This window comes from Equus asinus, chromosome 18 (assembly GCF_041296235.1).
Source record: "Equus asinus isolate D_3611 breed Donkey chromosome 18, EquAss-T2T_v2, whole genome shotgun sequence".
Taxonomy (NCBI): domain Eukaryota; kingdom Metazoa; phylum Chordata; class Mammalia; order Perissodactyla; family Equidae; genus Equus; species Equus asinus.
The window spans coordinates 1,998,530-2,286,887 of record NC_091807.1 but is presented as its reverse complement, the minus strand read 5'-3'; the positions used below and the strand labels follow the sequence as shown (position 1 = coordinate 2,286,887).

The following is a 288,358-nucleotide window of genomic DNA, read 5'->3' as shown; positions in this document are numbered from 1 at the left end:
TGCCCAAGTTAAAGCTGCATGGGGGGAAACTGCTAACATCCCGCTCTTTCCTCCAGTTCCCCTCATCTCAGACGACCTTGTGAAATCTCCACTAAAACAAACGTCCTTTCAGGACTTCGTATTACGTCCTCCTCTCCCTACACAAGAGTTGGACACCAAGAGAAGCATTGGAACAGCTGTGTAATTAACTTCTGAATCATTCTTTCTGCCACTTTCGTGAGTTTTTTCATCCAAAGGAGAAAATTAATTGGTAAATATGGTGTTTCTTTTCTACTGCATGTTAAACTTCAGCTTTGGTAGAAAAATAACAGTCTGTCACATGGACATCTTTCACATTGTAATTTCTTTTCATCATTTTATAACAATTGACATCTGACAGAAAATGGTAAATAAGTTAAATTTTAAGTTGATGATTCAATCCAAATTACAAAAAAAAACAAACTTTATGAGTGATGTAAGAATTAAAATAAATGTTTGTGGAATGATAGGATTATTTTATATGCTTTTAAAACTCGTAAAATACAACTCTGCTTTGACAGTGCTTAGAAAAATCTTTCCAGTACATTAACTCATATACTCTAATTAATTATTCTGCTTGCTGAACCTGGAAATGGGGTTTGCTTCCAGAATAATTTACATGCTGCATTGACTTTGAAAACTCCTGTTACAACCATTAAAATGTTAACCTAAGTCTATCCTAGTAATAATAAAATTTAAATAGAAATGTGTTAAATGGCATTTATTTGTTTATAGTACACATATTGGTTGTTTTTAAAACCTTTTTGAGCAAAAAGATCAATACTTTAATAATCAAGTGTGCTGGAAACAAACGTCTAGGAAATAAACAAATTTTAGACTATTAGTTTCCTGAGCATTACAGACGTTCTATCACAGAAGAATTTCGTCACACACAAGTAAATTTCGTCTTAGGCTGTTGTAGTTTAGATGTGTAGAAATATGGATATATGCAAAATAGGCAGTGACAGAAGTGAACAGAGTATGGAAGACAAGGTTACCTGGGGTCCCATATCAACACCAGGCCCTTCAGACAGGGTAGAGGCACCAGAAATGAGAGAAAAGGCCACCTTCTCCTCCACCCAACTACCTCCTTTCCTCTGCTCCCGGCGCTTTTCATCCTTCATTCAGCTCTACTTGAGACATCAGGAAACGGTCTCTGTACACTGAAACCCTTCCCCACATCCTCTGACCCCCAGGTCCCCACTGCCAGATTGGATCTGCTCTCTACTCTGGTAGAACCCCCTACACTTTGCTCTTATATGACACCTATCAGACCACATGAAAATCTGTCTCTTTTCTTGTCTTTCTCCCACTCTAACTGGAAGTTTCTTACGGGAAGGGACTGAGTTTTTTTGTGTCAAAATCATGTTACCAGCTTAAAGCCTGGCATCTATCTAGGGGGCATGCATTAACATGTTTGTCAAAGTATTTGTTGAAAGCTTACATACTCGATGTTGTTCCTGGAACTGAAGTTTCATCATTGAACCAAAAAGTCTAGAGCCATGCTTTCATGAATCTTACGTTTTAGTCGGGGAATAAGAAAATACACAAGTAAAAATCTCTCAGAATTTCAGAGAGTGATAAGTACTATAAAAAAAATAAGATAATATGGTAGTGTCTGAAAATTTAATGAGGAAAAGAGCCAGTTCTCTAGGAGAGAAACTTCCAAGCGGAGGAAAGAGTAAATCCGAAGGCTATAATTTAAGGGGCAGTTTGATTTTATCAAGTAGCAAAACTAAGAAGGCCTGTGTGGCTGAAGGACAGTGAGAGTGCGGAGGCTGACGCCGCAGAAGGCTGACAGGTGGACAAGGAGCGACTCCCGCAGGGCCCGGAGGGCGTGGTTAGGGACCAAGACTGTACTCTAAGTGCAGTGGGAAGTCATTGAGAATTCTGAAGGGCACAGCAAAATCATCTAGTCATGTTTGTAAAGGCTCACTTTGTCCAGAATAAGAAGAACGAACTACAAAAGCCAAGCAAGAAGACCATGCAACACATAATAAAAATTAAACATTCTGGTTTGGGCTGACGCCCTAAGCAAATAGATGCCAACGCCCCCACATTCTAGTACGAGACGCTATGCTGAACCCTGCCCCCGTCGGGACCGAGACAGCAGGGGGAAGCCATGTTATGTCTCCTGGCCTTCCCCACCTCTAGTTTGCTACAGTGGGGAAGTCGCAGAGGGAGGAACGGGAAGAGGGTGAGGATGATCTTTGGAGAAAGCTGCAGGTGTGCTGAGAGCTCACACCCTTTTCTGTATAGCAGTGTGTTTAGAGGGGAAGATGGTTAGTGCTTTCCCCTCACCTCACACTGAGAGAGAGGAGCTTCAAGGAAATTACTCAAAGAGCACAATTTATGAATCCTAGAGTCTGGAGAATGGGGGTGGTGAGGGACCTACACCTGGAAAGGCCTAAGACTAAGAGCCTGTTGCTGGCCAGGTGCTTCATCACAATCCAGCAAAGGTGACAGACTGCTTTGGAAATGGCTCTTTGTTGAGATAATGGACAAATATTCATTCAACAAACATTTATTGATCTCCTTCTATCCATCAGGCCCCGTTCTGGGAACTTGGAATATGTCAATGAGCAAAACAAAGATCCCTGCCCTCGAGTCAATTACAAGCCTAGTGCGTAGAGACAGACGAAACATTCATATGAAATAAGTATATAGCATAGGAGATTATACAAAATAAGGAAAAAAGAAAATTTAAGCTGATTAGGAAGATGGGAGAAGTGGTACTGTAAGGAGGAAGAGAGGTAAATATGGGTTGAAATATTAAGTAGAGTGGTGGGAATTCAAGCAAAGACGTGAAGGAGGTGATGGAGTTAATTAACCAAGTGGTTGTCTCAGGTAAGCCTATTTCAGGCAGAGGGAACAGCCCCAGCAGTTGGGTCTAACTTGAGCGTACCATCCCGGACTGTGGGCTGAGCAACAGAAAACCATGGGCTCGGGAGAATTTTCAGGACTAACTGGGCAAGATAAGAGCTCTGCCTTGAAATTTTCACTTAATTAAACTCACCCCTTCTTTCAAGACACTACTTCCTCCACCTGTAACCTAAACTTATTTCCCAGTTGGGGTCTTGATCATTTGACTCTAGCTACTTTTCTCCTAATATCCTCAACCCTCTTTCTACCCTGTGCTTCTCCCACTACAAGATATATGATCCAACAGTTCGTTTTCCACTCTTCTACCAAGGCTCCTGAGCATTTCCAATGAAAAATTGCACTGCAGTCAAGACTGATGCTGTAAACAGTACACAGAATTCTTTTTCTTCCTTTGATCACCTCCCTCCTACTCTCTATAGCAACCGTGCCAAATGTTGATCTTACCCTTCAGGATCCCTGCCTCCTCCTCCTCAACAGATGACATGGTCTCCTAGTCAAAGAGAAAACAGTCTGCGACACATGAAAACCTCCAAGTTCTTGCCATTTTCCACCCCCACCCCCCATGCACATGTGCTCACATGTTCACTGGCTACAAACACATTTCCTTCCTTTATCTCCTTTCCCTTGTCTAAAATAAGACCATACAGACAAAGTATTTAGGTAAGTGTTTGACACAAACTGATGTACTCAATAAGTTTTGTTTATTTTGTTAGTTTTAATTTTATTCCTTTTAAAAGCAGATAACAAATTCATAATGAGTGTAAAATTTTCGAGCCTCTTCCCAAACCCCATCTCCCTATTTCTATTCCCCAGAGACAACCACAGTTACTGTTTCTTCTGTATCCTTCCAGAGACAGTCTATGTGGAAATCAGCAAGTGTATTCATAAATATCCTTTATGTTACAAGAGCAGTAATACTATATATACGTTTCTGCACTCTGACTTTTTATTTTAAAATATGCTTTGGAAGTTTTTCATATCAAAATATAAAGAGCTTCCTTGTTCATTATAAGCATATACAATAATTTATTTGTATCTGATGATGTACATATTCATTTCTCACATATAGAACTACATGCATAGGATAAACTCTTAGAAATAAAATGATTGTATCAAAGATCATGGTCATATGGTCTCCATGGGGTTGTACCAACTTACGTCAGCAATGTGTAAGACTCCATGCTCCCTCATCCTCAATTAACATAGAGTGTTTGTTATTTGTTCGTTCGTCAAATATTTTCTGAGTGACTATTGTGAGCCAAATTTTCTCCTAGGCCCTGGTATTAAAGTTTCTGCTTCTATATAGCTTACACTCTAATGAGGAGACGCGTCATAAATAAATAAATGTCAGTTAAGTTTATAATTTAACTTTTTACTCTGCTTGGGAGCTTTAGCTTCCATGCTGCATACATACCAAATTATCTTTGTGTTTTAAAAAAGTCAAATTTCTCAACTAGAGTTTTCATCTACGTTTTGTCTTTTAAAAGTTTCTAAATTTTCAAGTTTTGCATTAGTGATCAAACCTCTTAAATGAATACTTCACACTGACTTTCTCCAATTCTTCATCTTCCATTCATTCTTCAATGCATTGTCTTTACCAATCTCTGGTGACTTTATAGATCTACAGGGTGTCAACTATAACGCATGAATTATAAATTAAATTTTAAATCCAGATGTGCCTTCTAGACAACTAAATATGGGCTGTCTGATATGTTAGTCTCAATGTGTTAGAAACTCTCTAGTACTTTCACCATCTCCTTATCCTTTTCAGTCCCTACAAACCTCCTTTTCCTGTGTTCCCTGTCACATATGTGATGTCATCTTCCAACTGCTTGCCCATCACAAAACACAGGAGTCACCCTAGACTCCTCCTCCTCCCTCCAGCTTCACCTTCTCCAAAATCAAATTAACTGTCAAATCCTGTCATACACTAAAAAAGGGTTGAAAATTGCTTTCTCTCCTCAGCCCTTTGTCTCATTCCTCGGCTGGAGACTCATTATCTCTAGACTGCTTAATCCTCTCCTCTCGTGGCCTCTAATCTTTACGGATTCTGCTTGGCATTCCCCAGCAGCTCTCCGTAGCCTCCAGGATGTGGTATATAAACCTCTTACTTCCTGTCCAGCTTTTCAGCCTCAACTGTCATACCCATTCAAATTATTCTCCTACCGAATTCTTCCTGCTATTGTACCTTTGCAAATTCTGTTTCCTCCCTCAAAAGGCCTTCTCTGCAGCCTACTCTCCCCAAATGTCTGTCAGCCCAGTAAACTCATTCTTCAAGTCTTAGTTGAAATTTCAACTTGAGTGTGAGGTCTTTTCTGATCTTCCCAGGCAGAACTGCTGCAACCTCCCATGAATAATCATGGCTTCGTTCTTACACATTTACAAATCACGTATCACAGTGCTTTTCAGGTTATAAGTACTGGCTTTATTCTCAGGCTTCATGTGGTGGCAAAAGCATTTCAAGTAATCCAAGCTTAAATAATCACAGCTATATATCCAGTGGAAAAATAAAAATTCCCCTTCCCAGGGGCTCCCACAGAATTACTAAAATTCACTTGTCTTTGGATATATGCCCACTGCCAGACTAATCACTGTTAGATACAATCATTGCCAGGGAGTTACAATGTTTATTAGCAGTCAGGTTCCCAACAGGAAATAGATGCACAATCAAATTAGGAGAATTCAAATAGAATTCATTTACAAAGGGACTGGGTACAAGGGGAAGCATGATCAGTGCTCTAGGCATCCTGTCTGTGCACCGTGGCCGGGGATGAACCTAGATGCTAGATTCTCACGTGACCTGGACCCAGAGACGGGTCTCAACGACAACAATGCCACCAGTGCCACCTTGGCATGCTGAACAGCTGTAGAGCAGCAGGAAGCAACTGCTCCTGTCCCTGCTGCCACCTCGGTCTGCTCAGCAGCCAACCAGGGGAACCAGCGGCCTGTAGAAACCACCTCAGTGGTGCCAATGGGCAACATCTTTGCCAAACTTGTGGTCTCAAGAAGTAGAAGAGATTTCCTAACAGCAACAATATTGTTCATCATGCCGAATCCTCCCTCAACTTCTGCTGAACTAACAGCAATTATATTCAAAATCCTGCCTGAGATTTTTCCATATTTATTACCTGTGTTATCAATTCTCGGTAAAACAAGAGGACAATTTTCGATAGCTGAGTTGATTGCTTTGAACTAATGAGCTTATGTTAGAATGTATGTTTTAGATATTCTGCTTATCATAGTTTTTGATATTTTATTTGCCAACTGGTATAGAAGCATTTCCATATTATCAATTTTGAATATCCAACAAATATGGCTGTTGACATCACTCTTATTATAAGAAAGAAAAGGTTAGGATGCCTGAAAAAATTTTTTAGATAGCTGCCATAATGTACTTATTTCCCATAGTGCAATGGTTTGTGTAACCTGATAGTAAGCTCTTTGAGAAAATGTTTATGACATATTCGTTTCTATATCCAGAGTGCCAATTGCAATGCTGAAAACAAATAAATGTTTGTTGAATAGGTCTCTTATTGTATGTCTCTTCTCCCTAACTTCTGATAAACAATGTACTCCTTTGTGGTATGGGCTGCATCTTTTATGCATATGTATCACATGTAGGATCTAGCACACACTGCGTTGCTTAATAAATATTTATTGATTGACGTTTAAAACTTCGGAAACAAATCAGGAGGTTCAGGCATTATATTCTCCAATATTTTGTCATTCTGTTCAAATGACAGCTCAGATTTGTTTTATGCTAAGTAACCACTAGGTAACATATAAATCATCATCAGGTAACCATGTCATCTCTGAAATACCCAACACACTCTTTACAAGTTTTTTATAATTTTCTTTAAAATAAATGTCTTGACTAATATCAGTTCCAAGCACATTTATTAAAGTGAGATAATAATAGCCACTACTATAGTAGTCACCATAGCGAAAGAAGGATAGGAGTAATTGAAGTTACTGAATGAGAACTTGTTTTTTAAGTTATAAAAAGCTGGCCCAAAAATCTTGGAGAATATAAAAACTATTTGGTAGTAATTTCGACATTCTCAGATGGAAAAAAATGTTAAGTCAAAGTGCGTTAAGAAGAGTTCTCCTTCCTTGTCATTCAAATATGGACAAGTTTCTCATAATTATCTTGGGATTAAATCACAAAATGTCACTATCTTAACCATACTCTGTGCTTCAATTTGTATCTTGGCATTCTAGGATAAATTACTGTGTAAAACAGACACAAACAAGATATGATATTCCACAGCATTAAGTAGAGCCAACTAAATAAAATAAAAATAGAAAGATACACATCTTATTTAAAATTGTGGATACTTTACACCTTATATTTATATAAAGCCAGTATATTTAGGCTAAATATGTCTCAGTCGATCACTGCCTGTCTTATCCAAATTTAAAAGTTAAGTTTTTCTTCATATTTTAGTTACTAGCCTTGGTTAACCAGTAGCCTGGAAGACAGATTGCACTTGAGCAGAGCTCCAAATCATGGCTATATAACATCTGCCCTGTGTTTCAGTGCTGAACATTCCATAATGTCGTTAATTTAAGGCGACAAATCAACTACCCAATTTCAACTGGCAGCCATTCAGCACTCACACGATGCTGCTAGACTTCTGCTTTGTATACCAGGCCTACCAAGCCAATGGTGCCCAGTAAATATCAGTATTAATCATTTGTTTTATTTATGATACTCAGTTAATCAGTTAGTACTTACTAAACCTATTAGATGTAAAGATGTACTTTATAGAGCTTAAGGGGGTCAAAAGAGAGAAAGTGAATTAAAGATGAAAGAAAAGGAAGAGAAATACGTTCAATATAACATATTTACAAAAGAAAAATAGAAAAAAATGGAGGAGCATGTATCACAATTAAGTGAAATACCTTTCATTCCATTAGCTACATTTGCATAAAATATAAGTAATAGTCTAATGCCTTTCAAGTGCTGGTAGGAAAATAAAAGGTAAAGAGAGAAAAAAGGAGATTGCTGTACTTGACACTGCTTGACCCTGGTGACCTTGGCTTGGTTAACTAGTTATTACACATAAAAAAAATAAAGTTGCTAAGTGAGATATCATCACTAAAATTAGATCTCTTTTAACCTCACAACAACAGCTTTTATTGAGTTTTAACACAGCCTAAGCACACTATTTTTTTTCCAACTAATTTACCATGACACTTTTATTCATGTTTAGGCGAACTTAGATACTGTCTCCCCAAATTTTAAGATAGACTTTGTCCAATCCAATATTTTATTCTAGATTAAGAATTAAAAAATAAGCATCTAGATAAGATATTTACCATATTGTTAATAATTAACTAACTTGAAAAAGAAATTTATCTAGTTCCTGGCAATAACCACTTAACAGGACATTATTATAGCCAGCGTCACTATGGAGTGAACTATCTGCCTTACTGAATACTCAAGGAGAGGGAATGTTCAACAAGGAGGAGAGAAAGATCATGAACGTGTTCTTTCAAAATTTCCATCTCTGGCTTGCTAACATATTACTCATTTTCCATTTTAACTCAAATATTGGGAGAGTACCTCATTTCTCATTGATGATAATTGTACATGTCTCCTCCCACCACCACCTTCTTATAGTGGAATTAGAAAACTTGGTATTAGACAATGGTGGTCCTATAGCTACTATAAAATGAAGACTGAGGTAAAAATAAACTTTTTACCCTGTTAGACCCATTTCATGATTTCTCCAATGCTTACAATGATCCTAAAGGTAGAGGTTGCTAGCCCCATGCTACAGATGACAGATAGACATACCGAGTTTACTAGCTGCTGGGCACCTACAGGATTTATACTTATCCTTCAACAATGCTTTCTAAGGTTTGACTCTTACCATCTTCACTTCATGGAAGAAGTTGAGTCTTTGAAAGTTGAAATGACTTTCCCAAGCTCATGCTAGTACGTGGGCAAGATAGGCTTCACGTGAAGTTCTGTTTAACTCCACTACTTGTGGCTTTTATACACAATACCTGATAGTCTCTTAACAAACCGAAGTCCCAGTCTCAAGCCTAAGCATCAGTTCTTACTGCGCTCACAACCCCACTCCTCCCACATCCCACATCCCTCCTCCCTTCACACACACTCAGCTTCCTCCCTCTTTAGATTTCAGCCTCAAAGGAAGTGGTGCAGCATACCGTTTGCACATGTGTGTTTGCTTCCTTTTCCATAGCAGGTGCTTCTATAGCTCATTTCACAGTGTTCATTGAATGTAGTGCAGTTTTCCCTAAGATTTTCATTGTTGCAATTTAATTATTTTCCTGACTTTAGCAGACTACCAAGCAGATGTCTCTTGAAAACAATAACCAGGATTGTTGGAGCAATGAAATGTGTGAATACATAAATTTCACTTAAAATCAGAATTTCTTTCTTCTTTCTAAATATTTTTAAGATTTGGTTAAAGTTGGTAAATGCTTTAATCTTTAAAGCTGCTTTCATCAATGGTTTTAAGGAAAATATTGCTTAATATTTTTAAGATTTGGTTAAAGCTGCCTTGGTTATTAATTTCCAATAGTCACTTAGCAATGCATCTGCTTGTGACAGTCTGGGACTGGTCAGGGAAACAGAGACTCTCAAAATTTTCCTGGAATAAAGAGATTTAATGAAGATATTGGATTTTACATTGTTTGAAAAACTAGGGGGAAAAAGTCAAGAAAGTCTAAATTCAATTCAATTCAATTGTTGCCCCAAATCAAAGAAGCAGACTCTAGAGAACCTCAGCCTATAGCCCCAAAGTAGATAGTGCTCAAAGACTTACTTGGAAATTGTTGTGGTTATCAAACATACCTGAGAAAATTCCAAGCAACTATTTCCAAGAGCACACAGAAGCTGCTGTCAATGTCTGCCCACACATCTGGCTGCAACCACCTTGAAAGAGTTATCAACTCTCCCCCTCTTCTGCCTTGTGGGAATTCCTCTCATTATCAAACTCTAAAGCAGACTCTTTAGAGAAGGGGATTCTGGGAGATGTAGTTCCCTACTTCTCCTTTATGTTGCAGGGATTGGGAGCTCACAGTGATGCTGAATTGACAACAAAGAATACAGCACAGTCCATCCTTGTCAATTTAGCATCAATAGATATGATATTGGCTTTGGGACCAGGTGGCATGCAGAGACTGAAAAAACAATGAGGAGACTATAGTGAGCAAACTTAGTGGAGCCTGGACAGGAGGTGATGAAACTATCTTGAAGACTAGAAATAGGGCAGCCCATATTTCCTAGTAGCAAAACAATCTGTAAAAGTGTGGCCTCCAGTAACTTGAAAGATAAAATGAGTTTGATGAACTCGTGGATCTGACCAAGAGGATTTCCAGGCAGAATGTTTAAAATGTCAATTAACAGTTTTTTAGTTGTGTATAATAAGGTGTGGAAAGAAAAAAAGGAATTAAAGTTTGCAAGCAAAATTTAGAAGAAATATATAAGAGCTAGGACTTCCTAGATAGGAAAACAAAGCTATTTCACGTCACCCATCTGTCCAGATAGCAAAAGATTCTCAAAGTAAAAATGGCCTAGGGGGAAAGAATAGATAAAGGATATGGCTGTAAAATCCTTTATTAAGACTCCGCCAAAGATCTTATCCTCTCACTTAACCTCGTTAAACATTTTGAAGACTTCTGATTGCCTGTAAAATAAAACCCTGTGCCCTTATCATGGTACGACAGCCCCTTCATTATCTTCCCTAGGTAACTTTCATGCCCTCACCTCCAACCCTGGGCCGAATGCACCTTTGCAATATCCACATCCGACTACTTACTTCACATGTCTGAATGCATCCTGCATTTTTACGCCTCTGCTTTTGTTCATATTTTTCCCCCCACCTGGAAAGGCTTTCACTGTTTCACCATGGTGGGATACTTCTCCTCTACCAGTATTTCTGGGACACTTTATACATACCTCTATAGTGCCCTTATTGCATCCTATTACTGTATCATAATTACTTGTTTAGCTGTCTCATGACCATGCTGGTTTCTTAAAGACAAGAACAATGTGTTGCTTTGCTGTTTGATTTTGTTCAGAGGTGGGTTGGTTTGTTTGTTTGGCATCTTTTACATTTAGCAAATTAATCAGAACATAAATAACACACAGTAAATAGTTCTTAAAGGAATAAATGGGAACAAAGAAATATAATAAGAGCTGAAGGGAAGACTCAGAGTTGGAAACGTAGTGAAAAAAATTTTGGAAACATGTTGAACATGTTCCTACCCTTACAATTTACATATTTAGACCTGTTCACCATCTTAAACATTTCCAGCAAGAAATAAGCAATTCATTCTATTGGATATTTGCCTCAGTTTGAACATATTTCTTACTCTATAATATAATCTTTTTTACAGAAAAAGTAGTTTTTTTATAGATCTCGTGAAATGGGAGACAATAACTGTACCCACCTTGTAGATTAGCAGTGACGATTCAATGGGTTTAGATGTGTAAAGCGCTTAGCACAGTCCGTACAGAAGTAAACACTCAGAAAAGATAAATATTATTACTCTAATTGAAACAGGCAATTTGTAGGTTCTCATGAGGTCTCAACAGAATTGAATTTTACTTTCTTGCCTCTCTACAATGTTATTATTAAAACTATTTGGGTATGACCCCCCCCCAGGTTATTTACAATATATAGTAAATTAAACTACGCCCCTATGAGCTTATAGTTTAATCTGAATGGGAACAATTTAATTGGACATCAAAATCAAACAGACACCTGAATATAAATTAACGTTAGATTAAGAACACTGTGTATAAGCAGAGGAGTAAAATGCATTGTGTGGCTAGTCAATAAATTGGTAAATATTCATGCTGAGTAAAGCCTGGGGAAGTTTTTTTCCCTCTGTTATTATCAAGAAGGCTACATTTAATTGATGGGGCTACAGGCCCTGCTTAAAGAGGAAGCCTGGCTATTTCCCAGTGAAGACATTCAAACTACAGGAGGCAATCTGGATTCTAAGAGGAGGAGAACCATGTGTGACATGGCCTGTGTCCAGTAACCCAGAGGTGGTCCCCAGCACCATGAGAACTCGCAGTGGGAAACGTAAAGGATATGAAAGAATATGATTAGATGCTATGTCTGAATTAATGAAGGTAGATGTTTTATTGAAATCCTAATTATAAGTGGCAAGGAAAATAAGACAAAAAGAAAAAGAAACCCAATTGTGATTGACTGTATTTGTTCTCCAATTTCTTTGTTTTCTAGAAACACAACTATCAGCAAATTAATTAGTTTTCTAAATTTAATAATGAGAGATTTCTTGTAAACTGCAATAGAATTATATGATACATTTAGACTTTTCCTTAGCATTAGGTACCATTTTACTGAGGCTAATTTAAATGCTAAAGTCTAATGTTTAGAGAAATCAGATGAATTATCAAATAATTTACCTTCTAATTTTAAGCTGGTCTATTTTCCTACAGAATTTATTTTTATTATAAAAACCCACATAACTATTTCCAAACAGTTTCTCTTGTTTAATAGTCTATTCAAAATGTAATTTCAGGATTATCTCTTGAAGAGGCTCTTATGCCAAACCTGTTTACGGGCAAATTAAAGTGGAAAGTTATTTTTTCTTATAATATGGAAAGTGTCAGCACTTTTAAATCAATTCCCATAAAGATAAATAAACATTGCTGCAAAGGAATTAACCAATTAAGACAAAAATGCTAAATTTATGATGAGAGAATGAGGAAAAATTGGAAGGTATAAATTACTTAACCTGCCACGTTTCTAATATGTCTAATTGGCTTTGCAGTATTTCACCCGTGACCACTGATGCCCTAAAGGATGTTTCCAGGGAAAATAGCTAAAGAGCGCAAGGTTCACTAATGTTGACAGCACATATCGAGGATCTTTCTGACAGTCCTGACGGTGCTGACGAGCACACCCCTGCGTCACAGGCCCTGTGATCCAACATTGATTTAGGAAATACGGTCATAATGCATAACTCCCATAATAGGCTGAAAGAGTGGAAACAGTGTAGGAGAAGGATGTTAATAGACCTAAGCCAGAGGTCCAAGAGCTGCATGAAGACGACAGTAAACATAGGGAAACATCAGAAGCAAAGCTAGAGTAAGATCATTTATTTGAGAAACTCCAAGACACAAGTTAAGAATGTGAGAAGAGGAGATGCTAAGAAAGTTGTACAGCAGAAACGTTTGAGCTGCTCTCAATAGAGAGGAACTGATAAAGCCATAGCAGTGACAGGAATAGACAGACAGCTGAGGGACAACCATGTTGATTTCTCCCGAAACCTGTGTCCTGGGACCAATGGCATCAGCATCACCTGGGGTCTTGTTACAAATGCAGATTTGAGGGTACCACCCTAGACCTACCAAATCTCACACTCCGTTGGGTGGGACTGAGTACTCTGTGTTTCCACAAACCCTCCAGGTGATACTGAGGCAAACTAAGGTTCAGAACCACTGGTTTAGAATTTCTAAGGAGATTTTAGCCTCCATTCCTTATCTGGAGTTGTCTTAGTTGCCCTTTACAAATGGGCAAGTGTCAATATAAATAACATAGATATACAACTCCTTTTCAAGTACACACAGGACAGCTACTTATTTTCTGGGTAGCAGGTATTCAAATTTCTCCTGCCACTCAATTTATTTAGGAGTAAGTCATCAGCACGTGCCTTCAATGAATATGAGAAAATAAAAATTAAATTTAGTACTGGTAACCCAAACACAAGTAGAATATTAAATATGCTGCACTCCAAGGTTTTATAATACACACACACACACATACACTTCATAGAAAGCACTTGACATAAAAACATCAAGTATTTAAAATTGTTGTTCTATCAGTTCCAACAAATGAAACATAACCACTTTAAAGTAAAAATAATTTAAAGATTGTGGAGGTATAATAGTAGTTATAAATAAGAATGAATTTTCAGTTTTCCATCTTCTCTCTGTCTTTTTCCAAGATATTGGTATCTGCTAAAAATTATTAAAGAAACAAAGAGCTGATGCAAAACAAAAGCTATCACATAAAAATGATTGATCTTATTTCATTACACTCCAATTGCTCTTATTTGACTTGTAATTAAGTAATAACACGGACTGAAATAAAAATTATAAGCCATGCTCATAGGGTCCTCTTTCAGAAGTAAGGTAACATGGTCATCACAATGATGACTTGTAAAGAAGAATAATTTCTACTTCAGTGTGAGGCCATTGCGAGCTCTCCTCGCTGGCAAGCTCACCTTGTTAAGTGGGTTATTTGGTCATATATGTCATTGTAATAAAGGGCAGTGTTTTACAGTTATTTGACTCCAACTAATTTTATTTCATCTTTTTAAACCAAATGAACTGCTTATATCCACAAAGACTGCTAAACACTCTGACATTTTCCTAATTTCATAAAATGATCATGGAATGCTATGATATACTAAAAATATTTTATTTTTGTTTATTTCCTTTTTTACAACCTTTATATCCTGACATAAAATACATTGAAAGTTCCTTTAGTATCCACAAGCCCAATGATAATGTTCTCAATGTAACTTTGAAGCAAGTACAAAATTGTTTATGATTTTAAATACTGCCTTAAGTATGATACTTTCTTGTATTAGATTATATAATGCACAAATACACATTAACGACATGCTTTTAAACTTTTTCTGCTGTAGATAAAGAGAAAACATAGCTAGGGTTAATATAGTTTTTAAACATAATTCTATAATGGTAGAGAGTTTACTGAGTAAAAGGTAGTTTACTCATAAAAATTGTTTCATTTGAGCCATATTTTTTAAAGTTGCTATTCTCATTGGATTTATTAAATTAAATGAAAAGAAAAAGAAAATCTGCAATCTGAACTCCATTTTTTCAATCCATAGAATCTCCTTGGAAAACACACACACACATATATATACTTTTTAAAAAATTATTCCGAAAGGAAAGTAAAATCTTTGAACACTTCTCTGAATTGTTTTTTCCCTCCTTTATTATAGGTATCCATGTTTTCAGCTAAATTAATCTTTCAAAACAAAAAAGATGGATTTCTTAAACTCATCTGATCAAAACTTGACCACAGAAGAAATGTTATACAGAATGCCATCCAAAATCCTGGTGTCCCTCACTCTCTCTGGGCTGGCACTGATGACAACGACCATCAACTCTCTTGTGATAGCTGCAATTATTGTGACCCGGAAGCTGCACCACCCAGCCAACTATTTAATCTGTTCCCTTGCAGTCACAGATTTTCTTGTAGCTGTCCTGGTGATGCCTTTCAGCATTGTGTACATTGTGAGAGAGAGCTGGATTATGGGGCAAGTGGTCTGTGACATTTGGCTGAGTGTTGACATTACGTGCTGCACATGCTCCATCTTGCATCTCTCTGCTATAGCTCTGGATCGGTACCGGGCAATCACAGATGCTGTTGAGTATGCCAGGAAAAGGACTCCCAAGCATGCTGGCATTATGATTACCGTTGTTTGGATTATATCTATTTTTATCTCTATGCCTCCTCTATTCTGGAGGCACCAAGGAACTAGCCGAGAAGATGAATGCATCATCAAACACGACCACATTGTTTCCACTATTTACTCAACATTTGGAGCTTTCTACATTCCATTAACATTGATTTTGATCCTCTACTACAAAATATATAAAGCAGCAAAGATGTTATACCACAAGAGACAAGCAAGTAGGATTGCCAAGGAGGAGCTGAATGGCCAGGTCCTTTTGGAGAGTGGTGAGAAAAGCACAAGGCTGGTCTCCACACCATATACACTAGAAAAGTCTCTATCTGATCCATCAACAGACCTTGATAAAATTCACAGCGCAGTGAAGAGTCCCAAGTCTGAATTCAAGCATGACAAATCTTGGAGAAGGCAAAAGATCTCAGGCACAAGAGAGCGCAAAGCAGCCACTACCCTGGGGTTGATCTTGGGTGCATTTGTAATATGTTGGCTCCCTTTTTTTGTAAAAGAATTGGTTGTTAATGTCTGTGAAAAGTGTAAAATTTCTGAAGAAATGTCCAATTTTTTGACATGGCTTGGATATCTCAATTCCCTTATAAATCCACTGATTTATACAGCCTTTAATGAAGACTTCAAGAAAGCATTCCAAAAACTTGCGCGATGTCGATGTTAAAGAAAGTTCATTATTAAAAGGTTGGGAGCTTTTTGAGGTGAAGTAATTCAATGAATGCTGAATAATAAAACATTTAATCTTTTGGAAGAAGAAATAAAACTGCTAAAGTGATAGAAATATGATTTATATTTTAATAGCAACATGAATATAAAATTTACTGATTTAAAGATGTTTCTTTTAACCATCATTGTAGACGACTCCAAATTTGAATAATTTATTGTTTATAAACAATATTTTGCCTATGCAAATTTCCTAAAAGGCTATCTAGAAATGTATATATTATTAAGAACAGTAATTTTCCAAGCTTATGTCTTACAACCATGACAGAAGAGTGTTCAATTAACAACATACCTCCATCCATAATTTCTATATAATCCTATTGTTTTATTAGGTAATTCTGTTATTTTATAGAAAGGATATAATTCACCACAGAACACACATTTCTGCTACTAACCACTCTTGTCCCTTCTCCATCTTCCCCTGTGCAAAAGGGGCGGAGGAAGGAGCTCCTTAGTTTGTTACAAAAGATTGTAACTTAGTATGACAGGAGGAGACATAAAAGTCAGAAGTTGATACTGTTTTTGTATTTAGCTAGGAAAGAGTACTCATAAAGTAAGTTAGGTACTGCAAAATAATTTTGGATGCTGTACTTGTGCGTATTTAACATATTCTTTTTGTTTAATATGAATTCCTAGAAGGATATTTTCTTAACCATATGTTATCAACATTTGAAATCAAGGCCTTACCCTAGTAGCAATAACTCAGGGAGTGGGGTGGGGGGCATGTTATAACTGCCCCATGTCTATTTAGGAATCAAATTTAAGGCACCAAGTTCCCTGAGTTACTCACCATAGTTATTATGCTCCTAACATCTTTTTAAGAGCGTAAAATACACTTCCTCCTTTGTAACGTAAATAAGCTCAGCTGCTAACTAAAATGTCCGTGGTGCTTTGTACTTCAGCAGCTCCATAGCTTCAGTTTACACATAATTTCCTTTTTATTAGACAGAATGTGATAGAAAGTCTTAGAACTTTCCTCTGACTTCAAAAATATCTCTACTTTTCCAACTGGTAGAAATGAATAGGCAGATTCATATTATGCTAATTACATGTGTATTATATATAGTATAACTTTAATATATATAATTATATGTATATATCCCAATCACACCACTAGTTCAGTGAGCCAAAGCAATTCCATAAGTTTCTCTTCCATCTTTGTATAGGGATTTGAAAATGGAAGAATCGTGCTTCTGAGATTTCATTTTCTTTAAACCAACAAGGTCATAGACCACATTTTGGAAGGCATACCATTGACCAAGATAATTTGAAAAATAATACATTCCTTTTTGTTTTTAAGCTGCACTTTTACGTGTATTCGAAACATTCTTTCCTAGTGGGGTGCTTAAGAGTCCATTACATCAATTTTTTATGTATCTATGACACATTACTCTCAATCTAACAAATATTTACAGTTCTCATTTTATATAAGGCATTGAGACGTACTACACAGAAGATACGGGAAATAATAAAATACAGTTTCTCCCCTTAACATGTTTACAATCTAAAAAGTGAAACAAAAAAATGAAAACTTTAATAGAAAAAACCCACAAAGATCTGGCATGGAAGTTGTTTACACAGCTATGATGGTTCAAAGGAAAAATTGATCACACCTGGTTGTGAAAAAATCCGCAAAATTTCATAAAGAATGTACATAAAATAGATATTAAACAGCATTTGGGAAAGAAGTGGTGGTAACATCAAGAGTTAAGATTGAATTCTGCAAGATTTGGTGGAGCATGTTCATGAAATAGCAATGAGTTTGGCAGCCATTTAGAACAATAGAAAAAGAGATTAAAAGAGAAATTGGCCATTATTGTGGCTGACTTTGAATATCAGAAAAAGAATTCTATAGTCAATTTGGTTGTTACATGTCAACGGATTATCATTGATGCTTTTTAGCAGAAATATTACAAGTTTAGGGTAATTCTAAATATATATATATATATATATATATATATATATGAATGGATTTGAATAGGGAGTGCTAGAGATAATGACTTCTTGTTAGAGAGCAAATCAATAATCCAGGCAAGAGGTGATGAAGTCTTGAACTTGATTCTGGCAATGGGAATGTAAAGGAAGAAATGAGTGAGAGATAGTATGGAGGCCAAATCTACAGGATAGAGCAAATACATTAATAAACAGACAGGGAAACATGAGATGGAGAGACACTGAGATAACTAGTCCTCAAATGAAATGAGGAACTCGAGAGAAGTGACCTGTTGGTGAGCTGGTGACTTCTGTTTTGGGTATGTTACACACATAAAGACATCAGAGGTCACAGACACTACTGAGCAGTCTGGTCCAGGCAAAACCAACCAGTAGATGAGATTTATCTAAGGCTCCTGCCACCTCTTTTGTCCTCTTCTCCTCTCTTTATCTCCCAGGGCCTTTATGCTGTGTTGACAGTCCAAAGGCTGCTCATCATTCTCTGCTGACTTCTCTTTCCCCTCCTCATGAAAATTTGATTCTTTGATTTATTCATCCAAAGGCCTTGCTAAAATGAAAATAATCTGTTCAATTAATTAATTTACACCCACCTCAGAAGTATATATACTTATATTGTAGAACTCTAAGCAACAGCCCACCAACCCAAAGGAACGAATCTCAAGCAGGGTGAGGCTTGCACAATGCGCATTCTACCCTCTACTCTGAGTCAGGCAGAAGCTCCAATCCAGGAAAATAATACTGCTAGTGACAGGGAAGTCAACTCTCCCTTCATAGCTCCGGGGAGAATGAGGTCTATTGTTTCTGAGTGTACGAAGCATGTTTTAATCCAAAGGGGCACAGCACAGCACAGCAATTATTACTGCATCCACGCGTCTCCCTCACGTGCTGAAGGCACTGGTCCCGCCAGCCCTCAGGAGCAAATATGAGTGATTTCCCTCTAATTTCTTTAAACGGTATGTAATATGGGGCTAATAACCTACAATTTGCACTTTCTTGGAAATTTATGAAGAACAGATTATGCGTAACGTGAGACAATTCCCTGAATACATAGGATTTATTCTCTCACTGAAAATTGTCGGAGTAACTAAAAGCTGAAAACCTGTACAGAAAAAAATACAGTTTCACATTTATTGTTACCTTCATTTATAACAAATGTAACAATATAATGATGATAACTGATAAGGTAGAGGGAGAAAACATAAATATCACAGAGAGTGGGTAAATGTTATATAATGAAGGTTAACTTCCTGCTACAATTTTAAATATGCCAGCACCAGCAACGTAAGTAGGGGTTCATTTTTGCTCTGATTCTTCTAAATATTTTCAAGTGAAGGATGTGTGAAAGGTGAGGACAAAATACCAGAGAAAGAAAGTCAAAGTACTGGATACTAAATCTAGTCCAATACCCCACTATTCAGCATAGCTATGTACACATCATATTTGAAAACCCACTTCTGCTATGAAACATGGTCTTTGTTACAGGACTGCTGTAAGAATGTGGATTGCCTAACCTAAGAGTTTTGTTTGTTTGTTTCGTCTCCCAATAGGCCCACAGGGTCAAATCCATAGCATGCGCAGGTCATCTAGGTACTGGCAGTGGATGGGGCAATCCTTATGTAGGACCAATTTCCATACTGACACTCCAAACCCACTTTTTCTCTCCCTTTTCTGGTGAACTTGAGCCCCTCCTCCGTGCTCAAGGGCGCCCACGTTCCCTGCTTGCAAGTGAAGAAAAGCTTCTTGAGGCCTCTTTTGAATTCTTGCTTATATCAGCTATGTCAGCTCTAAATGTTAAAAGTCCCTTAGCAGAGTATAATCCCCATATCACAGGCTCAGTCGTAAGCTTGCCCCTCTGTATCCAAGAGTTTTGTGTCAAAAAGAAATGAAGAATTAATTGGAAGCCAATTACTAGGAAATGTGTTGACTTGCTCCATCAAATTTCCTTAATACATTCTAAAGTCTTTCAAAAATAATCTGCTCAATTCTAAATGTGTCCACAGTAAAGTAATTTGTTTAAGAAAATGTGTTTCTAACATTCTCCTAATAACTAAATGATTATATTCAGACCTTTATTTTGCTGGAACATATCTCTGTCTTGAATAAAGTAAATATTTTCTTACGACATTGTGATAATTTTTCATGGTCTTATGAATCAATATGTTTTCTCCCATTATTTAAAATGAGGAACTTATTGCTAAGAGAAATATTTTCCAACATTATAATAAATATCTGGTTATTGATATGGAAGATCTGTGTACAAAACATTAGTATTTGAAATCCACCTGAGAAGGATAAAAATTTTTCAGAGAAGTTACACTCTCTGGTTAGGCCACAAATCATAAATATTCTGAGAAAAAATGTTTAATATTATCTTTATCAACAGCAGCAACAATAAATCTTGTCAAAGCAGCCTTCCAATAAAGCTTGTGTCTAGTCACAGTTCCAGTTCCCACATGGAACGTTTCCACTTCTGCAAGGGCAATAAAATGACCTTGTTCGTTTATGCAGACAAAGCAAAGCTTGCTGGGTCTACCTTCCTATGCCTTCCAATATCCTCTTCATTATATTCAATTAATATTTCTAAACTATATGTAACTAATATTCATTCCTAAAATTTATACTTATTATATCATTATATTATATTGTATATATTGTGTCATCATTATTATTATATTATACTGCAATCCAAATAATAAGGGAAAATTTTACTCATGCCCACCCCATCCTCCCAGACACACACACATTTCCTCTTTGTGTTAGTTGGCCTGGCTAGGATTCTAGTGGATCTGTGACCCTAAGAGAGAGAGTGTGTCTGTGAGAGAGAGAGAGAGTGTGTGTCTGTGAGAGAGAGAGTGCGTGTGTACCTATGAGAGAGAAAGAGAGTGTGTGTGTGCCTGTGAGAGAGAGAGAGAGTGTGTGTGTGCCTGTGTGAGAGAGAGAGTCTGTGAGAGAGAGAGATTTTGCAGATATTAGGAAGCACTGAACTGGAAAAAGAAACGATCTTCTTAGCACAGCACTCTGTGGAGCTTGAAGATGAAGGAGGAAGAGGAGGAGGAGGGGCTTTTTCAACAGGAAGGAAGAGGAGTAATATCAGATTTTAAAACCAGCGTGCAGAAGAACCCCCTGAGATGCTGGTGACAAAGGCAGATGCCCGAGATTCTGAGTCTGCGAGTCCAGAGCGGAGCTCCGGAATCAGAGTCTTCAGCAAGGTTCTCCCGTTCCTTAACAAAGGTGGAGTTTGGAGCCTTTCTACGGAGCATGGCTTGAATGCTCCCAGCTAGCTAGTTAAATGTTTTGTGGGACATAGTTATAACAACTGAAAATGAAATTTCACCACCATTTTACTAGCAGAGTCCCAGTCAGAAACCAGAAAATTATTTTGCTACTAAATGAAAAGTGCTTAGGGCTGGCCCCGTGGCCGAGTGGTTAAGTTCGCGCGCCCGGTGTTTCGTTGGTTCGAATCCTGGGCGCGGACATGGCACTGCTCGTCAAGCCACGCTGAGGCAGCGTCCCACATGCCACAACTAGAAGGACCCACAACAAAGAATATACAACTATGTACCGGGGGGCTTTGGGGAGAAAAAGGAAAAAAATAAAATCTTAAAAAAAAAAAGTGCTTAATGCAAAACTGAACAGAAGTAAAAATCACATCAACATTGCTGAGTGGATTACAAAGCATTTATTAAAAAAAAAACCTACTAAAATCCGTTTTCAATCCGTATATTCTTTAAGTTTTGTGAGGGCAAAGAATAAAAGCTTTTCATCACATCTGAGGCAGCCATTTGGAGTAGAGTTCTCCAGATTTGAGATCAGAAAGGCTAACTAGGAGTCCTGACTCTGCTAAACATTAACTTGACGCTGAGCAAGTCTCAGGGACCTTGCTTGCCTCAGATTAGAGCTGAAAGACTAAGGAGATAAAGTGAGATAAGGCAAACGCTCTTGACAAATGCTAAAGGACTACAAAATGCAGGGGAGCACTGTTATTATTCTCTACGGTAGGTCTGGAATGAGTCAGAGTGCACCTGACACCGAAGCTGGTGCTCTGCATCATGCGCTGTCTTTTTCTGAGCCTGGAGAGAAGCCAAGCTGTTGATGGCCTCCCGGGCTGCCTCTCTCCTTGGTGAGCAGTAACTCCCAAGACCCCTAGCGGCAGCTACAGTCATGGGGCTGGGCGCTCGCCAGTCTCTGCCCCGCTCTGTCCTGCCTCCCCTGTTAGTAAAAGCCTGGCTTCTTCCAAGGTTGTTTAGCTTTCTGGAAGGATGCAGTGCAATCCTCCTACTCTATTAAAATCATAACTGCAATTAAGTCCAGCATTAATGTCTTCCATCGATATATTCAGAGGTGATTTCCCATATGTTTCAGGATTAGGGTTTTATTTTAATTCTTTAAATATTAAAGGGGAAACTTCCATTTGAAATGAGAATTCGAAGCTGATGAAAACAAGACTGGAGGCTTACTTTTAGGCTGTATTGAGTGTAAGAACAAAACAGTACTAATTTATACAAGAAAATTAATATTCAAGGAAACTACTCAATGATGGCTCCCTATTGCTTATTCTTTGCATCCAAACTCTCTGGCTTGGCTTTTAGGGTCTAAATGTTAATAACAAAAGACATCCATCTGGAAAGTCCTATTTCCCACTATCCTCCCTCGCTCCAACAAATGCTTTCTCCAGTCTGGCCCCTCTCTTCATTGTCCTCACAATATGCCTTGCTCATTCATGTCTCCATTGCTCTTTTCACTTTGTTTTCCCCTCCTACCTGAAGTGCCCTTGATGTTTAAGCAACTTATCCTCCAAAACACAGATTAAATTCTACTTCCTTGAAACTGAATCTGCATTCAGCTTCACTATTGCAAAGACACAATATTGTCTTCAATATTCCCTACTTATTTTTAATATCTCTAATTTCTTCATGAGCGTTTGGTTTTTATGCCAACTAAAAATAATAGTGTAAGTTACTTAAAGGATATATGTTCTCTCTATTCCTTCCATACCTATCTCTAATATTTTTTAATACTGATCTCCTTGTCTAAGTGAGCCTGGTCCATTTCACTGTGTCCTAGTAACTGAAGTATAGTTACAGTTGATTTATCTTTATTCCTAAAGTCAATATAAAGAAATACAAGTGTATTATTATCAAAAAGGAAACTAAGAGGTAATGTGTGTTTTGCTAAAAGTAGAAAACCAGTCCTTATTTTTCAATGATTGGGGACTATTTTACTGACAATGAAGTACATGAGATTCATAGAACATTAATTTTTCAGAAATGTTCTTGCATAATGATAAATTTCAGTAAGCTGTTTGGTAATTATATATCATATATGCACTATATAAAAATGCTTTAAATTGCCTGTTTCTAAAGATAGCATTTTGATTGCTATTCTAAAACAGAAATAAATAAATACAGTTGGTCATATTAAAATATTGGCTATTGGCTGTTGGCCTCCTGCTGTGAAATCACTCCTCCTTGCACCCGCTCGCTGGCCCCAGTCTCCGTCTGCTCCACAATTTGTATGTGGATGAAAAGAGGACAGCACTTTATAGCAGGAAGTCTCTCTGCCATGAACTAGAAAACGCAAGATGTTCTTCAACTCAAAAGGAACAGTCCTTGCATCCTGGGGAATTCTAGAAATCATTCTAAGTATATTGAAAAGCTGGAGAAAGAACATTTCTTATCAGTTTCATTCAGCTCAAGCATCTTAAAAGAGGTAATGAGGAATCCGGGCCCACACCCAGCTCACTATCCCAGGTGACTGTGGTACAAGCACTCTTCGGCTGACCACAGATGGAAATGCCAACTCTTTAAAATTGCCTGACTCTGCAGCAAGTACTTGAGACTCTCTCCAGCGTGGGAGACACAGGGTGTCAGCTCTGGGAACCAAATGAACTCCCTTTGTTCTCCAAAGGACCTGTCTGTTATGATTGTCCTCTAATCCACAAACTCGGGTTCTAATTACACACTCCTAATAAGAGGGAATAAAAGGTGAATTGCAAGTTCATATTTTTATCTCTTGTGTTTTCATTTATGTTGATGCTTCAGAATATAAAACCTGAACTCAGCAATGACTTTTTGTGTTAAGCCTGATTTTCTTTTCTATTATATCTTCCTACCAATCTAAAAGTTTAAATGCTATTTGTTCTACTTGCCATACTTATACAAAAATAACTCAGATTATAAATGCACACATCCTTTAGGAAGCTTCTGTCCTTTTCCCTGTTCTCACGGTATGTCATAAGCCAACATGTGGAGGTTCAGGTTAGATAACCAACTTCGTATGTTTGTATTTTCCATTGACAAGGGCTGACCTAGAGTTGTATGTGAACCTGAGCCAAAACTTTAAATGTGTTTTCTTTCTCAAAATCTTCCCATTAATGAAAAATAACATATAGCAATCATCTTTAGTAAAAGAAAAACAAAAAGACATGAAAAACTACTTAACAGTTTTAATAGCAATTGCCCAAACTATAGAAAACATTCAAGCATGAATTTTCATAGTCTGTGAAATATGAGAATCTACTCAGTTTGTTGCTGTTAAGAGCGTAATAAAAATAAATGTATGTTAGAATTTGATATTGCTTAGCCCAAAAACATAGTAAAATGTGAAATAAACCATATTCTTCAAATAATGAATGTTGGCTTTAATTTTATCATTTCAAAATATCTATAGCATTCTATTAAAAAAACTATAAAAGAAGAATAAAAATAGGCAGCAGACATGGATTTTAAGTGTCCATGTGTTTTCCCACAGTGTTTGTGGAAGCCTGAGCTGTAAAATGAGTCTCTCTTATTTGACTGTATGACCTAGAATCAGTTCACTTCTGGTCCTTCACCTCACTTCACTGAAAGAGTTTACATTCTCAGTTTTAAAAGTCCATTTAGAACAAAGACAATTCCTTTTACTTTCCTGAATGAGAAAGAAAATCAGTAAAAAATAGTTATTGAAATACTGTTACTAAATAACATTCAAGTGCACATGGAAAAGAACGATGGGAGTTTTCTTCATCCTGCATTGTTTTATTCTGAGGTCCAATCTTTCAAGAACAGTTTTGAGTGCAATCACATAGAATTATGTACTAGATTTTGAGAAACAGCTTCTTTGAACTTTTCCCTCTCAAAATAAATCCTGACAGAGACGAAATGAAAGAAGTGTGGGCACCTGAAGAGGAAGAGAAGAAAGGGTTATAGATGGAGTTAAACAAAATGTTTGCACATATTCTACAGAGAAAGATAGATCTTCATTAATTAAGGAAACTATTCGAAGGAAACAGGAAAACAAACATTTGCATCTATTCCCAAATGTCTGTGAATGGATACTGTATTACCTGGAGAGACGTGAGTTTGTTTGGTTTTATCGGGTTCTTCGTCTCTCCTTCTCCTCCTCCCCTCTCTCTATGCTCCTCCTTCTTTTGATTATAGTATCAGTTTAGTATATACAACTGCGATTTAGACAGTGGAGCTCTAGAGAGTTTCTGCCACTTGATTGCTGAGGCTTAAATGGAAGCCGGAGCCAAAGATCCGTCTTACCTGGGCAGACAGAAAGCCTGCAGCCGCTTCTGCCCTCAGCGTTCGCTTTGGGGGTTGGCCCCATTCAAGAAGAATGCCCATTTGGAGTTGGAGCATGGGCAATCACAGAGGATGCTGACCTGTGCTGGGCATCAGCAACAGGGTTCATGCAGAACTAACTTAACTGTCCAAAGAGTGGGGTGTTTATCTCCTACTACTCAGCTTGAGGTAACGATCTTGCCACACAGTGGACCTTTTTGTTGAATCTTCAGAGCAAATTGTATCTTGTACTTTGTAAGCTTAACTCAGCTGAATTAGATTTTGTGATACCAGCACACTGGGAATACCATGTTTGCCTTTTGAAGATATAGATGCTAACATCATGTCTTGACACTGGTCTTAAAGGATCTTACAGCTGTCAACTAAAATAGAACCTTTCCAAAAAGAAAGAAAGAGAGAGAGAGAAAGAAAAAGCCTCACTCAGGAATAGGATTTACAGCATGGGTTTCTCTAAGCTCTTTTCCAAGTATTTGGGGGAAGAATAAGACAAAGTATTTCTTAGAGACATGGCAGGAAATGAGACTTGGATAAATTTCTTCCTCTGAAAAAACTGCTATAGAACTTTTAAGAATTTCCTTTTTTTCTTCTTCTTTAAATGATCTGCAATTTAACTAGGGTGGATCTTAAATTTGGATTTATTTTGTTACCTTCCTTGGTGTTCATGGAAGTTCCTCGATCTAATGCCTGCTTGCTTTCCCAAGTTCTGAAAACTTGTCAGTGTCTTCAAATACAACCCCTACACTCCATTCATCCCCCCCTCTCTCTCTCCCTCTGTCTCTTTCCTCCTTCTAGAATTCCAATGAGATATATGTTAGACCATCTTATTCTGTCCTTCATGTCTCTTTCATATTTTCTACTTCTTTCTGTGTCTGGACTTCAGTTATAGCCAATTTGATGTAAACCATCCATTGAGTTTTAAATTTCTATTAATTGTTCATTCCTAGAAGTGCCGGGTTTTTCACACATCTATTTATTTATGCTTTACTCATGATTTTATACCTTTTTATATTTTGAAGCATTCTGAACCAACTTATTTTCACTCTTTCTGTCTGACGATACCCATACCTGAAGACTGAGCCTTCATGTTGTTTACGCTCGCCCTTATTCATGGCGACTTATTTCCCCAGGTGTTCATCGATTTTGTTTTTTCCCCTTACTTTGAGCTTTCACTTTCATTTGAACTTCGTGGAAATTCCTTGACGCATGGGTTGAAGTTGGATTCCTTTGTAGAAGAATTAACATTTGCTTCTGTTAAGTACCTGTGGGTGTTATCAATGCTGTACAACTTAAACTAAATTATTGCCTTGAGGTTGTTTGCTTTTGTGTGTGTGTGTGTGTGTGTGTGTGTGTGTTTCATAATACCAGGGGATGTGAATTCAGGACACAAACTAAATGGAAGCGAGACTGTGACTATGAATTTTCAGGAGAAATCATTTTTCCACCTTCAATCAGAATCAAGATTCAATGTCCAAGTTTCAAGATAGGCAATTTTCTGTTTTTCTCAGTTTCAAATTGGTGTCAGGGTGTATTTCTAGTTCATTTTTAAACTGGACAGTTTGGGGTCTACTGTTATTTAAAGGCATCTCCTAATATAATCCGTAACTCAAGTGGGGTGTAGGCTTTGTGTCCCATCCCTGAAACCTTAAAAATTAATTCATGAGATCATCTGAGCTCAGGAAGTGCCATTAAGGCAGAAAGCCAACCTCAGGGCTTTACTTACCTCTCAGAGTCCCTGACTTTATTTTTGGCCTAAGTAGCATTTACTCTCTTTTTTTGCAGCATTTGCATGCATTTAAGATGTTTAAAATATTTTTATCAGCCATTTTAGTTGTTTTCAGCAATAGGATCAGTTCAGGTACTTAGTTCACCATGTTACCAGGAACGGAAGTAAAATTGCTGTAAGTTTGCTTTTTCTTCTGCATTCACTACAATTATCTCAAGCCTTTTCTCCATTTTATGATAATTTATATTTTCCCCTTGCTGCTTCTGATGCAGGTTTCCTCCGCTATCCAGAAGCAGAGTAGTCCTTTGAAACCTTTCCTAAGCCGAAATGGCAAAGCAAAAGCAATTACCATTTATTTATATGGGAAAATTCTTTGAGCGTTTTAAGACCCAAAAAATAATCTACCAAAGAAATCGAGATAAAGCACAGGTGCTGTCAGACACAGTTCAAAGCCGCGGCCGCTGGACGCGGAGATGCTGAGCATAGCCCCGTGCGGGCCGCTGTGCTGACTCGCCGCCAGACACGCGGGGCGCGGCTTCTGCTTCGCGAAAAAGCCAAAATCTCTTCCAATTTCTTACAGTTAGCGAAAACAGGTACCAATATAGGTCCTTCGTAAAAGCAAAGTGGCATAAAGCGAACTTTCAGATAGCAGGGGAGCCTGTATTATGATTTAGTTTTTAGATCTCAATTGAGTCAGTTCTCAGATTTTCTTATCCTAAAATCTCCTTTTAACCTTTTAATTTTAATCGTTTTGGTTTTTAGCTCTGTTTTTCTTGGATTATCTATTTTGTTATGTTATTGCATAGCCTAAAACACTCCTGGGGACTCTCCCTCTGAAGTCTGTTACACTTTCTTCCAGGCTTGCATCTTATGAACCATAATTCTATCCGTCTTCCTTCCTTCCTGTTTCTTCTTTTTCCTCTACTATAGTCTCATAATCACCATGTGATTTATTTTTACTTGGATCACATTCATCATTAGGCATTACCGCCCAGTTCAAAATACAACAGATGGTTGCTTGCCTCGCTGCCGTCCTGGCCGTAAGCGCTGGTCTCCCCGCGAGCCCGTGGGTGCGGGCCCGGGGCGCGGCGGCGGGACCCAGGCTCCGGGCCGACCCCGTGTCTTCTGAGATCCCGTCGCGGGCGGGCTCTTAGACGGGCTGTCGGTCCAGCGTTGCGGAGTTCCATTTAGGACAGCAAGCCTATCGGTGCTTCTCATCTCGGATGAAGGAAGCCTCAAGTCAGGGTTGTGTTTTGGTGGGTCTCTCCTTTATTTTTCTCAGAGCTACCTACTTAAATCCTCAGTCTACATATTTCCAAATTATATGACGTTAGTGAGAATTTTCAAGATAGTCTAGACTCATTTTTCCCAATAATTCTTCGGGGAAGTGAAGGTCAGGTTAGAAAGTGTGATTACAGTATGACGGTGTTTTCTGCATCTTGCTTCAACCCCATTCCTCTAAGGTATTAGGTTGTGACCCTTTATTTGTTTTGTCGGTGCTGATAAATTTTAACCTCTCCCCCTTTTGTAGGTTTTTGTAGTGATTTATTTGATCATTGGCTTAGGTATTGAGGAATCTTGCTTCATTCCCCTGTCCTCAGCCAAGTAAAACTTACCTTAAAAATACCATCCTGCAATAAAAATTATTTTTTATGAATAGCTCCATTTTAGATATTTAGGTTTCAATAATATATATCTGTGAAGAATAGTATACATGTAAAAAGAGTATTTATTCTGTATAAATTAGCACTACCCATAGAAGAAAACACAAGTAGGAATGAAATACAAGATGATTATTTATGTGGGAGGGGGTGTCATTCTGGGTGCTGGACTTATGTGACAGCCCACTGGGACAGCCAGGGTTTCCAGCACCTGGAGCCAGTGAGCGGGTCTCAGTTGTCTGGAAGAAAGATCTAGAAGTACCAGAGGAATAGACTACCAAAAACAAATTTGACTACTTCTTTTTCACTAACAATCAGCCCAACACTTATTTTTATCAAAAAGAAAAAAAAGTAGCTACAAAAATCTTCCTATATCAAGAAAATTTTTCAGTGTTGACTTTAAATAATGTGAACTAAGTAACATTCATGCTTATTTGTAATCATCTGCTACTGCGAGCCTGAGGTTTAAAACCCAGGGATTTGCACTACTATTTGCTGCCCTCTGCAGGCTAATTTAAAACTCACAGATCATATTGGAATTCTGGAAAAAACAAAACCCCTTATATTCCAATGTGGATGTACATTAGTGAACTTAAAACATGAATGCTCATGAAATCTCAAACTATTTCTGTTTCTTTTGCAGAGATGCCTTATGACTTGGAACTATTACTCATTAGATGATTGAGAAATGGAGACCTCTTTTGAGGAGTTTAGCATTAAAAGGAAAAGAGAAATACGCTTGAGGTAGGAGTAAGGTGTCGGCTTGATTTTGATTCTTAAATAACAGCAGAGTTGAACATAGGGGTCAACATGTGAAACATGACACGTTTTTCCCTGCATTTTCTTTCATTAGTTGACCCTCCCTCATGCAAGGAAACTTCTCTGGAATAAATGTTAAATATTGGCCTTCAGATTTGGAAGCCTTGATGCAATTATAACATAGAAGAAATTTAAAAATATATATTTGTCTCATTCAGTCCCTCCAATGATTAAGTTGCAAAGTATGGGAGTGGATAGTAAAAAACCCAGACAGTATTGAGGGAACTCTGAAAGTGAAGGGTTTCTGAGCTTGCTTTCCTCTGGGTCCTGAGCAGCTAAGAGTTCCCACAGAATTTTCTATTCTAGAAGGGTACAGTAGCAATATTGTAAATATAGTTGCATAAGATACGGGGACAGAAATGGGACTGATGGAGGCCCAGTGAACATCCTGTGGCCTGTGGTGGCATGAGAGTTTTCCCCAGAGACCCCAGATAGGAGGCAGAAGTTAGAGAGAGAACTAACTGCCCTGCAGGGCCCTTCAGGGCACAAGAAGACACGACAGCAGATGGCATCTTGGTTGCAATCATATCTTGATGATGATAGCAGCATGGAAAGAGAACATGTGAGTTCTGTATGAAATAAGTTACATTTCAAAGATTGCAACACAGCATTGAGATGGCTCAGACAAGAGAAGTAGATGTGCTTTCCCAAACCTGGGAAGAAAGGGTGTGCAGAGGGCAGATTCTGAATTTGAATAAAGCATGAAATACTCAGAAATCCCTGGAGCAATAAAGCGTATTAGAAATAATTAAGCTTTACCTTTCAGACAGAATAGGATCTTAAGATAGAGATTTCATCCAGACATAAGAAAAACAAAATTACATTGTTCACACCAGCATTTGCGCTTGGAAAAAACCAGTGAAAGATTCCAAAGAAGCTTCTGAAGAGATCTCCCCAGGGCTGAGACTCGGCGTTCATCCCCTCACAGCATCTCGCTTGCTGTTCACGCCCAGAGTTCAGAATTTCTCCTCTTCTCATCTACCTCGAGCCCTTTCTCCATGTGGCAACTTCCCAACTAAAAGGACAGCAGCGGGAGGATGGGGAGCGTCAGTTTTGTCGTTTGTCCTCAGTATGCAGAAGGGCTCCTAGCTATGGTGCATGCTCCATAAATACTCATTCAAATGAAATGACCTTTTTAAAACACTAGATGACTAAAGCTCAGATGAGAAACTTGTCTTTTGTGAGAAACGCAGAATTAATACAAGATATTATTTTCACCCTTTCCTTCTTGGTAATGCCGTAGGAATAATTTTTGTGGCTACTTACCTTGGTATATGCAGTTACTAGGACCCAACTCAGAAATTATAAGAGACTCACCACTTGTCAGCACAAAGGGCTGGCAGATGGTATCCTTGTTCTGGAATTGTAATTTAAACTTTAGCATTTACTCTTTTCCCTTTTGAGTGTTGCTTTCATCCTCAGTCTCTCTAACTTAGCATCACTAGGGGGAGTGGGAAAGGGGTCAGAGATGTATGCATTGAACAAAAGAACTGGAGGACAAATTCCAAATTAACTTCAGGTAATAGCTTAGTATTTCGAACAAACATTGTTGTTTGCTGCCCCTTACTGGTTAAATAATAAAATTGCTAAGTCACATCTTAAAAGTGTACTTCCTGGCACTGAAATACGATTTTACAGGAAATAGTCCCTTTACTACAACAAGAATTATAAAAGTGAACCATCGCAAATATTGAACACCATATGAGAAGAGTCACTGAATGGAAGGCAGGTTTTGGGGTTTCAATTTGGATAATTGTAGAGAAAAGTTAAGTAGGAAAAATGCTAAAACAACTCCCATATGTATAAGGTGCTCTGCCTTGCTTGAAAACTTAGAAGTTATCATTGGCAACAAATACTGTCAGTCGCTTTCCTTGAAGTGGCAAGCTCATTTCATTCATTACTGAGAAGAGATCTGCCGAATGCCCACATCTGAATAACCATGGTTTGTCTGCCAGTCACTCTTGCCTCTAAAAATGGCATTCCATGAAAAGCAGCAGCTATAATGGTTAATGAGTTCAAGGAGTCCAATTATCAATGTCTACCTCTAGTGCCAGGTTGGCTTGCCATGGAGGACTTTCCTCTAGGCATGAAATGGCCATGGCTTTACCAAGGAGGTGATCCAGAACCGCAGGGTAACAACCTCACGTGTGGCTTCCTCTGCTACAGCTTCAATAAGCACCATGGGTCCTGTGGCTGGGTTGAGATAAGCAGCCCAAGGCAGTGTACAGAAGGGACCTAGTTCTTGATAAACAAGTAGACAAGATTATAGATAAGAAAACAATGCTGAAAGTCTAGTCTAAAAGGCAAGGCAAGGTTGAAAGTGGAAAGTGAACCAGGAAGTCAGAAGTCAGGAAAGGGGCGAACAGACAGAAGGAGGAAGCAATTGAAGAACGAATCTGTGCAAAAGCTGAAGAAATAAAAGCCTCCAACAGCACAAAAGTCCAGCAATCCCCTCTATGTGGTATCTGGTATGTGACATGGAGTTCAAGGCAGCTCCCTAGAGATCTGTGCAGGGCCAAAGAGGACCGCTAGGCAGGAAAAAATCCACTTGAAGCCAAAAGGAAATAGGATCAGAAAAAGCAGCCCCAGAAAGGGAACTAAGGGCAAGACGGTAGCTCCAGCAGGGACAGAGCGGGTCCTGTGCTGGCTCCGATATGCCTCGTGTCCTCCTGCTCAGGGAAGGGAGCTGCCGCCGGCTCTCCTCTTCCTTTTCAGCAAGCTGCTGGGAAGAATAGCGCTGTCTCCTCTTGCTCATTGTCAGCCAGGACATTCAAACTTCATCCCCCACACTCCACCAAAAATAGTAAAGGCCACCAATGGCTTCTTAACTGAAACATCCTATGGACTTACTTGTTTTAGTCCTCATTTTGCTGCTTCATTCCTATGGAGCCTCTTCTCAAGAGTCCCTAAGCGAGGCCTTCCCTGATATGCCTAAGAAAATTGTGCTCATTGTCTCACACACACTCTCCCTGATGTTATCCTCTTTTTACTTTTATTACAGAAAATTTCAAACCTAGGAAAGTAGACAGAATAGCTTCAAAAATTACCAACCTAGGCAAAGTGGTTTTATCTCGATCGACACCGCTTTCCCGTCCCACACTATTTTGAAGTAATTCCCAGACATCATAGCCTGTCATCCATAAATATTTCATATGTATCTCTACAAGAGAAGGACTCTTTTTGTTGAATAATCACAATACCATTGTCACAACTGAGAACAAAATAATAATTCTTTCATATAGCAAATATCCAGTCAGTATTCAAATTACGAGTTTACTCATGAATGTCATTTTCTTCCTAGTTCAAATCAGTATTTAAATGAGGTATATAACTGACTGGTTGATAAGTTTCTTAATTCCCTTTTAATCTATAGGCTCCCTCTCTAGCGCTCTCCCCTCTTTTTTCCCCTGCAATCTATTTATCAAAAAAACTTATCTATCCCATAGAGTTCCCCACAGTCTGCATCTTGTGGATGAGTTTCATGACTGTGTTCCCATTTTCCGTATTTCCTGTGTGGTGTTGGTTGGATCATCTGAGGTCTTCATGGTGAAACTGCTTATAGGGGGTGGACCATTCTTCCAACAGAAAGTATACTATCAGCTTTTGTGATGTAGGCAGACATTGGCGGGCATTGCCTGGATGCATTAATGCATTAGGAGTTGAAGGTGATATATTCCAATTCTGTTGTTCCATCTTAACTTATTAACTAGAGTATTTCTATAAACAGAAACTTCCCCCATCAACCGTTTGGTTACCCAGTAATAGAGTTCATATAGGAAAGAAAAGATAAATGCTTAATTGGCTCCCCTTTTTTAAATTAAGTTTCAAAATAATAAGTTAACTAGCACCCTGCAACATTGGCCAGATAGTGTTGTTATTGGTCTCAGTTAGTTATTGTTAGGTAAAAAACTCCTCATCTGCTACCCGTACAAACTAATAGCTTAAAACAATAAAGCACTTCTGTTTCCTGTCAAGATGGAGCAATGAGGCCCAGATTACCCTCCTGCCTAAAATAATTTTTTAAAATATACAAAATATATGAAATAACAGTTTGCAAGAGACTGGACATTAGGCAACAAGGGACAGCTATGCCTGAGAGATGGGAAGCAAGCAAGGCAGGCCCAATGCCTGCCCCACCACACTGACGTGAAGGAATTTATAGCCCTGGCCCAGGGAGGGGGCCCTGAGGCAGATCCCAGAGCACTGCCTGAGTTGAAGACATGTAGTGGAGATTCTAGGGAGTCCCAAGAATCTAGAGTTCACAGGACACAGTACCAGAGAGGAGAGAACTGCTCATAGAGAGAACCCTAGAGATATGCAGAAGTACCTCCTCGAGTATCAGCTGAGTACTGATTAGCAAGTGCACGTGAGGAAGCTACCTGAGGCTGGATTAGAGGCAACAGTGCCGGCCACTCACATAGAGCCAGGCATAGTGCTTGTCCCCACTAGCCAGGCGAGAAAATCCCATGATTCTTAAAGCATTGGGAATAGTACATGGAAGGGTCTTATCTCCACAGTAGGGATTCATTAGTACTGGACTAAGCACTGAGCTGGTCCCACCTAAGAATCTTAAATTCAAGAGTCAAAAGGTCAAACTGGGAGAGTTCTCATCAAGATGGCATTGTGAGCAGACATTGAACTCGCCTCCTCCCACAAACACAACCAGGTTACAACAATTTTAGGAAGAATCACTCTGGATTGAAAACTGAAAACTGGATAAAAAGAACCCCCACAACAAGGGACAGTCCTGACGAAAGCAGAAGAGGCAGTAACTCCGGCCAGAGAGAAAAAAAGCCACCTTTGGGAGCAGCAGAGCTTCTCAGCCAGCCAGGCGGGAGCCAACCTAAGGATATCCAGATTGCATCTCAAGACGCCTAAGAGTCTCCTGCTGCTATACTTCGGAAGGTGGACGGACTTCCCCCCACCCAGGAGGAGGTGGAAATAGGTGAAAACTCTCCAACCCCCGACCCCCGACCCCCAGACAGCCTAGTTCGTGCAGGAGGCTCTCTTCCAGCAGAATCCCCCATAGCATCGCCACACACCAAAGGTGGGAGTGTGCACTCACCAGCGGAGCGACGGTGGAAACAGGTGACAACAGCCCTACTCAAGCCCCCTGTGATTACACCTAAGCCCAGGGGGAATCCCCAGCAGGGAAGGCCTCCGCTCGCCATTAGCAGGGAGACTCCGCCCAGAATCCAGTACAAAGGGAAGCTCCTGGCAGGCGGATTCCCTGGCACGGCACCAGACCACAAGCTGCTGCTGGGCCCACAGTCTCCGGTGCACGGGTCAGTGCAGGGGGCGCCCGGACTTCCCGTGGACGTGCTTGGGGACATGGTTGGAGGTCCAGCTCCCAGCTCTGCCGCCCAGGGGGATGCTCCAGGGTCCCACACCCCTCTAGCAGGGAGGGCCTCTGCTCGCCATTGGCAGGGAGGCCCCGCCCAGCATTGAGAACACCAGGAAGCTCCCTAGAGCAGAATTCCCCACAAGGCAGCAGCTGACAAGCCACCGCCAGGCCCACGGACTCTGGCTGTGTCCCAGACGAGGTAAGGGGCTCCCAGAGATCCCGTGAGAGTTGAATGGGGCAGAGTGGAGCTCCGGTGAAACAGCTACGTAGCCCAGGGGGAACTCCAGGTTCCTACAGCAGCCTCAGCGAAAGCCTCTGCACAGCACTAGTGGAGAGGTTCCGACTGGCAATCGCAAGGCGGGAAGGCCCTGGGGCAAAAGTAGCATAGCTAGGTGAGCTAACAACAGACTGCAGAAGATACCCATAGCTCTGCTTGGACCTATAGTGGACAAGTGTGATCTTGTGGGCTCTGTTAGGGACAAAGCGGCAATTATAGGTGATCCTGCTCCTGGCTGCTGGGAAAGCCCACAACACCGCTGCAGACCACAAGGAGGGAGCGCGTCTAAGTGGGCTGCAACAGTAGGCACCAGCAGCCTGAGGTCCCCTTGCAATTGCCCCCACAACTGACGAGGGACCCCACAGGACCACTGTGACTACGAGGAGGGGTCCAGGTCCAGTCAGTAACAGCTGACAGGGTTCCTGGTTGGTGCAGTCTAAACAGCTGCCCACCCCCCTACACCAGTCACAACAAGTGGAAGCGGCAGCTAAACTCTATCTCTATGCAGAGGCACAAATCCACGCCATCACGCAGTATGAAAAAATGTATTAAATCTCCAGAACAGAAGGAAAATGATAAGCAACCAGAAAACAACCCCAAAGACAAAGAAATCTATAACCTAAATGACGATGATTTCAAAACTGCCATTATTAAAAAAAACTCAACGAGTTAAAAGAGAATTCAGATAGACAACTCAATGAGTTCAGGAGCTATGTCACAAAAGAGCTTCACGCTATAAAGAAGAACCAATTAGAAATACTGGAGATGAAGAACACAATGGAGGAGATTAAGAAAAATCTGGACTCTCTGAACAGTAGGGTCGATAATATGGAGGACAGAATTAGCAATTTGGAGGATAGGAATATAGAAATGCTGCAGATAGAGGAGGAGAGAGAACTAAGACTAAAAAGAAAGGAAGAAACTCTCTGAGAATTATCCGACTCATTTAGGAGATGCAACATGAGGATTATAGGTATACCAGTGGGAGAAGAGAAGGAGAAGGGGGCAGAAGGTCGGTTCAAAGAAATAATAGCTGAGAACTTTCCAAATTTGGGAACAGAGATGGAACTTCATGTGACAGAAGCCAATAGATCTCCAAACTTTATTAACGCAAGAAGACCAACCCCAAGGCATATAGTAGTGAGACTAGCAAAAGTCAACGACAAAGAGAAAATACTAAGGGCAGCCAGGCAGAAGAAAATAACTTACAAAGGAAACCCCCATAAGGCTATCAGCAGATTTCTCAGGAGACCTTACAGGCTAGAAGAGATTGGAATGAAATATTCAAAACTCTGAAGGACAAAAACCTGCAGCCAAGAATACTCCACCCAGCAAAAATATCCTTCAAATACGATGGAGAAATAAAAACTTTCCCAGATAAACAAAAGTTAAGGGAGTTCATCGCCACAAAACCTCCTCTTCAAGAAATGCTCAGGAAGAACCTCATTCCTGAAAAATCAAAAAAAGGAAAGGGGTTACAAAATCCAGCACAAAGGAGATAAGCAGAAGGACAATAACACAAAGTAACAGCTCTCCATCAGGACAAAATGCAAAAGAACTGGAAAACAAGTGATAAAATGGCAACAGTAGGCCCCCATGTTCCCATACTCACTCTAAAGGTGAATGGATTGAACTCTCCAATCAAAAGTCACAGAGTGGCAGGATGGATCAAAGAACAGGGCCTAACAATATGCTGCCTCCAGGAAACACACCTCAGCCCCAAAGACAAGCACAGACTCAAAGTGAAGGGATGGAAGACAATACTCCAAGCTAATAATGAACAAAAGAAAGCAGGTGTTGCCATACTTATATCAGACAAAGTAGACTTCAAAGCAAAACAGATAAAGAAAGACAAAGAGGGGCAGTATATAATGATAAAAGGGATGCTCCACCAAGATGACATAACACTTATAAATATATATGCACCCAACACAGGAGCACCAAAATTCGTAAAGAAACTATTAACAAAACTAAAATGAGACATCAACAGCAATACAATAATAGTAGGGGACCTCAACACCCCATTAACACCAATGGACAGATCATCCAGACAGAAAATCAACAAGGAAATTATAGAATTAAATGAAAAATTAGATCAGATGGACCTAATAGATATATATAGGACACTTCATCCAAAAACAGCAGGTTACACATTCTTCTCAAGTATGCATGGAACATTCTCAAGGATAGACCATATCTTGGGAAACAAAGCAAGCATCAATAAGTTCAAGAGGGTTGAAATAATATCAAGCATCTTTTCTGATCATAATGCTATGAAACTAGAAATCAACTACAAGAATAAAGCTGGGAAAGGGCCAAAAATGTGGAGACTAAACAACATGCTACTGAACAAACAATGGATTATTGAATAAATTAAAGAAGAAATCAAACATTATCTGGAGACAAATGAAAATGAAAACACACCATATCAAATGATTTGGGATGCAGCAAAGGCAGCCCTAAGAGGGAAATTCATTGCAATACAGGCTCACCTCAATAAGCAAGAAAAATCTTACATAAACAACCTCAAACGACACCTAATGGAATTAGAAAAGAAGAACAAACAAAGCCCAAAGTCAGTAGAAGGAGGGAAATAATAAAAATTAAAGCAGAAATAAATGATATTGAAACAAAAAAGACAGTAGAAAGGATCAATGAAACAAAGAGTTGGTTCTTCGAAAAAATTAACCAAATCGACAAACCCTTAGCCAGACTCACTAAAAAAAAAAGAGAGAAGTCTCAAATAAATAAAATTAGAAACGAGAGAGGAGAAATCACAACAGATACCGAAGAAATACAAAGGATCATAAGAGAATACCATGAAAAACTATATGCCAACAAATTGAACAACTTAGAAGAAATGGATAAATTCCTAGACTCATACAACCTACCCAAACTGAATCAGGAAGAAATAGAGAATCTGAATAGACCAATCACAAGTAAAGAAATAGAAACAGTAATCAAAAATCTCCCCAAAAATAAGAGTCCAGGACCAGACGGCGTCTCTGGAGAATTCTACCAAACATTCAAAGAAGACTTAATACCTATCCTTCTCAAACTATTCCAGAAAATAGAGGAAGATGGAGCACTCCCTAACACATTCTATGAAGCCAACATCACCCTGATCCCCAAACCTGACAAGGACAACACAAAGAAGGAAAACTACAGGCCAATATCACTGATGAACATAGATGCAAAAATCCTCAACAAAATTCTGGCAAACCGAATACAGCAATACATCAAAAAGATTATACACCATGATCAAGTGGGATTTATACCAGGGACACAGGGATGGTTCAATATCTGCAAGTCAATCAACATGATTCACTACATTAACAAACTGAGAAACAAAAACCACATGATCATCTCAATAGATGCAGAGAAAGCATTCGACAAGATCCAACATCCATTTATGATAAAAACCCTCAATAAAATAGGTGTAGAAGGAAAGTACCTCAACATAATAAAGGCCATATATGACAAACCCACAGCCAACATCATACTCAACGGACAAAAACTGAAACCCATCCCTCTGAGGACAGGAACAAGACAAGAGTGCCCACTTTCACCACTCCTATTCAACATAGTACTGGAGGTGTTGGCCAGAGCAATTCGGCAGGAAAAAGAAATAAAAGGAATCCAAATAGGCAATGAAGAAGTAAAACTCTCGCTGTTTGCAGACAACATGATCTTATATATAGAAAACCCCAAAGAATCCATAGGAAAACTATTAGAAACAATCAACAGCTACAGCAAAGTTGCAGGGTATAAAATTAACATACATAAATCAGTAGCATTTCTATATGCTAACAATGAACTAACAGAAAAAGATCTCAAGAACTCAATCCCATTTGCGATCGCAACAAAAAGAATAAAATACCTTGGGATAAATTTAACCAAGGAAGTGAAAGATCTATACAACAAAAACTACAAGACCTTCTTGAAAGAAATTGACAACGACATAAAGAGATGGAAAGACATTCCATGCACATGGATTGGAAGAATAAACATAGTTAAAATGTCCATACTACCTAAAGCAATCTACAGATTCAACGCTATCCCAATCAGAATTCCAATGTCATTCTTTACAGAAATTGAACAAAGAATCCTAAAATTCATATGGGGCAACAAAAGACCCCGAATTGCTAAAGCAATCCTGAGAAAAAAGAACAAAGCTGGAGGCATCACAATCCCTGACTTCAAAACATACTACAAAGCTACAGTAATCAAAACAGCATGGTACTGGTACAAAAACAGATGCACAGATCAATGGAACAGAATTGAAAGCCCAGAAATAAAACCACCCACCTATGGACAGCTAATCTTTGACAAAAGAGCTGAGGGCCTACAATGGAGGAAAGAAAGTCTCTTCAACAAATGGTGCTGGGAAAACTGGACAGCCACATGTAAAAGAATGAAAATCAACCATTCTTTTTCACCATTTACTAAAATAAACTCAAAATGGATCAAAGACCTAAAGATTAGGCCTGAAACAATAAGTCTTCTAGAAGAGAATATCGGCAGTACACTCTTTGACATCAGCTTCAAAAGAATCTTTTTGGACACCATAACCCCTCACATGAGGGAAACAATAGAAAGTATAAACAAATGGGACTTCATCAGACTAAAGAGCTTCTTCAAGGCAAGGGAAAACAGGATTGAAACAAAGAAACAGCCCACTAATTGGGAAAAAATATTCGCAAGTTATTTATCAGACAAAGGGTTAATCTCCATAATATACAAAGAACTCACACAACTCAACAATAAAAAATCAAACAACCCAATTACAAAATGGGCAGGGGACATGAACAGACATTTCTCCAAAGAAGACATATGGATGGCCAATAGACACATGAAAAGATGCTCATCATCACTAATCATCAGGGAAATGCAAATCAAAACTACACTAAGATATCACCTTACACCTGTTAGATTGGCAAAAATATCCAAAACCAAGAGTGACAAATGTTGGAGAGGTTGTGGAGAAAAGGGAACCCTCATACACGGTTGGTGGGAATGCAAACTGGTGCAGCCACTATGGAAAACAGTATGGAGATTCCTCAAAAAACTAAAAATAGAAATACCCTATGACCCAGCCATCCCATTACTGGATATCTATCTTAAGAACCTGAAATCAGCAATTCCAAAAATTCCATGTACCCCTATGTTCATCGCAGCATTATTCACAATAGCCAAGTCACGGAACCAACCTAAGTGCCCAGCAACTGATGATTGGATAAAGAAGATGTGGTATATATACACAATGGAATACTACTCAGCCGTAAAAAAGGACAAAGTCGTCACATTCACAACAACATGGATAGACCTTGAGGGTATTATGTTGAGTGAAATAAGCCAGACAAAGATGAACTCTGTATGACTCCACTCATAGGTGGTAGTTAACATATGGACAAAGAGAACTGATTGGTGGTTGCCAGGGGAAAGGGGGGTCGGGGGAGGGCACTAGGGGTGAAGTGGTGTACCTACAACATGACTAATAATGATGTACAACTGTAATTTCACAAGGATGTTAACTTTCATAACCTTAATAAAAAAAAGGTCAAACTGTTTTCACGTAATATATTATAACTCAAAACAAAGCTCAAAAATCCTTATAAGAATGTAAAAATATCCAACAACCAACCAGGTGAAATTTACATAGTCTAAGATCCAATAAAAAATTACTGAGCATGGAAAGAAGCTGGCGAATAAGAGACATTATGAAGAATGAGCTGCTCAATCAAAACCCATCCAGATGGACACGTGTTAGAATTAGCAAACAAGAACATTAAAAACGTTATTATAACTGTAGTTCATTCATTTCAAAAAGTTAAGTAGAGACATGAAAGATATTTAAAAAGACCAAAGGCAAACTTTTAGAGATTAAAACTACAATGTGTGAAATGAAAATGTTGAATGGGATTAATGGCAGATTAGACATTTCAGAAGAAAAGATTAGAAGATTAGTAAACTTGAAGACACAGCAATGGAACTACCCAAATTAAAACATACAGGGAACAGGGAATTTTTAAAAAATGAACAAAGCTGTGAGCTGTGGCACATTCAAGCAGACTAATCTACACACACTTGTAGCTCCTGAACGAGAGGAGGGAGAGGAGAGGACAGAAAAATTGTCTGAAGAAATACAGCTGAAATTTTTCGAAATTTGATGAAAACAATAAAGCCACAGATCCAGAAAGCTCAACAAACCCCAAGCACCAAAATTGTGAAGAAAACTACACCAAGGCTCACCATAATCAAATTGCTCCAAACCAGGGTAATCTTAAAAGCAACCAGACAAAACAGACACAATATATGCAGAGGGAGAAAAATTCAGATGACAGCAGATTCCCTGTCAGAAACAACGCAAGCAAGACCGTGAAGCAACAATTTTCAAGTGCTGAAAGAAAAACACTTGTCAAGTCTACACCCAGTGAAAAAGTTTCAGAAAGGAAGGTGAAATAAAGACATCTTCAGACATACAAATGCTGAAAGATCTCCAACATACCCACACCATGAGAGACATGAAAGGAAATCCTTCAGTTAGAAGAACGATGATGGAAATATAATCCATACCAAGGAATAAAGAGCTCTGGAAATCGTAAATTCGTGGGTAAATATAGGATTCTCTCCTGATTATTTAAATCTTTTTGAAGATAATTCAGTTTTCAAACAAAAATAGTATCAATATAACACGGAGTTTATGGCATATATATAAGTAACGTCCTATGGCAACAATAGCGCGAAGGTCAGGAGGGGAGGAAGGCGAGTATTCTATTTAGAGTTCCGTGACCTATTTGAAGGTAGAGGGTGATAGAGAAAGGTGTATGCCACAGAACCTAAAACAACAACTAAAATAACACAACAATGTTACAGCTAAGAAGGAAACAATGGAAATAAAATGAAATCATAAAAAAATATTTAATTAAACCAAATAAAAGAAGAAAAAGATGGAAAAGGGAGCAAGGACTACATGAATCAAATACAAAACAACAAGATGATAAATTTAACCTACCCACACTAATAATCACATTAAATGTAAATTGTCTAAATATCCAAATTAAAAGGAGGAAATTGTCAGATTGGATTAATAAACCAAGACCCAACTTTATACTGCCTACAGAAAACACACTTCAAATATAAAGGTACAAATAGGCTAAGAGTAAAAGAATGGAACGAGATATATCATGCTATTACTAATCAAAGAAAGTTATAACAGCCATATTAGTATCATACTAAGCAGATTTCAGAGCAAAGAAGTTTACCAGGGTGAAGAATGTCATTTCACCATGGCAAAGTTGTCAATTTATCAAGAGGACAAAACATTCCTAAATGTTTATTCACCTAATAATAGAGCTTCAAAATACATGAAGCAGAAATTTATAGAACTGTAAGGAGAAATAGGCAAATCCACGAGGATATTCAGAGAGGTCAATCCCATTCTCTCAATGATTGATGGAACAGGTAGATGGAAAATCAGTAATGCCTTCTGTTCTCAGAGGTCAGCAATGGAGGGCCTGAGAGCTCAATCCACCCCTTCCCCCTGTGCCACCTGTCCTTGTAAATAACATGTGACTGGGCGAGAGACAAGCTCATTCACTTATGTATTGTCAGTGGCTGCTTTCACATTGTAACAGAAAAGTAGTGTTTAGGGAGAAATTTATAGCACCAGGTGCTGATATTTTGTGCAGAATGAAAATAAAAACTGACACATCAAACTTTGTGAAATATCACTAAAGCACTACTTAGAGGTAAATTTATAGCACTAAGTGCCAATATAAAAAAGAAAAAATATCTCAAATAAATGACTTCAACTTCCACCTTAAGAGAGCATAATTGTGACCGAGATTCTATGGCCTCCAAAGCCTAAAATGTTCCTATCTTTCTCTTTAAAGAAAAGTTTACTGTTGTCTAACATAGAAGATTGACAGAGTACAACCACTTTGACCTAACAGACATTTATCAAACACTCCATTCAGCAGTAGCAGAACACACATTCTTTTCAAGTGCGCATGGAACTTACCAAGAAAGACCATATTCTGATCCAAAAAGCAAGTCTCAATTAATTCAAAAGAATTAAAGTCATACAACTATGTTCTCTGATCACAGTGGAATTAAATGGGGCAGATGCGCACATCTGTCAAATCCTCATAGTGATGGTATCACGTGTGCACACATATGTCAAAACTTACCAAGTTATCCATGTTAGATATGTGCAGTTTATCATATATCTGTTGTACTTCAATAAAACTTTTTTTTTAAAAAAAGGCATTAAAAATAAGCGAGGCAGTTTAACTTCTCTGAGCTGAGCTTTGTTGGTCCGCAGGTGGCTGGCTGGTCTCGAATGCCTTTAGCTGAGATGACTTCCTTCTGTTCCATGTAATCTCTCATTGGCCAGAGGGCTGGCCTGGACTTTTTTACAGTGTGGTAGCAGGGTTGCAAAAACGAGAAAGCACAACTGTGTAAGGAGCAAGCAGAAGCACGTAAGGCTGCTGCTGGGCTAGGCTCTGCACGGGCATGCTGACGCCTCTGCTGCATTCTGTGGGTCAAAGCAAGGTACGGGCGAGTCCAGATTCAAGGGATGGGTGAAACACTCTGCCTCTCGACGAGAGGAGCTGCAGTCATGTTGTAAAGGGGGAGAGATACAGAGAAGGGACTAACTGAGGCTATTTTTGCAATTAATCTAACTTAGAATGATTATTAAACCATAGATTTAACCATTTTGATGTATTGTAGTCAATTGCAGTTATGCTTACTGATATTCAAATTGCCCGTATTAGGACAGTGGGAGCCAGTGTTTACGTGGAAACACTTTGGAGCCATCGTAGGCAGATTGACAGCATCTCAAACTCTTCTAGAATTCTTGCCTTTCAAACCACTCCAAGCTTCAAGCTGCAGACATTAGCGATGTGATCCTCTAGCTTCTGTCCCAGCTTTTCCACACTCAACGTAAATTCAAATTCTTATAATAAACCCTTTTATCTCTACAATAGTTGTTGTGGCTCTTCTCTTGTTTGAATCCAGGCTGATAAAGAGTTTCTTCAAGTAGGCTCCTGAGTCCTTTTGGCACAGCATGTGCAGTCTTTGATAACTCACTTACTTCCTGGTGTAAAAAGATATTCTAAAGTCATCTTTTACTCTTACTGCCGAAGATCTTGTTCAGTCGTTTCTTCAGGGACCTCTTGTTTTTCTTAAGTCACTTGGAATGGTTTCTCTCTGTCTGAGTATATGGTTTATTAATAATAGCTCCTATCACTATTTGACCTTAATCATCTATTTTTTTGCTCATAGTCTGTCTCCTCCATGAGAATACAAGTCCAATGAGAGCAAAGACTTTGCTTCACGGACCACTGCATCCCTAGCACGTTTCCAGTGACTAAAAAATTTTTTCTTACTCTTATCAAGGGATTTCTTACAATTTCTGTTTTATTACCAATAGCTTGAGCCCCTTTAAGGCAGGATTAACTCCTCCACCAGAAATTTAAAAGCTTACTTTCTTACTTTATTTATAAAATGTATCCCACAGATTTCTGATGTCATTTTTTAAGTCTATACGCAATGAAGAAAATGTTGGCAAAATAAATAAGTTTAAACCTTTTAGGTTAAAAATTACTTTGCAAGGTGACAAGCTAGTTGCTAGTTTTTTGTTTTTATTATACTGAAATTAAATTCAACATTTACAATTTCAAAAAAAGTGCCTAGAAAAGTGCCTGTGATGCGCCAGGCATTCTTCTTGCCAGGACAAGGCTTCAGATACATAGAGGAAGAATCCGCTACCCCAGGACAAAAGTAAGTGTGGCTTCCAGCAAAAATTTCCTGCAATGCAGCTGTTACGCAACACCTGGTAGCTCTGTGGTTTTCATGGACACAAAAAATAAACAGTGAACTGAGAAAATCACTAGCCCAGTAGTCTGTTCTGTATAAGTACACTGATACCAAACGTTTGATGCTAACTACAAAGCCAGATAGTCAGTATGCAGATCAATATATGGTACAAATTGAAATGTGAATAATCATAATCACACCACTACAAACAACGTTTTTCATAAAATGTCTCCAATTTTCATATTGACAGGCTGAGTACCTGTAATTGGAGAAAGGCTTCAGACTAAAGAAATATAATCTTTCTACCATAAACTTCAGTAATTTGAATTGATTGAAGTAAAAGAGTAGCTATAAATTTTTTGGTGTTTTAACAAATTCAAATTACCACAGCTAAACTAAAATAGTATAGCTGGAAAGGTTCTTTACATTTTACCAAAGCAATATGCTTTAATATAAAATTTAACATTTGTATTTGTAAGAAGTGTTTCCAAAACCAATAGGTTTTTAAAAACAACTCTCATCTTCTTATTTTATTATTTTAAACATGCATTCTTCTGTGTTCCTTATAAACTTGTTTGTACAACCTACAAAGACATTCTAAATTATTGATATCTGAATTCTTAAGTTTTAGTGTTTGGTAAAGTAGTAACACACTAAAGATGGAAAATGTTCACTCTAAATGAGTTAGAAACCACTCACAGATTTCTTAAAGCCAGAAAAGTAAACAGGAACGACCTCATCAGTACTGTGAAACCAACATCCAAGTTGTGGTCTACTGTGGCAAATTGCATCTGTTTGGTAAACTATGAATGGGTTAATGAGATCATAGTAAGAATTTGTATTCTTTTTATACTATAAACGTAAAATATGTTGTCTCAAGCCAGGGAAGGCTATACAAAAAAATCTATTAATCTATAATAGAAACATATCTATTTCTGAGAGCCCAAAATTCATTTTACTGTAAGTTTTGATGAGGCAGGAATAGGAAAAGCAGAGCATGCTGGGTAACAGTAGTACACTCCCACAGCAGCACGAAGAGAATGATCAGATTGCAAGTCTTCCAGGCTTGCAATGGTTTTCTACTTGACTAAATAGCACACACACACTCATTCTTTCCTCTCAGCCTGGGTCATCCTGGAAGCAGACACCAAGATAGAATTAGAAATACAAGAGTTCCAGTAGAGGTAACACCTGCACAAGATCAAGAGCAGAGGGAGCGAAAGTGGGCCGAGAAAGCCTACAGCCCACAATGCAAGTCTGACACCTGTGACAGTGAAAGGGGAAGGATGAAAGACTGAGGAGGAAGAGCCTCAGACTATGCTGCAGCTCTGAGGAAGTCTCAGTCAGCCCCAGAGCACGGGTGCAGACTGCCCACAGTGGAGTTTCAAGTTGGGAGGAAATTGCCGTGCTTAGAACCCTTGCTGTGCTCCATCTCTCCAGGGAGCTGCTTGGAGAGAGCTTGACCTTGATTTGAACTCTGGGGCAGATCCTGAAGGCACTGCTGTTGGAGACTGTCAGCTCACTGCCCTCCTTGTGCCTGCTTGTCTCTTGAGGGGAGATCTAAGCAGCACACTGTCATGGCTGCCACACTTCCCATTCAAGTTATAGTGATCCGTAAATCTCTCTTTCTCTTTAATGATAAGATAGATCATTTTTAAATGCCAAATATAATAAATGCTATCTTAATAATATGTCATATGGACTATTCGACCTCTCAGTTATTGTGAAAATAAAATGTTTGCAAGGAAAAAAATACTCTAAAAGGTTTCAGAGAGATGGACCAAGACATCTACAATGGAGCAAGAATAAAAATGACATCTGGCTTCTCAACAGCAGCAGCAGAAGCAAGGGAACAAAAGAGTACTTATTTGAAAGTGCTGAAGGACCTGTGAGTTAGAATTTTATATCTAGGAATCATTTAAATGTGAGGATAAGATGAAGATGTTCTCCAGCATACAACGTCTCAGAAGTTTTACCACACATAGCCATTATCAAAACTACTTTTGGAAGAAGCATTCCAGAAAGAAGAGGAAGGAACAATTAATAATATTTACTGTTTTTTAAATATAATCATTATCCCAAAAAAGAGAGATCAAACAATAAAAAGAGAGAAAAAGATGCATCGATAAGGATTCTGAGATAAATTAATAACAATGTCAACATGGTTGGCGAGTGATAGACTGGTGGGAGCTGAGAGAGGGCTAAGATGCTAATCTTCTTTGAAGGGAACATATCAATATTGTTTTAGATTGGATTTTCCAAAAATCAGAACCCGAGCCAAGGATTTGAGTGAAATATTTTATTTTGGTGGTGACCCAAGAAGCATCAATAGGGAAACACAGCAGTGAAACAGGGAAGAGAATAAAGTCAGTATAGGATATGTATGTTAAGGAATAGTTGTCACTTTGGGCAATGAGACTTAACCACACTGGGGTCCTCTGAGCCTCAGATTTGTCCCATTCAAAGAGCAAAAACGCTGGAGTGTTTACCTACCAACACCTACCCCTTACTAGTTAACTGTTGCCATAGGCATTAGCTCCCTGAAGATTCTAATCTGCCCCACATATGGCCAGGCACCCTCTTGCGAGCCAGGAAACCCTATAGCTAAGGGTCACAGTGCGTGGAATAAGAAGCTATTGGCATGTATGGAAAACATAATTGCACCAACAGCAACTGCTGCAGTCTACCACTTGCACTACATGGATCTACTTATGCCTAACATTAAATTCCCTCTGTCTAATCACAATTCTTCAAATTAGTGACCAGTCACAATTTTAAAATAAAATAAAACGAAATACTAACAATAGTGAGCTAATGGGACAAACGCAATCTCTGTTGCTGCAGTTGGTCCTGAGGCCATGACTGCTGGTCATCACCTTCCTTCTTTAGCAGCTGTTTACATGCCACAGATCCTTGGCTAGCATTTCTGGTAGTCTAGGTTGCTTCACTTTGATGAAACTCAGACCCTTATCCCTGAGGGATCTGATTCCCTTTTTACTGTTTTCTAACCCATCCACAGTTGCTGCAATTTCCTTTTCACTTTATCATTAGAAATAGAAGCACCAAGGGGAATCCAGTGAATCTTCTAAGTTCCAGTCATATGTCTCCTTGTCCTCATTAGGTGGTAGTAGTTCTATCTCCTCATGATAATAAGTCAATTACACCTTCCTTTGTAATAAATCCTTCTTTGCTTGCTAGCCTATTGGCCCAAGTTGTCAAAAATGACCAGGCAGCTGCCACAGCTTCAGATTTAGTAGAACTTTGCTGGTCCCCTGGAGTCTAGCATAACCCAAGTTTTACAGATAAAAGTACAAACATCCAAAGTGGCTCATTGTGAGTAACGATAAGAGCCATCCTTCTTCTATCCTTTGATTCCTGGCCCCTCATGTTCTAGCTGTCAGTCACAGCACATATAATGACCCTTGGTTCAAAGTATACATCACATTCTGAAGGATAGCACTCCAATGCCACAGTGTCATCCACAAGCTGAAGCCTTAGATTATACCTGTAAAGATGCCATTTCAACATTCTATCACAGTGGCAGATTCAGATAATGTGGTGTATGGTAGGACTGGCAGTTCCTGGTCATCTGCATATTGTTATGCTTCCTTTGCTGTAAAGGGGTCTGATGCGACCAACTTGCCACCAAGTTGTTGATTGATCTCCTTGAGTGACAGTACTATTTTAGGGCTCTGCATCAGTCTCTGCGGCTGGCAGATCTGGTATTCAACAGCAGTAGCAGTTGGGTTAGCATTGGTAGGAAGAAGCTATGCTGTTGAGCAATATACAACCTCCAACTCTACCACTATGATTACTATTTATGAGTCCATTGTGAGCACTGGCATGGCCAAGGACAGAGGCTAGCTAACCTCCCTGGATGAGTTTTCCCATATACTTGGTTGTTCAGTTCCTCCTCTTCATTTTATGCTCATTCCAAAGATCTATCCACATGTCTCTTTCTGAGTCTTCCTTGATTCTGTTCTTTCAATCTTGTTCCTTCTAGACTCCTGACCCACCAGCCAAGCCATGTGGCATTTCTCAAGATCTTATGTCTAGTCTTCTTTCAGACTATTCTTCTGTCCACACAAAGGTGGTGACCTAGTGGGCTGCTTAAAGCTCTGTCCTCTGGGAGGATTTCCCCTCACCACCGTAGTAAAGTAGTTAGAAATAATGAACTAACTGTAACCAAAGCCACACAGACAGGTCTTGCAAATATGATAAGTGAAAAAAAATACATAGTGTGATATCATTTGTGTAAATTAAAAACCATGAATACAAAAGAAACATTGTGCGTTTCGGGGATGCAAAAGTTTTCTAGGAGATAAAACACATTAGTATATACTGTGGGGGAAGGGGAGCCGATATGAATTGGAATAGGATCTGAAGAGGAAATATAATAAAATTAAATTAGGCGAAATCAAACAAGAGAAGTGCTATGCTAATAATAGTAATGTATCATGAACCAAAAAGTGAGACTGGCAACTATTTTCACGTGAAGCTGAGAAAAATTGTATGTCACTATTAACTACTAATTGTATGACATGGAAGCTGTCTTTTGTATAATGTAGAGATCACATTCTTTCATAGAGCCAAGTAGACACCTCTCTGAAAAATTTGGAGATTTAATTTCTGATTCACGTTTTATCTTGCAAGTTTGGCTGTAATATTCTCAGTCCCTAAGGAATTCAAATATTTATCCAACTTAAAACTTCATAGAATATTGGCATTCTGGATGAGTTAATTAAAATAATAACGTTCAGAGAAAAAAGGTCAATAGTATGATTCATAAATAGAAAATTTCAAAAATGTCTTGTACTTAAAGGTACCTAAACAAAATATATTTCTTCCTATGTATCAAATGTTCTAGGCAGAAATTTCTAGATTTTTGAATTCTCAGCATTTATTCATGTAATCAGAGAGGAAATATGTTTTTAGTAAACATCAAAATAAAAATCTAAAAATAAGTACTCAGCAGAATAAAACATTCCCTAAATAGGATCAGAATCAATTTTATCATTACACATTTTTTAAAAATTTTGTATCTAAATATGAAAGTTGGAAATCATGGAAAAGTATACAGTTAAATATCAAAATATCCTAAAAATAATGTATTGCATTACCTGATCCTAAAATCCTAGTTTTAGATTGACATTTTTAATGTTTTGATTACTTTTTTTAACCTTAAAATATTTTAATGATTTTTTTAAAGTTGATGTACCTTAAAAGAGTTTTAGGTCAGATCTAAATATTAATTTACTTATGTTATAAAGAATACATTTTAAAGAATACATTTTATAACTATAAAGATCTTTAACAGAGATATTAATTTATCTCTGTTTTGGATACTTTGAGAACATAGTAACCAAATTCATGCATTTTCCATTGTTTTGAATACTGATAATAGCTTTGTCCTAAGCCGAACAGATTTGTACAAAAACAGACATTTTAAGTTTGGTAGTCAATTTTGGAGTGGAGGTAAAATAAAAGGATCTTCTATGCGAAAATAATTGTCCCAAAGAAATCTTGGCTCCAGAACCACAGGGTGTTAAGGCTGGAAGAGGCCTTAAGATAGTTCATGAAAATCATTTGCTAAAAGAATCATTTGTGTTAAAAATAAAATTTACATGATTTAGTATACTGGAAATACAGCTGGTACTCAGTTAATACTTTTGAATGAATGAAGTGCTAGCATATATTACCACAGCATGTCTTTTCCTTTGAAATACGCTTCATTGAACTCCTTTGTCTGGAGAAGAAACAGGAAGGTTCAGGAGGCAGGAGAGGGGCCTGCAGGGTGGTGCAGATGGGCCAGTGAAAGTTTGCCTGCTCGTTCATTTTCCCTAGTAATGCTCCTCGTGTTGCCTATAACAGGCCTCTGAATATGTATCAGGAAGTGTGGTATCTCCTTGAGAGGACAGACCCACTGCCTTTTAGCGCTGTTGTAGACAAGATGTAAATATACATATGCATGCGCTCCTGATACTAGGTGGGCCACTGGGAGTTTATTCAGATTAGTTTCATTTGCAGTTTCTCACATGTAATGGTCTGCTTTGGCAATGTGTGTTCTACCACCTGAACTAACTGTTCAAATTTACCTTTCTTTAAACCTCTCTAACAAAAAGCAGCATCCTGTACCAAGCCTTTTACACAATCCCATTCAGAGGCTTATGCTAACTCTGCATATTTAATTCACTTGGGGTTTTGTTGTTCAGATTTTATTTACCAATATTTCACTTGTTCTCAACTTTGATTGTGATTTTGAGAACATGATTTGTCTCCTGCTTCACTCAGTGCTTGTAGAGAATCTTTCCTGCTGAGTTTCACATTACTTCTGGATCTTAACAGCTTCCCTGGATTCTGCATTCTGTTCTTTTAGCTGTCACAATGTATAAATGAGCCCTTAGAATTCCTCAGGTGTGAGCTATATGGTTTTACATAACTGACAATGTCCAAATTCCTCCTTGATCTCTGAGCTCCTCAAGGCCAGAAGCTGTGACTTACCCATCTTTGTATCTCCAGTATCTAGATCAGGGCCTGAAATAAGGCAGACGCCCACTAATTGTTGAAGTGAGTAGAAAGAGAAGCAATCTCCCAGAGTTGAATCTGGGAGAAATTTATTCTAATCATCAAATTTATTCCATGCTATACTGTATGTCATATTTTATGGCTGAGTTATTTTATAGGAGATGCTTTTTGTATATATACTTGCTACCAATCTTACAACAAAATAGGAATTATTATCCTCATTTTATTTAAATACAAACAGCAAATCTAGTGCTTAGAGAGTTTAACTTGCCTGAAGTGAAACAGGGTTAAGATAAGTAGTAAAAAATTCTCTTTCAAAAAGTCAGAGCTTTTCCGTCCAAATCCAGCTATGGAGTTTCTCCCAATCCCAACATGGCATCAAACATGGAAGGCAGAAATATTTGAGGGTAAATTGCTTGTTTAAAACAAGAAGTTGTTGGATCTTACCTATTAGAGCTTGGATTACCATTCAACAGTCCTAAAGGAATTCTGGTGCTTTAACTGGCATGCAGCCACCCACAAATAGAACGGAGAAGGAGCAAGCAGTGTAGGAGTAATGCAGTCCTCTCTAGGTGTGACATTCAAGAAGTCATCGAAAAGATCCAAGATTAGAAGTTCTGATTTTAGGGCCGGCCCAGTGGCGCGGTGGTTAAGTTCGCACCTTCCGCTTCTCCGTGGCCCAGCGTTCGCCGGTTCGGATCCCGGGTGCGGACATGGCACCCCTTGGCAAGCCATGCTGTGGCAGGTGTCCCACATATAAAGTAGAGGAAGATGGGCATGGATGTTAGCTCAGGGCCAGTCTTCCTCAGCCCAAAGAGGAAGATTGGCAGCGGTTAGCTCAGGGCTAATCTTCCTCAAAAATTTTTTCTAAAAGTTCTGATTTCATAAACTGTCTCCCCAGTATATCACAAACCAAGTAAAACTTCAGGGAAGAAAGACCTACTTCTAAGAATCTTTTACCATATTGTTTCAGTTACCTGTTGGTGCATAACAAATTACCCCAAGATTCAGCAGCATCAAACAACAATTTTAACGTGTCTCACAATTTTGTGGGTAAGGAAGTAGGGCAGGTCTCAGCTGAGAGACTCATCTGTCCCAGGTTGGATTGGCTGAGATCATCATTGTATAAACAGGTGGGTGGGATGGTCTGGAAAGCCCAAGACCTTTCACTCACATGGCTGGTACCTTGGTGGGAAAGTCTAGAAAGCTGAGTTCAGCTGGAACTGTTGACCAAAGCACCAGCTTGTAAAGTTTCTAGCATGACAGTTGCAAGGTAGTCAGATTTCTTACAAGAAAGCCCAGGGCTCCCAGAAAGAGTTTTTCAAGAAATGGGAAATAGAAGCTGGCAGTTTCTCAAGATCCGGTCCTGGAAACTGGCACAATGTTGTTTCTGCCATATTCTATTGGTCAAAGCAGGCGCAGAGTCCGCTGTGGTTTTAAGGTGAGGGGACATAGACACTCACTTCTGGATGGGAGGAATGTCAAAGAATTTGAGGCCATTTTTAACCCACTACACAGCACAATTCTGTTTGTAAATGACATATTTCAATATATTTTTTTCAAAATCCAAAAGGAAGAAACCTCTTTGTTCCTGTCTTCTCAGATTACTATTCCTCACCATCTCACATGCTACCTTATATCATGGCTACTGGAAATGTTTTATCACCACGTCCAAAGTTTACACTAAGATATTTTTACATTTATGCCCAGTTTGTCTATACAACAATATGAATGAATAGTTCAGGCGGAAATTTCACAATGCTTCTTGTTGCGCCCCCCACTCTTCCCTTCTTGACCTCTAACTGTTGAAGTATTTCTAGACTGCGCTCTTCCAAGAGCAAGCTGAGTGCACTGCTATTACCAGCATCTCAGTGTGCACGGAATTTTTCTCATTATCATTAAATAATAGAATGTAAAGCCAAAAAGTATTTGGGGGACCAAATATAGACCAAACTTCACATTTCACAGAAGTGAAAACCAAGGTTCAAAGAAGTTTATATAGTAAAAAACATGCAAATAGTTCTTAAGTTGGCCAGAACTAACACCCAGGGCTCATTGATCCTCTTCAGTTGTACTGATGGCATATGTATTTGTGTTGGTATTTTTTCAAGAGGAATTTTATTAGGAAACTAAAAAGGAGACATTATTTTTAAAATGCCAAATTAACCAAATGCAAAATACCAAACCATAGAAACTATTGAATTTCCCAAAGGCAGGTTTTTAAAAAAACTTAACCAAAACTATTAATCATTGGTTAATAAGAGTCTTATGGCTCATTCTAAATGCTGTTCATATCTCTTGTTTTTTGTTTTTGTTTTTGTTTTTGGTGAGGAAGATTGGTCCTGAGCTAACATCTGTTGCCAATCTTCCTCTTTCTTTCTTTTTTCTCCCCAAAGCCTCAGCACATAGTTGTATATTCTAGTTGTAAGTCATTCTAGTTCTTCTATGTGGGACACCACCACAGCACGGCTTGATGAGCGGTGCATAGGTCCATGCCCAGGATCCCAACCAGCGAACCCCAGGCTGCCCAAACAGAGGGCAAGAACTGGCCACAGGCCAGCACGCTCTTTCTTTTTAAAAACTAACTTTCTTTTCCTCAGCTCCATCTCCTTCCCCTTCTTCAAAGGCATCTTCCTAGTCCTTTGTCCTTTCTCTGGTTGCTGTTCTCGGTTCTTTCTCTCTCCAAGATAATTCTGGGCACTTTAGCTTAATGGGACCACTGGCTCTTAATTGTTTACAAGATAATTTCTTGTAAAAAACAGAATGCATTCCCTTGTGCTGGAATGTGCTAACATTTTAGTCCCTATCTCCAATATCTGGTAGAGAACCTATAAAAGGCAAATCAACTTCAGATTCCGTCTTAACTCATTGGCAAACACAGCTTTCCCGAACTTCCTCAAACTGCTTATGTGATACTGAGGATATAGGAGATAAATAGCACTTAACTAAATAAAATTACAACGCCAAGGTTGGTAATTAATACATATATTTATTTAATTAATTTTATAAATAACTAAAAGAAATTCAGTCCTTGTGGCATATCACACTCCAAGGAAACTATAAATCCCATTCAGTCAAGTTGACAGCCAACCCTCTCAAACCACACAAGGAAGTTGAACAATTTTTTATAGTGCTTTTCCTGTAGTCTATTCTCCTGACTGAGGAACTAACACCTGCCTTAATGTGATCACTGTAAATAAGCTCTAGCTGTTGTACTACTGAAAATGCAGACAAAATTCATTAAATAAATCAGTGAACACACCACTCCACTTGCCAAAGCTGTTAAGCACCAGACACATGCTGGTGTGTCTTTGTGGCAGTTAGGTAAAGAGGGAGGACGCCAAAAGGTTATCAGGGACTCCTTAAGGATCAGAGTATCTGGCACACAATGAAACAATTGACACTTTTCACACACATCCTAAAGATTTTAACTCTAAATTAATATGACCAACATAACCTGGACATCCTCACACTCAGAAAGTAGCACATACAGAACAGAATCTCTTTGTGATGGGTTTGATGGGCTCTCATTTCCCTCTGGTCAACTGCTTGCTCCAGGGACATTAACTGCCTCACATTTCCAGGTTAGAAAGGATGAATATGCATATATTGGAAAATAACAATCCCTGAGATTCTGTTCCCTAGACACAAACATGAAGACCTAAGGATGGATGATTTTGTAATTTATTTTTTCATTTATTATAAGAATAATGTGAACATTGTTCAAGTCTAGGTCCTCTTCTTCAGCGTCTTTTTCTAAGAGCTGTGTAGCATTCTGCCCTATGGCTGGTACATAAAAATGTACCAATTGTTGAGCATTTAAATTAATCCCAATTTTTTGCTAATTAGAAAATGCTGTCCTGAATATCCTAGAAGCATATGCATTGCAGACGTTCCTGACCATGTCTTCATGGCAGAATCAAAGAAGTGGAATCTCTGAGCCAAAAGGTTTACACATTTTAAGTTTTTTTGCTGCATATTCCCAAATTGTATCCAAAATCTAGCAATTTTTATTCTCTTAGCATTGTCTGAGATATCCATTTTTCTCAAACACTGACTACATTAAAATATAATGGCCATATTTACTAGCCAAAAATAAGTTATCTCACTGATATTTCAATTTTCATTTATTGGACTAGAGTGAAGTTATTATACTATACGAAGATTTTTATTTTTTCCCTATTAGCACCTCTTGAGAACAGAAACCTAGTCTTGTGTCTCTCAGGTCTAGAGCAAAGAGTGTCTCTCACGAATCCAAACCAGAGTTTGTACCCAATAATGTTTGTTGAATAAATGAAGGTGACATGAGAACAAATTAGACGGCAAACGTAATAGGTAGTGAGAATGTGTCACCCATGATTAGGAATTGGTTACACACACATACCCACACAAATACTCAATGGAACAATTCACACATAAATAAATAATACTAATAAGAAATTCATTCTCTCATAAGCGTAGTACTTTATTTGGAACTAATTAGTAAAAGATAAGTCTAAAGTAGTGAAAATCCTTAACTTAGGAATTTTTAATATGGTTTTACTAGTTTATGAATATACCCTCACAGCGTGAACTAGGAGCTTCCAAATCCTTTCAAGGCCTATTTATGGGCTTGCTGCAATGAACAGATGAGAAGATATTCTTAGAGCTTTGCCTTGCCCATGTAAAATTCATTACCAAAGCCTCAAAAAAAAACGTATATTCTCTTAAGTAATATGAATTCTGTTGATCACCCAAAAGCTGATAAAAGAAAAAATCTAGTTATCATACATAATATAACAAAAACCTTATTTAGATCAAGGAAGATAATTCAAACCAGCAAAATGCAATGTATATGTATGTGGAACCAGTGGGTGTGTATCTGTATGTGTGTCTCTTCACGATACCACGACTGATGGAAGGAAAGAAAAAGTTCATTGCTCTGAAGACCTTCTAGAGGGAATTCTACCTTGATGACAAAACAGAATCTAGAGTTTTTATCATAAATGGATGCTGGATCTTGTCAAATGCTTTCTCTGTGTCTTTTGAGATGACAATGTGGTTTTTATTCCTCATTTTACTAATGTGGTGTATCACATTGATTGGTTTGTGGACCATGAACCACCCCTGCATCCTTAGTATAAATCCCACTTGATCATGGGTGTATGATCTTTTCAATGTATTGCTATATTCCATTCGCCAATATTTTGTTGAAGATTTTTGCATCCATGTTCATCAGTGATATCGGCCTATAATTTTCCTTCTTTGTGATGTCATTGTCTAGCTTTGGGATCAGAGTGATGTTGGCCTCATAAAACATGTCAGGAAATGTTCTGTCTCCTTCAACTTTTTGGAATAGTTTGAAGATAGGTATTAAATCTTTGAATGTTTGCTACAATGCTCCAGAGAAGTCATCCGGTCATGGACTTTTATTTTTTGGGTGGTTTTTGATTACTCTTTCAATCTCTTTACTTGTGATTGCTCTATTCAGATTCTCTATTTCTTCTTGATTCAGTTGTGGTAGATTGTATGAGTCTAAGAATTTATCCATGTCTTCTAGGTTATCCAATTTGTTGACAAATAGTTTTTCATAGTATTCTCTTATAATCCTTTGTATTTCTGTGGTATGTGTTGTAATTGCTCCTCTTTCATTTCTAATTTTATTTATTTTATTTTATTTTTTTTGAGGAAGATTAGCCCTGAGCTAACATCTGCTGCCAATCCTCCTCTTTTTGCTGAGGAAGGCTGGCCCTGAACTAATATGTGTGCCCGTCTTCCTCTACTTTATATGTGGGACACCTACCACAGCATGGCTTGCCAAGTGGTGCCATCTGGGATCCGAACCGGTAAACCCCAGGCTGCCAAAATGGAACGTGTGCACTTAACCGCTGCGTCACTGAGCCAGCCCCTCTAATTTTATTTATTTGAGCCTTCTCTCTTTTTTCCTTAGTGAGTCTGGCTAAGGGTTTGTCAATTTTGTTTATCTTCTCAAAGAACCACCTCTTTGTTTCATTGATCCTTTCTACTGTTGTTTTTCTTTTTTGGTTTCAATTTCATTTATTTCTGCTCTACTTTTTTATTATTTCCCTCCTTATGCTGACTTTGTTTGTTCTTCTTTTTCTAATTCTCTTAGGTGTAGTTTAAGATTGCTTATTTGAGATTTTTCTTGTTTATTAATGTGGGCCTGTATTGCTATAAATTTCCCGCTTAGGACTGCTTTTGCTGCATCCCATATGAGTTGGTATGGTGTATTTTCATTTTCATTTTTGTCTCCAGATATTTTTTTGATTTCTCCTTTAATTTCTTCAATGATCCATTTGTTGTTCAGTAGGACATTGTTTAGTCTCCACATATTTGTGACTTTCCCAGCTTTTTTCTTGTAATTGATTTCTAGTTTAATAGCATTATGGTCAGAAAAGATGCTTGATATGATTTCAATCTTCTTAAATTTATTGTGGTTTGCCTTGTTTCCCAACATATGGTCTATCCTTGAGACTGTTCCATGTGCACTTGAGAAGAATCTGTTTTCTGCTGTTTGTTGCATTGAGTGTTCTATATATATCTATTAAGTCCATCTGGTGATAAACTCTCTTAGTTTTTGTTCATCTGGAAAAGTTTTTATTTCTCCATTACATCTGAAGGATATTTTCACTGGATAGAGTATTCTTGGCTGAAGGTTTTGGTATTTCAGAATTTTGAGTACAGCCTTCCACTCTCTCCTAGCCTGTAAGGTTTCTGCTTAGAAATCTGCTGAGAGCCTGAAAGGGCTTCCTTTGTAAGTTATTTTCCTCTACCTTCTTGCCTTTAATATTTTTTCTTTGTCATTGACTTTTGCCAGCTTTACATGCTTTGGAGAAGGTCTTTTTACATTGATATAACTAGGAGTTCTGTTAGCTTCTTTTACTTGTATTTAAATCTCCTTCCCCAGGTTTGGGAAGTTCTCAGCCATTATTTCTTTGAACAAGCTTTCTGCTCCTTTCTCCTTCTCTTGTCCCTCTGGAATACATACAATCCTTATGTTGCATTTCCTAATTGAGTTGGATATTTCTCAGAGAATTTCTTCATTTCTTTTCAGTCTTAGTTCTATCTCCTCCTCCATCTGAAGCATATTTCTGTCCTCTAAACTGCTAATTCTGTCCTCCATATTATCAGCTCTGTTATTCAGGAAGCCCAGATTTTTCTTTATCTCATGCAAGGTGTTTTTCAGCTTCAACATTTCTGATTGGTATTTCTATATAGTTTCAATCTCTTTTGTGAAAATTTCCCTTTATTCATTAATTTTGTCCCTGATTTCATTGAACTGTCTATCTGTATTTTGTTGTAACTCATTGAGTTTTATTTACTATAGCTATTTTGAATTCTCTGTTATTTAGATTATAAATTTCTGTGACTTCGGGATTGCTTTCTAAGTACTTGTCATTTTCCTTCTGGTCTGGAGTGTTAATATATTTCTTTATACTGTTTGATGGTTTGGATTTGTGGCTTCACATAGTGAGAGTATTTGGTCCAGCTTCCACCAGCCACCACTTGGCAGGGGGTGGGGGTGGGGTTTTAAGAGCTGTATATTCTGAGCCTACCATGATCCCTAGTGTCTGTGCCTGTCCTTTGGAATATATGCTGACATGTCCCATCTGTGATTGCTGGTTCGCTTGCTCACAGCTGTTGCTTTTCTAAACTGCATGCAGTCACTCTGGCTGACTGGCTGAGCTGGAGCGCCGGGCTGGGGAGGGGTGCTTTCTTTCCTCTGTGTGATCCCAGGGGCATTCTCGCTCTACCTTCACTACCTGCTCTCCTGGGGTGCTAGATTGATGAAGACACACTTGAAATAGCTTAGCCACCTCTGTGTGGGGCTTTCTCACGGGCTGTGAGGGAACTTGGAGAGCACAAGTGTTCCTGTGGAGAGCCACCCCTCCCCCATCTTTTCTCAGAGCCACACGCAGTCCTGCACCCTGGGCCACCACTGTTCAGGAGGGAGAGGAGATCTCCTTACTTCCTTCCACTTCCTCCAAGGGTTCCAGCACCTCCACCTTCAGATGTATGGCTGTGTGGGTCTCTCAGATATCTTTTGTGTTGTGTGAATATCCTCTGTTGGTTTATGAATGTCCTTTTCATTGTATCTTAGTGGGGAGAGTCTAAGGGAAGAGCTCACTCCACTATGATGCTGATGTCACTCTCCAAAACAGTATCAATGTTTGCTGTTACCCCTGTGTGAGCACAGTTCAACCAAAAGCTCCTTTTGTTTTGTCAGTCTTCCTTTCACTAGAGCCTAGGGTTCAGCCGGCAGAGAATGGAGGATTGCATGGAAGAGGTTAACATTTCACTTCCACTCCCACTCCATTGGCCAGCACTCTATCACCTGGAAAAGGAGGCTGGGAAATGCATTCTAGCTCTGTGCAGGTTTGGTGAGCAGCTAGCCATGCTGTGCCACATCACCTTTTGGATTTCATCATGTCTATTTTGCTTCACGTGAAGCCTTTAAGTAGTTGACTCTACCCAAGTCTCATATATGCTATTATTTACTTGGTATATTTTACATTCACTTGCTTTTTTTCCTGCTTTTTCTCACCAAAACCCCCCAGTACATAGTTGCACATTTTAGTTGTGGGTCTTTCTAGTTGTGGCAGGTGCGATGCCACCTCAGCATGGCCTGATGAGTGGTGCTATGTCTGCACCCAGGATCTGAAGTGGCAAAACCCTGGGCCACCAAAGTGGAGCACGTGAACTTAATCACTTGGCCAGAGGGCCGGCCCCTCACTTGCTTTTTATACTTCAAAAGATTTATTTAAAAAGAAAGGTGTCAAAACTATAATTAGAAAACCAAAGTGAAATATCTATGAATAGAACTGAACTATAAAAATAAATGTACTAAAAAACAAAACAGTTATAAATTCTAAGGCAATATCATTGCCTGCAGAAGCTTTTAAGCTGAGGCTGGCTCTTTGTTGAAAAGGGAGATTAGCAAGGGATAGAAAGAGGCAAAGTATATATTTTATCAATATCAAAAAAGTATTCTTCCCATTTTATAACTGTGAATTTTATCTGTTCTTGATTGTAATATTGTCAAATTGTCCTTATTTTCTTAGTATTTGATTAATATATTATTTTCAAACGTTTGGTGCAATTTTGTTGTAAGTACTGTTCTTTTCAATCATACATAGAGTTATTTTTTTAATCCAGTATTCTTTTAATAGAATTTTATCTGTGACAAAGACGGATACATTCGGACTTATTCCTGCCATCTCATGTTTTGTCTTTTGAACTACTTTTTCTTCTTTTATTCCTTTCTTGATTTGTTGATTGATAGAATTTCTTTTTCTAAGCTTGTTTTCCACTGATGGGATTGGAAGTTACATATCCAATTTATGTTCTTTTTTTATTTATATAAAAATATATTTTTAGCAATATCTATAGTTAATTCCAGCAACCTTTAAAAGTTATAATTTTAGCAATATCTAGAGTTAATCTTAGCACAGTTTTAGGTTTGATTTACTTGGGTTTTTGTCCCATTCCTTCATTCCAATCACTAAGTATTGTCATCATCAGGAATTTTATGGCCACACTTTTCACTGTGTTTAAGCATTATACATCAACAATACTAAGACGACTGTATATTTGTGTTATGCTCTTTCTTGTGTATCACATCTTCTGCTTTCATGTATTCATTTAAAGTTTTTCTTTAGTGTATTCTCATGTAATTATTTCAGAGACGTTCTGTGGGTGACAACTTTTGGAGCCTTTGCAGGGCAGAGCATCAGTTTATTTTGATCTCACATTTAAATTCTAGTTTGGATAAGTATATTGACTTTAAGTAAATAGATAATCAGTTATTTCTCCAAAAAAAATAGGTTTATTTGGGATCAGCAAAGAATTGCAATTCAGGGTCTGCAACCATGGCAAGCCATGTCCAAGTCCTGAGCAGCAAGGGGAGGAGAAACTGTTTTATAGAGGGGGAGAGGAAGTTGAGAGGGCTATTGTAAACAAAGAGTCCACTGGAGGAATTGAAAGTTTGAAGTGCAGTGGCATTTCACTGACTGAGTTGTGACAGTCTCTCATGGGCCGAGCTTCTTGCCTGTCAAGAAGAGGAAGTCTTTCTTCTTCCTGTTGGGCTCTGCTTTAGAGGCAGAGTATGAGAGCTCCCCTTTCTGGCCTCTGTTTATTAATATTCTCGAGTATATACTTATGTTTTCAAAACAATTCATACTTAGCATTTGGAAGTTATTTCTGGAGTATTTTCTAGCACTCTCAAGCAATTCTCTGATTCTCAGTGGACACTGACTGGGTGTCCTACAAAGTTAACTCAATTCTGACACTATCTGCCTGGAGATAGTATTAGATCCGACCAGTTAAGGACTCAGTCCCATGAGACTGATGCTATATCAGACGCCAATCACAAGTCCAGCTTGTCAATTGTGCTTCTGACCCACTGGCTATAAATTGGAGGTTCCCACAATCCCCTCCTCGGTTCTGTTAATTTGCTAGAGCAGCTCACAGAACTCAGAGAAACACTTCCTTATGTTTACTAGCTTATTATAAAGGATATAGATGAATAGCCAGATGAAGAGATACACATGCAAGCCAAAAGGGTCCCAGGGGCAGGAACCTATGTCCCTGTGAAATGGGGTGCACCACCCTCCTGGCATGTGGCTGCATTCACCAACCTGGAAGCTCATCAAATCTTGTTGTTTAAGAGTGTTTATAGAGCTTAGTCTGCAGCACCTTTCTTCCCTTTCCCAGAGGTTGGTGGGTAGGGCTGAAAGTTCCAAACTTGTAATCACTTGGTCCCTCTGGTGATCAGCCCCATGCTAAAGCTATCTAGGGACCCCACTCTCAGTCACCTCATTAGCACAAACTTGAGTGTGTTCAAAAGGGCTTGTCAGGAATAACAAAAGACACTTCTACCACTTAGGAAGTTACAGGGGTTTTAAGGGTCTGAGCTATGACCCAGGGATAAAGACCAAATATACTACTTATTATACCACAGTATTGATTGACTGACTTCTAATACCCATCCAATACTAAAGCACTGCTCAGGTCCAGGAGGCATTTTCTGAATTTGGAACACAATGCCAGGGAATGTCATGTGCATGGTGCCTCCTGGAGTTTGCAATGTATCAGTTCCTGTGTGAATAGTATTTTTCCTTTTTGGAAGTTTTTGGTAATTTCTCTGAGTCCCAAGTGTTCTGAAATTTCACAGATAATTGTCTAAGGCAAAGATTTTTGTTGTCTTATCATTTGGAGCACTCTTGTGGTTTGGGCATTATACAAAATTTTCTTCAGTTACATACTTGATTTTGTCCCCTTCATTTTCTCTTTTTCTGTTTTTCCAGAACTTATATTTGATAGACAGTATATGATATGCTAAATTACTCCTTCATGTTTCTTAGCTTTATTTTCTCACAGTAACTATCTCTTTGCCTTTAGCTCAACAATTGGGGACAGTTCTGTGACCTTATCTTCCAAATCAATCATTTGGTATCAATTGTCCATTTATTAAATTTTATTATATTTAATTTGTAGGAACTATGTTTCCCTCTGAGTGCAATCTTTTGTTGCAGCCTGCTCTTCTTTTGTGGCTACAGTATTCTCTTGAATGATATCCTCCCTGATGATAGTCAACTCATTTTTAAAATGTTCTCTTTTGGTTCCTTGGATTACCTGATTGGTCATCTTAGTCACTCTTGTTAATGCCTTTTATTTTGTCAAATACTTGGTAAACTTTTTGATTGATGCACTAAATAGATGAGGTAAGGTGGTATTATGGGTTGAACCGTGTCCTCCAAAAAGACATGTTGAAGTGCTAACCCCAGTACCTGTGAATGTGAGTTTATTTTGGAATAGGATTTCTTCAGATGTAATCAAGTTAAGATAAGATGATTAGGGTGTCCTTATAAGAGGGAAATTTGGCTACAGGCACACAGGGAGAATGCCATGTGACAACAGAGGCTGAGATTGAAGTGCAGCTACAGGTCAAAAGATTGCCACAACCCCCAGAAGCTAGGACAAATCAGGGAAGGATTCTCCCTATAGGTTTCAGAAGGAGCACGGCCCAGCTGACAAGCTTGGTTTCAAACATGTAGCCTCCAGAACTGTGAGAGAATACGTTTTACTTGTTCTGTTCTACTGATTCAAATGTTAATCTCCAGAAACACCCTCACAGACACATCCAGAATAATGTTGAACTAAATATCTGGGCACACCATGGCCCAGTTAAGTTGACACATAAAATTGACCATCACAAATCCACCCCATATAAATTTGGCACCAATACACATCTCATTAAGCCATACTTAATCTTCAAATAAAGACAATAATAAGATCATAATTCCAACTAACGTGATACAATCACTCTGCATACAACTGAAAATGTACTAACCCCTTCCCTAGAAAAGGAGATAAAGTCCTTGACTCATGTTTTCTCCTTGGTATCTTGTAATTTGAATACTATGATGTAAAATTAATAATACTTAAATACTGTGATATAAAGTCAATACACATGTTATATAAGGGAATAGGAGAGAAAAGAAGGCAAAAGTATAGATACAGGTATAGATATAGATATATACACTCACAAATGTATTCATAGCAAAGTAAGGAGGAAATACTCAATGACAATTACCATTCTCATTTCCAAAATTGGTTGTGTGGTCATAGCTGGTATTTATGACAACTTTCTTCCACTACTCACTCTGTATTCCTTTTGCCTTCAGCAAGCAAAGCTGGTCGTGTTTCTTTACCTGGTGGAGCAATCCAAACCTTCACTCCTGAAGGGGATGGGCCATCAGTAGTCCTGCCTGGATTGAGTTGTTGTAGATTTCCATTGATTTCAATCACAGGGCATGGTAATACCGAGAGAGTAAATGGGTTTCTAGAGTTTCTGGACCCAATTTCAATGTGTGTGTGTGTGTGTGTGTGTGTGTGTGGGTAGGGGGTTCCCTACACCAACAATAAACAATTCTCGGACATGAGTAGGGTGTCTGAGAATTTAACTCAATTCTGACACCATCTACCCAGAGATAGCATCAGATTCTACAGGTTAAGGGTACAGTTCTATAAGATAGCTGCCCCCCTCCCCCCACTTCAGATGCCAGTCAGAAACCCAGGCTGTTATCTGTCCTTCTGACCAACTGGCTATAAATCACAGATTCCCATGACATCCTTCTCAGCTTTGATTAATTTGCTAGAGTGGCTCACAGAACTCAGAGAAACATTTTACTTACTAGATCACTGGTTTATTATAAAAGGATATAACTCAGGAATAGCCAAATGGAAGAGATGCATAGGGCAAGGTATGTGGCAAGGGGCACAGGACTTCCATGCCCTCAAGGAGCATGCCATTCTCCCCAAATCTCCATGTGTTCACCAACTTGGAAGCTCTCTGATCCCGACCCTTTTGAGGTTTTATGGAGGCTTCATTACATAGGCATGATTGATTAAATCATTGGCCATTGGCAATTGAACTTAATCTCCAGCACTTCTCCCCTCCCTGCAGGTCAGGAAGTAGGACTGAAAGTTCCAAACCTCTAATCACATGATTGGCTCCACTGGCAACCAGCCTTAATAGTGCTTTCCAAAAGTCACCTCACTAACAAAACTTTATCACTCTCAAAACTTAGGAAATTCCAAGGTTTTTGGAGCTGTGAGCCAGGAACCATGGACGAAGACCAAATGTATATGAGAAATATATTTTGGTTATCTGAATGACCAAATATATATTTTTCTTATAAATCAAAATATCACAGACATTCTAAAGGATCTCCATATTCCACACAAACTCTTTCTTACCTCCATTGTGGAGTAGGAGTCCAATTTCCCTTTGGTTGTCTGGATCAATCACCCCAGCCACCACAGTAGTTCCCTTAGAGGCATGAGGAGTCCAAAACGGCTGGGTGGCAGTCTCTCTTTTTTTTTTTTTTTCAATCAGGAGGTTTTTTTAAAGATTGGTACCTGAGCTAACATCTGTTGCCAATCTTCTTCTTTTTTTTCCTTATTCTTCTCCCCAAAGTCCCCCAGTACATAGTTGTATATTCTAGTTGTGAGTGCCTCTGGTCGTGCTATGTGGGACACTGCCTCAGCATGGCTTGATGAGCGGTGCCATGTCCACCCCCAGGATCTGAACTGTGAAACCCTGGGCTGCAGAAGCAGAGCGCACGAACTTAACCACTAGGCCACAGGGCCGGCCCCTGGGTGGCAGTCTTAACTTCCAGTTCAATAGAAAATCATTGTTGTGTCTAATGGTGGAAGCATTCCTCCCTTTGGAACTAAGGCTTCTAGGCCAGCACAGCATGAAGTCACAGGAAAAAGAGGCACAAATTTTGCTAGTGGGTCACTAGGGGTCATAGTGAGGGGTGCCAGTCCCACATCCGCCCCTTGATTCCTGCACTGGCTATGAGAGAAACAGCACCATAAATTGGATGTTGTTTCCCTCCAAGTATATACAGCCTTCTGGAGAACCTTGCCTGAGGCCTGCAAGTCACTGCCACGTAGCTGGCCTCATTAGCCCTTTACCCTGATGATTACTCAGAGAGTGTCCCTTACTCTTCATATTTGCTCACTTTGTGATTGCCGTTTTTCTGGATCTGCTCTGAATTTGGAAGTGGTCTTCTTCAGGATGTGGTTTTCTTCGAAGCCTTTGGGCTTTGGTCTTTCTCATGCTTTCACTTCTCCATCAATCTAATACAACCTACTTTTCATCATCCATACAATGAACTCTCCCATACAATCAATATTTCCGTCATCCAGAAATTCCTCAAGGCATCTTATCCATTCATGGAACCCTTTCTTATTTCATAATGCTATTATGCATCTCTTCTCAAATTTTAAGGGATTTGGGGCATAAAGGGAAGTAAACATGTGTTTAGCCTGCACTCTCTGGCTTTGATGTTCAAATGTAACATATTGAGACCAGAAGCAAAGGACTTCTGGTTAAAAATGGTGAATTAGCATGTATTTATCTCTTTTCTCTCATAAAACTTTACCAAAATAAAAATACATGAGTTAAAAACATGTGTGTGCATATAAAACTCAAGGACAAATGAAATGGAAAAGGACACACATAATGTATGAGAAATTTCCTCAACTTTCAAAATATAGTTTAAAGTATATGTAGTTGACTGAAAATAAGTGACTGACTGGGGTGGAGAAGATACACAGAGTGAGTCAAGTCACCCTAGGGAACACCTCAGAAGCTCAGCACTTGCCAGCTGCAAGGATGCTCTTGACATGCTCCAGGCCCATTCCCTAGACCACACAAGTAGGCAACTATTTCCCACTCACACATCACACCTCTCACCAAGAAAAGGACCGGAAGATTATTCTCTGGATAATTTGAACCAGAAATGCTCCAGACTCAGGAAAGCCAGTTGAACAGAGGGTTGTAATGAGGGAGGGGCTAACAACATGGAATTAAAAGAATTATTACATATTGAACCATACATTCCTCACACTGCTGTAACAAATTACCACTAACCACAAACTTGGTGGCTTAAGCAACAGAAATGTATTGCCTCACAGTTCTGCAGGCTAAAAGTCCAAGATCAAGGTGTAGGCGGGATTGGTTCCTTCTGAGGCTGTGAAGGAGAATCCATTTCATGTGTCTCTCTCACCTGCTGGGGGTTTGCTGGCAGTTTTTGATGTTCCTTGGCTTCTGCTGCCTCACCTCAATTTCTGCCTTCGTCTTCACAGGATACTCTCCCTGTGTGTGCGTGTCTATGTTCAAATCTCCTTCTCCACATGGCACCAGTCCTGCTGGATTAGGGGTCCATCCTATTCCAGCATGACCTGATCCTAACTAAATACACCTGCGATGCTCCTATGTCCAAATAAGGTCACATCCTGAGGTGCTAGGGATCAGGCCTTGAACATATGAATTTTGAGGGAACACAGTTCCACCTATAATAGCTTTCTTACCCATCCTTTTTTAAGAATTCTAGTAACTCCGCATCCTTGTCATCCCTTTCCTCGTGAATTGGAAGAAACTGAAAGCACTTAGATAAATGATTTTCAAAAACTAGCTTTTGGGGTTCTTCATCGATTCTGTTTTGCTTCTTTTTTTTTCTTTCCCCACGAGCGGCATGAGGCAGCGCTCCTTAGACATTCCACGAGGCTGAACAGTGTACCAACTGATAAGACTTCAGCAAAAGAACTTTCTTACTGATTAAGATACTTTAGAGTTGATGGCTTCTATATATTTCACTTAAATGGTTCTTAGTCAGCTATACCTACTCCCATTGTATTTCTTACCAAATCACTTGTATCATTGCTTCCTCTTATCTTAGGGACAAAAGACGTCTCTTTAGGGTCAAATATTCCTTCATCTGTCCCCTTCATCTCTATTAAGCCCAGGGTTTTCCATCAGGGTTTAGAGCTGCCTTTGGGTGGGGATTAAATTCTACCTCATAAAGTACATTAAAAGAAGTTTCTAAAATAATCAAAACCCTGTTTTCATTTTACCTAACGGTGTTCTCTTTCCTGGATTTTCATAATGACCTTTCACAGGCTGTCGATACTGGGACTGTCATAATGAACTTTGATTTATTCCTTTCTTTGGCACACCATTTTGCAAACACGAAAAGGTTTTCTTGGTATTTTGCTTCTTATTGCTCTCCCTGTTGCCAAGTCCCACCCAAGCACACAGGGACTCTTACCAGCTACTTAGTTCTTAAATATGAATGAGCATCCAAAAAGCACTAGACAAATAACGAGAAAGAGACAGACTGAAACAGTCAGAAACAGAGAGGCCTGGAGGAAATAGACACAATGCAGGAGCAGAAGAAAGCTTTTACAAAATTATAATTAATAGTCACAGAGAGATAAAAGAAAATACTGCAATCATAAACCTAAAACGGGATGAAAAGGAAATGTTCAGAAAACAAGAAAGAGTTCTTAGAAATCAAAAGCAGGATAGAATAAATGGAGACGATTATCAAAGCAATAATATAAATATAATACAAACTAATATAATTCCAGCTATTTTCCTGGAGCCTACCTTCCCAGCCCTCTTTTCTTGTGCTCCAGTCTGAGCCTGCAGTTCTCTAGGTCCAACAGAGTGGTCATCCTGGGATATCTTTTTACTTTGCTGCTTTTCTGGAGGTAAATAATTATGCTATAAATATCTAAACATAAAACCATCTTATAAGCTAAAGAACAAGACTGAGAAAAGCTCTAGACTTCTTAACACAACACTAGATACTAAAAGACAATGGAACAATGTAATGCCTTCAAATTATCAAAGAAAATTATTTTCAACCTTCTTAGCCAAAGTTTCAATTAATTGTGAGGGAATGATGAAGTTATTTTTAGTCATGCATGATATCAAGAAATAAACTTTCCACATTCCTTAGGAAGCTTTTGGAGGATGTGCTTAAGTCAAGCAGTGGACTAGGCAAGGCACGGGATCTCGAATACGGGAAAGGAAGGATCTAAGCAGAAAAGCAAAAGACAACCCAGAATGACCACTGCTTTGGACCTACAGAAAAACAAGTTCAGATTGGAGCACGAGGAAAGAAGGCTGGAAAGGTAGTCTCCAGGAAAATAAATGGAATTGATAGTTTATTTGACATCTTTAACTATTTGAAAGTTACCTGCAATATATAGGTATTTGCCATATCTTGGTGCATTTGGAAAGAAAGAGAAGTCAAGCACATGAAAAAATGATAAAATTATTAACTTTAAGAAAAATTTAAAAATTGTATGAAAAAGGAAAGAATCTCAGTACACTATTTGGTTTAGTGGCAAACAATCATTTACATGGTCATAAAAATGAGAAAATTTTCTATTGATTTTAACTACATAAAAATCCTATGGTGAGGCCAAGTGTAGGATGATGATAGTGGAAAGAACAACTCTTCATTGTTAAGCATCATGTCTAAAGTTGATCAATCAAAATTCTAGTATAAGCATGCTATTCAGAAATATGAAAGTACGTATAAAAGAAACAGTTTAAAGAATTTAAAGGTGATGGGGAATTGAAGACCAGAGAGGGTGAGAGAGAGGGGCAGGGATTAATGCCTATCAATCATTTAGCATTATCTGATATTTTAAACCAGGAGCATGTATTACTTTGACAAAAATAAATTAACAAAAGAATACAGAAGCAAATAAAATGACAACAAAATACGCTGAATTTGAAAATATATCTATAAATGTTATTTCTTTCCTAAATGTAGTATGATGATTGATACTCTATATAGCCTTAAGAAAACAATTAAGTTGATCAGATATTTATAGTATTAGCTCCATCATCAATATTGGTTAACAAACACAAAAGTCAATGTGACAGACACTTTAATATATACCTACTGAGTTTAATTGCAGTGGCAGAGAATTTTATTGTAAAACCTACTTCTACAGAAATGTAGACTCCAGAGTCACGTGCACGTTTGACTCAGTGAAGGTACTAGATGCAGCATTCTGGCAGTATTTGCAGCTTGAATTACAAAAATCTGCTTCATTTTGTGGGCACGTGAAAAACGTGGATTAATGACTATGGGATTATAGAATTTTCTACTTGCAACTCTTGCGATCCCATGGTGAGTTGATAATATTTTATATTAGCCAAAGGTGTAGCATTAAGAGTCTACAAGGGGAAGAGATGAGGAGGCATTATAGGAGAAAGTAGAAAAATCAGACAGGAAAGAAAGATTAAGAATAGATGGCCATTGGTACAGGGAAAGATTGCGCTCTGATTGTTCAATGTTACTACTATACCGAGTAGTAAAGAAATTACTGTTGTGTCAGTAAGAAAGGAGATGCCAGGGCATCCCCCAGTAGAAAAAGAGTATCCAAAAGACAAAGTTCTGGAATAGCAACCTTCTCGGAGAGGAATAGAATTAGGTGACAAATGATTACCAGACATGGAGTTGCAGTCCTGATCTAATGCTGGTTTTCTGAAAGAGGAAATTAAGGTGTTATATAGAAGCCATAAGTGATATAGAATTACCTGAAGATATTTAAGGACCTTCCTCTTATTCCAATTAACTGACAGATTTTGAAACATGTCTACAGAGTCTTAGCAGTGGTTAAATTTATGTTTCTTATAGGCATTACCAATGCACAGTATATAGTATACATTACACAGAGTAATGTATACAACTACTGTAAACAACTAGAAAGTTCAGGCTATTTATAGAAGTACAGGGATACTAAAGTCATAGCTTTGAAATTAACTCCCCATTACATTCTTAGCAATGAATAACTTGGGAAAAAGAAAGATGATTTAACTTTCTGAATGTGCAACTAAATTTTATAAAAATAAATTAAAAAACAAATAATAATCAGGGCTGACCCTGTGGCACAGTGGTTAAGTGCGCACGTTCTGCTTCGGCGGCCCAGGGTTCGCTGGTTCAGATCCCGGGCGTGGACATGGCACTGCTTGGCAAGCCATTCTGTGGTAGGCATCCCATGTATAAAGTAGAGGAAGATGGGCACGGATGTTAGCTCAGGGCCAGTCTTCCTCTGCAAAAAGAGGAGGATTGGCAGCAGATGTTAGCTCAGGGCTAATCTTCCTCTTTACATACAAAGTACATAAAAAAAAGGCAAATATTCTCCCCTGCCCCATTCAATATCACCACTTGTCAGTAATCTTAACATTTGGTGTGTATTATCGTCTCATACAAACGTAGTACACTTATATAGCATTGTTCTTTTTTTCTCAAAAATAAGAAAAACACTGTGTAATTATCTTTTAACTTAGCAATATTGTAGACATCTCTTCTGGTCCATACTTTTAGATCACTTGAATGGCTCCATAATATGGATGTGTCATAATTTTTGGACCATTCCTTTATTGTTGGACACTCATAGTATTCGCAGTTGTTTACTATTATAATTTTAAAATGAACTTCCTTTTACATATATCTTTACATATTGGCTATTGCTTCTGCAGAATATACTCACAAAAGTGGAATTTTCCAGGGACAGCCCTGTGGCCTAGTGGTTAAGTTTGATGCGCTCTGCTTTGGAGGCCAGAATTCAGTTCCCAGGCGTGGACCTACACCACTTTTGGGGGCCATGCTGTGGTGGCATCCCATATACAAAATAGAGGAAGACTGGCATGGACGTTAGCTCAGGGACAATCTTCCTCAACAACAACAACAAAGTGAAATTTGCTAAATTAAAAAGAATACATAAAATTATTATTATTGAATATGTACTACATAAGCATGGGAAGAAAAAATTGAAAGAGGAAAAGCCATATAAAAAACAACGTCTTCCATTACACATTGATTCCTTTTATGCTTAAACAGAAAAGTTTGGAGAGTCTGTCATCTAACGCATGCACCAGCCCTGGGGGAGGATTATGAAGATCATTAGTTAGCATGATTAGGTACACCAGTGACTATCTGGACATTCAATATTCAGTGAGGCTCTTGATTTACCATGGGCATTGCATTAGATCATGGGGCAGGTTCTTATCTTTCAGGCATTTAAATCGGTCAATCCCACTGCTTAATAGATTTTAATCTGGAAACATATTTTATGGATTATGTAGAATACTAGGTTTTCAAAGGATATGTTTAATCTGCAAATTTTCAAGTTTTATTACTCTTCTTGTATAACATAAGACTTTTAGAATCAAGATGAAACCTGTGACAACTATTCAGCTGGTAACTAACTAGTCTCATGAGGAATGCTTAAGGGAGTTGCCTAGAAAAATCGCTATGTGGCACCCCCCCGCATCCCATCACTGTATTATGACAATGAGTCATCACTAGAATGTATGTTTCTTAAAGGCATGGATTTCAAATTTTCTCTGATGTGTCCCCAGTGGCCAGAGTAGTATCAGGCAGATGATAGGAACTCAATAATACTAATTGATTGCATATTATTCAAACTTAACCAAGAACTTGAGGACATGAATTTTTAAATTATGATTCCAACATTTTAACGAGAGCTAAGTAGCATTCACTGTAAATAGCATGCATTTATTGGGGCTGGCCCAATGACATAGTGGTTAAGTTTGTGTACTCTGCTTCAGTCACCCAGGGTTCAGGGGTTCAGATCCTAGGCATGGACCTACACACCACTCATCAAGCCATGCTGTGGCAGCAGCCCACATTCAAAAAATAGAGGAAGACTGGCATAGATGTTAGGTCAGCAACAACCTTCCTCAAGCAAAATGAAGAAGATTGGCAACAGATGTTAGCTCAGGGCCCATTTTCCTCACCAAAAAAATTAAAAAGAAAAAGAAAATGTTTGCATATAAAACAATTGAAATCAAGTAACATATTAGGGGCCTAATCAGATAGAAGTCATGCCTTACATCAAAAGTCACTCCTATTCTACTTCCTAGTTTTAGGTTTCACAGGGCAAGGTTAGCTAGTCTGACCCCAGGAGCATCTCTGCATCATGACATACAAATTACAGGTACATTATACAACTCAATTTACACACACAGTCAGAAAAAAGAACTGTTATGAGACCCAGAGGCACATACGTTCAATTGGTTTACGTTTAATCAAGGTAATGATGAGAGTAGAGTCTTTAGGAAAAATGAAGACAGAGCTCTGAGGATTTGGAGATATTAAACTGAAAGTGGAAGTACTGCCCGATTTCTTAGGGGCTTTTCTATCATTTTGATTCCAGGAAGAAAAAAGTTAATTACTTTATAAATTCATTAATTTTTTGCCAATACAAGGAAATAGGAGGAGGAACACTTGCCCTCAGAACTACATAAAACTACTAAAATGAAAGACAATTTTCAACTTCTATGCATTTTTCCTTTCTGCCCCCAGTGGCAAATAATATAGTAAAGCTTTCCGAAACCAGTTAAACGTATGAGACGCAAATTAGGCCTTTGTCTTTCATAATACTTCTAAAAGTAGAAAATTAAAATGCTTCCAATTAAAAGCACTGATGAAGCTTGTTTATATAATACCTATATAATTTTTTGGGAAAAGTGCTATCTGCAGCTATGATGTGAATCTGACTTGACAATATATCCTTTTACATTGGTCATTAAGGATTAATAATCCTACAGAGAGATAACTAGTAGGAAAAAATTATTAATAAAATTCTGTTCATCTTTTGGAATTATGAAATGTTATTGACTCATAAAACAAAATGTGCTTTCCGAAAGTTATGAAACAATTTTTAAAAAAATTTATTTCTAAAAGTCACAGAGACAAAACTTTAAAAGTGACACATTTATACTAGGGATACACGCGTGCGCAAAAAAAAAGCACAGGAATACAAAAATGAACATAGTCCAATTTTAATGAATACAGTATTCTGGCTACAAGTAGATTACCACTGGGTAAGAACTGTGTTACCTCAGAAATCTGATAGCGTGAACTGAGATAAACCAAGGTTTAGGATAGCCACTCCACTATTCACACTTCAATCAGTGCTAAAGCAATTCATTTCAGGCTAAGATTGCCAATGAAATTGTAGAACGAGTCTTGTATTTGATGAACATGCTTTAAGTGGACGTGTCCTCATTGAAAGGCAGTTGGAGCAAGTCAAACCATGGAGAGCCCTTACAAAGACTAAGCACCAAATGACCACTCATTTGTGGCTTTCGTTCTGGGCCACCTTAAATTTTATTCTGTTTAAATGTGTTTTCCATTAACATTCACACACAAATTCTTTCAAGCCAAAGTTTTAACATGGAATTTTCTGCTTGGAGATCTTGCCAACTGTTACTTACAATAGTTTTTAAGCAATGAATACTACAGAACAATCCCAAGCCGATATTTAATTGCTTACAAGTGTAAGATGCAGAACTTTTTCTTTAAAGTTTTCTGGTCCCTGAAAATTCCGTAGGGCTAAATGCATTAACTGGAAGTAGCATTTGTTTAAAGAAAAAAAAAAGTCTTACTCAAAGATGACAATGAATAAAATAACTGTTTAGGCTCTCATACACGATCTTTCTAAATTTTCACCCTGTAAGAAATGATCACAATGTCCTTCACGCTTGCTATATGCCCCACAGAATCAAAAGAAACCAACAGGGAATTTAACATTTCAACAAGCTAGGAACTACTTACTGTGAGCATATAGTGAAATTCTGGAAGACATACTACTATACCTCAAGAAAACACTATTAACAGGTAAGCATGTGTTGAAGAAGGCAGTTTATAAATGAAACATTACAAATCTTAAGTTTCTGCATACAACTTATAAAATAGAAAAAACTGCTATTTTTCCAATAGTATAGCATTACACTAACACTATAAAGATTGAAAGCTTCTGTACACACGTCCACTACACCTCCACAGCAGCATATGCCTCTTAGACATTCTCATCTGTTATCTAACATATGCCAACCGTGGTTTCACCGATTTGTACCAGTTTGAGCAGGCTATAACAATCATTCTGCTTTATCTATTTCACCATGAGACAAAGTTAACCAGTTTCAGGGAATGAACAGTTTCATAATCAGTAAAGAAACACACTAAACCTCCACAACAGGCTGGAAAACGCTTCTAAGGACATGATACAATCCCAACGGGAGGATGGATTATGCCCCTAGATAGTGTACATGGCAATAGTTAGGAGCCTGGAGAAACACATCAAGATACATGGGACCTAAACGATCATCAAATCAGTAATAACAATAGAAACTCAAATGTGAACTATTGCTGTTTTCCCAGCGCAACATCGTCCAATTTACTGCTCAGGACTACTCAAAGCTGTTCTGCTACTGTGTGTTTGCTGTTAGCGCAAATTCATATTCAAACAGGGAGCAGTCTGAATCACATGGAACTTCAAAAAATTAAAGTGATTGTATATCTAACCTTGTTTTTGTATTCTGAAAATAGTGCTATAAAACTCAATTATTTTCCTAGCTTCTTAGATCTTCTATCTTTAGATAATTCAAACATGGTTGCCTACAAATTCTTTACTAAAGGAAGTAAAAGCAAAGAATATTTGACTGTTTTACTGCTGGCGTCCTCACGGATGTGCCTTATCAACGAGAGCACTGCTCTGGGCATTTATTGTGCTACTTTAACATAACTGGACATGAGAAACACTGGTCGTTCAAAATAAAAACAAAAAACCCCACATAAAATCTAAAATCAGATGAGCAGTTTGACAACCTGAACTAGGGACTTCAAGTCTGTAAGGGAGACTGAGACACGGAGAGCTGTTTCTGAAAAATATAAAATCCACCTTTTTCCTTATTCACTTCAGTTTTTTAAAAAATGATTTGTGGTAAAATGACCTCAAAGATAACTCCAAGTCACATAGGGCATCATTTGTCAGTGCTTTGTAACAGAAATATATTTTATATTTTTAACTTGAATGTTTTCAAAGAAATTGACTTTTTTTTAAAGCTCCAGTCCAAGTTTTCAGCTGTTTAGTTTTTTAAAAATCTAATTCCGGTCTCTGATATACAGGACACAACTGGGCTGAGCTACTGACAGGACAGTGAGGTTCAGATGGAGATCATTTCCTGAACGTGGCTGACCTTTAACAGAACTATTTCCTCACCCAAACAGTTATGCAGGATACTGCCGGATCTCTACTACAAAAACCTTGTATTTCTAGACAATTGTTTACCATCCATGTTTAAAAACTCTGCACCACCAGAGGCAAAGCACATGAAAGTGAAAGTAAGTATACTTTCTTTCTAGTCTATTTACCTAAATAAACTCTTATAAAACCCTATGGAAAAATTAATGTATAGAAGGTAATTTCCTTATTATCTGATCTGTCAGCCAGAAAGTAATTAATACTTCTCTGCAAAAACAGGAAACTCAATCATAAAAGGTCTGTTTAAATTAAAATGCCAATCCTGAAGTCTTTTAACATCAAGACACACACAAAAAAAGCTTGCAAATTCAAGATGATGCTTGAAATGAAAGCTGTTGATCAAGAATGCGTTTACAATAAGAGACTAAAATCATGTCACTGCAAAATTCCCCATGGTTTTTGGCACTGACATTAAAATAAAGATTTTAGTCTTTTGGTCACTTGAAGCTGCTACTAAATACAATAAACCTTTACAAAAGAGGAAAAAGACAGTGAGGAACTGAGGGACAGTCAAGGTAACTACATCATATACAAGTAAAGCATAGCCTGAAATGAACACATTTTCTGCTAGGGATCTGAAGATACAAGTTTCCCACCAGCCCTTCCTTTTTGAAGAGGATCCTCTGATCAGAAATAATTCCTTTAAGTTATTGTGAGTGGTGTTGCCTGGCAGCAGCTTCAATTTCCTAGGCTAGTCTTCAATCCAAGTAATTAAGTAATCTCACAAGGAATAATCATACATGGCAACAGGGTAAAAAAGCAGGGCAGTTCTTCCATGCACAAACATTTCAGGAGAAAAACCATCAATTTGAAAGATAACCATCAGGTTTCAGGTATCCTAGCACACTCTAAACCCTAAGTTTTGCTTTACACCACTGGTGACTAAAATTAACAAGAAGTTTGCAGTGAGGTTTTTGTTTTGTTTTGCCTGCAACTATATACACATTGCAAAACTATTCTGCATCACATGATTTTAAATGAAATAAATATAAAAATGAACCACACAATCAACACATAACTTTAATACTCCACATTATTTATCTTGATCACAATGGTGGTAGCCTCCTTGTCAACAATCTTGTGAGTTGAGGAGCTGATTCTCATTCTCGTATCCATCAGGCAGATATGCTCTCCTCAGCTGGTCTGACTTAGGTATGGAGCCTCCATTCTTCACGTGGCGAGACAGGAAAGCACGGACGGCTGGGTGATCAGCCTTCTCAAGTGGGATGTTGGCCTCCAGGCACATTTTCACAAAGTCCTGGATAACACTGACTTTCTCGGTTTGCGCAGTACTGTTGCACTGAAGCGATGCAGTTAGGGGCCTCTGCTTCTTTCTCACATTCTGCTCTTCAAATTCTGCCTTCCTCTTGGTATGAGTCTTTGACTTGAGGTGGTCACTAATGGCAGACTTGCGAACATGATTCAGAACCACATTGCAAGAAGTGCAGAAGAGTTTTCCTCCATCTTCGTGCAGCTCGCCTCCAAACTCCGTGACTCGATCCAGGGGAGTCACATACAAAGCAGTCTTAGAACGGTTTCGAGCAGGTGGTGCTGTTACTACAAATCTCTCCATTCTGACTTTGAATAAGATTCTTTCAAGACAAGAGAAACAAGTGTTATCACAACAGTTCACTCGAGAAGTAATTAACAATAAAAGGCAAGTATAAACATTTTAAGATTAAAGACTTGAGAAAACTTAATTCAAATTAATAGACTATGTGTCCATGAAGTCTTAACTTACCTGAAATATGTAAAGGCAGGCAAAACCAGAGCAAGTTACTAGTAACAATTAGGTCCATTCCTTGATTTTTATAAAATTCAAAGGAATTAGAGCTATAAAAAAGAACTCCAATTATCCTCCATGTCAATATCTTTTAGAAAAACCTAATCACAGGTCAATATTTCGAGTATTAATTATATTAGTTTCATCCCATTTAGATGTGTATTTAAGTTTAAAAGAGCTTCTTTCCCTTCACAGTTCTGGGCCAATTGATTTTAGGAACACAATTATAGGGAATTGTGTACAAAGTTTGTTCAAACAGGTGGGCCACTAAACTGGCATAATTCTGTTACGAAGATGGACATAATTTCCTAAATTGTTTTTAGAAGAAAAAAAGTAAAAACCAAGAAAGAACAAGACCAAATGCAATTAACAGCAGCAACAATGACATTAAAATTCAGAGCCAAAATATAGAGCTCAAAGTGAGTCAAATTTTTTTTAAGATTTTATTTTTCCTTTTTCTCCCCAAAGTCCCCCAGTACACAGCTGTAGATTCTAGTTGTGAATGCCTCTGGTTGTGCCATGTGGGACGCCACCTAAGCATGGCCTGATGAACAGTGCCATGTCCGCGCCCAGGATCCGAACCTGCGAAACCCTGGGCCTCGGAAGCAGAGCGAGTGGACTTAACCACTCTGCCACGGGGCTGGCCCCAAGTGACTCATTTTTTAATGCCTCTCTCTCTCTCTCTCTATACCTCTACTAAGTTTTCCAAAAGATGATAATCAAGATATGCAGAGCGCTTTTTCTAATAGTTTTTGTTTTTTCCACTAAAGACTAATACTTACATTTGTCAATATTTACTTCACTTAACAATTAAGTTAGAACAAAACCAAGAATCTTACATAGTGCCTAGTATATGATAGATGCTCAATCACAATTTGTTAAGTAAACGATTATCCTCACTATTTCTCCACATATTTGACTCAGACACAGCTTATTAATATCTTAATTTATCCTAATAACAAATTTTTATGATCATTGCCAAAATCACGAAAACTTGAGATATGAACAAACGCTATTGGTGATGACCACTTGTTCCCTGGGCCACGCCTTTGGGCTGAGCTCTTACATTAACCTAGACATAAGAAATTAAAATGAATTTGATGGAATTCTCTTCTGTATAAATACATTAGAGAGAAATTCCTAAGTGTGCTCTGAAGAACTATGCTTTATAAGTGTAACAGAAACAATGGAGTATTCCATTAATCCATACTAGAGAATTCACAGTTGGGAGACATGAAATCTCTCTCAAAAGAACTTTAAATTGCTGATGTGTTAGACACCTGTGGACATAAACTCAGAGACGGACTTATTCTGGAACAAATGGTAAAGGTTAGGTTTAATTCTATTTTTTTCCATTAAAAATTTGTTTAACGCATGACTCTCATGTGCTAAAGACTGTGTTAGGCTGTAGGTTTTCGACAGCAGACAAGACATAGGAATCCTGCCTAGTAAGCAGTTAGCGAATTACCATTACACGTTTGTACTTTAAAGTTAGTAGTGTCTTCTACTCCTATAGCAAATCAGATCCATTTAGGATTAATGGCTCTAAACCAGTTATGAAAAACATTAAATATTTGTGTCCAATAATGCCTAAATCTGTGTGAAAAGTCTTTTGTCTATAAATTTGGATTTCAAACTTTAAAACAATAAACACGTTCGTTATTCTTTGAAGCATAAAATGCTCAATTACTTGTGCTAACGTGAAAGGCCTATACATTCCAACGTCTTGCAACTTTCAAAAGTCTGTTTGTGTAGCTGCAGAGGCAAGTATCCACCCAGTAGAGGATGCTCGAGTTTACAGACCCGAAGAACAAGTTTTTTTCAACAGAAGGTGAAGATACTTTAAACGAAGAAGTTAAAAAGTTAAGAACAGGAATTAGCCAACAAAGGAGAAGCAGCAAATCATTTACTAGATCAAAATAAAACTCATCAGAAGTTTTCAAGTTTAAATGTTTACCGGATTAGTTTCCAGTTTTTATCGTCTTGATACCTAACAGCGAAGCGTCTCCAGCGCAAATCCAGAGACGCAGGAAACCCCGGCACTTTTCGTTTGTTCGAGCCCGGAGATGCCCTCCAATCAGTTTTTCAACAAGTGGTGGTGGGGAAATAGTTTCTGGGCTTGCACCCTATTTTCCCTGCGATGCCAGGAAGTCATGCCTTTACTGTAAAACACGGAAAACAAACAGAAAGAAACATGGGGGAGGGGGCGGCACAGGGGCGGACGGAGAGGAACGTAGCGCCGCCGCACACCGCCGTCTGCAGACCGCGCCCTCGGGGGGACCGCGCCGCGCCCGGGCCTCCAGGCGGCCGCCGGGCTGCCTCCGCGCCGAAGGCCCGCCCGGGCGGGGACGGGGCACGGACGGGCCGGGGCTGGCTCTCTGCGCGCGCCGGCCCGGCCCCGGCGCCGGCCGCGGGCCCCGCGCTCGACGACCGAGGGGGGCAGGCGGCAGGCGCGGCCGACGCGGCCGCTGTCAGCTTCCCGTCTCCTCCCTCTTCCTCCCGCGGCCCCGCGCCCCGGCCCCGCCCCCGCCCCGCTCCGGGACAGCAGGCCCCGGGCCCAGCCCGCACCAACGGCCGGGCCCACCCTCGGCCTCCCTCGCCGCTCGGTACCGTGGGGTCGGGGCCGCCGCTAGGGGAAGTGGACCAGGCCCGGCCGGAGAGGAGAGCAGGAGGAAGAAAGGGAGGAGCGAGGGGTGAGGGAGGAGGACGCGTCGCCGCCGCCGCCGCCGCCGCCGTCGCCCGAGCGAGCCCCGCGGCGGCCGCCGTGTCCCCCGCCGCGCCCCGTCCTCCTGCGCCGCCTCTGGCGAAGCTCGTAGGCGGTCCCCAGCAGCCGCCGAGCGGCAGTGACCAACGGGCCGCGGGTCTCGCAAACAGACGGCTGATTTGGCCAATAGTAGTGCAAGGGCGGGCATGGGCATGATTGGCAGCGAGAGCTATCCAATGAAGGCTGGGGGCGTGGGTGGGCGGAGCCGGAAGTAGAGCCCGCCGAGAGGCCCCCGTCCGGCTGGGGCGGGGGCAGGGGAGGAACTGGAGGAGGAGGAGGAGGTTCGCCGAGGCAGCTACGGCGGCGGCGGCGCAGCGGCTGGTACGCGCTGGGCGGCGAGAGCCTCATGGCGGAGGAAGAGAGCGACCAGGAGGCCGAACGCCTCGGGGAAGAGCTCGTGGCCATCGTGGAGGCCCCGCCAGGCCCCGCGGGGCCGCGGGCGGCGGGCGGCGGCCGGGGCGGCGGTGGCGGCGGCGGCATCAGCAGTCGGGATTACTGCCGACGCTTCTGTCAGGTGAGCGCCGCGGCCGCGCCGCCTGTCACCGCGCCGGGCCGCCCGGCCCGGCCCCGACCTGGCCGCCGGGGGGGCAGCGCCGCAAGGCTGTCGGGCCTGGGCGCGGGGTGCGGGAGAGTCTGTCGGGGCCGCGGGCGGACAGGCAGGGTCGCCGGCGGGAGGGCGTCCGCTGACACGCGCCGGCCCCGCCGCCCGTCTGCCGGGCCGCCGCTCTGTGCTGCAGTTCTCTCCGCCCGCCCCCCGGGCCCCGCTGCCCGGTTCCGAGAGGGGAGGGGCAGGCCGTCCCCGCCGCCGCGCGCCTCCCGTCCCCGTCGGGGTGGCCTGTCGTCTTGTCGAGGCCGGCCCGCTCCTCCGCAGGCCGTGGTGGCCTGTCGTCCCCTCGAGCCTGGCCCCACTACCCCGCCTGGCGCCGTGGCAGCGCGTTGCTCTTTTGGGAGGTGCGGCCGGGCAGTGTGGTGGTTGTTTCTTTGCGAGGTGGGCCGGGTAGTGTGGTGGTTGCTCCCTTGCGAGGTGGGGTGGGCAGTGTGGTGGTCGTTCCTTCGGGAAGTGGGGTGGGCAGTGTGGTGGTGGTTCCTTTGGGAAGTGGGGTGGGCAGTGTGGTGGTGGTTCCTTTGGAAAGTGGGGTGGGCAGTGTGGTGGTCGTTCCTTTGGGAGATGGGGTGGGCAGTGTGGTGGTGGTTCCTTTGGGAAGTGGGGTGGGCAGTGTGGTGGTGGTTCCTTTGGGAAGTGGGGTGGGCAGTGTGGTGGTGGTTCCTTTGGGAAGTGGGGTGGGCAGTGTGGTGGTAGTTCCTTTGGGAAGTGGGGTGGGCAGTGTGGTGCTGGTTCCTTTGGGAAGTGGGGTGGGCAGTGTGGTGGTGGTTCCTTTGGGAAGTGGGGTGGGCAGTGTGGTGGTGGTTCCTTTGGGAAGTGGGGTGGGCAGTGTGGTGGTTGTTCCTTTGAGAGGTGGGGCCGGGTAGTTGGTGGTTGTTCCTTTGGGAGGTGTGGTGGGCAGTGTGGTGGTGGTTCCTTTGGGAGGTGGGGCCGGGTAGTTGGTGGTTGTTCCTTTGGGAGGTGGGGTGGGCAGTGTGGTGGTGGTTCCTTTGGGAAGTGGGGTGGGCAGTGTGGTGGTGGTTCCTTTGGGAAGTGGGGTGGGCAGTGTGGTGGTTGTTCCTTTGAGAGGTGGGGCCGGGTAGTTGGTGGTTGTTCCTTTGGGAGGTGTGGTGGGCAGTGTGGTGGTGGTTCCTTTGGGAGGTGGGGCCGGGTAGTTGGTGGTTGTTCCTTTGGGAGGTGGGGTGGGCAGTGTGGTGGTGGCTCCTTTGGGAGGTAGGGTGGGCAGTGTGGTGGTGGCTCCTTTGGGAGGTGGGGTGGGCAGTGTGGTGGTTGCTCCTTTGGGAGTTTGGGTGGGCAGTGTGGTGGTTGCTCGTTTGGGAGTTTGGGTGGGCAGTGTGGTGGTTGCTCGTTTGGGAGATGGGGTGGGCAGTGTGGTGGTTGCTCGTTTGGGAGATGGGGTGGGCAGTGTGGTGGTTGCTCCTTTGGGAAGTGGGGTGGGCAGTGTGGTGGTTGTTCTTTTGGGAGTTTGGGTGGGCAGTGTGGTGGGCGCTCCTTTGGGAGTTTGGGTGGGCAGTGTGGTGGTTGCTCCTTTGGGAGTTTGGGTGGGCAGTGTGGTAGTTGCTCATTTGGGAGTTTCGGTTGGCAGTGTGGTGGTTGCTCCTTTGGGAGGTGGGGCCGGGTAGTTGGTGGTTGTTTCTTTGGGAAGTGGGGTGGGCAGTGTGGTGGTTGTTCTTTTGGGAGGTGGGGTGGGCAGTGTGGTGGGCTCTCCCTTGCGAGGGCGATTGGGCAGTGTGGCGGTTGTTCCTTTGGGAGGGGGGGCCAGGGAGTGGCCCCCAGCAGTGCATGCCAGGTCTGAGGACCCACTAAGGGAGAGAGCAGCTTCCTTCAACTCCTGCTGGGGCTACCCCCCGCTGCCCTGCCCCTTTACATTAAGGCCTGTTTTATTTAGCTCGTAAAATGCAGCGTTTGGACAGTGACAGTAAATTATCTACTTGTTCTACTGCTGCTACGATTTGATGTAGTTTAAAGTCTGTGACCATAATCAAATATTATAGTGCCACAGTACTTGTCTGGGGGTGAGATATGTGTAATTTACATTTATATCTACATATATTTATAGTTTTCATGTTTTTGTTCTCTCTTACCACACTCTTATTTTGCAAACTGTTTTGGAATAAATTTTAATTACACCTTTTCTACCTCATTCCTGTTTTTAAATTTATCTTGGATGTATAGGATTCAAATCATGGCTCCACCACTTCTTAGCTGTGTTACCTTGGACAAGTTACTTCTCTGTGCCTTAGTTTCCTCTTCTGTCAAATAAGGATAGTAATTAAATGAGTGAATATGTAAAGAGTTTGGATCCTTTAAATATTTAGTTAAAGTTAGCTATTAATTTCATTCTGGTAACAAGTAGAAAATAAAGTTAACAAGAAATGGTCATCATGTTTGCTGAAATTTGATTTTATGCCTTTCCAAGCATTGAAAGAAAAAGGATGGAGTTGACATTTTCAGGTAAGTTTTTAGTGCTTTAGTTTGAGTTGTCTTGATTTCAAACTCCCCTCTCAATAGATAAGTTGGTTTGAAGGTGGAAATTGTCTTGGTATAAAGGGTATGTCAGTTTTCTTTAGCATCGCTCTCTCTTTAGTGACTTTCTTGACCACGTGTTTGCTTTCTTTTTGGTGTTGGCATTCACTGGATTTAGAGGTTCGGGGTCTTTACAGTGCTTGTTTTCTGACGACATTTTACACCTAGAAACCATATTATGGGCAGACTTTGTATCTATCGGAAACTTAAGTTTTTGAAAATTAGGTTTCAGTTGATCTTTTAAATATATTCACAGGCAGAAAGGCTTTTTATTTCTTTCTATGTTTTGCTTTTTATATCATTAATATAAATGATAGGCTTGTTAATTTACTTTATCAGATAACCCTTAATTGCTACAGAATTTGAAATTTTATTTGAGGACCAGGATATTTTTGGAGGACTTTTAAGTATTCTTATTCTGTTTCTTGAAATCAATTTTAAGAACAAATGAGTAAATTTAGCCTATGAAGTACAGTATCTGAAGAGTGACAGTAAATTGAGAACAAATGAAGTTGACTATTTTGTAAAACTCCACTACCTCCTAAATATTCAAGGAAATAAGACTAAACTGGAAGAACTTAGTGAACTTTTATTTTATCTTGGTAAATGATGAGTGTTATGCTGACGTACTTTCACGTTACCAGCTTTTACCTGAAGCCTCATTACATACTTTGTAATACTCTAGCTTACCAGTAGATCTGGTCTTAGAGATCGTGTCCTCGTTCCACCTTGTGGGTGAGCTTTGTGAAGTCCTATTTTGTGTTAAAACTTTAAGCTGGAATAAAATATTACTTGTATTAAGTTGAATTTTATCCATTGATTAATAGAATTCTAGGGTAATAGTTCTGTTTTATTTGCCTTTAAGGGAAGCAGTGGATTATATAATCTAATTCCCAGTGATTGTTTCTTTTTGAACATTTGGTTTCCTAATATTTACCAAGGGTAAAATTAAGTAACTTTCATTCATTAGTAAATGACTTAATTGTGAGTAATCCATAAAATGTGTAATATGCACTTGGATGGCTGACAGTTAACTAAATACATGAATTATACGCACAGCCTTGTGGCATTGAGAAGAAAGGCTCCAATTTATCTTCCTCCTTTTAGAGAGAAATATGAATCAAAATTTCTTGGCAGTTGGTTGTGTGGGTGAAGGGAGAGAGGAAGGAACACTTCTTTGCAAGAGAAGTTCTTGTGTCTTACCACAAAGAAAAGTAAAACAGAAGACAATAGATAAATATGTGCTAAATTATGCATGCACTCAGTGCATTTGATGGTATGCTTTTCTATTTGAGAAACAGTACCAGTAATGATAAAATCTTCAACTTAGGGAGTACAGGATTGTCCCTAGGCTTCAGCTGATGTGTGAGACGATGGATTTGGGAGATTGAAAGTGTTGTTGATTTCCAAGTGGTTCCATGTGTAATGTTGGACAGACTGCCCGATCACATCCTTCCTTGGCTGTCGCTAGTGGACTCGAAACAAATGCTGAAATGGAATTGGCCCTTAACTGATACTTAATTTGCTTTGAGGATGAAAGGAAGGGGAAAGTAGTTTTTGTTGAGGGCCTACTAACTCTTAAGGCCTTCATATATACCTTATTATGCAGGTTGCATAGTTGAAATTGAGGCCTTAATAGGTTAACTTGTCTTCAGTTCCTGCAAATGGACAAGCTGGGGTTGGAACCCAGCTTTCAATTTCTGCTGAAAGGCACATTGAAATGACAATAAATCCTCAAATAATTATAAAGTGAATTTTTTTGGCAAGTTGGGCAAAGGGGAAAAAAAAGTTACTGGAAGTACTCAGGGAATCATGGATGAAAAATTTAGAAAGTACTCTTTCATTACGCCACAGTGTAAAAAATGTTTCAGGAAACAATCAAATAATAGTTCTTTCTCTGACTTGTTAGGTGCTGTGAACATTTCCCTAGTTCCTGAAGGTTTTAGTAATTCAATTATTTTGTTGCTAGATATATTGAAATGTTTTGATCATAAATTAATTGTAAGCTAAGCAAGTTAAGGTATTTTCTTCTTGTTTAGTGCCAGAATGAATATAGTGAATGATAAATAAGTATTTCTGGAAACACTTTGATGTGTTGATTAAAAGAGACTTTAAAATTATTTCTTACTACAATGGGGTTAATAGCCGTCCCATGAGGACGTCGTGAGTATAAAATGAGAGAATGAACATGAAGTGCTCAGTACTCTACCTAGCACATGGAAGGGCTTAAATTGAAAGAGGCTATTAATGTTTACCTCATTAGAAGTCCTCTGAAGGCTTAAGAGGGACATTAGTGATAATCTAATCTGTAGGTCACTTACAGTTTGTATCCCACAATAAACTTCAGAGAAAATTTAGAAATGTTACAGTTCTGAAATTCTCTTGTTTAACTAGAAAAGCCGAATGCTCCTGATGAAACATTAAATTATTTGCAAAAACAATTACATTTTCTCAGAGAGTTTGTTTCCCGCAGGGGACATTTGGCAATGTCTGGAGATATTTTGATTGACTTAATTGGGGGTTGCTACTGGCATCTTCTGGGCAGAGGCCAGGGATGCTGTTGAACATCATACAATGCACAGCACACCACCAACAACAAAGAATTATCTGATCTACAATATCAGTACATAGTGCTGAGGTTGAGAAACTTTATTTTGGAATTCTTAGTGGATACTTTATGTCTGTAATGTTATAAATGGAAACAAGTATTTAATGATCCTGAAATAATTTTAAGCAACTTCTATGTACCAGACACTTTAATAGGTGCCTAAGAGACAGTCTGACAGAAAAAAGGGTTTCCCTCATGGTTTTATAGAATACATGCTAATGTCTCTTATTTAGAGAAACTAAACTTTGTTTTCAGAAAATACGATGTTTATCTCTTAGTCTTGGCGTAGAGTTTACATAACATTTATAGTTCTTTGAGTAGTTTCTTAGAGTATAATAATACATTTTTACCAATTCTTGCTATTATTTGGAATTATTTTTTAATTTACTTTTTTTTTTTTTTTTGGTGAGGAAGATTGCCCCTGAGCTAACATCTGTGCCAATCTTCCTCTATTTTATGTGGGATGCCGCCACAGTGTGGCTTGATGAGTGGTGTGTAGGTCTGTGCTTCGGATCTGAACCTGCGAACCCTGGGCTGCCGAAGCATAGCACGCAAACTTAACCACTACGCCACTGGGCCAGTCCCTGATTTACTTTTGATTTTTATAAATGTTTTATATGTACTTAGTTTAAAAAGTCATAGAAGACTTAAATATCAGGGATTTAGTTTTGCTGTTAATAATGAGACCTGACTTAAATAGCTTAAACAGTAGTACATATTTATTTTTCATGTGAGAACTGTTGAATGGACAGTGTAGGGATGATATGGTGGCTTTATCATTATTGTACCATCATTTGCTCTTTCTTATCAGTCATCCTTGTTTTCTCATCTCAAGTTTGCCTCATAATCCAAGATAGTTGCTAGAGTTCCAGGCATCACATCTGAGTTCTAAGTAGCAGGAACAGTGTGTCTCTGGGGTAAGCCAAAAACATCTTGCCCTAAATCCTACTCAGTAACTTCTACTTCCATCTTGTTAGCTATCCCCATCTGAAAAGTATGTTAGGAAATTTTTTTTGTATTTTTTTTTTCCTTAGTAAACACGTGTGTGATTCTGTTAGTAAGGAGGGAAGACAACAAGAATGGATATTGTAGAGGCAACCAGTTTTGGGTCTTTTTCCCCAACAGCTTGTAATAAAAAACAGTGGTCATGCTCTGTCCCTTTCCTTCCCCATGTATTCCCAGAGGCAGGCACTTGCAGCTCTGTTAGCTCTTGTGATGTTTCCCTCCATGTTTATCAGTAGTTTTTTCCCCTAACTGTAGGCATGCTCAGTTAGCCTGGTTGACAGAGGAGATTGGGACCACCTTCCTGTCTCACCATACACTTTGATCTTACCTGTGTTCTCTCTCAGCCCCTCCCTTCCCTCTGACCCCTTGCTCTCCTGCCCCTTTACTTCTGAGTCCCTCCAGAGGGTTAGGAGTTCCCATCTTTCTGTTTTTGACCATACTTCTCTCTCCTCTTTTAGAGGTGTGTGGCCTTTCAGATTCCTGAGGTTTTCTGGGGTTCTTCAGCACAAATCAGCTTGTTCTCTCCTTTCTAAATAATAGCTGTCCAAATGTTGTCATCTCTCTGTTTTCATTGTTTTCTTCCTTGTCGGTTTAGGTCTTTTAGAATAAAAATATTTTTACTGGTTTTTTTTAGGCAAGTTTTCAAGTGGGAGCAGAAGTAAATGTGTGTTCAATCTGCGGTATTTAACTAGAAGTCTCAAATTAGTTGCTCACCTCCATAAAGAATAATAGGTACGAAAGATGATGAAAAGGAAGGTGTTGAAGATAATTCAAGTGATTTATTGACTTTTGAAAAAGAGCAGCCTGCTTCCTGATCTGCTCTGTGGCACATAGTCAGAACTAGAAGTAATTTCATCCCCTGAAGTCATGTCTTCCTTTTGGCAAAATTATTTTTATCACTAAATTGCAAATTGAGATGTTACCTTTTTTAAGATGGTTTTCAAACTTTGACACATTTGGGACATTTCCAGTGTTCATAAAAGGTGAATTCCATGGAAAGACATTTTATTTATTATAGTTAGGAAAAACAAAACAAAATGAACCCTGGATTTTGATAGCTGTATTTGAGGAGCTAAATGCTTTGTTGTTGTTGTTGTTTGATACTTTTTTAGGTTGACTTTCAGAATTGAATTGTAGTGATTGTTCATAATGACATTATTTGTAATAGCAAATCATTAAAAATAACCTGAATGACTAGAGTTAGGGGAGTAGTTACATATAATGGAATCCTCTGTTGTTTTTAAAGATTTATTCACATGGGAAACTGTTCATGGTATAATAACTACTGAAAAGACACAGGAGACAGGTGGTTTCACTTTTGTGATGAAAAAGACTGAAAAGAAATATACCAAATTGTTAACAGTGGTTTACTTCTTAGTGATATGTTTGTAGCTGAATTTTATTTTTTTCTTTACATTTATTTATTTTTTTATATTTTCTTGATTAAACCTACTACCTTTATAATCAGAAGAAAAATAAAGTATAAGAAATACATTTTATTTTTTTCTCTTCCTTCCTCACAGATTGCTTTTCTGTGAGAAAATCCAAGATTATTTTGAGTATGATGAAATTTAACTCCTTCCTTCTCAAAAGTATGTGAAATGGTTTTTTTGGGGGGAAAAAAGAATTTGTTAAGTGAGCTTATGAAGGTCATTTTAGGTTAACCAGTGAGATCCTAAACTTACATAACTTGTTTGTACACAGTCTTACATTAGATATATGTCTGTTATTGCTTTCTAATAACCACCCATCACATTGGTTTAAAAAATATCTATCTCAGTTTTAATTATGTAGATAAATTGATGGGAGAAACTATTTTTAAATGAAGTTCATTGCTTTTAAGTTTTTTAATGATACCATAATTTTGTAGGTCTGCCAAACAGAAGTAAGGCACCAGTTGTACTGTTGTTGTTGGCACGGGGTCTTTTCAATTTTCCTGCAAAAGTGTGCTAAACTACACCTTAACAACTACAAACAAAAGCAAAAAAGAGAACTTCAAATTAAATTTAAGAAAGTTATGGTAAAATATGTGTCTGGTGAGGTATTTGAAAAAGTGAAATATGATCAGTAAAATATGATCAATTGATATGCCTTTTTAAATGTACATTAATATGTAATGGTAAGGATATTAGGCCATTTAAAATCTAAAGTAACTTATCTAGTCAAATATTAGTTCTAGTTATGTTGTAAATCAATTACAGTAGTACCTAATCTAAATTGGAGAGTATTTTTAAGTTTTGTAATTTCTAGTCAATCTAATACTAGGTGTAACCTTCAGTTTTCGTGTTATTGTTACCACATTGATTTCTTAGCTCCCTCTTTCTCTGGCAGGTCAGTTTGTGGTTTGAGCAGCCACTATTCAATGTGGATCTTCTCTCTGGGATGACACCCAGTCAGTTCCACCTGGTGAGAGCCATAGTGGAACACTGGTGGCACACTGAATAGGAGAGGAGGCCGAGCTGCATGGTATTACATAAGACCTTACAGTCCAGTGCATTGACACTGTACCAACACTCAGTACCCTCAGCTCTTTAAAGCAGCAGTGAATGTGAAGATAGCTGGCTGACTCCATCTTACCAGGAGAAAAGAGTCGTTGCTGTCAGGGTTGAAGCTTGTTGTCCTGTAAAGCGCTTGGCAGACAGTGGCAAGCAGACAGGGACTGTCCCTGTTTTGTGTATAGTCAGAACCTTGATAAGTTCTGTGAAGAAAAGGTGAATAACACTATAAAATGGGGCTGATATGAGGTCCCCCTGTTTTTGGATTCTTGGGCACGTTGAGCTCTGCTGAGATTCTTTGGTTTAGTTTGAACATGTTGAATTTAAGGTGCCTTTGCTCACCCAAGGAGAGATCTTAAAGATAGCTGGAGGTGAGCCAGAGCTCAGAGGTGAGGTCTGGTCGTCATGGCTGTGTCGATGGTATGTGAAGCCGTGTGTGAAGGAGCTCACATAGGAGATAATATAGAGTGGGAAAAGAAGAGGACTTAGAAGTGAAGCTTCAGGAACTCCACAGTTAAATGACCTGGGAGGTAAGGTTGAGTCTTTAAATGAAGTCTGAGAAGGATTAACTAAAGAGGTTGGAGAAAATCAAGGATCTGAGTGTCACAGAAGACAAGGGAAGACTGTTTCCGGATGGAGTGGATGGTTCCTGGCATCAAAAGCTGTTGAGATTCAACCACTGAATTAACATGCAGGGCTGTTTTGGCGTAGTGATGGGAGCAGGAGTCACACTGGAGAACTTTGAGGAGTGGGAGCCAGAGAAATAGAGACAGTAAGTATAGATGACTTATAAAGGAGGAGGAAAGATGGGTGGAAGCTGGGGAGGTTGTGGATTGAAGGCGAGGATTTTGTTTTAAATAGGTGAGAATTTGGCATGTTAAAATCTAATGAGAATGATTCATTTGAAAGGAAGCGGTAAATCTATGAAAGAAAGAAAGAATAATTTATAAATAAGATTCCGAAAAGCGAAGGAAGGGCAAGATTCAAAGCACGGATGGAGGGACTGCTTTCTGTAGGAGCTTTGGGGTGGGAGGGGAGTTCATCTGTTGAGAGTGCAGGGGAGTAGGTGGAGATCTGAGGGGCATGGAGGTCTAAGATGGAGCTGCTTAGAGGGGCAGATGGAAGTGGCCTGCAGAAACGTTTGAGTGTGCTGATTCTGAAGGTGGAGTGACTCCTGGACTGTGCTTTGGTCCAGCAGCGTGACTGTGTGGGTGAAGGTGTGGGGAACATGATTAGTTATATGCATTCAGGGTCAAGTGACACACTGTAATTGATCGATCAGTTAGCTGACTTTGAGAAAGAAGGGGACAGGCTGATTTTCTGACTCCATTTGTGGTAAAACATACTACAGAGAAGTGAAAGGAGAACAGATAGAGAAGGAAGAGAAGTGGTTTATTAATAGGTAGGTGCACAGCATTGTTCTGTGTACCATGAAAATGTATACGTATATTTGTGGGTATGTATAATGTCCCAATAAAATATGTACCTAGTTTATCAATATACGTTTCTATAACTAGAGCTTACTAAAGTTAACCAGTGTCTTTTTTGGTTACCTTAAAGTTGAAATGTTCTAAATACTCACTAATCACTGTTGCCAATGAATGATTTCATATGTGTATGTTAGATTTTTAATATTTGGAAGGTTTACTTATTTTATTGGAATGCTCTGTATATAACTAATTTTGAGTGTTTTTCATGTATCCGGTACTGTGATAAATCCTTTACCTATTTTATCTCATTTAATCCACTACCCTACAGGGTATGTACCATTATTCTTCTTTTACAGATCAGAAAACTAAGACCGAGAGAGATTAAATGGCTTGGTTAAGTCAGTGTGGCTACTATGTGATAGTTGGATTGGACTGTCTGGCCAGTCTGACTGATGGTAGCATGTGTACTTAGCCATTCCGATATATACATATATTTTATTGTATCTAAGAATATGCATTGGGTATCTATTATAGCATCTGTGCATATGTATTTGATATATACTGTAGTATACTAAAGAAGTTATTGACTGAGTAGAAGTAGTGATTAAAAAAGACTTAAGGCAGCAGAAGTTAAAGATGTTCATAGATGTAAAAGAAAAAAATAGAATTTAAGCTATCAGAAGTTCCCTGAAGGAAGTGGTCCTCAACCCTTTTATTTTTTCCTCCAACCCACCTGGATGGGATATACTTCTTTCACAAGCAGTGGCTCAGTGTCGTGGTTATTCTTAAGATGCAAGAGTTATGATGATTACAAACCAGTAGACATTAGGTTATTGTGTTTTGAAGGCAAGAAGGTGTAGAATATGTTTTAGATGTTTATCTTAAATGATTAAATTTTAAAGATGTCTCTCCATATTTTTTAAATTTAACCTTGAATATCCAGAAATCTTACTAATCCAGAGTACAGTAGATGTGCATTTTTAGACTTTGTTATCTATCCTTTTACCATGCTTTGAAAATTCTTGCCAGAGATTTCTCAGGTTAACAGATTAGTGGTTACCAGAGGAGAAGCGAGTGGGAGGAGCGAAAGGGATAAAGGGCCACAGATGTATGATGACAGATAAAACCTAGACTATGGACAGTGAACATAATGTGGTCTGTACAGAACCTGAAATATAGTAATGTACACCTGAAATTTACAAAGTGTTATAAGCCAGTGTGACCTCAATAAAAAAAAATCAAATATCTCTTGGGTTATAGAACTCATTAGTAAAGTCTAAAATTTATATTCTGTGTTCATGAAGGTGCAGTGAAATGGATATCTCATTTTCAGCTGGGGGGAGTAAAAATCACCGCAACCTTTCTGGACCGTAATTCATCAAACCATACTAGAAATGTTAAAAACAATTTGTACCTCTTTTGACTTAGTGATTTTCCTTATAGCATTAACTTCTGAGGAAATATAAATTTGGACATAAAGGTATTCATCATAGCATTAATTATAATTAATGAAAGGAATGAATTGAAAATGGAAAAGCAAGCAGAACATCTAAAATAGTTGAAAACTTTTCAACCCTCGTAAGCTGAAGTATTATTTAGCCTTAGAAAATGATGTTTTCACTGACTATGCAGTGACCTAGGAAAATACAATATTATGATAAAAAAATTACGTAGAAAAGTTTGTTTGTAGCAGGATGACGCAATTGAAGAGAGACTGGTCCGTTCCCACTGTATTCACATGTGGATTTTAGAGGGGGAAGTGCTGTAAAGAAAAATCAAATGAGCTGCTTCACTAGAAACAGGATTTCTTGACGATAATCTGTAGGGTCCATTCATGTTCTTCAGGAAGTCTGTTAACTCTCTGAAATTATTTGCAAAAAGTTGTATTTGCATTTTCTTGGTGAGCAGGTTTAAGGTTTTTTTGTTTTTTGTTCTTATCAGCTTCTCTTAAGAATTTCAAAACTTGCTAAACACACATAACCCAACAACAATCCAGACACTCCCGAACCTTATGAACCTTTGCTGTAATTCATTGTGACACAAGCAGCACTGCCTGTTCTTACAAATAAAACTTTATTGGAGTATGTCCATTCATTTCTACATTTTCTATGGCTGCTTTCATGATCCAGCAGCAGGGTTGAGTAGTTGGGGTGGGGAATATATGGCCCATAAGCTGCTTATTGGCTCTTTAAGAAAAAGTGTGTCAGCCCATGTCCTACATTCTCGTTTATTTTTTGCAGCTACCATGTAAGATAGGTACTATTTTTATCGCCATTTTATGAATGATGCAGCTGAGACTCAGAGAGGCTAAGCAACTACCCTCAAGTCACACAGCTAGAAAAGGGAAATATACTGAGATGTTAATAGTGGTTGTATGTGGGCAGTACAACGATGGATGATTTTTTTAATATATTACTCAAATTTACTACAGTGGGTATACATAACTTATAATCAAGAGGGGAGGAAGTTTTTTAAAAATTAGGTAGAACTGAGTTGCGAGAATCTTGAAACTCATTCATCCTTTCTTATTGATTTCCTACCCGTCATCCTGTGTTGATAAAGTTAAGAGTGGTATGCAATTTTTAGTTGCCGCCTTGGCACTTAATTCTTATCATGAGCCCCTTCTTAACTCTTGATTTTATGAAAAAGATAAGAAATTATTCTACTTATAGTTTCCTAAAAACTTTATATGTTAACTGAAGCCATTTTGTCCTTTAACTCTTAAGATTCTTTGTCCTCTGTTTTATGTTTTGAAATTAACTTCAGCAACTATTGAGTACTCATAATTTTATAGGTGCTCATAAAATGCTGCATATGTGTCTGATAGTATATAACTTGCTTTTTTTAAATCTCAGTCAATTGAATTATTTCAGTCGTAGATCTAGACACATAAAGTATCTAGAACGTACTCCTGAAAGAAAGACTTGTACTATGTGAAAAACTTCATCCTAGTGATTATAGGGCATTTAAGGAGGAAAAAGTCACAACTCCTGCCCTCAGGGAGCTGAATCTTCTAGTAGGGGAGAAAAGGCATATCTGACTACTGAGTCGGCTCTTAGGACCTTGATCCAGACCACAGTCATCTTTCCCCTGGATTATTTTATCTCCCTGCTTCCAGTTTTTCTCATTTTATTCTCCACACTCCCGAAGTGATCCTTTTAAAGACATGAGTGAGATCTCTCCTAAATGTTCCATGCTTTCTCCATCTCACAGTCAAAGCCAGAATCCTTACAGTGGACTGCAGGCTTCCTGAACCTGCCCTGTCCAGCTCTTTGACTTGGCTCCTTTACTCTTTGCCTCCACTACTTACCTGCACCTATCCCAGCGTTTCTGCCCTTCCTGCACCTTGAATAAGTACTCTCCTGCCCCTTGGCCTTTGCACTGGGCTTTTGTTTTTGTCTGCCAGAAACAGTTTTCATTTGGATATCTCTGTGGTTCGCTCCAGGACTCTGCTCAAATATCCTTTTATCAGAGAGAGAGGCCTTCCCTGAGCACCTCAGATAAAGTGTAAAGTAGCATCCCGCCTCCAGTGTTCCCTTTTCCCTTTACCTTGTGTTTTATTGTTTTCCAGGGTACTTAACACCATTTAATTTATATTTGTTTACCTGTTTTCCTCCCACTAAAAATAAAAGCAATAGGGTACTTGGTACATAGTAAGCACTCATTAAGATCTGAATAAATGAACGGGTAAATACAAATAAACTCTAAAACAGGGAAATGGTGATCAGTGCCACTAATGTGATGTATTGTAAGTCCTCTGCAAGTTCACCTGAAGAGACTACTCCTAACAGAATTTGGGAAGGTTTTAATGGATGAGATGTTTGAATTGAGTATTAAAAAATTGTTAGTATTAAAATATAGGCATGAAAAAGGAAGTGATATGGGTAGGAGGATATTAGTGGAGCAGATAATTTGTGAAAAGGTAGATGGCAAGGTGTATTTATGAATGGGAGTAGTTAATTACTCGAGCTGTGCTTCTTAAAAGGGATTCCCCCGAACTCACCTGAACGCTATTAGCAATGCATATTTTTGGCCCCACACTAGACCTACAGAATCTGAAACTGGGGCTGGGGCCTAGCAATGTGTATTTTTCACAAGCCTTCCGGGTGATTCTCCTACTAAAGTTTGAGAACCACTGAACTAGAACATATACTCAGAAAAGTATTGGTAGGTATTACGATTGGAAAAATGGATTGGTCCAGAGCCTGACTTAGGAATTTGAATTTCGTAGGAGGATTTGTATGTTTAAGGGCAAAGAAGTGCTGTTATTAATTACTCTTAAAATAATTGCTTTAAGATAGATTAGAGGAGGTAAAGAATGAAAGCCTAGACATAAAAAGGAAACTATTGGAGTATTTCAGAAAAGGAGTAATTGAGGGCCTGGCTGGGTAGTGGCAATGAAAATGTAGAGACAGGAACAGTTTAAAGAAATATGGAAATAAATTATGTAGTATCTGGTTGACAGATCTTGTCTAGAGACAAGGCCCAAAGAATTTTATGAAATGGCGTTGGGGTGTAGTCCAGATGTCTGGGAATATGGTGGTAATATTAACAGTAAAAGGTAGAAGGAACAGTTAGGGGATCTAAATTAACAGTAGAATTTTGTCTATTAAGTATGAAGAGTTAGTGGATTCTAAAAAAAAGAACAGAAATTATTAATCATTAGCCACAGTGGACATTTTTATTAATCTTGAGGATACTCATCCTCATTTAAGAACAATGCATTTTCAAGTAACTGATGATAAAATTTGTTGAAATAGAGAACCCATAATTTCTTTTCCCTTTTTAGCAATTCTTCAGTACTTAAAATATAAGACTTCTTTTTAAGGGAGGATGCTTCTGTGTTTGAGAGTTAATTTACCTATGATGGTTTTAAATTTAAAATTTCCTTTCAGGTTTTAATTTGGGGACAGGGGACCAAATGTCAACAAAAGTAATAATGTGTCCAATTTGATCAAATGAGTTGTCTCTCATTATCAAGTTCACAAAGAGAAATTAGTCTAGAGTTCACAGAGGTTAAGATCCCGAATTCCTCCCTTCCCAGAAAATTGGTTAATCAGAGCCAGTGGGTCTCAGTGTGCCTCTGTCGTTAGAGCTGGGGAATTTTCAGGACTTGTAGCTTGGGTTGTCTTCCTCCAACTGAGAGTGGCTTCCTTCTCACCTCTAAATGAGTTACTTAACCCCAGTCTCTTTTGGGTCTTTTTCAAGAATCCAGAAGAGCAGTAGAGCAAATGTTTGTTACTCCACCAGCCCAACTCCCATTAAATTTAGAAACACCAGCAATTCCTTGAGTGTAGTATATGGTACAGTTGACTCACATTACTTTTGCCAGTAGGATTTAGTGATATCAGAGGAAAGATGGGTCTGCAGAACACAGAGTCGCAGTTAGTTTTGGTTTCAACGTCACCAGGGTATCAGTCAGTTGTGCCCATTGCCAGAGTCTATAACTTGTACTTAAATTTTATTGGGGAATTCATCAGTTGGTTAATTGTGCCACTGTATGTTTAACATATTATTTTGAGGGGTGGGAGCACTTAACCCGAACACTCTGCATAAGACTCCAGCCTTGCACTCTCCACAGCCCCGGAGTTCAGCCCTTGTCTCTGGATTTCTCCGTCTTCAACCTTGTGCCAAAACATTTTTAGTCCTGTGCTACCTTGGCTGTTGCCACTGCCCCTGGAATTCTTGGTCCCACTGAATTAAAATCATAGAAGCATTCCTGTTGGCCCCATGTTTGTATTATTCTGCTAATAACTGTAAACAGGTACCTACAATGACCTGCTTTTGATGATTCTGGCATGTGTGCTCAGAGGAGCCCAGTGAAGACAGTATTTCTTCTGACACTTGCTCCTCTGGACCTTTTCTTTGCTTTTAGCTATTCTAGCCGTGCCTAATTTGCTTGACTTCATTGGCAGTGCAAACGTTCATTTTTGTCACTTTCAGCAGTGTAGGATGTGCTGTTTCAGATAAACATAGCTGGTTTTTATTTTTGTTTACATTGTGGGCTGTTATTAAGTTGGCCCCTCCTGTCTTCCTTCTCCTTTCTCTGCTTTTGGGCACAGACCTTCATGTTCTTCATGATCTCTTGTAAGATTTCCCATGTCAGAGGTAAAAGTCAAGGAATTCTGGGTTCATCAAAAAGCATTCATCAAATCAAACAGATTTTGTCCACTCTCATCTCCCTGACATAAGAAAATCTAACCAGCTCAACATCAAACCTACAACTGACCTCTTATTTTGTTGTTTTTCAGTGTCACTTTTCCTTATTCACTCCTTGAGGCCTAACTTTGAGTTCCTGGGTCACTTTCCTTTGCAGTACCATGCCATACCATACATTGCAATCTGTAATAACTAGTAGTTTGAAATACACCTGAAATGCTTCAGGTGTTTTAAGGTAGTCTCCCAGCTTTTTTAATCTTTTAGATCTGTACAGATTTTATGTTACCTTCTATAGCAGTCTTAGTCTTCAGGGTATGTCTTTTCACTTGCTCTTACTGTGGACTTCATCTGTGTCTCTAAAGGAGCATCTTGTCACAGGTGGATTTCTAGTCTGGTTCACTCTGAGATTTCTACCCTGCGGTTACCCTCTGTCCCTCTGTTAGAGCCCTTTGGAACCAGTAACCCTTCCTTCCTAAGGAAGAACAACTAAAATACTTTTCCTCCTAATTCTGTCTTTAAGAACACATGGTTCTGGTGTATGTATTTCCTTTTCCTTTTTTCATATCCGTCTAGTCTAACTTTTAAGAGTGGACTTATTCTTAAAGAAGTCCCTCTCTTCTTCCATCTTAATCAACATGACCTTTTACTTTTTAAATTTTTTTCAAGTCTGCCCCTGTTATTATGTGTGTCATCTTTTTTTAAACAAATTTAGTTCTTGAGACTGAGCAAACAGGTACTTAAAGCTAGTGTTTGACACAGAGGCCTTTTAAATTTCCCTTTTGGCTTTTGGATTTGTAATAATTCCATTGAGTTTTTCTTCTGCCTCAGCCTAAGAAAGTGATTTATGCCCTATGTAATAAGGAACCTGGCCCTTTAACTGTTCACTGGATAAAATCCATCAGCCATCTTTGTTGAACTCAGATAAAATCTTGACATCTACAGCTTTGATTAGATTTATGTCCTTATCAGTCCCAGAAACTACTTGAGACCACATTATTAAGATAGCGACTCTAGAAGCTTTTGGACAAGTCACATGAATCTAAGAGCTGCTCTTTGAGAGCAAAATTAAGAGAGAGAGGGACAGAATTAGGTCAACTGATCTAGGGCTAATTCTGACAATTTAAAGGCTAGACATTCACATACTAGTCTTCTAAGACCCTTATGAACTTAACCAACTTTTTAGTTTCGTTCTCTGGCTTGTAGTCTTTATTGAGAAACGAGGCTGAAGGGACAAAAAAATTTCTACCTGCTCATGTCTAAAAAGCCTGTATAACTAAAAGCAATTTAAAAAAATTAAATAATATAATCAATGCCTCAGCCATACCTGCAGTACCATCAGTGGCCAGGCCATGCTTAGTTGAAGTCAGATGCACAGTTCTGCTTAGCCCATACCAGTCACGACACTATCATGTGTGCACTCATCTGTGAATATCATCAGCTGCAGACACACGAAGAAGCTTGTTTACCCCACATTTTCATTTGATGTTCATATGAATTTCCTTGTGCATATCTTTTGGGGTTCCCTTGTCTGTGTGCCAATTTTAATGTTTATAAGGGAAGCGTTTAATATATTACTCTCCCTAGTAAGTTTAGAATCAAGTGAAAAGTTGACAGGGATCAAACTTTATCTAAAGCCTTTAAATGAGCCTACTATTTACCTTCTTTAGACCTACTTAAGAAAGTTGGGTCTTTAAGCAGATACTCAGGCAGCCGCGTGGAGGACTCTGTCCTGCCTCACATCATATGCATGCAAAAAACTCAAGAAGCAGATGAGTGGGCTGGCCCGGTAGTGTAGTGGTTAAGTTTGCATGCTGTGCTTTGGCAGCCCAGGGTTCACCAGTTTGGATCTTGGGGCGGACCTATGCACCACCTATCAAGCCATGCTGTGGCAGTGTCTCACGTATAAAATAGAGGGAGATTGGCGCAGATGTTAGCTCAGGGCTGATCTTCCTCAGAAAAAATAAAGGAGATGAGAGCCTTCTGGGGGTGATATTGTAATGGATATTCCTGCTGTGGTTGGTAGCTTCGACTAGATAATCATGAAGATTTCTTTTAATAGTAAGATTGTATAGAATAGTAAGAATTAGAGATGCTTACTCCATTTTTCATTGCATTCACAGCACCTGTTGAAGACCTTAATGTTGCAGAAATACCACCTTAAGGAGTAGTGAGCTAAACAAACAATATGCTTTATTGAGCCCCCAAAAGAAGTGGATTTTAGGTTGCTTGCTACTAAAGATTATGTCCTTTGCAGATTCTAAACAACTTTTAGCTTATTAGAATCTATTTCTAAACCATTCTGGCATTTTTTTATATATGACTTTAATTTTAGATTTTCTTTATATGATTATCCTGATAGAAAAAGTCAAATGACAAGTAACTTTTCTTTTTTTGAACAGAGCTTTTCTTTATCTTCTGCATTCTCAATGGAAAACTAAAAAAAATTGAAAAAATGAATCCTCGTATCTGTTCAGGCACGAAGCATTGTGTTTGCTATATCTAGGGAATGCTTCGTTTGTCAACGAGTATTGAACTAAATAGTTGAAACTCAGCAGTAGCTTTTGAGTAGACTTTATTTGGGAATGGCCTATTTGCCTGCTAACAGTGGTAAAATTTGTAATTAATCACATTTGGAAACAAATAATTAACCAGTTCATACTGATGCAATGAAAGAGTCACCAAAGTAAGATTAACCTCACTGTTTTCTTAAAAAAAAGTGTACTGGTAATAATAGCTCTTATTTCTTATGTGCCAGGAATTATCCTGGATTTTAATATATTATCTTACTTAGTACTTCAATAGCTCTGTGATTGAGGTGATGTTAAATTCGTTTTACAGGAAACTTATACTGAGAAGTGTAATAACTTTGCTAAGGTTACACAGCTAATAAATGACAAAGTTAGGTCTGTCTGATTCCAAAATCTATACTGTTTCCATGGTGCTGCCAGTCTACCTGCTTTATTTTTCCATATGACTCTAAAAAATACCCATAGGCAAGGTAAATCTTGATGTGTAGTTAGGTAACAAAGTAGGGAATGTAAGTGTAGAATTACACCTATAAAGTAGCCTCCGGAAAATAAATGAGAACATTAAAATTTGAGGAAAAGGGTTGGAACAAAATAGTTTTGTTTTTAAACTTTTACAAATTAAGCGAATTTTATACTTAAAGAAAACATAGTACAGTTAACAACAGGAAAGTAACATTGGTATAATCACTAAATTATAGACTTTATTAGAAATTTACCAGTTTTTCCGCTAATAATGCTCTTTTCCTGTCCCAGGATGTTATTTCTAATCTCACATTGTATTTAATTATTTCTTCTTAGTCTCATCCAGTCTGTAACAGTTCTTCAGTTTTTTCTTGTCTTCATGACCTTGACATGTTTGAAGAGTACTGATCAGGTTTTTTGGTAGAGTATCCCTCAGTTTGGGTTTGTCTGATGATTTCTCATCATTGGAATAGGTTTATGTATTTTTGGAAAAAGTACCACAAAAATGCCATTGTGTCTTTCTTGGTGTGTCTTCTCAAGAAATTTATGATAATGATATGTTTCGTTACTTACTAGTGATAGTTACCTTCATGGCTTGGTTAAGTTTATGTCTGTGGGGTTTCTCTTCTCTGAAGTTACTATCTTTCTATTTGTAGTTGATAAATGTCTTGGGGGAGATACTTTGAGATTGTAAATCCTGAATCTCCTCAAATTTTTGCCCACTCATATTAGTGTTGATCTGTGGATCTTATCTGTAACATTTATTATTGTATGTTTGCCTAATGGTGGTTCTCTGTTTCTCTCTTTCCTTCTGTGTTTATTAATTGGGATTCTACTGTGAGGAAGAGCTGACTCATCTCTAGCATTTGTTCATTTGAGTATTTATTTCAATCAGTATGGACTCATGGATATTTATCTGGTTCCATGGATTAAAGTCCACTGCTATCATCATTTATTTTGTCGCTCAGATTGTTTCAGCTTTAGCCATTAGGAGCTCTTTCTGGTTGGCTTCTGTGTTCTTTTATAGCCCATCATTTTTTCCAGCATTTTACTTTCTAGCACCAGAAAGTGTTCCAGTCTTACCTTATATTTTCCCTGCTACAGACCTGCTGGAGGATGGCTTGAAAAGCCCAAGTTCCTTTTATTGGAGAACAGTGTTTAGAAACTGTTTGGGCCTTAAGTGTGTATATTGCTACTCAGGTTCATCCCTCCTAGCCCCTCTCAGTGGACCTGGCTAAGAAATATGTGTATATATGTAGCTACATTACAAATGAATAACATAATCGTACTGAAGGGTATGGGGAAACGACTAACAGTGTTTATTTTAGGTTTTTAGAAAATTAGCAGATTTTAATGCATAGATTGCATTAGTCTGTGTTCAACAGATTAGTACAGGCATGTATTATAGCCATTTTTTGAAGCTCTTAGAATGGAAGATAATTGTGATGTATCTTCTGGTTTGTTAATCAGATTTAAAAAGTGGATGGATTCACTGTAAACAAGTGATGAAATTAACATTAGTGAACAGCTTGCCACCTGTGAACTGTGAGGTGTTTGCAGTAATGAAAGTTGAAGACAGTGGGAGATTTCAGGGAGGAAAATGACAAGGATGTGAACACCAACTAATAGAAATAAAGTCATGCTTGGTACTGTGTTAATGATCTAGTCTAGTATTACCTAGATTTAGAAATCCAGAAATTCAGGAAGAGGATTGTTTGCTCAGTGACAAACTAGTGTTTCCTTCTTATGTTAGAAAAAAGTAGAATGCATTTGAGAAACAGATGACCATATTTTAGTTGATCACTTCATGTGATGTTTTTTGGGTTCCTAAACTGCTACATTTGTATTATTTTTATACATTTGTGTATTAGCTCCAGCTGCCATAACAAAATACCACAGACTTGGCAGCTTAAACAACAGACATTTGTTTTCTCACAGTTCTGGAGGCTGGAAGTCTGAGATCAAGGTGCCAGTATTGCTTGGTTCTGGTGAAGACTCTCTTCCTGGCTTGTAGACAGCTGCTTTCTCTCTGTGGCCTGACCGTGGCCTTTCCTCAGTGTATGTGTATCCTCTTCTTACAAAGCCACCAATCCTATCTGACTAGGACCCCTCCCTTATGATGTCATTTAACCTTAATTACCTCCTAGAAGCCCTATCTCTAAATACAGTCAGTTGGGGTTTAAGACTTCAACACATGAATTTTGGGGGACGCGTTTCAGTCCTTAGTACTTTGGATGATGTCTTTTACTATTCCTAAATCATGAATGTAATTTTACCTTAATAGGTTTACATTAAGTCTATGCTTTAATAGTTTTGACAGAGAATGAATCTGTGCTCATTCTCACAATAATTTGCCTTGGTAAGAGAAATCTTTCTTTGGTAATATCTCTGCCCTTCTCTTCAACTCCCCTTATGTCATCGCACGCTTTTGGCCTTGGTCATAACTTCTTTCAGCAGTATTCGTACAGTTTCTGTAAATTACAGTAAATTGCGTTGCAGTGGTGTCTGTTATTCCCTTCAAAATGAAAAAAAGATTTCTACCAATCCCTAATAAACTGCTAATCTTGATCCCCTGTTTCTTAGACCATTTTCTTGAAAAAATTTAGAACTGTGGTAATAGTTGATTTTAAAGAAACAGGTAAATACTATTCCTTTGTTTGTTTGCAGAAACTTTAGCCTTATTCTGGTCGTTAAGACTGTTACTTAATAGAATACAAAAGAAAAAGAAAAATGGAAGATGTGTTGCTTGCTGTACCCTGGCCTAGCAGAGCACATTCAGATTATGATGTTGTGGTATCAGCTCTCATTAGCTGAGTGCTTATGATAGCACTTACACAGAGGAGAAAAAGTTCAAAATAAAAGGGCAATGTAACATACAGTTTTATATATTTTAAGGAAAATATTTAAAAGAGAAATAGTGTTTTAGTGAATGTTATAGTGTTACGTTAATGTTATAATGAATTAGCAGTGTCTGGCATGACATTAAACAGTGTAAGAAGATACATAAATTTCAACCAGTTTTGTTTATGTCCCTTCAAGGGTATTGTGGCAAACCTATTGGAAATGTTGCCCACAAGGAGTTTTCTTGTATTAGGTTTGGGTTCAGCTAGATCAGGAAGGGTATTAGTAACTGAATCTTGGTGAATGAGGGAAGCTATGAGAATAGAAACTGAGAAAGTAGAAAGCTTCTCTTCTAAGGAGATAAACTCAGCCTATAAATAGGAAATGAATTAGGTTGTAAGTAGATATGGATTAAGGCAAGCTATTTGGGACTGAGGACAGGAAAAATGTGACTGTCAGGTACCTATTTTTTATGTGGCACCAGAATGGTGTTGTGGTGGCCAAAAAAGAGGCAATAGAGCTGGTCAGACAGACTTGTGATGATTTGGAAAAGTCTGTCCTGCTTGGGGTTGTCGTAGTAGTAACTTTTACTTTCCAGTTAGTAAGGACTGTAAGATCTGGAAGGGATACTAGTTCATAGAGATAATACCCTCTAGCTTTCTTTTTTATCCCATGTTGTTAGAAACATTGGAAACGTGTGCTAGCTACCTGGTATTGTAATTTGGAATTGTCAAAGAACTATGAAGTGTCAGATTTTATCTAAGTTAGCCTGTCACAGTTTCATGGATGCTGGCAGAAGACATGAAACTCCTGGGGACTTTATTACTCATGGCACAGTATGCAGCGTAAACTTCATGTTCACGATGGTTCCCCTTGCCCATCAAGTTTCACAAAAGTGATGCAAGTGGCCCAGGTGGATCCTGTCCTCACAGTAGGTTTTCATCACAGAGGAGGAACCCCAAGTTTAGGGAACCCTAATCTTTTATAATGGTCTATGAGTGTATATGTCTGACCATTGCTCCAGAGGGAGACCTTATCATGATTATACTGGACAGTATAGACAGGCTCACTGCTTTGGAGGGAGACACCTTCTCTGTTTTTTGAGGCTGTTTCCTATAAATAACTTTGAAAAGATGAAAGCAGACAAGGCCTCTCTTTGAGACCCTGTAGAAATACAAGAGACTCATGGAAAATTGTCTTCCCAACAGGAAGTGATTAGTGTGAAAAGTACTTGAGCTCTGGGTGTTCTTGGCTTTTGTACTCTGCTCTAGTTTTCCCAGCTTTTAAATCAGGAGTTGGCAAACTTTTCCTGTAAAGGGACAGATATTAAATATTTTAGGCTTTATGAGCCGTATAACTTCTGTCAAAACTACTCTACTCAGCTATTGTAGCAGGAAAGCAGCCATTGATAATACGTAAATGGATGAACCTGGCTATGTTCCAGTTAAACTTTGTGGACATTGAAATTTGAATTTCATATGATTTTCACACATCACATAATATTTTTTCAACCATTTAAAAATGTAACATCCATTCTTAGCTCGTGGGTAGTACAAAAACAGGTGGCAGGCCAAATTTGGCCTGCAGGCTGTAGTTTTCCGACCTGTTTTATGTGATAAATTTTTAAAATATAATTCATTGTTTTAGTACAGCAGTCTTGCATATGAGAGATTGTAATTTATAGTGACTGATAGTTCTAAAAGGTTTTCTCATAAATTATCCCAAGTTAGTTTCAGGGTAAACCTGCAAGATAAGCATTATTATATCCATTTCATGGTGAGGAAGCTAATGCATAGAGAAGGAAGATGACCAAAACTAGTTAAGTGACACAGCCAAGACTGCTTATATTCTGGACTCTTTTCTCCAATATATGGTATAGTTTAAACTTTCATAATCAGAGCATTATGCCACTATATTTTTAATATTCATTTGTTGCCAGAATGCTTAGAGTTCAGTTTAATAAGTAATAATGACAATAATAATGCATGTGCATTTCTAATTTTCTTTATTACTATATTCTAATGTCTAGCTATTTTAATATTTAATAATTGTTTTTTGACAAAAGCTAGATATGGGAGGTGAAGGGTATTTGTTACAAAGTTTGGTAAAGTTTTGGAGGTTGGACAGTACAGTCATTCATATACTCTGTTTATTTTCCACATTTTCAAAGATAATAGTTAATTTTATTTTCACATGTACACCATGAAAATAAACAATATAGAACTTTTTACCCCCTAAATCATTTATGTTCGTGGTGAACTAAGGTTTTAATTTATTTAGTAAGTTTTATCCAAATTTTTAAACTTGAGATGTTGGGAACATTTTCTGTAATAATGTACTTTTTGGATTGCTTCCCTATCAGGTGGTTGAAGATTATGCTGGAAGATGGCAGGTCCCTTTGCCACAGCTTCAGGTTCTTCAGACTGCACTTTGCTGTTTTACATCAGCCAGTGCATCATTCCCAGATGAATGTGAGCACGTACAATACGTTTTGAGTAGCCTTGCTTTGTAAGTACTCTTTCCGTCTTATCGAAGTATTACTTTTCTTGATGTATTTGAGAATTGTTTTTTGATTATTTTCTCTGCGGAAGGAAGCTTTCTTAAAGCCTTCCTTCAAAAAGAAATTTCCATTTCTTCATTTAAGTATTTAAATTTAACTTTGAACATGTAACTACAATTTTAGTGTTAATTGGAATTGTTATAGATTCTTATGGTCACCACCAGCACTTTACTTTCCTTTTTAATTTCCCAGATTGCCTTGGCAAGCTCTAATGCTAACTCCCAGAATACAGTAATTGAGGCCATCATAGTTAGCAGAGGGACCTTAAATCAGGCCAGAAAGAAATTAGGAAACTCCTGGTTTTTAAAAATACTTGTAAAGGGGGCCAGCCTCGTGGCCGAGTGTTTGGGTTCGCGCACTCCGCTTTGGCAGCCTGGGCTTTTGCTGGTTTGGATCCTGGGTGTGGACATGGACTGTTCGTGGGGCTGTGCTGAGGTGGCATCCCACATAGCACAACCAGAGGCACTCACGACTAGAAGACACATTTTTGAACTGGGGGGCTTTGGAGAGGAGAAAGAAAAAAAAAGGGAAAAAAAGAAGATTGGCAACAGATGTTAGCTCAGGTGCCAGTCTTTAAAAAAAAAAAAAATGCTTGCAGAGGACTTTGAATTAAAGCTCAGAAACTGAGCACTTGTGCATATCCTTTTTGCCCTCTTAGATCCTACTAAAATTATAGTAAAGAAGTAAGAGAAGTAGAGTGAAAAGAAAATAGAAAAAGAGTCATCAGTGAATGAAAGATTTCAACAAAGTTTTGGAGGACGGAAAACAGAGGACTGGTTATTGAAACATCATGGCAGAGCACGTCACAACTTGATTTTTTTCTTGTGCCTCAAATTGCACTCACATTACAATAGTGGGTTGTGAAATCATTTACTAACATTACAAAATATGATAGAAAGCATCAGAGTATGTTTCATATGACAAGCATTATTTTGTGAAACTCGTTTTGTATATTTATTTTTATGTATGTGTATACTTGGTTATTTGTAAAACGTTTTTTAAAACTGTGGGTAGCAGTTAAAACAAAATTAATTTCTGCCTTGTAAGATAGGAGGAAGACAGTCTGTCCTGCCTCCCTCCCCACAGAATCCTAGAGAGGTGTAGAATTTGAACATGCAAGGTATGAGATAGAGACTAGGAAATGAGATACTTTGGGAGAATGCAGATAAAGGAGTTAATTGCAGTTTTTCCATTCAGGCCAATCACCAGGCCTTAGGGCCAGGGTAGGGTGGGGAAACAGTATTTGCTGCTTTTTTTCTCTAAAGAAATTAAATAACTTGGGAGGAATGACCTTTGCATTCTGGCAATGAAAGCTTTCTCTTTGATACAGCTAGCTAATCACTTAATTACCCTAAGGAAAAACTCATCAGTCACCAAACTCTAGACATGCTCCTCATAGGGCTCCCAATTAACCTGCTTATGGGCTTGTTCTTAAATATTAATGGGTATTCAAGAGTCATCAGACATTTGAGGAATGCCTTCAACATGAAAAAAATACAAGGAAAACAAACTAAAAATATTCTGGAAGAAATAGTATTAATATTGAAAACAGAAAAAAATTGAGAAATATAAAATTTGTAATTAGCATTTTAGGAGAGAATTAAGATATGTATAACATTAAACCATCAACATACCATCATGTGTGAAAGGAATGATGAGATAACAAAAATGAGTTTGTAGAAATTAAAATTTAAAGTTCTGTATGAAGTTTGGAAGGTAAAGTTGAAGAAGTAATCCATGATGTAGAACAAAACCAAAGAGAAGGAATGTGTCAAAAAAAAATGACATGGTGGCTCCATGTAGGAGGTTTGTTATTTAACTAGTTGGAGTTCTGGAAAAAGAACTTGGAGAAAATACATTGGAGGCAATTTTCAAAGGCATCATAAAAGAATTTCCCAGAACTGAAAGTCATGAACTTCTAGATTGAAAAAGCCCAAGAAGTGCCTAGCACAATGAATATAAAAGATACTCAGCTAAATACATCATTTTGCAATTTCAAAATACCAAGAATGAGAAAACAGATTTGAGCACCTTGTAAAGGGGAAAAACTAGGTAACCTCCAAAGGAACAAATATCAGATTGATATGAGTCTTCATACAGTCAACAGTTAGTGGTAGAATATAATGAATCCATGTTTCTGAAGATTTAAGGGGAAATTGTTTTCATTGTAGAATTTTATACTCGTCCAAACTGTCAGCGAAGTGTGAGTAGAAAGAACGTTCCAGGCATGTAAGGACCTAGAACATTGGCCTGTCAACATGCCCTTTCTTGGGAAGTTGTTAGAGAATGTGCTCCAGGAAAATAAGGGTGTAGTATAAGAGAGCTTATGACAGTGGTAAAGTGCGAAAAGTAGAAAAAGTATGGTAAGTTTTAAGTGGTTTTACTTAAGATAGAAGGAAGAGAAGTCCCAGAATCACTGCCAAGTAGTAGGTCTTACAGATATGTCGCCTCCAAGAGGGAAATATCCAGTAAAAATGGAAACTTGAGACTAATCTTGAGAATTTGGGACTCTTTAAGGTAGTGATGAAGGTAGACAAGCCAAAAGAAATAAAAAGGCAATTAGATACTCCAGAAAAATTGAAAATAATCTGAACAGGAGAGGACACTGAGTGAGCAAATTGACATGTTCACTAAATGTTATTTATATAGTTTCTTAATGTAAATGATGTGTATTGACTTTAAACTTTTAGGTGAAGTATAGTTATAGAACAGAGGGAAATTACTAACCTTTCAATATAAGCGTATTTGATGAAAGTTGTGAGTTGAAAGTTAAGGACAAGGGCACTAATATCCTTCCTTTAATTCTTATTTTAAAAAATGGAGTATCAGTAGTAGATGAAACCATAAATAAAGGTGTTAGAAAGGTAAATAATAGAGCAAATAATAATAATGAGTAACTATTGGGAAGGTGGAATTGGTTGTGTGAGGAGTTAGATTCTCTTCTCTCACAACAGGAAGTCAAGAGATAATGTTTAAAATTGGCAAATCAAGAAATACTAGCAGAACTTATTGTCAACAGCTATTAAAAATATTGAAAGTTGTTAAGTCTGGGGCATTGGGCTAGTGAGAGAGAGGGTTGAAGCCACTGTGTACACTAAGCATTTTTAAATCTTGAAGATGTGTTAATTTCATGTACATAAACTATGTTTTTTGTTTTATGTATATGTATAAAAATTTAAAAGAGTGCATGCACATTGTACTTCTTTTAAAGTTTGTGTGTATATTGTAGGAGGGAACTAGATGAGGTGATGGATGTGTTAACCAGCTTGATTTTGGTGATCTTTTCACTATGTATGTATATATCAAAACATCAAGTTGTACACCTTAAATATATACAATTTCTATTTGTCAATTATACCCCAATAAAGCTGAAAAAAAAGTTGTAAGAGGGAAGGAAAGTTTAGAATATAATATTACTTAGATTTGTAAGAGCCAGGCAGTTTTTAAAAACTATATTATTTTAAAAAATCTATTGTTTTTATATTTATTTTATGATACCTAAATGAATATGGGAAATGTATTAAGACTTTTGGATTATAATTGACAAATCTTATTCAAGCTACTTTAAGCAAAAAAAGGGAGTGGAGGGATTAGACGACTAAACTGTGGAAAAGCAAGGACTAGAACTAGTTTCAGGATTTTCTGAATCTGGAGAATAAAATATCTTCTGCAACTGTTCTCTCTTTCCATCTTTCCTCTTGGTCTCATTCTCTCAGGGCTGCTGACAATTCTGTATCTAGGCTTAGTTTATTAACCAAGGGAGAAGAAACTTCCTCCCTCCACTTCTGATCCCCAACATATTTTGGGAACTCGGGCTCAGCAGAGGTTATGTGCCCGCTGCTTAGACTCATCACTGTGTTGAGGAATGTATGGTAAGCTTTTTGGCTCAGTTTGATGACAACCTCCCCAGTCCTCCACCCTACCCTCCCCCACCCTGCCCATGGGAAATGAGGATACTACATTGGCATCCTCACCAGAACCGTAGAAATATTGGAGGGGCAAACAATTCCCTTAAGAACTGAGTGAGATAGCATGAAACAGAGCTGGCTAGGGGGACAAAAATAATAGATGTCCACTACAAAGAATATTTTTATGTTATTTTGAAAGCCAACATAACAGTTTTATTTATTCTCTACTGATTTCTAAGGAAAGTAAATTAAGTATTAAAAGAAATACGTTATTTGTAAGCAAGAAGTATTATTCTCGTTTCAGTGCCTATTTGGATTTTTTTCCTTTTTCATCTGTATAATCTTTGTTAACTTTAGTGTTGTAATGTGAAAATGCTTTTAAGGCTTTCAAAAGTACTTTTTTAAAAAACTTAAGTTATTTGTTGACTTTTGTTTCATTGCTTGCTAGTTCTTTTACTACTGCTCATGAAAAGAATAATTTATTAAGCAGAAGCAAATCTTATCTGATATGGACAGTGCTAGGTAAAAGTGGTTTGTCAAATAGTAACGTTTCTTATAAGGAAAACTTTCTATATTATTTGAATTTACTTTAACAGAAAAGTTAATTGTATTTTTAATACTAGAAGAAAAATGGGGAAATAGCAGCATGGTGGTACTACAGAAGGAGTAGTAAGTCTGTTAACAGTATTCTATTTTTTTAAATGAATATTTAAGCCAGAAAATTCTTCTAACAATTATTCCATAATTATTCATTTTGTAAATTTTGCTTGGTTCTAGGGATAAAATAGAAAATAAGATAAATAAGTCCTTGTTCTCAAAGACCTTATAGAACTAAAATATATTAAACAAGCATTCACACTATTATGTAATTGTAATTATGAAAGAATTACAGGGTACAATGAGAGAATATAACAGGGGACTTGACATGGTCTAGGAAGGCAGGAAAAATTTGCAGGGTGAGCTGACATTTGAGCTGAGATCTGAAAGAATGATAGGAATAAATTAGATGAGGGAGCAGAGGAGACTCCCAGGGATGGCAAACAGAATGTTCAAGGTGCCTGAGCAGAATGTCAGGATATTAATGGATTTCATTATAATTCATTTCTGTCTATAGAATTCTTGTTATGAGATATATACTGTGTATTTTTAATTTTTCATCACTTGACATACTAAAAATTTATAGGTGAGCTAAAGAATTAGGTACTATCTATAAGATTCTGTCTTATAGTATGTAGTATAAATATATATGGTGTATGTATAGTATATATTCCATATATAATATATGCATATAAAATATATCTTATACTGAATATGAGATTTTTTTAATAAAAGAAGTTAAAGAAGATACATTAAAAGATATTCTATGCTCATGGATTCAAGGAATTAATATTGTTAAAATGTCCATACTACCCAAAGCAATCTACAGATTCATTGCAATGTCTAAGAAATTTCTAATGGAATTTTCCAGTTTCACAGTTCTAAAATGTGTGTGGAACCACAGAATACCCTGACTATCCAAGGCAATGTGGAGAAAGATGGACAAAACTTGAGGCATCATGCTTCCTGATTTCAAACTATATTACAAAGCTATAGTAATCAAAACTTTATGGTATTGGCATAAAAACAGACACACAGGTCATGGAACAGAATAGAGAGCCTGGAAATAAACCCATGAACATATGGTCAATGTATTTATGACAAAGGAGCCAAGAATATACAGTGGAGAATGGACAGTCTTCTCAATAAGTGATATTGGGAAAACTGGACAGCCACATGCAAAAGAATGAAACTGGACCACTGTCTTACACCACACACAAAAATCAACTCAAAATGGATTAAAGACTTGAACTTCAGACCTGAAACCTTGAAACTCCTAGAAGAAAACAGAGGCAGTGAGCTCCTTAACATCAGTCTTGGTGGTGATTCTTTGGATTTGACACCAAAAGCAAAAGCAACAAAAGCAAAAATAAACAAGTGGGACTACATCAAACTAAAAAGCTTCTGCACAGCAAAGGAAGCCATCAACAAAATGAAAAGCAACCTACCTAATGGGAGAAAATATTTGCAAATCATATGTCTGGTGAGTTTAATATCTAAGATATATAAAGAATTCACACAACTCAATAGCAAAAAAATGAACAATCCAATTAAAAAATAGGCAGAGGATCTGAATGAACGTTTTTCCGAAGAAGGCATGGCCAACAGGTACATGAAAAAGTGCTCGACATCAGTAATCATCAGGTAATTGCACATCAAAACCACAATGAGATATCACCTCACACCTGTTAGAATGGCTATTGAAAAGACAAGAGATAACAAGTGTTGTCAAAGCTGTGGAGAGAGGGGAACCCTTGTCCAGTATTGGTAGGAATGTAAATTAGTGCAGTCACTATGGAAAACAGTATGGAGGTTCCTGAAAGAACTAAAAATAGAACTACCTTATGGTCCAGCAATACCACTTCTGGGTATTTATTCAAAGGAAACAAAAATTAACTTGAAAAGATATCTGCACCCCTGTGTTCATTGCAGCATTGTTTACAATAGCCAAGACATGGAAGCAACCTAAGTGTCTTATCAATGGATGAATGAATAAAGAAAATGTGGCATATATATAAAAATAAATAATTGAATATTATCAGCCATAGAAAAGAAGAAAATCTTCCCATTTGTGACAACATAGATGGACCTGAGAGTATTATGCTAAGTGAAATAGGTCAGACAGAGAAAGACAATTACCATATGATCTCACTTGTATGTGCAATATAAAACAAGACAATACCGAACTCATAAATACAGAGAACAGATTGGCAGTTGCTGTAGGTGGGGGTTAAGGGGTGGGTCAAATAAGTGAGGGTGGTCAAAAGGTACAGACTTCCAATTATAAAATAAATAGGTCAGTGGGATATACTATACAGCATGGTGACTATAATTAATAATACTGTATTCTGTATTTGACAGTTGCTAAGAGGGTAGATCTTGAAAGTCCTTATCACAAGAAAAAAAAATTTATGACCGTGTGGTGATAGATTTTAACTAGACTTGTGATAATTTTACAATATATGCAAATATCAAATTATTATATTGTACACTTGAAACTAATGTAATATGTCGATTATATTCAATAAAAAACAATTACCCGAAAATCAAGGCACCAAGACAAACATATTTTTTTAATATTTAATAAAAATAAAAGATGTAACTCGTATTGGCTGTATTAGGTATAGTTTTCTTTAGCCATGATATTTTGAAAACGTTTTCCATTCCAATTTTGGAAATGGGGAATAGAAAATAACTTCCTGCTTGTCTTTTAGAAAATAATCAGTAAGTTTATTTTTGTTTTTGTTTCCTTGTTTATTTTCTTTTTGATGAAGATATATAGGTTATTTCAATTAACATCTAGTTAGGGAAGTGCAAGTCATCCTAGATAATTCAGTAGAGGGAATTTAATTCATAGAGCCACTTTCATAGTTGTTAGACTGAGAGCATAGACAAGAAGATGATGATGAACGCAGATGTAGCAACTTTAGTAAGTTGTTGTTAGCCGTAGAAATGGAAGGAGGAGGTATTGCTAGAGCCCAGAGAGTGGAGATAGTTGCTGGGTGGAAGGGCACTGATATGTGTGAGACAGGAACTTGGAAGAGATATAGTTACTGCTAAAGAGGACCCAGAAGAAGAATGGCAGGGAGAAAAGACCCCACATTGCTCCCTTCCTCCTAACTTTCAATTTTCCAGCTTTGCCTTCTTTGGCCAAACTCAACCAGAAGCCAGTCGACTTCTGTATAATTGACAGAGACCTCTGTTTTTGAAAGATATTTCCACTGATTATTGAATTCTGGGTTGACAGGGTTTTTTTTCCCTTAGTACTTTAAAAATGTTCATCCTCTGGTTCATGACTTGAATTTTTTTTTTTTTTCTGACACAAAGCCTACTGTCATTCTTTTTTAAAATTTTTTTATTGTGGTCATAATAGTTTGTAACATTGTGAAATTTCATTTGTACATTATAATTTGTCAGACACCATATAAATGTGACGCTTTACCCCTTGTGCCCATCCCGCACCCCCCTTTCCCCTGATAACCTAAACTGTTCTCTTTGTCCCTAAATTTGTTTATGTTCCACAAATAGGGTTTGTCCTTCTCTGTCTGGCTTATTTCACTTAACATAGTACCCTCAGGGTCCATCCATGTGGTTGCGAATGGGATGATTTTGTCTTTTTTTTATGGTTGAGTAGTATTCCATTGTATGTATATACCACATCTTTATCCAATCATCAGTTGATGGGCACTTGGGTTGCTTCTACATCTTGGCTATTGTGGATTATGCTGCAGTGAACATAGGGGTGCATAAACCTCTTTGTATCGTTCATTTCAAGTTCTTTGGATAAATACCCAGTGGGATAGCTGGGTCATATGGTATTTCTATTTTTAATTTTTTGAGAAATCTCCATACTGTTTTCCATAGTGGCTGCACCAGTTTGCATTCCCACCAGCAGAGTATGAGGGTTCCCTTTTCTCTACAACCTCTCCAACGTATGTTATTTTTTTGTCTTGGTGATTATAGCCATTCTAACGGGTGTAAGGTGATTTCTAAGTGTAGTTTTGATTTGCATCTCCCTGATAATTAGTGATATTGAGAATCTTTTTGTGTGCCTATTGGCCATTTGTATGTCTTCTTTGGAAAAGTGTTCATATCCTCTGCTCATTTTTTGATTAGGTTGGTTTTTTGTAGTTCAGTTGTATGAGTTCTTTATATATTCTGGAGACTAACACTTTGTCAGATATATGATTTGCAATATTTTCTCCTAGTTGGGGATTGTTTTTTCATTTTGATCCTGGTTTCCTTTACCTTCCAGAAGCTCTTTACTCTGATGAAGTCTCAATTGTTTATTTTTTCTTTTGTTTCCATTGTCTGAGTAGACATTGTATTAGAAAAGATCCTTTTAATGCTGATGTCAAAGAGTGTATGTACTGCCTATATTTTCTTCCAGAAGTTTTATGGTTTTAGGTCTTACCTTCAAGTCTTTGATCCATTTTGAGTCTATTTTTGTGTTTGGCGAAAGATGGTGGTCTACTTTCATTCTTTTGCTTGTGGCTATCCAGTTTTCCCAGCACTATTGAAGAGGCTTTCCTTTCTCTATTGTATGTTCTTGGCTCCTTTGTCGAAGATTAGCTGTCCATAGATGTGTGATTTTATTTCTGGCCTTTTGAGTTCTATTCCACTGATCTGTGTGTCTGTTTTTGTAGCACTACCATGTTGTTTTGGTTACTATGGCTTTGTAATATATTTTGAAGTTCAGGATTGCAATGCTATCAGCTTTCTGCTTGGTTTTCAGGATTGCTTTGGCTATTTGGGGTCTTTTCTTGCCCCAAATGAATTTTAAGATTCTTTGTTTTATTTCTGTGAAGAATGGCAATGGGATTCTTACTGCGATTACACTGAATCTGTAGATTGTTTTTTACGTAGTATGGACATTTTTAACTATTTTTATTTTTCCAATCCATATACATGGAATATCTTTCCATTTGTCTATGTCATTATCGATTTCTTTCAGTAATGTCTTAAGTTCCTTGTATAGGTCTTTCACCTCTTTGGTTAAATTTATTCCTAGATACTTTATTCTTTTTGTTGCAATTGCAAATGGGATTGTATTCTTGAGTTCTTTTGTTAGTTTGTTATTGGAGTATAGAAATGCCACTGATTTTTGTAAGTTAACTTTGTACTCTGCGACTTTGCTGTAGTTGTTAATTGTTTCTAATAGTTTTCTGATGGATTCTTTAGAGTTTTCTATAGATGAGGTCATGTCATCTGCAAACAGTGAGAGTTTCACTTCTTCACTGCCTGTTTGGATTCCTTTTATTTCTTTTTCTTACCTAATTGCTCTGGCCAAAACCTCTAGTACTATGTTGAATGAGAGTGGTGAGATTGGGCACCCTTGTCTTGTTCCTGTTCTCAGAGGGATGGCTTTCAGTTTATCCCCCTTGAGTATGATGTTGGCTGTGGGCTTATCGTACATGGCCTTTATTATGTTGAGGTACTTTCCTCTTATAGCCATTTTATTGAGTTTTTATCATGAATGGATGTTGGATCTTGTCGAATGCTTTCTCTGCATCTATGGAGATTATCATGTGGTTTTTGTTCCTCATTTTTTTACTGTGATCTATCATATTGATTGATTTGTGGATGTTGAAGCATCCCTGTGTCCCAGGCATTGAAACCCACTTGATCATGGTGTATGATCTTTTTAATGTATTGCTGTATTCAGTTTACCAATATTTTGTTGAGAATTTTTGCATTTATGTTCATCAGCAATATTGGCCTGTAATTTTCTTTCTTCGTATTGTCCTTGTCTGGCTTTGGTATCAGAGTGATGTTGGCCTCTTAGAATGTATTAGGAATTTTTCCATCTTCCTCAATTTTTTGGAATAGTTTGAGAGGGACAGATGATAAATCTTCTTTGAATGTTTCATAGAATTCTCCAGAGAGCCATCTGGTCCTGGGCTTTTATTTTTTGGTAGGTTTTTGATTACTGTTTCAATCTCTTTACTTGTGATTGGTCTATTCAGGTTCTCTATTTCTTCTTGATTCAGTTTTGGGAGGTTGTATGACTCTAAGAGTTTATTCATTTCTTGAAGATTGCCCAGTTTGTTGGCATGTAGTTTTTCATAATATTTGATTATAATATTTTGTATTTCTGTGGTATCTGTTGTAATTTCTTCTCTTTCATTTCTAATTTTATACATTTGAGCCTTCTCTCCTTTTTTCTTAGTGAGTCTGGCTAAGAGTTTGTCAATTCTGTTTATCTTCTCCAAGAACCAGTTCCTTGTTTCATTGATTCTTTCTACAGTCTTTTTTGTTTCAATTTCATTTATTTCTGCTCTAATTTTTATTATTTCCCTCTTTCTGCTGAATTTGGGCTTTGTCTGTTCTTTTAATTATGTTAGGCATAGTTTAAGATTGCTTATTGGAGCTTTTTCTTGTTTGTTAACATGGGCCTGTATTGCTATAAATTTCCCTCTTAGGACTGCTTTTGCTGCATCCCAGGTGAGTTGGTATGTTGTGTCGTCATTGTCATTTGTCTCCAGATATTTTTTGATTTCTCCTTTTATTTCTTCGATGATCCATCAATTGTTCAGTAGCATGTTGTTTAGTCTCCACATTTTTGTTCCTTCTCAGCTCTTTTTTTGTAGTTGATTTCCAGTTTCATAGCATTATGGTCGGAAAAGATACTAGATTTCAATCTTCTTAAATTTATTGCGGTTTGCCTTGTTTCCCAATACGGGGTCTATCCTTGAGAATGTTCCATGTGCACTTGAGAAGAATATATATTCTGTTTTTGGATGGAGTGTTCCGTATATATCTACTAAGTCCATTTGGTCTAGTTTTTCATTTAATTCCACTATTCTTTGTTGACTTTTTGTATGGATGACCAATCCATTGATGTAAGTGTATTGAGGTCCCCTACTATTACTGTGTTGTCGTTGATATCTACTTTTAGGTTTGTTAATAGTTGCTTTATGTACTTTGGTACTCCTGTGTTGGGTGCATGTATGTTTATAAGTGTTATGTCTTCTTGGTGGAGTATCCCTGTTATCATTATATACTGCCCCTCTTTGTCTCTTTTGCCTGTTTTATCTTGAAGTCTCCTTTGTCTGCTATAAGATTGGCAATATCTGCTTTCTTTTGTTTGCCATTAGCTTGCAGTATCATCTTTCATCCCTTCACTCTAAGCCTGTGTTTGTCTTTGGAGCTGAGATGTGTTTCTTGGAGGGAGCATATTGTTGGTTCTTGTTCTTGAATCCATCCTGCCTCTCTGTGCCGTTTGATTGGAGAATTCAATCCATTTACATTTAGAGTGATTATGGATGTATGAGGTCTTAATACTGCCGTCTTATTGCTTGTTTTATGGTTCTTCTACATTCCCTTTTTTTTTCTCATCTTGTGTATTTCGTACTCCTAATTTGATTAAGTAGTTTTCTTTGATGGATTTCTTCATTTTCTCCTTCTTTATCATATATGTCTGTGTTCTAATTATTTAGTGATTACCATTAGGTTTGTATAAAAAAATCTCGTAGGTGAGATAGTCCATTTTCTGATAGACTCTTATTTCCTTAGACTATGCCAATTCCATCCCTGTCCTCTTCCCCTCTAAGTTATTTTTGTCATATCTTATTACCTCTTGTGTTGTGAGTTTGTGGTTAAAAGATGAGATTATTTTTATTTTGGCATTTTCCTTCTCTTTATCCTTAATGTCAAAGGTAATTGTTTACTAACCTGATCTGATAGAGAACTGCCATTTTCTGATCATTACCTTCCTATTCATCTCCTTGCTCAGGGCTTTGTACCACTTTACCTATTTTTTTTCAGGTATGAGTGCCTTCTTGAGGATTTCTTATGGGGGTGTCTTGTGGTGAGGAACTCCCTTAGCTTTTGTTTATCTAGGAGAGTTTTTATTTCTTTGTCATATCTCAAGGATATTCTCAGTGGATAGAGTATTCTTTGCTGAAAGTTTTTGTCTTTTAGAATTTTGAATAAGTCATTGTGCTCTCTCCTAGCCTGTAAAGTTTCTGCTGAGAAATCTGCTGAAAGCCTGATGGGAGTTCCTTTGTAGGTTATTTACTTCTGCTTTGCTGTCCTTAGTAGTTTTCTTTGTCATTGACTTTTGCCAGCTTTACTACTATATGCCTTGCAGTAGGTCTTTTTACGTTGATGTAATTAGAACATATACTGGCTTTGTTCACTTGTATTTCTAGCTTCCTCCCCAGGTTTGGAAAGTTCTCAACTATTATTTCTTGCAAGAAGCTTTCTGCTCCATTCTCCTTCTTCCCCCCTCTGGAATACCTATAATCCTTATTTTGCATTTCCTAATTGAGTCATATTTCTCTGAGAATTTCTTCATTTCTTTTAGTCTTAATTCTCTCTTCTTCTCTATCTGAAGCATTTCTATATTACTGTCCTCTAAGTTGCTAATTCTGTCCCCCATATTGTCAGCTCTGTCGTTCAGGGAATCCAGATGTTTTAAATCTCATTCATTGTGTTTTTCATCTCCAACAATTCTGATTGGTTCTTCTTTATATTTTCAATCTCTTTTGTGAAGAAGCTCCTGAATTTGTTGATTTGTCTTTCTGTGTTTTCTTGTAACTTAATGAATTTTTTTATGGTAGCTATTTTGAATTCTTTGTCATTTAGGTTATGAATTTTTGCGTCTTCAGGGTTGGTTTCTGAGTACTTGTCACTTTCCCTTTGGTCTGGAGAGTTAATATACTTTTTCATACTGCTTGATGGTGTGGATTTTTGCCTCCACATAGTTATTATCTGGTTGCAGCTTTCACCTGCTGCTACTGGGTGGGCATCAGGCACTGGGTATTCTGGGCCCAGCATCATCTGGCACTCCCTAGCTCCAGCTGCTGACTCCTTTTCTCTCTGTATGACGCTCTGACCAATGGCAGGTCTGGGGTGCTCGGTCGGGGGAGGGGTGCTTCCTTTCACCTGCGCTTCCCCCAGCCTCTTCTTTTCCCTCTCTGCGGAGCTCTGGGCCGTCGAAGGGCTGGAGTGCTGGGTGGGGGAAGGGGCACCTTCTTAACCTGCACACCTTTCCAAGCCAGTACTTTTGTCTCCCCACGGTGTGCTCTGGGTGACTTCAGGGTTGCAGTGCCAGGCAGGTGGAGGGGAGGGGCACTCCCTTCTGTGCACTCCCAGTGTTTTCCCTGGGCCCCCACCAACTGCTCTTCTGGGGTCCTCGCTTGATGGAGACACCCCTACAACAACTCAGCTTCCTGTATGTGTGGGGCTTTCCTTCAGGCTGTGAGGGAACTCAGAGGGCGTGGTGTTCCCATGGTGGGTGGCCACTCCCACCTTTCCTGTCCTGAGGTCGCTGGCTGTTCTTGGGAAGAGAAAAGTCCCTTTACTGGCTTCCACTTCCTGCAGCGCATCCAGCCCCAACACCTTCAGACTTATGGCTGCTTGGGTCTCTCAGATGTCTTTTGTATTTTGTGAATGTGCTCTGTTAGTGTATGAATGTCCTTTTGTACTTTAGAAGGGGGAGTTCAAGGAGAGAGCTCATTCCACCATGATGCTGATGTGACTCCTACTGTTATTCTTATTTCTGTTTCCCTGTGTATAATGTGCCCTTTTGGGAGACTGCTTTTAAGATTTTCTCTTTTTTACGTTGTCTTTTTTTTTTTTCCTTCTCATGGTTCAGAATTCAAAAAGTATTATGAATATACAATGAGGTATCCTGCAAATTATTTATCCATGACCCTATCTGTAGGCAACCAATGTAATTATTTTCTTGGGTTTCCTTACAGAGATATTTTGTACATATACAAGAAGAAGAAAATCCATATTTCCTTTTCCCCCATTTTATAAAAATGCCAGTGTAGTGTGCGCACTGTTTTGTACTTCCTTTTTTTCACCTAGATATCTTTCCCCATTAACATAGAGAAAGGTTTATCAGTCATTAAAATGACAGAAGAGTATTTCACACTTACGGATATATGGAAACTTAATTAACAAGTATCCTATTGATGGGTATTTAGTTTTTGTTCCAATCTGTTGCTGTTTTTGTTCCAACCTCTTGTTCCAATGTATTACCATTTAGAAAGCTAACGATAAGAAATACAGTAGACATCTCAAACTATGCAAGCCAGAACACAATGAAGTGACATCTTTAAAGTGCTGAAACCAAAAAAAACTTTTAACTCTAAATTTGAGGAGAAATGGAGTTATTTTTTTGGGAGCAAAAACTGAAAGAATGCGTTCCCAGAAGACCTGAATTACCAGAAAATCTAGCACAAATATGATGCCAGACAGAAAATCTACCTAAAGAAATGAAGAGAGCTGGAAATGCTAAAAGCTGAAGACAAATATAAAATTGAATTTTTCGTATTTTTAATCACTGTGAAACGTAACTGTCTAAAGCAGGGGTTGAAAAACATTTTTTTTAAAGGGTCAGATGTTTCAGACTTGCAGACCGTAGAGTGTTTGTTGTACTATTCAGCTTTGCTTTTGTAGCATCAAAGCAGCCGTAGATAATACATAAATGAATGCATGTGGCTTTGTTCCAATAAAGCTTTTACAGAAACTGTCAGCCATCCTGTGTGTCATACTTTCTAAATGCCGAGACTAAAGAAAACTTGTAGTGAAGTATTGTTGGTTTAGAGCATATTCAAAATTAAAATGAATGACCAAAAGTAGCACAAAGATTATTTTACCCAAAGCAGCATATAATATTATTTGAAGGTGGGATAGAACTTATTAAAGATATGTATTGTAAATCCTAGGGTAATCACTAAAAACGTTGGATATAGAAATGAATATATTAAGCCAAAGTGGAGATAAAATGGAGCCATAAAATTACTCAATCCAAAAGAAAGTGGAAGAGTAGGTCAAAAGGAACAATGAACAGATCAAAAAATAGAAAATAACTATTAAGATAGTAGGTTTTAATCCAAACATATCAAAAATTTACATTACACGTAAATAGTCTAAACCTATTAAAAAAGAAATTGGTTAGATAGACAAGGAAGATCCAACTAACAGATGTATATCCATACCCCTATGCCCTTTTTTAGATAAACAGAAACACACTTTGCTCTGCTCTGCTCTTTTCACTTAATAATGTATCTTGGAGGTCACTCCATAGTGATGTAGACATAGTCCAAATTCCTTTTTACAACTCAGTATTCTTTCATGTAGGTGTACGATAGTGATAGTTCAGTGAACATATCTTCTAATGGTAAGTATTTGGATTGTTTCCATTCTTTTCCTATTACAAATAGTGCTATGATTAATACATTTTGCATACATGTTTTTGTATTTTTGCCAGTAGATTTTTAGGGAAGTTTCCTAGAATCTGTGTCAAAAAATGAATAGATATGTAATTTTGCTAAGTAGTCCTAAGTTCCCTCTATACAGCTTGTACCAATTTACATTCTTACACAAAATGAGGCTTTGTTTACCTCGAACCTCACCACAGTTTTGTCCGACTTTTGATTTTTTGTTAATCTAATGGAAGAGAAATAGCATCTCAATGTAGTTTTAGTTTGTATTTTTGTTATTGTGAGTGAAGTTGAACATCTTTTTGCATGTTCTTAAAGACTATCTGTATTTCATTTTTCATGAGCTACCTGTTTATATCTCAAGCTCATTTTCTATAAGTTAGTTGAACTTGTTCTTCTCAATTTTCATAACCTCTTTATGTATTAGGGATATTAACCCCTTCCTGAGAGGTTAGTTGCAAATGAGTATTTTTTCATTTATCTTTTGTTTTTCTTATGGCATTTACTTTTTAGATATTTTTAATGTAACTAAAATTTATCAGTATTTATCTATTGCTTCTGAATTTTGAATCATAGTTAAGAAAGATTTCTCTATAAGCAGGTTATGTGGGATGTTTTTCTGATATTTGTACTGTTTGATCTTTTAAAGTTTTTGATCCATTTTGAATTTTTTCTTACGTTTGGAAGTTGGATGAATCAATTTTGTCTTTTAACATTTGGCTATCCAGTAATGAAGTCAACGTTTTCCCTATTGATCTGAGATGCTGCTTTTCTTATGTATTCATTTTTCACATGCAATTGCTCTGTTTTTGGACTTCATTTGATTTTATTAGGCTATTTTTCCATGTGTCAATACAAGGGTGGTTCAGTTATAAAGTTTTTACAAAATGTTTTAATATTGGTTAGTTCCTTCTCATTGCTCTTTCTGCTACATGGTTTTTCTAGATATTCAATTTTGTAATCAACTATCTACTTCTAGAAAAACTTGAAAGTAACTTTACTATATGTAAATTCATAAATTAGTTAAGGAGAATTTAGTACTTAACATATTGAACTGTATACTTTATATATACTTCGTCTTCCTTTAGTCTAAGGACACTGCAACATTAATGCTGAAACTCCTCCTTCCAACTTAAATGTAATTGATATCATATATTTTTGCTATATTTTTTCAAAGCCCAGATGAGATTATTATTATCGCTTCATGCTATCAAAGTTTTTAGCCCATATTTTTACTAATTTTCATCTTAGACCCTTCTTGGCAATTTAATTTTCCATTTATTTGTGAACAGTCTATATTTTTCTTTGGTTGTTTAGACATTGCTCTTTGTATTTGGTATTTTATAGTTTACTGTGTTTAACTAGGTGTAGATTTATATTTATCATTCCTTACTGGGATTTTCTGGGCTTGTTGGATATGAGGATTGATAGCTTTCATCAAGTATGAAAAATTCTTACCCAGTTTTTGTCTGCCTCATTCTTGATCTGTTTTTTGTAGAAGTGCAATTAGACATGTTAGACTTGTACAGTCCGTTCCCCATGTCTGTAACTCTTGCTTGTATGTATCTTCCATTTCTTTGTCTCTCTATTGCACTCTAGATAATTTTTTCACATCTTTCAGTTCACTAGGTTTTTTCGTCAGCTGTGTCTAATTTGCAATTAAATCTGTCCATTGACTTTTTACTTCAGTGATTTTACTTTTTATTTCTAAAAGTTTTTTGACTACTGTTGATTATCTTGTTCTTTATATTTTCAATATTTCTTTATTCCTTGAACTATATTATACTCATTTTATGTTCTGGGTCTGGTTTTAAATATAAAGTCTTTGTGGATTTTCTGTTGGTTCTTGCTCATGGTGTTTCATTTCCTTGTACGTTGTGGTTTTTCTTGTTATTGTCATTATTTTTATTTACTTTGTGAATTTGTATTTTCTTGAAATAAATTTATTTGTGATAATTGAAGCATGGATCGGAAGTGGGTATTCAGAGAGGATCTGCATTTGTTTCTGCCAGGGGCCTGGGGATGTTACTAGATGAGGACCAATATTAGTTAAATTCTGGGCTTGAAAATGTTTCAACCACATAAGTAATATGAATTCCGTTTACAGCCTACATCAGAAGATTTTAAAAGTAGATTTTCTTTTCTCTTTTTTCTACTTAGCTCCAAGTGCAGACAGGCAGTTTTCCTTGTAATCTAGAAATGTGGTGAAGGGGGTGGGAGGAGTATAATAGTGTAGCTAATTTGAATGTTTAGTCAAGGTAAAAGCCAGCTCTTTTATTGAGCATTTTAATTGTTTTCAGGGGGGAGAATCATTAAGGGTACCTACTCTGTCATACTTAGAAAATGTAATGTATAGTTTCTTTATCAGTATATATTTGAAAAAAACTTTGAACCTTTTTCTTCCTCAGTAAAGACATATTGCTGAAGAAACTATTTTGAAGATAAATGCATTGGAATGCTTGAGTATGTCAAAGTAGATCTCTTTGTTAAGATTAAGTAGCACTGAGTTGAAGTTTCTCTGTGGTATCAAAGATACAATGTTAATAAGTGTAGAAGAAATTGTTACGAATTCATAAAATAAAGTGTGGGTAATAAGATTTTATTCTGTTCTTATTTAATTCATGTAGAGGAGACCTAATCTTCTTTGGCTTAAATTGGTAAATGAATTTCTTATATTTGGATAGTTAGGCATTATAATTTATAAATTCACAAATCCACATTCTTGTTTTTCAGTGTGAAAATTACTTCGATGCTATAGAGACCCCAAAAGAGTAGTAATTCTGATTATAACTACCAAACAGTCTATTTATGTGTGTCTGTGTATTTTAAGGAAGTCTGATACCTTATAATCATTTGTAATATATGGAAAAACATGGTCTGAATTCCAAGCATCCCCAATGATAGAAAGTAGTTTGTTTAATAAATAGGTACTCTAGTGGTACTCTGTTTCTTTAAGCTTGCATAGCTAATAGGAAAATACTGTTTGATGAAAGTCGAATAAGTATGATTATATATGGAATAATTCTTTTAATTGAAAAGGCATACCATCGGGGCTGGCCCCGTGGCCGAGTGGTTAAGTTCGCGCGCTCCGCTGCAGGCGGCCCAGTGTTTCGTTAGTTCGAATCCTGGGCGCGGACATGGCACTGCTCATCAGACCACGCTGAGGCAGCGTCCCACATGCTGCAACTAGAAGAACCCACAACGAAGAATACACAACTATGTACCGGGGGGGCTTTGGGGAGAAAAAGGAAAAAATAAAATCTTTAAAAAAAAAAAAAAAAAAAAAAAAGAAAAGGCATACCATCTATAATGTATTTGTCCCACTACAAATAATTTATGTTTTTATATAAATCATTTTTTTTAGGTAATCCTATTTTGAATAATTATTTCAATTTATGTAATTGAACTGTAGGTAACCCGTAATTTGGACTAAGGTTCATTGATTAATAATAGACTATTACATAGTGAACATTATATGCAACATATTCAACCTTAAAAACCAATATAAACATTATATAATAGTAAATTTTTAGAAAGAAACCTTTCAATGAATTTAGTCAGATGTCCTAAAAATCTTCATAATTTAAGTGAAGAGAAATTGGTATTTTATATTTTAACAAAATTGACACATGCACAGCTGAGAAGAACAAATCTGTGAAGATGTCATGTTTTCTCTTAGTCTTGAAGGAAACTGATGACAGTGTTAATAAAAATAGTAGTGCTGTATTATTATTAGCAACACCACAGCACTACCAGGGATTGTTCTAAGTGCTTTACAAGAGGTGGCTACTATTCTTGTTTCTATTTTATAAATAAGGAAAATGAGGCATAGAGATACTAAGTGATTTGCTCAGGATTACATATCAAGTAAGTGATGCAGCTGAGATTCAAACCTAATGTGGCTCTGGACCATGGGTGAGTAAAGGGCCAGATAGCAAATATTTTATGCTTAGCCTATGAGGTCTCTGTAGCCTCTACTCAGTTCTGTCACTGTAGTGTGAAAGCAGCCATAGTCAGTGTGTAAATAGATGGGTGTGGTTGTATTCCAATAATAACTTATTTATTGACATATTTGAATTTCATATAACTTTTACCTGTTGTGAAATATTATTCTCTTGATTTTTTAACAATTTAACGTGACTAACTATTCTTATCTCAAGCATTATACAATAACAGGCCTTCCGTGGGCCAGATATGGCCCATGGACAGTAGTTTGCCAGACCTACTCTAGACTGCTACATATATTTTGGGGTCCTGCTTTCTTCTATTTTGGGCTCTGTTACCCTGCACCTTGTAGCATTTGCTTCCCTGAGGGCTAAAAAACTTGATCTCTAAACATTTAGTTGATCCCTTAATTAGTCAATAGGAAATGAACAGGTTTCAAACATGAACTTTCTACTTCTACATATAATCTAGGTTTTTCTCCTAGTGATTTCACTACTGTGTAATGACTTGTTGATTTTCCTGAATTTTACCCTAAGGCAGAGCTAACTAGACCATGTTGTTTTATCTTTATTTACTCTTTACTTATTTTGTGTGTGGTTTTTGTCATTTTACTATCATTATCATGGAGTTGGGCCTTGTTGTTGAGGTTACTGATAGTGGGCCTTATACATTTCTCTTTCTGTAATGTTGGCTCCCCTTTCATGTTCACATAATGCAGATACTGTATAATTCTGTATATTTTGTTTGATTCTCTACAAGGTCATGTTGATCGGCATGCTCATTTCTAAATTTACTGCCATTAGCGTATTTTATTTCTACTACTAACCTTTGTATCTCTCCCTCCTTCAATACAATTAATTGCCCTACCAGTCAAATACTATCTACTCAATATAATGATGCAATCCTACTCACTTCTGCCTAATGCAAATTTAATGTCTCCTTGTTTTAACATGTTATAATAAAGATATATACAAAGTACAGTGCCTTGGTAGTACAGAAGACAATGAATGGATAAAGAAGTTGTATACAATGGAATGTTATTCAGTGATAAAAAATGAACAAAATCTTGCCATTTGTGGTAACATAGATGGACCTCTAGGGCTTTAAGCTAAGTGAAATAAGTTAGAGAAAGACAAATACTGTATGATCTCAGTTATATATGGAATCTTAAGAAAAACAAGCTCATAGATACAGAGAATGGGTGGTTGCCAGAGGTGAGCGAAAGGGGTAAAGGGAGTCAAAAGACACAAACTTCCAGATATAAGTTAGTCATGGGGATGTAATTATGGTTAATAATACTGTATTGCATATTTGAAAGTTCCTAAGAGAGTAATCTTAAAAATTCTCATCACAAGAAAAAAAATTCTGTAAATATGTATGGTGATGGATGTTAACTAGACTTAGAGTGATCGTTTTGCAGTAGGTACAAGTGTCAAATCATTATGTTGTATGCCTGAAACTAATATAATGTAGGTCAGTTATACCTCAGTAAGAAAAAAAAGGCAAAAAATGTTTATAAAAAAATACAACTTTAGGTCTTCCTAGTTGAGTATCTTCTAGAAGAATTAAAATTTAAAGATTTTAAGGGATTTGTCCTTTGTGCTACTTCAGGATTGCTAAACAGTGTTAGATAATTTTATAATTTTCCATGTTCATGATTAGGAAATCAATCATGTTTCTTCTTGTGTAAACTTATGAATTGTTAAAGGCATATGAAGTATTTAGTAACAGTATTTTCCAAACGACTTGTTTAAAAAGGAGGAACCACAGAATTTGGGCAGTCTGTCATGGGATGATCAAGATAAACCTAGAGTGTGAGGACCTATGTGTCATTTATTAGATACGTAATTGTTGGTATTGCTGTAATATAAGTGTTGGCTGCGAGTCTCATGATGTCTCTAACTTTCTTATATTTTTGTGTCAATTTTATCCATCCCTTATATCCCTGTGAAAAAAATTGGATTTTGAATTTTCTCTGGGCTCCACTGTGCTAGGGTGAAGCCAGACTATATGCCCATTTTGGATCATCTTGACATCTGTAGTAACATTGTTGCTACCTGGTATGCCATTGCATTGTTTGGCACTGTGAACACTGGTAGGCATAAGTAATGTACTGTTCATTCTACTGTATCTTCTATCAAAATTTTATTGAGAACATTACATGAATGACGAATGATCAATATAATTTTTCAAAACCAACCAGTTTAAATATCTAATATTACATAGCTGTTATCTCTTTAAGAATCTTTTAATTTGGGGCAAAAAACTCAAAGAAGCAATCAAAGTTATTCACTTCTTCTTTCTAGGAGTTTCTTTGAATTGCTGCTGTTCTTTGGAAGAGATGAGTTCTATGAAGAGCCCTTAAAGGATATTCTTGGATCCTTCCAGGTAAAATAGTTTACTACTTCACATTGTGTACATTTAAAACAGGCCTTTATTTCCCCCTAAAAGTAGTATATTGGTTATTTATTGTTTATAAGTTTTTATATTTACTAAGGTGGCAGTGCTTAACATCCTATTATACTGGCAGAAAAAGAAAGTTCTTAAAATTGACTTTCAGCTGTATTTCAGCAGTTCCTAGGATTCCAGTTCCACGTTTGCTAGACCAGACTGGTGCCACCACCCTTGTGGATTCCTAAGCACACCCTAGACATACACATTTTACTGCTACAGCCTTTGATTCCAAAGGCACGTATAGAACTTGGCCCTAGTGAAAAAGGACTCTTCTTGCCTACTCTAGGAGCAGGCTGTCTGTCCCATGCCACTTTGTCCCTTTGCTGTACCCTGATTTTCTCATCTATTTTCTCAAGATAGGAGGCAGATTTTTTGCACTTGCTATATGAGAGAAGAGAGTAAATCCAGAAGGGGATGACAAAAGATCCAAGACCTCTGCTGTAGATGCAAGAACATTTTCTCTTTTTACCATTTACTTAAGCAGCAATACCTAAGACTGTGGCTCACTGGTATATCCTTGCCGTTATCTCCATCAGTACTTCTCTGGGGTGGAATAAAGGAAGATAAACTTTGAGCTCCCCCTAGGGGTAAAGTGTTTAGACAGTGTATCTGACATTTATTCCTGTGGTGGTAACAAGAAAGGCTTATGGTCAACCAGGAGTATTGCTGTCCACCTTGAGAAAGGAGAGCAGCAGAGTAACAGAAAAGTCATACAGTGCTTTCTCTCACCTAGAATTTTTATTTCATATTTATTGAAAAAGCTTTTAGACTGAATTAAAATAGATTTTTATGATCGATCACTCTGGTGCATACATAGAATAGCAAAAATTATAAACAAACTTAATTGGCTAAGTTATATCTAAGACTTCTTCACATTCAGAATCTGACTCTAGAATTGCTTTTCCGCTCAGTCATCAGTGTCTGTTTTTCTACACCATTTTGTCTTTAGTGGTATCAAAAGTGTTGGTGATGCAGCATTTCCTAAAATAATTAATAAACAAACTAAAAGCCATTGGTACTGGGCTTTTAAAAGCTTAAGCTGTCTTCATGCTTCTGTTTAGCCAATTTTTGATTCCTGCTTCAGGGGTGTTTTTAAACTAGATTAATGGCCCTGCACCCTCCCCACACTGTTTAGTTCCCAAGAGTTAAAAGAATGGTCTGCTAGTCTCTTAGATTTTATTCTGAGTCACCACTATACCCTTTTGCAAGTTTTCATGCTGTCTCTTGGAATGTCCATCCATGCAGAATGGCAGCTACATCATCACCATTACCAGGCAACGTGGATTCTAAGATAGTATTGAATATAAAACATATTTTGACTTGAAAGCTGTAAAAATATGAAAAAAAATGTATCTTAGGATCAGTGAAATTAGGTACATTATATTCAACATTCTACTTTATCCATTCTTACATTCAGCAAAAGAGGTAAAAACACCTGTTCTCATGGAGCTCTGTTCTAATTAGAGTCTGTATTCGAGTCTTAATTCCACTCCATTTCTCCTCTGACACCTGTGTTCTTGGCAGTCCATTCTTGAACTTTTACTCAGCACTATTTATTGAGTCTTCACTGTGTGCTGACACTAAGCTCTGGGAAAAACAGCAGAAAGCAAAAGCAGAAAACCCCTGCTGTTGTGGAGTTTAATTCTAGTGTAGAAGCAGAAAGACAGTAAGTCAAACCTTTGTAAATTGAGAGTGTTTTAGAAAGCAACAAATGACTTAGCAAAAATGAAGCAGGCCAGGAGGTCGTGGTGTTGGGGGAGGAGACTGTGGTTTGAAATGGGGTCTTGGGGAATGCCTCATGGAGCTGTCAGCTGAGCACTGACGATGGAACCCTGGAGGCTCATAGAGTAGATGAGAGACTGTGTTTGACTTCTGCTTAAATGTGTGAAATCATAACATTTGTGAAAAGACACGTCCTTCACTTTTTTTCTTGTGAGCAGGGTGTCCATTCAGTTGTTAAAATAATCAGTTCCTCAAGGGAGAGTTCATAGTTTTGCATCCTTTTCTATCCTGCTCAAATTCTAAAGCCCACCTCTTCTTCTCTTTGTTTTGTTTTTAAATCTCTCTGCCATTTCTGCCACTTCTGTTGCTGTGGCTTCTTCCTACTCTGAATTTTCTTGAGCAACTCTTGCCTCCTAGGAGAGATTTTACCTTCTGTTCCCGTTTTAGCTTTGTTTGGAGAATTGTCTTCTGTGTTCTGCACTGAGCTGCTGCTTTTAGTGCTTCCAGGCCTTCTCCCTAGGGACCCAGGAAGGGCCAGTATGTAGTCCATGATGCATACCCCTCTAAAACCTTGCATTTGCTAAGCTTTGTGGATTCTCCAGGCTTTTGACTGACCTTTGATAATCCAGTGACAATCCCAATGTCATCTTTCAAAATTCTAAATATTTTCTACTAGTGTAAACCCTGTTTCTCCAGGTGGTTCATTTCTATCCTCCTTTCATGCAGATTCATACCAGCTTAAGGTCATGCTCTTTCTCTTCTACATAAGTAGGACAAACAGTACTGCTCATACTTTAAAGTATATAAAGCTCACCTGGGGATCTTGTTAAGATGCAGATTATGATTCAGTAGGTCTGGGGTGGGGCCTGAGAGTCTGCATTTGTAACAGGCTCTGCAGTGATGCCTATGGTGCTGGTCCCTGGATCATAGTTGAGTTAGCAAGGGACTAACATTGTTTGCTGGATTTGAGTTAATTTTCCTGTCTTCCTCTTCTTCTCCCCCCGTTTTCCAAATGTGACTATCCTAGCTCAGCCACTCACTTTCTGTCATCTTGGACAAATTACATAATTTCTGTGTCAGTTTCCTCATTTGTAAAATGGGGACAGTAATTGTGCTTGCTGCATAGGGTCATCAGCTTGACATCATTCTTAGTAAAATGACCAGGCTTAAGGCTTAAGGCAGGCCTTATTGCCTGTCTGATGAAGGGTGTGCATCCTGAAGTCACACTACCTGGATTTCTGTTTTCACAGTAAGACCAAAACCCAGCCTATTCTATTCTTCCATGAATTTCTAATCTAAAACCTGAGGTGTTCAAGTAGACCACTGACTATAATTTTTCCTCTGCTTTTTTATTCCAAAAGGAAGCTTCATTTTTAGAGTAGATGTTCCATGTACTGGCTTCTGAAAGCTTGCTTTCTTAGCCCTTGGCTTCTTATCATTGTTCTTGACCTCAACATAAGGAAGTGACACATTTCTTATATGATACAGTTACCTCATTATTATTTTTAGTCTGTTCATTGGTGAGCCTTCCATAGCCTAGTGATTGAATTCATATGATGGGTCTCCAAAACCCATTAATTTTAGTTCGGTCTTCTGGATTCTCAATGAAATGATAAAAATAATATAAAATTCCCTGTGAATACTGGAAACCAGGACGAGAACCTATATCAAAACCAGATTGAGGGATGGGCCAAATAATACATGATAAACTGAATGTGATTAAATAGGGAAATGCAAGAGGGAGAGGGGAGGGAGCGATAAAGAGAGACCTTCTGTTGCAATCCAGTAGTGCCTCCCCACCACCAGGGGCAAGAGGAAATAGCAGGTCACCGGCGGGTGCGTTTGGCCAACCTCATTGTCGTTAGTGCTTTCAAAAGCGCACCAGGTGTGCAGCAGAGTCTACAGAACAGGAATCATGATGTGACCCTTGTACCTACATTAAAAATGGGACGTATCACTCTGCATGAGAGTTTTCCTTCCATTGAGAGAATGAAGGTATGATCCAAACTAAATGCAGCCTGCCTAAATACCCAAAGGTAGGAAAGTTTTGTAAAGAGATGTGGTTGTCTCCCACTGTAGCTTCCTCTTTAAGCCTCATGGGCCGTTGATCTCACAAATTAAACTGAAAAACTTTTCCCTTCTCTCTTTGTTTGGGTTTGAAGGATTCACAGAGACCTATGTACCCATTAGTAAAACAGCTCTGTTTCTAGATATTCTAGGTAAAGATAAATAAAGAGAAGAACACCAGTTACCATCAATTACATGGTAAGATAAGACAGTTAAAAACAAAAAGGATTAATTATGTTGTTGCTGTGGTTGAATTCAGGCAGTCTTCCATGAAACTGGAAGTGAAATTGTAAAGAAGGGACAACCCCAAAGAATGTATGGAGGTGAAATATTGTATGGAGCTGAAACTGCTAAATAAAAAGTGTAGTGAAGGCAATCAACAGCAGATTAGCTCCAGGAAAAAATAAATCAGTGAAGGAAAAAATCTCTAAACCTTAATTTTCAATTCATAGTAACATACAGTCATATCTTGTTATAGCCTTCCATTTTCAGGATAAAGGAAAGTTCCTACAAATGCAGGGCTCGTGTAGAATAAACAGGATTCCCACGAAGGAAAAAATAAAATCAGGCCAGCAACAAACTTCTCCATCGTAACAAATGTCAGAATGAATAAAGTCTAGAGTTTTTCAAGGGAAAAATATTATTTAATAATACAGCTGCCAAGCCCTATAGCTTATGAGAGAAGACAACAGAGATAAATAGTCCCAATACTTGGAAAACAAACAAACTACATGTCTTTTTATCAGGAAAACAAATAAAAGTAGTATGCCAGCTGATTTAGAAATGATCAAAACAAAGAATTTACAAATAGAGTTGTTACAGAATAAAAGAAATAAGACAGACCTGAGGAAACAAGTAAAAATTAGAATATTGTTAATATGGCTATTATGAAAATTCTGTTAATGTCAGAAATGATTCTGTAAAAAGAAAATACAAGTTGTAAGTAAAAGCACACACATAATAATCAGGAACTAAAATTCTCAGATCGTGGTATTGATTGGGTGGGGGTAAGGACAACAGGGAAGAATCAAGTACATTCTTGGGCCTCTGAGCCGAAGTAACCACACAGACTAGTGCTATTCACTAAGTGGGCAGTGATTATAGCAGGAAGAGCAGATATAGAAAGAAGAAAGGTTCCATTCTAGACACGGAGTTTTAAATATCTTTGGAACATCCAAGTACTAATGCCCAACAATGGTTAGATTCATGGGTCTACATTTGTATCTTCCCAGTTTGTTTTTCTTTAAACCAAGAACATGTATTCCTTTTATAACTCAAGAGAAAAATAGGTGTTATATATATACTTTTAATTTAGGGAAAAAAAAAGATCCTGGGGTAGTCAGCAAAATGCCAATGCCTTAAAAGCCCACTGCAGAGCTCTGTGTATGTTTTAATGAGCCTGCCCTGACCTCAGAGAAAGGTCCCTGGGGTCAGTGTATAAGTCACGAAGATCTTTTCTGTTCAGACTAGAAGTAGGCCTTAGTTAAGCTATCTTTCCTAGGATTCCACCCCATTTTTTAATCTGCTTGTCCTTCTTTGGGTGAGTGGGGGAAGGAGGTGGGATGAAGTAGGGAACATAACTTCAGAAACAGGAGGCGGCCCAGAGCTCTCTCAGTGCTATATAGCATTGTAAGAGAAGAGCAAAAAGTCATCAAAAGTAAAAGAACTGGCTACAAGAAAGGAGTTAAATAGATGGTTATGCACACAGGGGCAAGTGTTCATCTCCCCTAAGCAGTTACTGTATATATTCATCATCATCATAAATGAGCACGCCCCCTAGGTTTTATTTTTATCTAATATGAAGAAGTTCAGAGCTATTCACTTTCCAGTAAAACTTTCTCAAATCTTGGACCAGGTCTCCCTAGACTACTTGGAATAAGTTGCCCAAGGACTTAATTTGCCAAAGTCCTAATTATGGTATTCAAAACCACCTTTACAGGGCTAGTTAAAAGGCTTTTAAAGAATACAACCATATGCGCTTAATAGCAAGACATTTTGTGAGGAGCAGTTTCAAAATTGTGTCCCCATGTTTTCTGCTCTAATAGGAGTTCTCTTCTGTCTCTGTTCAACTACATTTTGACTACATATGATTTCCCCCCCTAGTTTTTCCACTGTTACCAAAGCACTAATCCATCTGTGTTCTGTCTGTAGTTGCATAGTCTCTCCAACTATGCTGTTAGATCTGATGGGCAAAGACCGACTTTCATCCTTGTGTTTCCAAGTCTTAGTAGTCTTAGTCTCACAGTACTGATATGTTTGCCAATATAAGTGAAGGATAGATAAGTCCACAGAGATTTCTATATGATGTCTGGCCATTTCTTTCTTTTAAAAAAATCCCTTTTAGGTTGGCCTGGTGGTGTAGTGGTTAAGTTTGCATGTTCCACTTCAGCTGCCTGAGGTTCGCAGATTCAGATCCCAGGCATGGATCTACACACTGCTCATCAAGCCATGCTGTGGTGGCATCCCACATGCAAAATAGAGGAAGATTGACAACAGCTGTTAGCTCAGGGCCACTCTTCCTCACTAAAAAAACAGAAAAGAAAATTCCCTTTTAGAGATGTATCTCCCTTGCTTAACTCTAGAAGATAAGAAACAATGAGGCATCTTGTCTGAAACTGTTTACCTCATGGTCTGTTGGTTACCTCTATATACAGTGAGATGGGGGAGAAGTCAATAAATGTATTCATGGGATGAAACCAACAAATATTTACTGTGGCTTTTACTTTGACAATGTGTAGGAAAAAAGAAACTGAAGTATGCTTCATTGTGAGAAAAGTCTACAGGAAAAGATTTCACTGTCTATGAGAAAAACATACTTGACAAGTGTGCCACGTATTTAGCACTGGGAGTGAAAAGGATTGATGTTAAAATGAAAGTTTCAGATTCTGAAATCATTTGGTAAAGATTGTATTCCTTAGATAAATCTTGTGTTGAAATGGGTAAAGCTTTCATATTTTTCCACTGGCATTTAACTTTTTGAAATTGTTGCTTCTGATTAGTAATTCTTGTATATCACCACCTCAGAAATATTTTCAGTTTCTCTGTGTATTTTTTAAAATAATTAATTAGAGAAGGCTTACTTCAGTTCAGCTGTTGAAGTTCTGTGATCACTTTGAATTGATATAAGAGCTAGAGTTATTTCAAGCATAAAATATGTAATAATAAACTTGAGACAGTTAAACTCAAGGGACCAAGAGCAAGCCTCTAAAAGCTAGGGCTGTCAGCGTCAGTAAGCGGCCTGTGTCAGGAAAGGTCAGTGTACCCTGCCACATGGAACGCCAGTCATCTCGAAAGAGGGTACTAAACATTGTGCATTGATAGTTATTCCCGCCATAGTATCCAACCATAAAGAAAGATCTTATATTCTGAGCATCGTGCAGTCTTAGGTTGTTAGGAGCAGGCATGTAAGTGCCTTCAAAATCAGTGGTAGGATTAACACTTTGAAACCATTTCTGAAAGCACATCAGGATCATTGAGGCGTTCATTGTTCACTGAAAACTGATTCTATAGAGTGTCCTAATACATAATAACTAGAATTATCAGCATATTAGTGCTTGAAGTTTGTATTTTCCTAAAGTATTAGATCATAGAAAATTTAGCTGTAAAGAACTGTAAGAGGACATAAAGTCTAATCTAATTTTTTAATAAATGATGACTAAAGAGATTCATTGATTCATCCATTCAACAGTATTTACTGAAGATTAAGTGACTTGCCCAGTTGGTAGCATAGCCAGTACTGTGACCTGTTCTCTTGACTGACTCCAGTGTTTGTTCTGCTGAATCAGATTTCATATTTATTTCTTTGCATGGGAATCAAATAAGTCTTGCATCCACGTTCATTCTGCTTCAGGATCTGTCTTACAGGTGAGAACTGTAACAACAGCACTTCTCTGTAGGCCATATTATTTCATTACTTATTTAAAAATGTTAATGGTAGGGTTGTGCTTTCATTAGCATGGCAACCACCAGTTAATTTTGGAATTTGATTTTGCTCTTAGTTGATGATTTTACTGTATTTGTGATTGGCTTCCCCTTCAGATAAAACTCTGCAAATTTAAGTAACATACATTTATTACATAAAATTTTTTAAATGTATAAAAATGTAATTGTGTTTATTAAACAAGGAACAATTATTTATAGTTAAATACTCATTTTTTTCAAAGGTCTCAAGAAGGGGTATCTTAAATAGTTCACTAAGTGTGTGATTCTAGTTATTTTTAAAAATCAAAAGTATAATTTATAGGTATTCATGTATTTTTATAATTTTGAGACTGGGAGTCACCTTAGAAATTGCTTAATCTGATAATCCCTTATTTTACAGATCAGAAAATTATGCTCCCATGGAGCTGAGATTTAGAGAAGTAGAACAAGGGCCTGAGTCTTACTCTCAAGCCAGCGTTCTTTTCAGCATTCCCTAATCTATTATATGCATCATGTGTTTGCAATTAACGGATGTGTCAAAGAGATGCTTTATTTATACGACTGTCTTAAATGCTTCGTGGTCTGGCATTTTGAAACCTTCTAAAGACTGCCTTGCTGGAGAGAGAAAGGGAGAAGAACCTTTAGTGTGGTTATCTGAGTGATAGCAGATGAAGACTGAAGTGTAGGCTGTAGAAACACAGGGAAGAGGCACATCAGGACATGACATTAGGATCAGCAGAGGAAGGCGAGTTTTATATTTGATTCCAAACACAAATGTAAAAACCAATAATACCCTAAACCAGCAGTCTCTCGACCTCTGATATCATACCCATCCAGCTTTTTTAAAAAAAGTTTGAGCCCTTATCCCCAATGTAGGTATATTTGTTATTTATGTACATGTACTAGTACTGTATACATTATGAAACAAAAATACACTTAAAAAAGATAAAAGTAAAATAATGTTTTAACAGTGTAAAAACTTTAATGACACCAGTGATTGAATGTGCTTTATTTTTGAAAATTTTTAACACTCGGTCATATAATAATTCGAAGGTGGATTTTAATTTACTTTGATACTTGGTTGTAATAGCTGTCATAGATGAAAAAGATACCTTTAGTAGATCCAAATGGAAAAATTTTATTTTCTAAATTATGATGTCCAGTTTTAAATGTCTTCCACCAAATTTACAAAGATTCTTTTTGAAATTTGACTACTGAATTTCAGTTGTTCCAGAAATCAATCACTGCTTTCTTGAATACTAACCATTTTTAACAAATGAATTGAAAACTTATTCAAATGCTCCCGTTGAAAGATTTTTCAACAGAAAATTCTAGTTTAGTTTTTTAATGGCATAGATACAAGCATTCTAGGTGATGTATTGATTTTTGGCACAACAATCATGTAAGGATGCTAACACTTCCAAACATTCATTTTAATTGATTTTCTACATAAGGACTTTATTGAAAAGCAGTAACATTTTCATTGTTATACTGTCCTCTTTATGTAGGCAAACTCAGAATGTTAATTTTTTCAAAAACTTCAGGTAAATACTCCTTAGGAACTTATCACAGAAAAGAACATCAGATTTGTGATAATTATCTTTTTGTAAAAGAAAACTGCATAACTTCTTTACACTTTACAACTTTTTGAAGTGCTTTGCCATAAGATAACAAAAGAAAGTGTAATAATAAAAGATATCATGGTCATTCTCATTTCATCATCTCATTTCAACATATTGTAAAGATTTTACTATATTTTCAAGGCTTTGTATTTTTTCTTGTATTTATTTTTTTATTGAGGTTGCATTGGTTTACAACATTTTATAAATTTCAGGTGTATGTCATTATATTTCAGCTTCTGTATGTGCTGCATCGTGTTCACCACTAAAAGTCTAGTTGCCATCTGTCACCATACATGTGCCCCTTTATCCCTTTCACCCTCCCCTGTCCCCTTTTACTCAGCCATAGAAAACAGACTTTGTTTTTATAAAATTGACCACATTGAAGACCTTTTATATTTTTGCTTTGATTTGCTGAAATAGCTTGCTTATGGATGAATTTGACATGTGGTATTCTGTAATTTTACTCTGGAATCTACATTTCATTAAAAAAAAGACAGATATTGCATAGTACTTCTACTTACACAGATTTCCATAAAACTCTATTTTGATTTAAAAAGTTATTTATTATTGGGGCTGGTCCAGTGGCGCAGTGGTTAAGTGGTTAAGCACTCTGCTTCTGTGGCCTGGGGTTCACCGGTTTGGATCCCGGGCACAGACCTAGTACTGTTCATCAAGCCATGCTGTGGCAGGCATCCCACATATAAAATATAGAGGAAGATGGGCACAGAACTTAGCTCAGGACCAATCTTCCTCAGCAAAAAGAGGAGGATTGGCAGCGGATCTTAGCTCAGGGCCAATCTTATGTTTTTGCTTTTTTTTTTTTTTAAAGATTGGCACCTGAGCTAACAACTTGCCAATCTCTTTTTTTTTTTGTTTGCTTTTTCTCCCCAAATTCCCCCCAGTAGATAGATGTATACTTTTAGTTGTGGGTCCTTCTAGTTGTGGCATGGGGGATGCTGCCTCAACATGGCCTGATGAGTGGTGCCATGTCCGCACCCAGGATCTGAACCAGTGAAACCCTGGGCTGCCGAAGCGGAGCGTGCAAACTTAACCACTCGGCCACGGGGCCGGCCCCGAGGGCCAATCTTCCTAAAAAAAAGAAGTTATTTATTATTGAGAATATGTCTTCTGATACACCTTTCCTTTCCTGAAAGGAAAAGTGTACCTGTTTGAAGAAACTTTTAACTACCGAGGAAGTAAGATGTCAGCACTTCATAATGCAAGACCCTACTCTTATATGATAAGTACCAGAGAATGGACTGGTACAGATTTTCAATACTGCAGGAGAAGGAATTAAGTTTATTATGGATTGAGGTAGCTAGTGGAGGCTTCTCAAGGAAAAGTGGGACTGTGGGAAGATTGATAGGAAAGGATTTAGATCGTTTTTTGGGAAGGTTTAGATAGGTTTACAGGAAGTTGTAGGAGAAAGACAATAATATGAGAAAAGGCATAGGCAAGAAAGTACAAGAAGAATTTGGGAGATGGAAGTGACCAGGCTGAAGAAAGGGATTCATGAAGTGCAACAGGTGAATGCATAGGTCCTTAGGTGTAGAGGTCCTTAAATAGGAAGTTGGAGTTGTTAAGACTCTCATCCTGTGATAAGCAGCCGAAGGGTTGAGATCAGGTCGGAACACTGAACTGCCCCTTCACATATGTGCTGTAGTAGCCAACTCTAAAGTGGCAGTGAGTCAGAGAGGAAGAACTTCTGTAGCAAGACATGAAGCCCAGGCCACAATGGATTCTGAAAGAAGAGTGAGGGAAGGAGTGGTGTTTTCTCTCTACCTTTGTCAAAGACACAAGTTGAATGGAAGTCTCTGAGGGAATTATATTTAGCTCAGTGCTGTGGGTGTCAATGATAGTAGACAAATGACTTAAATAAAGGATTAGGTTAATATACAGGTCCAAATTTTTTAATTAAGTAAACATTCTTAAAAAAATACAATATGTATATATTCTAGAAAAGATAAGTTGTAAATTTTACAGTGATTTAAGTACCTCCTTTTTCACTTCGGAGGCTTTTAAATTGAATATCATCCGAAAAAGCCACCCTGCTATGTAAGGAAGGAGGAACCAAAAGATACTTACAAACTTATTCTCTTTCATCCTGTGTCTTTTTAAATGGACCAAAATGAAATACTCCTTCTCTCTTTCCTATCCAGAGCTATTTCCCATAGAAGTGGTCTCCAAAATACGGTGTATTTAACTCAAGAAGTGCACGCATACAAAAAACAAAACTCTCATTTATAATTTTTATCTTAGAAAAAAGAACTTAAGCTAATTTACTAATTTTTAATAGAAGGATTGATAATAGTCCATGTATATAATTTACAGTATAAACATTTATGAAAGTGCACTCTAAATGTAGGAGGTACAGTCAAAAAGTATGCTGAAGTTGACCGTGGGGTGGGGCTTGTTAAATATATGGATTATCAGGGCTTTCCCCTAGAAATTTTGATTCAGTAGGTTTGAATTGGGGCCTAGGAATCTGTTTTTAACAAGACCGCCAAGTGTTTTTTGTTTTCAGCCAAGTTTAGGAAATTAGCAGTAGACTGTTTCACGAAATCTTGATTTAGGCCTGAGCCCAGTTCCAGATCCCACAGTGCCAGTGGCTGTATGGTGGGGCCTCACCTACCCTAAGACAGCTAGAAAGCAGGCTTGTCCAAGGGTTAAAGCTCATCAGTGATGCAAGGACTAGCATCCAGCTCATCTTATTTCTTGTGCTTTGCTTGGACCAAAAGCCAGCTTATAGTTGTGGAAATTTAGGGGCAGAAATATGTGTGTCTAGAGTAATTAAATAGTTTGTTTACCTTGAGGTTTGAAATTGATGATTGTTTTTAACCATGAAGCTGTTGCCACATATTGTTACTATGTTCCATGTGTTAAAAAAATCATGGCTGATGAATAACTTTATATGTTATTTTTATGAATGTTATAACATGTTGATACATGGAAATACAGAAATTAATTTTATGCTAAGGCAATTGGTCGTCCTAAAATATTTATTCAAAGTGTTAAAAAATACTAGAAGAAATAATAGCTAACATTATTAAGTGCCTACTATATGCCAGGCACTGTCCCAAGCACTTTTCAAGACACTCTATTATTTAATCCTCGCAATAATCCTATGAAGTAGGTGTTTTTGGTATCCATTTTTCTGAGGAGTTAACTAAAAGAGCACAGAGAGGTTAAATAACTTGCCCTTTGTTTATAGCAGTTTTGTTTGTTTGCTTCTTTTAATTTGGGAATGCCCTAAATAACTTTTAGAAGATACTTATTTTCATATTTTGACTGCTTTGACTGAATGAATCTTTGTCTTGAAACTTGATTTCTTCTATTGTCTTGTTTTCTTATAAAACAAATAAAACCTCTTTTGTGTATTTTAACAAGGAATGAAAAGTGGCATATAGATATCACTTTGGAACGTTCAAATGTTGACAATTAAACACTGCCACTTTGAGTATGTAGCCTGATGAATCATCTGATAAGTAAAAGTTTGTGAATATATATTATTTTATCCTAAAGTTTGCTTTATAACTGTTATTAAGATTTTTATGTCTGAGGGATTTTTTTGAACACAGAAGGAAATTCTGGCAACTGTATTTTGATTGATGTGCAATTTATTCAGATTTTTAATATTGCCAATTTCAATATCTAGTTTTTTCTTAAGGCTTTAAGCTCCATTTATGCTTTTAAAAAATAAATCTATTCATACCTTGACTAGACCTTCAGGTAAACTTTTTAAATTATCAAATTAAATTCCCCAGAAATATTTTTAAAAACACCACCTAACAAAGCATATAACAAATAAAAAAGCATAATCAGACAATTAAATCTTTCAAATCTAAATCTAATAAGTCAAATTTATAAATTCACTAAACCAAGTTCTCCTAAATATTACACTGTTTACAAACTTCTGTTACATAATTCATATTATAATCACAAGTCTAAGATACTAGATTCTCTAAAAACATTTCAAATATCTATTAAAAAATCCCACAAAATGCATGAATTATCAGTTAATGGCCGTCTTATCAATACATCTTTATCTTAAACCTAATTGAAAGTCTTCATTTCTTCAACCTATCATTTCTTCATCCTAAGACTACAGATCTACTTACACAATAAAGTGGAATAGAGTTCCCATCTTCTAGCCGCCTACCACGACTAAAATTACACATTTGGGATCAGGGCAGGGGACCTGGGTCTACCTGCCAACCAGAGTCTGCATTGGAAGGGACCCTTGCCCCTATCCACTTCTTACTGTCAGCCTCTTGCCTACTACTGTTAACAGAAACTTTATGAGCCTTCACATAAATTTAACTGAACATGTAAGTTTTAGATTTTTGCAACCTGGTTCTTTTCCTGGAAGTGATGCATCCTGTAAGTTTTTCCCTTAGGTTTTTGCAACCTGGTTCTTTCCTAGAAATGATGCATCCCTTAAATTTTCCCCTTAGGTTATACTTCATCCCTATTATAATGGGATTTTCTAAGTCAAATTATGTACAAACCATGTAACCTTTGGCATTAAAGCCTGTTTGTATACTAATGGGGTTTTGACACCCTACTTAGGTTACTATACAGTTCTTTCTCTTTCATAATTTAATAGCTGCCTCATTGACCATCAGTCATTTTATTGACAATGATGATCAAGTTTAGTTTTTAACCCCTTTAAATTCACAAAGCCAAAATGATTTTTCTCTCCTAGGAATGCCAGAATCACCTCCGCAGATATGGAAATGTGAATCTGGAACTGGTGACTCGAATCATTAGAGATGGTGGCCCATGGGAAGATCCAGTGTTGCAAGCTGTTCTTAAAGCCCAGCCAGCCTCTCAGGAGATAGGTACTTCAGGAGACTCAAAGCCAAACCAGCATTCGTGGGAAGCAGACTCAGCTTCGTTTCCTAACTAGATTAGTAATAGTGATACTTCTTTATTTTGTAATACTGAATAAGAGTGATGTCTTTTCACATAAAGTATGTTTAATTTGTTATATACTAACCCAGCCCGAGTGATTTTTAATACTAGACTAAATACATTTATTTCTAGTAACTTCCCATTTATTCTAATGAGAATTCAGAGTGTTAACACATTTACTATCCAGTTGTTACTTATTTACAGAGAGTTTATTTGTTTTTATCACTTCAGTCATATTTTTAAAATCTTATTTAAGTAGGATCACCCTTTAAAAAAAACAACAAACCCCCTGCTTAAGCACATGGAATCTCCCTTATATAGGAAACTCTTTGAGGGCTGGAACTCTTTCAGTTTTTGTCACGACTGCTGCATATCCTACACCTAGCCCAGTGCATGGCACAGAGTAGGTGCTCAATTTAAGTATTTGTTGATTAAATGAATGAGTGACTAATTGAATGAATAAGTAAATTTCAATTCCAGATACTCTAGAGCAGTATTTCCCAAACTTCATCCATTAATAGAAGTTACGTTTTTGTCTCATCCCCTTACCACCTGCATACTTCTTTGACATCACCTCCTCTCAAACCTAGATCCACACTGGTTCCTGTCGGCTACAATTTCCTTTTGAGGCAGGAAGCTCGGTCTACTACTTCTAGTTAATTCTTTTAGAAAATATTTGACATAATTATTCCTGAGCCCCAGAACATTTTGGATCACCAAAACTTAGAATGTAAGCTCAGCAGTAGTGAATAAGCACAAAAGTGTGGAAAACAGTTGAAAGCATGGACAGAGCCAATGGAGTGCAATTATAAGATGGCCAAAGGGAAAAGAAAAGACCTCTCAGCTCTGGAACTGTTCAGACCTTGGTCTGGTGAAAAAGAGGCGGCACACCACAGATTGTGCTGAGCAGGTTAGGATCTTTCCACTTGTCCCAGGTTAAGGGGTGGGGGTGGGTTGGGAGTAGAGTTGAGTAGAGAATGGGCTATGATTCTCAGGCTTCAGAGCAAGCCAACCCCAGATACAAGCGTGGAGGACTACAGCAGAGATGTGAGAGAAGATGAAGGAGGTAAGCCCAGGAGAAGTAGTGCAAAGCAATGGGAAGAGATGGGAGGTAAGACACGACTAGGAGGAAAGGGCTAAGGTATATGTGAAGTGGCACAGTGGTATATAGTGAAAGGATGCAAGGAAGACTGGCACTTGATATGATGGTCTCGGAAGGAAATGAAAAGACTAAAGAGGAAGGCAGTGGAAACTGAGGAGGAAGAATTGGATTACTGAAGAAAAGTATGAAGAGTAAAATATAGGGAAGGCAAGGTGACAGACTGAAGCAAATTGAGGAGACTGGGGACTCTGGCCAGAGGGGACAGGAACTAGACAAAAATAGAGCTTCAGAAGGAGTGAGAACAGGGGAGAAGAAAGTTTAGGCTTTTAAGGGGAGGTTTTAGCTTCTCTGACTAGGAGCTAGAACAAACCCGTTGTTGGCCGATGAGTGCTGATGGCCTCTCTCTATGTACACACCCCTTCATACTTAGATTAGCATACCTCATTTTGGGAAAAGCTGCTCTAGAGCCTCGTTAATGTGGATGCCTCTCCTCTAGTTGACCCTCCTAGTCCTCTAGGAGGGTAAAGACCAGTCTGAAGTTTGTCTTTGTATCAACTGTGCACAGTGTCTGCTTACCGTATATCGTAAACAGAAATGCAAGGCAAATGTTGAAGCCCAAATAAAACATTACCCACAGGCATTTTAGAGGCTACTGATTAAACATATATAAGTAATTAAAACACTTTTTGATTTGAAATCATGAAATAGGGGTTCCAGTTCGTGCTCTGCCTCTTACTGATTCTTTGTCCTTGGGCAAGTCATTTGACCTCTCTGAGACTCACTTTTGTGATCTGTAAAACAAGTATTATGACACCTGTCATAAGGTTATTGTTAGGTCTAAATAAACTTATGTAGATAAAGGTGTTTATATATTTTTAAATTGTGTAAATGCAAGTATTAGTAATTATCCTTAGTGATACATAAGCATATGTTAATAAGCAGTCCTTTTTGGCACTACTTTTGACTTAATTTTTTGTTGAAAAGTAATAAAATATATTTCTTTTATGATTTAAGTTTTTCATTAATTCAGATTACATTTCTCCATAATTAATCTGAATTAATGTAGTTTTAATGACATATTAGGATTCAGCCTTTTAATCTTACAGTAATGAAAATATTGAGCAGTAAGAAGATAAAGTACATAATTTTAGACTAGAAAGAAATTCCAGACCCCATGTTATTTGAAACATTTTAACATATTAATGAACTGAAAAAAGAATATTTCATATTTTTTCTATTTTAAATTTTCTTTTTTAATTTTTAGACTGAGAAGAAATCAGCAGATATTTCTTGAGCCCTGTTTTGGTGTCACTCATTTCCATTTTTCCAATCATATAACTGTGAATATTCTTTTCACAAATAAACCCCTACTGCAGAAAGTGCTATTTAATTAAATAAATAGTTAACCAAATTAGATACCACGTTAGTGGTGATGTTTCAAACAACAAATCAAAACTTGAGAGAATCTTTTCTTAAGAGTAATAAGAATCTGTTTTCTTTTTAATATAGTGAACAAATATTTAAGTTCTGAAAATCCACTGTTCTTTGAACTACGTGCCAGATACCTAATTGCTTGTGAACGCATACCTGAAGCAATGGCTCTTATTAAATCTTGCATAAACCATCCAGAAATCAGTAAAGACTTGTACTTCCATCAAGCACTCTTCACATGTCTGTTTATGTCACCTGTAGAAGATCAGCTATTCCGGGAGGTATTGTTTGAGATTTATATTTGCCTATTCTAACCTTACAATAAAAAAAGAAATGTAGCCCATTCTTGTGTTAAATTCCTTTTAGAGTAATACCAAAGGTTTTAAAATTATGTTATCTAGATGTGTTCTCTTTGGCCATTCTTTAAGCTCACTGAATTAGACAGAATCTGATGTTAACAAATGATGAAATTAACAAAACATTCATTAATAAGCATTATTCATGTTGAGCTTCTTGTGAGACAGAGGTCACATAAACTGAGGAGCATTATGATTTTGCCTTTTAAATAAAATATTAAGAAATTAAATGCTCATGTTTGTTATTTTGCTTTTTTAAGATAAAAGAATTAGTCTTTTCCTAATATGGACCCTACTTACCTATAAGTTGTGGACATAAATGAGATTAAAAGCAGTGATTGTAAACTGTAGGTGCTATATAGTGAAACTATGAAATCATGAAAATGTTTCTGTATAATTCATCATTTTTATAGAATAAAACTGGAAATCTAATTTCTTCTGAATGTTTAAACAGTTATTGCAGCTAGCTTTTTAGATGTTTTTAATGGTATGAACTGATTTTTCTTTTCCTCTTATAGCATTTATTGAAAACTGATTGTAAGAGTGGAATTGATATCATCTGTAACACTGAAAAAGAAGGCAAGACTATGTTAGCCTTGCAACTCTGTGAATCCTTTCTTATTCCACAGCTCCAGAATGGGGATATGTATTGTATCTGGTAAGTGTTCCTAATGAAGAAACTGAAATGGTAAGATGAGGAACAGAAGGAGAATTGGTTGGCAGAATTTGGACTTTATATTTTTTAAAAAGTTATGTGAAAATGTTGACACTTTTTTTTTTCATTTACTGTGTAAGAAACAAAGTAGGTTGTAAGACCTAAAGATTACAAAAGAATATGATCATGTACCAGTAATTGATAGGGTAAATGTTTGTGTTTTAATGAAACAGTTATGTTTTAAATTAAATTTGGAATGTTAGGTTTTTTTTACGACTTTATTTTTTAGAGCAGTTTAGGTTTACAACAAAATTGAGGAGGTACAGGGATATCTCATATATCCCCTGCCTCCACACATCATGCATAGTCTCTCCCATTATCAACATCACTCCCCAGAATGGTACATTTTTATGAATTTTAACCTACATTGACACTTAATCACGCAAAGTCCACAGTTTACCTTAGGGTTCACTCTTGGTGTTCCATGTTCTATGGGTTTGGACAATTGTATAATGTCATATATCCATCATTATAATATTATACAGTCTTTTCAGTGCCCTAAAAATCCTCTGTGCTCTGCCTGTTCATCTCCCCCAACCCCCATCGCCACCCCTACCCCTACCCCTGCAAACCACTGATCTTTTTACTGTCTCTGTAGTTTTGCCTTTTCCAGAATGTCATATAGTTGGAACCGTACAGTGTGTTAGATTGGCTTCTTTCATTTAGTAATATACATTTAAGGTTCCTCTGTGTCTTTTCATAGCTTGGTAACTCATTTCTTTTTAGTGCTGAATAATATTCTATTGTCTGGATGAACCACAATTTATTTACCTGTTCACCTACTGAAGGACATCTTGCTTGCTTCCAAGTTTTAGCAATTATGGATAAAGCTGCTATAAGCATCTGTGTGCAGGTTTTTGTGTGGACATGAGTTTTCAGCTCCTTTGGGTCAATATCAAAGAGCATGATTGCTGGAATGTATGGTAAGACTATGTTTAATTTTGTGAGAAACCATCAAACTGTCTTCCAAAGTGAGTGTACCATTTTGCATTCCCACTAGCAATGTATGAGAGTTCCCATTCTCCACATCCTCACCAGCATTTGGTGTTGTCAGTGTTCCAGATTTTGGCCATTCTGTTAGGTGTGTAGTGGTATCCTATTGTTTTAATTTGCATTTTCCTGATCACATATGATGTAGAGCATCTTTTCATATGTTTATTTGCATATGTTTATATGCATATTTCATATGTTTATTTGTATATAGTTATTATCTATATACCTTCTTTGGTGAGGTGTCTGTTAAGGTTTTTGGCCCATTTTTTAATCGAGTTGTTTGTTTTCTTACTGAGTTTTGAGAGTTCTTTGCATACTGTGGATAACAGCCTTTATCAAATGTGTCTTTTCTAAATATTTTTTCCCAGTCTGTGGCTTGTCTTTTAATTTTCTTGACATTGTCTTTCACAGAGCTGAAGTTTTTAATTTTAGTGAAGTCCAGCTACTGAATTATTTCTTTCACGGATCATGTCTTTGGTGTCATATCTAAAAAGGCATCACCATACCTAAGGTCATCTAAGTATTCTCTTACATTATCTTCTTGGAGTTTTATAGTTTTGCATTTTATGTTTAGGTCTATAATCCATTTTGAGTTAATTTTCGTGAAGGATGTAGGGTCTGTGACTGGATTCATTGTTTTGCATGTGGACGTCCAGTTGTTCCAGCACCATTTGTTGAGAGGACTGTCTTTGCTCTATTGTCTAACCTTTGCTCCTTTGTCACAGATCAGTTGACTGTATTTATGTGGGTCTATTTCTGGGCTCTCTATTCAGTTCCATTGATCAATATGTCTATGCTTTCACCAATACCACGCTGTCTTTAATACTTCAGCTTTATAGTAAGTTTTGAAGTTGGGTAGTGTCAGTTCTCCAACTTTGTTCTTCTTCAGTATTGTGTTGGTTAATTTGGGTCTTTGCCTGTCCACATAAACTTTAGGATCAGTTTGTTGATATCCATAAAATAACCTGCTGGGGTTTTGATTGGGATTCCATTGAGTCTGGGATCATGTTGGGAAGAACTGACATCTTGACAGTATTGAGTCTTCCTATCCATGGACATGGATTATCTCTCTGTTTGTTTAGTTCTTTAGTTTCATTCATCAGAGATTTGTAGTTTTCCTCATAAAGATTTTGTACATATTTTGTTAGGTTTATACCTAAGTATTTCATTTTTTTGGTTCTGATGTAAATGGTATTGTGTGAATACTAGTTTTTTTCAACATTTTAACAACTACTTAAATGTTATTAGTAGGATATGTTATTAGTAGGATAAATCATGTAATTTAGAATGTGGTATGAGTGTTTTTAGTACCTATCCTTCAAGTGCTATTCAGTGAAATCATGAATAATAAGTATAAAAGATTCTAATAACTTCTGCCTCCCCTCCCCTAGTACACACACACAAAAAAAACCCTACCACTTTGACATTTCATTAATTCTTAAGGGAAAACTAGGGTTCATTTGCTGAACATAATAATCTGAAATGATATGGTCTATAAACATTTTTTAATCAAAGCTTTCAAATTTTAAATTCTTAGATAGTTAAAACAATAACTTGAAGGAGGATTTAAAGATGAACTTATTTAATATTCTTGTTTTATAGATTAAAATCTTCGGACTCAGAGTCAAATAGCTAATTAGTAGCAGAGCTGGGTCTAGAGACTAGTGGACTTATCTTTTAGGGGAGTATACTTTTAGTTAGATTATGCAAAGTCTTATTCAGAAATTTACTGTGTAAATTGGAATTTCAACTAGAGAAGAGGATCAAGAGGCGGTGGTAAGACGTACTTTTTTAAAAATAGTTTTCAAAGTATTATCATTTCTTGATATGTAGTTATTCCGAAACGGAATATAGTCATGACTCTTATAGTAGATCTTTTCCTACAGGGATATGAATATTCTCTGCCCTTGGCTGTATTAAACTATTTAAACAGGGTATCTTTAGTCATTTCATTTTAATATACTCATAAGTAAACTAGAATCAAGTATAAACAAATAAAAACCAGGAAAACATATTTTATTTTCTTCTTCCCTTGGCCAACCAATTTCTACTCTCTAGGGAAGGACCTTAAAAATAGAACAGTACCTATCTTTCCTGCTTCTGGCCATAGTCACTGTCTGAGAATAGAAGCTGGGTGTGTGACTCCGAGCTGCCTAACTGGAAAGGAATCTTTAGCCTGCCTCTTTGCCTTTCCTTTTGAGTAGGCTGAGTTCTCATTGCCTGCCCTCTTATTTCTTCTACCTCTTCTCTATATTTTTGAATACTGGCATCCTTTTTCCTGCTTCTAAAAGTTGATTTTCACTGTAACTTGAAGAGCAGGATTCTTTTCAGCCTCCACGTCTGTGTTGTCTGTTTCATCTTGGCCTTCCTTATGAAACCAGCTTACCCTTCATCTCCCCTCTCTGTGGATAGAACCTGATTGACAATCCAGTTTTGTTCTAGCTCAAGCCAGTGGAGTAAGACACCAACTGTATTTCTCTCACCATCACTAATACTAATAATAGTAGTAGCTGCTAATATTTGCAGAGTGCTTCCTATAGTCTTTGCTTTATATATGCATTATCTCATTTATTCCAACAGTCCTGTGGGGTAGATAATATCATGCCCAAGCTGTTCAACTAGTAAATAACTAACCCAGGATTCAAACCCAGACAGCCTTACTCACAGCCTCAGTTATTAAACATTACTTACTATAAATGGGTCAAATATGAAAAAAACCTATGTTTTAAGGGTGGCCATAGACCCCATGATAGCCTGTTTCCCGCAACTAGATAACTTGATGATTGTATTAGTAGTTAGTACCTGGGAAATGTGTTTGTATAACAAATTGGTGCTGTGTTTTCTAAAGGACCCTCTGTTTGAAAAGAAAATGTGAGCTTCATTAAACATTCCTTTGGTCTTAACAAAGACGACTCTCAGTGGTTTTCAGGGTGTTTTGCTTTTTGTTTTTTTCTTTTCCTTCAAAATCTAGTATACAAGTAAAACCTGAGATCCCTTTTGTAATAAGTTCAATCAAAATAGAGCTTCATAACCAAATCCTGAGATTTTTGCTTTTCCTGCTGGAAAGCTAAAATCCATAATGGTAGCCCTCTCCTGGCAAGTTTATTAGGATCTTGGAATTAACATTTGTTTACAGGTTTCCTCCTGAGTTAACAGAAACAAAGGGAAATAAGATCTCTCTCTTCATAAAAGAAAAAAATATATCGTACACCGTAAGGTGTCTCAAATTATTTTTTGGAACAAGTTGGAGAATAAATATATATATTTCTTATATGTTAAACATTAATTTGTGTAATATTCAATGGAATACTGTGCCATAATTTCCAACAATCATATTTTATCTTTAAATCTGTTGCAGAGATATGCCATAGTGTCTTAAACACAGTTGATTTGTTTGCCTTCTTCCATCTGTATCCCTTTGTACATAACACAACCCTTATTTAGAACGTGTAACATCATCTTTTACCTCATTCCATGTCTAGAATTTCCCTTAATGTATTTCCTCAAGAGGCTTCCTTTAAATGCTTTCAGATGATTAACATATTTATTGAATAAATGTCACTGCTTGGTACTATGAAGATTATCAAGATAGGGAAAGAATAAGGAAACTAGCACTTTATTAAACATCAGTGTATACCAGACATTTCACCTACATGTTTTCACTTATCTCTCTTAATTCTTTTTATATAAGAAAACTGTGGATAAAAGAGATAAAAGTCACACAGCTAATAATAAACTGGAGTTGGAATCTATACTAGTCAGTTTGCAGGTGATAGCATCTTATGTCTAATTAACTAGTTTAGGGAGCAGGTAGTATTTATTGAAATGGTACTGACATATGACATGAGCTACAAAAAGAGCAGGGATATAGTTGGTCCTCAAAGACAACTGCTACCAGGGACATTGAGATTGCTAGGATTTTTTTAAAAAGTTGTTTCTCTTTTCTGCCAGTTGGTTTCAGTCTTTCCTGTTGGAGACCAGAAGGAATGCCAGCAGTCCCCATCTTATGTCTAATTAACTAGTTTAGACTTGAGAACATTCCAGGGACTCTGACTGGCCTGACAGGTCAGTTTCCTACCCCTGAATTAATACCTTAAGGAGGATGAGGAAGGTCACATAGGAGACATGGCCACTGGGTTCCAACCCTGTGTTTTAGGGCTATTCCCAGAAAAAGCTGGCTCACTGTCAACTGGGTAGTGCCACGCCAGTTAGTCTATAATGCCCTATTGAGATGTAGGTCTCTCTTATTTCCAGTCTCATGTTCTTGCCACTCCCTCCACTCTATAATGTGTCATTGAGATGTACAGTATATTAATAGTTGGGGAAATAGGACCTACAAAATATAAACAAGGAAGTGTATGATGGGTGTGAAATCGGTACAAGGGGTAAGATCTGTTCTAAAGTAGTTATTACTTTAGTTTGGGGTATTCATGAAGAAGAGGCACTTGAGATGGACTTTGAAAAATAAGCTCATCTTAGAAATGAAGAAATACTTTCCATGTAGAGTGGTCATCATAAACAAAAGTGAGAATAAATGAAGCACATTAACTGACAGTGAGGAGACCACTGGAAGAGTGCCCAGGATTCAAATCCTGGTCCTTCTGACTTTAAAACCTGTGTTTCTGTTGCTGTTAACACTATATACAGCATATTGAATGAGCACTAAATGAAATTATTTGGAAGGCTGGAAACAGATAAGTTTAGCAACTCCTGTCAAAGTTTGTATATAAAATTAAAGGTGGTAGCACTGAGAAAGAATGGCATGGCTGTGGGCAAAAATATAATCGAGGGCCAGCCCTGGTGACCTAGTGGTTAAGTTCAGTGTGCTTGTGCTTCAGCAGCCCGGGTTCGGTTCCCAGGCATGGACTGACACCACTTGTCAGTGGCCATGCTGTGGCAGTGGTGCGCATATAAAATAGAGGAAGATTGGCAACAGATGTTAGCTCAGGGCGAATCTTCCTGAGCAAAAAAGAGGAAGATTAGGGGCCAGCCCTGTGGCACAGTGGTTAAGTTTGCACATTCTGCTTTGGCGCCTGGGGTTCGCAAGTTCAGATCCCAGGTGCAGACCTACGCACGGCTTGTCAGGTCATGCTGTGGCAGGCATCCCACATATAAGAAAAATAGAAGAAGATGGGCACAGATGTTAGCTCAGGGCCAGTCTTCCTTAGCAAAAAGAGGAGGATTGGCAGCAGATGTTGGCTCAAGGCTAATCTTCCTCAAAAAAAAAAAAAAGGATTGGCAACAGATGTTAGCTCAGGACGACTCTTCCTCAACAACAGCAACAAAAACATATAATCGAAATATAAAGACTGCAGAAAATAAACAGCTTAGAGGAATGTTTAGTGTCTTTGAATGATGTAGGAAAAGATAATCAATTTTGCAAGAATATTATTTCTTCTGTATGGGTTAAGGTGAGAGAAGGAAGTCTTAATTGAAATACCCAGGCATAGAAATTGGGAAAGAAGTCAGCTGGGGACTTGGGAGCAAGGTGTGAAACCTAGTGAGCTTTCTAAAGGACTATGTGTACAAAAAAAGTGAGTAGTGGACTGAAACTTATGGATATCCTCACAGCTAATATGAAATGGAGGTGGAATTTTGGTTTTACCTCTTCTGTTACTTGACATCATTTTCTGTTTTGTGTTTTCTGTATTGGCTCACTAAGTAGCCTATGTGCACCTTCACGATAGTGGTGAGGCTGTTCTTAGATTTAATAGCTGTATGTTCTGGGCTCAAAGTACATACTCAGTAAATCACATTGTGTTAAAAACATTTTCATCAATTAATTTAATGCTTTTTAAATTATGATTTATATAACTTTTGATACGTTTTAAAGAATTCTAATTTTGTAAAATGTGATATCCAAATATATCAACTATTATCTTCTGATCTTCTTTGCCTCAAAACCCACTGCTCCTACTTTGTTCATCTGATAACCTTGGCCATATTTTAGAAAGGATCTACCTGTGAAAAACATTGAATGGCCAGTAGTTTGTCCATTTAAAAGTACTGCATCTTAATGGAAGAATAGATGATCCAAAACAAAATTTTAGAATCAGGCAGTCTCTGTCCACGGGCAGCCGAGGTGGCTCCGGTGCCATGAGGCTCCTGCTGCTGCTCGTGGTGGTGGTGTCGGCCGTGCTCCGCAGCGGTGATGTGTCAGGCAGCCTGGGCAGCATGCCTGGCAAGAGATTGAAGATGCAGTACACCACGGGGCCGCTGCTCAAGTTCCAGATTTGTGTTTCCTGAGGTTACAGGCAGGTGTTTGAGGAGTACATGCGAGTTATTAGCCAGCGGTACCCGGACATCCGCATTGAAGGAGAGAATTACCTCCCTCAACCAATATATAGACACACAGCATCTTTCCTGTCAGTCTTCAAAATAGTATTAATTGGCTTAATTGTTGGCAAGGATCCTTTTGCTTTCTTTGGCATATAAGCTCCTAGCATCTGGCAGTGGCGCCAAGAAAATAAGGTCTATGTGTGTATGATGGTCTTCTTCTTGAGCAACACGATTGAGAACCAGTGTAAGTCAACAGGTGCATTTAGATAACTTTGAATGATGTACCTGTGTGGTCTAAGCTGGAATCTGGTCACCTGCCATCCATGCAACAGCTTGTTCAAATTCTTGACAATGAAATGAAGCTGAGTGTGCATATGGATCCAATCCCACATCATCGATCATAGCCCCACCTATCAGCACTGAAAACCCTTTTACATTAAGGGATTTTTGCAAGAGCAGTGTGACTGACATTATGAAGGCCTGTACTGAAGACAGCAAGCTATTAGCACAGACCCGATGCTTTCTTGGCAGGCTCGTTGTACCTCTTGGAAAACCTCAATGCAAGACAGTTTTTTAGTGCTGGCACATTTTGGAATTCTGCACATTCATGGAGTGCAGTAATACTGTATAGCATTTTTTGTCTTCTCCAAATCCACTCAGTTAATAATTTTTTTAAAATGTAGACATTGCCACTTACCCTTTTTCTTAGTCATATTTTAAAAAATAGAAAATTGAGTTACAGTTTGATTTCTTTTTGAAGATGTCTGTTAAATCTGTTGTGATTTTATATGAATTTTCCTTTTTTATAGTTTAAAATCAGTCATCTGGGGATTACAGCTGAAGTCCCAAAATACTTTATAAGAGTTTATTAGAGATCTCTAATTTGGTCATGTCCAATTTATATAGTTTTCAAAATACTGCAGACTGAACAGTGCATTATACACGATTATAGGGGGAAATCTTATATCCAGAGTACTCCTACCAGTTTGTGTGTATGTGTGTGTGTATGTGTGTGATTACTAGAGAATTACTAAAAGACCAACCACTTTTTAAATCCTTTATGTAGTTCGTCTTGCCTTGACTAGTCTAATGAGTTGATTAACTGAGCCTTTATACTTAAAAAAAAGCTAAGCAGATGTAAGTTAAATAAAAAGTTTGAATTTATTGCCCACCATACCTGTTAACATTATATTTAACAGTCTGCCTAAATTTTTTTTTTTTACCTACAGATAAATAATTTCATAAGGGACACACTTTAGATTCACACACAAATAATAGATCATTTACCTTTTTTAGGATAGTTGAAACTTGCCTCACTAAGAAAAGTTCAGTTGAACCTCATTACAACATTAATATTAGGAGAATGGAGTTAACTTGTCTAACATATATCACTTTTATTATATTTGAGGAACAAAATTGAAAAAATTTTATTCAGTGAATTTAATATCTTTCCAGAGTTCCAAAAAGATAGTTTAAAAAAAAAACAATTTAAGTTGATAAAGACTGTAAGAGTAATTTAGCAGAAATAGAACCACAATGTAGAAAAATAATCATATAGCAACAGTCATACTTCAGCTTCATATAGGACTAGAAGTGGTGGGTCTAGATTTTTTAGTGGCAGTAAAGGGATTTGAGGAAAAGTTAGGAGATAATTCAACATTGGGTCCACCACCTTGTACTTGGTTTGTCACTGCGTATTTGTTGACTGCATGTTGTAATGATCATGATTGTGAACATAGTATAGTCTCCAGCTGACAGGAAGTCAGTCTAATCAGTCACTGCAGAGAATTGATTCAACAGCTTGTGCTTCTACTCAAGACTACGCAGCTGTTCCCTAAGTTCATGTAGTGGCGAGAGTCCGTGCAGTGTAAGCTGGAAGTTGCTTAGAGGTTATTATTCAGGTGTGGTAACATTTTGTTATCTGTGACTAGGGCTTAAACCTTGTTAACTTGATTGGTACCAGTGCAGACTCCTGTCTTCTGCAAGTTGAACACATTGCCCAGTGTGTCAGGTCTTTTCTTCAGCTGAGGGACATTCCACTGGTGACACAGCCTTTGGCATTTAGCCCTTCCAGCCTTGAGCCTCGGACGTTCCCTTGTACTGACAGGTCAGGAATGAAGAACCTGAGATTCGAGGCTAGCTTTTTCCCTGTAAGCCTGGGGTGAATAAGTTTTCTTTTGGAGAATAGCTTTAAGTGGCTTAGACTCTGATAAAAGTCAGCTATTTTGTTGACACCCATCTCAATATTGTTGTTTTCTCTTTGGCCATATTTAAATGTAGGATTTAATTGAGTCTAGTGAAAAAATTAGTGGAAAGCTTGAATATACAAAAGGAAATTTAAGGAAAAAGGGAAAGTTAAAACTATTTAGAATGTAGTTTTACTATATTCCTAACATTTCTATTAGTTGCTTACAAACTGATGTGGCTCTGTAGTTTATAAATGTCTGTGTGCTATATTAATTAGAAGACCATAGAACATGACAGCAAGTTGGCTAATGTTATTGGGGTTTTAGCACAGTTGCTATTATGGAAGAAATTATTTGTTACGTTAATTTTAAAAAGTGGGCAAAAAAAAATTTTAGAATCGGTACTATAATATACTTATATTTTTAATCTGTAGTACTATTGGTAACTTAATAGATTGAAATGAAAAATAGGAACCATTTCTTCGTTGCAGAAAGTCTACAACAGTGATTTCTAAATTTGCAAATAGGGTATTAATTAAAGGCCAAAGTTTATTTTTTTAAAGTAATATCATTAATATTGGTACACTAGAATTAGAATTTGTTTTGATTGAGTACTAGAGATGCCTTAGGTTTGTCATGATATGATTGGAATTCATCCCTTACCACTGCAGAATTGCCATTTCTGATCTTGAACCAACTTCTGTTAGTCCCACGTAGGTAGCAGAAGTACTTGGAGGTTAGCATAGCATCCATTTATGCTCATTTTGTGTACCTCCCAGTCAGGGCACTACTGAATCAGGGAAAGATAGCTAATGTCTGTATTTGAATAAGCTGTATTTTTGATATTTCTCTTTTTTTTTCTCATTTACAGGGAGTTGATTTTCATATGGAGTAAACTTCAGCTTAAGTCTAATCCTTCAAAACAAGTTTTTGTAGATCAATGCTACCAGCTTTTAAGAACAGCAACTAATGTGAGAGTCATATTTCCTTTCATGAAAATCATTAAAGATGAGGTAAATAGGATATATTTATCCCTTCATTTTAAATGAAATTTAAATGACAGTTCACTGAAACTTGAATCTCTTATAAAATTTGTTTGATTATAAAATTGAAGAGAAAGGAGGATTTGAAGGCCGCATTCTCCGTATATTACATCCTCCCTTCCCCCGAAACCTCAAACTCCTAACATGGTACAAAGAGTATACATAAATGAAAATAACCGAAAAAAGAGGAAGCCAATTTAGTGTTACTTAAAATTTAACATGGGAATAGTTGCTTCTATAAAAAGCTATTATCTTTTCTTGTAATTAAATAAGTTTCACTTTTAACATTATCTTAAGTCCTGTTTGTAGAATCTTAACTAATTTGCAAATGAACTTTGTATATCTATAAGTAACACTTGCTCCCTGTCGTAGAGAAATAGAATTCATAGTTTTAAGTCTGTTGTTTAGGTGAAAAGAAATAATGAATTCTGAGGTACTTTTGAAACTTAAGGATAAAGTTTTAAAAAGTTTATTTGAAGTTATAGTAAAAACACATTACCTGTTTTTAAAAATAGTTCTGAAGCAAGTTTTTCATGGGCCACTTGTAGGTGCGTACAATTCTATGTATGACTGTTACATAGATGTGAAAGTAGATTCTGCAGACCCTCTAACATTTTCCCCTCGGATATTAGCAGAACTTTGAGCGCAAAGATAGAACAGACAGACCTAGCCTACATTTTAAGTAGCTCTGTTTACCTGAATCTTTATGTGGGTCACTTTTAAATACATAAGGAGGCATCCATAATAATAGATTTTAATTTTTTCTTATATATTTATGTTTATCATATTCATTATCACATCACTCATTAGAGGTATGACCACATAGTAATCATATTCCCATGACAGAAAGTTGGCAGCATTGTATCAGAAGGTTTTTTTATTTTGTTTCCTGTTTATTTTGTTGACTACATTAATAGCTCCATTATTAAATAGTGAATTGTCATTGAAATGCATCATCAAAGTTAACCTCTCTCCCCACCAAAAAGGGGAAAAAAACAAACTATGCTATAGAATGCTTCTCAACATTTGAAGTGCATCAGAATCACCTGTAAGACTTGACAAAAAATAAAGATGTAGCCGTACATATATCTTTTTTTACATGTGATTCTTATATTTGCACCAAAAATTGAGAGACTTCGTTATAGAAAGTTTACAATATAGGTGAAGTTCAGGCAATTATCATAGAGCTTTCTTGTTGTATATTTCTGGTCAACCTAAGAATATATTATAAGAGGAAAAATTCAAAGATGAAATAAATATTAAAAATGTGCTTAATTGTTTACAGTGTACTAAAAACGTTTTTATCTGATGGAATAGATCATTTGCATCCCTTGGTGTTGTGAAGAGAGGAACAGATAATGCTATGCGAGTTCAGAAGAAGGAGATATTACAGATGGCTTCACAGAGGAGGATGCTTTAAGCTGGGTTTTGAATGCTAGATGAAGATAATACTAACATTTGTAGAGGATTTTGTAGTTTATAGAGTACTTTTGCCTCATTTTTGTTTCTCAGAACTGTCCAGTGGCATTAATAGGGTAGCAGTGAAACATGGGGAAGTGTGTAGGAGATGAAACTATTCAGAGAGACTGCAGGGGTTGGGGGTAAGAATTGCTGGAGATCCTAAAGGGACTTGAGTGCTATACTAAAAGTTGGAACTTCGGTCACTAAATATACATAGGAATCATTAAAAGATTTCAGGTAAGGAAGAAGCCTGTTTCCTTTTTTTGTGATGATTCTGAAACTTTTTCTTTTTAAAGATTGGCACCTGAGCTAACATCTGTTGCCAATCTTTTTTTTTGAGGAAGATTAGCCCTGAGCTAACTGCTGCCAATCCTCCTCTTTTTGCTGAGGAATGCTGGCTCTGAGCTAACATCCATGCCTATCTTCCTCTACTTTATATGTGGGACGCCTACCACAGCATGGCTTGCCACATGGTGCCATGTCCACACCCGGGATCCGAACCGGTGAACCCCAGGCCGCTGAAGCAGAACATGCGCACTTAACTGCTGCGCCACTGGGATGGCCCTTTATTTATTTATTTATTCATTAATATTTTTTTCTTCTTCTTCTTCTCCCCAAACCCCCCCCGTACATAGTTGTATATTCTAGTTGTGAGTGCCTCTGGTTCTGCTCTGTGGAACGTTCCCTCAGCATGGCCTGATGAGCGGTGCCATGTCGTGCCCAGGATCCAAACTGGGGAAAGCCTGGGCCGCTGAAGTGGAACATGAACTTAACCACTTGGCCATGAGGTTGTCCCCCAATTCTAAAACTTTTAAACTTGGGCAACTGGGTACATTATAATTTCATGAGTCAAGAGAGAGGGTGTAGATAGAACTTTGGATAAAGAAAAGGAATTCTGTTTTGAAGCAGTGGATTTTGAATTTGCTATATCTGGAAAATCTAGGTGGGAATATCTAATTGTAAGAGACAATTAGAAATAAGAAATTTGAATTCAGAAAAGGATTCCAAGCTGGAAATGATGGATTTCTAGGAGAAAACTAAAGTCAATGGAATAGATTTGATCCCATTCATTCTGCAAACATTTATTCCAAGGTCACACTATATGCCAACTTCTGTGTTAACCATAAGAGGATACAAAAAATGAGATATTGTCCCAGAGATTTGGAAATTCAAAGTCAGGGGATTGGGGCATACACAGATAGTTATAAAACAATATGTACATGCATTTTAGAAATAAGTATGTTATTCTCAGTGGACAGAATAGGGAATGTTTAATTCTAGGCCAGGGCCGGGGCCAGAATGCATGAGGAGAGAAATTTTCAGAGTAGAAGTGATTCACAAAGAATGAAGAGGAAATGAGCAGGAATTTACCAGCTAGATAAAGTGGGAATACGATGGTTAAGGTCTGCTTGTGGAGCTGTAAGTAGTTAAGCCAGGTTACCCAGCATGTCAGGGACTAAGAGGACATGAGGCTGGAAAGGTAGTGTTCCTCCCTGTCCTCTCTAATATACCATATGCAAACAGTATGATGCTCACACACACAATGTTAAAGACATATTATTACTGTGTCTCTTTCTGTTCAAACAAGCATTTATATCATTCCAAATCATTGGAGGCATTATCTATAACTTGAATTAAGATGGATAGACAAGAAGTTCCTAAGTAAAAGCTGATGCAGTTATCTTTCAGCCATCAGTAGAAGTTTCAAAGCTTGAATGATTTTCAGATAACTTCCAGTAGGTTCATTATTCTGATACTTTATTAGATTTGTAAAGATTGTACTTGCCCTCTTCATGTGGGCCACACTTTTCCCTTAGTTGGATAAATAATATTACTGAAAACATAAAATAAGTCATATTATTTACTACAGCTTCATGAAAGAGTTTCCATAAGCAGTTTTTTCAAAATCTATTTTTATTTTTACATCAAACTTTGATAAATGTGGTTAAATACATATAATTTAACCCTTCTGCCACAGAATGTGAGGTTGGATACCTAAAATAATAAATAGGGGCAAGATTTGTAAGAAACTTGAATCACCATAAATTTATGGAAGCATTTTGTATTTGAATCACCATATGGTTCTGAAGCATTTTGAATTATAGTTAGTAGGGCTTGTCAAACTTGAAAATTGATTAATTTGGAAGCTAAAATCCCATCTTTTCCAGATTATTCTCAAGTTCAAAAAAAAAGATTTATTTATATATCAAAAAATAGAGTTACCCAATGAGGAAAACTGCACATTTGGAAAACTGTTTATTCAGCTTTCATTTCAGAGTTGTATTTTAAAAAGATAAACTAGTTAGTGTAATAATTTTTTAAAAAGGTATTTAGTAGTAATATTTTTCTTTTTACAGGTTGAAGAAGAAGGCTTACAAATTTGTGTTGAAATATGTGGTTGTGCTCTACAGCTAGACCTTCATGATGATCCCAAAACTAAATGTCTAATTTATAAAACAATTGCACATTTTTTGCCAAATGATTTGGAGATTCTCAGGATTTGTGCACTCTCAATATTTTTTCTTGAGCGCTCCTTGGAAGCTTATCATACTGTTGAAGAGCTTTACAAACGTCCAGATGAAGAATATAATGAAGGCACAAGTAGTGTTCAAAATCGTGTTCGTTTTGAATTACTTCCAATTTTGAAAAAGGGATTGTTTTTTGATCCTGAATTCTGGAACTTCGTAATGATTAAGAAAAACTGTGTGGCTTTACTGAGTGATAAATCAGCAGTTAGATTTCTAAATGAAAGTACACTGGAAAATTGTACAGGTAATCTAAAAAAGGCGGTGGAACAGCAAGGCTTAGATAAAGGGCTTGACTCTCTTACAGATCAGAGCACTGGAGAGCTTGATTCTGATGAGATACCTGGAGTGCAACCTAAAGGTCATATTAATACAAAGAAAAACTTCACAGCTCTTAATGCTTCCAAAGTAGATCACAGTGTCCCAAGACATCGGTGTATGTTATGTAACAAAGAATTTCTAGGTGGGCACATTGTAAGGCATGCCCAGGCTCATCAGAAAAAGGGCAGTTTTTCATGTGTAATATGTGGTAGGAAATTTCGAAACAGAGGACTTATGCAGAAGCATTTAAAGAATCATGTTAAGAAAATACAGAGACAGCAAATTGCTGCACCTCAGCAGGAGGATCAGGAAATCCCTGCTTTGGAAGAAATAAATTGTTCCAATTCTTTCATTTCATTTGAAAATGGGAATTCTCATAATAAGGATTTGGAAGTAGAAACTATTACTGTTTCCAGTGATGGAAACAAAGAAGTCATCCCTGCACATGTGGCTGAATTCACTGAAATTCCCATAAGTGTATCAGAAGACATTGAAAACATTATTGAAAATGGCAGTCCTGATACTTCTTTAAATAAAGTCGCAGAACCTTTACCTGTATGTGAGGATGACTATGAGGAGGAAGAGGACGAAGAAGGTGATTATGAAGAAGATGATTATGACCTGAATCAAGAAACTTCAGTGCTTCATAAAATCAATGGAACTGTGTGCCACCCGAAAGACATATATGCTACAGACCAAGAAGGAAACTTTAAGTGCCCTGCTCTTGGCTGTGTTAGGATATTTAAAAGAATTGGATTTCTAAATAAACATGCAAGGACTGTTCACCCAACTGATTTAAATGTGCGGCAAACAGTAATGAAGTGGAGCAAAGGAAAATGCAAATTTTGTCAGAGGCAGTTTGAAGATTCTCAACATTTTATAGATCACCTTAATAGACACAGCTATCCAAATGCGTACTTTTGTTTGCATTTTAATTGCAATGAGTCATTTAAGCTGCCATTCCAGCTGGCTCAGCACACAAAAAGTCACAGGATTTTTCAAGCTCAGTGTAGTTTTCCAGAATGCCATGAGCTTTTCGAAGATCTTCCTCTGCTATATGAACATGAAGCTCAGCACTATTTAAGTAAAACACCAGAATCATCTGCACAGCCAAGTGAAGCAATTCTTTGGGATGTTCTTACAGACACAAATCCTAATCGTCAGGAAAAAGACTCATCTAGTAATGAGAAACAAACTGTTAGTCTGCCAGTTTCTACTAGCAAATCAAGGAAAGATTCTGCAGAACCAAAGACGTGTATAGAAAGTATGGAAAAGAAAACAGACAGTTTAGTTCAGAATGGAAATGAACATTCTGATGACACTGTTTCTGATATAAGCTTGATAGACCAAAAGATGCCTGACATAGAGCCAAATGCTGAAAATAACTGTAGTATTAGTGATTTAGTCAATGGACACAGTGGAATAGAGCAGACACCTTTAGTTTCATCAGATCCTGCTTTGAAAACTGATACAAATAGAATCAGGACAGAAAATGGCTCCATTTTACCCAGTGTTGTACCACAAGAACACAATACCCTGCCAGCATCTCAGGCACCCTCCAAACCAAATCTGACAACTGAACACACTTCATATGGCTTAATTTTAACAAAGCCATATGTCAGACCATTGCCTCCCAGTTACCTTGATGAACGGTACCTTAGTATGCCAAAACGCAGAAAATTTCTGACTGATAGAGTAGATGCCTGTTCTGATCAAGATAATGTTTGTAAAAAATCAGTGAAAAGATTGAGATGTGGCAAATGCCTGACCACCTACTGTAATGCAGAAGCACTTGAGGCTCACCTTGCACAAAAGAAATGTCAGACACTCTTTGGATTTGATTCAGATGATGAAAGTAAGTCTTCTGTCTTCTCAGTAGGTATATCTGTAGAAATAGAAAATGCCATAGATCTTTATAAGGTTAAAAAATTAACATTTGTATGTCAGTTAATAAAGCACTACCCCATACTTTATTTCCTTTAATTCATACAACCACTATGAGGTGATATTACTATTCCTGTTTTATAGATCAAGCAACTGAATTCACAAGTTAACTAATTTGTATAGGCACAGGCCTATGAACTTGTGGAAGCCAGAACTTGAACACAAGTGTTTCATACTCTGATCATACTGTTTCACTGTGTCTAAGGCTTTTCTTCATTCTGAGTTTCATATAATAAAAGTTCCAGAAACAAAGTCATTATGAGGGAAATGTTTTTCATCTGCATGCCAGAATATCAACTGAAGAAAGTTGAGTCTCTGTTACAAAAACAGAACTAAGAAAGAACCAGAAAATAATTGAAAAACAAAATTGAGCAAAAGAAGAGCTTGCCTTTCTAATTATAAATATTCTTTGAATGAGTAAAAGTATAAATTAAACAGGAATCTGACGTAGAATTCCAGTTGAACATCTATAAAATTTGAATTAACAGACATGTTCTGTTTTACAGGTGCCTGATAAAAATGTTTCAGAAAGATCTGTCGATCAAGCCGTAGTGTGAACAAAGCACTACAAGAAAATGCATCATCAGTTTGCTCTTTCCTTGATGGCCTTAATTTTAGAGCGGTCTCGGATTTCTAGAGATAAAGATAAAGCACATTTTCTAGAATAACTCCCAGAGATGTGCTGGTTTAGACTCCAAAAGGGTTATTACAAAACTCCCAAAGTACCAGTTATCCAGAAAACCACACTTTTAAAAAAGTAGATGATGATTAATAGCAGCATGTTCAGTTTCGCTTATGTGAGAAATATATTCAGACAACTAGTCAGAAAGAAAAACCAGCTATGGCCTTACCGAAAGGGAAAAGTTAACCCATTATAAAAAAGGGGGTACGGTTGGTTTACAATAAACAACTTAAAGTGTTCTACAAATGAGATTTGTTTTCTTGTCATGCATAATGAGGTTCTGTCCTCCCTTCTGGTCAAACATGGGTTAAGGAACCTTGCTATTTGGTTTATTATAATTTGGAAACTGATACATGGAAATAAAACTTGAGTTACCATCATGCTATCCATAAAAGATTGTAAGTTGTTTCCAGGTGGTTAATTAGACAGGTCAAAGTTCAATGAATGGCACGCCAGCATTGAAAATTACAAAACAAAAGAAAATGACAATAGTGCTCCACTTTCCATTTTTGTAATACCAATGAGTTATATTTAAAAGGCAGCAGTGTCAATTAAATGGCAAAAGTACCATCAGTAACTTTGGGGAGCGATGGGAGGCATCTAAGACCATTAAAGGCTATCTAGTTGAAGGAAAACACTGAATTGCAAATTCCTCAATGTGAATAATGGTATAAGCACACTGGGATATTTCTATTTGTATATAGAGTTGTGTTAGGACATTGCTTGATGATTCATAGTAAGGTCCTTTAGACATTAATGTGAGTTATCTAAGTAAAGTCCTATAAAAATAACTTGCTGTAAGAAAATATATCAGCTAAGAATCAGGTCAAGAATTCATTGGTTTTATTCAATTAGAAGAGTTAATTCTAAAATAAGCCATATGACTCATACTTTATTTATTAATGATGAATTTGGTCTGAAGAGTAATTTTTATATATAAAAGGAAAAATTTACACAAAAATTTGCACAGCAAGAACATGATAAAGATATATTGATGCGTTTATTTTCCTTGATGACCAGTAATTTTCCTAAGGAAGATTTTATCTTAATAGTCAATAAATTGTTAAAACAAAAAATGTTTTTTAAAATACCCTCTTAGATGTGTTCCACTTGTACATTCTCTAAAAGAGGAAGCTTAAAGATCTTTTACCTAATAGTAGTCTGTTAATCTATAGCAGGAATAAAATAAACAAAAATGCAAAGGCAAATTCTTCAGAAATGGAGCTACTGGTGTACCAATGTCAACCAAATATTCCAGTTATTCCAGCTGATACATTTTTGTTCAAAGCAGTTAATCTCATCAGACCCTACTGTTACAAATTTTTTGATATTAAAGCTTCTTGAATGAAGTTACTAAGAAAGTGGAACATTTCTTCCAGGGTAGCCTCCAGACTTTATTAAATTAGGATTTTCAGGTCATGATAGGTCAGATATCTAAAAAAAAATTTTCCAGTTTCACTAGTTTATTTTTAATGGGCATTCACTACTATGCAATTGAGAGTCGTAAGTCCATTCTAGTCAAATTTAGGTTTTTGTTTTGTCATATAGCCTACATTAGGCTGTGGAATTTATATTTAAATAATAGATAAGTAAACACAACTCAGATTTTTAAATCATTTGAGGTCAACTTAAAAAGAACATGTTTTCCATACTTCCTGATACTAAAAATAGAACAGTTGGGTGATATTTCAGTTCAGTCTAAAATACATCATGTAATAAAAAGTCTGTTTAAAAACTACTTCATTTGGACAATGGAGGGGTTTTTTTTTTAAGATAATTTCTGCTTTGTACATTTTCCAGAAGTTTAAAATTACAACTTAACATTTTACCACATTTTTAACCTTTTATTTTTTATAAGTTGTTAACGATTGACATAAATCCATGTCTGCAAATTGTTATTCTCATCATCTTGCAAGATGTTTTAAACATAGTCTACTTGTTATTCTTTTGTCTTTGAGGTTTTATTTCTACTTTCGTGTTGCTAAGGGAAAACTGTTTCTGAAAGACTGAGATCAAATCGATTTATACATAACTAAATCAAGGAGTATTTTATAAAATTCTGTTTGACCACACTGTTCTAACCTCTTTATATACTTCTCAAATAATTGCTATTGAAAGAATATGTACACTTTATTATGTATGTCCTATAAAACATAAACTTACATCATTTTGCTTTTATGGGGTGCATAAACTTCCAACAGTTCTGATTTGAGATTGAGAAGAAAAGGAAGCTTTCTTCTTATTCCTCAGATTGGTCTCTTTTTCGCTTCTATTCCTTTTAGTTTGAGCATGTATTATCTTACATGGACCAAGTTTCAATCCTTTGCTTTTAAATAAAAATTTCCTTCACAACATTAAATATTAACTTTCTGCTATGCTTCAGTAAGGTCAAGAAATAGCAAATCTGAATTTTTGCTGCTCAGATATTATGGAGAAGGTAGAAAAGGGGAATCTCCGTGGACAAGGACACTGGTACTTTGGGCTTTAGCCATGTTCATTTTTTTTTTAAACCACCAACTATATAATAGGTAGATAATTTATAACATTGAGCTTGTGATTCTTTTCAAATCACACTTGAAGGTTCAGCCGTACTCCTTTCACGTTTGGTTTAAACTGTTGTATGGATGAAAAACCTAAAAGGGATGATAGTGTTTATTTTTTAATTTATTTGGTACTGTAAAACACCTTTTCAGAATGACTAAATGCTGCATATGCATTTTGGAATTGTTAATATGTGAAAGATATTACAGATTCAGCAAGAAAGGAAATTTGTGCTTCCTTGTTGAACATTAAATTATTTTACTTTGCATTTTATAAGAGTACAAATTAAAACTGAGCCATTGAACTGCAATAAATCAACAGTAGTGTCTCATTTCAAGAATTTTTTGTACTGTACATAGATTTGTTCAATAAAACTTTGTCCTTGGTAATGAAGTGTTCACTTTTATGTAGCACCTTGCTTCAAAAGGAGTCAGGCTTAAGATACTAAGTAATTTCTATTATGTCTCATAAGAGAATGATATATTTCACTTAATATTATTACCATATTCAGATTGATTTTTTTTAAAACATTACAGAAAAACAAAACTCTAAAAATTTACACAAAATAGACATTATTTCAACTAATGTCCATACGCAGGAATTACAAGTTGGTGACAGGCTGGTTGCTAAGTCATTTTAGGTGAATGGTTTCAGTGTGATACGGTATCCTCTGCAAACTTCGTAGGTGGAAGACAAGTACCAGCACTTCCCCAAAGTAAGACTGGGTGGATTTGTCTACATTGGTAATTCTGCGAAGATGAAGAATCTGGTGGAACTTAAAACGAAAAACAAAGACTGTGAGGTCACTTTGAAATATGTAAATGATGATGAAAATTACTTCCTACAAAAGCTTTTCAATGGGAAAACGTTTGAGCCAATTAATAATCTCTCTAAAAGTGAGGTCCTTGGGCATGAGGACTCCTCCTTTTTTGGTTCAATAAAAGGAAACCCCCCCCACACACACACTATTGGCTATATAACTCACAACTAGAAAAAACGGGCTGAAGTAGAAAAAGAGCCTCTGATGCGATGAGACAGCACTGCAAGTGAAAGAATGGATATTGTGTTAAATACAGTAATTTGCACATATTACAAATCTTTGAAAAACAGTTACTGAAGCATTCTAGAGCTGAGATCTGGAATTCTCAGTCTGATTTACAGTAGTGTGATCTGAGACTATTAAAGGTATTGAGGTATTTAGATAAAGTTATTGGAATTATCTAGACTTTGTACTTTTCTTTTCTGAAACTTGAGGAATTCTGGGAAGCAATCAGATATTACTAAATACGCTTCCAAGGTAAACAGATTAGATTGCTTTTCCTGGCATAAGATCCATACTGATTTCAAGAATCAACTGATAACGGGCAGAAGTTTTGGCTGTATATCAAGATAGGAAATAGAGGCAATCCAATGTTACATGGAATAAAAACTAAAAATGGGAGAGAGGTTCATGCCTTATTTATGAGTGCTGCACACTGGAGAAGAACCAGCTACTTTATACGTGTTAACGTCTAATTGTTAAAACAACTTAAAGGTAGATAACACTGCATTTTAGACGCCAAGGCTCAGAGACGTTAAAAAAATGACTGAAATCACACAGCTAATAAATGGAGAGGTGGGACTGAAAAATCAGGTGTCCTCCTAAAACCATAATGCCATGCAGTTTCCATTCTGCAGTGAGGTTTTCCCTAGAGATGTAGAGCATGAGTGCATGCAGTCCATCCCAGGAGGGGGTCAGACTTGCCTGAGGGTCAGCGATTAGGGACAGAAGGAAGGCTGGTGGAGACGGCTGGTGGATGTCATCCTCCACTAGCACGATTCTTAGTGTGGGCCTGGGAGCGGCGGGAGCGGCATCGCCTGAGAACTTGTTAGAAGTGCTCAAGTTTGGTCAGATGTGGCACCAGTCTGTCGTTTAACAAGTCCTCCAGATGATTCTGATACTAAGGCTTGAAAACCACAGATCTCAAGCAACATTTGGGACATCCTATGTCCCTAGAAGGTAAACGATTTCCTCTTACATTCATAGAGCATTCTTGGAAACTCTGTTTCCAGGGTATTTAAAGAAGTCCCCTATTAATAAGTACTTAAATAACTACTCTTGGGTGAATGGATATTTTAATAGTAAGATCTAAGGCCCCAAACCACTCTAATCTAGGGAAATTTTTTTTCTTAAGTATTCAGAGGGCCAGCCCCGTGGTGCAGTGGTTAAGTTTGCATGTTCTGCTTCGGCCAGGGGCTCACTGGTGCGGATCCTGGGTGCGAAAATGGCACCGCTTGGCAAGCCCTCCACTGGCAGGCGTACCACATATAAAGTAGAGGAACATGGGCACAGACGTTAGCTCAGGGCCAGTCTTCCTCAGCAAAAAGAGGAGGATTGGTGGCAGATGTTAGCTCAGGGCTAACCTTCCTCAAAAAAAAAAAAAAAAAGTATTAAGTGAAACTACCAGAACTTGATTTAATGGAAACAGCTCAAAGAGTTGTATTCAAATTCCAGCATGATAGTTGTATGGTTGTGGAACCTTAAGCAATTAAGTGCACCCCTGAGGTGAGCTCAGTCAGACTTCCTCACCTGTTACAAGCAGACACCTGTTCTTGCAAGGTTGTAAGAATGAAGTCTGTGAAGGGCCTGCTGCTGAGCCCTTCCTGTTAGGATTTTACTGAATTTTTCTTCACCTTATGGCTCCTGTACTGTCTTTGGCTCCAGCCAAAAAGAGCCATGCTGTTTTGTTCCATGCATTTTTCACTGCTGTTCCCTTTACCTGTATTCTTCACCCTCTGCCCCACTCCTCATTCTTTGCTTAATCTTTCTTCGGCATCACCACTTTCTCCGGAAAGCCTGATACCTCTTGATAACTCCAGATTTCTCCATTGAAACCTACTTCTCCCAGTCTTCTCTCAGTAAAGAGCAGCTCCAGCTGCCCACACCCAACCCTGCAGTCACCGCTGACTTGTTACGGTGCCCTCTACTTGAACTCAGGCCCTCTCCCCTCTCGCCTGGCCTGTTGTAGCAGTCTCCAGATCAGGCTCCCTGCCTCTCCCCTTGGCCTGCCGCAGTCTGCTCTTCACACCAGCAGCCAAAACCATCCTGTCTGAAGCAATTCCGAGAATGCCGTTCCTCAGCTGAAAATCCTCCAATGGCTTTACAACTCATTCATTTATTCAACAAATATTCATTGCACACCGACCGTGGACCAGGCTCTGTGAGAGGCAATGAAGAAAAAAAACCAAAACAGATGAAACTCCCTGGCTCACAGAACTCACATGTTACTGACAGGCAGCACACACGGAGTATGCAGTAAGTGCTGGAGAACAGTAAGCGAGGGGGAGGCGGAAGTAAGAAGGCATCGCTGGTGGCGACGCAACAGGGCGAGGAGGGAAGGCCTCTGTCACAGGTGATCTTTGAGCAGGAACGTGAGTGAGGAAGGGAAAGAGCCATTCAGACATCCGAGGGAAGAGTGTGCCAGGCAGGAACAGCACGAGCAAAGGCTCCGAGGCAGGGACCTGCATGGCAAGTTTCCTGAACACATAGTGAGGGGGCCACGGAGACTAGTCCGGTGTGAGAGACTGAGAAATAACACAAAATGAAGACAGAGAGGTAAAAGATAAAAGTCAAGGCTTGATAATGGCCCGGAAGGCTCTAGATCTGCACTATCCAATACAGCAGCCACTACCCACATGTGGCTATTAAAATTCAAATACAACTTAAAATTCAGTTCGTCAGTTGTATTAGCCACATTAGAAGAGCTCAATAGCCACATGTGGCGATGGTGACTGGAGTGGACAGCACAGATACAGAACATTTTCATCGTCTCAGACAGCATTTTTGGACAGGTGGTTCTCTGTTAGTGGTTCGCAACCGGTGGTGGCTTTGCCACCCAGCGGACATTTGGCAAATTGGATATGCTTTTGGTAGACACAACCTGGGGGAGGAGGTGCTACTGGCATCCACTGGGTAGCGGCCAGGGATGCTGTGAGCATCCTACAATGCACAGGACAGGCCGAACAACAAAGAACTGCGCCGCACCAAGTGCCAGCGGCGCCGCAGCCGGGAACTCTGCTCCACGTCAGCCTCGACCGCAGCTCCGCCCTCACTGCGCGCGCCTCCCGCAGAGCCCCTGAGGCCTCCTCCTGCACTCCTGCGCTTCCCTCTCTCCCTTCGCTCTGTCCCTTAGTGTCACCGAGGGAAGCCTTTCCTGACAGCCTGTATAAAGGAGCAGCATCCTCCCCAGACCCCTCCTTTGGGGTTCCCCACAGCATCTCCCGGCCTAGTCTGTCGTCCCTCACATGTCTATTGTCTCTCCTCCCACTAGAAAGCAAGCTCCAAAGGACCTGCATTTGTTCCCAGCATCACAACAGTGCCTGGCAACTCTTAGGTGCTCAATCAATACATTTTTTTTTTAATGAATGAAAGACGAAGTTGGGCATGCCTTCCTTGTCGTCTCACGCCCAATATGAGCATTTACGTGTCATTTCTTTACTTACAACACTCCTAAAGCTCCCTGGAGGAGGGTGTGTGCCGTTTCTCTAATCTTCAATCCTTAGCATAGTGGGCACTCATTAATGTTTAACGAAAAACTGCTATCTGTTGAGTAAACGAAACCCCACGTAACATCCACTGGCAAATTAGCTTAACCACGTTTTGAACGCCTTGTTTTAAAGACTATGCTTACAGCGCACTTTATGACTGGCGTTTAGCTGTCATATTTTTAAGATGTTATACGCTCACCTGGATTTGCAGATGTGTACTTTTCAGCCACTAACTGGCAATACCCTAATGAAATGTTAACGAGTCTAATATGGCGGGAACACGGGAGGAGACAGGCAAGCGACAACGCGCCGCCGGCGGGTCCCCGCTGCGGCCCTGTCGGCTGTCGCCCTCCGGCCACAGGCCCGCGGCGGCGCCCAGGCTTCCCCGGCGCCGGCCCGACGAGGGCCCGTGGGCGTCTCCGCCGAGCCTCCGCGACGGAGGCCGGGGACGGACGGTGGCGCTCGCCCGTGGGCACGGGAGCACAGGGCGGCCCGGCAGCCTACGGGTCCCGAGGCCCCCGCGCAGGGCGGGCGGGACGGCGCAGTCGGAGCGCGGCCGGTGTCCCTGGGGGCGCTCCGCGGGGATCCGGCGCGCCGGGCGGGGACGCAGCCTGTGCCGTGGGCCGCCGGCGTCGCGGGAGCCAGCCGGCACTCCCTGGCCCGCGCAGCCTCCGGGGCGCCCCGCCGCAGGACAGGCTCCCGACGCCCGCGCTCCGCTACGGCAGGCGGCGCCTCAGCGCGGACGCGGCGCTGCAGAAAGCGGGGCGCGCGCGACGCCTCTCTGTCCCGGCAGCCCGGCAGGCCGTGCGCGGCGCCGCGTTCCTGCGTGACCTCACTGGCGACCACTTCCGGCGTGGCTCCGGAATACCCGAGGCCCCTGGCGGCGAACACCGGCAGGCACTTCCGGTGTCTGTTGCCGAGGCGCCGGCCGGCGGGCGTGGGGGCGACGTTGTTGGCGTCGTCCTCTCCCGCCGCCTGGGGGTCGAGATGTCTGGGCTCAGCTACCCGGAGATGGAGGGCTGTCGTAACCTGCTCGGCCTCCTGGACAACGACGAGATCACGGCCCTGTGCGACACCGTCACCAACCGCCTGGTGCAGCCTGACGACCGCCAAGGTACGGCCGCTCTCTCCGCCGTCCCTTGTCTCCCGGACCTCCCTGGCCTCTCCGCTGTCCCCGGCCTCCCCGGCCTCCCCGCCCTCCTCGGCCTCCCCGCCCTGCTCCGCCGTCCCCGGTCTGCCCGCCCTCCCCGGCTTCCCCGGTCTCCCCGCCCTCCCCGGGCCTCACCCACACATCCTGTCAACAGCCGGATGAGCAGCCTGGGGTCTGGTCGTGTGATAAACTGGTACAACAGGGGAAACGCATGAACTCGAGCTGTGTATATCCACGTAGACTGACCTCCAAGCAGCGCTGCGTGAACAGCTGGTTACTCAAGACGGCAGATTGATGCCTTGAACTTGCAGAACGCTCGGAAGAGCCCAGGCTGCCCCGTGTGGGGGCCGCAGCCGTGCTGTGCGTCCGCGCGGAAAAGCAGGGCTGCCGCGGCGCGCTCGGGGTTGCAGCGCCCAGCGCCCTGCGAGGGGTGGGTGAGGGGCGAGAGGGACTGGGCAGGAGGGACGGGCGATATGAGGCCCCAGAGGTACAGGAATTTCCTGCGTCTTAAGCTCCGAGGTGTTCATATGGGAGTTCATTTTATCGCCATTCTCTGTACTTCATGCATGTTAAAAATAATCTTTGTTGTGTAATGTAAAATTTTTTTAATTGAAAAGAGAATACAAGTCTTGGTTCTGCCAGTTCTTGGTGTATCCTTGACTTTTCATTGTCTGTAGAGTGAGGAGATTGAACTGAAAGCCCTTGCACATCTAAAATATTGTCATTTCACCTATTTTTAGGGATTGTAAATGAATTTAGATCCACTGACCTGACTAGAAAATTAATTTTTTTTCCTCTGGCTTAATTTTTTTCTTAAAACACACTTCTTTAAAAGAAAATGCTTGAATTTCACTGTTTCTTATGAGAAGCAAAAGAAAGAGGAAATGTTAGGTAGGGAATTTTAAAGCATAAAGAATTTTTTTTTAGACCCAAAACCTGACAACCCACTTTCTGGTATTTAAACACGTCATGCAGAAGCACCAATGCCGTAACAAGAGTTTATAAATATTTGATGCAGTTTCTGCTGACCCTGGACAGATTTACAAAGTGGCTCGTGATTTTCTATTAATCTTTACAATTTCCTTCTAGATGCCATTCGTGCAATATTAGTGTACAGTCAAAGTGCAGAAGAACTTTTGAGGCGTAGGAAAGTCCACCGAGAAGTCATCTTTAAGTACTTGGCAGCACAGGGGGTTATTATACCTCCAGCTACTGAAAAACACAACCTTATTCAGCATGCAAAGGATTACTGGAAAAAGCAATTACAACTGAAATTGAAGGAAACTCCAGAGCCAGTAAAGACGGAGAATGTTAGAGTCTTTCAGCAGGTAAAATAGATGCTATAGTTACATCCTGAACCGTAGTTCTGTCTGAAACTCTTTAGATAATCCTAGACCTGGGATAGCTTGGTTAATAATAATATTTTACTTGTTTTTTCTAATTTTAGCTTTACTTCATATCTTTTGCAACCTAAAGGAAGACTACTAAAGCACCTAAGAGACAAAATATTTCTGGCATTTAGTAATGTATACGTAATCTATTGATTTGTGAGAAAACAATATTTTTCTCTTTATCGAATAAGGACCCTTGGATTATTAAACAGAGTAGATAAGCTGCAAGATCAATTTAATTTTAATTTAGCCTCTAGTTCTCTGTAATGTTTTTTCCACTTTAAAAGAGTGCTATCGTAAGCCCTTTCTCACTTTGAAGACTTTCTTTGGTATTAAATTGCAAAAATCCCATGAAAGAAACTTAAATGTTTTTACGTTTGATTTTTTTTTAGCTGGAAAAAACCCTGATGTAATTTCCTCTGGCTGACATTGGCTATTCCTGTTTCTTTGTATCTTTAGTGTACATTTTAGGTATTGTCTGAATATTTAAATGTTGATCGAATGAACCTGTAATTTGCGGAGTTTTAAACTACGTACCACATACTTTGAATTAATGAGGTTTTATAGTGAGAGATATTTGCTTTTACATTAGGAAAATGTCTTCCAGAAGTTTTCTTAATGTACTGAAAAGAACATTGACTTTGAAATCAGACAGATGTGACTTCAAATCTGCCCTTATGCTAGGTGTGAACTTGAGCAATTAACTTGACTTCTCTGAGCTTTGTTTTCTTTGTAAAATGGGCATAATGATAATATCTGTCATAAGGCTTGTGAAGGTACAAGGAAATAGTATTTAAGTGTCAAGCACAGTGCCCAGTATATTCAATAGCATGTGCTCAGTAAATACAAGATCCCTTACCATCTAAACGAGGTACTGTGTTCTGGAATACAGAGATGAATGAAATCTAGCCTAGCAGATATATTTTTGCAATAACATTTCTTTTGAAAAACAGAAAAATAATATTATAAAATTAATCCCAATCATAGAATATGACCTATTTCAATCATATTAGAAGTATCTGTTTAAAGACAGTGAAAATGCTAATTTATTTATCCACTTTATTGTGATATAATTTATGTGCAACAAAATGTATCCATTTAAAGCATACTGTTTGAAGGTTTTGACAGATATTATCTGTGAAACCACTGCCACATGTGATCAAGAGAAAATGCTTATATAATCATTATTATTGACGGTTTATGCTGATATTTTAAGAGGCTTTGTTAAATCTTAATTTCTTAGCTGAATTTTCAGGTGTTTAAGCTGGGAAATCCTGAAATGATTTTTCCCCTTTTTGTAAAGAAGAATTTACTATACATGATGGACTCACTGAGTTCACATGTTTTCATTTCCTTTCTGCTATAATCAGTACCTTAAAACTTAGCTCTGAAACAGGCTAGATAGAAAAATAGGTACAAGAATTAACCTTGGTTTTATTTTATATTTACTTTCTTTATCTTAATCAGCAGGAAAAAGAAGATAAAAAAGCTGAAAAAGTTGATTTTCATCGATTAGGAGAAGAATTCTGTCACTGGTTCTTTCAACTTCTTAATTCTCAGAATCCTTTTCTGGGACCTCCTCAAGATGAATGGGGGCCACAGCACTTCTGGCATGATGTCAAGCTTAGGTTTTATTACAAGACTTCTGAACAAAATGTGATAGACTACCATGGAGCAGACATTGTGAGCCTTCGTCTGCTGTCACTAGTGAAAGAAGAATATCTTTTTCTTAGTCCCAACCTGGATTCCCGTGGACTGAAATGTGCCTCTTCTCCCCATGGTCTCGTTATGGTTGGAGTTGCTGGGACTGTTCACCGAGGGAACTCTTGTTTGGGCATTTTTGAACAAATTTTTGGACTTATCCGCTGTCCTTTTGTGGAGAATACTTGGAAAATCAAATTTATCAACCTGAGAATTATTGGAGAGGGTTCCCTTGCTCCTGGAAAATTAATGGAACCAGCTATTACATTTGAACCAAGTGATCTAGAGGCCTTTCATAATGTAATCACTTTATGTGGTACCAACGAAGTATACGGCTTGATGTAAGGCAGGCATTGGATAATGGAACTAGAGACCAAGCTTTATGCAGTGGAAATGAGGCAGTGTTGAACAAAAGAGAGCTGAGTTTACCTAACCCTCTAAAACATTGAGCACCGTATGCCAGTCTGAAAAAATCTGCCATGCAGAACTCTTCCAAATACTGCATCAGTAATGTCTGAGTGATTGCAGATGAGTTGAAATGCCTTTCTTGACTACACTGACATGTGAATAGTTGCCTCCTACCTGAGTTGCAGCACATGTTCTGAAAGCTTAATGCAGTTCATCAAATAAATCCCATTGTAGGTGTTATAACTAGCGGTGTGCCTTAGAAACCAGGTAATGTTTTCATTTTATTTCATGAATATTCTGCTAATGTCTGTATTTTTCATATGGGAAAGAATTAATAGTGTTCAAGGCTTCCCCTTTTTAAATTTCTCATTTACTTTTATCTAAGTCTGGATAATTTTACAAATATGTCTCATGGCAGTATTGTTAAAAAAAAAGGTACATATTTTAGAGATGTTTAATGTAAACTCATTTCTCATTTTAGAAAACTTGAATGACGTTCTTATGCAAAAAGTTCAATAATTTAGCAGGTGGAGAAAAATATACTTTGCCTTTTTAAATATTTGAAGGACATTTTTCAAAGTTATCTACTGTAATCCAAGCCAAAAATCTTATAATCTGTAACATTTCTGAACTGTTTTGGGCAACGATGAGTGCTCTTCTCAAGACAGGTCTCATTCATATCAAAGGCCTCAGCTCACAGTTCTGTAGAGCATTTGTTGTAATACCGTATGAAGGAAACATACTGCTGAAATCTTTAAGAAAGTGTCCCCAGTTCCCAACTTTTGTATGTTACTGTCTTTCCTCTTGATTGATCTTGGAAGAGGTGACCCAAAAAACCCCCACAAATTTATAATGTGGGCATAAACACCTATATAGATAGAGATATACTCCCACTCATAAATTAAAATTATTAGGATCTTTTTCACCTTTAGTTTGTTTTACTAGGTTTGAGTTACAAGGTTAAGTTCCCCGATTAATTACATAGTTGCTTTAAAGTTTAAATTCTTCATCACTTAGCAGCTGCTTGCTGATCTTGGATTTAGTTAGTAATTTTAATTTACAAAAATGCCATTTGGAAAAACATTCAACTGGGAGATGTGATGGTGTTCTGTACATATTAATTTTTTCCTTTCACTCTACTTGTGATTATCTAGGGTGACTGACAAGAATTTGGAAACAGGAGAAAACTCATCTTTTTTGTTTTTTTAATGCCATGCCTCTTATGAGGACTACAAACTGGCATGTCCTTAAATAAGAACTTAATGAAGGAGGGAAATCCCTTTTGTCTGCTGCAAGAATAGTGTATTGTTTAGATTTAAAGCCAAGTTATCTTTTTCTTAAGTTTGAAGTGTCATTATAACATGTAATTGATAAATATCCTAAGTAAAGGATAAAATTAAAAACATTCCCATCTGTTTTCTTTGTGCTGCTGATGTCAAGTACTGCAGAAATCCTACTCAGGATGGGCAGGAAGTGCCTCTGGCTGTCTCGAGGATTAAGTTTTTGAATTTGTGTAATGTTCAAGTAAGGCTGCAGTCTCTGCATGCTGCTCCAATTGCCCCGAAAATTTGAAATCGACCTGATAGGCTAAGTCTGTTAAGGATCCGAGCTATGTTTTATTTCCTTTGCGTCTCCACAGCTGGGCACACAGTAGGTCTGATGTTTAACTGAATGGGTGAATGAATGAGCAGAAGCAGCTTACATACTGTATAAAAGACTTTTCTGCGTCTGGATTTGGTCTTTGGTTCTTCTCATCAGTGGTGGTGTTTTGATCATATCGTCTGGTTGAATTTCATATGTGGATACATGGAAACCTTTAGGCCCAAAACTCAGTCAGATTTGGGGAAAATTTTAACTTTTCTTTAGAATTTACTGAATTTCAAAAGCCCGAGGTCACAATGGGATATACTAGAGCGCCCTAAGACTACCTGGAAACCATGATAGGGGAGGGATAGACTTCCCTGTTCAGAGAAGGAAGCCCTAAAGGAATTGAAGTTTGTTCAGGAAGATTAAAGCGTGAGGTGGTCTGGAAGCACGGTGCACAGTGAGCTCTTTACCGTGCCCACTGCTGTGTGTGTTAGGGCATGGCAGAGACCCCAGCTTTGTGTCCCTTTGCTTCATTACACTTGGCTGGTATTTGGAAAGTCTGGAGTCAAGTAGTAAAGAATGCAACACTCTACACACAGTTCATGGTAATCTGGTAGACCATGGGGGCATCTGGACTTTATTACTCTAGGCTAATTTGTAGCCTCATAACGTTATACCGCAATTACCCTTTTTTGTTAAAATGAAAAAAATCTTAAAGTAATAGTTACATTGGGATGTTTTATTAAGAATGCCAAAAAACATTTGATGTGTCTTATTAACTAAAATACCAAATAATAGGAAAAAAGCTATCTCTAATTTATTAAATCAACTTGCAAATTACAAACATAGGAAAATGTTCCTGGGTTTTCAGAAAGGTAACAATTTTATGCTAAAGGAAGGCTAATTACCTAGGCCCAGGAAGAAATTGTAATAGTGCCAGACAAGGATTTAAGGAAAAGAAAAAGATAATCAGAAACATTGTGTTTCAACAAAATGGCTCTAATGGTGAAGTAGATCATAAAATGAGTGAAAACCGTGCCTTAACGTTTTTCTTAGCGTCTGTTTTCACAAATTTAGATGCCTCTTTTTCACTGGTTGTTAATTTGGGTTGTGGGGGTAGTCATTGACCTTTTGAGAAATGAGAGCTCTATTCTCCCCAGAAAAAAAAGTTTGTGTGTAATAGTACAATTTTTGTATATTTCAGTGAATCCACAGTCTTCCCTAAAGCACATCTGCGAGTCCAGTGGACTCCTCAGCTATGTTGACATCCTGCCGTCATACTTACATTTGCCCTAGCTTACTACTACTGTGTTAGAACGTTAAAAGTATTTTTGCAAAATTCTGTCCCCTTGGCAGAGTCCCTAAGCTGGAGGACTAAATCTTTCTTATGAATTAAAGGATAATCTAGGAAATCTGTTAGTTTATTGTGGTTGTTAACTTGTGAATTTTGTTTTGCAAAAGATATCCGATATTAAAACCTACAGCAGTACTGTCAAGTGAAACATAACAGTAGTAATTCAGAATTCATGTTATTTTGACAAAATAAATTTAATGAAGAACAATGAACATGCGATGGAGAAAATGATAAAAATGTGAAAAGAAAAAATATTTAAAAAAAATTCTCAAAAACTTTACCCTAAGAAGATGTTTATTTGGTAATGCTTGTAGATGACTAATTCTGATGAAGGATTTTAGAAATATGAACATTTCCTCTGAAAGACCTGTGTGTGTGATGATCTCACTTTACACCGCTCCCTCTCACCGCCTCTCACCCCCAGCCCTGCTTGCGCCCTTTGTCTATAGCCAGCTGGACTGCAGGCAGCACAGCTACGGTGCTGGGAAACAGACTTCCCGGGTCTGGGTTCTCTTCACGTTTATTTGGCGTGTATTTATTGAGCATCTACAATTTGTAAGTCACTGAATCAAGCACAAGATGAAATAATAGATCAATAGGTTATTTACCTAAACTTCTTATGTTCAATTCAAGTCTCAGTCTCTGGGTTTAGATTTCTTAAAGTGAGAACTACTTTAGGCCCTTTGCAGAAGGATTCGGTTAGATCCTATTATATGGTCAGAAAAACGAACATTTAAGTGAAATTTTAAATAGCTTTATGGCTCTATCTAAGCCATAGAGATTTTATCAATACAGAATACAGGATTTTTGACAGACCACTTTATTTAGAGTTGGGAGGAAACTATTGCAGAACTGTATCAGAGTGCACTAAATACTTGTAGCTTTATTTTTTCTAGTTTGGAACCTTTCCACTAGTCTTTCAGTAAAGCTTTAATAATAAAATTTAGTGTGATATTTACTGTGAGTTATAATGTATCCCAAAACATTAAACCAGAAATTCCAGAATTACTTGTATTAGTCATGAAATGTTATAAAGAATCACTGGCCTGGATTTGGTATCTCTTAATTTCTCCTCCCACCGGGACTACCAGATCTCGTTGCCCTTTTTGGTGAGTCGCTTTTTAAGGGTTCTTTGGTTGGCAGCTTTCATCTTCACTTTTTAGATACCCTAAATCTCCAGTATGAAATTAGTTACATTTAAATTAATGAATTTAAGGATTGAAGAAATGCCTGCTGCCTGTTACCAGTTGTGTTAATTGTCTGATCTGATGTTTTCTGAACAAAAAATAAAACCAATAGCTACTCAGGAAAGCCTTTTTTCTTGAAGCATTTGGTTTCATACTTTGCATTAATCTTTTCCATCTCTCATCTTTTACTGTATTAATGGTTAGTATCACACTTAATTGTTCTCAAATTGGCACATGTAAGGTAAGGTACCTTTGCCTTGCTAAATAGATGGTAAATTCCTAGATCTGGTGATTCTTACTTATTTTGCAACCTTCTTTCCCCCAATGCCTTGCACAGGACAAATAATAGTTATTTATGGTTTGGATGCTTATTTTATGCCAGTTACTTTTCTGTGCACATTGTGTGTATTAACTCATTCAGTCCTGTGGACAGCTAAACGATGTAGTTACTATTATCCCTCTTTTACTGGAAAACAGGGTTGAGTAACTTCCCAAGCTTTCAGAGTTAAAGGGAGAGCCTCAATTTAAACCCAGGTTTTCCAGCCCGAGAGCCATGTGGTAACTAATACACTGTATTGCCTCATATGCAGTAGGTTTTTGATGAATCCTTTTTGACTAATCATCTTCAGTATGAAGGTTGTCATTTCCAAAGGAAAGATGCCTTTAATCTATATTGTTTATCTATGTACAGAGTAGGAGTGTTGATGCATACTGTATCCTCTTGTAATTAAATCTCTTAAATTGCTTATTTAGTGATTTAAAACTGCTTGGAGAAAAGATACAGAATATTCATGTAGGACAGTATTACTTATGAAAAAGAAAAAAGGTAATTGGGTAATATATATGTAACAATTTATGTCAGATTTCTTGAGCTCGCTGTCTCGTCACAATCTCTAGTCCTCTTCCCTTTCTGTTTATGACACTGATGTGCCTGCAGCCTCAGAAGTAGGCTTTGTTTCACACCTTCACTTTCGTGCCGTTTCCAGATATAGCATATCTGCAGTACTTTTTTTTTCTTTCAGCTGCTGCTGTAATTAGACCCTCTTTGCCTAAACCTTGACTTAGGCAATAATTTCTTCTTTCTTTGCTTTAGTATTTTTTACATATTTGTGACAGATTAAAATTTCCTTAAAGGACAACTTTCATCATATCCTCCAAGGTCAGAACTTTTAGTGATGTTCCGTTAACCTCCAAAATAAAGTCAAGATGTCATAATCTGCTTTTCGTCACCGTATGGGTTTGACTCCACTTATTTGCACACATTGTTTGGTCTAGCCAACATCTACTACTAAGTAGTCTGTGTATTTATCCTGTGCTTAGTTAGCCCTCTGCTTTTACTGGCAAGTATCCAAAATTGTAGAATTTAATTTTTTTGTTGTTGCAGACAGACTGATAGTATGTTTTAGAAAGGAAAGGACTATGATCGAAATGGAGCTTAAAAACTGGAAATTTTTTCAATAAGTCAAGCACTTTTTCTTTTCAAGAGTTTTGTATACATCGTCTAGAATATTGCTTCCTCAGCTTTTTGCATGGCTGCTTCGTTTTCATCTTGGAGGATTTGCTTTAACTGTTTTCTCCTCTCTAAGTGGAGCTGCTTCTTAATGTTTATCAGAGCACCTTGTTTGTTTCAGTCCTAGCACTTTAGATATGACTGTTAATTTACTAATTTATTAATTTTGCCCCACTATATTTTAGCTGAGAGCAGGGACTAGAACTGTTTCACTTTCATTGTATTTCCGTTGCTTTCCACAGAGACTAGGCATTCAGTAGCTGTCTATTAAAGCTATAAATAAGGGAACAAATGCTGCTTTTTGTTCAAAGCCTCACATGTTCCTCCATATATCTGCTAAAGACAATGTCTAGTGTTTGTATTAGGTGCTCAGTAAATCTTTGTTTAACGAATAAAGCAAAAGTTACCTTCCTGAGTGGTGATTATGAGCTCTGATACAGTCAACAATGCTCTTTGGTAGATGGGATTACTAAAGTTTTATTAAACTGAAGCCCCAAAAGCTAAGTAATGTGCTGAAGTTCACATAGTTTTGTTGTAGACATTTTTTTCCTTTGGCATTTTTGTTTTGGTTGTATTTCCTTTTTAAGCCACAAAGCCTGTTTTTCTTGCACTTTATTTCCAGTCTGACTGCTGCTGCTACCTTATTTTGAAGGAGTTTAAACTCTTAATCCTCAATTTCTTCACATATAAAACTGAACCAGTTAGATTAGATGATTTCTAAGGTCTGCTGTGATTTCGAACTTACATGGTTTTGTGATTGTCTTCTTAGCAAATCAAGAATTTTTTTTTTTGGTGAGGAAGATTGACTCTGAGCTAACATCTGTTGCCAGTCTTCCTCTTTTTGCTTGAGGAAGACTGTCGCTGAGCTAACATCTGTGCTCTGTGCCCATCTTCCTCTCCTTTATGTGGGACACTGCCACAGTGTGGCTTGATGAGCGGTGCTTGGTCCGTGCCCGGGAACTGAACCTGTAAACCCCTGGCTGCTGAAGCAGAGCACACGAACCTAACTGCTACGCCCCTGGGACAGCTACTCAAGAATATTTTTTAAAGTAATTTGTAGTTCATTCAGGAAGTTATTATTTTGCTTCTTCATAAATCATGCTCATTGAAAACACTTCATTCTTTGTTTTTTTCAAACAAATACACATTTTTAAGTATTTGTGTTTAGTGTGTGTATTTCTGCTTACAGAGGGAAAAAAACAGAAAAGAATGAAAATATTAACACATCATATCTAGACTAGAAAAGAAAAGTATGAAGCCTTTAAAATATTTTCCTATTTTTTGACCACTAAAAATTCTGAAGTTGTTTGAAGCTACTGTTCTATTAAAGTTTTTTGCTTTGTTGCATATGTTCAAAATATGTTTACATGTTTTAGTCAAGAAAAGTGGAAAGTGGTTGATGGAAGGCCAAATTGTAGACTGCTAGTAATCCCCAGTAAAAATAAAGATGTTAATAAAATCAATTATAGGTAATTCCTTCAAAGAAACTGAGCAATAGGAGTTGACAAATATTTAGGAATGAAATTGGAGACATGGCAAATTCGGGATGGCATTTTTCTGTAGGAAGCATGGCCTTGGATGGGTGCTACTCATGAGGTCATTGAAAGTTATTCCAGGAAGTGGAAAATATTGGTTTAACAAAGACAGGTGGTTTTGCTGTACTGACTGCACTGATTGGAGAAGTACAGCATCTTGATAAAACGAGCTTTGAGTGCAGAAACAAGGTAACAGTGGAAAATTGAAGCATCTCAGGGACTTTAGTGGGGGAACTAGTAATAGAACAATCGTAAAACCATTGAACAACAATAGACTCCTAGGCAGTAAGACAAATCTCAGAGAAAGCCGTAATTTTAATTCTGAGAGCAACCTTATGCTAGAACAAGACTTCAGGACTGAGAAAAAAGTGGATTTTAACTAGTGTATCTGTGTTTTCTCTTAAATGTCTTCTTTCAATTTGGTAAACATTTCTTGACTGCTTACTACGTACCAGGTGTTTTAATGGACAACACTTGCTACCTAAAGTAGCTTGTACTTTCTTAGTACTATTTTCACTTTAACTTGTATAAAATAATATTTCCTGTTTAATAAAGGGTTTATTTTGTTGGAAAGTGCTTCTCTGTGACTCTCATTGATGCCCTTCTTACTGCTTGAACCATTGTCATCTTTTGGCACTTGATCTGAGCTGTAGGTAAAATCCTGGCCTTCGCATTAGAGCAAGGTCACTCAAAGAATGGCGAATTTGGTAGTTTTGCAGTTCCAGAGGGGAAAAAAACACACTGAAACATTTTTTCCTTATATATTTTGCAAATTTCATGCACATTGTTCACATATTTTGTAGATTTTAAATGTAAGATAGGGTTTTCATTAAAATCTCAACTTTTTGACAGTGTTATGTCCTTAAGGTACAGTCATTAGGTGCATATGTACACGACAAGGACTGTGTTGGTCAGTTTACCTCAGCGAACATGAAGTCAACAGGGTGTTTGTCTTCACTAATGTACTTTCCTATTAATTTTGATGTTTGTTAAATTTTCATTTTACAGTTGCTACTCTTATTCCTAGTTCACAAAAATGGCTTATTGAAAAATGGTGAGAGTAGTAACAAATACCACCATCATAAAAACGCCATAATGTAAATAGTAGACAGAACTTTAGTGTGAATACAGAATTAGAATCTGTGTGTGCTGTGCAAGAGATTCTGTGAGTGTGATGTTTTCAAAACATCAGTTGAACCATATAAGGAAGGACAATGATGAATATCTGGACTGTTTTTCTGGCCTGCGATCCATTCATCCCTGATCAGTACTAGCAATGGCCTGTCAAATATTTGTATGTCACCATCAGTTTTCACATCATTTTAAAAGCACATTGATATGTCTGGTAAATGAATTTAGTTAGGTAATTTTATTTTTCCTGAACAAGTGTAAAACGATACATCTCAGTTTAAAATTTGTCATCAAGATGGAAAAGAGTCCAAAAATATAGAAGCATCATCTAGAGTTGCATTCCTTAAAGCAAACCAAGTATGAGCCGTTGTTCCCAGCTTCTGTCCCAAGCACCTGGGACGCACACAGCCCACTCAGCCCTGGGATGCATGAAGCCACCTCTCAAGATCAATCACCGGTGCCCAGCCTTAGAGCAATCACTTGGACACTAAGGCACGTTTTTGCATTTCTTGTCTTAGTGATTATGTCTATTTGTCCTTTATGTTTTCTGTGTCGTTTCATCATTTGGAATCCTCCGAACTAATGTACACTAGCCTGTGACAACCATGAAGCAAACTTGTAGATTGTTCAAATATCAAATCTGTTACAAAGTAATAAAAAAAGACACTTGCTGAGAAGCTTGTAAAAACACTCTCAACATTAATAACAAATGTCAGAACAAAACAAGCTGTTAGACAAGTTCTATCAAAAAAGTTGCATAATTCGGTGACAACATGGAAGAGCAATTCCTATCGTATTTCCTAGAGGATATTTTGCAAACAGAACCACTGATATGCAGTGTCAAATCATTTGGCATACGTGTGTATATGAGTATGTATATGTGTGTATATAAGTGAGAAGTCTTTAACTTCCTATTCTATTCATCCCTGGAAACCCATGAATGTAGAAAACAAAATGACACTGGAAAGTAGGTTTTTGGTGAGGACTAGAAAGAATGCATCACAGTCTTTCACGATGGAACACCAGCTGACTGGGCGGCAGTGAAGGTTGTTGTTAGGTAAATAAAAGGGTTATACAAAAAGCCAATCGACTCATCCCCTCCTTAAAAGAGAGCAACTAATTATCAATGGTAAACTGTCAAGATGTTGATTCAGTGTTGAAGGGAATAGGAAATACCATCAAATGTTATCACTTGGGTCTACATCATTTTTATACTGCTGTATGAAAAACTGGTCAGGAAGTTACAAAACTTCCTCCGATATTGCCTGTTCAAAGGAAAGGTGTTCGCTTGACGTTTTGAGATAAGAGCAAAGACTAAAAACATTTCTCTGGGATATTGTTAATGCCAGTAAATGGCGTTTCCTTGATTTTAGATGCCTTGCCTTTATTCTGTCTCAAAGAGACATCTCTACAGGTCCATAATGTGAACTGTAATGGCAAGGAAATAAGATTAAGATTACACAACCCTCGTGCAAATGGCTCCATTCTCCAGAGCTTCATCCCCTGCCCTTCCCCCATCCCGTTCTCTTGGCTTACTGCAGAAGCATGATATATTCGGGGGCTTATTTAAAACCGCATCCAAATACTGCAACCTAAAATGAAAGAATACTTTCCTGAGCTGAGTGCAAAGGACAGATCGGGAGCCCATTTAACACCATCTGCAGGTGGAATTTTCTTTTGGTGACTCTAGATGAGAAGATTATTGTGGGAGAACATATATAACTCAAAAAAGAATTTTATACGTAGATCAATAAGAAAATAAGTTTTGTAAATCACATGCTTGTTCTTAGAATTCTGGAACAGTGACAAGCTTCCTCTTTCTATAGGAATGTAATAATGTAGAACAGAATTGTGAGGGAAAATGAAACTACTTATATCACATTCTTGTAGAGGTTCAACAAATTGTACACTAAAAGCTTATGACGATCTGACTTTATATATTGTTCTTTTCTAAAAAAAGAGAAAAAGAAAAAGCAGTAGTCACCTTTTCACACAAGCAATTTAACTGAAATCTGCATTTTTTAGCAACCATTCAATGCCCTTGTTTTCGTCCTTTCATGACTCCAGGATTCTGGCAATTTGTCAGAGATCATTTCACTATCTCCTTTTACTTTACACCCAAATAAGATTCAATTGAAACATTTTCAGTACTTCATTGAAAAAACTTAAACAAAAATTTCTTTTCACATTCTATGAATTACAATCACTGACATTTTCAGAATGACTTGTCGTTTCTCAGTAGACAGTTTTTCTTGTGGAAGTATGTCTAACAACGACATGTTTTACACAGTATATTGGAGGGAGGGGAGATTCTCATCAGGTGATTTTTATATTTTTTATTTCCTATTTCAAATAAAGCTTTTATTTATTATCATATTTGGTAAGTGGGTAGATATGTCATAGTTCTATACTTGTATTCAGATGGCTTGCTGTGATGTTTTTCTTCATTTTATAGGTTAGTCTCTGTAAGGCTGGCACTTCTGAAGCTCTTGGATTTGCCCATTAGGGAAAGTCCCAAGAGTTGTACACATGTGCCTTTAAAATACTTCTGGTTCCAATTGCTGGACTTTGCCTAGTGAGTTTAACTTGCAGTAAATGTAGCATGCCAATAGACAAGCTGTCAAGACACGTAAAGTACAGCGCGTACTCTACATATAGGCCACCCTTCAATAACTAAGCAATAGCGAAGTTTTTCAAGACTAGTGAACTTGAATTATAAAAAGTTTTAGGGGCTGCATAGAACTATGTAGATGAAAAACAACTACATTAAATTTTCTAAGATAAATTTGCTTGAATGGATAGGTTTATTTTTATCCACAAAACTTATTAATTTTCTGAGGATTTTAATTAAATTTTTATTTTCACAAGTTATTCCATTTTAAAATACTTACTTTAAATTACTAAGTTTTAATTCCACTTAAACATATTGGATTATATTTTGCTAGAAACAAACTGTAAAGGCCCAGATAGCATGAGATAGTACGGCAAAACTACCTTGTCTTCCTTCATCATCCTCTCTTTCCACATCACATTTTTTTCCTTTTAAAATTAAGAAGGAATCAAGCAGACTTTATCATCCTCTTGTTTAGAACCCAAATGCCCCTGGTGATTATTTTGAAGGAAAGAAGCTTGCAATAGCATCTTAAAGTAGAATTTAGAATTCTAGTGACATCTTGTGGCCAAGGTTTTTCTCTGAGTGTTCTGTGTCTATGTCACAGAGTTGGCTTCGTACTAGTGGACTTCCAACCAGAAAACACGTACTTCTGAGAGTACCCGAAGACTGAGAATTTAAGCTGGTGTAAAGAATTTTAAGGGAATCCATTTCCTTGTCCTCAGTCTCCTGCCGTCTCCCTACATGAACTTGACCATGCCGGTGGTCTAGGCACTATACCATCCCTTTTTTTTTGTTTTTTTTTAAGAATTTATTTTTTTCCTTTTTCTCCCCAAAGCCCCCGGGTACACAGTTGTATATTCTTCGTTGTAGGTCCTTCTAGTTGTGGCATGTGGGACGCTGCCTCAGCGTGTTTTGATGAGCAGTGCCATGTCCGCGCCCAGGATTCGGGCCAACGAAACACTGGGCCGCCTGCAGTGGAGCGCGCGAACTTAACCACTCAGCCACGGGGCCAGCCCCTATACCATCTCCTTTTTATTCAACCTTCCTTTTACAGTTGCCGTTCTCCCACTTTACAGAAGAAAGACCTCCTTCTCTCCCACCCTGAGCATGGTGCGTGCATCGTGCATTGCTGTGTATCAAAACCTCTGTGTGCTAAACACAGAGAACTTTGAATTATTGGTGTTGGTGAGAAGGGGAATCACTACGACACTTCAACAAAAGCTTGCAAGTCAGGTGGCTGCTAAACTTTCTTTAAAATTATTTGGTTTCAACAAAATTAAAGAAAAACCAAATTAAGTTTTCATCTGATAGATCATTCACCAAAAATATATCTTGGCAGTAAATCACTATCTGATTTTTCCCTTTTGATGTAAAATTTACCTACACTAAAGTGTACAAATCTTACTTAGGAATATGGTCAAAATATTGGGTGATATTATAGTTTTAGTCTTCCCTACTTATTAATGTAAGCATGACTCTTGTTTATATAAAAAAAGAAATAGAATTGATGATGAGCTCTGACTTATACAAGCAATAAACCCATCTCATTAAATTACGGGTTCCCAGTAAAATATGTGAACTAGTTATGTTGTTTTAATCAATTATATAATACTAAAAATTGTAGTAATTCAATCTGGAAGAAATATTTAGCACTTAAAACGTTATAGGGAGATTACGATATTTTTCTTACATGGAAGTGTACAGTGATCAATAAGTCTTTTAAGCACAAAATACATCACATTAGGATAAAATTCCGTGGGTCAACTGGAATAGAAGTACAAATTAAAAGCGTACAAGTAAAATTTCTAACTGTAAAGAGGAGCTTGTTTGTAAACATCTAAATAGATATTGAGGTGTATAGAATTCAATGAAATTGGATACATTTTAAAGAGTTATTTAACATTTACTTTTAAAAATGGAAATTACTCCTTTTCAACTATATAATAATATAAAGAAATATTTGAGATGTTGACTCAGAATTTGTGAGGGGATAAAGTTTGCAAACATTCTTTTAGGGGATATGCAAGACACAAGTTTGCAGAGCAAGACTTGCTATTACGTAACTTGGCCACAGGCCACTGACTCCGATGTTTGGGAGGAAAACTTTCACTTGTCTTTTAGATATATGGTAATATTTTCTGAAACTAAAATTAGGACAAAGTCTGAGTACTCTATAGGATATTTCACATTAAAACAATATTGCTAGATCTAGGACGCTGTGGTCATTATATCATAAGCTAGAAATCAAAACGAGAAAAATTTCCAGGAGGAATTTTTTTTTCTTCTTTTGATTAGGATTGAAATGTCCTGTATTTGTCTGATTGTAAGATTCCATTGATTGTAAGCTGCACTGTTGGTTCAATTACCTTTTGGTGCTAAAAATTAGCATCATGCTCAATGGATATATAGAGTAAAAAAAAAAAAAATCCTGTGTCAGAAATGTTAAAATACAACTGTCGGGGGGGCTAGCCCTGTGGCCTACTGGTTAAGTACTCATGCTCTGCTTTGGCAGCCCACAGTTTTGCCAGTTCGGATCCTGGGCACAGACTTAGTGCCACTCATCAAGCCATGCTGAGGTGGCATCCCACACAGCAGACCAGAGGGACCTACAATTACTATATACAACTATATACTGGGGGGCTTCGAGGAGAAGAAGAAAAAAAAAAGATTGGCAACAGATGTTAGCTCAGGTGCCAATCTTTAAAAAAAAAAAAAAGACTGTGGGCGTAAGGAAGTGTCTTAAGATTAAAGAAGTAAGCTACATATACACAATTGTGAAGGGGGTATTTTTTTATATAGCACAGTGAGGGAAAACTTCCCTGAGGAGGCACCACTTAAACAGAGTTGAATGCAGAGCAGGAGGGAATCATGTGACTGTCCAGGTAGAGGGAAGAGCAAGTACAACAGCTTTGAGTGGGAGCGTGGTCACCAGGTTTGAGGGACGTCAAGGAGACCAATGTGGCCACAATGAATCAGTGAGCAAGAAGCAGAGTAATGAAAATGAGAAGTAGCAAAGGGGCACAAAGCCAGAGCCTTCTAGGTCATCATAAGAGCTTTGGATTACACCCAAATAAACTGTGAAGCCATTGGAGGATTTTGAGCAGAGAAGTGGTATAATCTGATTTTTTAAATGGACCCTTGTGATGAGAATGAGTAAGGGCAAGGGTGTGTGAAAGCAGCAAGACCAGCTAGGAAGCTATTTGTAGTAAACCAGGTGAGAGATGATGGTGGCTTAGACCAGGGCAGTAGCAGTAGAGCTTGTGAGAACCAGTCAGACTCAAGATAATTGTTTGAAGGGAGAGCTGATAGAATTTCCTGATGGCAAGACAAAGAAATGAGACAGCAGTGACTCCACAGTTTCTGGCCCAAGCCCCTTGAAGGATGGAGTTGCAATTAACTAAGATGGAGGAAGCAGCGGAGGAACAGCCTTGGGGTAGGAGTGACGTGGAAAGAGACCAGGAGTTTGTTTTTGAATATGCTAATTTGATATGCTTATTAGATATCCAAGTGGAGATGTCAGATTTGCCATTGATGATGAAATAATGACATCTCTTGAGTTTCTCAAGGAGTGTCTGGAAACTGCCAAGGAGGCCTAAAGCATGTGTTTGGAGAACAGATTCCAACCAAAGGTAGAAATTCAGAAATCATTATCTTTATGCTATTTAGTGCCCCAAGAATGGCTGAGACCATCAAGGTAAGAATTTAGGTACTGAAGAAGTCTGAGGACTGAGTTTTGGGTTTCTCCAGTGTTAAGAGGAGTCAGTAAGACAAATAGAAAAATGTTAGCCAGTTAGCTACGAAGAAAACCAAAGGAGGGTGGTGTGCTAGAAGACCCTTGAAGAAGGTGTTTCAAGGAAGGAGTAAGCAACTGTTTTAAATGACAATACATTGGTGACCTTGACCAAGGCCACTTTGGTGACAGAGGGTAGAAGCCTGAATTGTATGGGTTCAAGAGAGAATAGAAGGAAGATATTGGAGTAATAAACTCTCTTTACAAGAGTTCTGGTCTAAAGGGGAGCAGAGAAGTGAGAGTAGTTTGAGAGAGATGTGGGATCATGGCAGGGTTTTTAAAGATAAGGGAAAATGTGTGTTTTATGGGAAGGATCCAGTAGAGATAGATAAACCAAGGTGCAGGAGAGAGGGTAGAACTACTGGCATGATGTCCCAGAATGTCAAGTGGGGATGGGATCTACGGTACCACGGCAGGATTGGTCTTAGAGAGGAGCACAGACAGTTCATTCTCATAAATGCAACATAGCAGGAAGCAATATAGTGAAGAACTTAAGAGAACAAGCTTGCCTAGAGTAGGCAGAGAGGATTAAATGGAGGTTGGAGTTTTGCTGGAATAGTACAATGAAGGGAGAGGTAAGGGAGTTCAGGGTGATTATAATGATAGACAGTGGACCCTTGGTTGGTGCTGAAGACAGCAGAATTTGTCACCTCAAAACATGCCTCTTTGGCATGAGGCTTGTTTTGAGCTCCAGGCAGTCAAACTCCAGCCGGTTCAGGAGAAGCTGCTACCTCCCCTTCAGCTGCCTGAATTACAGTGGAAAGGGGGCTTGTACTAGGAAAGAGCTATTAACAGAGATACCTTTTTCCTAAGAAACTCGTCTGCATAACTGGGCAACCTTTTTTCCCAAATATCTCCCCTGTCTTCCTCCCCTTTGTGTCACAGACCCAAAGTCCTTCCCTTAGCTCAGCATGTTATATAAGCCTCAATTACTTGGCTGCCTTTTGAGTCTCATATCTTTGGGGTTCATGTACATACAAAATTAAATTTGTTTTTCTCTGTTAATCTCTTATGTCATTTTAATTGTTTGACCAGGCACAGAACGTAGAAGGGTAGAAGGAAAATTTTTCCTCCCCAAAAGTACAAAGGAAGAAGCAAGGGACTAAAAGCCAGACAGTGAAAAGACTGTAGGGTTAATGGACTGTAGGTCTAAGAATCTTTGGCATCATGGCATTAAAAGGAGTGAGATGGAAACATAAGAAGTAGTTGTTGCAAAATAGGATAGCTGAAATTGCTATTAAGAAGGGGATGTAGTCATAGGTAACAGGTGGAAGGTATGCTGATGGGAGTGGATGGTGTCTTAGTCAGCTAGGGCTGTGCAATATTGTGATTTATCAGAAATATTTATTGGGTCAGTCAGATGACTAACATATATTTCTCATATGTGTTTGGTCTTCATGGTTCCTGGCTCACAACTCCCCAATTTCCTGAGCAATAAGAGAAACGGGAGCTTCTTTTGCTATAATATTTGGCCTTTTGTTCTCAGTTTCTGAAAACACTTCAGAGCCATAATAGTGAAATGGGTGCCTTGTTATTGATAACAAGCCCCTTTCCACAACATTGGGTTTATGTTAATGAGGTGACCTTTGGAAAGCACCTAAGGGTGGGAGCTGGTTGCCAGGGGAACCAACCTTGAATAGAGGGTTGGAATTTTCAGCCCTACCACCCAACCTCTAGGGAGGGGAGAGGAGGTGGAGATTGAATTCAACCACCTGTGGCAATGATTTAATCAACCATTCCTATGTAATGAAGACTCCATAAAAACCCAAAAGGATAGGATTTGGAAGGCATCCTCATTGGGGAACCAGAACGATTCCACATATCACTGTGCTGGGCCCCAAAATCCACGAGGACAGAAGCTCCTTTGTTCAGGACTACACCCTATGTATCTCTTCATCTGGCTGTTAATTCATATCCTTTAATATCCTTTGTAATAAACCTGTAATCTAGTGAGTAAATGGGTTTCCTGTGTTCTGTGAGTTGCTCTAGCAAATTAATCTAATCCAAGGAGGGGGTCATGGGAACCTCTGATTTATAACCAGTTGGTCAGAAGTAACACCCTCGTAACACACCACAGGTAATGCCCTGGGCTTATGATTGGCATCTGTGGTGGAGGGCGATCTTGTGGGACTGAGCCTTTAACCTGTGGAATCCGATGCTATCTATAGATAGATAGTGTCAGAATTGAGTTGAATTCTAAGATACTCAATTGGTGTCAGAGAAATGCTTGTTGGTGTGAAAACAAACCCCTCTGCACACATTGGAATTGGGTGCAGAACCTAAACAGGCTTCCATGACAAAATAACATAGACTGGGTGGTTTCAGCAACAGGAATTTATTTGTCATAGTTTTGGAGACTGGAACTCCAAGATCAAAGTGCCAGCAGGGTCAGTGCAGAGGGTCACTTTTGTTGTGCTCAGAAGGCCTTTCCTTGGTGAATGTGGGTGGAGAAAAAGAGAAAGCAAGCTTCCTGGTGTCTTCTTATAAGGGCACTAAACCCATCAGGAGGGCTCCACATGCATGACCTCATCCAAACCTAATTACCTCCCAAAGGCCCATCTCCAAATACCATCTCCTTAACCCGTGGCAGATGGGGAGGGAGAGGAGGATCCTGATAACAGGAGTAGAGGAGGACAAGGAACTGCGTAGTTATTGGTTATTGGTGTGATCATCTATGAAACCACAAGAACAATGTCAGAGAAAGTAACAGTGAACCAGGATTTAAAATTCTTAAAGAAGAGAAGTAACCTAGGATCTATAGATGATTGCAACAAGGAGGTCATTGTTTGGCACAGTCTGACGGCATGAGATTCAGAGCTGAGCATTTTCAGGAAAGAGTGAGTAAGAGTGGTCACCTTCATGCCAACTCATAAGGGGAATATGGGAGAGAAAATAGCTTCTATTTGAAGAGGCTTCAGAGAAAGCAAAATTCTCAAGTTAGACTCTGACAAGAAGGTGGGGAGAGAACATTCATAGCAGAAGCCCAATGGGACGTTTACCAAAAAAGGTATTTTATTTACCTGTACAAAAAGCTTCACTGGCCTTGAGAGATCAGTCAACCTTAACTTGGAAAGTCTTGGCCATGCTTTCACAATTATGTAAGAGTTGCCTTATTGTCTGATTTTTCTTTTAGCAATATGTAAGTTTCTTGGAATTGTGTATAGTTACAATTCTAATAAGTAAGATATTAAGTGCAGTCGGGGAGTCTATTATTTAAAGAAGCACAATGGTAAATCTTTCGGGGGAGCGCTGTGTCTTTATGAACCAAATTTCCCGTGTTCTCTTTTCAGTGACAGGTCCACCACAGCTATGATTGTGATAAGAGGAATCGCCTATGCCAGAAGGGGCTGGCTGTGTGAGGACTAGGGTGGGGTTCTGGGGCAGATGCCAGCAGTGGGAGTTAGCTGTGCTGATGACTACAGCAAGGGGAATTTTAATTACTACTCAGGAGGAGTCAAGCGGCATAGCTGGACCCAGTCAGGGGGAGGGACACTGAATCAGCATTTTTTTTTTTGGCACTGTTTATCCCTGTCATTCTGGTTCCTCTTTTCCAAATTAACATTTTCTGGGTTTATCGTACATTCACTCTTCATTAATATACATCAAATAATGGCTATCTGCTGAAAGAAAGTTCTGAAATGCTATTCTGTCTTATGTAAATCTGAAAAAAAGTGATTTTGCCCACCAAAAATAACCATTACATTGCTGGAAGAGGATGTGTTCTGGAAGAATGGCTAACAATTTAAATATAAATGAGTACAGATTTTATAGCTCCACCAAGATGGTGGAGGCAGGGGAAAAAGGTGTGTAGAATGTAAATGTTTAATGGTCTGCAATAAGGATGGCGAATACTTGATTCCAAACTCCTCCCCCTCCTTCACCACCAAACCACAGGGGACAGGAATCATCAGGCTTCTCATTCTTCCCGCTGAGCTCAAAGGAGGTCGCACATTCTTGAATACACTTTTCCAGGCACCAGTCCTAATCAATTGGTGTCAGAAAGCAAGGTAAAATCCAACCATCATCTCAGGTCTAGATGTCTTCTGTGTTTCATGGGAAATGCAATCTCCTTGTTATGTTCTTCAAAGGGAGCTGTGTCCTTGAGCCACAAAGTCGGCATTTGTAAATATGGTCGATTATTCAATAACGTTTATTTTATATTCTGACTATGAATTTTATTGTGTCTCATAATAGGGATATATATAGCCTTCAACAGTTTGTAATGTACATATGTTTATATAGTGCCTCTGGTAAGGGGAGATGATTATTTATGCAGTAAATCCTCTGTGGTGATTATGGTGATTATATATAAGATTGGGTTTAATAATTTGAAACCTGTATTTCTAATATAATTATAATATGTAAATAGACTTTTTAGTTAATAATATTATTTATGTCTAGGATTTACATATGAATAGATATTTGTTTATATTTTTCTACTAGTGATTTCAGTGAGAAATTTATCTCAGTAATTTAAATATCTTTAGTTAAAATCCAATTTAATATGAATAATGCATTTCATCATATAATTATATGGTTTAGAGTTTGGAGAGATCTTAGAGATTATTCCACCCTAAAAAGTAATGCAGAAATTTCCTCTATGACATTTCTTACAGATAGTCAGTCAGATTTCTCAGGACATCTTCAGTGAGAGAGAGGGTAGCATCTCCCTAGATAGCTCATTTAGTATGGGCTCAACTGTAATTATTAGAAGTTGTCTTTTTTAAAAGCAAATCCCAGATACGTTATTTCACCCTTAAGTAGTTCAGCAAATATTTTTTTTTGTAATGGAGGAGGGATTTGCTAACAAAACAATTACACTATTGTTACATCTAATAAAATTTAAAAAGGGAAAATAGATTAAATAATTATGGAAAAAAATTATGGTTGTTTTAGCTGGATGAGTGGTACATGGGGATCATTATGCTCTCTTATTTTCAATTTGGAAGGTTTCCTAATGAAATGATTTTAAAAATATTACTAGAAGTAGCCAAAAGAAAAATATGTATTTCATAAAAAAACAATCTTACATTCAATGGATTTAAACCCATTTCACCCACTAGAGCAGTGGTTCTCAAACTTTAGTGTGCATTTAGATTATCTGGAGGGATTGTAGTAACACAGATTGCTGCCCTCCACAGACCCCAAGAAACTGGCATGTCTTAGTGTAGTGATACCAAGGTCGAGGGCCTCACTTTGAGAACCATTGGCCCGTGTTAGGTCTAGTGGAGCCAATGCTATGGCCCCAGTACCTGAAGACATAATTACTGAGTGCCATGAGGGGTAGAAATGTTAGTGCTTGAGATGCTTAAATAAGAAACAGGGAGCAAGTCAGCTTCTATGCCGTGTTCTCCTGCATCCCTTTACATTTCCAAATATAGATACACAGGAACTTTATACAACCTGCCCACCTGAACTGAGCTTGTGACTAGGTATAATTATGAATTCTATATAGGAACAAGTAACTTTTACCATGCAAATGAGAGTTTAAAATACTTTTATTTCTATGGAAAAACCAATTATTCTGATCCCTGAATTTAATTGGGATAGGTGAATAATTGTGGTGGCATGGTGGACTGACTAGGTTGGCACCCCTGTAGGCCCAGTAAGCATTTCAGTGCTGGTTATGTTTGCTGCTCACTGTTACTCTTAGAAACTCATTTACTCATCTGGAAGATATAGGTGAAAATGTAATTTAGAAATGATATATATATATTTCACTTTTATGTTATTCTAAGTGTTGAAAGAAGTTTTCCCTTCACAATAGCTTCAGATTAGAAACCTGAAGAAACTGACTTTACTCGTAATTAGCAAAGCATTTAAAATGCTCAGTTTAGGAATCATTTGGGATAAGGACATCTTGAGGAGACTTTGGTTCCCTCATCAAATACGTATTGAGCTCTGTCTGTCTATAAGATAGTATGTTAGGTATATAGACAACACAAAGATGAATAAACATAGATTTTGCTTTCATGGTCCCAGCAAGTAAGAAAGTTATAATGTGAATGCAAGTAACTTCAAATGATCTTCCATGCTCAGAGAGTTCCACAAAAGATGCTGTTTACTGAACTCAAGATATGCTCAACATCTGAAAATAAAGCTATTAGATATTCCCAGTTCTAATTCCTTATTTCTCTCCTGTCACACTTAAGTTTCTGGAAACGCTATCTGTTTTCTTGTCTTTCTTATCTCCCATTTACTTCTTAAATGACTGCAAGTTGGCTTCTGCTCAAATTATTCTCCTGAAAATTCCTCTTCACGAGGTCATTAGTGACCATTTTAATCACAAATTAAAAAAAAAAGTTTAGAAATTTTTTAATCTTACTAGATTTTTTTTTGGTTACTTAATAGGGTTGGTAAATTTTCCTGAAATTTTTTATTCCCCGGAAATCCATGACATCCTGCTCTCCTGCTGCTTTTACTCTAGGTGACTATAGTGAGTAATATCTTAATGACAGCAACCTAATCTGTTCAATCGTTTATTTTTGTATCACCCAAAGCTTGGCACATTACAGATTTGATGTCCTCCAGGAGAAATTAGAGTCTTCAACAGCAAATGTGTTCTGGACACTTTCCTCATGCAAGTGTTCTTTAAAGGCACCATGAGAGAAAAAATGAGGAGGACATATGTGTATTCTAAAGGAGTTTACAATCTATAGGATACAGTGTAATCAAATAAGCACACGATTCAGAAGTTTAAGGCAGAAGCTGTAAAAGAAGTAACAAGTACTATTTACAGTTTCTTTTTTGGAAATATGGCCAAGTAGACAGTTAAAGTCCTTTAGTTTTGTTTTTTTGTGAGGAAGATTGGCCCTTAGTTAACATCTGTTGCCAGTCTGCTTTTTGCTTGAGGAAGATTGTTGCTGAGCTAACTTCGGTGCCAGTCTTCCTCTATTTTATGCAGGATGCTGCCACAGTGTGGCTTGATGATGATCCTAGGTCTGTGCTGGGGATCTGAACCTGCAAACCCCAGGCCACTGAAGTAGAGCATGCAAACTTAACCACTGTACCACCAGGCCAGCCCCAAAACCCTTTAGTTTTTTAGGAAGAGGGTAGAGATATTGATTAACATTAGACTTTATGTAATCATGCATGTTACAATTTTAAGGGTGACTATTAAAGTAAATTGAATTTATAATCTCTAGAAAGCAAAATAAAGGAGAAGCATGAAGTTAACAGAAAATGAAGTTAAAACTCATGAAGAAAGCAGGACAATTAGAAAGCACAAAATAAGATGTCAGCAGTAAATCTAAATATATCAGTAGCCATAATAAATATAAATGGATTAAATTGCAAGTTAAAAGCAAAAGATGATCAGACTTGATAAAAAATTTTTTTTAGCTATTAGTACCAGTGATGATCCATATGGAAACAAATTACCACACCAGATCCTATAGAAATCACTTCTTTTTTTTTTTTTTTATTAATGTTATGATAGATTACAACCTTGTGAGATTTCAGTTGTACATTTTTGTTAGTCATGTTGTGGGTACACCACTTCCCCCTTTGTGCCCTCCCCCTACCCCCCCTTTTCCCTGGTAACCACCGATCAGATCTCCTTATCAATATACTAACTTCCACCTATGAGTGGAGTCATATAGAGTTCGTCTTTCTCTGACTGGCTTATTTCGCTTAACATAATACCCTCGAGGTCCATCCACGTTGCTGTGAATGGGCCAATTTTGTCTTTTTTTATGGCTGAGTAGTATTCATTGTGTATATATACCACATCTTCTTTATCCAATCATCAGTTTCTGGGCATGTAGGTTGGTTCCATGTCTTGGCTATTGTAAATAATGCTGCGATGAACATAGGGGTGCAACGGACTCTTGAGATTTCTGATTTCAGGTTCTTAGGATAGATACCCAGTAATGGGATGGCTGGGTCATAGGGTATTTCTATTTTTAACTTTTTGAGAAATCTCCATACTGTTTTCCATAGTGGCTGTACCAGTTTGCATTCCCACCAACAGTGTATGAGGGTTCCTTTTTCTCCACAACCTCTCCAACATTTGTCACTCTTGGTTTTGGATGTTTTTGCCAATCTAACGGGTGTAAGGTGATATCTTAGTGTAGTTTTGATTTGCATTTCCCTGATGATTAGCGATGATGAACATCTTTTCATGTGTCTATTGGCCATGTTCATATCTTCTTTTGAGAAATGTCTGTTCATGTCCTCTGCCCATTTTTTGATCGGGTTGTTTGTTTTTTTGTTGTTAAGCAGTGTGAGTTCTTTGTATATTATGGAGATTAACCCTTTGTCGGATAAGTGGCTTGTAAATATTTTTTCCCAATTAGTGAGCTGTTTTTTTGTTTCAATCCTGTTTTCCCTTGCCTTGAAGAAGCTCTTTAGTCTGATGAAGTCCCATTTGTTTATTCTTTCTATTGTTTCCCTCAACTGAGGAGTTATAGTGTCTGAAAAGATTCTTTTAAAACTGATGTCAAAGAGTGTACTGCCTATATTCTCTTCCAAAAGACTTATTGCCTCAGGCCTAATCTTTAGGTCTTTGATCCATTTTGAGTTTATTTTGGTGTGTGGTGAAAAAGAATGGTCAATTTTCAATCTTTTGCATGTGGCTGTCCAGTTTTCCCAGCACCATTTGTTGAAGAGACTTTCTTTTCTCCATTGTAGGCCCTCTGCTCCTTTGTCGAAGATTAGCTGTCCATAGATGTGTGGTTTTATCTCTGGGCTTTCAATTCTGTTCCATTGATCTGTGGACCTGTTTTTGTACCAGTACCATGCTGTTTTGATCACTGTAGCTTTGTAGTATGTTTTGAAATCGGGGATTGTGATTCCGCCAGCTTTGTTTTTCTTGCTCAGGATTGCTTTAGCAATTCGCGGTCTTTTGTTGCCCCATATGAATTTTAGGATTGTTTGTTCAATTTCTGTGAACAATGTTCTTGGGATTCTGATTGGGATAGCATTGAATCTGTAGATTGCTTTAGGTAGAATGGACATTTTAATTATGTTTATTCTTCCAATCCATGTGCAAGGAATGTCTTTCCATCTCTTTATGTCATCGTCAATTTCTTTCAAGAAAGTCTTGTAGTTTTCATTGTATAGATCCTTCACTTCCTTGGTTAAGTTTATCCCAAGGTATTTTATTCTTTTCGTTGCGATTGTGAATGGGATTGAGTTCTTGAGTTCTTTTTCTGTTAGTTCATTGTTAGTGTATAGAAATGCTACTGATTTATGCACGTTAATTTTATTCCCTGCTACTTTGCTGTAGTTGTTGATTATTTCTAATAGTTTTTCTATGGATTCTTTGGGGTTTTCTATATATAAGATCATGTCGTCTGCAGACAGTGAGAGTTTTACTTCTTCGTTACCTATTTGGATTCCTTTTATTTCTTTTTCCTGCCAAATTGCTCTGGCCAGCACCTCCAGTACTATGTTGAATAGGAGTGGTGAAAGTGGGCACCCTTGTCTTGTTCCTGTCCTCAGAGGGATGGCTTTCAGTTTTTGTCCATTGTGTATGATGTTGGCTGTGGGTCTGTCATATATGGCCTTTATTATGTTGAGGTACTTTCCTTCTATACCCATTTTATTGAGGGTTTTTATCATAAATGGATGTTGGATCTTGTCGAATGCTTTCTCTGCATCTATTGAGATGATCATGTGGTTTTTGTTTTTCATTTTGTTGATGTAGTGTATCACGTTGATTGACTTGCGGATGTTGAACCATCCCTGTGTCCCTGGTATAAATCCCACTTGATCATGGTGTATAATCTTTTTGATGTATTGCTGTATTCGGTTTGCCAAAATTTTGTTGAGGATTTTTGCATCTATGTTCATCAGTGATATCGGCCTGTAGTTCTCCTTCTTTGTGTTGTCCTTGTCAGGTTTGGGGATCAGAGTGATGTTGGCTTCATAGAGTGTGTTAGGGAGTACTCCATCTTTCTCAATTTTCTGGAACAGTTTGAGAAGAATAGGTATTAAGTCTTCTTTGAATGTTTGGTAGAATTCTCCAGAGAAGCCGTCTGGTCCTGGACTCTTATTTTTAGGGAGGTTTTTGATTACCGTTTCTATTTCCTTACTTGTGATTGGCCTATTCAGATTCTCCATTTCTTCCTGATTCAGTTTGGGGAGATTGTAGGAGTCTAGGAATTTGTCCATTTCTTCCAGGTTGTTCAATTTGTTGGCATATAGTTTTTCATAGTATTCTCTTATGATCTCTTGTATTTCATTGGTATCTGGTGTGATTTCTCCTCTCTCATTCCTAATTTTATTTATTTGTGATTTCTCTCTTCTTTTCTTGGTGAGTCTGGCTAAAGGTTTGTCAATTTTGTTAATTCTTTTGAAGAATCAACTCTTTGTTCCATGGATCCTTTCTATTGTCTTTTTTGTTTCAATATCATTTATTTCTCCTCTTATTTTTATTATTTCCCTCCTTCTACTGACTCTGGGCTTTGTTTGTTCTTCTTTTTCTAGTTCTGTTAGGTGTCATTTGAGGTTGCTTATGTGAGCTTTTTCTTCTTTAGTGAGGTGAGCCTGTATTGCGATGAATTTCCCTCTTAGGACTGCTTTTGCTGCATCCCAAATGATTTGGTATGTCGTGTTCTCATTTTCATTTGTCTCCAGATAATATTTGATTTCTTCTTTAATTTCTTCAATGATCCATTGTTTGTTCAGAAGCGTGTTGTTTAGTCTCCACATTTTTGCACCTTTCTCTGCTTTTTTCTTGTAGTTGATTTCTAGTTTCATAGCATTATGATCAGAAAAGATGCTTGATATTATTTCAACTCTCTTGTATTTATTGATGTTTGCTTTGTTTCCCAAAATATGGTCAATCCTTGAGAATGTTCCATGTGCACTTGAGAAGAATGTGTAACCTGCTGTTTTTGGATGAAGTGTTCTATATATATCTATTAAGTCCATCTGGTCTAATTTTTCATTTAATTCTATTATTTCCTTGTTGATTTTCTGTCTGGATGTTCTGTCCATTGGTGTTAATGGTGTGTTGAGGTCCCCTACTATTATTGTATTGTTGTTGATGTCTTCTTTTAGTTGTATTAAGAGTTGCTTTACAAATTTTGGTGCTCCTGTGTTGGGTGCGTATATATTTATAAGTGTTATGTCTTCTTGGTGGAGAGTCCCTTTTATCATTATATACTGTCCCTCTTTGTCTTTCTTTATCTGTTTTGCTTTGAAATCTACCTTGTCTGATATTAGTATGGTGACACCTGCTTTCTTTTGTTCATTATTAGCTTGGAGTATTGTTCTCCATCCCTTCACTCTGAGTCTGTGTTTGTCTTTGGGGCTGAGCTGTGTTTCCTGGAGACAGCATATTGTTGGGTCTTGTTCTTTGATCCATCCTGCCGCTCTGTGTCTTTTGATTGGGGAGTTCAATCCGTTTACATTTAGAGTGATTATTGAGACGTGGGGGCCTACCACTACCATTTTGTGTCTTGTTTTCCGGTTTTCTTCAATTTCCTTTGTTTCTCGTCCCATGGTTTAATCTGTTCTGATGAAGAGCTGCTACTCTCTGTTGTTGTCCTTCTACTTATCTCCTCTGCTCTTGGTTTTGTAGCCCCTTTCCTTTTTTGGATTTTTCAGGAATGAGGGTTTTCCTGAGGATTTCCTGAAGAGGAGGTTTTGTGGCAATGAACTCCCTTAATTTTTGTTTATCTGGGAAAGTTTTTATTTCTCCATCGTATTTGAAGGATATTTTCGCTGGGTAGAGAATTCTCAGCTGTAGATTTTTGTCCTTCAGATTTTTGAATATATCATCCCACTCTCTTCTAGCCTGTAAAGTTTCTGCTGAGAAATCTTCTGATAGCCTGATGGGGGTTCCTTTGTAGGTTATTTTCTTCTGCCTGGCTGTCCTTAGTATTTTCTCCTTGTCATTGACTTTTGCTAGCTTCACTACTATATGCCGTGGAGTTGATCTTCTTGCATTGATAAAGTTTGGAGATCTATTGGCTTCTGTCACCTGAAGATCCATCTCCCTCACCAGATTTGGGAAGTTCTCAGCCATTATTTCTTTGAATAGGCTTTCTGCCCCTTTCTCCTTCTCTTCTCCCTCTGGTATACCTATAATCCTTACGTTGCATCTCCTAATTGTGTCTGATAATTCTCGGAGAGTTTCTTCATTTCTTTTTAGTCTTCTCTCTCCTCCTCTGCCTGCAGCAATTCTATATTGTCATCTTCCAAATTGCTAATTCTTTCCTCCATATTATCGGCCCTACTGTTCAGTGCATCTAGATTTTTCTTAATCTCCTCTATTGTGTTCTTCATTTCCAATATTTCTGTTTGGTTCTTCTTTATCGTATCAAACTCTTTTGTGACATAGCTCCTGAACTCGTTGAGTTGTCGGTCAGAATTCTCTCTTAACTCATTGAGTATTTTAATGATGGCTGTTTTGAAGTCATCATCATTTAGGTTATATATCTCATTTTCTTTGGGATTGTTTTCTGTGTATTTGTTATTGTCCTTCTGTTCTGGAGATTTAATGTATTTTTTCATATTGCTTGATGTTGTTGATTTGTGCCTCTGCATAGAGATAGAGTTTAGTTGCTCCTTTCACTTGTTTCTGCTGTTGCGGTGGGGGAGCAGCTGTTTATACTGCACCAACCAGGAACCCTATCCGCAGTTGCTAACTGGGCCTGGGCCCCTCCTCGTAGTCATAGTGGTCCTTTGGATTCCCTCCTCTGCCGTGGGGGCCGTTACAGGGGGGCTTCAGGCTGCTGGTGCCTACTGTTGCAGCCCACCTAGACGTGCTCCCTCCTTGGGGTCTGCAATGGTGTTATTGGCTTTTCCAGCGGCCAGGGGTGGGATCACTTATATTTGTCGCTCCGTCACTGTCGGCACCCACAAAATCTCACTTGTCCACTATGGGTCGCAGGAGAGCTATTGGCATCTTCTACAGTCTGTGGTTAGTTCACCTAGCTATGCTACTTTTGTCCCGGGGTCTTCCAGCCTTGTGGCTGCTGGATGGGTGCTTTCTACTAGTGCTGTGCAGAGGTTTTCCCTGAGGCTGCTGTGAGCCTGTAGGGTTTCCCCCTAGGCTACGGAGCTGGGTCGCTGGAACTCCACCCAGCCCAAGTCCTGTTCCCCAGGAACTTGGGGAGCCCTTTGCCCTGTCTTGGGGGATAGCTGGAGATCCTGATTTCAGTGGTAGCTGGTCAGCTGCTGCCCTGCCTGATATTCTCCTCTCCGGGACCCTCCCAGTATTGTGGATGCTGGGAGTGGCCCCTCTGCTAATAGCAGACAGAGTTTTGTCTGCTGCCCGGGCAGAACTCTGGAGCTTCCCCTCCGGGGCGCAGAGCCGGCCTCTGGAGCTTCACCCAGCCCCAGTCCGCTCCGAGATCTCTGGCAATCCTTAGTCCCACGGGGCGGGCAACGGCAGCTGGAGGTCACCTCGCCCTCTGGGATTCTCTCCGGGACTTTCCCGGAGTTGTGAATGCTGGGCGTAGCCCCTCCGCTAATGGCAGACAGAGAGTTTTGTCTGCTGCCCGGGCAGAACTCTGGAGCTTCCCCTCCGGGGCGCAGAGCCGGCCTCTGGAGCTTCACCCAGCCCCAGTCCTCTCCGAGATCTCTGGCAAACCCTAGCCCCACAGGGCGGGCAACAGCAGCTGGAGGTCACCTCGCCCTCTGGGATTCTCTCCGGGACTTTCCCGGAGCTGTGAATGCTGGGCGTAGCCCCTCCACTAATGGCAGACAGAGAGTTTTGTCTGCTGCCCGGGCAGAACTCTGGAGCTTCACCCAGCCCCAGTCCGCTCCGAGATCTCCGGCAATCCCTAGCCCCACCGTGCAGGCAGTGGCAGCCGGGGGACCTCCGTACCCTCAGTGATTCTCTCTGGGACCCTCAGGGTGCCGTGAACACTAGGCGGGATCTCCCCGCGGGCTCAGGTGTGTAACTCTAGAGTCTCCCTCTGCGTTTAGGAGTAATTGCGGGGGTTTAGGTAGGGTTCTGGTCACCTGTTTCCACCGTCGCTCCTCTGTTGTGTGCTCGCTCCTGCCCTAGATGTGTGTTGATCTTCTGGGGGCGTCCATTGGAAGAAAGCCGCTTGCGGGTACTAGGCTGTTCAGTCGGGGTCGGAGAGTTTTCGCCTATTTCCACATCCTCCCGGAGGAAAGTCCATCCGCCTTCCGATGTATAGTCGCGTGGGTCTCTCAGACATCCTGAGATGCTGTCTGGATATCCTTTGTTAAGCGATAAGTGTCCAAATAATTGTAGACTCGAAGTGGGAGAGACAAAGAGGACTACTCACGGCGCCATCTTGGATCCTCCCTCTAGAAATCACTTCTATATGGTTTATTGAACTAAATGAGAAAAGCAAAATTTTCAGTCTTAGAAGAAAATAAAGGAGAACACATGTGACCACAAGATGAAGTATTTCTTAGACAAGACATAATAGCACAAACCACAAGTGGGAAAGATGATTAAATTGAGTACACATGCATAAAATTATTTAATTTGTGTGAAGCATAATTAGACAATATACATTAGTTACAACAGTATTATTTAAAAAATTCTGTTCACTTAATGAAAACAAAAAACGACAAAGACAAGCCAAGGTTGAGCAAAGATATTTGAAAGTATAAGAGTGATGAAGGCCAGCATCCAGAATTTTAAAAATCTCTGAAACTATATGTAAGGAAAAGATAATTCAATTGAAAAATTGGTAAAATAGATGAACAAGCACTTTTTTGGGAGGAGAAAGACAAGTGACTAATAAACTTATTCAAGTTCCTATGTAATCTGGAGAGTACAAATTAAAACCACTGTAAGAAACAAGTGGTATCTCTCAGATTAGCAAAAATTAGAAAGCCCTGAAAATACCAAGTTTTGGTGAGAATGTGCAACAATACTGGGAGTGAATATTGGAGAAAAATCCTACATCCCAGTAATTCAACTTCTAGGTATATAAACTCAGAAAAAACTCTGGGATATACATACAAGGAAATGATTTTAGCAACATTGCTTGCAATAGTAAGAAAAATGACGCAATTTAAATGTCTAGCAACATGGGGAAGGGACATGTATTATGTATATATATGTATAATACAATTATGTATTATGATGGAATACTCTATACTGGTAAAAATAAATGAGTTAGAATTACATGTGTCAGCAAGGCTAACTGTTGAGCAAACACTTCTCCCCCACAAATAGTCCTAAGTCACAGGACAAAATATATAGCATGATATTGTTTCAATATATTCTGAAAAATGAAAAACCGTATTATACATTATGTAGCATTACATACCTATGTAGCCAAATTATAAAGAATGCGCATGAATGGAAAATACCAAAATTCTGTTCACGGTTCCCTCTGTGAGAGGGGAGGCATCCCTTTATGGAATTCAAAGGGTGCGCTGAGATCCTCACCATGTTTTTAATTCTTTTTTTGTTAGTTACATTTCTCTCTATACCTTCTTATATATTTGACGTGTTTCAAAATATATGTTTTTTGAAGAAAAATCTGCCCTGAAGCCAGGAGCAAACTCAGAACACTGAGGGTGGCCTGCTTCCACGGGAACATGGAGATGGGGAGAGAACAGGAGGAAATGTAATATAGGATGCTTCAGGAAAAGCTTTGACTATTAGGGTTTTGTATTGTGTTCATATTCAATAGGGAGATATTTAAAGCTTATTAGCAGGGAACTGTAAGATTTGGTGTGCACTTTAGAAATACTAAAATGGCACAGAATTCATCAAGACTTGGAATGTACAAGTGATGAATCTGATAAGTGAAGATACTTAAGAAACCATTGCAATATTCCAGGCAGGAGGTGATGGATAGTTACCTGTACCTAGTAGGTGGCACTGAAAGTGGAAAAGAAGAGATGGACATCAGAAATAGTATTGAGGTAAGAGGGACAAATTCAGAGTGTGACTGAGCGTGGAGTGTAGGGACGATATGTAAGGATCACAGGTAACTCCAAGCTTCTGAGCTAGATGGCAGAATAGTTACGGCATTAATAGAAACAAATATCAGGATAATGCACTGGTTTTGAAAACAAAAGTTCAGTTTTACACACATTGAATTTTGTGTATTCCCTATAGAGATATGGAGAAGGCAGCTTAGAACCATTTATCTGCTCAATGGTGATATTAGAAGACATGTGCAGTAGTTATGATTCCATCCCAAGGCAACAAGTAAAGAAAATGTTGGTCAAAATAGAATCTTCTGGAATGACTACTCTTAGGATGCTGCAAGAGAAGCAGGAAGAGTTGCGTAACCATTCCCAAGAAGGGACTAAGTAAGTGGTCACAGCATCGTGCTGACTTGAGCTGAGGAACTAGAACTGAATTTAATGATTCACACGTCACTGTGCCTATTGAGAGTGGTTTTAAAAATATGGCTAAAAATGTAATGCATTATTTAAAATCTCTAATGAAGTTCTGATTATAGCTTAGTTTGTAAACATAAAATTTCTAATGCTATTTTAATTATGGCATTTGGCTCCAATTCCTTTACTGATTGTTTCCTACTTCTTTTCCTGTTCATCACTCTTCCAGGGACTTTCTCATCTTAAGGGCATTTACCAAACAATAGTTTGCAGAAATAATTACAGGACAAAGGAAATGTAGTGAAACAGTCGAACTTCATTTCTTCCATTGACAAGGGCATCTTCCAAAGTCCGAAGGTTTTAAAAATGACTTTGTTCCAGTGATTTTGGTGGTAATGCCTATTATGTTTACCTGTTTTAGGGACATCCATTGAATAATGGAATTAGTGTATGTTTTTCTTTTTAACTCAAGTAATCAATTTGTCTGTCTCATGACATACCCAGTCCCTCAGATATAACAATATATTGGTGATGTTCCTGTACTCAAGTCCTTTATGTAGAACATTTATATGGCCTAATTCATGTCTTTACAGACACGCAGTTACTTTCTCCTTAAAGTATTTTTTTAAAAAGTCCTAGTAAATCCTAAATATTTAGCATTTGGATAAAAAAATCTATATTTGTTTCATTCTTATTTTCACATGCAGAGTCATCATAGACTCTTAAATCTGGACGAGGCCTTAGAGAAAATTAACCTGCATCATTTGACACATGAGGAATGAAAATCTCAGAAAAATTAGAGGACTAAGTACAAATCACATGACTTGTTAGCACATCATACATGACTCGAGTTGTGCAGTTACAAGGACCAGCACATAATGAAGTGATTAACAATTGCTTGCCTATTTCAGTCATTCTAAATATTATTAGATTCCCACTATGAACATCACACCATGTTAGGAGCTGATGAGGAAACAAAAGGAGGTGATGAGACTGTCCCTTCCCTCTAGGAGGTAGACATTTGGGGGAATCTGTGCTGTGCGATCCATAGAATCTAATATAGAAAATTGTCAGTGTTGGAAGAAGGAAGAACGAATGAATGATTTTAGCTAACAAAATGTCTTTTCTCTGTTACTTGGTAAAATTACTAATAGACAAGCCAGTCAAGGGATTTTATAGATTAGTGTTTTTTAAACAAAGCCATCAAACCCATTATCAAGTACCAGATACTTTGAGAGTTCACTTCAACCAAAAAACTTGTTGTTAAAAAGTCTTGACCAAGGAGGATTGGGAAATTAGTTAGATTTGTACCCCTTTGTCCTTCATTTAGGAAAACTCTTTACCTCTCACTCAATACTGGAAAAAGAGGCTTATGCACAAAGGCACTTTGAAGTGGGTATATGTGAAAACAGTAGATCTTAGGTATTCAATCTAATGCCACAAAATTTTGAAAAAACTAAAATTTAATTCAGGTTAGCATCTCAGGTTATTGTAAATTAGACAAATTTTGTGGGAAAGGGATAATGGTTAATAAAGGAACTGAATGCTAAAATAGAGGAAGAGAGATATAGTATAGTTCCCCTTTATTTTTTTTCTTCTAAATAATGTATTTGAATTAACAAAAATTCTTTTGGATGTGTGTAGGACGAAAGGCAGAGGAAAGGACTATTAGGAAGGAAACCACAGTAAACTGTGCCAGCATGACATTAAGCCATTATGATTAAGGGACACTAGTAAAATTCTGGAGTAAGGTTAATTTCCAGGAAACTATTCAAATTAGTTCCATTGAGTATTGAATAAATGCTTGGGTGTGTTACCCTTGCTTAAGACCTGAAAAGCATGCTTTCCCATGGAATAGGAAATGATTCTGGATCTGGCCACAGTGTGGAGATGTTGCAACACAGATTCACCTTGCCATACCCAGGAATGCTGAGTTCTTACATGGAAACATGGATTTCCATTGCCTGCACTGATTTTCCTTTCCATTTATAACATCTTATCATAAACTAGTGCTCCCATTTTCTAGCATAAGTTCATAAGTGTGTGTGGCACACTTATTTTTGGAGGGAACATTAGAATTTCTATGCATCTGGTGCCCCTAAATGTTCACATGTAATATGATGCTTTGAACTGATCCTCCATACTGAAACTAGGAATCCACGTAATGCTAAATAAACCAATTTCAGTATATAGTGCTCTTGAGAGACCCACTAGAGCATATAAAACAATAGCAAATACCACCACAGTTCATGGGTTTCATCTAACAATGAAGTGGCATTCTCTGTAAAAAGCGTTCATGAATTCACGTGCAAATCTAGCTGTTCATTCTTTCTACAAAGGTCAAGTGCCGACTCCGTGCCAGGCACTCTTTCTGGGTATTTGGAGAGAGACAAAATAGACTTGATACCTACCTACAGGAATAGAGTGACATTAAAAAGATACACAAACACATAATTACTCTGTAAGATAAATGCAGTGAAGGGAAAATAAGGAGATATTATAAGCTGATTCAGATGAAAGAGAGGAAGGAGGGAGGTGATAAGTTAGCCAGGTGGAGAGTGCTCCCAGGCGGAGGGAACAGCATTTGGGAAGGTCCTGAAGGGGAAGGAGTTTGGCAAGGTCAAGAGCCTGAAACAATGTTACCAGGTTAACAGGGCTCGAGCTGTTAGAGAGTGGGGTGAGAGTGGCATAAGGTGAACTTGCCAAGTAAGTCAGCAGGGGCCAGAACATTCAGGCCTGTGAGTGAAATGACAAGGGCTGTAGATTTTATTCCAAGTTTTGTGGGAAACCATTGGAAAGTTTGTAAGAGAGAGCAAGAAGATTAGCTTTTTGCTTCTTGCTATACCATGTAAATTCCAACTCTAAACATTAAGAACTTCAAGGATTTTTACTAGCTTTCTTTTTTCTCTCATTTTCTATTTCTTTTCCAGAAAATACTTTGGATGGGGAATTCTTGAAGTTTAAGGAATAGAGCTTTTAGGTAAAAAAAAAAAAAAAATCCCTTTGAAAATATGTATGATTCTGGTGATAATATTCCACTCTTATATTGCAACACAATTCTCCATTCAGCAGTGGTTTGGGTAATTTGATCGTTGAAAGGAATTTATCTTTATTTGAAAAAAGTTTGGATCATTAAACTACTAAACTATATTTTAGCAGTGTTACCAAATTTATTATTTAGGAGAAAAGAAGAGCAAAAGAAAAAAATCCCAAAGATTATGTTCAATACATAATTTGTAGGACTGTAGATCCTTTAAGCTGAGCTGAGTATCTTTCGGCAGGAAGCGACAAAACGTAGGTTCTTCGCACAATAAATTTGCTATGTCACCCTTTGCAAACTATTTACCATTATTTTGCATTCTTTAAGAATTCCAGCACCTACGTTACCCCACAGTGTGTCCTGGAGAGTGATTGTTGTGTGCTGAAGTGACAGAAGGTGCATCAGCATTGGCTACATGTTTTTTAATAAGTTATATATCATCCACACTCACCAACTGTAAAGCTGCAACACAGGGGAGAAGAACAGAATGATGGAGAGAGGATGTTCACCACAGGGAAGAAACTAAGATGCGGAATTCTCTCAACTGAGTCCACTTGTAACCCACCCTCAGGACAGAAGGCAGAAAATTTACAGAAATGGATGCATGGGAAACTTGTTCAAAAATACACAGGTTTGGAGGGATTTAAAATGACGTTTTAAAGAAATTAAGTTGGAGATGAAGATCTTTTGTCTTTACCTGCATGCCATTTTGTTATACTTCTTTTCTTCTTGTAGATTCAAGTTTTCATTCGGTATCGTTTTTCTTCTGCCTATAGAACTTCCATTATCATTTTTTTCCCTAGTCCGGGTCTACTAACTATGAATTCTCTCAGCTTTTTTTGAAAAGTTCTTCATTTCACTTTTTATTTTAAAAGACATTTACTCTGGGTACAGGATTCTAGGTTGACTTTTTGTTTTCTTTCAGCATTTTAAAGATGTACCTCCATTCTCTTATTTCTGATAGTGGGAAGTCTAAAGTCTTTCTTATCATTACCCTCTATATGTAATGTATCTTTTCCCCGCCTCTGGTTGCTTTTAAGATTTTTCTCTTTATGACATTATATGGATTTCAGGTGTCATCATTGTATTTCAGCTTCTGTATAGACTGCATTGTGTTCACCCCAGAAGTCTGGTTGCCATTCATCACCGCACAAATGTGCCCCTTTACCCCTTCCACCCTCCCCTACTCCCTTCTCCTCTGGTAATCACCAATCTGTTCTCCGTATCTATGTGTTTGTTTATTGTATAACGTTATAAACCAATGTCACCTCAAAAAAAAAAAAGAAAACACGTGAAAAATTAAATCATAATATGAATTAACTAACAATAAAAAAAGATTTATTGCTTGTTTTTAGCAATTTGATTATGATGTTCTCAGTGTATTTTTCTTTGCTTTTTTTTATCTTCCTTCAGATTTGTTAAACTTTTTGAGTCTGTGGGTTTATAGTTTTTATCAAATTTGGAAAAATTTGTGCAGTCATTTCTTCAAGTACTTTTCCTATCCTGCCCCTCTCCCCCATTTGCTCCCCCTGGCCCCTAGACGCGAGGGTTAGGCATTCGCTCGGTGCCGTCCCACAGGCGCTGGGGCTCTGCTCATGGTTTCCACTTTTGTTTCTGTGCTTCACTTTGGATGGTTTCTGTTGCTGTCTTCCAGTTTACTTCTCTTCTTTCCCCCCTGAAGTATTTAATTTGCTGACAACCCCATCTAGTGAAATTTTCATGACAGATAATGTATTTTTAATTTCTGGAAATCTCATTTGATTATTTTTTATATCTTCCAGTTCTTTCCTCATTACACTTATGTTCTCTTTTAAATTGTGAGCCTATTTACAATATTTATTGTAACTCCTTTTAAGTCTTTGTCCACTAAATTCATCATCTCTATTACTCCTTGCTCTGTACATATTCGTTGATTTTTTTTTCCAAGACAAGGTTTCTATTTTCCTGTTTCTTGGTGCATTTAGTAATTTTTGAGTGGATGCTAGACATAGTAATTTCTCATTGTCAAGTGCTAGATTTCATTGGATTCCTTTAATAAGTTCTATCCTTTGTTCTGACAGGGAGTTACCTTACTTGCAATAAGTGTGATCCATTCAAGACTTGCTTTTAAACCATTTTGAGGGGTAAATGTAGCCCTTCTCAGGGCTGGTTCATCCTCAGTGTAAAGCGCAGTCTTTTCTGAGGACTCTAGAGACCCCAGTGTCTTAGTCTGCTTGGGCTGCGATACAAATACTACAAACTGGGTGTCTTGAATAACAGAGATGTATTTTCTCACAGTTCTGGAGCCTAGAAGTCCAAGATCAAGGTGCCGGCATAGCTGGTTTCTGGTGAGAGCCCTCTTCCTGGCTTGCAGATGAATTCTTCTCACCGTGTCCTCACAGGGCCTTTTCCGTGCACATGCCCAGTGAGACTGGACTCTGGTGCTCTTCTTCTTCTTATATAAAATGACACCAGTTCTATTGGATTAGGGTCCCACTCTTCTGACCTCGTTTAACCTTAATTCCCTCCTTCAATGCTCTGTCTCCACATACAGTCACACTGCGGGTAGAGATTCAACACAGGCATATTGGGGGATCGAGGTTCAGTCCATTGCACCCAGCATATTCAATGAGGTTTCTGCACTCTGGCTGGTGGGAAGCTGAATGGATGATTCTCAGCTCTGTGAAAGCTGTCAAATTCTCTGTCTTATGGGTACCCAGGAGTCATTCCTGCCCTTCAGTGGTTTTTTTTTTTTTGGCCTCGTTTTGTGGAGTTTCATCCTGCACATGCTCATATTGTTCTTCATTCAAAGACTCCAGAAAACCCCATGCAGATGTCTGGAGCCCTTTCTTCATCCTCTGCCTCATAAATTCTAGCTTTCTATGTTTTCTGACCTCAGTGAGACCACCACACTCTGTGTTCCCCCATGTTCCGCACCTGGAAGTTTCTCACAGACAGAAGGCTGGTGTAGATATGGGTATAGCTATAGGACTTACATTGGTTCCTCTCCTCTCAGCTTCATAGTTCTCTTCTGCCTGTTGTCTAGTTTCTGGAAAGAGGTATCATATATTTTTCCAGTTTTCTACTTGTTTTTGGCGGATGTAAAATCTCATACATAGCAGTGACTCTTTCACAGACTGAAGCAGAAGTCCTTTTAATTTACCCTTGTAAAATTAAAATTTGTGACTAATGTTTTTCATAAGTAGATGATAATATTAAGACTTGCCTTCTAGATATATCTAGGATATATATAGAATATATGTATATAATATATATATAGTTTATATATGTACATATATGATATATATATGTATGTGTGTGTGTGTGTATATATATACACTAGTTCTATCCAGAAGGCAAGTCTAGATATATCTAGGATATATATAGAATATATGTATATAATATATATATAGTTTATATATGTACATATATGATATATATATGTATGTGTGTGTGTGTGTGTGTATATACACTAGTTCTATCCAGAAGGCAAGTCTAGATGTATCTAGGATATATATAGAATATATGTATATAATATATATATAGTTTATATATGTACATATATGATATATATATGTGTGTGTGTGTGTATATATACACTAGTTCTATCCAGAAGGCAAGTCTAGATGTATCTAGGATATATATAGAATATATGTATATAATATATATATAGTTTATATATGTACATATATGATATATATATGTGTGTGTGTGTGTATATATATACACTAGTTCTATCCAGAAGGCAAGTCTAGATATATCTAGGATATATATAGAATATATGTATATAATATATATATAGTTTATATATGTACATATATGATATATATATGTATGTGTGTGTGTGTGTATATATACACTAGTTCTATCCAGAAGGCAAGTCTAGATATATCTAGGATATATATAGAATATATGTATATAATATATATATAGTTTATATATGTACATATATGATATATATATGTGTGTGTGTGTGTATATATATACACTAGTTCTATCCAGAAGGCAAGTCTAGATGTATCTAGGATATATATAGAATATATGTATATAATATATATATAGTTTATATATGTACATATATGATATATATATGTGTGTGTGTGTGTGTGTGTATATACACTAGTTCTATCCAGAAGGCAAGTCTAGATGTATCTATCTTGTCAATCTAGATATATTAAGTCATACTGGTTCCAATTACAGCCCGAAAATACTGAAAATTATATTCAGTTAGTATCTAACCTAAAATCCCTATCAAATGAAAAATTCAGTCTCGCAGTAGTGAAAATATTGTGAAAAATTGCCCCTAGTTGAGAACCACTGCTATAATGAAGCCTTAGATTGACCAAACGTGAAAATAATGAAGCTCTTTGTTAACAATTGAATTTCACTGATCTCATGAACATTCTATAGCAGTGTCACTCAAACTTTTGTGCCAGTGAGAATTACACAGGTGCAAGCGTAGGGAATGCGTCTGAGTTTAAAAGTTGTACAGGTGATGATTATGCATCAAATGCTGAAACGATGTTCTGGAGCTCAAACTTGAGTGTGCATCGATCAGCTAGAGGCCTCGTTACAACACAGATTGCCAAGGCTCACTCCTTGAGACATGGATTCATTAGTTCTGACCAGGGCCTAGGACTGTGCATTTCTAACAATTGCCCAGGTGATTCAGCTGCTGCAAGTCCTGGAACCATACTTTGAGAACCACTGTTACATAGCATAGTCATTTGTGCCATTTAACCCTGGTATTAGCAATTTTTCAAACAAAAGATTTTGTTAATGTGATAAATTTGAGATGACCATATGGTATAAGTCAAAGAAATATGAGAACTGGAATTAAAGTGGAAACAAAACACCTTGGTTTACATCTTGCTCAACCCTTACCAGAAAGTTATATTGTGTCTCTGAATCTCAGATCAATCATCTATAGAAAGGGAAGTGTAATATAGGATTAGCTTCCATGCATAAGTAACCTTTAAATTAATTAATATTCAATAATAAACACTACTTTTGCTCCACCTCTTTCCTCATACACACTTCACTGAAAAAAAATTATACTGACAATAGCGTATGGACTCATTTTAACTGCAAAGGTTCTAATCAGTTAAGGCAAAAGTCCCTGGAGGAACTTTTATCAGGGGATCTGGAGCGTAATAATCATTTTAATCTTCTTGGTCAGTTCTGGAATAGTCTCTAAGAAGGACATTGGGCCCTGAGGTCTGGCTGTAGAGATTACATCTTGGATCTCTTTAGCTTCTTCTTGGAATACACAAATTCCAGATTTACTTTAGAATTAACCAGAACTTTTGATATTCTAATAATTTGAGGCAGAATTACAGATATGTCCACCATGATTATTTCACACTGAACTGAAAACATTTATATCTACTTTATTGGACTTTCTGGTTTACTTTTGCTCATTCTGGAGAAATGAATGACTTCGCTTGAGAGTTTACTTGAAAGCTTTTGCCAGTAAGATGCATCAGTCCTTAGGAGGTTACTTCTCCAGATAGACATGGCACACAATGTTCTTTACTACATTTTCCTGCTGGAGGGATGTGTAATGTATGTTACCACTTCTGTCATTAAGGGTATGGATCTTGCTTAGCATGACATTTTGTGGGGTCCTAGTTGTGTGGTATATTTATAGGCATCTAACCGGATGAATAACATCTGATGAGTTCAAAGCACACACATTAATGGTAGTTTGGACATCTTTCTGAATAAACTACAAAAACAAATCCAAATTCTGGGGCAGTGCCTCTATCTGTCCTATGATATTCATTATTGTAGAATATCACACAGTGGTGGTGTCACAAATGTTATGTCTCTGGAGCATCTTGTAACCTTGGGAGCAGAAATATCTGAAGAACCAAAGGAGAGTAAAGGCTATAATTAAAAATAAGCCCCAAGAAATAGTTTCCATGTGGTGGCGAGAAGCCCTCGAGCACAGCTGGAAAACTTCAGGCTGAAATATGTTGGGCCAATAGTTTACAGAGGAAAGTAGCAGGCTTTGTGGTTACATTTGGAAGTGAAATTCCCTTGCTTGGTCATAATAGCAAACTAGCTATAAAGTTTGGAAGAATATTCCCTAAAGAAGATTGTTACTTCCTGAATTACAAAGAGAAACATAATAGAAGATGATTTCTTAAATGAGAGTAGGGGCTTATTCTCACATTAAGAATAGTTGATTATGTACAAGTGAAAATAAGTTTCAAGGTGTAAAGAAAAATAGAGACATATTTAATAATAAAGGGCTGAAGAATGCAAAATCCAGGAGGGGAGATTAGGATTTGGTATAAAGTTGTAAAATAAGGTAACGTTTTAAAAGTCTTGTGGTACAAATCTCTTTTTAGTATTTGAATAAATGTCTCCATATATCCAAAATCAACTCATCATTTCCTTCCAGATTTGCTGCTGCTTCTGTATATCCTTTTGTGTTGTTGTTACTGGTGTCATCTCCCTTCAAGTCATCTAATCTTGAAATTTTGGTGTTATTTTTTATTTCTCCTTCTCGTCATCATCCATGTTAAATCAATTGTTAATTTCTTTCAACTCTGCTGCGAATGGGTCATTCACATTGATATCTCTTTATTAAATTGTTTTAAGATGTTGGGATTATTGAAAATACTACTAAAAGAAATGCCAGGCCTGCAGAGAAGGACCGTGAAGTTGCAGAGTCTTCAGGTGTGCATAATCACTTGGGAATGGGAGGAGGGCTGGCAGAGTGGCTAATTCGCGGTTGGTGAAATTTTAAGAAATCAATGAATTGAAAAGCTAGAGTGGAATCCAGTAGGGATAGAACAGCTAAAAACAGATGTGTGGCAGGCATATGTGGGTAATCATGAATAATATTTTTGGATGATAGAGGTGCACTTTAGAACAAGAGCGTATACTGCTGTTGACAAGTAGTAGTATCAAACTATAGAAATGATTCCAAGTATGGGTCTATCTAGGGTGGAAATGGAATCTCCCTTTGAAGAAAGTAGGCTCAATCAATGTTTCTTCAACCTTCAGATATATTATTAGTAAATTGTTTAGTTGTTAGAATATAATTCTGGAGATTTTGTTCAAAGTGTTTTTTTTCAAATAACGATAAAATTTTTATTGTTGCTGAAAAGGAACTTAAAAGACCAATGCGATCTACAGCTGTATGAATGTGCATGCTGGCTCAGTCATTTGGATGTCAACATATGACAAATTGAAGTACTTTGTTCGAGAGCTAAATCATACTGCAAGTTCAGTGAGTCACTCGATGGATGCTAGGCTTGTTCTATGTTGTATTAGTTTTCTATTGCTGTATAACAAATTGCCACAAATTTAGCAGCTTAAAACCTATTTATTACTCAGAACTCTGTAAGTCAGAAGTCTGGGATGGCGTGGTGGGTTCTTTGCTCAGGGTCTCACAGGCTGAATGCAGGGTATTGGCTGGCTTTGTTCTCATCTGGAGCTGGGCCTCTCCCCATAATTCCTGTTGTTGGCAGAATTCAGTTCCTTGCAGTTATAGTAGAGAGGTTCCCATTTCCACCCATGAGTGGGTGGCTGCTCTTATCTCCTGAAGGCATTCCTTCCTAAGTGACTCCTTCCATCCTCATAGCAGCAAGACCTTTTCATGCTTCAGATCTCTCTGACTTCCTCTTCTGCCATCAGCTGGAGAAAGCTCTCTGCTTTTAAGGGCTCATGTGATCAGATCAGGCCCACCCAGGTAATGTCCCCATCTTAAAGTCAGCTGTGCCACAAGCATAAGATAATCACAATAATGATATCTCATCATATTCACAGGCTCTGGGGGTAAGGGGGGCATCTTTCCCTCACAGGAGGCTTTTCAGAAATTTGCCTTCACACCTGTGTAATGTCAGCAATAGGATAATGAGGTTGTGGGTTGCAATGCGATCCTGCAGGAAAGATAGAATGGAACGGTTCTTCCTGCTGGGTCTGTAGGTATATTCTTGTCTCACTTTAAGTTAATTTAAATAAAAACAAATTGCAGCAGAAAAGCAAAATAAATTCTATTCCAAAGACCAGAATGCCTTGGGAATGAGAGTTAATGCAGGAATTAATAATTTTCAAAGAATTAGAGTAAAATTCACTTAAGATGATATTTGACAAAATGAATTTGAAGACATCTTTGGTAAATTTGAAGACAATGAAGTCACCAATATTTTATGCAACAAGTTTCATGATGCCACTAAATTGCATACATGTTGGCCAAAGGACTGAAGAGAGAGAAAATAATTTATCATTCTTAGATATTTTCAAGGAGAAGCATAAGAATAAAACCTTGTATTGCCATAATTTTTTATGGTTTAATAGAAAAACAGTGAATTGGAAATATTGCTTTCTTAAGAAAACATTTCCTAATAAAATTAGTGGGTCTTTTCTAAATTTCCTTAGCAACATGTGTATACACTGTCTCCTCCCTGTATACACATACATTGTGTTCTTATGAATGCTATTAAAAAACTCTCCTAGAAAGAACTTTTTTGCAAAAAGTTTGGGCAGATTATTGTTAATTATATAAACCATTATAATTTAACAAAACTTCATATAGGACACATTCAAATCCACACACATGATTCGATCCCTTTGGGAATGGGAATGGATGTTTCGTTCTAAGGGAAAATATGAAATTGAATTACTGAAAAAGAAAGAGTAACTCGATTTCTGAACTTAACCATAAAGAGGAATCTTATTTTTTCTGCTTTAACAATGGACGAATAATTTATTGGAAACATTTTAAGATATTGAGCTGAAATTGAATGAATTCCCATTTTCATTTTCTCCTAGGAAATTTGGTGGTAAGAGAAAAGGACAAAAGTTATTAGAAAGTTATGAGTTGGAAAATTAGGAGTTTTTGGAAGAGAGTTGTAATGTGTATCACATGTGATTGTAATGTAAAACAAACTAATTTTATGAGGATCAATTTATTATTCAATTTTTTAAGATTTTTAAGGAATATTGTATAATTATTAGTGCTTTTTAAATTTTAATATTGTTATTATACTGGTCCTTACAAATGTAGCCTGATTATCATCTATGAATCTTTTCCTAGAATATTAAAGCCAAATTATATCATAAATTGGGAACATTATGGAGGCACAGAACCCTCTTCCTTCTTTTCCCTTTTTATTCTTAAATTGGTAACTTTTTTCTTTTAATTTCGCAGGTCAATTTTTTTATCATAATACATAATACCATAATATATTCTTATTCATGAGAAATTTTATTCAATTATTTTAAAAATGCTTAAATGAATCAAATTTAATGGTTTATGAGCACGTATTATTTACTTCCAGTTTAGGATAAAGTCTAAGTACAGAAAAACTCATTAGTCAGAATGTGATTAATTCAAAATGTGTAAGTAGTCAACCTGGATTAATTGGAATTAACCTTTTATGATTGTAAAGAGATAATTAATACTTTTTTTTTTTTGGTGCAGAAGATTGGCCCTGAGCTAACATCTGTTGCCAATCTTCCTCTTTTTGCTTGAGGAAGATTGTCACTGAGCTAACATCTGTGGCAATCTCCCTCTATTTTGCATGTGGGATGCTGCCACAGCATGGCTTGATGAGTGGTGTGCAGGTCGGCTCCCAGGATCCGAACCTGCGAACCCCAGGCCACTGAAGCAGAGCACGCAAGCTTAACCACTACACCTCCAGGCCAGCTCCGCCGTATTTTATTTTTATACAGAGCAGGCATTGAGGCAAGGGACATGTTTAGCCTGATATAAAAAGAATAATTTTTCCTTAGTTCTCTTACATTCTACTAACTTATCTTTCAAAATGTATCTTTTGAAATGTATAAAATATAGAACATCACATAGAAATGTATTATCTTTCTCTAAAGCAATGTTTAACTTTCCTCATTCATTCATCCAATCATTAAGTACTTACTGCACACCAACTATGTTCCAGGCACTGGGAAGGAGGTAATAATAATAATAGAAATACCAATGGAAAATATTTACTGAGCAGCTGTTATGCGCCAGATCACTTGCTAAGCTCTTAACATGTGTTATTGAGGCTTTCCCACAACCCTCTTAGATAGGGCTATTTTTGTTTTTTTAGGAAGAGTAGCCCCGAGCTAACATCTGCAGCCAGTCCTCCTCTTTTTGCTGAGGAAGACTGGCACTGAGCTAACATCCATGCCCATCTTCCTCTAGTTTTTATATGTGGGATGCCTACCACAGCGTGGCTTGCCAAGCACTTCCATGTCTGCACCCGGGATCCGAACTGGCGAACCCCAGGCTGTCGAAGCAGAACGGGCGAACTTAACCGCTGCACCATCAGGCCGTCCCAAGATAGGTGCTATTTTTATCCCCATTTGTCTGATAAGGGGACTGAGTGTCAGAGATGCAATAACTTGCTCAAAGTCACAGCTAGTGCTAGATCCAGAATATACATGAGGTAGTCTGACTCCAGAGGGAAAAATTATCACCATTAAACTAACAATAGTGCAAGGAAAAATAGTATTCCTGCCCTCATCTAACTTCCATCCTACTTACTGGAGACAACGTTAAGGAAATAAACAAGCAAATATGTAATTACAATTAGCAATATACTTTATGAAAAAAATGATAAAGAATTATGAAAAGACCTACTTTAGGTGGCGAGGTAAGGGAAGGTGTCTCTGTGGCAATGGTATTTAAGCTGAGACTTGGAGCAGGATGGTGGGAGTTAGGCAGGACACAAATGAGAAGGAGGGATGGCATTTCACATCTGGGGAGATGAGTATGGAGAAGGATACTAAGGTGTTGAGAACATGGGAGGTTGAGGAACTGAAAGAAAGGCAGCAAAGAGGAGAACGGCATGAAATGAGGTGAGGCAGGACTTTGTAAGATTTTATTTTAAGTTCTTTGGAACTTAAATGTTAAATTTTCTTTGGAAAATAATCCAAAATTTTCAAGCTTTACATCATTGTTCAGGGCGTAATTTGAAGAACAGATTAGAAGGGGAAAGAGGGCATTCAGAAAGCCAATTAGGATGCTACTGCAGGAGATCAGGTACAAGAGAGTTTGGCTTTGACTAGATTAGCAGCAGTAGAAATAAAGATAAATAAATGAATTTGAGTACTAGTTAAAACAAAGGTAACAATTGATGTGAATGTGTGTGGGGATGGTGGTGGTGATAAGGAAGAGGGACATGGGTGGAAAAAATGGAGGAAGTACAGAAAACCAAGAAGAAACAGCCAGAGGGATAGGAGGAAAACCAGAAAGTATGGGATCAAAAAGCCTAGTGTTTAAAGAAAGTGTTCAGTTGTGTCAAAAACCCCTTAGAAATCAAGGAAAAGGATACTGAAAATTTTCCATCATATTTGCTAACATGGAGGTCACTAATGGCTTTTACATGAAGAGTTTTAGTGGAATAATGGGAGCGAACACCAGATTAGAGGCAGTTAAGGAGTGAGTGCAGACAGCCTGGGTAAACAATTCTTTTGAGAAGGTTGACTGTCAAGGGCAATAGCTAGAAAAGGCTATAAAGTCAATGACTTATTGACTAGAGATATATTAAAGGGCACAAATTATTTGCTATTTCTCCCATTTCTAATTTCCCTCTCCTTGATTTAGGGTTGGCTTTACTGACTTACTGACCAATAGAATGTGGCAAAAGTGATGTTCTGGGGCTTCCGAGGATGTCATTAAAAGCCTTGCAGCTTCTAGCTGGGCTTCTTGGAAAACTTGCTCTTGGAGCCATGAACCATCACCTGAAAAGTCTAAGAACCGACAAGGCCATGCTCTCAGAAGCCCAAGCTAGCCACACAGAGGCAACATGAAGAGAGAGATAGCTGACTGGCCCCGTCTGCTCTGGCCATCCCAGTGCAGGCAGCAGGCCTTGAATGAAGAAGCCATCTTTAACATTGCAGCCTCAGCAAATGCAACGTGGAGAACTGAGAAACCCAGCAGACAGCCAGAAATGAGGCTCCAGACATAGGGCCTCAGCAGAATTGTGTCAACCATCTTAACCCAGCTGAGACCTCAGTTATTACGGAGCAGAGGCAGACCATTACCACTGTGCTCTGATCCACACTATAATAAGCACAATAAAACTTTATGTCACTAAGGGTTGGGGAAGTTTTTCCCACAATAATAGATAATTGGAACAACCTTACCATATAGTAGTCGTTCAATAAATATTCATTTAATTGAATAGTACAATTCACAAAAATTCAATGTATTTAAAATTTTGCAGAAACACATGCCAAAATTGGACATAGAATTATGTACAAATTAAAATTTGCTTAATATAATATAAAATTCAGCATTTCAATCGTTTAGTTGATCATTTGCCATACTACTCAAAATTAGTGAAAACTTTTATATTCATAAATTATTTACACTGAAATTATTTAAATTTCATGTATATTTCAAGCAGCTTTTTTTATCCCCAAATGTTGAAAAGCATTCTGCGTTGACTTGACATACACTTACTTTGTCCCAGGCATTATCCTAGGGCTTCATGTGTATCAACTCATTTAAACGAAGAACAGTAATGCCAGGTGGGTATGATTTTTATCTGCATTTTACACAAGAGCAAAGTGAAGCACAAAGAAGTTAAATAATACCATCAAGGTCATACAGCTAATACTTGATCAAACAGGGGTTTGAATCTAGCCAGCCACAGGCTCCAGAGCTGGTGTTTTAACTGCTCAGCTACATGACAAAGGCTGCCTGGTTTTCTTAAAGCAGTGACAGTCCTTCCCTCCCCCAACCCCACACACATGTTGTTTGGGTCCTTCCCTCTCACGTCTGTTTGAGATTGGAGTGCGTGACCATCAAGATGGGAGGAAAGTGAAAGAAAATTCTGGAACTAGGAGCACTTCTCAGACTGGCTATAACAGTGAGAACCTAAGGGAGAAGGAGGTACTTGACCAGAGAGATGAACAAGGAAGCTTCCCCTTTCTATCTCAGCCTAGGTCTGACCTGCCACCCGCACCCCAGGGATTATGTGCTGAGCCCTTCAGTTCCAGGATGCGTTTACGATTTCCTATCTGCTCCAATATAAAATCTCTCAGACCAGTTTTACTCAGAGCTTCATGGACATTTTAGTTATGCAATATATGAGGTCTGAATATTGTCACACATCCAAATAGAACTTAATTGTTAAGCTTTGCAGTCTCACATATACTCAATATCCAATATTTACAAATAAATACAACCCCCTTCTCCCAAAGTAGGCATAATTGCAGAAATAAAGGTGCTGAACTGTTCTTCAGGAAGGTCTTGGCAGTTTTCGAATATTCCTTAGCAACAGTATTCCACATTAACCTTCAAGCAAATGACATTGAACTGCTACCAAACTTTTGTGTCGTGTTACACAGAAGTATGACTCTGAGTGGTGGATTCTTGTAACTTTCTCTAAATGGATTACTCCCATCAGGAGAAGCATTATGTGTTAGAGGTGACTACTGATTGAGCTAGCAGGAGATACTTCTTTAGGAGGAAAAGCAACTTGAAATTTTTTTATAAGGTTGACTTTATCCCATTGAAAGTGATGGTATATGAAATGAAAATATCTTTTAAAAAATGAATTGTATGTAGAATACAGTATATGTTCTCCCATGCATCTATTTCTTTTTGCAGGTAAGAGCACTATTCACCAAATAATGTTTTCAGTTAATGTTTTGGATTAAGCAGATGTAATTTCTAGAATAATAACATTTGTGACCAACACCACCCTCACCATTGGGCATGCCTTTGCTGGAACTCCCTTTGCACGGGGACAGAAGGTTTGGCTATAAATGTGTATGGTGGTAAATGTGAATTTATCGTATGGAGGAAGCATGTCAATGAAGAGGAAGATGAGGCCACTCAAGGCCAGTGTGCAACGGTGGAGGGGAGATGAGCAAGTAACAAACAAAAGCCAGGTTCTGCCAGAGGGCCGGGATGAAGGCGGTTAGATAACGAAATAGCTTCTGGAGATTTCTCTAAGTGAGGATTACGGAAACTTATTGATGGGTGATCGAAGTTTTCTCCCATTCTCTTTTCATTTCAAGCAAAGATTAACATTTTCCCTTATAAGAAGCCTTAGTTTCTAGACAACGATAATTTTCACACCATGAAAAACTTAAAGCCTTCTAACTCAGCTATTTAAATATTACAAGATTCTGTTCACTGGTATCATCTGCTTTCAGATGATTTTGCTATAGTTATTATGTTTTAGAGAGCACTTTCTTATGTTTTAGGAGAAGATGGCCTCTAGTGCTATTCATTTCCGGCGGCATCCCAAACCGTGGAAACAGAAGGCAGGCCAGCACGCGCTGGCCGTTGTCGCCCATTCGCCGTCCATTCTCAGGCTTCTTCCCGAGGGCGGAGCCGACCTGGCCTCTGGGCCTCGGCTCCGGAAAGGAGGGCCTCTGCAGCCCTAGGCAGGTAAATCTTGATTAGTCAAAGCCGGACACCTTCGCTGTCGTGACCCTGGAGATGCTGTTTCCCTTCACTGCCACACACAGACCAGTTCCTCACGTCGTAAAATCACAGGCATCTCTTCTTTTTATTTCAGTTTTCCTTCCTGATTATGTTGAATTTCTATCAGTTTTTATAGCAAAAAGGCCATTGACATGAAGTCCCTGTGTGTTATTTTTGTGAGACTAAAACACCTAAACCAGTCCTTCCTCAGAAACGTAGCGTGTCTTCTGGAAAGCAGACGCCTCTGCGACGTCCAGCTTCCCTACTTGCGTGAGGCTGGGTATGATGCTTCAGTGTAAATCTACGTGGAATTAATGTATTTAGAATTAATAATATACACATAAAAGAAAATTTAAAAAGAAATACAGGACTGTAAATAAAGCCTGTTGTCTTACACTGCCTGTGTCCCGTAGCCGGTGCATATCCGTTTGGTCCTCGACCCGCAGGAAGACTGTCCCGGGCCGCGCGGGCTGTGGGCACGGACCTCCCGGGGCTGCGGGACAGCGACCGCCCCGTGGCCGCGCGTGCGCCGTGCTCCGACCCCGCCTGGCCCGGGCGCTCTGCTGTTTCCAGCGTGTGCTTCCTGGGGTCCCCTTTGCATACCATGTCTTCTCTGAGGCTTTTCGGAAACGTGTCCCAGCACTCTAGGTTTCTCCAGCCCAGCCCCACTGGAGGGAACGATTGTAACTTTTTCTGTGGAAGAAAAAAATCTTAAAATAATTCACCCATCCCACCCCATCCAGTCCATTTCCTCAACCTCCCACCCCTGGATCAGAGAATGAATCTGATTCTCACTCTGCTGTCTCTTAATGCCGAGATCTTGTCAATGAGCTGGGTCTTTTTCTCTCTTCTTCCTCATAGAGTGGCTCACTCTGCGCTCCTTGAAAGCACTGCTTCCATCCTGGGCTTTGGGGGACCCAGCGTCCCTGAACCTCCCCCCCCCCCCCCCCCCCCCCCCCCCCCCCACCGAACTGGTAGCCTGGATAAAAACATTTCCAACTGGCACACAGCTTCTAGAGAATAATGCACATTTTTCTCATGGGCAGTCTGACTGCTACTAAACATCACTGCCTTACAGGAAAGGAAGGCTCCGACTGCCAATGTGGAAAATTTACTTTGGTGTTTGTCTCAAAAGAAATAGGATTCAGGACTTGGATAAGGTTTAAAGGCCAAGAGAAGAGTAGGAGGAAAAAACAGGACTTCCTCTTAGTGCCCACCTTCAGTGCCTCACCCCTGCAATGCTCAAGTCTAAGAAAGTGAGGTGCAACACTGGATGTCTAGTGGGGTGTGAGAGGAAAGGACCCCTCAACATGGAGTTGTGAACCCCCAAAGCCAGAATCCCTCAACAAGCCACCCCCTGATGAACAGTACCTCTACATTTCCTTCTCAACCCTGCAGTGCAAAATTATCGTAACTGAGGATCTGATCAGAAAATGTCTTGATAATTGGTTTCTAAAAATGAGAAAAATAAATGTCACAGAACGTACCTCCTTGAAAGTCATAGAAGCCTTCAGAGGTGTTAACACAAAACTCCAGAGCTGAGTTTGAGAAGCTCTTCATTTAACAATGGGGGCGAGGAGGCTGAAAATTAAAAATCAAGCGTGTAGCTTCCTTTTGTGAATTTATTGAAAGGTTTGCACGCTTAGAGTCCTTGCTTCTGTTATCTTTGCTCCTTTTCTCTTTGGAAGGAAATGAAGAACTCCTAAAGTGACATTGCAGATTGGGATCTGCGCCCTCTTCTGCTTCCGTCCAGAAGTGCCCTGCCTCATTCCCTGCAGAACTGAAGGCAATGAATCAAATGCGGACAGCTGCTGTTGCCCTGTATCGGGACACTTGACAAGCGATCTTCTCTCGTCTCAGCGTGGCCGATCCTGAATCTCTCTTCAGGAGAGAGGCCTCGAATCTCAAAACCATTCAGGTCAAGATAGGACGAGAAGCTTCTTCGCTTCCCACTTCCCTTTGTACTAGGGCCTACATAACTTTATCATAATTGTGCCTCAGGTCCTTAATAAAGTATTAATTAGAATGCTTGACTTATCAATTGTTGTCAAGTCTTAAAATTTTGCATAGCATTCCCATACTATTTTTTGTGTCCAGAGATTTAACCTAAAAGTTATAGATGTATATAAAAATTTAGCTACAGAATATTTATTATAAAATTGCAAAAATCAACATATAAATATATATGAAATATATATATAGCACATACATGTATAGTAGTCCTTAATCATGTTGCCTTTGAAAAATATTTAATCTAAGAAAATATTTCTTGTGAAGTGTCAAATCAAGTTAAAAAATGAGGACTGTACGCTGTACTACGTCATCTCCCATCATTTGTGCCCGTGTGCGCGGTGTCTGTCTCCGCAGCCATCCCGGCCTCCTCATCTGTGCCCGCGTGCGCGGTGTCTGTCTCCGCAGCCATCCCGGCCCCGTCATCTGTACCCGCGTGCGCGGTGTCTGTCTCCGCAGCCATCCCGGCCTCCTCATCTGTGCCCGCGTGCGCGGTGTCTGTCTCCGCAGCCATCCCGGCCCCGTCATCTGTACCCGCGTGCGCGGTGTCTGTCTCCGCAGCCATCCCGGCCCCGTCATCTGTACCCGCGTGCGCGGTGTCTGTCTCCGCAGCCATCCCGGCCTCCTCATCTGTGCCCGCGTGCGCGGTGTCTGTCTCCGCAGCCATCCCGGCCCCGTCATCTGTACCCGCGTGCGCGGTGTCTGTCTCCGCAGCCATCCCAGCCCCATCATCTGCGCCCGCGTGCGCGGTGTCTGTCTCCGCAGCCATCCCAGCCTCCTCATCTGCGCCCGCGTGCGCGGTGTCTGTCTCCGCAGCCATCCCAGCCCCATCATTTTGAGCTCTGTCACCCTCATCATGTCTCTTCTTCCACCCCGCCATCTCCTCCACCACTCATTTACCCTTCTCCACTCTTCTACCCACTAAAATCTTAAGAATGTTACTATCTTGGAATTAAGATTATGGCTGGTTTACATTTTCTTCTTTCTTCTTGCCTGTATTTTGTAATTTTCTTATAATAATTGTATATAATTTGGTTTGCTCTATGACTCTTTACATGACTTCCTATAATGATTCATGGTTAGAACTTCAGAAGCCTCAAAAATATTCTTAGCTATAAGGATTACAATACAAAAAGACCATTCTGTCTGAATTATTAGTGGTTTCATACGGTTTGACTGGTTCTCAGTTTACACAGACTCTGAGAACTAGGAAAACCTTAGAGGTTATTCAAACCAGTCCCTCATTTTAAGAGGAGTAAACTGAAACCCAGAGAGGCTGACGCTCAGTGAAGGCGACATGAGCAGTGACAGAGTTGGCGGTGAGCCCGAGATTCCCACTGTACGATGCTTTGATGACTACAATATGAACTTGTTTGAAACTGTTGTTTTACTTCAGTGGCTGTCGGAAAACACACATACCTAATACATACACGCTTAATAATGTCAACAGGGTTGGCGTCTCTAAATCAGAATATTTAAAATGGAAGAAAAAGTCATAATTCCAATGTAAGTGTGACAAATTTAGATATGCTGTGCTCAAAACAGCTTCAAATTGTGAGTTGAACGTTATTTCATTTTGAAAGGGCAACTCATCAAAAATGTCCATTACAAAAAGAGAGTCTCCCTGAAGATACTGTGCTAACAAAACTCAAGCTGTAAACTTTACACCTTAAGAATGGAGTGACACTATACCAAGAGAGTCTTCTCAGCAATTGTTATATTTTAGATAAAAATTTACTGTAAAAATCAAATACAAGATTAAAATAATTCTTGGGCTTATTATACGGCTTTGTGGGTAAAAATAATTGTTGCCATGGTTGAAATACAGTCATAGCTTTCCCTTGCTTGAGCTACTTTTTCTGTCTTTGAGAGGAGAACCTCTGTGCATCCTGCACCTCCTACCACCCAACACACACAAATCAACAATCTAAAGCCGACCGTGCTCTGTAAAACTGCACCAGAGAAATGTGCAAAGGCTCCATTTAAGCTCCTGGTTCCCTACTTCCCCGTTGTTTGAGCTGGTTCAGTCTGGCATGTTGTTTGTGTTTATTCAGTGTAGTAAGACATCTGCTGTCCACCAGAACCCATCGCGATCGGGGCACTTCCCAGCTGACTGCCATCCTCTTCATATTAATGGCACGCAGTGTATTTGGCATGCACTGCTGATTACCCTCATTTATTTCAGTTACTAAAGACCCGGAATTTCTCTAGTGTCTTTACAACGTTGTTCTGCTCATTTGGCTCCAATTAGCTTCAGCTAACGAAAATATATTACAATAAACCTCTGGATAGCCATTGCTGTTTCTAATGACGCAATCTGTGAGTTTTTAGTCCTTGAAAGTAAAGACATTGGAAATTAAGTTATAGTATCTTCTGTGGGGCTGAGAAATATTAATTGCAGGCATCTGGGCTCACTTCCTTAAAGAAGATTTGTGATTTCTATTTAACTAATAAATGTTGACATAATTGAAGAGCTTTACGCTCCATATGTTGGACTTTCTGAAGAATTTCTGATTATATCCTTGTTCAGTTAAGTAAGAAAATGCTTTGACATTAACACTATATCTTGGTTTATTTGCACTTAATATTTTATAATTATACTGAATGGTTAAAGCACTTATTCAAAAGAGCTTCTTCAGGAGTTTATTAAAAGATGCAAATTTATCCCAAAACTATTAAAAAAGTCATTAGTTTAGTGAACAGTTATATATCTTTAACTTAAGTTTCCTCCTCAGTGAGCTGACTTCTCTGCTCTGGTGTCTGCTTTAGCTCTGGGGTCTGAGGTCAGACTCCAACAGCTTGTGTATTAAAAACAATAGTCTTTACAATGAAAGTTTTGAATAAGTACAATTACTTCAAAGGATCTTTTTAGATGTAATCTAGACATTTGAAAAAAATTGAGTGGATCATAATAGATTCTATAACACATTACCTTACTGCTTATTAATAAGAAGATTATAACCAAGAAGTTCAGCGGTTTTCCTATTTTCCAATTTTCTTTTTGTCTAGGTATTTGCATATTGTATGACTGTCCTTCATGGTATAAAATCTGGGTTTTGATTTGTTTTGAAATATAATCAATTACCATATACTAGTCTGAGGAAATTTCATTGCTAAATTATAACCTGAGGCAAAGAGTCTTTCTACTTATCACTCCTTTGAAAGTTTTAGTTTTTAAGTGGTGTTCTCATTGCATTTTATGTTTTTTTACCCTTCCACCCCAAACTTGAAGAGACAAGGCCAATCACAGTCAAATACCAGAAAAGCTGTGCTCCCATGGTTTTTATGTAAAGTTAATAAATAAGAGGCAGCTGTGCATTTCAGGAAATCACTCCACTGAGGGGTTCTGGGAATACTGTAACCACAAGTGTGAAGCTGGAGTCACCAGAAACCCTCAAGGGAATTACAGCTCAATAAATCAAAATGCTCCTTTTTACCTTTATAACAGACCTCTGCATTCTATGTGGGGCCTATGCTTTACAACATTCCTACTGCTCTCTTTTTAACTATCATGGAACTTCTTGCTTCCTGTTCCAGCAGGTTAGGATTTGGGGGGACTTTTGCTGTATCCTGTGTTGCAGTAGACCTCAAACATTTTGGGTCTAGGGACCTTGGCATGGTAATAAATCCCTCTCACTTGCCACTGCCAAATAAGAAAGAAAGAAAGAATGAATATGAAGAACTGAGAGGCATTCTGATAACATTTCACGGAGGTATATAATAAATACATTCATGCCAGATTGTAACATCATGCATGGTAATAGGTCCGTGGACTGCCAGGTGGACCAGCTAGAAGCCCCTGCAGACTACTGAGTCTTGTAGTCGATGGATAGGCTGTGATTTACTGTTTTTGCCAATCACTGTGATACAGTTGCCATTCTGCTCTTTAACTTATGTATTCCTTGGTAAAAACCTGGTGAATTATGTTTTCCCAGCAGTTCTTGTTCTCATGTCTTCCCCACTTCCATTTTCTTTTAAAGTAATAGCAAAATCTTAGTTTCTTTAATTGAGAGAACACTACCCACATTCTTCTAGCTAAGCAGACCAAACACCAAAAAATATGCATTAATCTAGAGCCTGGGTTCGAACCCTGGTCTTTATTTTTTATTAACTCTATAACCATGGGCAAGTCACTTAGTTTTTATACATCTTAAATTTTCCCTCAAATGGCAATAGTGTTAGTACCCATCTGCTAGAACTGCATGAGGTTTATCACTTCTTCTGCTATGTAACAAACTATCCCAAACCTATTGGCTTAATATAGTAAGCATTTATTATGTCTATAACTTTATGGATTGGCTAGGAGGTTCTTCTGATCTGGAGAGGCTTGGCTGGAGAAGGATGGTTTTGGGTGGTTTTATTTAAACGTTGGTGGTTGGCACGCTGGGTGTTCTGAAGAGGCCTGACCTCATGTCATCCAGATGAGCAGACACCATCTACCACGTGGGCAGTGGGTCTCACCATCCAACAGGCTGTCCCCGGCTCTTTCCCACAGTGCTCTCTGGGTGGCAAAAGAGAGCAAGTCCACTTTCAAGTCTCGGCTTGTTTCGTGTTTGCTAACACTTCCTGACTAAAGCAAACCACAGGGCAAGCCCACATTTAAGGGGTGGAGAGGAAAACTCCTCCCCTTGATGAGCAGAGTGAAAATTCACATTGCGAAGATGCAGACATTCAAGGATGAGTGGAATTGGTGGCCTTTTTGCAATTTGCCACATGAGGAGGCCACATTAGTAGTGCCAAGAGTAAAGCGCTTAGAATCAGTTAAGAGTTCAGATAGGTGCTTTCTGTTATCAGCTTCACCATGTTCGTGACTAGCATGATTGTCACACTTAGCTCTTGCCATTAGAGCAGGTTTTGGGTAGGTATCTCTTTTATAGGTAAATGAGAAATTATATCAGTTTAGATGCTGTTGAAATTCTGGTCTTCAGTTTCTGAATCCGTTGCAAATATTCTCCATGTAGACTCACTTTAAGAGGGTGAGTAACATGGTCATTACAGAACAAAACAAAACAAAACATTTCTCATCATTGTTCAGTTCATCTTCCACACTGCCGCCAGAGTGATAAATTTAAAAAGTCGGAATTTTCTCCCATTTAATTTCTAACTTTCTGGCCCCATTTTCCACAGTATGCTCAGCCTGCCCTCAAGCCCCATCCACATGCCTTGAGTTACTGTTGGAACTTGCTGGAACTTTTTGCAAATGCATTTCCTTCTGCCTGGAACGTTCTGCAGTCTCACCTAGAGAATTGTACTTTTTGAAATGTCATGTTTTTAGCAGACTGTCCCCCACATCTCCTTCAGAGAGGACAGGCTTTTCTGCGTTTCCATAGCATTCTGCACATGCCAGAAACTTAACCCATATTTCCTTTGGCCAGAAAAAAAGAATCCTTTTCAACACAGTACTTTAGGTAGCTACTAACATTTAACTGTTCAACACATGTACTTACAATGTAAGGCTGGATTCTGACTGTCATGAGCATATCCTTTTTTATATTTTTTTATTGAGTTATTGATAGGTTACAATCTTGTGCAATTTCAATTGTACATTAATGTTTGTCAGTCATGTTGTAGGTGCACCACTTCACCCTTTGTGCCCACCCCCCACCCCACCTTTCCCCTGGTATCCACTAAACTGTTCTTGGTCCATAGTTTTAAATTCCTCATATGAGTGGAGTCATACACAGATTATCTTTCTCTCGCTGGCTTATTTCACTTAACATAATTCTCTCAAGGTCCATCCATGTTATTGCAAATGGAATGATTTTGTTCTGTTTTGCAGCTGAGTAGTATTCCATTGTATATATGTACCACATCTTCTTTATCCATTCGTCTGTTGATGGGCACTTAGGTTGCTTCCACATCTTGGCTATTGTAAACAGTGCTGCAATAAACATTGGGGTGCATAGCACTTTTGGGATTGCTGACTTCAGGCTCTTTGGATAAATACCCAGTATTGGGATGGCTGGATCGTATGGTAGTTCTATTTTTAGTTTTTTGAGGAATCTCCATACTGTTTTCCATAGTGGCTGCACCAGTTTGCATTCCCACCAGCAGTGTATGAGGTTCCTTTTTCTCCGAAACCTCTCCAACATTTGTTGCTATTAGTTTTAGATATTTTTGTCATTCTAACGGGTGTAAGGTGATATCTTAGTGTAGCTTTGATTTGCATTTCCCTGATGATCAGCGATGATGAGCATCTTTTCATGTGCCTATTGGCCATCCGTATATCTTCTTTGGAGAAATGTCTGTTCATGTCTCCAGCCCATTTTTTGATTGGGTTGTTTGATGTTTTGTGATTGAGTTGTGAGAGTTCTTTATATATTAAGGATATTAAGCCTTTGTCAGATATATGACTTGCAAATATTTTTTCCCAGTTAGTGGGTTGTTTTTTTGTTTCAATCCTGTTTTCATTTGCCTTGAAGAAGCTCTTTAATCTGATGAAGTCCCATTTGTTTATTCTTTCTATTGTTTCCCTTCTCTGAGAAGGCATGGTGTCCGAAAAGATCCTTTTAATACTGATGTCAAAGAGTGTACTGCCTACGTTTTCTTCCAGAAGCCTTATGGTTTCAGGTCTCACCTTTAGGTCTTTAATCCATTTTGAGTTTATTTTGGTGAATGGTGAAAAAGAATGGTCAATTTTCATTCTTTTACATGTGGCTTTCCAGTTTTCCCAGCACCATTTGTTGAAAAGACTTTCTTTTCTCCATTGTATGCCCTCAGCTCCTTTGTCAAAGATAAGCTGTCCATAGATGTGTGGTTTTATTCCTGGGCTTTCAATTTTGTTCCATTGATCTGTGCACCTGTTTTTGTACCAGTACCATGCTGTTTTGATTACTGTAGCTTTGTAGTATGTTTTGAAGTCAGGGATTGTGATGCCTCCCATTTTGTTCTTTTTTCTCAGGATTGCTTTAGCAATTCGGGGTCTTTTGTTGCCCCATATGAATTTTAGGATTCTAATTCTGTAAAGAATGTCATTGGGATTCTGATTGGGATGGCGTTGAATCTGTAGATTGCTTTAGGTAGAATAGACATTTTAACTATGTTTATTCTTCCAATCCATGTACATGGAATGTCTTTCCATCTCCTTATGTCGTCATCCAATTCTCTCAGAAAGGCCTTGTAATTTTCATTATATAAGTCCTTCACTTCCTTAGTTAAATTTACCCCAAGGTATTTTATTCTTTTTGTTGCGATTGTGAATGGTATTGTATTCTTGAGTTCTTTTTCTGTTGGTTCATTACTGGAGTATAGAAATGCTACTGATTTATGCAAATTGATTTTATACCCTGCAACTTTGCTGTAGTTGTTAATTACTTCTAAGAGTTTTCCAATGGATTCTTTGGGGTTTTCTATATATAAGATCATGTCGTCTGCAAACAGCGAGAGTTTCACTTCTTCCTTCCCTATTTGGATTCCTTTTATTCCTTTTTCTTGCCTGATTGCTCCGGCCAGGACCTCAAGTACTATGTTAAATAAGAGTGGTGATAGAGGGCATCCTTGTCTTGTTCCTGTTTTCAGGGGGATGGGGTTCAGTTTGTGCCCATTGAGTATGATATTGGCTATGGGTTTGTCGTATATGACCTTTATTATGTTGAGGTAGTTTCCTTCTATGCTCATTTTGTTCAGAGTTTTTATCATAAATGGCTGTTGGGTCTTGTCAAATGCCTTCTCTGCATCTATTGAGATGATCATGTGGTTTTTATTCCTCAGTTTGTTGATGTGGTCTATCACGTTGATTGATTTGTGGATGTTGAACCATCCTGTGTCCCTGGTATGAATCCCACCTGATCCTGATGTATGATGCTTTTGATGAATTGCTGAATTATGGTTGCCAAAATTTTGTTTAGAATTTTTTCATCTATGTTCATCAGTGATATTGGTCTGTAGTTCTCTTTTTTCATGGTGTCCTTGTCAGGTTTTGGTATCAGTGTGATGTTGGCCTCATAGAATGTGTTAGGAAGTGTTCCATCTTCCCTAATTTTTTGGAATAGCTTGAAAAGGATAGGTATTAAATCCTCTCTGAAAGTTTGGTAGAATTCCCCAGGAAAGCCATCTGGTCCTGGGGTTTTATTCTTTGGGATGCTTTTGATTGCTGTTTCAATCTCTTTCCTTGTGATTGGTCTGTTCAAATTGTCTGCCTCTTCTTGAGTGAGCTTTGGGAGATTGTAAGAGTCCAAGAATTTATCCATTTCCTCTAGTTTATCCATTCTGTTGGCATATAGTTTTTTGTAGTATTCTCTTATAATCTGTTGTATTTCTGCAGAGTCTGTTGTTATTTCTCCTCGCTCATTTCTGATTTTGTTTATTTGAGCTTTCTCCCTTTTTTTCTTTGTGAGTCTGGCTAGTGGTTTGTCAATTTTATTTATCTTCTCAAAAAACCAGCTCTGTCTCATTGATCCTTTCTACTGCCTTTTTCAATAGTATTTATTTCTGCTCTGATTTTTATTATTTCTCTCCTTCTGCTGACTTTGGGCTTCATTTGTTCTTTTTTCTCTAGTTCAGTTAGGTATGCTTTAAGGTTGCTTATTTGGGATTTTTCTTGTTTGTTAAGATGTGCCTGTATTGCGATGAATTTTCCTCTTAATACAGCTTTTGCTGTATCCCATATGAGTTGGTATGGCATGCTATCATTTTCATTTGTTTCCAGGTATTTTTTTATTTCTTCTGTAATTTCTTCAATGATCCATTGCTTGTTCAGTAGTGTGTTGTTTAGTCTCCACATCTTTGTGCCTTTCTCAGCTTTTTTCTTGTAATTAATGTCTAGCCTTATAGCACTATGATCTGAGAAGATGCTTGTTATTATTTCAATTTTTTTAAATTTGTAGAGGCTTGCCTTGTTTCCCAACATATGGTCTATCCTAGAGAATGTTCCATGTGCACTTGAGAAGAATGTGTATTCAGCTCCTTCAGGGTGGAGTGATCTATATATGTCTATTAAGTCCAATTGTTTTAGTTTTTCATTCAGCTCCACTATTTCCTTGTTGATTTTCTGTCTGGATGATCTGTCCATTGATGTGAGTGGGGTGTTGAGGTCCCCTACTATTATTGTGTTGTTATTAACATCTTCCTTCAGGTCTGTTAATAGTTGCTTTATGAATCTTGGTGCTCCTGTGTTGGGTGCATAGATATTTATAAGCGTTATTTCTTCTTGATGAAGTGTCCCTTTGATCATTATATATTGTCCCTCTGTGTCTCTCTTTACCTGTCTTATTTTGAAATCCACTTGGTCTGATATGAGAATTGCAACACCTGCCTTTTTTTCCTTGCTATTTGCTTGAAGTATTGTCCTCCACCCCTTCACCCTGAGTCTGTGTTTGTCCTTGGGTCTGAGGTGTGTTTCCTGGAGGCAACAAATTGTTGGATCTTGTTCTTTAATCCATTTTGCCACTCTGTGTCTTTTTATTGGAGAGTTCAATCCGTTCACATTGAGAGTGATTATTGATGCATGTGGACTTAATGCTGTCAATCTGTCGCTCATTATCTTGTTTTCCTGTGTTTCTTTTCCTGTGTACTTTAGACTACCCATTTAATACTGCAATTTCTTATGCTGGGTTTCTTAGATTTTTCCTTATCTATGATTTGTGACTCTGTTCTGTACTTTATTTTAGTGTCTACCTTGAAGTTTGTATTTAGAATCTCGTGTATAATATAGTCTATTCTCTGGTGGTCTCTTACTTACTCGACCAATACTGATTTAGACCCTTTGCTCTTCCCCTCCTAAATAATTATTTTCATTTTTTATTCCAACTCATCTTATTAATTTGTAGTTAGAGTGCTAAGATCGTCCTTGTTTTGGTAGTTTCCTTATTTTTACCCTAATGCCATAGTTGAATATTTGCTATCCTGTTCTGGTTCTATCCATCGGTCTCCCTAGTCTGTGGCTTGTGTCCCCTTTCTCCCTTTTTTCTTTTTTCAAGTATGAGAGCCTTCTTGAGGATTTCTTGTAATGGAGGGCTTTTAGTTACAAATTCCCTTAACTTTTGTTTGTCTGGAAAAGATTTAATTTCTCCCTCATATCTGAAGGAAATCCTTGCTGGATAGAGTATTCTTGGCTGAAGGTTTTTATCCTTTAAAGCTTTGAATATATCACTCCATTCTCTCCTAGCTTGTAGGGTTTCTGTAGAGAAATCCGCTGACAGTCTGATAGGGGCTCTTTTATAGGTTATTCTCTTTTTTTTCTTACTTCCCTGAGTATTCTTTCATTATCATTCCTATTTGCCAACTTTACTATTATGTGCCTTGCGGTGGGTCTTTTTACATTGACAAATCTAGGAGATCTAAAACCCTCCTCTACACACATTTCTCCGTTGATCCCTAGATTTGGGAAGTTCTCTTCAATAATTTCATTAAGCACACTCTCTGCTCCATTTTCCTTTTCCATATTCTCAGGAATTCCTATGATCCTTATGTTCTTACTCCTCATTGAATCCATTATCTCTCAGAGATTTTCCTCATTTTTTTTAATTCTTAGTTCTCTTTCTTCCTCTGTCTGGCGCCATTCAGCCTGTCTGTCCTCGATTATGCTGATTTGCTCCTCTAGATTGTCTACACGGGCATTCAGGGAATCCGTATTCTGTTTTATCTGGTCCATTGTGTTTTTCATCTCAAGTAATTCTGTTTGATTCTTCTTTATGATTTCAATCTCTTTTGTGAAGTAACTCCAGAACTCGGCTTGTTTCTCTATCTTTCTCTCTACCTCATTGAGTTTTTTGATTATAGCTGCTCTGAATTCATTATCACTTAGTTTTCCTAATTCCAAGTCCTCAGGACTTAATTCTGTGTTTTTATTGTTTTCCTTCTGGTCTGGGGCTTTTATAAATTGCTGGATAGTAGAGGAGCGGTTTTTTCTCATGGTGGTAGAATTCAGTTGCAGTGACAGCCTGCCGCCACTAGATGGGGGTCGAGAGCGGCATGTTAGCTCTCCGCCTTGGGGCAAGATGGCTGCGCCCACAGGCTTTGTTAGGGGGGAGGGGCTGTTACTCACGCGCCGGTCTGGGTTCAGATCAGTTCTGTTCTCTGGTCTCCCAAGGCCCTTGATTTATGGGGTCCCCGCGGACGGAAGCTTTCCCCCCCGTCAGCGGGTCTCCACTGAATCAGCGGCAGGAGTCCTGGATGATCCCCCGGTCGCGCGGCCCCTCCCCCGCTCCTTCCCGACCCGCGCTGCAGCGATCGCAGACTCTAGGGGAGGGAGCGATGTTCTCTCCTACCGTTCCAGCGCCTCCGAGGGTGTAAACAAGGTTATGATCTCCGCCTTCTTGGTATTGTAGGTCTCTAACGAGCTGGCATTATGTTTATTCTCTGAAATTCAGTTCTTCCAATCTTTTGTTGTATTTTGGAGGGGAGAGAATCCCGGGTCAGCTCAGCCCGCCATTTTGCTCCGCCCCTTCTCCCTTTTTTATATTTTTTGAATGCTTTCTATGCACACTGTTACACAAGAACATAAACCAAGAGATTGGCACAGAGTGAAGGATCACTCTTTAGTGGTAAGAGTTGAAATAAGTGCATGATCAGGATGCTCAGTGACGTGAAGGCACCTGTGGGGTCAATTCAAGCAGACTGAGGTGTCAGAAAAACAAACTCCGTCTTTCAGAATAAACGGACAGCTGCCACAGGAATATGTACGCTTCTCCATGTGAGGCCCGGGTCTTTCAAGAGGGGCAGTGGAGGGTGGAGGTTGGCTGGAATGATGCTGAAAGGAAACCAGACTAGCACAGTTCATTAGTTGACTATTTGCTCCTTGAAGGTGGTGACAATATCTGACCATTTTTCTATGTTTTTTTGTTATTGTTAGCACATTGTACCTTGCAGCACACCTGAAATAACACTGCAAAAAAACTATATCTGTGGGATGAATGCAAAGATCATCAATTTAGTACCCAGTTCCAGGTCAGACAAGGAACACAGGCTTTCTTGCCATGAACACGAAGCATGAGATGTTATCGAACTTTCCCTGCGCTCTATGGGCTGCCTTAGAGGTGAGGATCGGAAACTACATCGCTTTCTGGAGTCTGTCCAAACCACTGGGGTTAGTGGGAGATGACACTGGACTCAGGAAGAACCATCCAGATTAGACAAATGACTCAACCCTGTTGAGACGTGTCTGCTGTAGGATTATTTCACGATAGGCCATTGCGGTGGGCCATTGTTCACGCATATGGTCTGACCTACTCTGAGATAGTCTTGGTATTATTCTTTCTCTAGACAGGATTCTCACTGCTGGTGATTCTGACCGCTCAGGGACGTCTGGCAGAGCCTGGAGACATTTCAAGCTGTCACACTGGACAGGGGACGTTACTGGCATCTGCTGGGTAGAGGCCAGTGATGCTGCTAATCACCAACAATGCAGAGGACAGGTCCTCACAACGAAGACGTCAATAGTACTGCTGTCGGGAAGCCCTGCCTTAGAATACAGCTAGTATTGGCCTGGCTCAGACTTTTGGGTTTATAGGATTATGCCTAATAGGATTATGCCTAAGTAATGAAGTATAATTCTTTTCCCCCCAGTTTTATTGAGATATAATTGACACAGTTCACTGTATAAGTTTCAGGTGTACAGTGTAATGATTTGACTTACATATGTTGTGAAATTATTACCACACTAAGTTTAGTTAAAATCCATCATCTCGTATAGACACAAAAAAAGAAGAAAAAGTTTTTTGCCTTATGATGAGAACTCTTAGGGTCTACTCTCTTGAAAACTTTCAAATGTACCACACAGCAGTGTTAATGTAGTCCTCATGCTGCACGTTACGTCCCTAGTATTTATGGGTTTCATAACCGGAAGTTTGGGCCTTTTGACCCCTTCCTCCAATTCCCCCTCCTGAAGTATAACTCTTTAATACTACGTTTTAGAATGACAATAGTTTTATTAAATGTAGCCTTGACTATTTTCTTTTCTTGAAAGTAAAATCTTTAAAGATTTAAAGTTAAATGGTTTTAAAGAGATTTTATTTTAAATGAAGCAAAAACTGACCAATTGAACATAAGATGTCTTTGAAATAAGCTAAACTGACTTCCCTGTGCTGGAATGTCTAACTGATAGTAACTGGGTCGGGGCTAAAAGTGCTGTTCACGACCCAGAGCTCCAGCACGTGCCATGGAGCCCTTGAGGCTGACACGCCGATGAGCTCAGGCTGGCTTGGATTTCATTATGCTTAATAACTGTGATAAATGCCAGTCATGGATTCTTGCAAATTCAATCCTGGGAGAGTTTCCATAAAGATGTGACTCTGGTAAAACAAATGTGTTTTAAGTATCTAATCTACAATGAATAATTTGTCCTATCCTCAAGGAGTGAAGCAATAATTTCAAACACATGTTTGGTACCTGGACAGTAAGGGCAGTATGCGGATTGCCGTAGTGGCTTGTGTAAGAGAGCAGTATTTAGTTGTAATCTCACCAGCAAGATTTTGCTCAGATAGTGAAAATGATGCTACCCAGTGAGGAGAGACATCAGTTAGCTCTCAAGAGCTCTTTCCACTCCTCCCTCCCCAGACATATGCCCTGCCAAACTGGGAACCACCAGTGCCATGCAACTACCTCATTCAGCCCCAGAGGACCACCTGAGCTCCTCCATTCACAAGAGGGCCAGTGCCTGGAGTCAACACTTTCCTCCCACTGCTCGTCCAGGGCTGGATCCTTTCTTTCCCCTGAAGTGTTTATGGGAAGATCCTAGTGGCTTTGACATTGAAACCATGCAACTGTTTGCCCGTTTGTTGAAAACTAGTAGAAGGAAAACAGCACAGCCTGACACAGTAACTGTAGGAAGACTGAAAGAAAATCTGCACCGACATCAGGGGACATGAAAGCTACTTCCCTTCCAAATATCATGATGATTTAGATGCCAAACATTTCTCCTGTATTTAGACTTAAAGTCAGCTGAAAACTCCAGTTTCTTTCCTTTGGATACACAAGGCTTCTCTCTTGGGGTGCAGGGGAGGGAAGAGGCCTGACGACCAAAGGCATTCGTAGAGGGCAAAAGCCCCACCCTTGACCCTTGGTCCTGTGCCCCTCCCTGGGGCACGAACTGATGGCGCCATTACTGGTGCCTTAATATGGTTGAATCTGGACTGAGAAGACAAAAGAAAAGAATTCTTTTCCCTTAAAGGAAATAGGAAGAAGCTCCTTGGGAGCCTGTGTGTTGAGTAAACACAGGTGATGGATGCCACCAGTATAAATGGATTGACTGCCTCACTGCTCACAATAAGACTGGAACCAAGAGCAGGAACTCGTGTGTAGAGGTGTGAATCCCAGGCAGGATGAGAAGTGGGTCGAGGCTTGTGCCAGAGAAGTCTGCCCGTAGGGAACAGGCAGGCCTGCCAGCATCCCCTACTCATAGTAGTTGGATTGGGAAGATGGCTATTCAGTCCTCCCTTTCTGCCTTTCTTGCCATGGGGTCCCCTGTTTCACTCTTTCCCTCTAGCATGTCCCTCTCTCATGTACTATAGCTTTTATTGGACCAGAGGGTGAGGAAAGGAATCGCCTCTTGCCTCCTTCCAGAGGGGGCTGGCTGGCAGTGAAATCTGGGGTTTGGCCTGGAGCTCACTACTCAACCACAAAGTCAGGAAGCCTGGAGAAGCCAGAGCTAAGACTGCTTCAACTGGGTCTCTTTGAGATGCTCTACCTTCGCTGTACCTTCTTCTCAGTCTTCGAGGGGACAGTGGCTCTAGAAGGAGAAGAGGTGGGGCAGGATCATTTGCCCTGGGAGTGTCCAAGGGTGGGTCCTCTGCACTCGCTCAGCCGTCTTTGTAGTCAGGGAGTTTCACTGGACCATCCAGCCCCTCCGCACCCACTGACGGGTCTCCTCATAGAAGCCACATTTCACTTTTGTTTTATCTGCCTCTTAGCAAAACTGTAGAGATAAATTAGGAGTGGCAACTCCACTTGCTTATGTTGTGGGGAGAAATGATTTTTTTTTCCAAAGGGAAAAAAATATATTACTTTAAAAATTTTGGATTACTTAAAAAAAAATAGTGGGAGACCTTTTCCAGTGGCCATTGATTATTTTAATTTCCTAAACTTTTCTCTTTTTTCCCCTGTAAGTAGGTTCCAGTTGTTGACAACTTTCTTCACTCGTTTAAGATAATGTGCCATTCTAACAGGCACAGCTTTCAGAGTCTGCCCCCAGCTTGCTTCCCCCCCAGTCCCATTGCCGCCAGTGAGTCCTATATGCTTCTCACTCCATTGCCCTCCCAGCCAGGTGACTTCAGTGACCACTACCAAGAGCCAAGCTTTGTGTGTGTTGGGGCTGCTTATCTTAACTCACTATTTCTCCCTTTAGGGGTCAAAGGGCTCTTTGTAGCATTTCTGTGCAAATTTTATGTAACCCACTGCTATGTGAAGATGTTCAAAATGAATTTCAGCAGGTAATGCATTAGCATAATGAATAAACATCCTGCACCACCATTTGGATTGCCGCCTTTCTCAAGAGTCTTCATCCTGGGGCCGGCCCCAGTCTTGAGTGGTTAGGTTTGTGTGCTCCGCTTCGGCAGCCCAGAGTTTCGCCCGTTCAGATTCTGGGCACAGACATGGCACTGCTCATCAGGCCATGCTGAGGCGGCGTCCCACGTGCCACAACTGGAAGAACCCACAACTAAGATATGCAGCTATGTACTGGGGGGATTTGGAGAGAAAAAGGAAAAGTAAAATCTTTAAAAAAAAAAAAAAAGAATCTTCATCCTGATCCCAGAAACCAGAATAAGTCAGAAGAGACCCCTCCACTGAGGTAAATTAATTAGTATCCAGTCCTGGTACATCGCTTGTTCAGGATAGTGAAGAATTCATTTTTATGAGTGGGAATCAGGGTGAGGGCTGGAGGGGGCACTCCTGCTTGGGATTGTTTTTAAAAATAAGTGCTACACTATTCTGTAGTTATGGCGACTTTGAACATTGTACTTTACAGGAAATCTCCCAGCCATCACCACTCAGGTTTTCACTGCCCACTTCCTCCCATCCTTTAATCTGTTCTTTGCCTTGTTCCAGAGACGTGGGGCAGCTGGCTCAGACTTTTGGGGTTTGTTCTTTTGTTGGATGAGCACTCCAGTTTTCTTTCCCGTGAAGGTTGTTTCAACCACAAACCACTTCATTCCACTCTTCCAATATCAAAAAAAAATTCATATTAAAAAAAGATGCTGTCTCAGTTAAGTTTGCTAATATAAACAAAGAGAAGATACTAATGAAAACTGTCACAGTGGACTGAGGCTAATCTATGAATCTGATCCGAGAGATATGACAGGATGAGAAATGGGGAGTTACATTTGGATCCAGCTATTGGGAGACTACAGTTAGGGCAAGTAGAACTTCTTACATTCAGATGTAAAAATTCATTTGTTCCTTTGTTCATTCGTTTATGACAGTCTTCCTGTGCATCAGTTAATAAATATACACTAAATGTCTAATATGAATCCGGTACCGTGTTAATCTTTACAAGGCAAAATTTATAGACTCAGATGTCTGCAGCATCAGGCAGTGGACAGGTTAGTGAAACTGGCCAGTATTAGGCGTAGAGAACAGGGGGACTTTGTCAGGTGGACTTCACCCCACACTGGATGGGCGGCCACTGCTCAACTCCCGTTAAGTCCAATATTTTCCAAGTCTTCTGATTTTTCAAAAGCATATGGAATTTCAGATTTGTGTGTGTGTGTAAAATTTCTTGATTTTGAAATGACATGTTGTCCATTCAACATAATACTGGTGGTTCTAGCCACTGTAATTAAGCAAGAAAAAGAAATAAAAGGCAGCCAAGTTGGAGAGAAAGAAGTAAAACTATCTGTATTTGCATATAACATAATTTTTTTATACAGAAAATACTAAGGGATCCACTAAAAAATAAAGTTGCTAGTACTAATAAATGAGTCTCCAGAAAAGTTACAGAATACAATGTCAATGTACAAAAATTAATTGTATTTATATACACTTGTAATGGACAATCTGAACATGAAATTAAGAAAACGACTCTATTTACAATACCATTAAAAAGAATAAAAGATGTAGGAATAAATTTAACAAGAGAAGTTCAAGACTTGTACATGAGAACTAAAAAACATCATTGAAAGAAATTCAAGAAGTCCTAAATAGTGGAAAGGACATGTTAATGTACTGTAAGACTTAATATTCTTAAGATGATAATACTCCCCAAATTGATATTCAAAATCAACATAATCCGTATCAAACTTCTGGCTGACTTCTTTGTGAAAGTGGCAAGCTAATTCTAAAATTCCTTTGGAAATGCAGAATATCCAGGATAGCCCAAACAATCTTGAAAAAGAATAACAAAGTTTGATGGCTCACACTTCTGATTTCAAAACTTACCACAAAGCTACAGTACTCAAGACAGTGTGGTACTGCCATAGGGATGGACATTTATATCAGTGAAATAAAATTGAGAGTGTGGAAACCGACCCTCACACTTTGGTCAATTGATTTTTGGAATGGGTGCCAAGACAATTCAATGGAGAAAGAAATCTTTCAACAAATGGTACTGGGACAATTAGATATTTCCATGGAAAAGAATAACATTAGACTCCTCTATCACATCATATACAAAAATTAACTCAAAATGGAAAAAAAATTAACTCAAAATGGAGAGAGTTAAAATGAGACCTAATGAGACCTAAATGAGAGAGTTAAAACTTAGGAGAAAGCATAGCAGTAAATCTTTGTGGCTTTGGGTTAGGTAATACTTTCTTAGATATGACATCAAAAGCATAAGTGATGAAAGAAAAAATAGATACACTGGCCCTCATCAAAACTTTAAAATATTGTGTGGCAGATAATACCATCAAGAGAGTGAAAGCACAACCCACAGAATGGGAGAAAATACTTGCAAATCATGTATCTGGCAAGAGACTTGTATCTACAACACGTAAAGAATTGTTACGACTCGATGTTGAAAAGAAACAATCCAATTAAAAATTGGCCAAGGGATCTCGATAGACATTTTTCCAAAGAAGATACGTAAATGGCCAATAAGCGCATCAAAGCATGCTTAAGGTTATTAATCATTAGGGAAATGAAAATCAAAATCACGGAGACCACTTCACATGCACTGAAATAGCTAGAATCAAAAAAGTCAGACAATAACAAGAGTTGGCAAGGGTTTGGAGAAATTGGAGCCCTCATACACTGCTGGTAGGACGGTAAAATGCTGCAGCCATTTTTAAAACAGTCTGGCCAGTTCTCAAAGGGTGAAACATAGAGTTACCATGTGACCCAGCAATTCCACTCCTAGGTATATGACCAGGAGAAATGAAAACATATGTCCACGCAAGACTTCACACACAGGTGTTCACAGCAGCATTATCAATAATGCCAAAAAGTGGAAACAAACTAAATGTCCATTAACTAATGAATGGATAAATAAACTGTGGCCTATCCATAAATAGAACATTATTTTGCAATATAAAGTTATAAGGTACTGATATATGATACAACATGGGTGGATCTTGAACACAATATGCTCATTGAAAGAGGCCAATACCAGACGAAGCCATCTGGTAGGATTATGGATTATATGGAATAGCCAGAATAGTCAAATTTATGGAGATTGAAAATAGATTAGTGGTTGCCTATGGCTATCGGGGAGGGATGGGGAGTATCTGTTGATAGGTTTCTTTTTGGAGTGACAAAATTGTTCTGAAATGATGGTTACACAATGCCTTGGATATACTTGAAAAACAACTGTGTGGGAAATATACACACACGCACAAACACGTGTTGCCAACCAAACTAAATGTATTTGCAGACTGATTTGCCGTGCAGGTCGTTGATTCATGGTTCCTCTTGGGGATGGAAAAAGACAAGAACAGATGCTCTTGCCATTAAATCACCATCATATTAGGAGGAGAGATGAACAGATAGACATAAATAATTATAAGGAGAGGGTTCTGACAGTAGGAAGCTCTGGCCACGTGATCAGGGGAAAGGTGTCGTGAAGGTGCTGGCCTTGAAGAAATAATTCTGTTCTAAAAAGAAAGAGAGTAGGACATTTATAGCCACATAAAGCACCTAAAAATCTAGTTGAACTGTGTTATGATTTTAGAGATGTACTCTAAAATGCAATTTTTGGCTAAGTGCTCAGTGATAGAGTGATAAGATCAATAATTTCCCAACGCCAAAGCCAGATGCAAATATCACCATACTAGAATGAACTTGTGAAATATAAGACTAGATCTGAAATTTTATTTAAATATTATTTAATATTATGATCATTAAAACTTGGGGGAGTCAAATTTTAAAAGTTTGGTACTGTGGACCCAGAATGGTCATTTCTCTAACCTCTTAGTTACTGGATGGCTCATTCTGGCGTTCTGGCCTCCTGTTTGAGGGACTAAATGCATACTTGCTTTCCACTGGCATATTTAGTGATGTCATTAATCTTTTTTGTATCCAGAAGTATATAATTCAGGGAAATGTTTTTTAGTTACATTTTATAAAATACATTTTATAAAATACATTTTATAAATACATTTTATAAAATACATTTTATAAAATACATTTTATAAATACATTTTATAAAATACATTTTATAAATACATTGTATAAAATACATTGTATAAAATACATTGTATAAAATACATTAAAATGTATTTTATAAAATGAACTTGTCAAGTCTTAAAAGAGCCTTTATCTTCAATATATGTATAATAATCATTTAAGTTAGTTTTTATTTAATTTTCAACCCCATAGACTCAAATCTTAAAGCATTCTTACGAAATTATTATTCTGAAGTTTAATTAGTGAAAATAAAATGTAATTTGGGAAACCTTTAACATTTTCTTCTTTGTTTATATTTACATTCTTTATCATATTTAGCTTGAAGAGAATTTATGATGGAAGTGGGTATACAGGATTTTGGATATTTTCCTCTTTGTGAAGTATCAATGTGGCAAAATTGACATTCTGGTTTTAATTTATCTCATAAACTATGAAAATTCTTCAAGTAAATCTTTTTCTTGAAAATTTTAAGGCTTCCATGGAATTAGGTAACTGATAATTAAATATAATTCTTAAAGATTATTTTCTTTCATGTTTTAACTGCTCACACAATAAGCGGCTCTGCTGTGATTAGAGTATGACAGTGGTGAGTTGCCTGTTCTTCACCTGGCACTAAGGCCTCCCACCTGAGACTGAGAACCAGCTTTTCAGAATCCTCGTTGCTGTGTGTCTCTGCTCAGTTTCCTGTTGAGAGTAACTGTGTGAGCTGTGAAGACAGAAGTGAAGTGGACGACACATTCTTGAGAAATCGTCGCATTAAGACAGGATGGGTTTGTAGACCGCTGTATGAGCCCTCACTTCTTGGTCAGGGTGCTGGTGGTTTCTCAAACTTCCCTGCGAGCTGCAGCTTCTCCACGCTCCACGGCTCCAGGCTGGCGTCATTTGTAACTGTTCCTGATCACTTGGCTTCATCCTTGCAGACCTTGACTCCCCAGGTCCTCCTTCCGTCATATGAGCTCCAATTTCTGTATCACATTCCTCGCTTCCATAATTCTTATAGTGACTCTCTTTTTATGATCAAACTTGGACTTATCCAGTTTTATTCTAACCTCTATTAACAAATTTTTTATTATTATTTATATTTTTATAAGCATTTCTTGCCTCCAAAATAATGCGTTTTTTCTAAATTTATCTAATTAATGTAATTTCTCCTAATGTTAATTTAGCTGTCAGTCTATTTTCTATTCAACCATTGGAAATTTCTCAACTTTTTTTAATGAATTTCTCAGCTATTATCATTGATTATTATTTCTGCAATTAATTTTGACAATAATAATGTACTTCAGCTGAGTGACAGAATTAAGATATTTTTGTTCAGGTTATGTGTAGAATGCTTTTATCTACATTGAATGTAAATTTTCAAAGCATAATAATAAATCTGAATGACACGTCTTATTTATATTACTGACGTTGTTATACTGATTAAGTATGTTGGTAACTTATCAAACACCTGTCATTGGTTGATTATGCACAACTTGAAGAATGCCGACATTTCTTTAGTTTTTTGATGGTTCAAATGCCTAGGCTGAAGCGACAGTCAAAGAGAAGATTTTGGCAGAATTCTGGGGAGAAGCATCCTGAGAGTGCTGTGCATAGTGGGGAACTCGAGAAACACTGACTTTCGGACTAGTTGAGGATATTAACTTTGATTTACAAACAATAGGTGCAGTCTCAAAGCTATATAATGTGTATCAGCAAGTATAAACGTTGAGAGGAATAGACTGACTTCCTCAACCCCAGTCTTGTTTAGACGGGACTTGTTTCATTTCCCTCTGAGGTTCATTGAAAGACTGCTTGGAAACTTCATAATCAGCATTTGGCATTTGGTAGCAGTTAGAGGACCGAGGAAGCACTTGTCATTTCATGTGAAAGAACAATAGACATTTGAAAACCTAAAACGTCTTTTCATAGTTTCAGGATCACTCAATGGTAAGTGGAAAATTGCTTTGCATTAGTAAAATACATTTTATTTATAAGATGCCGGAAATGATTGATCCTTATTTTCAGTTTCTGGGTCATCTCTATGTAACTGTCCTGTAAGTATCCAGAAAAGTGAATTATAATCTTTTGGCAATACAAGTATTGTCTAGAACACCCTTGTGGTATTGTTGACGAACTTGAGAGACAAAATCTGTCTGAGTTAGAAGCATATAATCATGCATGTAGGAATATATCAAAATTCTGAGGGCTTTTGGGGCTGGCCCTGTGGCCAAGTGGTTAAGTTCGCGCGCTCCGCTGCAGGCGGCCCAGTGTTTCGTTGGTTCGAATCCTGGGCGCCGACATGCCACTGCTCATCAAAGCACGCTGAGGCAGCGTCCCACATGCCACAACTAGAAGGACCCACAACGAAGAATATACAACTATGTACCGGGGGCTTTGGGGAGAAAAAGGAAAAAATAAAATCTTTAAAAAAAAAAAAATTCTGAGGGCTTTTTCCAAATCTTTAGGAAAAAATTCTATTAATCTCCTGCTTTCCAGAATGTTTTCGAGATAACAAGAATAGCATTCTTTGACTTTGGTTTGCCACAAATGAGTCTAATAGGTGCCAACGGATGTGCTCAGTAATAGAACAGAAAATCAACATGATTATTTATGGAAATGTTGGCCCCCAGGCATTCTGGAGATAGCAGGCACCTACTGCCAAGATTGTTTTCCTCAAGGACCTAAGTACTAATAAAAATTGGTGCAGACACATTAATCAAAAAGAGAAGTTTTTAAACAGTTTATTTTTGAGGTTTATTGTCACTGTTGTTAGTGAATTGATAATCTTAATTGGATATATTTGGAATTGATCCAAATTCTTATTTGGAGATTGAATTGTTTTAGTGATTATACAAAGTAACTGAGGTTACCACCCTACTCGATAAGATATTTTTGGCATGTAATTAATTATAATCTCACTGTAAATCCTTTTGATTTAAAGATTAATGTTCATTCTTTGCTTCAATTATGCTATTCATTTGTTTTTTTAATTAAAATTAAGACATACAAAAGATCACTGTACGACTTCTTTAAGATGTTGATGCTATGCATTTAAAAGCCTGTCTTATGTTGTAGTCAAAAGCAATGGGTTTGGGATAATTACATTGATTCTGTTATATTGTATAGGGAAGATGAACAGAAATTATGTATTTGGTAAGAATTATTTTCATTTATAAATGTTAGTTCTATTGCTTCAATTTTTAAAATATGATCAATTCCTCTAGGTTTTTCTCTAGGCGTTTATGAATGTTTTACTCATTTTCTTGGCCATACTTTCTTTTTACACACACACACACACACACACACACACACACACACTGAAAAAGAAACTATGTTGACAAGGATGGTTGACTTCATTATTCCTCAGGCTCAGATTAAGTACTCATGGCAAGCTTTTCTATGGTGTTTCAAACCAAATGAAATGAATGATTTCACATGTTTTCTTACACTCTGAGTTACTGTTCTATTTAGAAGCTTACAACTCTTATTCGGTATAAGATTTTTTGGTCATAAACATCAAAAGGGATAATGCTAGAAATTAGAGTTACAAATCAAGACAGTATGTTGTTTTGCTGTAAATGGGTATTATAGATTTTAAAGTTTTATGTGTTTGCTAAATATAGACATCTTGTAAGTAATACATATCACTAATTTAACGTAATTATGTGTATAAGAATGAATAAAAAAATGACATATAAGAAGGCCATCCATTTATTCTTAGGAATAGAAACAACTTCAGTAAAATAAAAAAGAGATGCTACCTTTCTGAAGCACGACACTGTATCCCATCTGCCAATAACTTTGAGGTTATTTCAATATCTTGTAGTCATAAGATTAGCCCCTTGGCCTGCCTCCTACAAAATGGATGGAATGGAGAGCAAGTTGTGCTGATGGTGAACTTCAAGGCACTTTTAGTTGAAGGACCATAAAAATCACTTGCCCTCTGCACCTTGGAATGGGCTGTTTGATTTCCACCAATAAAGTGGATGCCGGAGACAAAGTTAGGTCAAGACACCAAGGGAGAAGACACACCAAACCACTGAGTAGGAAGATGAAAAGTAAAAGTTGGCCGTTATTTGAGCTTCAGAGTCAATAGCACTAGCGTTGACTTTTAGGATGAGGCCAGGTTTGGCCAGAAGGACTTCAACCCAGGAAACTGCGGGGACTTCTAACTCTGACCTTCCTATTCTCTACTAACTTCTCCCCTGCCCCTGGAGATCAAAGCAAATGTGTGAGAATTTCCTTTGCCTCCACCCCCAGACAGAGCTCTGTTCTCTGTTTCTCACAGGGCTGCCTGGGTCAAGTCTAAAGGTGTAAATAAAGTTAATGCAGATTATTACAGAGACTGTTAGGTGATTCATGAAGGTGAATCCCACATGTGGAAAAGTTTGTCAATGAAGAAGAAAGCATAATTTCGGGACTACTGGAAACTATTTAATCAGCAACCTGTTTACACCCTGGAGGTAGACCCCTCCCCTGAGGAGGATCTTTGGGCTCTTTAATCTGCTCTGTAACCTCTCGGTCTGCCTTAGGGCTCTTGGGGTCACACCAATTCTGCAAGTGTTGATTATGTGAAACAAACCCCCATTCCTAACACCATGAGAGCTCCAAAATAGTCTAAAGAGAACGTGAAATCTCCTTATTCACATCACAGGTTCTATTCCATTTGCCCCACACAGAGAAATGTTCCACACTGGTGCCCCAGGTGGGGTCTGGATCTCAAACCTACTCTTCATGTTTGCACTCAGCACTACCCTTATAATTGACCCCCTTCAATATTAGGTCTTCTATTTTCCACAGTATATCAACAACAAGACTGAGGAGAAATGTTTCACTATGTCCATTTTACATGAGATTAAATTCCACAGCTGCTACTGTCCAGAAAGGGTACTGAGATCCTAAATAAAGTATTAAAACTAATAGCTTGACGTCTTGCTTCTAAACCAGTTATCTACCAGTCTAAGGCTGTGTTCTCATTATGTGTGAAGGGTTCCACAATGGTCAGGAGAGTCCCAGTTTTTGTAAGAACCTCAGGAGAAAAGAGTGTCACACTCCCCACACAAGCATTTTCTCTGATTCCCAACTCTCTGAAGTTACTTGAGGATATTTGAGGTCCTGAATGTGGCCCAGAGAAATCCGTTTTGCCAATTATCTAATTATCTAACTGAAGTCTGATCCTCTAGTGAAAATGAAATTGCCTATTTCTGTATTGCATAGTCTTACGACAGTTAAGTCAACTAGAATCCATCATTGATCTGTGTCAGATATCATCCTTCTTCAAAAGGACAGGGTATTTCCTACTAATAGTGCTCCTATAAGGAAACTGCTCAGTTCACCACAGGCTGTTCTAAGGTGTGGTTGATGATCAAGTGAAAGAATATAATATGAGGTAAGGTGTAAGTAGGATCATGGACCATGACCTCAGCTAATGTTAACCTATATAAGCCATTGAGTTGGGACATTAATTCTAAATTTATTTATGTCTAGACTTACTTATGGAAAATAGATCATTTTGATTATTTTCCAGTAGTAGTTGAGAAGCTCAATTAATTATAGTGATGAGACGTGATTTATCTAGTCTGTCTATCCTAGGTTTTTGAAAGGTACTTTACCAGGACAGAGATGATTAGCCTCGTTATTCCATCAGCCATCCATCCATCCATTCACCCATATATGCATACCTACATCAGGTAAGACATTTAGGGAGGGCCTACAGTGTTACGTGCTCTGTACCATGATCTGGAAATATGGTAGTGAATTAGACAACATGCCTACAGTTGATAGTTAGGAAATACTTGAGTAGCAGACGTTATTTGATTGCCTCCTAGCATCAAATTGTCTCCTCTCTTTTCTTAGTACTGTTTAGTACAACCATGATATTTGGGGGAAGCTCATGGTAAACTAATCATCGTATCCTATCTCTCTGGTTTAGTTGTTGGCCTGGGACCCAAGCTGGTACAATCACAGTAAATCTCTGGATGTTTGCTCGGAATTCAATTAATGGTGCTATTTCTCCCATTACAATCCTCTATGACAGACAAGATCACAGGGTAGAAAAATGGATATGGCACAGGTGACACCTAGCCAATAAGTGGGCCAGATATCCTAGTATATTTGGTCAACCTATCATGAAGTACCCAATAAAATGGACATTAGACATTCTGTAACTTACCTTCTTACTATTTAAAACATAAAGAGATGGAAGTCAATTTGCCTTGTTTATTGGATTTGAAAAGAACCATTAATTTAAAAAATAACATGAAATCTGTTAGTGCATTCTTTTTTTTTTTTGTAGCATGTATCAGAATTTAATTCCTTTTTAAGGCTGAATAATATTCTATTGTGTGTGTGTGTGTGTATATATATATATATATATGTATGTATGTATATATATACACTACATTTTGTTTATCCATTCAACTGTTGATGGATATTTGGGTCATTTCCACTTTTGAGGTATTATGAATAATGCTGATGTGGTCTGTTAGTGCATTCTTATTAATAAAATCTGGGGCAACAGTTTGATGTGAAATCACTGATTAAATCAGGAGGAGAATTCATATTTTTAAGTTACCAGAATGATGTATTTATTTATTTTTTGACAAATAAAATTGTAGTATATTTAAAGTCTACAACGTGATGGTTTAATATATGTATATATTGTGAAAGGATTTCCACAAGTGAGTTAATTAACACACTCACCACCTCACATATTTACCTCTTTTTTTTTGGTGAGACACTTACCGTCTCCTCTCTTAGCAAATTTCAATTATACAGTATGGTCTTATCAGCTACAGTCACTGTGTCTTACATGAGATCCTCAGACTTCATCCATCTTACGCATGCTACCCCTGACAACCAGCATTCTTACTCTAGGAATTTGACTGTTTTTTTTCTTGAGATTCCACATATAAGTGCTACTATGGAGTATTTACCTCTTTCTGTCTGGCTTGTTTCATTTAGCATAATGTCCTCCAGCCTCCTCCATGTTGTCAATTGAAGGATTCTTTTTTCCTCTTTAAGACTAAATAATATTTCACTGTATACGAATACCACATTTCCTTTATTATTCACTTCTTGACAGACACTTAGGTTGTTTCCATACCTTGGCTATCGTGAATAATGCTGCAGTGAACATGTTAGTGCTGTGAGTGGGTTTCAACTCCCAGCAACCGTGTGGTAGAGCACTGGAAGGTGAGAGGATGGTGCAAAAAGACCAGGCAGATTCTGCTCTGCTCTATACAGGGTTACCCTCTTGTTCACAGGGTTTTCATGACCAACTTTTTTCATAAGTGGGTGGCCAGGTCCTTTGTCCTAGTCTTTCTTAGTTTGGAAGCTCCACTGAAACCTGTCCACGATGGGTGACCTTGCTGGTTTTTGAAATACTGGTGGCGTAGCTTTCAGCATCTCAGCAACACACAGCCACCACAGTATGACAACCAAAAGAGGGGTAGTGTGGTTCCCTGACAGGGAAACGAATTCATAGCAGCAAGAGGACCAGATCTTAACAACTAGACCACCAGGGCTGGCTGCTATGAACATGGGAGTGCAGACAGTTCTTTAAGATAGTGATTATGTTTCTTTTGGATATATTCCAAGAAGTGGGATTGCTGGATCATATGGTAGTTCTATTTTTAATTTTTTGAGGGGCCTCCATATTGTTTTCCATAGTGGCTGCACCAGTTTACATTCCCACCCACCGTGTACCAGGGTTCCCTTTACTCCACATTCTTGCCAACATTTGTTATCTCTTGTCTTTCTGATAATACACTTCCTAACAGGTATGAGGTGATATTGAATTGTGGTTTCAAATTGCATTTTCCTGATGATTAATGATTAGTGTTGTTGGGCACCTTTTCACATACCTGTTGGTCATTTGCATGTCTCCTCTGGAAAAATGTCTATTAAGGTACTTTGCCCATTTTTAGATTGGATTATTTGATTTTTTGCTTTCGAGTTGTATGAGTTCGTTGTATAGTTTGGATATTAACCCCTTATTAGATACGTGGTTTGCAAATATTTTTTTCCCATTCCACAGGTTGGCTTTCATTTTGTTGATGGTTTCCTTTGCTGTGCAGAAGCTTTTTAGTTTGATGTAGTCCCGTTTATTTATCTTTGTTTTTGTTGCCTTTGCTTTTGTTGTCAAATCCAAAAAATCATCGTCAAGACTGATGTTAAGGAGCTTACCACTTATGTTTTCTTCTAGGAGTTTTATGGTTTTAGATCTTACACTCAAGGTTTTAATCCATCTTGAGTTGATTTATGTGTGGTGTGAGATAAGAATTCAGTTCCATTCTTTTGCATGCGGATATCCAGTTTTCCCAACACTATTTATTGAAGAGACTTTCCCCATTGTATATTCTTGGCAATTTTGTCAAAAAGTGACCAAATAAGTGTGGACTTTTTTCTGAGCTCTTGATTGTCTTCTATTGATCTCTGTGTCTGTTTTAATGTCAATACCATAGTATTTTGATTACATAGCTTTGTTACATAGTTTGAAATCAAGAAATGTCATGCCTCCAGTTTTGTTTTCCACTCTCAGAATTGCTTTGACAATTTGGGGTCTTTTATGGTTCCATACTAATTTTAGGATTTTTTTCTATTTCTGTAAAAAATGCCATTGGACTTTTTATGAGGATTGCATTGAATCTATAGATCGCTTTGGGTAGTATGGACATTTTAATAATAATAATTCTTCTGATCTATGAGCATGGGATATCTTTCCATTTATTTGTGTCCTTTTCAATTTCTTTCATCAGTGCCTTACATTTTTCCATGTACAGCTCTTTCACCTCCTTGATTAAACTTATTCCTATATTTTATTGTTTTTGTTGCTATTGTGTGGGATTGTATTCTTAATTTCTCTTTCTGAGTTAGTTGTTGGTGTACAGAAATGCACCTGATTTTTGTATGTTGATTTTGCTCCCAGAGGATTGCTAATTCCCTGTGCCCTCAGCTCTCTGATGCAGGCTAATTCAGGCAGCAGCTGGGAAAGTCAGACGTTACATATAGTCTAGCCCCTCACAGGAGAAATCCAGAGCGGGGAGCTTTTGCTTGCTTTCTCTGTGCTGAGCCACAGGGAATAGCTGCTGAGAGTGCTTGTGCGCCCAAACAGAACTGTCTCTTCATTTTGTATGGTCCCAGAGGATCTGTAAATGCCCAGCCCCATTAGCTTCCAGAGCTAGGTGATTTTGGAGCCAGTCCTCAGGTGGCAGCTGTAACAGTTGGGGTGCTAAATGTGCAGACAAGATCCTTCCAGGGAGAAGCTTGAGACCTGGTTTTCCTGTTGGAGCTATGAGGAGGAGACAGCCGCTGCTGTGCCCACCAGCTCTATCCCGAGAGGATCCTCGTCAGCTTCCACATGCAGGCTGATTAGAAGCCAGATTCTCAGGCAGCAGCTGGGAAAGTGTGTAGTCAAATCCCTTCCAGAGAGAACTGGGAGATAGGTGTTTTTGTCCAATCTGTCTGTGCTTGGCCCCAGGGAGATAGCTGTGGGGAGTGCTCAGGTGTCCATTTAATAACTGCTTCCTTGCTATAGTCCCATGGGACTTATGAATGCAAGCCCTGTTGGCTTTCAGAGCCAGGTGATTTGGGGACCCACCCCTCCGATGAGAACTATAAAAGTTGGAGAACTAGATGTGTGGAAAAGCTCCTTCCTTCTAGAATGAAGCTGGTGACTTGGTTGGATTGTTGGAGCGAGCCAGACAGATAAGGTGGGGAAGTGCCCACCTGTTCTTTTGGGCTCTGGGGAGGATCCCAGCCAGCACCTAGATGTGGTCTAATTAGCAGCCAGACCCTCAGGCGGCCACTGGTGACGTCTGCAGTCAAATCCCTTCAAGGAAAAACTGGGACAGGGAGCTTTAGTGTGCTCCCTCCCACAAAGCCTGGTGGGCACAGCCATGGGGAGTGATCACATGCCTGTTTTCAAGGACGCAGCCTTGAGAGGGCAATATATTGTTGAGACCATCTGGACGGTATCTGTGACTGAACCCCGTTAAGGCCTCTATATAAAATTTCTTTTTTTATTGAGGTCACATTGGTTTGTAACATTGTGTAAATTGCGGTGTACATCATTGTATTTCTGTGTGTGTGTAGACTGCATCGTGTTCACCACCAAGAGTCTAGTTGCCATCCATCACTGCATATATGTGCCCCTTTACCCCTTTCCCTACCCCTACTCCCTCCCCTCTGGTAACCACCAATCTGTTCTCCTTATCTATGTTTTTGTTTGTTTATCTTTCATATGAGTGAAATTATGCGGTATTTGTCTTTCTCTGGATTACTTCGCTTAGCATAATACCCTCCAGGTCCATTCGTGTTGTTGCAAATGGGATGATTTGTCTTTACTTATGGCTGAGAAGTATTCCATTGTGTATATATACCACATCTTCTCTATCCAATCATCCATTGTTTGGGCACTTAGGTTGCTGCTACATCTTGGCTATCATGAATAATGCTGTGATGAACATAGGGGTGCATAAATCTATTTGAATTGTTGATTTCATGTTCTTTGGATAAATACCCAGTAGTGGAATAGCTGGATCACATGGTATTTTTATTTTTAATTTTTTGAGGAATCTCCATACTATTTTCCATAGTGGCTGCACCAGTTTGCACTCCTACCAGCAGTGTATGAGTGTTCCTTTTTCTCCACATTCTCTCCAACACTTGTTATTTCTTGTCTTTTTAATAATAGCCCTTCTGATGGGTGTGAGGTGATATCTCATTGTGGGGTTTTTTTTGTTGTTTTTTTGGGGGGAAGATTGGCCCTGAGCTAACATCTGTTGCCAATCTTCCTCTTTTTACTTAAGGAAGAGTTGCACTGAGCTAATATCTGTGCCAGTCTTCCACTATTTTCTATGTGGGTTGCCAAATGGTTTAGGTCTGTGCCCAGGATTTGAACCCATGACTTCAGGCCGCAGAAGCAGAGTGCATGAACTTAAGCACTGTGCCATGGGGTGGGCCCCTCATTGTAGTTTTGATTTGCATTTCCCTAGATTGAAGAGGATGGGACACTTCCTAACTCATTTTACGAGGCCAACATTACGCTGACCCCAACGTCAGACAAGGACAACACAGAAAAGGAAAATTACAGGCCAATATGGCTTATGAATTACATAAAGATTTAGGATTCTGATGGGCGGGTGTGGGGATCTGCTTGTACTGTGGCTTTCAGGACAAGCCTCGTATGTGAATTCCCTTGCTGCCTACCGATCTAGAGTGGTCTGCCTCTTTCTTGGGTCTCTTCTTGCCCTTTGTGTGTGAAGGGTAGTATCCGATTTCCCCAGGGAGACTGCCGTGAACCAGCACTCTGAGTCCACCTCTTTTAAGATGATGCAAGAGGAGGCGATAACTTTATTTTTGACTTATAAAATAATTTAAAGAAAGAAACATTACTAAATAAATAGGCTGAGAAAGCAGTAACATAAAACCTGACTATTACTTAAGGCATATAAAATAGAAGGAGATTCGTTGGCAAAACTTTTACGGATGTATACATTTAAATTTTTGGCTTGTGAATGGGGTCAGTTGATTATTTTAGACTCTGAAAGGATAAAGGAGTCATTCGTGATCTTTGGGCACAGATTTCTCAATAATTGTGGATCAAAACTAGGAATGGATAATACTGAATGTTGCGACTGAAGGTATCAATAGTGGCTAAGTTGTAAGGGAGTTTCTCTCTATGCTGAGGACATTGAACTTGATTCTGTGAAAAATGGAGAACAATTCAAGAATTTTTAATAGAATTGCATGATCTGAGTTCATTTTTTGTTTCTTCTTTTTGATTTTTTGAAAAATCACCTTTGTTATTGGGTCAGGAGTGGATGGAAGGTGGGATGGGGATAACGCATAAGTATCAGAGGCATGGAGGGCAGGTTGCTGGTGTTAAAATACAGACAAACGATAACACAGACAGACCTGAACTGAATCAGTGACAGTGGGTTAGAGAAAGAGAACAGATTTAGACTTTTCAAGTAGTGAATCAGCATCTGTTGGTGAATGATTGAATAAGGCGGTGAAGGAGAGGCGGAATCCAAGGCAGTTTCCAGTTTCTGTCCTGGTCAAATGTGAGTGGTGGTGCATTTCACAGACATGAGAATACTGGAAAAGGAGTAAAGATGAGGAGGAGAGAGATTGATTTAATTTTGGCCATGTTGGATTTGGATGATTACAGATCCTGGAAGTAATTATGAGTAATTGGCAAAGGGATGCTTCTTTGGACCGTTGGGGTGTGGTGACCAGGAAAATCATAATCATCTAAACATTTTTTAACAAAATTCTTTGAGACATTTGCTCTACAAAATTTTCGAAGATTTAAAACAGGTTCGATATTTTCTTGCAAAGCCTCTTTATGAAATAGGCATGTTTCAAAATCAGAAAGAATTGGAAGGCTGGCTGGGATAACGTTGATGTTAGACTCAACCGATGCCTAAATTGTAGAAGAAAGAAGAAGCAAACTTATCAAATCTGCATTGGAATTAAAGAAACATATACAATCAGTATTTATTAACAGTGATGAGTTTTAACTATTTTAAATTTGCACTCTGTGTTTAAAGAGGAATGTGAAAAGTGAACACTGTTAAACAAATAACAAAAATGGATGTGGAGAAGTAGAGGTGGGATCTACAATGACTTCTGAAGTTGGGGCCATCCGTCTCTCTACAGGATCCTATACGTGTATGTGTCTAATCCCCATTGGTTCTGTTTCTCTGCAGAACTCTCACTAAGACAGGTCATTAAAAAAATAGTGAGGTTGGCCTTGAAAGTTCTGTGTTTTTGAAAAAAAGTAAAGAAAAGTCTGCAACTTAGACCTTGGAAAACTCAAGCCTAGATTAAATAGTGATTGATTTGGCTGAAATTTAAGAAGATCGATTTACCATTTCGAATAGAAGTGGTTCCATTTTATCTGAACAAATTTAATGGTCAATATTTAAATGTTTGTACTATTATTAAAGTTTCACATTTTCAAAGAAAAAGTGAAGAGCTGGAGAAATATGTATCACCAACGCTTCAATGGAAATACTGTTAGTATAGAATCCTGATGTCTGATCACAACTTCACAAGTGTTTGGCTTGGCCTTGGGGGTCGATAAACAGACTTAAATATGGGAAGAAGAGCGAGGTGCATGCTTTAAAATCTGTGTGCAGAGATAACCGACCAGACAATTTCATCTGGAGGAACAAACCTCTGCCTACTCTGTTTTAGAACAGGGATTTATCAAGTAAGAATTTTCATCGACTTTCCAAATAATCTAAGAATATACTTTCAGTATTTGTGCAAAGATGTTAATTGAAGCAGAGACAGCTTAAAACAAATTATATAGCTCTAAAACGTGATTGATTAAATAAATAATTGTGGAATATTCTGCAGTCATTAAAAACGATGCTGTTGATCTCTAATGACATGACATGATGCTAAACCTACCTATCTATGAAGTTAACATGCACTAGTAAGGCACACCAGTTTTCCCGTTTGGAAAGGTACTGTCTTTGTTTGTGAGAAGGCTCAGGGTAGAAAGTGAGAACTGGTGGAATGAATGGAGAGAACAGAAGACTCAAAAGGACTATTCCATCTGCTCTGCGTGACCACATGGGAGCAGAGGACAGTGAAGGGGGTGAGAGAACAGAAGATCCAGTGAGATATTGTGAGAAAGGGATTGCTCACAATCAAGGACCAGTGCAAATTCCCCAGCAGTGGCTTTACCAAAGGTCCATTTGGGAGCTTTGGACGTCTGATGTTTGATTTAAATGCTGGTGTTGCTATGACGTAAACTTGTTTTTCATTTTCCTGATAAACCCTCAGTGAAGTCAACTCTACTCCCTGATGCTTTGTGCAAAGTGGGTCTTTTTGTGGAAAGCAAAAAAGCGTCTGAGTTTGATATCGCACAAGGAAGCAAACGTGTAAAGCTGGAGCCTGGAGGCAGAGGTGCTCAGGAGAGCAGCTGGGACCTGGGTTGAGGATTCTGCACAAGTTCAGCCACGGGGTGTGGATTTTAGGCTTGAGGCAATGTTATTTAGATCTTACAGAGCAAGGAGGCATTAGCTGACACTATCTGACATGATATATAGTGTCAGCCGGATGCCGGGCACCAGTTACCAATCCCAGGGGAGTACTCCAACTGCATGGAGGATTGCAGAGATCATCACCACGCCCACCACCAGGAGCAGAAATCTAAACACTTCTGCCCATTGCATCTCAGTATTGGAGTTGCTAAGGAAAACACAACACAATCAAGCCTAGAGGGAACAACGCTTTACTTAAAGAAGAGACAGAGCCAGATCAACTTCAGCGGTGGGGGTCAGTGCCCCAAGGCCAGTGGGTCTTCCCAGGCAGCTAATGCAGGGTAATTTGCTCACCCCTCTTGTGCCATAGTGGGAAAGAGACATTGCCATGGGGTTGGCAGACGCCTCATGACACAACACTTAAACAGAACAAAGGAACGTACGTTGAACTTGCAATAGGGAAAGATCTTACATAAGGTGATCAGCCCAGCACAGACTGTGAGCGCTCTCTGTCTCCTGGTGAGAAGGTGCTCCGGACCCGAGGCCCACTCTGATGCAGCCGAGTGGCGCTGAGATTGCCATTCCCTACGTACTACGTAACTTAATTCGAATGCTAGTACCTTTCTGTACTAAGTTGAGGCTCCACTGAAGCACACACACGCATTCGCACACATGTTCACACACGCGTTCACAAACATGCAGGATGACACTGGATGCCCACATGTAAACGGTGCTTGTTTCTGGAAGGTTGGATTTAACGTTCTTCTTTATATTTTCTTGTGGCTCAAAATTTTTTTACAATTAACATTTCTTGCTTTTCAAATCAGAAAACAAAGATACTTGTATTTGAAAAAAATAATTTTGCTTTGCTTTTAGAACAAAACTTCATCATACGGAGGCTGACTTTTTCAAGAATGGAGCAATATCATGAAACTACCTTAGGCCTTCTTTGCAAATTCAGTCTGGCGTTTGACATGTGTTAGAAACGGATTGTGCGCATCAAGCCTTTTTTCCTTTTCCCTTGTTGCTTTGCTTTAAACAGGCAAATTATGGCTTCAGAAGGTTTTATGAGGTAGACAATGTCCTGCTCTTTCAGGCTGTGCTTTTGCTTATGGTGCTGCCCCTTCTTTCTAGGATGTCCTTCTTCTCCTTCCTCAACCTTCCTAATACACTCTGCAGGCTACGTCCTCCTTGGTAAAGCTGTATCCGGGTCCAGTGGTACTTAATTGCTTTGTCTTTGCCCCCATGGTGTCTTCTATACACCTGAAATAAGGTCTCTATCACATTACTGTCTGCTTATTCCTGTCTACAGCTGTTTTCCACCAGACCATTAATTCCACAAATTGCCATTTCATTCTTTGTGGAAACACTATTGGTATGTTTAAGATTTCTGTGAACTGTCAATTTCACTTGTGGCCCCAATTTCCTGCCCAAATGGAATTTGCTGACGATCACCTTGCCCCCTCACGTGTTCTGTCCTGAATAACACAGGGCACAGAGCAAAAGGAGTTTACTGTGTATTTATATTCCTCCTACTTAGCATGGTGCCTGGCACAGAATGGTTTTTCAATTTGTGTTGCATGCATAACAAGCACTGGGGTCAAGTGCTTGGAATATGGAGCCCACCCACCCTCACTCAATCCAGTCGTTGCTATAAGGCTGTTCCATTGCAAGAATCCACAGACAGATTTAGAATCGGCTTTTAAGTAGAAGAACTATAAGTGCATCATCAGGAATATTTGAAGTATGGTTACATGATCGATGCTTTAAATAATTCATACTTATTAAGAATGAGTATGTATGTATGTTATACCATCCCCCTCAACCTAGATATTTGTAAAAATACTGATGCTTTCTTTTATCTCTCTAGTGTGGTATTTACTTTGCAACATATTTAGGATTGTCCCATCTGTGTTAAGTTTAACTTCAAAAATATCTGGGATCTGTTCTCTATCCAGCTCCAAGAGAAAACTGCTCTGTCCGACTATCATCCATTATATTATGTTTTCTGCGATGCATTATACCACGTGTAACTAATATTTTAGAATTATAGAGAAGCATCTGCTTCTGTTTTAATGTCTTGATAAAAGTGTTGTAAATATTATAGCTGTATAAGATTCCTTCCCTTAAAGAATCTGTTTCATTTCACCTGGAAACTATCTGAATTCTTAAATCCTTCACCCAGATGCTGCGTCTAGTAGAAGAACATAACTTTTAATCAACTTCTTTGTTAATTAGTAATGGAAAATATGCAGCTTTATATTTTCAAATGTGGTGTTAAAATTCCAAGATAAACAAAGAGCCAGTGATATAACATTTATTCCTGTACCATACAATTAACCTTTTAGAACACAGTGTTCATATTCATTTAATTACTCAAGGCAGGAAAATTATACCTACAGGGCAGAAGTGACTGGTTAGGGCCAGCAGAGAGTACTGTCCACACAGCCGTGTGACTTGATTTGGGAGCCCTGTCTTCTGCAGAGCACCATCCGTGTGATTGCCTCCTGATGGCCCTTTCACTGAGTGATGGTCACGTCAAACAAGCTTCGGGGACAGCTGGATGGTTGCCCTTTCTCCATTAAGACATAGATCCCAGTGGGAACTGGGAGCAGTTAAGGATGTCACCATAAACTCAAGTTGGGTTATATTCAATTTGTTGCTTTTAGGTTGGGGGTGAGGGGGTAAGGGTTAATTTAAAGTTCTTTTTTTCTGGAAAACCTGTTTCACAGAATGTTAGAGCCGAAAATGGACTTAGATTTAGTCTAATAACCTTCATTTTGTGGGTAAAAATACAGTTTCATAAATGTGAAACACGTAACTTCAGGGAAAAATAATGTCATACTGGTGTTATGATCTACATAAGATTAACATAAACTGCCATTTCCCTCTTTGCAGAAAGACCATTGGTGGGCCCAAGGTTTCTGTAAACTATCAAGTGCACTCTGGTCCCGACTTCCTGCCCAAACTAGCTTTGATGAGGTCGTCTTGCCCTCTCATGTGCATGCTCCTGAATCACACAGGACTTCGTCACTTTTCTTAATTTCTCCACGAAATAGTAGTTTCTCCAACTCCTGCCATTCACTTCAGCTCTGCTCTTTCCAAAATTTCTGTGTGATTTTAAACTGAGTGCTTGATTTCTTCTTGTACTTGCCTTCCTCCCTTACACACGAGAAGGCATCAAGTGCCAACTATATATAATGTTAAATAAATATAAGCCAATAAATAAAAATAGGAAGTGATGTTAATAAATGTGTATTGTTGAGTGAATTTACACATAATGTTAGAGCTATCCTTTCCATTTAAGAGACACTTTTGTTACACATGGACTATTTACTCCTCTTTCCATCTGTGGTAGTAATTGTCTGGTAAAACCAAAATTCTGGTTAAAGCTGTCTCTCTGGCTCTCTGTGCTGGCCCCTGAACAACTGGATGTGGCTGGAGGGAAATAACTAATGGTTTTGAGTGATTTCTCATTAATTCACGACTCCTTGGGCCCTTGGCACTGTCTGCAGTTGGACTTCATACCCCTCTCTGTGACGGCTGTTTCACACTTTCTCCTCTCTCCTCAAACTTTCAATATTTCCTTCTCTCTTGTTCTCTCAGCTGATGAGTCTGCTTCCTGTATCACTGAGAAAACAGAGGCAGGTTGAAGAGATATTCCCCATCTCCACACCATCCAATCCACCAGCCTCCGTGCATCTGTGCCCATAAACTCGCCATCTCTCTTGTCAATATGGACAAATGCGCGGTGTTGGTCCCTGAGGCCAGCCCTTCCACCTGTGCCCTGTTGCATCCCCAGTACTTAGTGCTGCGCTCGGTACATAATGAGTTTGTGATAAATACTTACAAATGAATGAATGAATGCCACTTTTTCCTTGGTTGACATAGATCCAAGGGATGTCTGGTGAATAAAAGGCTGAGCTTTGAGTGACCTCTCTGTCACTGTCCCAAGGCTCTCATGCTTCTCTCTGGGTTCAAGTGGATGTGGCTGCTGTATACCTGAATTCCCTTTGATTGGAACAAAAGTTCCAAGGGCTGCACTAGGGGATGAGGATGGAAGAGGTGACATCACAACATCTCTGTTGTCAAAACTTTGCATTTTAGTGAGGCGAAGCACTATTCTGTTCAAAATTTAATTTCAGGTTTTGAAGCATTCTGAGTCTTTCCCTAAGTTTGTTAATTAATTAAAATATCAAATTAAGTAAATATAGATGGACATTTTCCCTTTCTGCTTGTCTATTTGGTTTGATGAATATTGTTTTTCTTATAACATCTTTATTGCTCTCTTACCTGAATTCCAGCCACGGCCACTGCTTCCCACCGTACTTTACCCCATGACGTGTGATTAAACTGCCATTTTCCTGTAATTAAAAAGGTTAAAGAATTGATTGTAATCATCACTCTCTGAGGAAAAGCAGCAGGAATAAAATTAGAGATGAGAGTTTTTTAAGACCAAGCATGTTTACTGTCTGCTTCTGTCAGCGAATTTCAGGGCTGTGGACTAGACCCTCCCTGGGCCGGCTGGCAGGCCGAGTGGGAAGCTCTCCCGTCCGGATAGGCAGCTGGTCTCTCCAGAAGTCTTAAAGGAGCAGAATCTTTGTCTCTTTCCGTCTTGGTTTTGTGTTTTGTAAATTTGCACCAATATATATATGAATTTTTGAATATATGAATTTTTTCTTATGTCTTACCTGGCTCTTTTCTTCAGAAATTTAAGCTCAAGTTTTCATCAAATATAGCAGTAACCTCATGTATTTCATCCATCTGACTTCCTTTCTTTAGTCTATATGATTTCATTTCTCTGAAACTTTCCTTTTGGGCTTTTTCTCACAACTTTCTCTTTCTCATCACTTCTCTACAGACTCAACTATCAAATAGCATAATATCACTGTATTTATTATAAAAAAAATTTTTATTTGGACCAAATACAGCAGATAAATGACCACTCTCCCATTTTTTTTTTTTTTGGTTTTTTTTTTAGTAAACTTGACTTTAAATGGTCTAGGAGGGTATTATTAGGTATTATAATGTCTAGGACATTCTGACTGTATTAAATTACAATTATGTAAGAAATACAGATTTAAACACATAAGTATAATCAAGAGAATGGATTTTGGAGTCAATCTGTTGCTAAGTTGCTCTCTCTTCTCTTAAACTTATAGCCTAGTGGGAAGATAATATAAGTACATGAAAAATAATAGATGATCAGCATTTGACTATGTGCTAAATTATGTGCTGTGATGCATTAGAGGTCTGCACAGGAAGAAAGGATTAGGGGAGCCTGAGTAATTGGGGAAGGAATGATGCTGCAGGCAGGAGTTTGGGCTCAGAAGAACGAGTAAGATTTACCCGGGGAGAAGAGAAAAGGAATTACAGAGAAGGGAAATTCCTGAGTAGAGACAAGGGGTCTTGGGATTAACAAGCCATAAGAGAATACTTGGAATTTTGACTAATATCCTCTGAGAAGGACCAAGTTATTCCTTGTATTAATCAGGGTTCTCCAAAGAAACAGAACCAATAGGATCTATCCATCTATCTATGAAAAGATTCATCACAGGAATAGTTTCATGTGATTATGGAGGCTGAGAAGTACCACTATCTGCTCTCTGCAAGCTGGAGACCCAGGAAAACCGGTGGTATAATTCAGGCCAAGTTGAAAAAACTGAGAACCAGGGAGCCAATGGTGTAAATTCTGGTCCCAATCCAAAGGCCCAAGAACCAGGAGTGTCATATCCGAGGGCAGGAGAAGACTGGGTATCCTGGCTCAATCAAAGAGAGCAAGTTCGGCCTTCCTCCACCTTTTTGCTCTATTCAGGCTTTCAACAGATTGGGTGAAGCTCACCCGAATTACTGAGGGCTGGTGAGGGCCATCTTTCCTCAGTTCACCAATCAAATGCTGATCTCTTCCAGAAATACCCTCATGGACACACCCAGAAACAGTGTTTTACCAGCCCTCTGGGCACCCCTTAGCCCAGTCCAGTTGACATCACACTTCTAGAAAAAGAAATGTTTAGGTGATTCCTACAAAAACAATGCCTTTTCTGATTATTACAGGATGTACTTGGGAGTTTTGGAGAACGAGATACTTGACTAACTCTTTATGCTTACTTTGTTCATTTATGGCTCCTTTCTAGCTATCTGTCCACACACACTCTTAAACAGATGTATTTTAATATGTATTTTCTCTAGATAAAGTAATAATTATAACAAAAACAATGAGCTTCAAGGACTTACTGTGTGCTGGGAACTGCTGTAAGTGCTTGACACGTGTTACCTCACTCAGTCCCTTAGAACAGCCTTACGACATAAGGCATATTATCGCCAATTTGCACATAAGGCAAGTGAGGCACAAAGAGGATATGCGAGAGGTTAGTCAACATTACAGACCTGTGATTGGCAAAGCCGAGATCTGATCCCTAGCTGCCTGGTCCCAGACATTGCGCTCTTCATCTTACGCAGACCTTGTGTCCTGCACTCAGTCACCTAGGCACTTTTGTTGGGCATCTCGTAAGTGGTGGACACTGTGGGGCTAAACAAACAGGAGATAGGCTCCACCCTTAGAGAGCTGACACCTTGCTGTCAAAATGTGAGGGATGGATTCATAGGCCTTAGCTGCTGAGGAGAGAGATGAATGGGATCAGGAGAGTCAGTGAGGTCTGCGCTGAGGGTCAGAGGAGCTGGATAATCTGCTGGGACTCATGTAGGCAGGTGCCCATGGGAGACAACATGCCGGCAGTGCATTCATTTTCTAGGGCTGCCGTAAAGAAATACCACAAACTTGGTGGCTGAAAACAACAGAAATTTATTCTTCACGGTGGAGGAGGCTAAAAGTCTGAGATCAAGGAATGGGCAGGGCCACGCTCTCGCTGCAGCCTCTAGGGGAGCATCCTTCCTGGCCTCTTCTTAGCTTCCGGTGCCTCCAGACATTCCTGCGTTCCTTGGCTTACAGCTGCATCACTGCAATCTCTGCCTCCGTCTCCACGTGGCTCTTTCCTGTGCCTCTGTGTCCTCTCCTCTTCTTCTGAGGACACTAGTCATTGGATTTAGGGCCCACGCTAATCCAGTATGGCCTCATCTTAACTAATTCCATCTGCAAAGACCCTGTTTTCAATAAGGTCACTCTCTGAGGTGGACATGAATTTTGGGAGGACACTGTAAGTGGTAACAGCACAGGGAAGAGTGTGAGTGCCATGCCCTCTGAGAAAAGGCAGTAAGTGGGAGATCTCTGAGCGGGAGGAACCTGAGTTGTACTTTAAACTACAGAGTCTGAAGTGACATTTTTGGATATGTTTCAATGACAATATGAAACAGCTTTCTTTCCTTGGAAGTATCACCTATTTCCAGGTACTGTAAAGCATTTGGTTACTGCCATACAAAAAATTAAGTAGATTATTTCTCTGATGAAATGTACTTTTTTCTTGTTGATAAGTTCACGTCCTGCAGCTGTTTTTCACGCCCTTCTGCATCCTCCTCTTCCTCATAATTAGCATCGTCACAGACTGGCAAGCATTTACTGAGCCTGTCACATGCCCAGCACCATTCAAAGTCTTTACACTTAATCTTTACAACAGTCTGATGAAACTGCCCTATAACCTTTTCACAGGTGAGGAAACTGAGATGATTTTTATTTCAATGCTGCATTTTAATGAAAATGAAATATTTGGGGGATATTTTACCTCATAATTACTAATGCAAATTTTAGTTAAAATGTAACCACGCATTGTGCTACCACGACGATCACCAGATAAGGAGATGCCTCTTACACTGGGTGAGTTCTCGAAAGCTCCAGAAGTTCTCTGCCTGGGAGTGGGAAGCGTTCTTTGACTTTGATCACAAGACAAAATTCAGAAAATGCTGGACCTTAACACATATGTCATAAAATCGAGGGTATCTGATAGATCTAGATTATCAGTTCATAAATTATACTGTACATGTCTTCTGGTGACATTACGTTATTGGGAACCGGAACTGCTAGTTGTTACACACATATATTCAGAATGCATTACCTTCAGAACAGCTATTTCAAGCTTCTATTTCTCATAATCTTATGTGAGGGATTCTGGAAGAGTGACTAAGGACATCAGTGACGGAATCAGTCTCCTGACTCCCCACAGTGGCTTGCTACGTGAATGTGGGAAAGTTGCCTAAACTTTCTGAGCTTCAAAACCTCACAGAGATAAGGGGAATTAACATATGGGATTATTTAAAAAATTAAATAGAATCATATGTATTTTCCAAAACAGAGTATGTGCTAAATTTATTGACTAAAATTTAGTAATGAATAAAGAACACACATTTCCTTCATTATTTGTGAAATTATACTTAATGGCTCTTTTTTAATGCTTGGGTTTGTTGTTTGTTTCTTTAGTTGGTAGATGTATTGTAGTTTACTGTCTTCCAAGTCATAAGATTAAGTGTAAAATTTGTTCAAGTTTCAAATATGGACACTCATGTAAGGAAATAGGAAAGATATAATTCATATGATTGTTAAATTGCTTGTGATATGCATAATTTTTTATGGATTGCTAGTTAGGCCTTAAAATCTGTACTGGGCATTAGAGTTTGATGCAATCAAGTGATCTGGCATTTCTTAAAGTTTGTGAAAAGATGTCAATATTATTGGTAGACTACAGGAATCATCTCCATTTTAGGTAGCTCTTTAAAACTCTGGTTGAAGTAGTAGCTGATAATGACTCTTTAATTTCCTAAATCCCAAGATAATTTATGGTCTTGTGCTGCATGTAATGCTTATTCAGAATTTTTAAAATAAGATTTAGCCACTTTTATAAATAGCAATTTTTGTATATAAGTGGATTTTATCTGTTGTAGATTATAAAACATTATGTATGTTTGCATTTTCTCTTGAATCCAAAATTTTCTGCTGTTTGCCACAAATATGAATATTTTAAGCAAAATAATATTATTTATACTTCCGTGCCTTTACAGAAAAGTGACTAATTCACATTTGGATGCCTTACGTGCCACCTACTCCAAGATGACATTTCCAAGTGATTAATTTAGGTCTGAGTATCTTGGGAATCAGAGGAAGTGAAATTCTACTAGGCAATTTATTTTCATTTCTTTCATAAAGCAATATGAAATCTGTGGACATGTTTTGGATCAAAAAGCACAAGGAATTTATAGACAGGAGCTAGAAATCAATATGGACACGTGTTTGTTGGAACGTTCATCTGGCTAATGATTTTTAAATTCTACCAGGGTTTGGGCTTGTAGGGCTAGTTATAAAATCATCTACCTCTATATGATAAACTCAACGTAAACTATGAAAATGTCATACATGGCTTAGGTTTTGAAGTTTCCATAGATCTCCATCCTCACATGTTACCAAGTATTATTTCAATTTGTCTCATTTATAGGAAAAGGACTGGGTAAATTGTTTTTCTGAAGATTGATATATAAAAATCAGTTGCTTTATTCTAATTTTGAGTTTTAAAATATCTCAGACTATAGACGTTATAAGTTATTTATTTTTCATATTTGTTTAGATTTCTTTTAAAGTGACACAATTATTGATTTACATTTTAGGTCAATAAATTTCTTTACATGAATACAACTCTAAACCACAGACAATTAGATTTTAGGTTGTTTATTTAAACATCTGATCCATTTATAATAGAAAAATCCATTTAAGAAAACAAACCTGTTGGAGAGGTGGAGCAAAATGGCGGGGTGAGCTGACCTGGGACTCTCTCCTCTCCAAAGTACAACAAAGGACTGAGAAAAAACCCTGAATTTCAGCTAATGAACCTAATGCCAGGACTCAGAGACCTACAGTATCAAAAGAGAGAGGATGGAGCCCTGCTGCCCCCTCGGAGGAGCTGGAACGGGGTAGGAGAGAACTTCGTTCCCTCCCCTGGAAACTGGGATTGCTGTGTGGGTCCGGGAAGGAACGGGGGAGGGGCCACGTGACCAGGGGATCGTCTAGGACTCCCGCCACCAGTACACTGGAAACCCACTGACGGTGGAAAGCTTCCGTGCACGGGGACCCCATAAACCCAGGGCCCCGGGAGACCAGAACTGATCGAATCCAGATCAGTGCATGAAAGAAACTGCCCCCGCAGCGCCCCCCCCCCCCCCCCCCCCCCGCCCCCAGCCCCGGCAAACCGCACTGGGTGCCGCCATCTTGCCCGAAGCCCAAGAGCTCAGAACACGCGGCAGTGACCCCCATCTAGTGGCGACAGGCTGTAACAGCAACCGAATTCTACCATCATGTAAAAACCCACTCCACTACCATCCAGCAATTTATAAAAGCCCCAGACCAGAAGGAAAACAATAAAAACACAGAATTAAGTCCTGAGGACTTGGAAATAGGTAAACTAAGTGAAAATGAATTCAGAGCAGCTATAATCCAAAAACTCAATGAGGCAGAGAGAAAGATAGAGAAACAAGCCGAGTTCTGGAGTTACATCACAAAAGAGACTGAAATTATAAAGAAGAATCAAACAGAATTACTAGAGATGAAAAACACAATGGACCAGATAAAACAGAATACAGATTCCCTGAATGCCCGGGTAGACTCCATAGAAGAGCAAATTAGCATAATCGAAGACAGACAGGCTGAATGGCTCCAGACAGAGGAAGAAAGAGAACTAAGGATTAAAAGGAATGAGGAAAGTATTAGAGAGATAGCAGATTCAATAAGGAGAAAGAATTTAAGGATCATAGGAATTCCCGAGAACGTGGAAAAGGAAAATGGAGCAGAAAGTGTGCTTGATGAAATTATAGAAGAGCACTTCCCAAATCTAAGGATTGAGGGAGAAAAGTGTGTAGAGGAAGTTTTCAGATTCCTAGATTTGTCAATGTAAAAAGACCTACTGCAAGGCATATAGTAGTACAAATGGCAAAAATGAATGACAAAGAAAGAATACTCAGGGCTGCAAGACAAAAGAGAATAACCTACAAAGGAGCTCCTATCAGACTTTCAGCAGATTTCTCTGCAGAAACCTTACAAGCTAGGAGAGATTAGAATGACATATTCAAAATTTTAAAAGATAAAAATCTTCAGCCACTAATACTCTATCCAGCAAGAATATCCTTCAGCTATGAGAGAGAAATTAAATCTTTTCCAGACAAACAAAAGTTAAGGGAATTTGTAACCAAAAGTCCTCCACTACAAGAAATCCTCAAGAAGGCTCTCATACCTGAAAAAAGAAAAAAGGGAGAAAGGGGTCACAAACCACAGAGTAGGGAGACTGATAAATAGAACCAGAATAGGATAGCAAATATTCAACTATAGCATTAGGATAAAGGTAAGGAAACTACCAAAGCGAAGACGATCTTATCACTCTAACTACAAACTCATAACACAAGGTGGAATAAGAAATGAAAATAATAATTTAGGAGGGGAAGAGCAAAGGGACTAAATTAGTCTAGGCCAAGTAAGTAAGAGACCACCAGAGAATAGACTATATTATACACGAGATTCTAAATACAAACTTCAGGGTAGCCACTAAACTACAAAACAGAACAGAGACACAAAACATAAATAGGCAAAAATCTAAGAAACCCAGCATAAGAAATTGCAGTATCAAATGGGTAGGATAAAGCACACAGGAAGAGAAAAGCAGGAAAGCCAGATGAGCAACAGATTGACAGCATTAAGCCCTCATGCATCAATAATCACCCTCAATGTAACTGGATTGAACTCTCCAATAAAAAGACACAGAGTGGCAAAATGGATTAAAGAACAAGATCCAACAATTTGTTGCCTCCAGGAAACACACCTCAGCCCCAAGGACAAACACAGGCTCAGAATGAAGGGGTGGAGGACAATACTTCAAGCAAATAGCAAGGAAAAAAAAGCAGGTGTTGCAATTCTTATATCAGACAAAGTGAATTTCAAAATAAGACAGGTAAAGAGAGACACAGAGGGACAATATATAATGATCAAAGGGACACTTCATCAAGAAGAAATAATGCTTATAAATATCTATGCACCCAACACAGGAGCACCAAGGTTCATAAAGCAACTATTAACAGACTTAAAGAAAGATGCTAAAAACAACACAATAATAGTAGGGGACCTCAACACCCCACTCACATCAATGGACTGATCATCCAGACAGAAAATCAACAAAGAAATAGTGGAGTTAAATGAAAAACTGAAACAATTGGACTTAATAGACATATATAGATCACTTCATCCTAAAACAGCAGAATACATATTCTTCTCAAGTGCGCATAGAACATTCTCAAGGATAGATCATATGTTGGGAAACAAGGCAAGCCTCTACAAATTTAAAAAAATTGAAATAATAACAAGCATCTTCTCTGATCATAATGCTATAAGGCTAGAAATCAATTACAAGAAAAAAGCTGAGAAAGGCACAAAAGATGTGGAGACTAAACAATACACTACTGAACAAGCAATGGATCATTGAAGAAATTGAAGAAATCAAAAAATAGCTGGAAACAAATGAAAATGATAACATGCTATACCAACTCATATGGGATACAGCAAAAGCTGTATTAAGAGGGAAATTCATCGCAATACAGGCACATCTTAACAAACAAGAAAAATCCCAAATAAGCAATCTTAAACTACACCTAACTGAAATAGAGAAAGAAGAACAAATAAAGCCCAAAGTCAGCAGAAGGAGAGAAATAATAAAAATCAGAGCAGAAATAAATACTATTGAAACAAAAAAGGCGGTAGAAAGGATCAATGAAACAAAGAGCTGGTTCTTTGAGAAGATAAATAAAATTGACAAACCCCTAGCCAGACTTACAAAGCAAAAAAGGGAGAAAGCTCAAATAAACAAAATCAGAAATGAAAGAGGAGAAATAACAGCAGACTGTGCAGAAATACAACAGATTATAAGAGAATACTATGAAAAATTCTACGCTAACAGAATGGATAACCTAGAGGAAATGGATAAATTCTTGGACTCCTACAGTCTCCCAAATCTCACTCAAGAAGAAGCAGACAATTTGAACAGACCAATCACAAGGAAAGAGATTGAAACAGCAATCAAAAACATCCCAAAGAATAAAACCCCAGGACCAGATGGCTTCCTTGGGGAATTCTACCAAACTTTCAGAGAGGATTTAATACCTATCCTTTTCAAGCTATTCCAAAAAATTAGGGAGGATGGAACACTTCCTAATACATTCTATGAGGCCAACATCACGCTGATACCAAAGCCTGACAAGGACACCACGAAAAAAGAGAACTAGAGGCCAATGTCACTGATGAACATAGATGCAAAAATTCTAAACAAAATTTTGGCCACCAGAATTCAGCAATTCATCAAAAGGATCATACATCATGATCAAGTGGGATTCATACCAGAGACACAGGGATGGTTCAACATCTGCAAATCAATCAACGTGATACACCACATCAACAAACTGAGGAATAAATAGCACATGATCATCTCAATAGATGCAGAGAAAGCATTTGACAAGATGCAACAGCCATTTATGATAAAAACTCTGAACAAAATGGGTACAGAAGGGAACTACCTCAACATAATAAAGGCCATATATGACAAACCCACAGACAACATCATACTCAATGGGCAAAAACTGAGCGCCATCCCCCTGAGAACAGGAACGAGACAAGCATGCCCTCTATCACCACTCTTATTTAACATAGTACTGGAGGTCCTGGCCAGAGCAATCAGACAAGAAAAAGGAATAAAATCCAAATAGGGAGGGAAGAAGTGAAACTCTCGCTGTTTGCAGATGACATGATCTTATATATAGAAAACCCCAAAGAATCCATTGGAAAACTGTTAGAACTAATTAACAACTACAGCAAAGTTGCAGGATATAAAATCAATTTGCATAAGTCAGTAGCATTTCTATAGTCTAATAACGAACTAACAGAAAAAGAACTCAGGAACACAATACCATTCGCAATCGCAACAAAAAGAATAGAATACCTTGGGGTAAATTTAACTAAGGAAGTGAAGGACCTATATAATGAAAATTACAAGGCCTTTCTGAGAGAATTGGATGACGACATAAGGAGATGGAAAGACATTCCATGTACATGGATTGGAAGAATAAACATAGTTAAAATGTCCGTTCTACCTAAAGCAACCTACAGATTCAACATTATCCCAATCAGAATCCCAATGACATTCTTTAAAGAATTAGAACAAAGAATCCTAAAATTTATATGGGGCAACAAAAGACCCCGAATTGTTAAAGCAATCCTGAGAAAAAAGAACAAAACGGGAGGCATCACAATGTCTGACTTCAAAACTTACTACAAAGCTACAGTAATCAAAACAGCATGGTACTGGTACAGAAACAGGTGCACAGATCAATGGAACAGAATTGAAAGCCCAGAAATAAAACCACACATCTATGGACAGCTTATCTTCGACAAAGGAGCTGAGAGCACACAATGGAGAAAAGAAAGGCTTTTCAACAAATGGTGCTGGGAAAACTGGAAAGCCATATCTAAAAGAACGAAAATTGACCATTCTTTTTCACCATTCACCAAAATAAACTCAAAATGGATCAAAGACCTAAAGGTGAGACCTGAAACCATAAGGCTTCTAGAAGAAAATGTAGGCAGTACACTCTTTGACATCAGTATTAAAAGGACCTTTTCGGACAACATGTCTTCTCAGACAAGGGAAACAGTAGAAATCATAAACAAATCGGACTTCATCAGACTAAAGAGCTTCTTCAAGGCAAATGAAAACAGGATTGAAACAAAAAAACAACCCACTAACTGGGAAAAAATATTTGCAAGTCATATATCTGACAAAGGCTTAATATCCATAATATATAAAGAACTCTCACAACTCAACAACAAAAAATCAAACAACTCAATCAAAAAATGGGCTGGAGACATGAACAGACATTTCTCCAAAGAAGATATATGGATGGCCAATAGGCACATGAAAAGATGCTCATCATCACTCATCATCAGGGAAATGCAAATCAGAACTACACTAAGATAGGGGCTGGTCCCGTGGCCGAGTGGTTAAGTTCGCGCACTCTACTGCAGGCGGCCCAGTGTTTCGTTGGTTCGAATCCTGGGCACGGACATGGCACTGCTCATCAAACCACGCTGAGGCAGCGTCCCACATGCCACAACTAGAAGGACCCACAACAAAGAATATACAACTATGTACCAGGGGGCTTTGGGAAAAAAATAAAATCTTTTAAAAAAAATACACTAAGATATCACCTTACACCCCTTAGAATGACAAAAGTATCGAAATCTAATAGTAACAAATGTTGGAGAGGTTGTGGAGAGAATGGAACCCTCATACACTGCTGGTGGGAATGCAAACTGGTGCAGCCACTATGGAAAACAGTATGGAGATTCCTCAAAAAATTAAAAATAGAACTACCATACGATCCAGCCATGCCACTACTGGGTATCTATCCAAAAAGCTTGAAGTCTGCAATTCCAAAAGTCCTATGCACCTCAATGTTCATTGCAGCATTATTTACAATAGCCAAGACCTGGAGGCAACGTAAGTGCCCATCAACAGATGAATGGATAAAGAAGTTGTGGTGTATATATACAATGGAATACTACTCAGCTGCAAAACAGAACAAAATCATCCCATTTGCAACAACATGGATGGACCTTGAGGGAATTATGTTAAGTGAAATAAGCCAGTTAGAGAAGGATAATCTCTGTATGACTCCACTCATATTATGAATTTAAAAATGTGGACAAAGAGAATAGATTAGTGGCTACCAGGGGAAAGGTGGCATGGGGGGTGGGCACAAAGGGTGAAGTGGTGCACCTACAACACAAATGACAAACATTAATATACAACTGAAATCACACAAGATTGTAACCCATCATTAACTCAATAAAAAAAAAAAAGAAAACAAACCTGTCAACATCTGCTTTCTAAGGGATGGTGTTATAAATCATATCAGTGGGGATATAAAATCACTATATTTTTCCTTTATTTCCTCAAATGTTCATAGGAAGTGAAGGAGTGAACACAGCTCATTAGCGTGACTTTGGATATGCAAAGGGTATTGCTTGCTGAATTGGGTACAGGGGCTGGTGACAGCTGAATTACTCTGTACAAAGATAGGAGAATCTTTTTCTCCTGAAGGGGTGGGCAAAGAAAAGAGCAGGTAAGGGGAGGGGAGAGAGGAAATAGTATAGAGGAGGGGTGAGTCACACAATGGGGAGCCTGAAGGGCACTTAGGAATAAGGATCCAACATTGAATTTTAAATATTTGATGCTTTGAATATGCCTTCCTCTCTCCCAGCTTTCACCCAAGTCTGCAGCACCAAGGGTCTTTGCATGTGTGTAAACCAAGGAGAGGGGCTGGAGGTGAAGTCATAGCTATTATTTGAGTTTTTGAATTAGTTGGCTCATTCTCTTTTGTTAATTAGAATTAAAATATTCCATTTTTTATATCAAATTTTGAACTAATCACCAATTCGACAGAATTCTCAAATAGAACACTATGATCTTATGTCATTTTCAAGTGACACGTGTCATTTTAAGGTCTCCCAGGAGTCCATGGCAATGGCGATACAGTCAATCTATACATAGTGTTCATGTAGTTGGTCATCAGTATCCTGTGTGATGGTGTGTGTCAACTCCCAGAGTGGTGTTAACAGCTCTGAGTGCACATTTACAAAGTAGCTTAATGACGGGGAAGCATGACCCATCGGCAATTCGTGCACTGAGGTTATGTCACTAAGGAGTCACCGACTGGTGTATACTGTGAGCGATTATTATCCTGTGTCACAGAACATAGAAGTCAGGCACCCATGTATGTATAGGGGCTATGCAACCATTTGACACGCCATCAAGCATTTCAAAAATAAGAGGATTTCAAGTGATATTAATGGTATTATTAGTAGTAATATTAGTGGTAATATTAGGCTGCACAAACTATTCTTTTATTTGATTTTCTTTTTGAGAAGATTAGCCCTGGGCTGACATCTGTTGCCAATCTTCCCGTTTTTTTCTGAGGAAGACTGGCCCTGAGCTAACATCCGTGCCCATCTTCCTCTACTTTATATGTGGGACGCCTGCCACAGCATAGCTTGATAAGCAGTATGTAGGTCTGCACCCAGGATCCAAACCAGTGAACATGGGGCTGCCAAGCAGAGAGCGCAAACTTAATCGCTGTGCCACTGGGCTGGCCCCCTCTTTTGTTTGATTTTTAATGTATTAACCAACAACAATAAAGTCTCTTGACACTGGGGCTTCGTTGTGGTGAGCTCAACACGTGTCCTTCATATAATGTGGTACAAAGTTCATCTCAGTTGCTATAGTGCAACGAAGTTATAATGGGATTACTCTTTTTCATGCAGAATCCAAGGATTTCCACTCCTTTTCAAAGCACAAGTCTCGGGAGATTACAGTTAAAGGCTATGCTAGTGACCTAATTTCTCTGATGGTTTAAATTCATTTATGTTCTCATCTGAGGAACTTTATGCTTATAATTGTAAGCTCATGCAAAGTGCCCTATATTCTAGTTCATGGCAACTTTGCCTCAGACAATCCCATTAGATGACCTAGAGAGGTGTTTGAGTAATTACAGAGTTAACTATATGAATGCCTGCATATACGTGTATGGATACACACTCAAAACTGAGTAAACAAAATGCCAGCTTTAGTTTTTATTGTACGGAATGACTTCATTATCAATTAGTTTTCTACTATCAAATAAAATATGCCATGTCATTTCATGCTTCAAGATAATTGAAAATATTTTTGGCATTTTTGTGAGAAGAGGGATCATGCAGAAATACTAGAATACAATACTTAGTTTACCACAACATTTAGTGTCGGTACAATTGTACAGAGGGATTCAAATGATCTATAGTATAAAGTATTGGATAATTTATTTCCATTTTGTATTAATTAAACTCCAATTTTTTATGTCAAATTCATATATTACACATTATTTTTGAAGCTGAAGATCTTTTTGCTTTCCATTAAGGTAGGTATGCAATTTTTGTTGATAATAAGATTGTATTATTTTGGACCTATTTATTGCTATAACTTGGTTTTGGAAAGAGATGATTAGGAGGAATTATAAACTGTTAAGAGAAACATATGTTTACATTGTGATGTTTTTAAGCGAACATTGAACATTGCTCAATACTTAAGCAAATAGTGCTATATTTGGTGTTCAATATGTGCACTCCTACATGCATTCACAGAGGGCTCACCATGGAAGGCTCTGTGGGGAAACGATGTTGGTACCCTCGTCTTCTGAGAACTTTTCTCCAGAGATGCTTCATTCTTGATGCTCCATTGCTCTCGCTCCTTTCAAATATGTTAGCTGCAAATGACATAAGCAAGCTAGATAGGTATTATTCTGAAAGAAAAACCTATTTATTATTTAGTTAAATATGATATAAATACTACAAAATGAAGAAGAGCGTGTTCTGTGAATTTTGATTTGTGTGTGTGTATGTGTGTGTGTGTGTGAGGAGCTAACATCTGTTGCCAATCTTCCTCTTTTTGCTTGAGGAAGATTGGCCCTGAGCTAACATCTGTGCCCATCTTCCTCTATTATATGTGGGATGCTGCCACAGCGTGGCTTGATGGATAGTGCTAGGTTGGCACCCGGGATCTAAACCCTGTGAACCCCTAGCTGCTGAAGCAGAGCTCAGGGACTTAAGCACCACACCACCAGGCTGGCCCAATCTTGAAATTTTTATTGGTTCAACATACAATCTATTTTTTTTTTTTTTTTCAAATCAGTGCCTGTGGCTGACCTAGACAGTTAGCAAATGTAGTTCTGTTTCCAACTTCCTTCCTCTTATACTTCCACTGGAAATCAGAAACACCTACCTTCTCACTTTCCCAGCCCTCTTTGTGCTGAAAGGTCACGGGACACAGCGACAGACGTAAGTAGAGGAATTCTGGGAAAGGCCTTGCTGCTGGCGCCCCTTCTCTGTTCGTGCTGTCGATCCTGATATGATGTCTGTTATTTCGTCACCATTTTGTGAATTTGAGAGGGTAAATGTGAGGAAAGGACCCGAGAGCTGGGAATCCAACTCCAGCAGCCACTTTCCTCCTGTGGGTGGCCTAGTATGGTGGTCACCAGCCACATGTGGCTCAGAGCATGTGAAATGTGACCAGTCTGAATCGAGATGTGCTGTTGGTGTAAAACCACAAGGACTTCGAAGACTCCGTATGAAGCTTCAAAGACTTGGTATGAAAAAAAAAGGAAGACATTTTAATATCGATTGCACGTTGAAATGATAATATGTTGGATATATTGGGTTAAATAGAATATTTTGTTAATATTAACTTTGTTTCCTTTTATGTTTTAATGCGGCTACTAGAACCTTTTCTATCGTATATGAGGCCTGAATTTGTTTGTCACATTGTTTCTATTGGACAACACGGCTCTCGCCTTTTTGTGTGTGAGAAAGATATGTTTAGGCCAATAAGAGTCAGGCTGATGCGTCCTTATGGCTGAAATCTTCCTGCTTACTACCAAATGCCATTTGCTGTCACAGAGGATGAGGGTTAGGGAAGCCCTCGACGGTGTTGTTGTAGTTTTGATCCAACCACAGTGCAGGATTTACCACTTTAGTGCTCATCCAATACTACCTTCTGGTTATTCTTCCTTTTAAACAAATACATGCTTCAAACAATGAGCCAGAGCTGGGTACACATCTAGGCTCAATTCCTTGTTGTCTGTGGACATGATGCAAGTTATTTAACATCGTACCTGCAGTTTCCCTGGTTTTAAAACAAGCAAGGCAGGGCCTGACTTGTGAGATTGTGTAAGGATTAAGTGACGCAATTTAAATGAGATGGGTAACTCAGTGCCTGGTGTGTGGTGTTGCTGGAAGTAAGTTAGCTCTCACTATAAAAGGGTGACAGCAGCCTCCAGCAGTGGCTGGGTCAGTAAGGGAGGGGAGGAGAGAAAGCTGCTGGGAAGAAGTGTGAGTTGGTTGTTGTAAGAAGGGGTAAAAGCGAAGAAAGGTGGGGAGGGGTCTGTACAGATGGGGCTCGGTGGTCCTCCAGGGTCCCGGTGGACGCCCCTCTCTCAGCCGCTGCTGCGCCGGCTGCGCTTTCTCCTCCCAAGGCCACTGAAGGCTGGAATCGGCCTGAAATTTGGGAACAGCAGTGAAGCACTAGTCAGGAAAGGAGAAGCAGTGCTGGTTATGAATTTAGAGGAATGAGCTTGTTTGATAGAGGGAAGCTGAGCAATTTGATTTGTTTTTTGTTTATTCGTTTTTCTAGAGTTTGTGCTGGCAGGGTGTTTAGGAACACAGTTTTGCTATTATCTTAAATGTTTTAAAAGGAAAAGGGAAAAACAAGAGCAGAGCGCAGAAGAAGGTAGCGTCGATCCTGACGGGAGAGAAGTGGCCTCGGGCAGGCGCACTTGGAAGGACGTGGGAATCCACAGGGACACACCTACAGGCGCAGAAATGCATTCCCTGCGCTCCGCCAGGTCCACACGTTGCCCAGGAGCACCCGGATGAAGGGCAGTAACGCTACTCAGATCCGTGGTTGAAGAATAAGCGAGTCGGTGCAATTGCAGTCAATATTTCAAATTCGACGTTCCAAGAGGGGCACAATTGGGTGAGAGAGAGGAATTTGAAACGGATTAAAATTTAAACAATTTCCAATCAGATGAAAATGTTCTGGGAACAATGCCAGAGAGTATTGCCGAATTGGTTTTAATACAAGCTTTCTAAATTTAACCAGCTGGGATTATTTGCATTTTTTTAAAGAAATTATTTATGCGGATATGTTGTATGGATATTTAAAATACAATATTTATTTTAAGAAAATCAAACCTAGTTCTTGGTGGCTGAGGTATCAGAATATATATTGTATTCAGAACATAGCATCACTGAATTTTAAGATGAGGTGGAATCTTAGAGGTCAGTGAATACAATTCTGTAAGCACAATTTCTTCTTGATAGGGAAACACATCTAGGGAAACTGAGGCTTATAATCACCAAATGAGTAGCTAAGAGAGGCCTGGAACCCAGCCCTGATTACGACACCCAGCCGTCTTCCCAATAAACCCCGTGATGGGATGGGCTGCCTGGGGCCTGTTTCCGGACAAACAGATGGGCGCCTCTGTTAACCTCCTGGATAACAGATGTGCATTTAACAAGGGCCTAGGGTTCAAGGCATAATCGAAAGTAGTGACAAATGTGGAAGACCCCAAAAGCACCACCATAGGCTTGGAGGACGGTGGCATTATCTATAGCGTAGGGGTTGTCTCTGTGGAAACAGATGGAAGGCTGGACAGCATGTCAAGTTCACCTCGTGTGCTGTGTTCATAAATAACTGAGTGATTGATGTTGAAAAAATAAAAACAGTCCACTGCCCAGGATCTTGAGAGTTGTCTCCTATAGAAGTTGTATGATAATAATAATAATAAAGATACTACCTCTCCCCCTCTCCCTTTCATATAAAGAAAAGTTAGATTGTAAAGAAAGAGACACAAATTGACAAGAATATGAATTATGTTAGCTTTAGGTACAAAGCATTCCACACGTCCAGCTGGCACTGCTGGCTTCTCAAACACTTTCAGGTCCTGGTTTCACAGTCACCCCTAAGTCTGACCGGCACCCCTCCTCCAGATTGCAGCCAGGAAAGGAAACCAGAGCCGGCTGCCTGATGAAGTCGTGGTGCACCCGCTGGCTCCCTCCACAGGAAAGCATGCAGTCCTCCTTCAGAGGCCCTGGGAGCTGCTCTCCCCACCGCTGGCGCTGCCGGGCTTGAGTTGCTCCCGTGGTGGAGAGTGGCGTGGCAGAGGGAAGCTTGGTGGCAGTGGGACCGTGGGCAGTGCCCAGAGAAGGGAGGAACTGATTTCGGTTGCTGCTGAAAAGCTAGCGGTGGAAGCACTGGGGGAAAATTGTTAACTGTTAAAGAGGCAGAGTATAAAACAATTACAGGTCACTACCGGCTCGCCTGAATATCAAGTAAACTTTTGAAAGTCCAGCAAAATATAGGAGGAGATAGGAAATAAGAGTGTCAGTTACAGACCTCATTTCTATTCTCAGCTGCCCAGATCCTCTTCTACTCTGGGAAACTAAGAAGCTAAGCCACCTTCCCTGACTAGCGGAATGGGTTGTGGGCAAGGCCCCAAATTGTCTGTGTGTGGGGGTGTGTGAACGTGTGTGTACACTTGTGAGCGGGTGAAAATGTGTGTACAATTTTTGTGCACGTATGTATGCATATGAGGGTGTGTGAGTGTGTGTGAGCATGTGTGTATCAGTGAAGAGGGCTCAGAGGAAAACAGGGCTGGCTTTCCTCGGCCGGTGAACACGCTGCATACGTAGGCTGAGACAGCAAAGTGGCTCCTTTTAAAAACAAAAAAATCTGAAGACAGGAACGAAGATGAGGACAATGTAGTGCTTGATGGCCTGTGACTATAGTTAGATAATGAGACTGTCGCCTATCTGTATTATTTAATTTTTTTTGACGTTTGGAGAGAAGGATGGCCTCTAGCTTGTTTTTGTCTCTGTGATGGTACCTTGTGTGATGCCTTGTGTTATAAATACTTGGTCAGGTACATTAAATTTGTTTTCTCCCGGGCCAGCCCGGTGGCCGAGAGGTTAAGTTCGCGTGCTTCGTGTCAACAGCCCAGGGTTTCGCTGGTTCAGATCCTGGGTGTGGACATGGCACCACTCCTTAGGCCACATTGAGGCGGCGTCCCACATGCCACACATGGAAGGATCCACAACTAGAATATACAGCTATGTGCTGGGGGGATTTGGATAGAAAAAGCAGAAAAAAAAAGAGAAGAAGATTGGCAACAGTTGTTAGCTCAGGTGCCAATCTTTAGGGAAAAAAAAGATTTGTTTTCTCCATTATGGTGTGCTCATATTCCAAAAGTCCACAGTTACAGGCTCTGGTGTTGGCCTATTTATTTCACCCACTGGTTTGTTCACTTGATGGACTCTTGCAATTTCAAACTCCAATTCCTCAGTTCTGGGAAATTTTTTGAATCATTTTTTTGAATCTCATTTTCTCCGGCTTTTTGGTTTTTTTCTACTGGAGCTCTTACTGTTCGTTAAATTCCCCCAGCGATATTCTATTATTTGTATCTCCTTTTCCTTATTTCCATCATTTCCCAAGAGACTTCTTAAACTTTATCTTTACATATATTTCTGAATATTTTATTTCTTACCTCCTATTTTTTAATGAGAACTTTTTAAAATTTAGTTTTATATTTTTTCTCAATTTTTTTTCTTTCCTTATTTCAAGGATCTTATCTTTGATCTCTGAGGATATTCAGTATAGTTTATTAAGTTTGCTCTACTTCCTGCCTTGTCTCCAGTGGCTTTTTTTTATTTGTGAGAAAGTTTTCTCGACTGTCAGGTGGTCTTTGACTGTCTGTTTATGTTTGAGAGTACAGCAGTGAAAGCTGATTGGAAGCTGTGTGTGTGAATTTGTGTATGTGTGTGTGTGAATTTGTGTGTGAATGTGTGTTTGTGTGTGTGTGAGTGTGTGTGTGTGTTATGCCAAGGGGATATTTTATTGAGTAATGGGCTTCAGTATGGTGGGCTCAGCTTGGACTGTTCCACTTAACTATTTCATTATCAGAAGACTTTTGTTCTTTTGCTTTTCTTTTGAGATAGTTTCCTCAGAAAGGAGCCTTCCAGTCTAACATCTGAGATACGTAAGCCTGGCTTTCATTGTCCTCAGTGCAAACTGGGAGAAAGGGACTTTCAAATCATTCCTTCCGCTGTGGGCCTTCTCTTAATCACCTCATTTTCAGTGTGATATCCCACCGTGTCTTAGTCAGGGTAGGCGGCTGTAACAAAAATACCATAGACTATGCACTTAAACAGCAAGCATTTATTTCTCACAGTCCTGGAGGCTGGGAAGTCCACGTTCAAGGCCCTGGCAGAGCCGGTGTCTGGTGAGGCCTGCTTTGTGGCTTGTAGAGCGCTGCCTTCTCACTGAATCGTCACATGGCAGAGAGAGATGGAGAGAGAGATAGCGAGAGATCATCTCTCAGTCGCTTCTTAGAAGGGCACTAATCTCATTCATGAGAGCTCCACCCTTATGACCTACCACCTCCAAATACCATCCCACTGGGGGTTAGGCTTTAACATATGAATCTGGAGGGGGCATAAACACTCACTCCGTGGCACACCCTCAGCTGTGCTTAGTGTCCTAGTGTCTTCAGCTTCTCTACAGAACGCTCTCACCACTTGTATGGTGGAAGAAGCTCGGTCACCCAGCTGCATGCAGGGGCATAGGAGACGAGATTGAGAGGTCTGACAGGTGCAGGGCACTTATCCCTTTGTGAGCTGCCTGGCCCCTCCAATCCCTGGGACTTCCTGGAGTTCTGTATGGTCAATCAGCTGGCATCTAAGACTACTCCACACAGGCCTTGTTTCTTTCTTTCTCTGGCATGCAAAATCCATTGCAACTAAACCATTTCCAGATTTCAGAATTTTGCTGGTTTTCTTTTCTTCAGTTCTCTTTTCCCTGGGATCACTATCCTCTGCCATGCTCTTAAAATTTCATAACTGTCTTTTCGGCAAAGTGCAGTTAGGGAATAGAGTGAAAGTATCTTCAATCAGCCATGTTTTACTGGAATAGATCCCAAAATATAAAGTCTGCAGCAAATGTGTGAATATATTTAAACATGTTGATACATATTTGCATTTAAACATTTTTTAAAATTATTTTTAACAGGTTTGTTGAAGTATAATTTATGTACAAGAAGCTGCACATTTTTAAAGCGTATAATTTCATTAGTTTTAACATATGTACATGCCTGTGAAACCATCATTATAACCAAAATAGCAATACCCCCGCCGCCCCAGTTTCCTTGTATCCCTAGTTCATTGTTTCTATAGATCATATGGGAAGTATTGACTCTTAACAATATTGGCTCATTTGATCCTTGAACGTGGTATGTCTCTCCATTTATTTGTCTTTTAAGATTTCTCTCAGCAATGTTTTGAAGTTTGTAGTATATAGATCTTGCACATTTTTTAGCAGATTTATCCCCAAGTATATCTTATTTACTTATACTATTGTAAGTGACATTTTTTTAAAATTTCACTTTCTTATTGTTCATTTCTAGTACATAGAAATAGAAAAGATTTTCAATTTTGATGTTGTATCCTGCAACATTGCTAAACTCACTTATTGATTCTTGCAACTATTTTGTAGATTCCATCTGATTTTCTGTATAAAAATTTATGCTGTCTGTGAGTAAAAACAGATTTACTTCTTTTTTCCAACCTGGGTATGTGGTATTTCTTTATCTTGCCTAATTACATTGGTCAGAACCTCCTCCAGCCCAACATTGAACAGAGGTGGTGAGAGCAGATATTCTTGTCTTGTTGATGATCTGAAGAGGAAAACATTCAATCTTTCACCATTAAATATGATGTTAGCTGCAGGCTTTCCTCAGATGCACCTTACCAAATTGAGAAAATTCCCTTTCTCATATTTATTTATTAATTATTTTATTGAGGTCCTGTTCATTTATAACATTGTGTAATTTCAGGTGTATGTTATTATATATCAGTTTCTGTATAGACTGCATCGTGCTCACCACCAATAGTCTAGTTTTTATCCACCACCATATATGTGTGCCCCTTTACCTGTTTTGCCTTCCCCCCACCTTCCCCTCTGATAACCACTAACCCGTTCTCTTTATCTGTTTGTTTATCTTCCATATATGAGTGAAATCATATGGTGTTTGTCTTTCTCTGTCTGCCTTATTTTGCTTAGCATAATACCCTCAAGGTCCATCCATGTTGTCACAAATGGCACCATTTTGTCTTTTTTTATGGCTGAGGAGCATTCCATTGTGTATATATATATCTCATATCTTCTTTATCCATTCATTTGTTGATGGGTACTTGGATTGCTTTTACGTCCTAGCTATTGTGAAAAATGCAATGAACACAGGGGTGCATAAATCTCTTTGAATTGTTGATTTCATATTCTTTGGATAAATACCCAACTGGATCATATGGTATTTCTAATTTTAATTCTTTGAGAAATCTCCATACTGTTTTCCATAGTGGCTGCACCAGTTTGCACTCCCACCAGCAGTGTATGAAGGTTCCCTTTTCTTAACAGCCTCTCCACTATTTGTTATTTTTTGTCTTGTTAATTATAGGCATTCTGACAGGTGTAAGGTAATATCTCATTGTAGTTTTAATTTGCATTTCCTTAATAATTGGTGATGTTGAACATCTTTTCATGTGCCTATTGGCCATCTGTGGATCTTCTTTGGAAAAATTTCCATTCATGTCCTCTGAGCACTTTTTGATCAAGTTGTTTCCTTTTTTCTTGTTGAGTTGTATGAGTTATTTATGCATTTTGGAAATGAACCCTTGTCAGATATATGATTTGCAAATATTTTCTCCCAGTTTGTAGGTTGTCTTTTCTTTTTGTTCCTGGTTTCCTTTGCCAAGCAGAAACTCTTTAGTCTGATGCAGTCCCATTTATTTATTTTTTCCTTTTTCCCCTCATAGAATGAATTAGGAAGTGTCCCATCTTCTTTAATTTTCTGGAGTAGTTTGAGAAGGATAGGTATTAAATCTTCTTTAAATGTTTAGTAGAATTCTCCAGAGAAGCCATCTGGCCCTGGACTTTTGTTTTCCGGGAGATTTTTGATTACTGTTTCAACCTCTTTACTTGTGATTGGTCTATTCATATTCTGTATTTCTTCTAAGAATTTGTCCATTTCTTCTAGGTTATCCAATTTGTTGGTATACAGTTTTTCAATATTCTCTTTTATTCCTTTGTATTTCTGTGGTATTTGTTACAATTTCTCCTTTCATTTTTAGTTTTATTTATTTGTCATCTCTCTTTTTTTTCTTAGTGAGTCTGGCTAAAGATTTGTCAAGTTTGTTTATCTTCTCAAGGAACCAGCTCTTATTTTCATTCATCCTTTATACTTTTTTTTTAATCTCTATTTCATTTATTTCTGCTCTAATTTTTATTATTTCCCCCCTTCTGTTGATTTTGGGCTTTGTCTGTTCTTTTTCTAGTTCTGTTAGGTATAGTTTAAGATTACTTATTTGAGATTTTTCTTGTTTGTTGAGGTGGGCCTGTATTGCTATAAATTTCCCTCTTAGAACCCCTTTTGCTGCATTTCATAAGAGTTGGTATATTATATTTTCATCTTCATTTGTCTCCAGGTATTTTTTGATTTCTCCTTTGATTTCTTTATTGATCTGATGGTTATTCAGTAGCATGTTGTTGTCTAGTCTCATATATTTGTGACTTTCCTAGCTTTTTTCTTGTAGTTGATTTCTAGTTTCATAGCATTGTGGTTAGAAGAGACATGATATGATTTCAATCTTCTTAAATTTATTGAGACTTGCCTTATTTCCCAACATATGGTCTATCTTTGAGAGTGTTCCATGGGCACCTGAGAAGAATGTGTATTCTGTTGTTTTTGGATGAAGTGTTCTATATATATCCATTAAGTCCATCTTGTCTTTCATTTAAGTCTACTGTTTCCCTGTTGACTTTCTGTCTGGGTGATCTATGCATTGATGTAAGTGGGGTATTGAGGTGCCCTACTATTATTGTGTTGCTGTCAATTTCTCCCTTTAGGTCTGTTAATGGTTGCTTTATATACTTTGGCGCTCCTGTGTTAGGGGCATATATATTAATAAGTATTATGTTCTCTTGGTGGAATGTCCCTTGTATCATTATATACTGCCCCTCTTTGTCTCTCATTGCCTTTTTTATCTTGAAGTCAGCTTTGTCTGATATAAGTATGGCAATGCCTGCTTTCTTTTGTTTGCCATTAGCCTGGAGTATTATCTTCCATTCCTTCACTTGGGGCTTATGTTTGTCTTTAGAGCTAAGATGTGTTTTCTGGGGACAGCATATTTTTGGATTTTGTTTTTAATCCATCCAGCCACTTTGTGTCTTTTGATTGGAGAATTCAATCCATTTACATTTAGAGTGATTATTGATATATGAGGACTTAATACTGCCATTTTATCTCTTGTGTTCTGGTTGTTTTATATTTCCATTGTTTCTTTTCCCTTGTATTTCTGACTGCCATTTCAGTTTGGTGGTTTTCTGTGATGGTTTTCTCAGTTTTCTTTTTATTTATGATTTGTGACTCTGATCTGAATTTTCATTCTGTAGTTCCCATGAGGTTTGTATAAAAGATCTCATAGATGAGATAGTCTTTTTTTCTGATAGCCTCTTGTCTCCATTAGCCTAAGCAGGTTCCATCTTTTTCCTCTTCCCCTTCTATGTTTTTGTTGTCACTAATTATTCTTTTTTGTGTTGTGGGTTTGTGACTAAATTGAGAAGTTTATAGTTAGTTTTGATGCTGTCTTTCCCTTTATCTTTTATGTTATAATTAAGTGTTTGCTAATCTATTCTGATAGACAGCTGCAGTTTTTTGATTTTGTCTGTCTACTTATCTCCTTGCTCAAAGTTTTGTAAACCTTTGCCTTTTTGTTTCAAGTAAGGAGGCTCCCTTCTTCATTTCTAGTAAAGCAGGTGTAGTGGTGATAAACTCCCTCAGCTTTTGTTTATCTTGGAAAGCTTTTATTTCTCCATCATATCTGAAGGATAGTTTTGCTGGATAGAGGATTCCTGGCTGATAGTTTTCATCTTTCAGTATTTTGAATATTTCATTCCATTCTTTCCTAGCCTGTAAAGTTTCTGCTGATAAGTCCACTGGAAGCCTGATGGGGGTTCCTTTGTAGGTTGTTTTCTTGTCTCTTGCTACCCTTAATATTGTTTCTTTGTTACTGACTTTTGACAGTTTAAGTATTATATGCCTTGGACAAGGTTTTTTGAATTGATGTAATTGGGAGTTCTATTGGCTTCATGTGCTCATATGTCCAGTTCCTTTTCCAGGTTTGGAAAATTCTCAGCTATTAATTTCTTTGAACAAACTCTCTGCTCCTTTCTCCTGCTCTTCTCCTTCTGGGATACCTATAATCTTTATATTACTTTTGCTAATTCAGTTGGATATTTTTTGAAGAATTTCTTCTTTTTTTTTAGATCTTAGTTCTCTCCCCTCCTCCACCTGAAGCTTTTCTAGGTTTCTATCTTTGAGCTCATTAATTCTCTGCTCCATAAGGTCCACTCCTTTTTTTTTATGCTTTCTACATTATTTTTTTATCTCATTAATTACATTCTTCATATCGGGAATTTCTGTTTGGTGTTTTTTTTGGAGCTTCAGTCTCTTTGGTGAAGTATTACTTCTGTTCATTAATTTTATTTCTGAGCTCATTGAACTGTCTTTGTGAGTTTTCTCACAATCATTGAGTTTCTTTATGATTGATAGATATTTTGAATTCTCTGTCAGTTAGATTGTAGTCTTCTATGACTTCAGATCTGGTTTCTAGAGAGTTGTCATTTTCCTTCAGTTCTGCGGTGTTATTGTAGTTCTTCATGATGTTTGATTAACTGATCCTCTACTGGTGCATTTGTGGTAGTAACCACCTTCTTTTGTTTGGGTACAGCTTTGGTTACTTTGGTTCT

The 288,358-nt window shown here is 38.4% G+C and overlaps 4 protein-coding genes and 1 pseudogene across 9 annotated transcripts; 4 read left to right on the top strand and 1 right to left on the bottom strand.

Moving 5' to 3' along the window:
• Positions 1-14,900: 14,900 nt before the first annotated feature.
• Positions 14,901-18,037, top strand: HTR1F (5-hydroxytryptamine receptor 1F). Its single transcript, XM_014828848.3, has one exon. It carries the CDS (start codon positions 14,933-14,935, stop codon positions 16,031-16,033), a length of 1,101 nt encoding a protein of 366 aa, XP_014684334.1. The 5' UTR covers positions 14,901-14,932; the 3' UTR covers positions 16,034-18,037.
• A 55,920-nt stretch (positions 18,038-73,957) lies between these two features.
• On the bottom strand, positions 73,958-80,827 carry CGGBP1 (CGG triplet repeat binding protein 1). Its single transcript, XM_014853426.3, has 3 exons — positions 80,631-80,827; positions 79,978-80,182; positions 73,958-77,829 (listed from the first exon to the last, which is right to left on the bottom strand). Exon 3 carries the CDS (start codon positions 77,808-77,810, stop codon positions 77,307-77,309), a length of 504 nt encoding a protein of 167 aa, XP_014708912.1. The 5' UTR covers positions 77,811-77,829; positions 79,978-80,182; positions 80,631-80,827; the 3' UTR covers positions 73,958-77,306.
• A 163-nt stretch (positions 80,828-80,990) lies between these two features.
• Positions 80,991-166,300, top strand: ZNF654 (zinc finger protein 654). Of its 5 annotated transcripts, XM_044749940.2 has the most exons (9): positions 80,991-81,298; positions 105,805-105,950; positions 127,939-128,020; positions 142,124-142,259; positions 144,944-145,146; positions 145,740-145,879; positions 156,266-156,407; positions 160,256-162,599; positions 163,195-166,300. In XM_044749940.2, the coding sequence occupies exons 1-9, from the start codon at positions 81,131-81,133 to the stop codon at positions 163,200-163,202; spliced, it is 3,369 nt and encodes a 1,122-aa protein (XP_044605875.2). In that variant the 5' UTR covers positions 80,991-81,130; the 3' UTR covers positions 163,203-166,300. The 5 variants fall into 5 exon arrangements, with proteins under 5 accessions (XP_044605875.2, XP_044605874.2, XP_070344771.1 ...); XM_044749939.2 differs by having other exon boundaries at positions 160,256-166,300; XM_044749944.2 differs by lacking the exon at positions 105,805-105,950 and having other exon boundaries at positions 81,169-81,298; positions 160,256-166,300.
• On the top strand, positions 145,886-155,769 carry LOC139040968 (thioredoxin reductase-like selenoprotein T; annotated as a pseudogene).
• Positions 166,301-167,897: 1,597 nt separating the features above from the next.
• Positions 167,898-176,495, top strand: C18H3orf38 (chromosome 18 C3orf38 homolog). 2 transcript variants are annotated; one of them, XM_044749946.2, is made up of 3 exons: positions 167,898-171,552; positions 172,678-172,916; positions 174,450-176,495. In XM_044749946.2, exons 1-3 carry the CDS (start codon positions 170,691-170,693, stop codon positions 175,023-175,025), a joined length of 1,677 nt encoding a protein of 558 aa, XP_044605881.2. In that variant the 5' UTR covers positions 167,898-170,690; the 3' UTR covers positions 175,026-176,495. The 2 variants fall into 2 exon arrangements, with proteins under 2 accessions (XP_044605881.2, XP_014708905.3); XM_014853419.3 differs by having other exon boundaries at positions 174,447-176,495.
• The last annotated feature ends 111,863 nt before the right edge of the window (positions 176,496-288,358 follow it).

Coding starts and splice junctions, on each gene's coding strand:
- HTR1F (XM_014828848.3), top strand. CDS start 14,933: ATGGATTTCTTAAACTCATCTGATCAAAACTTGACCACAGAAGAAATG.
- CGGBP1 (XM_014853426.3), bottom strand. CDS start 77,810: ATGGAGAGATTTGTAGTAACAGCACCACCTGCTCGAAACCGTTCTAAG.
- ZNF654 (XM_044749939.2), top strand. CDS start 81,131: ATGGCGGAGGAAGAGAGCGACCAGGAGGCCGAACGCCTCGGGGAAGAG. Junction 81,299..105,804: donor ACTGCCGACGCTTCTGTCAG/GTGAGCGCCGCG, acceptor CTTCCCTATCAG/GTGGTTGAAGATTATGCTGG. Junction 105,951..127,938: donor GTTTTGAGTAGCCTTGCTTT/GTAAGTACTCTT, acceptor TCTTCTTTCTAG/GAGTTTCTTTGAATTGCTGC.
- C18H3orf38 (XM_014853419.3), top strand. CDS start 170,691: ATGTTAACGAGTCTAATATGGCGGGAACACGGGAGGAGACAGGCAAGC. Junction 171,553..172,677: donor GCAGCCTGACGACCGCCAAG/GTACGGCCGCTC, acceptor ATTTCCTTCTAG/ATGCCATTCGTGCAATATTA. Junction 172,917..174,446: donor ATGTTAGAGTCTTTCAGCAG/GTAAAATAGATG, acceptor TATCTTAATCAG/CAGGAAAAAGAAGATAAAAA.